Source organism: Canis lupus, chromosome 28 (assembly GCF_003254725.2).
Source record: "Canis lupus dingo isolate Sandy chromosome 28, ASM325472v2, whole genome shotgun sequence".
NCBI lineage: Eukaryota > Metazoa > Chordata > Mammalia > Carnivora > Canidae > Canis > Canis lupus.
Genome location: NC_064270.1, coordinates 4,508,514 through 4,796,871, shown reverse-complemented (window position 1 = coordinate 4,796,871; position 288,358 = coordinate 4,508,514). Strand labels below are relative to the sequence as shown.

Below are 288,358 nucleotides of genomic sequence, written 5' to 3'. Positions count from 1 at the left end.
GATTTTTATTTTTTATTGGTGGCATTTTGTAGTTTGGGGGAGTTTTGTTTTGTTTTGTCTTTACCATTATTGCATTTCTTCCCAGATTAGAAGGATAGTTATTAAAAGACCCTTCCCATTGTGGTTTTGATTTATATTTCCCTGATGGCAAGGGATGCAGAGCATTTTCTCATATGCTTGTTGACCATGTCTATGTCTTCTTTGGTGAAATTTCTGTTCATGCCTTCTGCCCATTTTGTGATTGGATTGTTTGTTCTTTGCTGTTGAGTTTAATAAGTTCTTTATAGATCTTGGATACTAGCCCTTTATCTGATATGTCATTTGCAAATATCTTCTCCCATTCTGTAGGTTGTCTTTGAGTTTTGTTGACTGTTTCTTTTGCTGTGCAGAAGCTTTTTATCTTGATTAAGTCCCAATAGTTCATTTTTGCTTTTGTTCCCCTTGCCTTCATAGATGTATCTTGTAAGAAGTTGCTGTGGCCAAGTTCAAAAAGGGTGCTGCCTGTGTTCTCCTCTAGGATTTTGATGCATTCTTGTCCCACATTAGATCTTTCATCCATTGTGAGTGTATCTTTATGTATAGTGTAAGAGAATGGTCTAGTTTTATTCTCCTGCACATAGCTGTCCAATTTTCCCAACACCATTTAACTGGAGGGTATTATGCTGAGTGAAGTAAATCAATCAGAGAAGGACAAACATTATATGGTTTCACTCATATGGGGAATACAAAAAATAGTGAAGAGGATTATAGGGGAAAGGAGAGAAAATGAGTGGGAAAAATCAGAGAGGGTGACAGAACATGACTCCTAACTCTGGGAAATGAACAAGGGGTAGTGGAAGGGGAGGTGGGTGGGGAATGGGGTGACTGGGTGACAGGCACTGAGGGGGGCACTTGACAGGATGAGCACTGGGTGTTATACTACATGTTGGCAAATCTAACTCCAATAAAAAAATACAAAAAAAAAAAACCCCACAAAAATAAAGTCCCACTTCTACACTGTAAAAAAAAAAAAAAAAAAAAAAAAAAGACCCTTCCCAAAGATGAATAATCTCAAGACCAGTAAAGTCTTACCCCCATATTATAAGATTATTAAATGGCAGAGCCTGAGTCTTGATAAGAAATGTTTTACAACATTTTGCCAGATACATCTCACCCCTGTAATGTGCTCTTTTCCTATGAACTATTTCTTATCCTTCAAAACTCAGCTCAAATAAAATAGCCTCTAAGAGCACCCCACCCCAGGAAGTATTAGTTACTCTCCTCTGTGTGCTCCAAAATCTAGAGATATAGTGGCTCTGGTGTAGTAGTTCTAGTTGGAGGGACCTCTTTTTTTTAAGATTTCATTTATTTATTCATGAGAGACACACAGAGAGAGGCAGAGACACGGGCAGAGGGAGAAGCAGGCTCCATGCGGGGAGCCCAACGTGGTACTCAATCCCAGGACCCTGGGATCACAACCCGAGCTGAAGGCACCTCTGAGCCACCCAGACACCCCTGGAGGGACCTCTTTTGCACCCAAAATGCTTAGTGTCTGTGTGTATATGTTGGCCTCATTTTATTAATTAATTTATGATTGATATGGCTAATTTCATTTTGCTTTTCTTTTTTATTCAGGTACACCTTATATACAAAGCAATGCATTGATCTTAAGTACACAGAGCAATAAAATATTATTGAAAAGTACATCCTATCAAGATAAAGAACTTTTCCAACACCCCAGAAAGTTCCCTCCTGTTCCTTTCCAGTCAATTTCATTCCTTACCCTCCACCAAGAGTCAACTAATATTCTGCATTTTTACTACCATAGATGAGTTTTGCCTGCTATGAGCTTCATATGAATTGAACCATACAGTTATGTATTCGTTAGTGACCAGCTTTTCTAGTCAGCATGTTTTCCAAATTCATTCACTGGTGTGCTGGAACTGGCTTATATTGGTCCACAAGAGCTGCCTGACAAATTTTGAGAACTGGTTGGTTGTTAAAAACAACTATTATTAAAAATTAAATAATGTAAACTTACAATCAAGTAGATTATATTTAAAAACAAAAACAATACTCAAAATGCATCATTCTCTAATATTTTACTACATTTTCACTATTACCTATTCTTTTGTGGTTATTGACATCATTCTTATCTGTATAGTGGTGTGCTGCTGCGTATTTCTTCCCAGTTCTGGGTTCAGTGTCATCACATTGGTAGCTTGAAATTCCCTATAGTAAGAGAAATTACACCATGAAAATCTGCAAACTCTACGAATAAGAACTTTTTTCACTTGGAGAACCCGTTATTAAACTCTTAGCAGCACACCACTAGATGCATCTATGTTGCTGGAGGCATCAATAGCTCATTCCTCTTTATTGCTAAATAGCACTATTGTATATTTATGTTACAATCAATTTTTGCTGTTGATGGATACTTGTATTGTTTCTACTTTTGTGTGAATAAAGCAGCTACAAACATCCTTGTCTACCAATTTTTATTAGCTTGTGTTCTCTTTTATGTTGCAGTTCCCATTTTATTTTCTTTTGTGTTTGCATTATTTATTTAAGATTTTATTTATTTATTCATGAAAGACAGAGAGAGAGAGAGAGAGAGAGTGAGAGAGAGAGAGAGAGAGAGAGAGAGGGAGAAGCAGGCTCCATGCAGGGAGCCTGATGTGGGACTGGATCCCCGTACTCCAGGATCACGCCCTGGGTCAAGGGCAGGCACTAAACCACTGAGCCACCCAGGGATTCCCTTGTGTTTACATTGTTTTAGAGATTTGAAGCATAGGTGATGTTTGACTTTATAAGTAACTGCCACACTGTTGCCAAAGAGATTGTGCCCTTTTACAATTCCATCTGCAATATGCTAGAGTCCCAGTCCTTCCATATTCATAGTTATATCAGTATCATCAGTTTCTGTTTCTGCCATTCTACTAGGTGTGTAGTAATATCCCACTGGGAATTCAATTTTCCCTGATGACTAATAATGTTGAAAAATGTTTCATGTGTTTATTGGCCATTTGCGTATCTTTTATTATGACACTCCTGATCAAGACTTTTGCTTCTTTTTAATTGAGTTTTGTGTCTTCTTAAGAGAGTAAGAATTCTCTATATATTCTCTGTAGAAGTCTCTTCGTCAGATACATGTTTTGGGAGTATTTTCTTCCCATCTATGGCATGCCTATTATTAATGATGGCTTTTGATAAACAGAAGCTTTTAACTTTGCTGAGTACAATTTATCAATTTTCTCCTTTATGGATTCTGCTTTCTGTGACATACCCAGGAAATCATTGCTTACCAGAAATTCATGGAAATTTTCTCTTATGCTTACCTCTAGAAGTTTTATGGATTTATCTTTTAGATGGTGTATGATCCATCTTAAATTAGTTTTTAGGTATGCTATGAGATAGGGGGCAAGGCTCATCTTTTTCCTTTTTTTCTTGTAAAGATTTTATTTATTTATTCATGAGAGACACAGAGAGAGGAAGAGACATAGGCAGAGGAAGAAGCAGGATCCTGGCAGGGAGCCTGATGTAGGACTTGATCCTAGAACCCTGGGATAATGACCTGAGCCAAAGGCAGATGCTCAACCACTGAGCCACCCAGGTGCCCCCATCTTTTTCCTATAGATATGACTTCTAGCACTACTTTTCCTACTTAATTCCTTTAGGATCTTTCTCAGAAATTAGTTGGTTATATTAATATAGGTCTATTTTTGGTCTCTATCCATCCCTCCATCTATTTGCCTGTCCTTACAGCAATATTAAACTGTCATCATTACTGTGTATTTTAAAGATATTTATTTATTTATTCATTCATTCATTCATTCATTTATTTGTCTATTTATTTATTTATTGAGAGAGAGAGAAAGACAGAGGGAGAGAGAGAATCTCAAGCAGACTCCATGCTGAACATGGAGCCAGAAGTGGGGCTCCATCTCATATCCAAGATCACGATCTGAGCTGAAATTAAGAGTTAGACGCTTAACAAACTGAGCCACCCAGATATCCCTACTGTATATTTGTAAGCTTTGGAACTACTTTTTTTTCTGTTTTTCTTTTTAAGATTAGTTTGTTTATCCCAGGTCTTTTGCATTTCCATATATTTTTTAGAATCAACTTCTTAATTCTAAAGCTGAAGCCTGTTGAAATTTTAATTGAATTGAAATTGAATTGAATCTACAGATCAATTTGGGTAGAATTGACATCTTAACGATATTGTGTCCTATTACTAGTGAATATATTATATCTCTCATTTAATGAGAGAAGCCTTCTTTAAAATCTGTCTGCAATATTTTATAGTTTCCATCAGAAAATTCTGCACAGCTTTTGTGACGTTTATTCCTAAGTATTTTTTATGCCATTGTAAATATTTTTAACGTCATTTTCCAGTTGCTTACTGCTAGTATATAGAAATACAATTAATAATATGATTTTGCATTCTGTGACCTAGCCAAATTCATTTACTGGTTCAAATTTTTTCTTTTTTTTTTCTTTTTTGACCTTTAGTAGACTCTACATTTATGTGCACAATCATGTCAAATATGAATAAAGGCAGTTTTACTTCTTTTCCAGTCTGTATCTCCTTTATTTATTTTCATGCCTCATTACACTGACAAGAACCTTCTGAACGGTATGGAAAAGAGATGGTAGGAGTGGGTGTCCTTGCATTGCCCCCAATCCTAAAGGGAATGTATTCAACCATTCATTAATAAGTATAACGTTAGTTGTAGGGTTTTCATGGATGTTTGTTATTAGACTGAGGAAGTTCCCTTATATTTATATTTTGCTGGGAAGTCTCATCTTGAGTGGGTATTGAGGATTATCAAATGTCTAGTCCAGTTGTATATTGGTACTACCACTATGGAAACCGTGTGGCAGTTTCTCAACAAATTGAAAATAGAACTGCCAAATGATCCAGCAATCCCTCCTCTCAGTATTTATCAAAAAGAAATGAGATTGCTATCTCAAGAAGATATCTGCCTGCGTATGTTCATTGCAGAATTATTCATAGTAGCCAAGACATGGAAACAACATAAATGTCCACCTACAGATGAATGGGTAAACTCCATTTTTTTTCTTTTTTTTCTGGAACCCCAATTGCATTTATGTTACACAGCCTGATATTGGCTCAAAGGCCACCAAGACTTTGGGAGTTTTTTTAAAGATTTTATTTATTTATTTATTTATTTATTTATTTATTTATTTATTTGAAATAGAGCAAGAAAGAGCAGGAACAGGGGGAGGAGCAGAGGGACAGGGAGAGGGAGAAGTAGACTCCCCACTGAATAGGGAGCCTGACATGGGGCTCAATCCTAGGACCCTGAGATCATGACCTGAGCCAAAGGCAGGCACTTAATCAAGCACTCCAATGTTTTCATTTTTTTAAGCCTTTTTCCCCTCTGTGTTTATACCATTTTTGTTGGCCATGTGTGAAGTTCTCCAATCTTGGCTTTCTCAGTGTCCAATCTTTTAAGTAATTCCAGTCACTATTTCATTTTGCATACTTTTTTAATATTGAGATTTTTATTTAGTTTTTTTATAATTTTTATTTTTCTCTTGAGATTCCAATTTATTCTTAATGTCCTTCTATTCCTTTAAGACTTTGCACATATTTATAACGGCCTTTTTAGGGGGACATGGGTGGCTCAGTCAGTTGACTATCTGACTTTTGGTTTTGAGCCCCGTGTCTCTGTGCTCAGCTCAGAATCTGCTTGTGTCTCCCTCACCCTCTGCACCTCCCTCCCCCCATGCTCTCTCTCAAACAAATAAATAAAATCTTAAAAAAAAACAAAAAACAAAAAACAGCCACTCTAAATTCTTGGCTGCTAATTCCAACATATATGTCATCTCTGTTCTAGGTATATTAGATGATCTTTCTTCTGATATTTTTCCTTATGTTTCTGCCTTTTTAGGTCTACTACTTTTTATCAGAAGCTATATATTGTGGATGCTACATTACTGAGTGTCTGTACTTTGCTATCCTCCCTTAAATGGTCTTGAGTTTCATTCTGGTGCGCAGTTAATTCACGGGCTGGTCAGATTTACCTTATTGAGACTTTCTTTAGGCTTTGCAAAGGAATACCTAAAACAGCCCTTTGCATGGCAAGAGTTGCCTTATTCTTAAGGTATGACCTTCCTGGATTCTTAGTTAAATGTCTGGAATGCTTGGCAAGGCCTCCCACTCCAGCTTTCCAGAACTGCAGTATCTCCCCACACCATGCAACCTCAGCAATTTCCAGTCAGCTCAAAGACCATTAGCAGTGATTTTCTGCTAGGTCTCATGGAGTCTTGCCTTGCACATGCACAGCTTAAAATTTCCCAAAGACTGAAGGTTTCTATGTCCTTTTCTATTTCCTTCTTTCAAGCACCCCACCCAGCAAATTCCAGTCATCTAACAGCACCAGACTCAGATCTGCTCCACTCAGTGATACCTTGGATCTCTGTGTAGATTTTCCTTCCTTGTACAGTGGCTTGGAAAGTGCCCCCAGCTAAAAGCTGAGGTGAATGGGAAGCATTTCCCTCTTCTCAAGAATCTATCCCTGTGGTGGTAAACCATTGGCTCATACTGTTTTTATCACTTTACATTTTTAATGACAAAAGGATAAATCTTATACTTGTTATTCCATCATGGCCAGGAAGTTGGTATCATCTGATCTCTCGAGAATCTGTTCAAGATTCTCTCTATCCCTATTTCCCTGGTAAAACTCTGGCTCCACACTCTATATTGTACATAATGCTTTGTCTCATTTATATACATTGTTGCCTCTACCTCTTTGGCTGTGAACCCCTTGTGCATTACAGTAGGTATCCAATAAGTGTACTATGATAATTTTTAAAATAAATTGGTTAAGTACTTTCTGCTTAAACTATAAGATCCCTACTTACAGAATTAATTTAAGTGTTCTGCTTGCATGAAAATTCTTTGAACCATCTGAGAAAGATGATGAGAAAAAATCTGGAGACTGGACATCAAGATTTATATACAGGGACACAGACACTGCCCTCAGTGTGAGGGGGTAATGCCCAGGTCACAGAAACTTGCCCTCAGGCAGGAAGGGGTTGAGGGAGCCTGGGCTATGCTCTGGGTGTCTGGTACTGAATGGCTAGAGGGAGAAGAAATTTGCTTTCAACTGAGGCAGAGGGAGCTTTCAAAGTTGCTCTGCCCCAATCCCTGAGAACATTTTCACACCATTTACTGGAGACTGAAAACTCAAATAGCAAGTAAAGCGTCACATAAAGCTTCCACACGAAAGATTCTTGAGACGGATTCTGCCCAAGTTCTAATACTTGTCTGGCACTTAGCATTTGCTAAGAAGGTTATTGGTGAATAAATGAATGAGTGACTGAACAAATGAAAAAATACTTAAACCCTACTTCCAGAAATGAAGACCTCTGTTCAAGGTGTGCAATCAAGCAATACCCGCCTCTCCCATTTGGGTGCTACCCGAGAGTCCACAAAGTGCTTTCTAGAGCAGGATCACCTGTCTTGAGGGTAGCACCAAGTGACCTGCCTCAGAACAATGAGAACAATCTTTACTAAACTACTCTGTTCAATTCATAATTGAACAAAATCTAGTGAACTCAGGAAGGATCCATAGGAGAGCAATTTTAAAACGGTATAAGCAGACCTTCTGAGAAAACTCTGAGAAAAGGTTAAAAGAATAACGATTATTTCAGCTAGATGAACAGAAGGTGACTATAAATATTCAAACAATAAAAGAATATCATATGAACAATGGTAGTTAGTCATGAGCCAGTTCCACTGAGGACAGAAAAACAGGAAGGTGACAGCTTTAGAAGGAGATATTTGCATTAAATCTAAGGAAGAAATGAGAGGAACTGTGGTTCCTGACATGTACCAACTTAAGGAAGCCTGTGTTTCCATGACTCACATGACGCAGATTTTTTAAGTCAGAAGAATTGTCGGTTATTTTTCAGAATGTTTTTCATGTCCCAGTCCTATATACGTGGAAACTTCTTTGCAAAGTAAGGCAGTATTTGGACATGAGACTTCTAAGGTTGAGGCCATCATAAAATGAAGTTGGATTTTCCTAGTGTACCATAACCTACCCACCCTCAGGAGAGACTTGCCTTATTCTAACTTCCATTTTATCATGCATAATAATATTATGGAGAGATCAGTGAGTTCATATCATGAAATTCATGAGCGTCAGGGTAGTGAGCCTGTAGCTGTCTATATATTTGTTATGCTCTGAGAAAGATACAGTTATCTACCATTGCACAAAAACACATTCCACTGAAAAGATAGTTGCTAAGATACAGATTTGACTAGAGCACTAAAAACAAGAATGAGGGATTTCACACTGAAGAGGAAAACAGCAAATTCCAATCAGTGAAATCTAGAAAAAGGGCAACAACTTGGACTAACTCAGCAATGGGTGGGCCAAACTCTGGAAAGATTAGCCACATCTTTCACCTTTCATCCAGATGTTCTGAACCCCAAAAGTGTTAGCCAGTAGTTTAAGAGCTGCTTAAAATAAAAATTAAAAAAAAATCTTGGATATAAAACTCCTGGCCAGGGTTTAACATAAGGTTCAGAGAGAGCCATGGGGATTTAAATGAGAAAGTTGTCACAGAAAATTCTGCAAGGCCTGAATGGTTTGGAGGCGTTGCTGCAGAGGCAGTGTTTGGATGCTCACCAAGGGATGCTAGAATGTTGTCAGGGTTCTAGCAATGCTGGAGACTTATAAAGATTTACATTGTAATATGAGAATATCAAAGGCTTTATTTGGGGACCCGAGAGCTTTCCATATGGCTGAATTCATGATACTTACAATTGTTGGGAGCTACAGAGACAAGTTGGAAGCAGATAAAGGAAGCCTTGAACCACCCACCCAAGCAAGGCATCATAAGAGAAACTTCCTTCATAGAGTGGGTAGTATGTCACATTGGGCAAAGAGTTTTCATCCTGACTACCAATTACCATGAATTGATAGGAAAGGACTAGAATGGTTTGCTGAGGAATCTGAGGTCATGTCTCTGCACAGTGGGAAAGATACTGTGAGCAATTAATGGTGTCTGCCATGCTCACTAAAAGCAGTACTAGTGTAGAGTCCCCCGGGGATGTTTAGCTATGTCACCTCCATGGGCTCTTCTATGATTCTAAGATTCTAAGATTCCAGGCACTCTGAAAGCATGTTTTTGTTGAAAACATCATTGATGGGATCCCTGGATGGCACAGTGGTTTGGCGCCTGCCTTTGGCCCAGGGCGCGATCCTGGAGACCCGGGATCGAATCCCACGTCAGGCTCCCGGTGCATGGAGCCTGCTTCTCCCTCTGCCTGTGTCTCTGCCTCTCTCTCTCTCTCTCTCTCTCTCTCTCTCTGTGACTATCATAAATAAAATTTTAAAAAAAATTAAAAAAAAAGAAAACATTATTGATTTCTTTGCTCTTACAATAGTTTCCATTTCTATTTTATGGAGAGTATAATGGCCATACAGTTGATTTGGTCTTAAATATTTTAATTCATTGAAATTCTGGTAAAGACATAAGAAGGAGAAAAAAAGACATAAGAAGGAGAAAAAAAATGGAAGAGGCCAACTTCTGTTGAATGAAATCTCTGAAAAATACCTACAGTTTCCTTTTTCTCTTCCTTATATATATGGCATAATTTTTAGCAAGTGGGCCAGAAGAGAAAAAGGCATCATGTTTCCTAGTGGCCACTCCATTTATTCTACTTGCTCTTTGTTGAAAGAACCTCGCTTACATGGGTACCAGGACTCAGCTCCTCCTAACAGAAGCTAGTGGGGTGGGGGTGGGGGCAGCAAAGGCAACATTTATTTCCCAAACAAAGGCTATGTTGGTTCTGTAGTTCTCTTCTCAGCTGCCAATGAATAGACGGCTATTTTTCCGTTACTCGCTCAGTTTTTCAGGTCTCAGAAATGTTAGAAATAATGCAGTCTACAAAATCGTGGACCTGGTGAAATTCTTTGCATGGGTGTCTTTTCAACCCTTCAGATTCAAAATAGCAACACATGGGTTTTTCCCTCATGTTTTTCCTCCAAAGGTATAAAGTTCTTTCACAACTAGAATCCAATCTTTGAAATGTCTACCTACCTGAAGTCAAAATGGTAACAGGAAGACCTCCACTTGTCCCCTCCACTCCCCATCTCCTCCACCCCTCCTCAAAATCACTTGCAGCTTCAGAAAACAGAACAATGGGCAATACAAAATACTGGGAAAACCCATTGAGTGTCCCACATGAAAAGAATTTACCTAAGGCCAGTTACCTGAATATGGAAATCACAAATGCTCACCTCCCTCCTCTAAGCTGTGTGGGCAGTGGATTTTTTAGAATGCTGTTGCCGGGAATGAGAGAAGCTCAATGGGGTGGGGGAGGTGAACCCCAACACTTAATTACTTAGTGTATGTCTGCCCATCGACTCAAAAACTCGTGTTTGTTTAAAACATGTGCTGAGGGACACTTGGGTGGCTCAATGGTTGAGTGTCTGCCTTTGGCTCAGGTTGTGGTCCCAGGGTCCCGGGATCAAGTCCCACATCAGGCTCCCCACAGGGAGCCTGCTTCTTCCTCTGCCTCTGTCTCTGCCTCTCTCTGTGTCTCTCATGAATAAATAAAATATTTTAAATAAACAAACAAACGTGTTGAACCCATGCAGTCTGCTTGATGCTGTGCTGTGAAGTTGAAGCAGGAAGTATCCTGAGTTCAGGGAGCTCCCAGCGTAGTGGAAGAAATGGAAACACACAACTAAAATATTTAGCCCAGTACGACTCCGGGTGGTGTCATTCTTGGGCCCTGGGCACTCCCAGGTGGTCTTTTGGAGCAGGAAAGACCAAAACTGTGGAAAGTAATTCAGAAATGAATGTTCAGCCCCTTGAACTCAAAATCAGGTCCCAAGGTGTTCTTTAATAGTCACTGCCATAGAGGGGCACTGGGTGGCTCAGTCAGTTAAATGTCTGACTCTAGAGCTCAGCTCAGGTCTTGATCTCAGGGTCATGAGTTCAAGTCCTGCATTGGGCCCCACACCGGGCATTGGAGCCCATTTAAAAAAAAAAAAAAGTCATTGCCATAGAAACACCCTCAAATCAAACATAGTGATCTAAATGATGGAATATCAGTTTTTAAGCATTTTAAGTTTCATACATATTTTTACACACACACACACACACATATATATATTGTTGTGTATGTGTGTGTGTATAGATACATTTTTAATGGACAAGGGAACTGTTCAAGAATATAAAGTAGGAAAAATTATAACCGAATCAAAACTATATATGTGTATATAATAGCAATTGTTTTGGGTCAGTCTCAGCCTGTAGCTAGTGATGCTATGGGCTAGAAACGCCTATGGGCACTCACCTGGGCAGGTACCACTCGCTGCGAGCCCCACAGAGCCAGTGTTGTAGCTGGACCAGCCAGCCTCTGGTTCTTATTATGATTTCAAGACAAGCTCAGCAATAACCATCAGGAAACTTTAAAGAATTAAGATCTATTGCTCACAAGTGTTGGAGGGTACATGGCACGCCTGGGGCCACCCAGGAAGACTGGGAAAGAAAGAGGAGGGGGCATAGGGTTGAAGGTTGGGTGCCTCTGGAGGGGAAAATCAAGCAGTTGGATGTTTGTCTTTCCCCAAATTTCTAGACATGGTTGACTCACTATCACTCTACCACTGCCTGTGGAGGTCCAGAAGCCTGCCCAAGTTTTCCGTGGCCGCAGCTGCCTGTGGGCTTCAGTGCTCACGGCCCCCTGAGCTCCTGCTTCCTCCACGCATAACCTGAGCGTGGTTATGCCGCTTGTTCTGGTCTAGAAGTGAAATTAACAGCTACACACGGCCCCCCTGCAAATATCCATTCACGCAATGCAACAAAAGCCTCCCCCCCCCCTCCCCGTCCCGATTCCCCCCTCCCCCCCTCTCCTGAATCTTTGGTCGGGGGACACTCGGCCGCACGCCCCTCTCTCTCTCCCTTCCTTTACCAAGACACAAGATGTTCTTCCACGCTGGATGTTATCAGTTTATTTTTCTGTGTGTGTGTGGGGGGGGGGGGGGTAAACAGAAAAAGAAAAAAGAATTTCACACCAAAGAGGAATTCTGATGCCAGCTGTTATTTTAATTAAAAAAAAAAAAAATTCTGCTCATTACACACTAAAATGCTAACAGAGGAATCCCAAAGTCCCGGGACTGCGGGCAATTATTTTCTTTGTGGTTTTCTGTATTTTCCAAATAAGAAGCACAAAAGAGAAACGGTGTGGTTGTGTGACGCACTCACCTTCCGGAGAGGGTGCGGAGGCCCCTCGGGGAGGGGAGGGCAGGGGCCGGCTGCCGGGAGGGTGCGGGGCGGCCGAGCCTCGAGGGGGGCCGCAGCCCCGCAGCCGGCTTGAACCTCGCGGATTCACGAACCTTCGTTCTGATGAGTGCAGCTCCAGCGTGTTGCTGCCGCTCATCATCACAGCTGCTTAATTGCCTGTAAAGAGCAGTTTGCCTGTTTGGGGCTACAAATTAAAAGGTCTTGTTTCAGTTTGTGTGTTTCCTAAATTTTAATTTAATTTGCTGCATTAATCCTTTTCAAGATTCACTAGCACCGAGCACCCGCCACTTGCCAAAGCAAGCAGCCCCGCCTCGGGCCTCCCCACCGCTCTAGCTCTGCAGCCCAGGAGAGCCCCCAGTTTGTTGGGGAGGGGAAGATACACTCCAGCGGGGCTGGAAGAAAGAAGTCTCTCTTCTGGAGAGGCCTGCTTTGGGGGGCTCTCTGCCACCCCACCGTCCACACCCCAACCCACCCTCCGGTAGGTTACCCCTGGTGCTGCTCTTGCCCTCCAGGGGCGCATCTCATCTGTTAGCTCTCCTTACTTCATCACGGCCTCCTAGTCCTGCCCTCTGCGCTTTCACTGTTTGCACCAAAACCTCTGTTCCAACTGGGAAAGGAGAGGAGGTCACTTGGAGTGTTCCCTGAACACTGAATTTTTCTATCCTTCGGGACTGGGATCTCCCAGGCCCTGCCCTCCCCAGTGGCGAGGAGCCAGGGAAAAGCCTCCTGCTCCCCGGGGTCTGCAGGACTCAAGCCTCACCTCTTTCTTTCTTTTTTTTAAATTTACTTTTTATTTTTATTTTTTTAATAATAAATTTATTTTTATGGGTGTTCAATTTGCCAACATACAGAATAACAAACACCCAGTGCTCATCCCGACCGTCAAGTGCCCCGCTCAGTGCCTGTCACCCATTCACCCATTCACCCCCACCCCCACCCCCACCTTCCTCCCCTTCCATCACCCCTAGTTCGTTTCCCAGTGTTAGGAGTCTTTATGTTCTGTCTCCCTTTCATAAAGATTGCCTCTCCTGGTTCCAAGGCCAGTCGCTGGGTGATGCTTTGATGACTCCGTCCAAGGCCATCTCACAGTTCATCTTCCTGATGGCACCTTCCCTCAGCTCCCTCACTTTGAGACACCCTCACGGTGGGGCTTAGGATTTCAATATATGAGTTCTGAGGGGAGGGAGGCTCACACGTTCCGACCATAGCAGCATCTAGGACTCAAACCGTAGGATTGGCTGAGGACTAGTTTGGTGCTTTCCACAGTATCCAGTGGAAGAAACTGTACTCATTTCCTAATTATTACCACAAATTCAGTGGCTTAAAAGGGAAATGTAAAATTCTCTTAAAATTCTGGAGGCCAGAAGTCTAAAATAAAGGTGTCTGCAAAGCCACACCCCCTCTGGAGGCCCAGGGAAGGATCCTCCATCTTCCAGCTCCTGGTGGTTCCTGGTGTCCTTGTCTTGTGGCTGCATCTCCCCAGTCTCTGCCCCAGTCTTCATGTGGCCTTCTGACCTGTGTGTGTGTGAGTCTTCTCATTCCCTGTCACTTTAAAGGACACTGTCATTGGAGTCAGGGCCACCCGAACTCCAGAATAATGTCATCTTAAGATTCTGTCAGTTTAATTCCATTTCCAAAGACCCCACCTCCAGATAGGCACATTCACAGGCCCTAGGGGTTTGGACCCAGCTATATCTTTTAGGGGCCACTATTCCACCCACTGTAGAATGGCCTCTCACCTGACAGCTCTTCCACTTTGAAGCAACCCAGAGAAGATTATGCAAAAGACACTTAAACCCCAAATAACCCAAGAAAGAGGAGACCTCAGTCTCTGAAAGTGACCCTGTAAAATCCACGCTGTAGACAAAGCCTGGTTTGTTTTAAGCCCTGAGGCTCAGTGCAGGGTGCTAGTACTAGATGGCAGCATTTCCTTGGAATCTTCTGGAGTTAACAGAGATAAGTGGGAGAGAGACGAAGATTGAACAGAGGGGATCACTGGGTAGCTCAGTGGTTTAGCGCCTGCCTTTGCCCTGGGGCATGATCCTGGAGACCCAGGATCAAGACCCAGAATCGAGTCCCACATCGGGCTCCCTGCATGGAGCCTGCTTCTCCCTCTCTGTGTCTCTGCCTCTCTCTCTCTCTCTCTCTCTCTCTCTCTTTCTATCATGAATAAATAAATAAAATCCAGAAGAAAAAAAAGATTCTCTCTCTAAGATTGAACAGAATGTAAAGATTTCTTCCCATTTTCCCCCTCTTCACCTCTGCTCCAACCACACAAACATCACTGGAACTGAGACCAAGGCAGAATAATTGGTAGGTAAATATTTGACAGATGAATGCATAAATGAATTTATAAACAAATTAATGGTTTTTAAAAAGCCATGAATTTCTCTAATATGTAATCATGTGCAAAAGAAGCAACAAGGCAGATTAATTCCATTTAATTTGACCAGTATTTATTAACTGCCTACTTTGCCTTCTGAAGTCGGGATTGATGTGAGACATATAACGAATACGAGAGCTTAGTCCATTCATTCACTCATTCTTCACATGGGCCAGGCAACGTGCTTGATGCAGAGTTGTTATCAAAAACATTTTGGCAATGGGGGCAACTGGGTGGCTCAGTGGTTGAGTATCTGCCTTTGGCTCAAGTGGTGATCCCAGGGTTTGGGGATTGAGTCCCACATTGGTCTCCCCACAGGGAGCTTGCTTCTCCCTCTGCCTATGTCTCTGCTCTCTCTCTCTGTGTGTCTCATGAATGAATAAACAAAGTCTTAAAAAAATTTTGGCAAGTATGTACATCTTTATTAATGCATCACAAAACAAGATCTAATAATTACCATAATTTCAAAGTAGTAGAAAGCAGAAAAACATGCAACTGTGATATAATAGATATACGTCCATGGTACATCTATTGCTAACAAAGCCACGGGCTCTGCTCCTACGATTGGGTCTGATATTACATTTGTAACTGTAGGAAATGCTGAATTTCAGTCAGAGGTTAACAAAAATAAAGAGGTAGTTTTCATCCAGCTTTACAAGCCACTTGATTATCGTGAGCTCCTGAGTTCAAAGTTCTAGGTACAGCTACAGCAGGAGAGACTGAGCACTCCCTGCCCCAACTTGGGGCAAGTGCCTCCTCTGGCCTGCCAGGGCCATCCCTATGACATTGTGAAGCATGGCTATCTACAGATGGGGCTGCGGGGTGCAGGGGGAAGGTTGAAAGATAGACACCCTGTGTCTATTACACTGGAAAATCACTTCAACTGAGCTAAGGCTCGGTTGATCACACAGGTGTAATTCATTCCATTACTGTTAACAACCTAAATGTGCCTTCAGGCTGAAATATAATAAGAAATCAGGATACACAGCAAAACGTGTTCATTCCCTCTTCTCAACTAAGTACAGGGACGAATGCATCTTAGAAATAATTAAAGCCAGCAGGATGGAAGGTGAGAAAGAATTACTCAAATGCAATTAATAATCATTAATAATTAATAACCATTCCGCCCACCCACCCAGCTAAGGACTCAAGGGTTACATATTTTTCTGCGTGTATTTGTTAATTCCTTTTCGAGCATTCAAGAATTAGTCTCAAATTAGCCTTCAGTGTGAGCAAGAGTCTCCCGGGGAGAGACTCTTATTCTTTCATAACATTTCACAACATGATCCCAGTATACCCCCAGGGTCATGTCTATCACTTCCCCTATGCCCACCCCATTCCAGCCACAGAGAAGCCTCTCCCACTTTGAGGGGACATATTTATGCTAAAAATTATTCATTGTTGGGATCCCTAGGTGGCGCAGCGGTTTGGCGCCTGCCTTCGGCCTAGGGCGCGATCCTGGAGACCCGGGATCGAATCCCACATCGGGCTCCCGGTGCATGGAGCCTGCTTCTCCCTCTGCCTGTGTCTCTGCCTCTCTCTCTCTCTCTCTGTGTGACTATCATAAATAAATAAAAAAAAAAAAAAATTAAAAAAAAAAAATATTCATTGTTTACCTGAAATTCTAATTTAACTGATGGTACTCTATTTTTATTTACTAAATGTGGCAACCCTACCCAATCATACTTTGTACTTTCAAATGTCCTTGTCATTGTCACACCATCCTTTCCCTTAGGATGCACTCCATCATCCCCTTGGCCAATTTGGGCTTCAAGAACCACCTCAAACACCTTTTTTCTGTAAAATCTTCCTTATTTTCCTCAGGTAGGTCATCCTGCAATATATTCGCATATCTATTAAAGGCTTAAACAGTGATTGGGCTACCTGTCTCCCCCACTGACTTTGAGCTCTTCAAGGGCACCACTGGGTCTGTATCTTCATGCCTGGTATGCAGTAGATACTTAATAAGTGTCTGCTGAAGGAATGAATTAATGAATTTCTTTGTAAATGAACTATTGCCGTTCCTATTAACAGCCTTCCGACTCCTATTCCCCCCCTCACCACACCAATTAATCTCCTTAAAACAATATTTTCAACCCTCAGGCCATTCCTTAGGAAGAATAAAAATTAATTTAGAGGGTGAAAACCAGCATGAAATAGAATGGAGGAGAGCAGACGGGTGATGTGTAGCAGAAAGGAAGTTAAACCTCCTTGAACTCAAGTTTCGGGTGAGTGCATGAATGCATGTGTGTGCGTGTATTGGATTTTGACACAAATATATTTCTTCCTGTAATTGATAGTCAAAATAGTATTAACTGCCTAAAAGGCATGTCAAGATCAGCTGTGAGTCTCTGCTAACATTTCTTGTGATTTCTTGGCACTCCCTTCAAACATCTTCAATGGTTTCCTACAATCTGGCCTCTTAGCCTTCTCTTCCCACAAACAACTCCACAAACCCATCCACCCCAGATAAATGCCGATTGCATGCCCATCCCATGCCCTGAGTGGACAGATGTACGCTTTGCGCCACAAAGTCTGTTCACCTTCTCCCCCAGCCAGCCTACTTTGCCATCCCTTGACAGCTCCCCTTTCCTCTGCTTTTTCTTTCCCTTTAGAAATACCCCTGCTTCCTGACTTTCAACCCAAAGCAAACTCCTGTTTCCTTCACCCTTCTACAAAATCACCTAAAACAAACCAAATTCTCTAATATATTCTTTCTAATACCCTCTGATTGAGAAGCCCCTCCACTTCTGATGATGTGCCCACCCAGTACCACTACTGATGTGTTCCTGTTGTGTTATAGAACACATTGACAGTTGGCTCATACTGGTAATTACAAACCTAATGTTTGTCGTAAAACACTATTAGGGTATTTGTACCACCACATGATTCTTTGCTTTTCACATGGTGAAAATTATCTAAATTGTGCAGTGAATGTTGTTTGCACTGAGTAAGAAGTTGGTTGTGTACACAGACTAGGTGACATATGTCAGGTTGGCATGAAGATGCATCAGGCCAACTGCAATCTAAAATTTCTTTTATGGCTTGTTCTCATAGTCACACAAATGACAAATATCTCAAAATTCTAGCCCATTACTCTATGACTGATATCAATAAGCCACAGAAAACTGAAGCTGCCAAATACATTTTTTAGACTTTTTGGAAAACTACTCAAGAGCCTTTTGGAGAGAGATGCAGTGTATAAATATATTTCAAAATAAATAGTGCTGTGCAGTTGTGTTACACTTCGTAGATTTTGAAATTCTCTGACATCAGTTACTTTCTGGGGATGTCCAATCCCACTAGTCATGACTAAAAATGCCTTACTTAACATTTGTGCTCATCGTGAAATGAATGCACATAAACCCAGAAAAACAAATGTTTTCCTTTTCCAAAAACTCCTACACATTCCTCACAAATGCTGAAAATCAACTTATAAGCATATATGTAATCTGTTCAATCTACTCAAACAAATTCTAAATTTCTTTCACTATCTCCCTTCCTCCCAATAGTCTAATGCATAGCAGAGATCTAAAAAAAAAAATTGCTACACATTTAAAAATCAAGTACTAAATATCTACTACATACATCTCTTTGATTTTCAAAGCTCAAAGCTGGGTGTCAGCAAGGTACATGTGAAGAAATTAAAATTAAGCAACATTTATTTTCTGTAATGGTCTGAATTGTGTGCCCCCCTCCCCAGATTCCTATGTTGACATCCTAATGCCCAGTGTGAGTATATTTGGAAATAAAACCTTTAAGGAGATTATAAGGGTTGAATGAAATCCTAAGGGTGGATTCTAATACTCCAAGGCTGGCATCTTCCTAAGAAGAGGAAGAGACACCAGATCATCTTCTCTCTCTCTCTCTCTCTCTCTCTCTCTCTCTCTCTTTCTCTCTCTCTACAAACACACACACACACACACACACACACACACACAAGAAAGCAGGTGAGGACACAGTGAGAAAGCAGCCATCTGCAAGCCAGGAAGAGAGGTCTCGCCAGAAGCCAACCCTAATGGTACCCTAGTCTTGGACTTTCAGGCTCCAGAACTCTGAGAAAATAAATCTCTGTCGTTTAAGCCACCAGTCATTGGTATTTTGTTCAGCAGCCCAAACAGACTAACACAAATCCCAAAGTCAACCAGATAATAAATGGTGTAGATGGGATTTAAAATCAGATTCTGGTAAGCACTGGGTGTTATTCTGTATGTTGGCAAATTGAACACCAATAAAAAATAAATTTATTATTAAAAATAAAATAAAATAAAATAAAATAAAATAAAATAAAATAAGATCCCGGGACACCAAGTCTAGCATTCTTTCTAATATATCATGTGAAAGCGTTTGCTAATTATTGTTTAGGATCGGACTTTAGACCAAGTTCTGCACTTTCCAGATGCTCAGGGAGGTAAAATGAAACCTGTCCACTTGGTACACAGCTCAAGTATAGTGGTTAACTATTTTCATTGGAAGTGACAAGAGACTGGGGCCATAGCTCAGACAGCTTGCCCGGCATCATGGTGTATCCCCAACACTTATTCTTACTTTCATTTTAACTTCACCACGTGGCAGCAGCTCTGAGGCCGAAGGCTGTAGCATGGACAGGCAGGGATGCAAGATCTGTTCAGGGCCAGGATCTACCCCAGACTCTCTTCTTTTCTTTTTATGTTACTCATTGGTAGGGGCCCTGAGACTGGAGCAGACTGGCTAATATCCAATTTGGGCCCAGCGTCAGGACACATCACAACATTTCTTTCAGTTCTATTTTACTCACCGGTAAGGGCCCTGAGGCTGGAGGCAGAAGCTCAGACCATCCAAAATCCATGTTTGGTCATCAGGGTGAACCTCTATTCTCCATTACTTTTAGTGATTATAAATAACAATAACCAAAAAACCGTGTATTCTGCTCTTGTTACTTTGCATTTCTTTATGCAGCCAATGAGCTAATTCCCTGAAAGTTGCATCCATCATTTCTCATTTCCCTTAGTAACTTTTTTTTAAAAGATCTTATTTTTATTTATGAGGAAGAGAGGGAACAGGAGAAGGAGCAGAGGGAGAAGGACAAGCATACTCTGAGCTCAAATGAGAGCCTGACTCAAGGCTCGATCTCATGATCCTGAGATCATGACCTGAGTCAAAACCAAGAGTCAGACATTTAAGCTACTAGGCCACCCAGGTGCCCCCTCCTTTGGTAACTTCTCCTTCCTGTAACTAAGAGTTGCCATGCCATACTATGGATGACCCATGAATCAAAAGTTTGTCAGGCTCTACCCTCTCACCTTTTGTCTTCCCAAACTATGTGTTTCAGTGAGTCAAGATCATTCTACTGAATCCCACTTCTCCTGATACTACTTGCTATTTGCCCAAAAGGGAGGTTTGAGGGTGCAGTCCTTCAGAGTGCCAAGGCCCCCTCAGACTTATGACACCACCTGCAGAGATAAGAGGGCATGGTTTCCACACCTTTCTTCATTTCTGCCACCAACTACAAGTTCAGGGGGTTCCCAAAACCACCCTCAGTGTTGATCATACATTCAAAGGACCCACAGAACTGATTGAAAGCTGTCACAGTCATGGTTACAGTTTATTACTGAGAATGAATATAGATGAAAATTAGCCAAACAAAGAGATACATAGGGAAGAACTGAGAAGGTTTCCAAACACAGCTTCCATTGCCCTCAGAACATATTACCTTCCCATCACCAGGGTGTGACAATACACATGGAGCATGATCAACCAGGAAAATTCACCCAATGCTCAGTGTCTAGCTAGAGTTTTTATGGGGGCTTCATATAAAGGTATTATTGATTGGTCATGGAGTTGAACTCAAGGTTCAGCTCTTTCCTGAACTACCCCAGAGGTAGGGCTGATATCAAGGGGCCCACCAAGAGTCTTTACTATCAAGTGTGACCCAAGAGGCCACTGTAAATAAAAAAAACATCCCTGTCACTTGGAAAATTCCAAGAGTTTAGAGGTTAAACAGGGGCCAGGTACCAAGGCCACACTTCCCTTCAAGCAAGGCAAGTCCTTCCACCTTGCTCACCCTGCTTATGCCTCACAGATATGCCTCACAAAGGCAGTTACAATGAAAAATAAAAATAGCTACACTGAGAGTGTATTAGCTGCCACCGTACACTTATTTTTGCCTAATTCTCAAAACCCTACAAAGTTGGTGTTGTTAGTCCCATTTTATAAGCAAGGAAAATGAAGCTCAAAAAAGCTGCCCCCCCCCCAAAAAAAGAAAAGTTGCCCAAAGTTTTAGAGAGGGAAAGTAACAGATCTGACTGTGGCGATACAGCATACCCTTTGAGCTATTACATCCATGTTGCCAATTATATTCACTCATTTCATTCTACAAACATGTATTTTATGTCTACTATGTACCAGGATCTGTTGTAGGTGCTGGAGATGCAGCCAAGAACAAGACAGACAAAAATTTGTTCAAATGGAGTAGATATTCTAATGGGAGGGAAACAGAAAATCAGCAAGACACGCAGTATTTTGAATGGTGATATTACTATGGAAAAAATAAAGCAACATATACACTTTGCTTAGACCTTTATTTAATTTTTTTTTTTATGATAGTCACAGAGAGAGAGAGAGAGAGAGGCAGAGACATAGGCAGAGGGAGAAGCAGGCTCCATGCACCGGGAGCCCGACGTGGGATTCGATTCCGGGTCTCCAGGATCGCGCCCTGGGCCAAAGGCAGGTGCCAAACCGCTGCACCACCCAGGGATCCCTAGACCTTTATTTAAACACATCAACTGTAACAAGACATCTCTGAGACAAATGGGAAATTTGAATACGGTCTGATGTTATGTGATACCATTAATTTTATTAAATTTGATGATGGCATGATGTCTGTGTTCCAGAAAACAGGTATTTTTCTATTAAAAATATAGACTGATGTATTGATGGTTAAAGTAAGATTGCAAAAGTGTTGATAATTATTGATACTGGATGATAAATATGTGAAGGGCCTTTATATTAATATTTCTGATTTGGAGTATGTTGAAAAATTTACATAACATGAAGGTTTTTAAAAAAGAAAGAAAACAATGGGTGGGGGTGGCAAATAGGTCTTGGTACACACCTTGCAAGACCAAATAGATATATTGGAGCAGGCCTCGTTAAAAAGATGTCTCTGAAACAAATGACTGAAGAAGGCAGAGGAAGGGGCTACATGGATCTCTAGGGAAAGAATTCCAGGCAACGTAGGAGCTACTGTAGAGCACTGAGGTAGGTGTCAGTGTGCCTGGTGGGGCATTCAAGGAAGAAGTCCAACTGCTGGAAAGGCATAAGCAACTGGCAAAAATAGAAGGTGGCACCACAAAGTTAACAGAGATGGGATGGGTGGAGAGGAGAGCAAGCAGGTGCAGAACCATATCCAACAAAGAACCCATACCCAAAAGATATAAAGAATACCTATAAACCCATTAGAAAAATGCAGGTAACCCAATAGAAAAAGGGGCAGAAGACTTGAATGAGCACTTCACAGAAAAGGGAAAGGCCGATGAGCATATGAAACGGTGCCCCGCCTCATTAATCATCAGGGAAATGCAAATTAAAACCACGACGGGACACCACTGCACCGCCTCAGAGGGGTGGGGAGGAAGCGGCTGGCACCCCTGGGAATCAGCCTCGGTGGGTGTGGGGGTTGCTCCAGGCTGCAGCGTGCGCCGCGACCAAGCCCGCGCGGCCGTCGGGGCAGCCGGTCGGCTCCCTTCTGGGGGTGCAGGCAGCACAACACCGGGGGAGCTCACCGCGGACTGCCACGAGTGTGCAGGGCCCCGTGCTCTTGACACGCGCGACCGGGACCGGCCCGGAGGCCCCGGAACAGCGACGTGGCGGAGCGACGGGCCGGCCCCGCGCGACCCGCACAGAAACAGGGAGCGATCACGGAGCCGTCGGGAACGAGCCCAGCGCCCAAGCTGCCGGCAGACGGCCGGGGGCGCCCCGGGGCGGGGAGGGGCGGGAGGGGCGGCGGGGCGCGAGCCGGGGCGCCCTGCTGCCGCGGGGAGGGGAGGCCGGGGCGGCGGGCGCGGGTGTGGGCGGCCGGCGGGCCCACGCGGGGCTGCGCGGCTTTTCCGTGGCTGCCGCTTCGATAAGGCGTTTTTCAGGAAGCCTGCAGGGGCTCTCGCTTCCCTCCCGCCGGGTAAGCGAGGACAGGTCCACCGACCGGACACCCCTGTGCCACCTCCCGCGCCCACCGAGCTCGGGGATCGGCCCGAGAAAGAGGGAAGACGCGCCTTCTCGGTCGCGGTCGCGGCGGCAACCTCTAGGGTTCAAGGCGCTGCACCGGCAGGAGGGCTCTCTGGCTCCTGGCCGAGGATCTACGCCAAAGAAACAGGGCAAAACTGTAAACAAGAAACGAAAACATGCCACCCCCCTGCCCCCAGCATTAAGGATGTGATAAGGGGCCTCATTGTGTCTTATCCAACAGAACGTTCCTACAGGGATCCTGATGCCAGTTAAGTTGTGGCATTATTTTGAGATCATTTAAAGAAAACAAGGATTGAATAGTTTAAATGTAGACACTACACATTCTTTAAAAGCCAAAATTAGTACAGTTTTTTCAATCTAGAAATAAAAAGGCACTGAAGCACCCTGCAGATTTTAATTTCTAGTAAGATAAATATCGATAGCCATAACCCATATAAACAAAAGGCTCTTTGGGGTCCCCAACAAGTTTAAAAGAGTAAAGTGTCTCACTCGGGACCAGAAAGTGATAAGACCACTGTGGATAATCCCCACTCAACCTTGTTGATAGGTCTGTTTCTTCCTATGACCTCATAGGGAGCTATTGTTTTTGGAATTTCCACAACCAAATAAACCCCTAATTGCACCTGGGTTAGCAGTCTTCTAGCTCTGGAAGCTGCTTTTCATTGACCTGAAGGACTTTGACCAAAGTTAGCTTGTTTCCTCCCTGGCATTTTGGGCTGTTTTGGTTGTTGGGGTCTTTTTTCCCCCTTCTATCCTTTTTTTCCTAATTTATTTTTACTTTTATCACTTTTATTGTTTACTCAATTATATTTTAGTTTGTTGATATTTGCTTTCCTTATTCTTGTCTAGCGTTGCGTTTCGATTCCATTACAAAGGTCAGTTCCTCAGGTGAAATTTGAGCTGATTTTCTTTGGAGGCGATTTGGACCAAGGCTCTCACCAGCTTTTCCCAAATGTGAGCCGACCTTGGGACACCTTGACCCCACGCACAGCAGTAAGGCCCACAGGCTGCCGGGCCTGCCAGCCGCCTTCTGCTGAGGAGAGGCTCGTGGTGCCACCGTCCCCCGCAGGCCACTGGCAAGCAGAAGTCAGCTGTGGGGAGCTTGGCCCAGCGCCTGACTGGGAAAGCGACCGCGGGCGGTGAGGATCACCGATGAGATGCAGCAGGTCTCCACCTTGCAGAGACTCCCCCCGCCAAGCAGGAATGGTGGAGGAGAGGCTCCCCCCAACACAGCGAAATACCAGGGGGGCCCGACGCTGAGGACACTCCTGGCCTTGCTCAGCAGGCGCTGGCGGAGGCGCTTGGAGCACCTAGTGGCTCGTGGCAGCAGGAAAGGGAAGAGGCAAGTTCCACCAGGTGGTGACTGCTGTGCAAACTGTCACCGGAGGCCGGCTGTGTGCGGAGACTTGAAGGCAGAAAACCTGCTCTTGGAAGCTGACAGGAACATCACGATTGCAAACTCTGGCTTCAGCAACAAATTCACCTTTTCCAACAAGCTGGACACCTTCTGTGGCAGGGCCCCCAAGCTGCCCTCAGCTCTCCCAGGGGAGAACCGGCGGAGTCATCCTACACACACTGCTCGACACTCTCCTGCCTTTCCAGGGCCAGAACTTCAAGGAGCTGGGGTGCCGGGACCGAGCAGGATACACCACATTCCCTTCTAGCCCGTGGAAGGTGGAAACGCGCTTGAGAAATTGTCCATTCCCATCCCAGGAAGAGGCAGGTGGAGGATACTGGGAAGGCTCCACGGATTGCTGTGGGTCCCGAATCTGAGGGCCTGAAGGCCTGCGTGGAGCCACTCTGTGACTATAAGGACCCTCAGCAGACTGGATTCGGGGTGCCCGGGGTTACACATAGGAGAGATCTAGGACTGGGTTATGAGACCCGAGGGTCCGCAGGCCCCGAAGCCTGAGCCTCCGGGGGTCTACCCAGCAGCAGCCCCCCTCCCGATCCCCACGGCCAGCAGGGGTCTCTGCCACCTGCCGCTGAGCAGTTTCAGCGGCCTCCCTGCCCGCCCCAGCCGCTAACCCAGGACCCGGGAGGAGCCTGCAGCACGGCCCACGTGCCTGCCAGCCCTCTCCCGGCCCGAGAAGACCACCCTGGCCCCGCTGCCGTCACCAACCTAACCCCAGCACAAGTCAGAGCCGGAATTCCGCGCCCCCCCCCGCCCGCCCGGGCCAGGCTCCACGCAGAACGGCAGAGACAACCTAAGCCAGCCAGGGCCCCGGCCCCAGGGCCTTTGCTTCTGCCGCTGTCCCCCAGCGCCCCTCCCCTCCCCTGACGGGGAACCCAAGGCCGGCGGGCCCTCCAGGCTGCGCCCCTGCAGAGTCCTCGCGAGGAGCCACCGCCCAGCACGGCCACCCCCACCCAGCAGGTCGCTGTGCCCCCCTCGCCCCCCCCCCCGCAGCCCGGCAGGTGCCACGCCCTGGGGGGACCGCCCTGGGGGACCGGCCTTTCCAGGGGCCCCTGCGAGCGTCTTCGGGAAGTTGCAGCTCAGGTCTCCAGGCCGGGTCTTCGGCTCTTCGAGCGCCGCCGCCGGGAGGAGCCGGACGGGCCCGAAGGCAAAGGCGGAGGCGGGAGGCGGGAGCCCGGAGCCCGGCGGCCGCGCTGCGGGTGGAGGGCGGAGGCGCGGGGGTGACGGGGGCCCGGGCGCCGGGGCCGGCCGCGTCGTCTCTGCGCCCCGCGGGGACGGCCCGGCCCTGGAGGGGGACAGACACGGCGCTGGCGAGCGCCCGAGGCCGGGACCGGCCGGGCCGCCCCGTCGCCCCCTCCCCGCCGCGCGGGAGCGTCCCGGGGCAGAGCGAGGGCTCCGCGGCGGGGCGGGGCGGGGCGGGCCCCAACCCTCCCAGGGCCTCCCGGGCCGCCACCCCTCCCCGACCTCCCTCCTTCCCTCCCAGCGGCCCGGCCTGCCCGACCTCAGCCCCCCACCCCCGCAGGTGGGCACCTGCCACCCCACCCCTGCCCGCCCTCCCTCCCCAGAGCGGGCGCTTCTCCCCAGGGTGCTGCCAAAGGGGTGCCTTCACCTGCCCCACCGCCCTCCAGGGCTTGGAATGTGGGGGGGACCGCAGGGCTCCCCTGGGGTCCCACTGGGCTATTTGTCTCCCTAGTGACAGGGGCACTGAGCATTCTCCGCCCTCGGAGACTTTTGAGAGCACCCACTGCCCATCGTCACCCTCTTCCCCTTGGTTTGCGCTGATCTGGACACCCTCTCGTTCCCACACAATGACCTTGTCTCAGCCCACCCTGCTACCTCATCACTCTGCCCCCCTCACTGCCCCTTCCGGACAATGTGGCCCCTCCTTGGGCTGAGGGACAAGCAGGGCAAGTGGCTTCCCGTCTGCTAGCCTCGCTGCTGGTGTCCGAGGGAGATGTGGGCGCTGGCTGGCGGTGGCCCCTGCATCCCTCAACTTAGTTCTCTGCTCTGTTCTTGACAAATAAGACTCGGCTCTAGGGCTCCTCTTCCCTCCAGTGCCTATTCCTGCCCTGTGGAACTGTCCAGATGCTCCAAGGGCTCCAGAGGGCAGGGCTTTGGCTCCTAAAGGGGGGGGGGGGGGGAGGTGCCCCAGCCAGGGCCCCAGCCCACCAGCCTCCCTCCAGCACTTAGCTTCTCCTCAGGATCAAACACAGAGTAAAATGAATGTTTGGGTGGGGGGAGTGAGCCTGTAGGCCTCTATAAGATTTTTAATCTCCGAGGAATGGGAGACATTGGAGTTTTCAGAGAACTGACATAAACTGACTAATATTTTAACAGGATCCCTGTGTTTGGTAAAGTGTTTAGGGGACCAGGGCAGAAGTAGGGGAATACCAGGGAATATTGCCATAATCCAGGTGAGTGGTGATGGTGGACTGGACCGGGGTCATGGGAGCAAAGGTGAAGAGGAGTGTGTCCCTGTGTCTGGCAGCTTGTACCTGCTGAATTAGCGATCAGGGCTTGATTTCCAAGGGGCCTCAGGCAGGGCTCTCTCTGCCTCCCAGCCCCAGTGTGGCCTTCCGTCCTCTTCTATCTCTTCTCCTGGACTCCCTCTTCCAACTAATATCAGAATATCAAAAAAAAAAAAGAAGATCCAAGTAGCAGAGCCCAAAAGTAGTCTAAGATGCAAATTAGTAAGTATAGAGCTAAAGGAGAGATAACACCGAGGAAGAGAAGGCCCTCCTCAGCTCAAGGTCTCACTTGTAAACAGAAACCAACTCAATTGATCTCAACAGGAAAGGAATTTATGATAAGGATATTGGGTAGATCACCAAATTGCCAATGGGCTCGGAGAGCCAGGTTCTATGAGACACAGGGTCAATGCCCACTACCACATGGCACAGCTCATCAAGGGTGGACACCCCTACCACCACCAACAAGCTACAGTCTCTACAGCTTGCACCACCCACCTCTCTAGCACTGCACCCGCATCCGTCCCACCCCAGCCCTGTTGCCACGACTGCTCTAGAAACTCAAAGCAAGTAGAGGCTCCAGGTGCCTACCTCTGTGAGTCACTGGCTCCTGCCTCCAAGTCAATGCTAGTCACCTGACCATGCTATAGCTGCAAGGGGCTCTGGGGAAGCCAGCGTTTATCATTGTCATCTCCCATTGTGGGAGGCCACCTCTGCATCCCACTATGACTTATAAGGTCGGGGAAATACCAAGCATACAAGGGAGTGCAGGTGCTAAGCAGACTTAGAAGAACACACGCACAATTGTCCATAAGAAAAAGTTTATCAGATGGGGACCAGCAAATCAGTCTGGTTATAAAATTACCAGACTGATTTCCTTCTGTGGCTCTAATCCACATACCAGAAGGAAAATTCAAGAGAAAAATCATTGAAATGTCCCATTCTTTTAGTAAGTGATTCAGTCTCCTGAGAAAATTACCTTAACTGATTAACATTCATCTGATATTTGTTTGAATATTCTTGACAACATGATAAAATTTTTATTTTAAAAATGTTTGCATGGGGGGCACCTGGTGGTGTCAGTTGAGCAGCCAGCTCTTGGTCTCAACTCAGGTCATGATCTCAGGGTCATGACATCGAACCCTGGTCGGGCTCTGTGCTCAGTGAGGAAGAGTCTGCCTGAGATTCTCTCTCCCTCTGCCCCTCCCCCCTTCCACTCATGCTGTCTCTCAATTAATTAAAAAATTAAAGTTTGCCTGATATAGATGTATCTATATATACATACAGATACATACATAGAAAGAGAGAAAGAGAACATCAGAACCCTATCTTTTAACACCCACCTTGATCCATCTAGAACTAGACCTGAATAAACTCGTAGAATTCCCATGTATCCAAAAAAATTGGGGGTCTTAGTTTGAGATGAGTTTCTGCCACTTGTACTCAAGAGATTCTAGAATAAAAAATACATTGTTATTGTAAGTAAATATTACTGATACTTAACATTTGTTGATTCTATTTGGACTACAGACATCAAAGGACTTATGTGAGAGAACTTTAATAAACTTTTATAAAAAGCCTTGAAAAACTAAAGTGATTATAGATTTATTTTTATAACCTTCATATCTAAAGCTATGACAAATTTTATTTTTTAAATTTTCCCATTGTTTTTAGTTTCATTTTTCCAAATGAGTGTAGGTAGGCCACAAGCATGTTTAACAAAAAGAAGAAAGAGGTCCTGATGGATTTTGAAAAAAAAATTATTTTTAAGTTTAATATTTTTAAGCAAGACAGATTCCATTATTCCTAGAAATGAAGTTGTTTTGACATAGATTTGATGGTAGTGTGTGAACGAAAGAATAGATTTTAAAACTTAAGCTATTTATAACATAAAAATGAGGAAGATTAAATTGGTGATTTAAATAAATATAGTAATGGCATAAAATTAAGACTCAACTAAGCATCTGAGTCTAGCACTGATGCCCTCTGATCTTTAATACACACACAGCAAAATAGTTACTCTCTACGGGTTCTAGGACACTAGATTAAACTTAAATAATGCAGTAAAATGTGTGTGAGAATTTAAGACACTTCCCACTAATCATGGACATCTACCTCCACCCCCTCCTCTAGCTCCACTGAGAAAATAGTAAAGGGATTGGATGAAAAGGTCAAGCCACAGAGAAGTGGCACAGAGATAAGAGCATTAACATGTGGGGAGCAGGTCTACAGATGGAGGCGGGGTGACTTTTTTGCAAAAGTGAGCGAGCCTGAGCCCAAGCCCCCAGCGACAGAGCTCCTGTGAGCAGGCTCCTTCCTGCCTGGGGCACTTCTCAAGCTCTGAACTGGAGGTCAGGGACCCTGGGGGTGGGGGAGCACGTGGGTGAAAAGTCGGGAGTCCCTGGAAGTGTGACTACCAAGTGTGGTTAGAAGCCCATACCTGCTCCCCACTGGCAGAAGGCTGGAGGCTTACTCTCTGGAGCTGTTCATTGAGCAAAACTCTGGACTTCAGGGACCCAGGCTCTCCATGCAGGCAGCAAGCTGTGCTGAAAAACAGGGGAACAAGTGAGCATCCGCACACCAGGCAGTGGGACCCCCGGCCCCCTTGAATCCTGCTGGGTAATTTAGGGTGCAGCTTTCAGACTATCTCAGACCACCTTTCCTTCCTTCTTTCTGATTATATTTATGTTTTTAGACATTTAATTCCTACACACATACAATGTAGGAGGCGAATTATATATATTTATATTATATATATAAACACAATACATCTATAATATTTTATACTTGTCTAAGTATTTTGTGTATTACATTTGTAAAAGCTTAAGAAGTGCAATGTGAATTGCATGTTCTGCATGTTGGAACACTTAGAAACCATGAAAGACATGCTTACGGGACATCACATATTCAGGAGTCTGTGAGGTGAAATTCTAATGATTGAGATGAACACAAATACTTCAAATAGACAAGAATGACTGATTCTGCAGAAAGTGAAAAAATGCTAAAACTAATCAAAAAGAAATGCCAAAAAGTCAATGTGTAGTAAGGCGGAATATAAAGTAGATCATCAGTATGAGCTTTCCATGACAAGGCACTGAGGCAAGTGCTGCACAAGAGAAGGAGTATCATAGTGTTTTACTAACAGCTATTAGGATCTGCTAAAATGGCATGTAAGGTAGGATATTCGTATATAAAAAGCCTTGAAGATGCTTGAATATCTATTCCCAGAAATTCCTCCCTCCCCACTCAGAATGCATTTTCCATGGATTCTTTCAAATTCCTAACAACTTCCCAACTGCACATCCATAGCACAATGCAAGGCTGTCTACTCATCCTTGGATGGTTGAGCTGTGTATTTTAAAAAGGAAAAAAAATAAATAAATAAAATGGCAAGGATACTCTTAGCCAACACAAAATCAAAGAAAATAATTCTCCCGGACATGAATCAAAAACCTAGATATGCACAAAACAGTGCTTTAAAAAGCCACTCTATAGAAGTGGGGGAAAACATTCTGCTGACCATGTCATACTAAAGACAACACAAATCCAGGAAAAGCAGAAGAGAGTCATGATAAAGGTACCAGTGAGCAGTGAAGCACAAGCCAAAGTGTTTGACCACCCTCCCTACAGCTCAAGAGGCAATGTGGCACTTTAAAAGGGACTGGCATGAGTGTAGAGGCCCAGACACCCTCAAATGCTGCACAAAATATTAAAAAATCATTTTCCCTAATAAATTTTTAAGCTAGATAGTGAAAACAAGTTGTTTCTGTACCTTCTCAGGCTACACTCTCTTATTTGAGAGTCTGAGTGCTGGATAAATAGTAAGTAGAGCTATCATTTACTGTGAGCTTCTTAGGGGCCAAGTGCATGTATGTATTACATCCTTTACTAACTCAACAAATATTGATCGGCTGTCTTCTGAAGCTGTAGTTATGAACAAAACAGACGCTATGCCTACCTTCCCAGAGTTTCTGGTCTGTTAACTTATAGAATGAGACCTTACACAGGATGGGAGAAAATGGGAAAGTCCAGACTGAGGAAGGAGAGAAGCAGAGAAAAACCACTGTTCAGGCCTCCGGAAGTAGTCATGTGAAGGGAAACAGAACTTGCCAAGAAATCACAAGAATGGCATCTCCAGCTGTTAAGAATGGACAGAGATGGGAGCTGGTGAAGAAGCCCGTGGAAGGAAGGCTATTGCCTCTACGTCAGATGGTGAGCCTGGGGTTGCTGTTGGTCAGCAGGGCAGGCAGAGAGGAAAAAGAGCTGGTGGTAAAACAAAGGAGGGCAAGGACAGGCTAGAACCAGTAGATTGGCACATGCCCTGCCTCTCACTGCCTCTGGGCACTACCTGGAGGGTAGTTTCATTACCTGGCTGTGTTTCACTCCCACCTCCAGGCGGTGCATAGGCATCGCTTTCTGCCAACTCCCACATGAAACCATAAAGACTGTGTAGCTCCAGCTTAGGCCAGTTGACATAACACAAACCCAGCACTCTCCTACCCCTTCTCAAATTGGAATCCTACTCACCTCTTTTAATCATATTTAACTTTGAATAGCAAAGTCTTGCTTCCACTGAACATGATGCAACTATTCCAGGTACAACTGAAAACACTCTAACCTTCTCCCAAAAAAGAGATGAAGTCCATATGTCACTTTCTCTTTGGGGAATGCTCATTTCTTTTTTTGCTACATGACACTCCCCTTTTAAGAGCCTGAGAGAGACTAAACTACTGCTAACACATCTCATGTTCACTAGTAGGAGAATGGGAAGGTGAAAAAAAGTTGGTATTATATAATTTGCAAGGTCGGTACCCAAAATAAGAACCAATCCTTCTCCTGCAATTACTGAATGATTTCTGATGGATGTCCACAGCGTGACTGGCTTTCTAGACGGCGGTTTGGTACCGCACCAGTGTCCTTAACAGCCGCTTCCAGAGCCAGCAGGACCGCTGAGGAAGGACCAAGTCTCCACCTCCCCATCGCCCTGCGGCCTCCCCGCCAAGTCCGTGAGCCCAGATCAGAGTCCCAGCTCCAGGGACTCTTGCAGGAGCTGTGGGAGGTGTTGAAGTGCCAGGAAAGACTTCTACACTACAACCCACCAGTTTCCTTTCAAGAACTTCAGGGTAATGAAATTACCATGAATGGGTAGCTTATAGTAGTTTTTAAAAATGGAAATAACCTAAACACCCAATGGTAAGGGGGTTGGTTAAGTAAATTATTGTACTTCCAAGTGATTAAATCATAATGCAACTATTAAAAATAATGGTTTTTAAATATCGAATGACAAAGATTTCCATTAGTAAGTGGGAATAAAAACAGACACCTAAATTATATGCACGGTATGAGCACATTTTTGTAAAATTATGAATGCAAAGGAGAAAAAGGTTGAAAGTACTGACAAGTATCTATATTGAACTGGCACAATCACAAGAAGTCACTAATAATTTACAGAAAGGAATTCACTGTGAGGAAAAAATAGAATAAGCAAACTGAAGAAAATATTTTCAAAACATAACATCATTTTTTAATACATGACCAATTTTTTGAATCAATAAATCTTAGCAATCCAATAGAAAAATGACATTTAGAAAAGAAAACAAAACTGATTTTTAAGCATATGAAGTGTTCGATCTTACTCAGAGTAAGAAAACAAATTAAAACTGAATCCAAGTACCATTTTTCAATCTATAGCCTTGGCAAAGACCAGAAAGTTTAACACATTAGTTGTCAAGAGTATAGGAAAGAAGACACTCTGATATATTGCTGGTGGGGTAAAAATTGCTAAAAACCTCCATGAAGGGAAATAGGCAACTCAAAATTTTGAATGCATGTGTCATTGAATGCAACAATTATACTTAAAGGAATTTATCCCACAGTTATATTCAACTGTGTGGTAGTGATATACTTGGAAGACTATGCACTGTGTCATTTTTCATAATAGGTAAAAACTATAAACAATTTAGGGACTGGTTAAACTATGGTACAGCCATACAATGGGATATTCTGTGATGGTTAAAAATAGTAAAATACCTCTTTCACATGTCTGTATGGAAAAATCGCCAAGATACATTACACAAAAAATTCAAGGTATATAATGGTATGGTCAAACACTACTATTCTGTAAAAATAAAAGATATATATGCACATGTGTGTATAAACTGTGGAAACTCCCACATGCTTTTGTGGGCATATACCCTCTCTGGAATAACATAAATTGCTTTCCTATAATGCTGAGGGCAGGGTAAACAAGTTCCCAGTAGCTAATTAATTCTTGTTAATTGCCTCCCAACTGGCCCCTCCTTTCATTTCTTCATTTCCAAAAAGGTACTACCACTTATCACACTGATCATATCCAAAAAAGTAGGAATCAGGTTTGCTTCTCTTTTCATCACCAATCTACCTCCGTTAAATCACTCATCAAATCCTACTAATTTTACCTCCAAAACATGTTTCAGTTTTGTCTACTTCTGTAGCAGAAAGCACTGGTTGTCCCTAAATGTCTGTTGTTCCCTTTGTCCTTAGTCACAGAATCCTGGCTTTTCAACTGGCCTGGAGTTGCCCATCTTATTTCTCAACTCCTCTTGCAACCACATGGGTCCATGTGACTAAGTTCCATTGAATGAATTATAACTAAAAGTATCATGTGTAATTTCCAGAAATGCCCTCAAAGAGAGGAGACATACTCATTTCCTCCCTTCCTCATTCATGTTGGCTGGAATGAAAACAACATCACGGGAAATAGAGTAGCCATCTTGGATCAGAAGGTAGAAGTCATAGGTTGACAAACAAGATGGAGAGATCTGGTGCCTACTATTGGTGAAGCCACCAATCTAATTCGAGGCAGATTATGTGAAGACTTCAATTATGTGAGAAAGAAACGCATATCTGCCCAAGGCATCCTAATATGGGATTTTCAGTCACAGCTACTCCTAATCCCAAATGATAAAATGTTTCTCCATTGCAGTCATAAACCTGTTGGTCCAAGCCCATTACATCTCACCTGAACTGCAACAGTACACTGACCATTCCCACCGCATCCAATCTTGACCTCTCTCTCCAATCATTTCAGACACTCCAACCAAAGCAGTCTCCCAAAAATATATACGCAGTTAAATTGCTCCTTTGTTTACAATTCTTTAATGAATCTCCATTGGTTTTAGGACAATTTCCAAGATGGCCTATTCAATCTTACATTGTCTGGCCCATAGAATTTCAGCTTCTAATCCCATTAAAGCTTCACATATCCTGTACTCTCTGCTGTTGTGTTCAGCTTAAATCTTTTCTCCCCAACCCCTAATTCCTAATTTCTAGTAATCTTTCAGATCATCAATAAAGTTTAACTTCCTCATGACATCTTACACTTTTCTTCATAGTCCCTATCTCACTTCCTCCTATATGAGTATTTATGCAATTATTCATTTAATGTAGAGATTTCGATGGGATAAGCACTGAGTGTTATGCTATATGTTAGCAAATAGAACTCCAATTAAAAAATAATAATAATGTAGAGATTTCAAACAGTGTATAGATCTAATGTGCCTACAATGCATTACATGGCCTACACAGTTGTTGGGTTTTGTTTTTTTTTTTCATTAAATTTAAAGAATCTTCATCAGTATATTTTCTTTTGGCTTTGCCACAGGTTCCAACAATTCATGTCATTTCACCAACTATTTTTTGTGTATTCTAGGCTTTCATACTTTAGCCTGTTTCCCCCATTAAACTAGAAACCCCATTAGGGTAAGGATAATGCCTGTCTTCCATATCATCCTATGCCAGCCATTTTAATATGTTTAGGACATACTCAGGTGCTGTAGAAATCTTTGTCCAATAAATGAAAGCAATGAATGAAATGCCCTTGCCACCATTATTAGGGATCTTTTTCTTAGTTTAGGTGTTTTTTTTTTAATATCAGATACTATAGGGAGGCAAATATGGAGAAGCATCCATTTGGTAATTATTACACACCAAATTTTGAACAATTTAGCACAAGATTCTGAACTGTAAAGTAAATATCACCCTTTTTTCCCCACTAATGAACTAAATAGTAAAATCATATATTTTTGAACTTTTTAAGACAAAGTTTTAATACAAAAACATTTCATCTGGACCATTCTAGTTCTGCTCTCAAGAAGTAAGGCACTTCACTGTCAGCAACCCTGATTTCTTGCTGGCTTTTTAAACTCAAGATGTATGTTTCTATAGTCTGTCCTTACCAACAGCAACACCAAAAATAAATCCAGATCACATTGCTAAAAATTCTTATTATATCAAACATAGTATATTAGTATAACTCAGGAATTTCTAATTTCTGTCAATAATTAAAAATAAAGATACAAAACAACCATTTCTGTTCTGTCCAGAGGCTTCATTTTTATGTCTTATATTTTCTTATCCCTTCAAATGGCAGAAGTTTCAGGCTTTATTTTCTTATTCATGAGGTTATGAAAGCCAGAGACTCTTCTAAAGCCCTGGGCCTCTTACATTTTGACAGAGAACAAGGGGACTGAGTCACTTCTAATAATTAAGTTCCAAGTTCCCTACTCCTACACATCATTCATTATACATTTCATTGCTTTGAAAATTACTTCTTACACCTTCATGCACACACATTTTGTTTCACTTGATGAGGACTACAATCTTATTAATATCTCTAAGAATTTCAGAGTTATCTAAACTCTAGACGAATACTAGAATCTTTTTTGAAATTTTCACCTGTACCAAATGAGAGCAAAAAAGACAGAGGAGGGGAGGGGGAATCAGCTAATCTTAAAATATAATGTTTAAAATTTTAAAAAAAATTTATTTTCTGAGAGACACAGAGAGAGAGAGATAGAAGCAGAGGGAGAAGCACGCACCATGCAAGGAGCCTGATGTGGGACTCCATCCCAGGACTCCAGGATCATGCCCTGGGCCAAAGGCAGGCACTAAGCTGCTGAGCCACCCAGGGATCTCCAAAATCAAAATTTTAAATAGGATACAGTTCCTTTAACAAAGGTCTGGGTTGAAAATGTTTCCATAAGCAAAACAGAATATTTATTTTGGGTTATTAAAACAAAGTAATGTTAATGAAAGTCAATCATACACTGACAAAACTGATATCTTGAGGGTTGCTGTTTTTTTATTAGTATAATATCTCACCAAGAATAAAACCAAAACATCAGACCACTAATTTTGTTTTATGCTTGTTCAAATAGCTAAATGGTTTGATGCAACATTATATATTTTCCTACTTTTCTGCCTCGGCCTTCTACTTATTCTTAGTTGAATTGATTTGAAGACCAAAAGCAATCATCTTCTCTAACTTCAGCTCGCCATTTTAAAATATTTCTGCTGGCCTTTTCCTTTCAATTCATTGGAAAGACAAATCACATTGTCTAAAAGTTATGAATTGTATGCTGCTGTGGCTGTTTCTTTTTTTCTTTTTCTTTTTTTTTTTTTTTGCTGAGAGCAATCTGTCCAATAACGCTGTGCCCTTCAAAAAATGAGTTTCCACAAAACTCAAAGTTCTCTAAATTACCCTCACAACAGTTTCAGATGGTAAGTTTATCCATGATTCCATTAGATGTCTCAGAACACCAAATCATTTGACTGTCATTGGCTTAGTCACTGATAATAATAATAACTGCCAGTATGCGTTGAGCACTTATTCTCCCCTAGGTACAGTGTTAGGCAGTTTACGTGTATAATCTCATTTTATCTCCCCAATAACCCACTATCTGTCAAGATTTTTTTGGTTGCAAGCAGCAAAAATCCAACTCAATAATGTTTATGCATAACTAAAAGAAGAATAAGCTCATGTACCTGGAAGTCTTGGAGTGTAGTTGGCTAGAGATGTGGCTGGATCCACATCATCAGGACACTGTTTTTCTCTCAGCTCTGCTTCCTTCTAAATCGCTTTATTCTCAAGCTATCCCTATGTTGTTTTGAGATGAATGCCATTAGCTCCATGCTTACATCCTATCAACAGAGCAACTTGCTATGGACTGGCTTGTGGCCACATATACCCTCTTTCCAGCAAATTCATATGCTGAAGCCCTAGTCTATAGTGTGACTATGTCTGGAAGTAAGACCTTTGAAGGTAATTAAGATTAAAAACGAGGCCATGAGGGTGGAGCTCTAATCCGATGGGATTGGTGTCCTTAAAAGAAGAGATGCCCGAGAGGTTCTCTCTCTGTTTTATGTAAGACACAGAGAGAAGGCAGCCGCCTACAAGCCAGGAAGAGAGGCCTCACCAAAAACTAACCATACTGATACCTTGATCTTGCACTTCCAGCCTTCAGAAGTAGGAGAAATAAATTATAGAAGGGTTTTCCCAACAAACTCAACAAAGTCCTAGAATTGATTCTAATTGGACTTGTGCAGGTCACATGTCCACCAGAACCAATCACTATAGAGAGGGTTTTCATTACCTGGCCTGGGTCACCTGCTGAGCCTTCCAGCTGGTATGTGAGATAAGTCTTACTTGAACTATTTGGAAAAGTTAAAGAGTGGTTTTTCCTAAAGGAAAATTATTACCAAAAGAGGGAGAAAGTGTTGCAGAGAAAAACAAAAATAAAACGGGAGCAGGTAACTTCCAAACACTATGGGGAAGTTACTGCTTATCTCTATTTCTCTTCTCTCTCTTTTAAGATTCTCTTTCTTTATTTGAGAGAGATAGAGAGCATGAGCAGGGGAAGGAGTAGAGGGAGAAGAACAATAGACTCCCCGCTGAGCACAGAGCCTCACCTGGGGTCCATCCCACAATCTGAGCGGATATCAAGAGTCAGATGCTTAACTGGCTGAGCCAACCAGGGCCCTGTATCTTATTTCTGTAAGGGAAAACACCTTAAGCAAAGTCAACTGACATGCTGAAAGACTCATGTCTGTACATGGATGGGCTTCAGACTTTCAAACCTGAACCCTGGGACCACTGCACTATTTGACCTTTTTGATGATGAAGACCTTAGGATATGATTTATAATGCTATTTCAACCTTCTTCATGACCAATCTGCCTCACTTCCCTGTATCACAGGGAAATTTAACAGGATGTTAAGTAAGTAACATACTCCTTTCTCTGTAATTTGTATCAAAATGATTTTTTAAAAACCTCCAGCCAAAATGAAAACAAGAAATGACAAATTTTCTGGGTTGGATCAATGGTCCACTCAGCCCAAGAGCATCTTCAAGAATACATTTGGAACGTAATTTTCCCCTGATTATAATCTTACCAGAAACATCATTTCCCAAACATTTCAGTGTCCTTCTAATCGTAACTCTTCTATCCATTTTTAATCTCAAAATATTTCTCTTGACTTACTCTCCACCACAGGGAGTAGTATTTCCTTTTATTTACCCTAAACATGCTTCACTTAAACTGCAAATAAAACTGCTGTCTGCTGTGTTCAGGACTTGGTGAAACAGTCTTTGATGATATCTAGACCAGACTATTGACCTTAAAGATTGGGTGTCTCCACTTTCCTAAACTAGATCTTGGATAGTCGCACTTGCCTCATGAGTCATCCCTCCCAAGATGTCTTTCCTGAAAAACTGCACTCGGTGTTTGAATGTGGCTCATAATCATTTAAAGGAAAAGATGTTTCAAGACAGAACCCCAGTAGAGGTGGAGACTAGGCCATCTCATTGTCTCCAGTCCTGATTAATTAGGAACAGAAATCATTGAGGGGTGGAGGAGACAATGAAGAAGCAGGGAAGAGGTTGGTAAAAGTAGGCAGTTGAGGGGATTCTCATCCACTGGATTTATAATAAAGCTAGACTCCATAGCATAGATGTGAGTCTAGAGTCTTATGAAAACCCTTCAGACTGTTTAGTCTATTATAACCACAAGAGCAAAAGCCTCTACTGAGGCAATCAAAAATGCACTCATTATAGGAAACTGTTATAGGGAAGTACAAAAAAGAAAAGAATGCTTATTAAAAATTACTAGATTGTTGGGATCCCTGGGTGGCGCAGCGGTTTGGCGCCTGCCTTTGGCCCAGGGCGCGATCCTGGAGACCCGGGATCGAATCCCACATCGGGCTCCCTGCATGGAGCCTGCTTCTCCTTCTGCCTGTGTCTCTGCCTCTCTCTCTCTGTGTGACTATCATAAATAAATAAAATCTTTAAAAAAATAAAATAAAATAAAAATAAAAATTACTAGATTGTTAAAAAAAATTACTAGATTGTTGAGTGTCAGTCAGCAGGGTAGACAGGTGACTGGTTTCCCAGAATAAGACTGTTCCATTAATGTTTACCAGAAAATTATTCAAGCATTTTATCAGGAATGTTAGTTAATTCCCAGAACATGACTTCATGTTAAAAGGTTTCTTCCCACATCAAGTCTGGGGCAAGTTCTCTTTAACAGTAGAATAATTAAATGTAATGACCATGGGATTCCACATGATAATGTTAGGAATTGGAAGCACTGTAGCAGACTGCTTCTGAGTGTCAGTTTTGCTGCCAGACAGACCTAAGTATTCAACCTTAAGCCTTAGTTTATTCATGTGTAAAATGAGGGTGATAATAACTACCTTCTTGGGGAGGGCATAGTAATAAATACTATTTCATTCTTGTTATTTCCTCTGAATTTTTACAATTGATCACTTTTATAGTAGCCACTTTTATGGTTATAATAATAAACAGTCACATTTTTTATTATTATAAATTTTTCTTAGCAACCAGGACCTGATGTTCCAACTGCCATGGCCACTTTTCAAGGCCTTTTCAACTCTTAAAATTTTGTAAATGATTTGGACACCAGAACCTTAAGAAATACTGAGTTCCCCACATTACATGAAGGAAGCAGTCCTGGACCGAATCCTATCCGGAGTGAAGTTTTCACACCTAAAAATGGGCAGAAGATTTCAGCAGATATTTTTCCATAGAAGACATACAGACAACCAAAAAACACATGAAGAGATGCTCAACCTCACTCATCATCAGGGAAATGCAAATCAAAACAGCAGTGGGATATCACCTCATGGCTATTAGAATGGCAGTTCTGAAAAAAACAAGAAATGAGTGTTGGTGAGGTTGGGGAGAAAAGGGACTCCTGAGCACTGTTGGTGGGAATGCAAGCTGCTGCAGCCACTATGAAAACAGTATTAGGGTTCCTTAAAAAATTAAAAATAGAACTATCCAACAATCTGGCACTTCCACTTCTGGGTATGTATCTGAGAGAAATGAGATCACTATTTCACAGAGATAGCTGCACCCCTAGGTTTATTGCAACATTATTCATAATAGCCAAGACACAGAAGCAACCAATCTCCATTGATGGATGAGATGGATGGATAAAAAATGTGGACTATATGCTTAATGGAATATTATCCAACCATAAAAAGAAGAAAATCCTGCCATTTGCAATGATATGGATGGGCTTTGAGGGCATTATGCTACATGAAATAAGTCAGAGAAAGACAAATACTGGATACTTTCACTTCTGTGTGAAATCTAAAAAAAAAAAAAAACTGAACTCATAAAAACAGAAGGTAGAATGGTAATTGGCAGGGGCTCAGTTCAGGGGAAATGGGGAGATATTAGCCAATGAGTACAAATTTCTAGTTATAAGACGAATAAATTCCAAGTGATCTAATGTGCAGCACAGTGACTATAGTTAACAATACTGTGTTATATACTTGAAAGTTACTAAGAGAGTAAATCTCAAATTTTCTCACTACCAAAAAAATGGTAATTATGGAAGGTAATGGAGATGTGAACTAGTTTATTGTGGTTATTATTTCATAACACATATGTATATCAAATCATCTCATTGTGTGCCTTAAATTTACATAATGCACAACATCCCCTTATGGCAGTACAAGGAATGGCCCCTAGGGATGGGCAGTAGAGCAGCCCTGCAGAGGAGCACTCACAGCCACCAGGTCTCAGAAAAGCCAAGCCAAGGGCTCCCTTCATCCAGGAAGTGCTGCGATCCAAAATCCTGAAGCTCCTAAACAACAGACCCAGGAAACCAGGATAGCTTCACAGCAGCCACTGACTCTGCACCACCAGGTACCAAGCATTGTGCCTGTGTATAAAGGGTAAGTACAGGACAGTTACATGTAGGAGAGGAAAGAGGTACACTGGATATGCATGCAGGTATGCAAAAATGGAATGCTCTAGATTTCTCTAAGTTGAAGGTAAATTTTTAGTAAGATTAGCCCTCAAAAACATTTCAAAACCATCTTCCTTAACTCCTTCACACATTTCCCCTTCCAACTCCCCTGAGGTGACCACTTTGGTGGGGTTCTTTCTGCACCTTCCCTTAGGTCCTTTCACTGCTTCATTTTAAAAGTCAACCAAACTCAAAGGGTGAACACCAGAAGAATAAAAGACTTTTCCATGCAACTTCAGGTATTGGTGGCTTGCCTAAGATGGGAAATTTTGAACAGGAACTATTCCCAGTATAACCCAGACTATCTGCTGCATCTACCTGCTTCCAGGGCTCAGACCCCTGACAAAGAAGACCTTAACCTACCAGTCAGCTTGACTAACCCTCAGACATTCTGACTACAGCCCCTGACAGGACTCCCTTTTCTTAAAGCATAAACTTTATAAAATTTGCAATTGAAAATTCTTTCTCTGCCTCTTTGAGATAAAAGTCTCCTACAACCCAGGAATCTTTCTCTAGAACCTGCAGCCAGCCCTTTGAAATGTAATCACCAAGAAAGATAGGGTCCCTATCTCCCAGGCTCTGTGAGTGGGTGGGAGCCTAACTTTGATAAGCATCAATTAGCAAATACAGATGGCCTAATCACATTGATCGACCTCCCCAACATCTTCCAGTTCTCTCCCCCTAGCTCACCTCAATGGTTAAAGTCCTTCGGCTTTTGTTTCAGGGGAGTTGAGTTTAGTCTCTCCCCTGTTGCATTACTGTGGACCCCTAGACAATAGTCTTGAATAAAGCCTCTCTTACCTGTCTTATTTTTAAAGGGAATCCTTTTTTTTTTTTTTTTTTTTTTAAGATTCTATTTATTTGAGAGAGAGCGAGAGAGAGCACAAGCAAAGGGAGTGACAAAGGGAGAGGGAGAAGCAGGCTCCTCGCTGAGCAGGGAGCCCAATGCAATGCAGGGCTCCATTGTGGGACCCCAGGATTGTGACCTGAGCTGAAGACAGACACTTAACAGACTGAGCCCCCCCAGTGCTCCTCCCTTGCCTGTCTAACCCCATCCAGTGCAGTGGAGTCCTTCTTTGTCCTTCTTTGACAACTCCTTCTCTTTTAAGTAGACTTCCACTTCTTGAGGCTCTGGATACTGCCCAGCCTGTTCTCAGAAGGCCAACAAAAGTCTTATAGTGAAGTTTCCCTGCTACTCCTTCACAACCTAACTAACAGGAATAGCCCAGGTGATGGACTGGAGTTCCTTCTTCAGGAGCAGACAAACTGCAGAACTGATGCCAAATTGCACTATGCCATGTGACGAGGCACTCTTCCTTTATTTCTGTCCATCCACAATGTTCCAGTGACTCAAAGCTAAATTCTGTGTTTGTGTAGAAATAAATTTCCTTTCCCTTGTTCTTGTATGCTGCCAGCCAAGATCTGGCAAAGAGACAGCATGAAAGAGATGAAGGAGTACCTGGTTCTGGTCCTGAGTCTGCTGCTAGCAGGAAAACCATTGCCCTTCTCTGGATATTCTTTTCTTTATCACAGTAGTGAGGTACAATGAGACCAAGGATTCTCCATCTTTAGTTATTTATGCCCCACTAATTCCAGGTCAAATAACCTGACTCCCCTTCCCCCATGAGAGGGAGCAAAGCCAATGCTCTCTGAGGGTATTTATATAGTCACAGGGCCCCCTGTTGCTGTATTTATCATCTTCTTTGTGTTTACACATTCCAGTGGTAGAGCCAAGAATAAATTTTATTGCTATCATTTCTAAGCACAAGAAAAATAGTGATTCCATTAGTGGTTGCAATTTGTAATAATTTCATTGGCATATATGTTATTGCTACAGTAAATCTAAAACAAAAGCATATTTTTAAATTGTAGTAGCATTATATGTAGTAATAGGAGAGGAGTGATTAAGAGAAATAAGAGATGGAAACTGAATCCAGTTCCAGAGATCTCATACTTATCCATGAACCTGGGATTTGAGTAAGCTGTCTGGGGTGGGGGGGGGAGGAATGAATATTCACATTCTCTTCCCTTCCTCCAACAGTTCCAACACTGTTCCTGCATTTCTCCCCAACTCCCCACCCACCACCCACTTCTGTGCTTTACCATGCAGATGGTCAGAATGGTGAGAAATCAACAGGAAAGCTTAGATTTCCACAAGGAAGGGGAAAGTTAAGAAGGAGAGAAAAGAATAGTCAGAAAAGGTGGAGAGAAATGAAACTGGGCTTGCAAGAATATTTAAGGTTGAGAGCTGAGAGAAAGTGAGAGCTTCTGGAAGCAACTTCTGTCCATGAGGAATATATATATATATATATATATATATATATATATATATATTTTTTTTTTTTTTTAAGTAGCCTCCAGGGACGCCTGGGTGGCTCAATGGTTAAGCGTCTGCCTTCAGCTCAGAGCGTGATCCTGGAGTCCCAGGATCGCATTCCGCATCAGGCTTCCTGCATGGAGCCTGCTTCTCCCTCTGCCTATGTCTCTGCCTCTCTCTGTGTCTCTCATGAATAAATTAAATTAAATTAAATTAAATTAAATTAAATTAAAATTAAATATTAAGTAGCCTCCATGTCCAGCATGCACCCCAATGTGGGGCTTGAACCCACAACCTTGAGATCAAGACCTGAGCCTAGATGGACTTTCATGGACCTTTCAACCAGGTATGGAGTCAAAGATTCTCTCCTTGGCCACACTAGTCGGGCATCTCTGAGCTCTTTTTCAACTAGCCCCATCCTTGAGCATGTCCTCAAGAGCCCAGGTTTAGCAAGAATCCTGCTAAGTCAGGTTAGCCAGAACCTTCCATCCTCTGCATTTGATCATTCTCAATGTCGAATTAGATTCTTCATCCTCCATCATCCCCTAGGTGATGTCTGATAATCCAGGCCTGCCTTCAGTAAGAAGTGCACTAGGCTGATTTAGCCAGAATCCCCCCTGACCCTTGATGGTTCCTCTTAGGAATTTTCCATCCATCAGCACCCCCTACACACACAGTTCCTTGCCTATAAATTCCCACCTTTCCTTGTTGTATTAGGAGTTGAGCCCAATCTCTCTCTTGTACGGTGAAACCCTACTGCAGGGGATCCCTGGGTGATGCAGCGGTTTAGCGCCTGCCTTTGGCCCAGGGCGCGATCCTGGAGACCCGGGATCGAATCCCACGTCGGGCTCCCGGTGCATGGAGCCTGTGTCTCTGCCTCTCTCTCTCTCTCTCTCTCTCTGTGTGTGTGTGACTATCATAAAAAAAAAAAAAAAAGGTTTGAAACCCTATTGCATTAGTCCCTGTACCTATCTCAGTAGTCCTGAATAAGGTCTGCCTTACCGTTTTAACAAGAGTCACAGATCATTTTTCCTTAACAATGGTCAGAGGATCACAAAGATCAGATCTGGTCATTTTGAGGCCTGCTTGTTATTAAATGTGAGTATGTGCCAGGATATTTGGTCTGAAACTCGCTCCCATCGTAATCTGGTAAGAAGTTGGAAGCAGGAGTATAGAATTCTCACCAGCTTCGAACATGAAAAACTACTGACATTTGCCAAAAAGAACCAAATGGTTGTACATGAGCTAATTAGTTTGGGTCACTTTACAACATCCACCCTAGTGGTGATGCAGACGGAGGGTCAAAATCTCGAAGATCTCTCCAGCTACAGCTTTCCACAACTTTGCAGTTTGCCTAAAATGTGGGCAGCATCTGACTCCCATGCTTGAAAGCAGTTATATAATCATGAAAGTGCTCTGTATCTTTCAATCTTCATTTTGATATTGATCTTTTCCATCAATAGCAGATGAAGAAATTGACTAGGTTTTTCCAAACCCAGCAATCCCTATTTTCAAAGGCTCTACTAAGTAGTGATGGCGTAATTGATGTTAGCAGTCACTGAAATTCAACAGCTCGCCCTCAGGAGAGTGAAGTGAATTTGTTCTCTTCCCCCCTCCCCCCCCCCCCCCCCACTGAGTCCTGCCACCTGAGCAGAAGTATTGTTTGAAGAATACAGTTGGTCCACCACCTTCCTCCTTACTTGTCTGGATTGAAAACCTCTTGCTGATGCCTCTTCCTGCTCTTTCAATGGAGGGTCCTTTCTCTGGCAGCAGGAGTTCTGCCCCTGCCAGAGAAAACCAGCTGGAGACCAGGAAATGGGATTTTAAATTCTCTTTGGGTACCAACAGGTGGAGGTATCGCATGAACTAGTGGTTGTGTTTCCATGGAAACATAAAGCAGTTTGGACATGCAATGTTAGCATTAACCAGCACTGCTCCACAGACAATCTCTCTCTCTTTTAAGGAGGAGTCCCAAATTCAATTTAAACCAGTATTTCATTGAACACCTACTAGGGGCTGCAAGTACAGAAGTGAACAAAATAGACATAGTCCTTTGCCCTCATGAAACTCCCTCCAGTCTAGTAGACTGGAGTGTGTTCTGAAAAATCCAAGGTACAATCAGAGCATAAACTGAGGTTAGTGGGCCATTCCTTGAGGTCTGTAATATGGAACTCAAAAGATGAGTAGGAGTAATAGAAATAACTATAAATAAATGCATATAAAGAGAGAGAGAAGATAAATATTTTTAATTTTTTTTCATTGCGAGGAGTGAGTGGTCAAAACTGTTTGAAGAACATTGGCCCAGAGCAAATGATCCCCAAACCTCACTGTGCATTAGAATCCCATTAGGTGCTTGTTTAAAGGATAGATTCCCAGTCCTCACCCATAATAATGATGTTTGGTAGACTTGGGGTGAGGTCCAGGAAACCGTTTAGTGAACACTCCAGGTGATTTTGGTGAGTCCTGCTCTGCAGGTCAGTTCCCTAGAAAGCTGATTAATTTCCTCTGCCCCAAGTCCCAGAGGAGGTCTTTGTCCCAGGTAGCCCACATTCTAATTCAGGTAGAGACTGAATTTTTTGTTGTTGTTTCTGTGTGTTGGTGGCATTTGATTATTTTGCTTATGATTATACAAAGTGGCCTCAGTAACTGCTCCAACTTCTGGGTTTCCCCAGTAGTTAACTAGCTCTACTTTGTGACTCTGGGGGCTTACCTCAGGCAGCTAACCCCTTACCCGGTCTTCCCTTACCTCTGACGCCAGCCTATGGCTCCAGAGTCCGCTGAAGCTGCCTCTTTTTCAATGATTTGTCTTGGTCCTTTCCAGTAGGGTGACCAACTGTCCCAGTTGATCCAAGAGAGGGAGATTTACAGGAACTCGGACTTCCATTGATATATTTGGGGAAAGTCCAAGTATACCAGAATGAGCTTGTCATCCTAGCAGGAAGCTTGGCTTCAATCAACAGAGTATGTGAAGGGCTAGAATGGTGGGCTTCATATGTGCTACCTAGCAGGGCTGGTCTTTTCAGCCTGAACATTCCTAAGCCTTCTTTGTTTTCATCCACCTTAATTTCCACCTAGATCTATGGAAACAGGAACAAGAGCAAGGCTATTAACTAGAATTTAAAAACCCCTTGTCAATTTTAGCTGCCGGATACCTACAGAGACTTGGAAATGCCAAGTTTTACATGACCCTCATGCTGCTTAGAAGGGAGAATAACGGATATACCAATGTCCATGTCACAAATATTGCCAGTCCAGCCCATCAGAACCATCTCTCTCTGCTTCCAGGTAACTGAGAGTAATGTGTCTTCAGTCCTGTGACTTGAAGGATGCTACAGGATTCAAACAACAGGCCTCCCGCAAAGAGCAGCTCCATTCTTCAGAAAAGGACTCTACTCTCTGAGCAGCAGCTTCTCCTATACCTTGCATTCCCTGCTTCTTCCACAGGGTCCCTGCTCCTTTCCCATGTCCAGGTTAATTAACACAGAGCAGGGAAGGAGGGAGCTTTTTAAAACCCAGATCTCAGGAATGGAAGCTCCCAGGATCTCTCACTTCCTCTGAGCAGCACTTGGGTTCTTAGCTGGAAAACTGCAGACACTCTCTTAGCTCTGTCTCCAAGGAGCAGCCCATTTTCGTCATGTTTCCTGACTCTGGTAGGGACACTGCCTTCCTCGGGGGTGATCTTTTTTTGCCCCACCCCATTCTCCTCCTAACCCTCCCGCTGCTCTCCTAGCAGTTTCAGCTGCTGGATGTTTCTAGAGAGTTCTAAAATGTTCCTCTGCACCTGAGGTTATTCACATAAAGGGTCCCCAGCCATTAGGCCCCTGCTTTTTATAAGGCTTAAGAAAAAACGGTGTTTCTGTCTAGATTGACTGATATATGGAAAAGCTGGTTGGTCTATCTATAGTTCACAAGCCATACATTGTTCATCAGGTCCTAGAGTTTAGTCAGGAATTAATCTATGCAACCCCACAAAATACAACATCCATGAGCTTTCCCTGGAATTACCATAAGGTGAAGTTTTGGTCCAACTCTGACATGTAGAGTTCACTCCCTCTAAGGAGTTCATTCTCTTCCTGCCAGAGGCCAAACTCAGATACCAACTAGGGAACTTGGGAAGTTTCTATTTCCACCTCAGATATTCCATCTTCCTCTTCTTCAAAAAGCTGAGGCATAATGCAAATGGCATTTTTCAGGAGGCGCTCCAAGTATCTGGTTATTGCCCCCAGGTAAGTAGGAAAATTTAATTGTCATTGTGGTTATAATAAAACTAAAATGTATGTACAAGCTCTTTATATCAACTGTCTCTTTTGTGTCTAGGTTAGGTCTTAGACTTTATAATCAGATAAATAGCAGAGATTTTTCAGATTGTTATATTTTGAGGGCCAGGGAGAAGAAAAGCAGGAAAAATTTCTACCAGTAAAATAGAGGAGAAACTAGTACTTTGGATCTCTTTGTTTATGGACAGTTTACTCTGTGATGACATATCATACCAATCTAACTCATAATTCACATTGTTCAACTTTCTAAAGAGCAACCTGGCCTCCCCTCCAACACTGAGCAGGGAAATTGCTTCAAATTACATGTTCACTATAAATTATCTGATGTTGGGCAGCCCGGGTGGCTCAGCGGTTTAGCGCTGCCTTCAGCCCAGGGCGTGATCCTGGAGACCCAGGATCGAGTCCCACAGTCAGGCTCCCTGCATAGAGCCTGCTTCTCCCTCTGCCTGTGTATCTGCCTCTCTCTCGCTCTGTATCTCTCATGAGTAAAAAAATAAAATCTTTAAAAAAAAAATTATCTGATGTTCTTTTTAACGTGAGTGTATTTTTATTCAAGCTGATTGTGTTAGCAGAAGATGCCTCAAAGAATATTTGACCTAGAGATTGCTTCCTCAGATCCATCCCCTGTCTCTGGAGCAGCAATGTCATTTCAGACAGCATCCAATTCAGAGCACTTCCTTAAACTTGCCCCCAAATCACCTACCCAAGCCCGAATCCTATAAGTCTTTTCAAAGACCTCTTCTCTACTGCCCCTGCAGTGTTTCTCTGTGGCCTTCATTCGCCCTCGTTAACTCACTGAGTCCAATTCTGTTTGGCAACAGGTGTGTTGCTGGTGGCTTTCCCCTGGAGGGCATTGACAGACAGTGAGCAAATGGGGTCCAAGACCAACTCTGTGGCTCAATAACTAAATCCTTGAATAAATCACTCCCTTTTTTCTGGACCTCCTTTCTCACCTGAAACATTGAACAGCAGATGTGACTTAGGCAGTCATAAATAATCTATATGCAAGCATAAAATTCACTTTATTTTTATAAATTTTTCCTTCATGAGTACTCATTCATTCTCAGAAATGACAAAACTAGATTTAAGCCAATCTGTAAAACTTGGCCCAATATAGTAATTTTCTTTTTATCATTTTGGCTTTAAAATATCACCTCTTAAGTAATGTCATCATTATCATCAGTCACCAGGCAGTGCTAATTTGTGGCCTACCGCAGCCAACCCCTCACAGTCTGTCACTTCCAGGGAGCCTCACACCTGACTCCTGTCCCACAGTCTGAGTCTTGTGGGGGAAAATCCGATCATCCAGATGCATAGAGGTGATAAGGAAGTCTCTCATCAGGTTCTTGTAAGTCTTCTACTTATTCCTTCCTACCTGGTGAGGTGTCCTGGGTGATTCTACAGAGGCAGTCCTGTTTCCTCCACCATCAAACCCTGTGAGTGGCTCCAGCCTGACCTACTGACCGCACAGGCCTGAGCAGTGATAACAAGGTAATTAAACCATCCCTGCTCCCCACTCACCCCCAGCTTGTTTGGGACCCACAGCAAGCATCAAGTACAACTGCCATGCCATGCAATGGGACATGGATGTCCCCTTCCCTTGCTCCCTCAACTGTGCCCCTACACGATCCCCCACACTCAGTCAGCACTCATGGGGTTCCCAACATGCAACAAGCACCACCTGGTATCTCTATGTCAGCTCCCAACCTCTGGGAGATTCTCTTGGAACCCCCTCCCAGGCCCAGCAGCTGCCTCCTCTCAGAAAAAGAAGAAAGCAAAAGAGACAAAGAGCCTTGGGTGAAGACACACTGTGCTTACTTCACAAAGCCCCTCATTTCTTTCCAGCACCTTCATATCTTCTTCTCTGGCAGAACAGAAAGACAAACCAGTTGGCGTCCCCGCAATCATCTTTGCCTCCTGCTCCCCACCTAAGATGACCCCCAAGAATCTGAGGTAGAACCTTAGGGTTACAGAACCCAGCTTGAAAAACCAAGTTTTCCCTCCTCTGTTAAAATTACAAAATGAGCCCTGAGACTTCCAGAAAGGGCACTGCTTGGTCCTGTTAGAGCTAGGTCAAAATGTTGGCCTTTGTTCAAACACACACCTGAGAATTTTTAAGAGCAGAGAGACAGGGATAGGGTAGTGGTTTTGAAGCCCTCACTGTGGGCAGCCCTGGTGGCACAGTGGTTTAGTGCCACCTGCAGCCCAGGGCATGATCCTGGAGACCCTGGATCGAGTCCCAAGTCAGGCTCTCTCTGTGATGCCTGCCTCTCCCTCTGCCTGTGTCTCTGTCTCTCATGAGTAAATAAATAAAATCTTAAAAAAAAAAAAAATGAAGCCCTCACTGCAAGCCTTAGGGTAGCTAAGCAGAACTTTTGCTAAGCCAAGCAAAATATTAAAGAAAAGGGAGGGAGAGCCTTGGGAACGGACCAGGGCAGTGAGGTAGATGAGGGATGAGCAAAGCCTAGATGAGCAAGTAGGCATGGCAGGGAACAAAGGGAGGAGAAAAGTCAGGGAATCCTACAGAACAAGAAATGGCAAAATTTGCTAATAGCCTCAGCACGTGCATTGGTGAAAATGAAAATAATGTTTAAAATGACCCTCTTCTACAACAGACTTTGGGACACATCGGGCTGTGCGAAGAAGATGCATCTCAGAACACCCTTCTGGGAAAAGCACATGTTATGACTTTATCATCCTATGCTTAGCAAAGGCAGAGTTTCTTTTTGTAAGATTTTATTTATTTATTCATGAGAGACATAGAGAGGCAGAGATACAAGCAGAGGGAGAAGCAGCCTTCCTGGGGGGAGCCAAAGGCAGATGCTCAGTCACTGAGCCACCCAGGAGTCCCAAAGGCAGAGTTTCTTATAAATAGTAATCTCCCAAATCAGCTAGACAAATTCAGAGATCACAACAAGTAGAGGAATTGTTATGTTTTAGAAAAACATTTGAAAGGAAATAAGTTGTGACGAGAGCAGGTGGAAAGAAACAAGAACTATGAGCTGGACCAATGCTCACTGAGGTATTTTTAAATTTGGAAACAATAACATGCCTATCACGTAGCAGATCCCAATAAATGCAAATGGGATTACTTGCACGCAAGGTTTAGCTCTCCTGCTCAGGAGATCCTATAAAGTTTCTTCTGACTCTCCCTCCAAAGTGCCTACAAACACATTGCCTTCTGGGTAGTAAGAGTTCAACAACGTCCGTCTGCTGAAGAAAGAAATGAGAGTAGTTAATAATTCTATATTGTCCTTCCTAAACACTGCCTCTATTGATAATTATACTTGTTTTTCCTTATCTCTGTGCCTTTGCCGCTACAACTAGGGAAGGACATGTGTGAGCGACCTCCAAGTGGATCCTTACTCCCTGTGAAATGATCCACTTGCCCTCTCCTGCTGTCACAGGTGGAAGAAATTTTAGGAACCCAGTCCTGGGGTTTTTAGGCTGTGGTCACTCCTACCACCTTGTGGTGGGGAGTGACCCAAACTCCGCTTCAATCAGCAACACAGCTTTTATCTGTTTTATATTATTTAGTGGGCTTTCTAATACAATTTCATTTGTGTAGTTTCTGAAACTAAGCAAAATCTGAAAACCATGGACTTGCAAACCCTCTCATTTCATAAGGAGACAGACAGCAGCTGAGCGACGTAGAGCTGTGGCTAGAAACCAATTCTTCAGACACTTTTTCCAAAATTCTACCTCACACATCAAACAGCCCCTAATTTGGGGTGTTTTTCAAGTCACCCCCACATAGAGTTGCCAGATGGGACACCTGATGTCCATTAAATTTAAACATCAGATAAACAACAACAAAATTTTTGAGTATATATCAAATACAGCTGCATTTGTCCAGCTGTCCAAACACCAGAGTCCTAAATGCTTCCTCTTGGAAACTGCTGCAGCACCTGGGCCCTCAGTGTGTTGCTCTCAGGAAACTATTATTTAACTCTCAGTTTGAATGACAAAAATTCAGCCCATAAATCATACTCTTCACATGCTATTATGGATGGTATCAAGATCAAATAGCCATTACCACAACAATCCTGATCATTCATTAGGGTAAAATGAGGACTTTCCTATTTTAGGTGGAAAGTGTGACCTGTCAGGGTTCCCTTGAAGACCATGACCTGCACACATTCACGATTTAGTAGATCAGGTGCTCGTACCCATCTGGGATTGACAAAAGGATGCGTCTGTGTGAAGGGAGTTGTAACATCTGCGCTGTTGACTTTTGAGGTCAGTTAAGCAATCAAGCCATAAATCATCAATTGCTTCCTTGTCTTAGGCATCAAATCACATCTCTTCCTAGGTACACTAATAGTTCTTCACTTCTGGTTCCTTTCCACAGGGAGCTCCATTACAAATTGCATTTGCCGAGCATACTGCTGGAATAGAGAGGAGTAAAGAAAGCCCCCATCCTTGAGATGCCCACATTTTAGAAAGTCAGGCAAATGTGAAATATAATGTGTAGTATGCCAAGCACTACAGTGAGGGTAAATAAGCAGGAGGGCCATGGGAGACAAGTCCAGGACGCCTGGAGAAGGTGAAAAGGTAGGGCCACGGAGATGGGACAGAGGATCAAAGGCTCAAGGCACTAAATGCCGTGATAGTGTGTTCCAAAAACCATGAATAGGTTGCTGTTGCTTGAATGCAAAATCTAAGATGAAGAAAGAAATGATGAGGTTAGGGTCTATAACATAAAATAGAAAATGACTAGGAAAGCTCTAGGCAGTAAAGCAGCACGGTCAGATATAGGTCTTGGATAAAGCCAAATGGAGGCAGTCTGGACAGGGAGTGGGGGTGGGGTGCAGGGCAAGGGGGACAGTGTACACAGTCTCCATCCAAGAGTAATCCATGGTCCATATAGAAGATGGAGACAGGCTTATCTAGGCTAATGAGGCAGGGAGAGGATCTGGGTTTGAGAAATATATACAAGGCCAAATAGGTGAGATGTGGTTGGTTGTGTATGAAAGGTAAGAGGGAAAGAAAAGAGCAAAGCCCAGTGTTCTAACTCGGGTAACCAGGTGGGTAAATATTCTGCCAAAGGAGACATAAAGTTCTCCTAATCTCAGATGGCACTCCGAGCCCATCCCTTTGTCATCACGGATTGAAATATGTCGTTATTGTGTGCTTATTCGTTCATTGGCAGCCTGCCACCCCCCACCCCCACCCCGGACTGAAAACGCAGGGAGCAGAACCATGTCTGGTGTGCAGACCCTTGTATCGCCAGCGCCAGCACAGGGGGTAGCCAGAGCTGGCACATGGTAAATAGTTGTCAAGGAGAAAGATAAATACCAAATACTGCATGGTATTCACATATATGTAGAATGTGGGGAGGGGGGGAACTTGAACTTCTAGAGAGGATAGAAAAGAGGTTGCCAGGAACTGGGGCGGAGGAAGGCAGGGATAGGGAGATGGGGAGTCATTGGGAAAGGGTATAGACCTTCGGTTCTAAGATAAACAAGGGTCCCACGAGCAACTACAGTTGATACCACTACAGTGTGTAACTGAAAGTTGCTAGGAGCGAGGAACAAGAGAGGTAAATATGTGAGGTGATAGATGTGTTAGGGTATCACAATGTATGCAGAGGCCAAATCGTAACTGTACACCTTAAACAAATCTTGCAACTTTGTCAATTATATGTTAACAAAGCTGAAAAAATAAATAAGGACCAAAAATTACAGACTGAGGAAAGGAATATACAAGAAAAAAAAGACACTCATGTAACCAATTGCCTTCCAGTGAATCCGAAACCACTGTGGAAAAAGCCAGGTGTGGATAATCGGGAGGCAGCAGGAAATGAATCTGACTGAATTTTGGGGGCAGAATAGGTTTTGAGATAAAGGTGTGAGAGGTACCAGCAAGTGATAAAAGCGTGTGAGAAGAGCATCAAGAGCAAACCCCAATGAAATTCAACATTTAAAGGGATTTACTTCCTCCCACTTTGTGGTCAATTACCTCTGCCTTCTAGAAGTACACCGTCCCCACCCCCTGGGCTGCTCACAGAGCTGACCTAAGACACAACTCAGGGACACACTTCTAGGTTGTGCCCCAGGAAGTGCCCACCTGTGCCTTTATGACCTTTCCAACGCAACACCATATGCCTGTAATATCTTCCTCCCATTTTGCCCACTCAGTTTTCTGGGATCTGTAAATCCACCCTGAATTCTATGAAATTCTCCTCCAAGAAATCCTCCTCCCTGAAATCCTCCTGTGGACCACAGGTTAGCAACCATCCTGAATATTCTAGCCTTCAAATCACAAATTGCCATTCTGCTTAATCAAAATGTATAACTCTTATGCTTTGCCAGTTCTTTTTCCAAATAGATATCTTTATCATCTATCTTTAAGATCACATTAGGCTTGGGACGCCTGGGTGGCTCAGTGGTTGAGCATCTGCTTTCGGCTCTGGGCGTGATCCTGGGGTCCAGGGATTGAGTCCCACGATCGAGTCCCACATCTGGCTCCCTGCAGGGATCCTGCTTCTCCCTCTGCCTGGGTCTCTGCCTCTCTCTGTGTCTTTCATGAATAAATAAAATCTTTAAGAAAAAAAAAATCAAATTAGGCCTGTGTTGATGTAAACACCTGTGTTTAATACTCATTGGTTTATTGGTAGGCCACTGCAGGGGTCTGCATGCTTTGACCTCTTGCATACCCCGAAGAAACGGTAGGCTATGCCAAGCAGGGTGACAGGACATCCTGCATTTTTTAGCATTAGTCTGTTGAAGTGACCCTATAACCAGGTGATATGTCAAACTATGCATTTTTGGCTCAGAAAATGTGGGTAGGGCAGGAATGCTTTGTAGACTGTGTAGTCTTTAGAATTAGGCATTTGACATAAGATTTTTAGAAATAACCAAAAAAAGGAAATTGAGCTTCTAAATCACTAGCTTTGCCAAAAGCCAACAGGGTTCCTTTAACTAGAAAGATTAAAAAGACAATAACTAGAAAGGAAAATGTCTCATTCCATATGATAAATATATATTTATGTCTATGTGCCAATGTGATTTTCAGTGATGGATTGGTTGGGAATAAATTTATCTGCAAATCACAAGCCTCCTTTTCCCTCAAAACAAGTTTAGAGATAGGCAGTCCTTGTTAGCCTAGTAGCTGCTGGGAGGGACCCCCTGGGACCCAGGCTCCTCCTGTCAGTCTCTCTGCCACCCCTGGTTATACTGACTTGTCCTCACCCTTGTCATCTCATGGACAGTGATTACTGGTTGCTCCACTTCCAGGTTTCGTATCCCTCAGGAGACAGGAGAAAGTGAGTAGAGACAAGGAGGAAAAGGAACTTGTTTTAATCAGGAAGAGAAGTCCTTCCCAGGGATTTTCATCTACCTCTCACTGACCATCTCCAGCTACAAGAGGACAGAGATCAACACTGTAGCTTTTACAACTGCTGTGACAGAGCCTGGCAAGAGATGGGAGAAATAAAAACTGGGAACTGTCAATCATTTCAGACAAGAATAAATCTAAGTCACATTATTATATCTGCATATTTCCTAAAATCTTGTGAGCATATTTTGATCTAGTTTATATGGGCTAATGTTGGTTTCTATTTGCATAATTCTTAAGAGTGATCTTATGTCAACATTTTCCACTCTATATGAACAGTATTACCCTCCTTTTTTTATATGGTCTACTTTATCAAACTGAGCTAGGAAAAGGATTAAAAATATTTCCAGATGCTAACGCAGGTAATTGGGGGAATAAGATATATTTTTAGCCACCTGTTATTTTTTTAATTGGTTCCTGGAATTTTTCCCAAGGGCAGGAAGAATATCTTTGGTTGGCAAGCATCAGGACCGTGGATAATTTTACCTATCTTCCCACATGTTTGCCCTGCTAGCTACATTACATAAATTGGAATTTGTACAGATGTAAAGTCAGAGAATGGGTTTTGTGCGGAGGCTTTTCCACGGAGCAGTGCTTTGTCGCCATCTGGTGGACAACCTCATCTTTGCAGTGTCAGTGACAGTTCTCAAGGCTGGCTGCGCTTTGGATCAACAGTGGTGCTGGTGAACAATCTGGACACCCAGGCCCCTCCCAGACCAATTCAGTCAGGTCTGGGAGAGGATCCAGGCCGCAGTACTTTTTGTTTTTTAAAAGATATATCATTATGATGTGCAATTATGGTTAAGGTCCACTGAGTTAGAAGAAGCTCTAAACTGGTGATGGGTAGTGGACAAGCATCCCCCTCCCCCCCGTTAGACTGCCATAAAGGAAAAAGAACAATCTTTCAAGTATATTCTATAGTCTTCCAGAGGCCCTTTTCTACCTTCCAGAGGGGAACTCAGCAAGTTGATGCTAAGAATATAAGAAATCTAAGCTTAAATTACTGGGCAGACCCGGTGGCGCAGCAGTTTAGCACCGCCTGCAGCCTAGGGTGAGACCCTGGATTGAGTCCCGCCTCGGGCTCCCTGCATGGAGCCTGCTTCTCCCTCTGCCTGTGTCTCTGCCTCTCTCTCTCTCTCTCTCTCTCTCTCTCTCTGTGTCTCTATGAATAAATAAATAAATGATCTTTTTAAAAAATAAATTACTTCCTGTGTGATTCTCCCTATGATGAGACACTGTGCTGAGCAAATACACAATTGGCCCTCACCCTGGGCAAAACTGCCAAGCAGTCTCAATCTGATTTTAATAACTTATATATTTACAATTTTTTTACATATTTTCTCATTTAATTTTCTCAAGGACCCGTGAAGGTGGGTATCCCTTCTTGCCATGAGTGTCAGCACTCATCTAAGAACAGAACCCCAGAGAATCTTAGGTGTCCACTCAAACCCTGCTTTTCCCATCTTCTCTCATTAAAACTTAAGTTTGCTGATCAACACTGTATTGTATAATTGAAATTTCCTACTAGAACTTAAATTTGCTAACCAAAAAAAGGTTAGGTACCAGCAAGTATGTGAGGTGATGGATGTGTTAATTAACTCAGTGGAGGGGGACTCTTCACAATGCATACATTAAATACATTAAATACACAATGTATACATTAAATCATCACTTTGTACTCTTTAAATCTTACAATTTTGTCAATTATATCTCAGTAAAGCTGAAAAAATAGAAATACCTGGGTAAGGATTAGGTATTCCATGTAGTATTTTTATCCATGCACGTTTTCTATAATCTTATTTACAAATGAAAGGTTTTTTTAAAATATTAAAACTGTAAAGATGTTTCTTTCTCAGTTTGCTATCTTTTTTTTTTCCAACTGATTACAGATTTACTTAATGTGCACTTGATAACCTTGAAAGGAAAATACATCAAAGGCATATATACACTTATAGTTCTTATACACGTAGCATGGAAATACATCGTTTTTTACATATCCCAGAAGACATTCAAATGAAGATAGATTCAAACTAGTCATCCTTTTTAAAAGCTTCTCAAACTGATTGCCACTTATTCCTCATGTCCTATGATCCCATTTCCTGACCCTAGCCTCGGAGAAATCATTATAGTTTTGCCTCTACTTCTGGCTTTGTCTTCCCATGATAACCAAGGACTTTGAGTATCTTTTCACATGTGTATCGACCAGTGCCTCTATCTTCTTTAGTGAAGGATCTTTCAAGTGTTTTATTAGATTTGTATTGGGCTGGTTGTTGTTGTTACAATTTGATATATTCTTAAAGTTTCTCCCAGTTAGTGGCTCCTACGCAATGTATTATTTTTCTCATGATTTTTACGACTATGCTGATTTTTCCTTCAAATTTGTCTTTATGGTTGGCTTTCAGTAATTTGACTATGATCTTCCTAGATGTAGTCTTTGGATTTATGTTAACTGGGGTTTACAAACCCCAATTCAGTGTTTCTTCATAAAACATAAAATGGCCATTTTCTTCAAATATATTTTTTCTGCCCTATTTTCACTTTTTTTTATCCTTACGAATCTTCAATTAAATGTGTGTCAATCTATTTGATATTGTTCTACGGACCCTGAGGCTCTGTTTTTTCTTCAGTCTCTTTTCTCCAGCTCTGGCAATTTAAATTGATGTGGTTTCAAGTTTACTGACACTTTCTTCTGAAATTTCTACTAAATCTATCCAGTATATTTTTCATGGTATTTTACTTTTCTGTTCTAACAACTCCATTTTATTTTTCTTCATACTTTCCATTTCTCTGCTGAGATTCCTTATGTCCACAGTCATTAAGATGACATTTCCTTTAAATCCCTGAACATATACCCTTAAGAGTTGCTTTAACGTTTTTTTGCAAAACTCAACATGGCCTGTCAAGCTTTGTTTTGACTCTGAATCACACATTAAAAAAGATATGTTATAGAGAATCTATATTGTATATTCTTAAGGGTGTTCATTTCTGTTCCAGGAGATTACTACTTTCAACTTCATGTAGGTTTGGTTTTATGCTTTGTTATATGAATCTCTGGAAAGCACAAGGTGTTTCTCGAGCCCTTCTCGTTTGGTAAAACTCTTGTCTTCTTTGCAAATCTTCTTGAGGCTGGACTTCAGTCTATATTCAGGGATGTGGACACTTGTTTACACTCTTGAGAGCTGAAACAAGAAAGCAGTGTCACCTTGTTCAACCTTAGTGGGGAACATGCATGCTGAGCAACTCAAATTTTTTGCCATTCTGCACATGTCTGAGAATGACTACAAGTGTCTACAGTACTGATTCTATAGTTACATTTTCACAAGTAAGCAAATTTGCAAACATAATCAATGAATGAAGATCAACTGTGTATCTATTTTAGCATAATGAAAGCAAGTAACATAATAAAAACTTACTAGTGCTTGAAAAGTTTTAATGAGCTATTTTAATGGAAATTTTCCTAAACATGGTGTCTCTTAAGCAAGACACTGAAGAGAACTTTCTTCCCTGACTCAAGGTCATTATAATAAACTAAACAATGATACAATCCAATGAAATCTTTAAGGTTTTACATATATAAATTTATGCTCTTAGATTTAAAAGCCCCAGGTGGCAACAATTCTTGAGGCCTCTGCTCTGTTTTTTGACTCCTATTGGTGTTTTTTTTTAAAAACCTCAATATACTGTATGTTACTAGCTCTATGATCTTGAGAAAAGTAAATTTTATGGGTCTGTTTTCTTATCTATAAAATTACGAAAAGGCATTCCTAAGGCCCCTCCCAGGTCTAAAATTATACCTTTTCTAGCTATCTGTACTTTTCAACCTCTAGATGCTTCCTTTCTTTCTGTTTCTGATCTTCTGTTCCAAAAGAATAGGAACGCCAACTCTATTTGATCACTAACAAAAAAAAAAGACTTTCTAATTTAAAGACTTGAGATCTTTTCTAAATTATGTGCATATAAATTCTGGCAACTATGAGACCTATACACACTCCTGGGATTAGTTATAACCCAAACAGCCATGTAAAATCAGTTGTATTTCCTAACAAATGAAGTAAAAACAATTCATAAGACACTGTTAAATATAAGTAAACCAAATCTGTGACCTTATGATATGTGTAAAAACAAAAAACAAAAATAACAGCATCTTTCCTAAGATCCTCATCAATCCTATGCCTAGAATAAAAGGAAAATGAATCCAGATTGAAAAACCATTATAGAGCATAATGTATAAACTTGTCAAATCACTAAGTTGTACGTGAAGCTAATTTAATACTGTCTGTCAACTATACTCAAATTTTAAAAGAGAAAAGCTATTATAGAAGTCTTAGAAAAGCAGACAAATTATGCTGTTGACTTATTGTCTTTATTGAATTAAAATTACACTGTTTATAAAATAGTGATGTATACATAGGATTTAATGCATCATAATATATACAATTATCTTTGAAAATTCAGGATGCAAGTTACAATGATTATGAACATAAAACTTATATTAAAACATTCTCAATCAGTGATTTATTTAGCTGTTTTAGTTCGAAGTCGTCGTTTGAGAATCTGATGATCACTCTCCTTTACTTTATGGTCCATCAAAATCTGAAATGAACAATTTCAGTGTTTTATAAATAAAAGCTTATTTATAATTTAGTAGTATCTACTCGTGCTTAATAATTGGAATAATAGCTACATAGTAATATTTTTTTGTCCTTTCAGACTGCAGATATACTTATCTTCTATTAAAAAGCACTGTCCAAAGTAATAGATTTTATAAAGATTCTTTCAACACTACCTGACATAATATTAAAATAATCTACACTCTATGTTGAATTCAGGACATAGGTAGCTTGAAGTAATCACTGAAATATTTGGAGGAAAGTGCCTCAAAGAATTTTTAAGAAATGACCTTTCACAGCAACAAGTACAAGAATCCCCCCTTATCTGTGGAGCCTATGTTCTAACACCCCCCAGTGGATGCCTGAAACCAAGGATAGTACCAAACCCTATGTATACTGTTTTTCCTATACATACCTATGATATAGTATAATTTATGAATTAGGCACATTATTACACTATCAAAAATCACAATTAATAAAACAATTATAATACATTGTAGTAAGTTATGTGAATGTGTGTCTCTCCTAAATATCATATTGTACTGAACTCTCCCTTCTTTTTGTGATGATGAGAAATGATAAAATGCCTATGTGATGAGATGAAGTGAGGTGAATGACACAGGCACTGTGACATGGTATTAAGCTATTACTGACCTTCTGACAATTTATCAGAAGGATCATCTGCTTCTAGACCAGTGATCATGGGACATTGAAACCATGGAAAGTGAAACCAAGGAAAAGAAGGGACTACCGTATATAACTTAGAAAAGTAGAAAGAGCATTATACTACAACTAAGAAAAGAAAGAAGTTCAGCCAAGGGAAGAAACTGTGTACTAATCAGAGAATGGTGATGGTGAAAAGTAACCAAGAGAATAGTATTTCCAATCAAGGGCTTGGCCTAATTGACCCTAATTCTTCACCTGCCTTCCAGTGCCTTTTATCTGTTAGAAACTGTTGCAGAAGGTCTCTCTCCTGATTTCTTTTTTTTTTTTTCTCTCCTGATTTCTCTGAGCCACTTCCTGTTGAAGGCTTCTCCTTAAATTACTTTTCTACCATCCCTTTCATCCACTAGGCAAATGCAAGCATGATGGAAAATTAGAAGTTTCCCTGTAACAGCACAGACTGTTCTGAGTGAAGAGAATGAGTCATTGAGTCAGAATGACAAACTACAGTCTTTTCTTAAAAAAACCTGGAAGGCTTAGCGGAGAGGTGGGAGGAAATGACTGAATGTCAATTCTGTATTTTTACCAGGCCCACTTAGGCCAGATTTGTACAACTCTTGTGATAAAGTTAACAAAAAAAAAAAAAAAAAATTGGTATTAGAAACAAATAAATTACTAAACAGTGATAATTCTATTGAAGGAATTAAAATTTCCAAATGTGAATGTGTGACACTTGTATACATTTATGCAGCACTTATATTTAATTATTATAAATTTAACACATCAAATAGCAAAAGTGTAACACTGAAGCACATTTTAAGAGGTGTGACTTAAAGAATAAAAATTCAAACTATTATAAAATTCAGATTATTATGAATACTTCAGAATTAAAAAGAACAGGAACAGTTTTGCTTTTAAGAAAACCAAAAAGAGGAGCTTACCACTTGGCCAGATATATCAATAGGAGATGAAATCTCATTTGTGTATAATTTCCGTTTGGCCTGTTTTGGTCGAGACAGATTTTCTTTACTCACTTCTACATTTGAGAGCTTTGAGGAGCTCATCGTTTCAATTATCTTCTTTGCTGTGAAAAAATATATATATCATTTAAATCTTGAAAAAAATAACTTTCTAACTGGAAAGGTTTGAAATCTTAATAAAGAGAAAACATACCATATTAACGAGAAAAAGTACTGCAACTTATAAATGGTGAAAGAACATGACTAGTCAATTCACAAAGAAAAAATTAAATGTCTCATACATGCATGAAATAATAAACAGCAAAAACGAAAAGGCGAATAAATAATATCATTTGACTAATGTCCAACATGGTGAAAGTTTAGTAAATTATAGAACAACCAATGAAATTCAGGGGTCTTTAATGACTTGAAGAGGCTTATGCTGTTATGCAAAAAAGCAGGATAATATGTATTTACTGGACCATGCAGCAGTACTCTTATGCCAAGATATCTGCAGGCAATATTAAGTGAAAGTAGTTTGCGAGCCCTTTGCTTATCATTAACAACCCCCCACACACAGTAAATCAAATTGTTAATAGTGGATTGCTTCTGGGAAGTGGAATAAAAATTTTAAATTCTGTACTTTTTGTACAGTTGTCCTTCAACAGGTACATGCTGATTTTTTAATAGAAAACATATTTCCATCTGGAAAACCTCCCGGGTAGAAATCCTTATACATATAAAATCAACTATATATATTTTTTAAAACAGAAACAAAATTGAAGGAAATATGCTAAACTGAAAATCTACTTGTCCAAGATTAAGTTGGGCTGCCAGATGTCAGAGTAGCCAGTTAAGTCAATAAGCCAAAATAAAAGTAACACTTTAGCTTTTAACCACTTACTGCAATAGAATAAGCAAGAGGCACAACCTGAGAATGTGTCAACTCCCACCCCACTTCCCATCTTTCGCCAGGTGTGGTCTAGGTCAGGAAGATCAGCACAGAAAAGGAGGGTCACCTCACTGCCAAGGCAGTACTGTACAAAAAGCTCTTGTACTTGCAGTTTAATGGGCCTCGAGGCTGGAGGCCAGAAGGAAGAGCTAAGCGTGTAAAAGTTAAGTCAGAGTGGAGAAAGTCAAGGTTTCCTCCCCTTGCCTGTCATAGGAAGGTCCTAGGCAGCAGTGCCTGAGGAATTTCTCTGCTGAAGGCCCCCAGTAAAGAGGCTCTGAATGATGGGACCTTGGCTAGGACTGCAGATATGTATAAGGGCATTGATGGCCAGGGTCCTGAGTCCTCAACTGTAACTCCCTTCAGAGGCTACACTCGGATGTGGGGAGGGCAGCTTTCACCACGAGGCCTAACAGGTAAAGTCTTTGTAACTGTCTATGGTCAGGCTAAAAAGAAAAAAAAAAGCAATCACACATAGGATTTTGGCCTGTTGCTACCAAACTCTTTACTACAATGTGTCAGCCGCTATACCAAGAGCTGAGGATGTGAACTACACAGACATGTTGCACTTGTGAGGCTCATACTGTGGTGGAAAAGAAAAGAAAACAAAAATTATAGCTTAAATAATTCAATTTGTACTTTGAAAAGATCACTCTGGCGTCCATTAACTGGATGGACAGGAGACAGACAAGTGGGAAAAGGTGGGAAGCCAGTGAACAAAGGAATGGAATAATAATAGTTATCAAGTACAGAATTTTAAAAATTAATTTCTATTTTTTCCTTACATTTCCAAGTGATCAACAATAGATACAGTATAGTTATAATCCAAAGTAAGGGTATCTTCTACTCCTAGAAATAAATTTTTAAAATCCTCACTTAAAGGGCACCTGGCTGGCCCCATCATACTAGCATGTGACTCTTGATCTCAAGCCCCATGTTGAGTATAGAGATTAAATAAATAAACTTAAAACACACACACACATACCCCAGGTGTACAGGTAGGGAAACTGTTAAAGAGCTGAGTCAACCAAGCATGGGAGTTAATTACCATATGGGTACTTCCCTTTCCTTGAAAACCAATTTTCTTTTGCTATGTAAGTGCTCATCAATATAATTTAAATAAAATACGTAAGAATCTAAAATAATAACTCCTGCCTCTCCACATTTAGACATTTAACAGTTCGCTGTTTGTCCCTCCAGATATCTTCTCTGCTTAGCTTAATCATAACTTTTAAAAATGTACATTTTTTTTAAAAATGTGGTGTGATTAAATCCAAAGTTCCCAAGCTGTGCACTAAGACATACTACAGCCAACTCACAGGAGCACCTTGAAATATTTTAAGTTTTCAAAGAAAACAATGGCACACAATAGGTAGTTCATAATTTTAAGTGATAACACATTACATTCCTTTTGATGATGACATATCTTTGCAACCAGGATTTTCAGAAGCTGAATTTTCAGTGGTCATGTGGTCTTAGCACTAATGGATAAAATATTAGGTGTTTCTATGGGTGTAGGGGAACAATGAAAAAATATCACTGAGACATTAAGGCCACTGGTGTGGCCTATTACTGACCTGACAATTTATCAGGAGGAGGATCATCTGTGTTTATGTAAATGTGTACAGAAAAAGTATATATCTTAGTATGTGTATATACATTTATACATAATTAACATGGCTAATGTTATAAAGAAAAAAGCATTAAGCAATTAAACTCAATAAATATTTATAGAATATATATCTTTGACATATATGAATGGATAATGTTTGTCAATGCACAGAAATAAATACTATACCATATGTATACCATAATACAGTGATTACCTCTAGAGGGTGTAATCCTGCCAGCATTTCAATACCCAAGAGTTAATCCCATCTATTCAAAAATTATCAAATTTTCTCTTACCCTCTGAATCAAAATAACTCTCTTCCCTCCAATACTACCATAGCACTTTGCTTGGATCCCTGTAACTACATTAAGCAGGCTGCTCTGGATGAATTAAGCTGACCCTTGGACAACACAGAGCTTTGGGATGCTGACCTCCCATAATGTCAAAAATCCAAGTACAACTTTTGACTCTCCAAAAACTTGACTACTAAGAGCCTACTGTTGATCAGAACTCTTACTGATTAACACACATTCGGTTGTATTATATATTATATTCTAACAATAAACTAGAGAAAACAAAATGTTAAGAAAATCATAAGTAAGAAAAAGTACATTTACAATAATATACTTATCAAAAAATATCCACGGGGTGCCTGGATAGCTCAGTCAGTTAGGTGGTTTGAATCTTGATTTTGGCTCAGGTCATGATCTCATGGTTGTGAGACTGAGCTCCCCTGTCGGGCTCTGTACTGGACATGGAGCCTGCTTAGGATTCTCTCTCTCCCTCTCCCTCTACCCCCACCTTTAAAAAGAAAACAAAAAACAAAGCCAAAACAAAAAACATCCACATATAAGTGGACCTGTGCAGTGAAAACCTGTGTTGTTCAAAGGTCAACTGTACCAACATATTGTTCTCCCTCCTCCACTCCAGAAAACATCTAAGCATGTCATCCTCTCATACATCCTCCCACAGTACTCAATAGAGGACAATGTCTATTCAAACTATGGTAAGCACTGTTGTTGAGCTTACACACTAATCAGATATTAGAAAACAACCTATATTTAACATAAAAGGTCATTCAGTTTTCTGCAAACCTTTGGATTGAAGAATTGTTGGAGAATGTTGTAAGAAGTCTCCAAATTTCTGTAGCGTTCCTTCTTTTATCTTAGTGGCCATGTTTGTACTAACTGTGGATGCCTGACTCCGTAAAGAGTATGTTTTCTTAGATGATGGACGTGTGGAAACCTAAAAAAAATAAACATTTTTTGCTGCTGTTGATCAGAAATGTTAGAAAGAAATAGCTATAACTACAGCTGAATTAAAGACGCAAGACATGTTCATGACTGAACATTTGCAGGCAGGGAACTTAAGATTAAGTATATGAAGAGTAGAGGAATGAACCAAAGAATGGTAAAATGGGTGTGACAGGCAGAGTGCTGACTCAAGTATCAAAGGGCCTGCTGCTGGCCAAATGCTTAAGGTTATATTCTAAGCCTAATTAGATGAATAAGAAATGGAAGATAAATGAGTTATATAACTGGACAAAACTGGATTTCTGAGTAATTAATGATCAACTTTAACACCTTTATTTTTAATTCTACTTTATAAATGCAAGTTAAGAAAATGGTCAATTCTGAACACATTAAAAGACAAACCTTTTTTTCCTTTTTGACAGAAGACTTTCTATGCTCAGAATCAGGAGACTTCAAGTTAGATCTGGGTGTAGCATTCTTCTTATTTTCACATTTCACCAAGTCCTAAAATTAATGCATTTCAGTACTGGTTAATTTCTTGACAATATTTTCTTCTCTAGGCTCAAAAAAAAAAAAAAAAAGATGATGGTTCTTAACCAGGGGTGAGTTAAGTGTCTCCCCAGAAGACACTGACAATGTCTGAAGATATTTTGTGTTGTCATTGCTGGGGGGATGGTATTTACTGGCAAACCAGTGGTAGAGGCCAGGATGAGGATTTAATACACACATATATTGCAACATGACTGAAGGTATGAATTTTTCACATACATCATAAATGATGAAATTACATAAGCTAAATAAAAATATTGTAGAAGGGATAACATCTTTTATTTGAACTCCGTTTCTAAAATATAGCAATATACCTACACTTTCCCTACTCCCAAATCATGCAGAGTATTTATGTTTAAGAACTCTAATTGAAATCTGGCAGCATCAAAAACAAAACAGAATAAGAACAAGTAAAAATCTTCAGTATAACCACAGGCAAAATGCTAATACCAAGAAATATAATCTATCTTCCCTAAATAGGCATGACACTACTTTTCTTTCTCCCACATAACCTCTCTTAGGACAAAGTCTCTTGTAGTATTCTAGCTGAATCAAACTCGTACAAATCCTAGTTGTACGAGTTATAATCAAAGATTATAAGCATAAAAAAAAAAGGCAAGAAGAGAAGCAAAGAAAAGATCATGACTGAACCTTGGAATTCAAGTTACAAAGTAGAAGTCATAAGGGTAATAAGCAGCAGACTTCCTGAAAGGGGAAAGACAGATGGTAATCAATGGAAAACAAATGAAGAATAGTAACTCCATCATACGTGAGGTGTGCAAGATAGAGTTCTCTAGAGTCTTCACTAGATTAGAATATATAGCACTACATAAATGGTTTTCGTGAGGACCTTACAACACCCCATTTATAAGAGCAGTAAAGAGCTAAATCAGAAAAAAAACCTTAAGTTCCTGCATGATTTACCTATACCAATCTGTGTATCTATTCTGGAAAAACACATGGGGAGTATATAACAAAAGTAAAATGAAAAAAATTATTGTTTTAACCCTCTGAGTACACAACCAATTTTTTCCTTTTCCCTTGAACAAACGAATCAAGGAAAACTCAACATAGATCATAATGAAATTTAAAATACCTACTATTTTAATGTTACCTAAAATTTAATAAATATAAATTAAATAAATATTGAATAAAATTTAACTAAAGCTCTACAAAACAATCACTAACGGTATTCTAGGTAGCGAGGAAGATGCTAAATAATATTCATTCAGCAAATTTATTACCTGACAGAGAGCCTCAGGAGTATTTCTACTCTTCCACCAGCTTGAAAACATACTACTCTTTAAATAGGTTTAAAAAAAAAAAAAAAAAAGGTTGAAGAAAAAGTTATTGTGCTAGAGAGTTTATAGTTTTAAATTTGAAACAAGTTACATTTTTAAAATAAATATTACCATTTACTATGTATCCACCACATGTGGAACAAAAGCTAATAAGCATTTTAAACATATTATCGCTAATCTTTTATTTCCAAAAGGAGAAAACTAAGGAAGAGAAAGTTTATGTGCCCAGCCAAACATACTTGGCTACGATATAGCAGAAGGTGTGGTAACTCTATAATCAGAGAACTACAGTATGAAGTAGTAAAGAGCTTTTATCCTACCACTAGATAGAGGTCCAAATTTTAATATGCCAGCTGATAAAGTCTCTCTTATAAACCCTACTATGACCTTAGAGACCTAAGATTTTAGTTAAATAACAAAGATTATACTCAAGCAAGTTAGACATTCGGCTTCTCTAATTTCTTTGTCAACCCTTTTCTCTTCCACTGGAGGGAAAGTCACTAAGTTTGAACAGGGCTGGTATATTCAAATAGCTCTCCAGTGAAATCCACCATCACTTGATCTATTGCAGCTTCAATGAAAAAAAGAGATAAGCCATGTATTTTAATAACCATAAGCTTTTTGTTTGAGGACTATTAGACTACAATAATATTCATAAGGAACATAAAATATGTCACAAGTTATGATTTTGGTCTCCAAAGGCAGTGCTTATGAAGAGAAGGGCAGTATAAAAATTTAACTGTATATAATAACTGAGCTTAAGGTTTGCTTGTTAAATTCATTCATTAGTTAAGTGCTTACCCCCTCCATTTCATTACTCTTCCTCTTCCGGGCCTTGGAAATCTTAACTGTCACAGGTAAGGTGCAACCAGGGTGTTTCACTGCCATTTTGTTTGGCCGTAAAGGTGTAAATTGAATCTCTAACTCAGGTTTTGGAAATCGAGTAGTTTGATTATTTTCTGTTGACACTTCACAGGAGTCCAGGACTACAGAGCCATCCTATAACAGAATTAAAAAGAAAAAAAATCTCATTTGCAGAATATGAACTCATGATCACAAAGAATTAACTCTTGTAATCACCTATCAGAGATAATGAATGGAAGAAGATTAAAAATGTGCTGGGTCAAATTTACCACAGCAAGGACAGAGAGAGGGAGTTACCATCTACCCTCTCCAATTTATACATGGTATGTTAAAATCCAAGGAAACAGAGATTAGTATTTCCCAAACTTGTATGATCATAAGAATTCAGACAATTTGTTTATTTAAAGATTCTTGGGCCCTACCACAAACCTATTAAATCAGAAATCTCCTAGGAAAGAGTCTAGGAGTTTTAATGGAGTCTCATTCCCCTTCCTTGAATCTGGGCTATCCTTAACGACTTGCATGGCCAACAGGACATAATGGAAATAACATCATTGTGAGGCTTCATTTTAAGAAGCCTTGTAACTTCCACCCTGTCCTCTTTAAAATGTTACTTTCAGGACACTCCCCCTTCAAAATGCTTCATCTCAGAATCCAGCCACTGTGCTGTGAGAAGCCCAGGCCACAGGGAAAGGCCACATAAAGCTCCAGCTGAGCTCTCAGATTCAACTATCAGCTACACAGATGAATGAATCATTTTAGACTTTAAGCCCAATAGAGCATATCAACTTCACAAAGGCAAGAAAAATATACAAAATAGGATAATAAAACCATTCTCCAAAACTGCATAATATATAATAACTGCTGGAATTCCTAATAAGAATTGGAATCAAGAGGTTTTAGGATAGCATATATAAATTTTTTTTTTAGATTTTTATTTATTTATTCATGAGAGAAAGAGAGAGAGAGAAGCAGAGACACCGGCAGAGGGAGAAGCAGGCTCCATGCAGGGAGCCTGACGTGGGACTCCATCCCAGGTCTCCAGGATCAGGCTCTGGGCTGAAGGCGGTGCTAAACCGCTGAGCCACCAGGGCTGCCCAGCATATATAAATTTATAGAGAAAGAAATGTTCCATATATAACTGCCTTTGCAATCAAGATTCATCTTGTTTATGAATCAACTCCAAACTTTTCTTTAAATTATATGATCTGTCTCGATCTCTAAGGTCAATGCTAATTATCTGAAATTCCACCAAAAACTATCAAAGAAAGGGCAAGAGAAAAGAAATGGCTCATGCTATTTCCCCAAATTAAAATGCCCTTCTTGGAACACCTGGGTGGCTCAGCGGTTGAGAATCTGCCTTTGGCTCAGGACATGATCCCAGAGTCCCAGGATCGAGTCCCACATCAGGCTTCCCGCATGGAGCCTGCTTCTCCCTCTGCCTGTGTTTCTGCCTCTCTCTGTCTCTCATGGATAAAAAAATAAAATCTTATAAAAGAAGAAAGAAGAAAGAAGAAGAAAGAAGAAGAAAGAAGAAGAAGAAGAAGAAGAAGAAGAAGAAGAAGAAGAAGAAGAAGAAGAAGAAGAAGAAGAAGAAATAAATAATAAAATAAAATAAAATAAAATGCCCTTCTCTTTCCAACCATAGCTTTGCAAAATTCTATTCACCTTCAAGACCCAGTATGATGTTACCTTCTCTAATCCACATCCACAACTACTCAGGCAAAATTCATCATATCCTCCCACAGGAAATGTTCCTTCTTAGCACTCTCTTCATGATTCTTAGCCCATAAGATAAAGTGAAACAAGTACCTGTCTTACTAGATTCTTTACTCCTTAAGGATGGCAATCATGTCTTACGGTTGTATTCCCAGTATTTAGCAAGGTTTCCAACAAACTCTGAAAGCTCCCCAATAAATGTGTTTAAAAAATAAATGCAAAAAAATTTTGTCTTCAAAACATTAAGTGCCATAGAATGTTTATCTATTTCATATGTAATTTAAGAATATGTCTATTAACCAAAGTGATTCACAGAAGCCCATGCCCACTGCAAATTAAGGAAACTCACTGTGAGTTACTGAGATTTGGTGCTCAAGTTATTAAATGGGTACAATTAAAAAAAAAAAAACAAAAACAAATAACCCACCACTGAATAGAATGCTTACTAAAAGGACCTCTCATAAGATCCATTTTTTATCATCCATGTTTTATCTTTTGTAGGATTTCCTATTTCTGACCACCAAGTTTATTTATATTAACAGATCTGTTGTTTGCAATAAGTAGCATTTTGAGAAATCAGTATCATTTGAGAATCTAATCTTCTAAAAGAATTTCACTTCTCAAAAGCCTTTAGATTTTCCTTCCCACAGCCAAGAACCCATATAGCTAATTGCACAGCAAGGTACTTGTAACAATTGATTAAACTTTCAAGTATTATTTATTAATTAATGGTCACTGGTAAAGAGGGTAAAAAAGTAGACAGTGCCCACCTCTACTTCATTCCCAGAAATTTCAAAGTTTGTTGGCTGAGGTTCAGTTTCAACTCTGCCAGGATCCACTGAACTCATATGTGTAGGCTTGATATCCACATTTTGTTCTTCCTAAATAAAAAAAAATATTAAAACAACAAGCCATTATTACCAGAAATATATTAAAACACTTCACCTAAAGAATAGAAACTCAAAAAAAAAAAAAGAATAGAAACTCAAGATCTGGGGCAGCCCAGGTGGCTCAGCGGTTTAGCGCTGCCTTCAGCCCAGAGCCTGATCCTGGAGACCTGGGATCGAGTCCCACGTTGGGCTCCCTGCATGGAGCCTGCTTCTCCCTCTGCCTGTGTCTCTGCCGCTCTCTCTTTCTCTCTGTGTCTCTCATTAATAAATAAATAAAATCTTTAAAAAAAAACCTCAAGATTTGGGTGGATTATATCATAAAAATAATGAAACACTTTCTCTTCTCTTTCATCCTTAGAAATTTAGGAAAGGCTGGGAAACTTACCGCCTCTAGGCCTGATCAAAAGAGAAATCTGAAAGATTATTTTCAATTTTCAAGGTTTTATATATATTTTCTCATCTTACTTTCATTGCAACTCTCCCAGCTAGATTTGGCAAGAATCATTATTCCTTCTTTCTAGATGAGGAAACAAACCTAGAGATATTAATGACATGGCCAAGGTCTGTATTAAGTTGGAAGTGTTGGACCCCAACAACAGCTTTGATACACCATTTTGAAAAATTAAAGGAGTCTTAAGAATGCAACTATAATATAAGAGTAGAAAAGACCATATTGATAACTAAACCTTTTCTTACTGCATACCTCATCCCTTTTTCTGTCATAGGGTATGCTCTATTCCTATATCCTCCCTTTTTTTAAAAAAATTATATTTATTGACAGCACAAGAAGGAGGAGAGGCAGGCAGAGGGAGAGGGAGAAGCAGACTCCCTGCTGAGCAGGAAGCCTGATGTTGGGCTTGATCCCAGGACCCTGGAGTCATGACCTGAGCCAAAGGCAGATGCTTAACCAAATGAACCACCCAGGAGCCAACTCCCATACCCTATTTAAGAGATCTATAAAGAAGTATCAGATTACATTTTTAAACTCGATAAATTCCACCATGAGTCTTCTCACCACTGCCATCAAAAGCAGAAGTCAAATATACTTCTCGTGTCACCTACCCAAATACAAAAGGTTCCACTGAATCCATCATGGAAAGCAACTAACATATATTGACTTCCACTGTGGTAAAAACTGTGCTAATTGTTTTACAAACGATCTCAGTTTATTTTCACAACTCTATTGGGAAGACATACTATCTCTCTGTTTTAGAGAAGTTCAGATATAATAAGTAATTTTCCAAAGATCCCAAAACCACAATGACAGCAACAGACACCTCATTTTTTCCTAGGTTTCTAGTCTGTGCTATTTATACTGCATGCTACTTACTGCCTCTTTTTTGTTTTAAAAAAAGGCAATCTTCCTCTTAGAAGATTTGTTGTGACAAGCACATACATTTATTTTCCTATTGTCTGGAGGCAGTAGATTTTTAAGCATAGATCATTTATTCTAGAAAGACCACTCTCAAATGTACCCTGATCCAATTTCACTGGGATGTAGCTATCTGTGAACTGCAATCCCCTCTCTATGCAGAGTTCCCAGCTCCAATGAAACATTACAAAAATAATTCCTGAGGGTCTCACCAGGTGTTTATTTTCAAAACAATTTATACTTTTGTATTAAACTTAGGGTGGGTCCAAGTATTGAAATATTACCAAGAGTTCAGGTTGAATCACTTTTACACATCTTAAAGGTAGATAAGGGACTAAATCACAAATTTATTTTCTATCTAGAAGATCTGACCAAAATATTTGAGAAAGTACTACTTCTCAGTTGGTCACTGGCAAATTGATCATAAGGATAAACTATGAAAACTTGAAATACCAAATAATTTTTCAAACTCTGATTCCTCTACGATCTTTTGAAACTTACTTTTTTAACCTCTTAGAGTTCATCAATTAAATAATTTTTTTAAATTCCTATGTTCAATTAAAAAAAAGGCACTGAAAGAACAAGATTCTACTCACGGTTTCAGAAGGCTCCAATGTGATCTTTTTTAATTCTTCAATTTCATTATCTTTCTGTCTATTACTGGAGATCAGTTCCTTCAACTGTACTTCTAAAGCTGCGACCAGTTGATCCCGTTCTTCTCGCCACTTCTGAAGATTATCATCTTTCTCTGCCAGTTGTGCTGTAAGTATTTCCTAGCCAGAAAATAAAGAAAATGTTATAAGGTATATAAAGGTGAATAAGGCATGTAACAAATTACATAGTTAAGGCTAGATAAAATACTTACTTGTAAATCAAAACACATAATAAATGTGTTTATGTCCTTATAAATGTAATGTCCACATGATGTATTTAACCCTATCCCACCTCATTCCAAAAATCAGCTTATTGGTTACTTCTTTCATAAATAATTATGGCTTTTAAACTAATACTAGCATAAATAAATAAACTAATACTAGCATTCCTCCCAATATTTTGGAAATGAGAGGGTAAAATTACAGTAAAGCAAGTGACAAAACTAATAGCAACAAATAGAGTAACAAAAATTTAAAATATCATTTTCAATAAGTTCAAAAACCATGAAATTGTAGTGAATTAAAGAAAATATGAGTTAAGATCTAAACACGCAAAGCAGCAAAACACTGCTAAAAGAAAAGAAAAATACTTCAATAAATGGAGAAATAATTTGTGCTCAATGATCAAAAGACTCGGTATTGTTACGATGTCAGTTTTCCCTAAATAGATCTATAGAGTCAAAACAATTTCAATCAAAATCCAGGCAGGCAAGAGTGGGTGTGGGTGTGGGTGTGTGTGGAAATGGGTAAGGTTCACTGTAAAACTTACATGAAAATGCAAATGATTTAGATAGTCAAAATCATTTTGAAAACAAAGAACAAAGTAGGAACAAACACACTCTTGTGTCAATCCTACTATAATAAAGACAGTATGATACTGGTATGAACAGAGATCAGAACAGAAAAGTGTCCACAAGTGTGTGATCAACTGACATTCTACAGTAACACCAAAGCAATTCAATGGGGAAAAGGGCAGTCTTTCAATAAAAGATGCTGGAGCAATAGCCAAATGGGAAAAAGAAAAAAAATGAACTCAAAACCTAATCTCATATCACATAAAAAAATTAATCCTTGAACAAAAGTAGTAGAACAGTGGGAAGAAAGGGTTTTTTTTTTTTCCATTAAATACTATCAGGAAAATTGGTATTCCACATTAAGAGAAAAATAGTAAGACTATTTTAATAAAATAATAACTTTAATAAAAATAGTAAGACTATGCCTAATTCACTCCAATACAAAACTCAATATTAAAATCAAAATATGAAAGGTAAAACCTAAACAGAAAACAGTGTAAGAGAACATCTTCATGTCTTTGGGGTTTAATAAAGGAAAAGACTTTTAGAAAAATGAACTAAGATAAATTTAAGAACTTAAATTCATAAAAAGACATTAAGAGAATAAAAAGTAAACTAGAGACCGAAAAAAGGTACTTAAAACACATGACACAGGGCTCCTCCCCAGAAAGTATAAGAAACTCCTACATATCAACTAGAAAATGCAATTGTACAGTATGCATTTGTACAGGCCAACAGGAAAAAGGCAAGGGGCCCTATAATCTTCAACCTCATTAGTACTCAGGGACAAACACACTGAAACCATAAAAAAAATGACAACACCCTATGTTTGTGAGAATGTACAGCAACTTCAATACTATAGTATAAATAGGTACAACTACTCTGAAAACTAATGTGACATTCTATCAGAATTCCACACACGAATACCCTATCATCCCACATTCTATTCCTGGTCAAATACACAACAGAAATGCATGTACATGTGACTAAGAGAAATGAGTAAAAATGTTTATAAGATAATTTATTCATAATAGCTCAAAACAAAATAATTCATGTATCTTCAGCATTAAAATGAACAGGCCACAATATATTCGTACACTGCAATAGTCAGCAATGAAAATGGACTAATTGCAGCTACATGTAACATAATTAATTCTAACATAATAAAAAAAATTAAAAAAAAAAAAATTCTAACATAATGCTGAAAGAAACCAGGTACAAACAAATGTACCCTTTACAATTTCATTTACTTAAAATTCAAAACTGGCTAAAACTAAAGCACAACATTAAAAGAATAATTATTACCACTGGGAAAGAAACAAGAGGAGCCCCCTGGGAGGCTGGTAATGTTCTATCTCTTGAAATGGGTGGTACTTTACTGGATCCTGACTTTACCACAGTTCATCGAACAATGTATTGCTTGTTTTGTTTATTTACTGTATTACATGTGGCAATTTTAAAAATTAACAATTTATAGCTTATTATGGCAAACGCACACATCCTAGGTATGACTGCAAAGAAATATATGGGAGAGAAAGAAGGAAGCTAGCTTTCACTAGGATTAAAAACTTAAGCTTGGGGACACGTGGGTAGCTCAGTCAGTTAAGCTTCCAACTTTAGATTTTGGCTCAGGTCATGAGATGGAGCCCCGCATGGGGCTCCTCACTGGGTGTGGCACCTGCTTAGGATTCTGTCTCCCTTTGTCCCTGTCTCCCTCCCTGCCTCTCTGACATGCTCTCTGTACCTTTAAAAGAAAAACAAAACAATTAGATTAAGTTTACTTGCTAGCATTGCTACCAGAGGGATCACCGGGAAAAAAAAATAGCTCTATTTCTGGTTTAGAACTAGAGTAACTGAAAGCCAACAGTTTTGATCCCACTTCTTGCCTCTTACTATTGCCTAGGAAGGTAGGATGGGCTGTGGGACAGGAGCAGAGAACTAGTAGCAATCTTTCCTGTTAAGACAAATGCAGCATCAGAATCCCACTCAACCCACCACTTTCTGAAGGTACCTTCAATCACATAGAGTTGGCACATGAAATATATTGCCACTGCAGAGCAGTAATGACTAGTTATTAATCTTACATGATTAGCATATGACAAATAGAGTCAATACTCTAAGGAAATGATAACCAGTGTAATGTAGTTTTCTAGATGAGACCTGGACCCAAAAAAAGACATTTGTGGGAAAATTAATAAAATTCTAATAAGGTCTAGACCTTTTTAGAATTTAGCTAACAAAAATACAGTAATGTTTATTTGTTGGTTTTGATCCTTGTACTATTGTTATGTACAGCACTAACATCAGAAGTTAGTGGTAAGTATACAGGAACTCTCTGTATTAGTTTTGCAACTTTTCGGTAAATAAAATTATTTCAAAATAAAGAGGTAAAATTCTTTTTAAAAATCAGTGGGAAAATCACCCTTAACTTATTGAAAATTAACAACTTGGTTTTTCAGGGAAGCTTAGCTATTATCTGTAAAATTCTGTCAAAAAAAAAAAAAAAAATACCAGCAATGACAACATGATACTGCCAAGTTACTACTATTATAAAGAGAAAATCAGTTTTTCACTTAAAGACCAATACCTTTTAACTTCCTTTTTTTCTAAGTTGGCAACAAGAGGTGTCAAACTAAGCAATCAATTAAAACAGGAGGGGAAAAACAAGCTAAGATAGAATTGCTATAAAAGCTACAGCTAAAAAAAAAAAAAAAAAAAAAAAAAAGCTACAGCTAGTGAATGTGAAACTGAAGGTTACTTCTACTTGTCATCTTCTAGAAACTACTTAATTGACTTGTTTTTGTTTGAAGATTTTATTTATTTTAGAAAGGGAGAGAGACAACACAGGCAGGGGGAGGGGCAGAGGGAGAGGGAGAGAGAGAATCTCAAGCACACTCGTTGCTGAGTGTGGAGCCCAATGTGGGGCATGATCTCACAACCTCAAGGATCATGACCTAAGCTGAAACCAAGAGTGAGATGCTCAACTGAGCCACCCAGGCACCCCAGGTGACTTTTAAAAATCCTGATAAAATCAGCTTATGAGGTAAAATACATACACCATGTTAGCAGAATCTATAGCTCAAAATGCAAAATTTTATAATATAGTAGGAATAACCCTGTAGCAATCAAAAGGAAGAGATGTTTAAATTCTCTATCTAGATACTGAGATGTAATTAGGCATTCTCCCAGCTTGCTAAATGGACTGAAGAAAGTTAAAATAGAACCTAAGTGAACTTCAAAATTGGGACAGAAAAGTCATCTTACAAATAGACAAACAGATTGCCTCTTAAAAAAAGCATGAAAATCAGGCAACCATGTAAAGACTGGTAAGAATCCCAGGGACAAACTTAACAAACCAAAGAAGGTGGTGAAATACATCAAAGATAAAGTATAATTGTTACCAACCACTTCATTTTGTTGTTTTAAACAACGCTCTCTGTCTTCAGCATATTTTTTCATCTCTTTGTTTCGGAGATTCTCAGCTTCTTTTGCTTGAATGATAAGCATCATTTTTTCTTCTAGCCATTTCTTTCTCTCAGCTTTATATTTATGTTCTGATTCCTATGTATATAAAAATAATACTCATAACTATCACATGCTTCAGTAACAGTTAAACGATAGCTGACAAATTTATTTTTATAGCATATTCATATAACCCATGACTTTTTTACCTTTTTGAAAATTAAATGCTTTTCCTTAAACAAGGTTAAGATCAGAGTTTATTTCAGATTATATAATGAACACTGCTGGTTTCCTTTTCTAAACGGACTTCCCTTTATAAATCTTATTTTGCCATGAAGTCCATTTAAGGACTCTCCTTCATCTGTGACCTTAAGAAGAAATAAACAATTTCTATTTCTGAAAGAGCTTCAGATACTCAGGTTCTTCTAAATGCCAGGGAAAAAAATGACTTGGTGTGTGATAGTCATTTCTAACTGTATGGTTTCAAAAATAAAATATTTCTGGGTATACAGAATGCCAAATAAAAACAAACTTGTGCAACAAGACATTCATGAATCTGAGGGACATTGGCAATGGCTAGACCGAGAATATAGCTAATCAGTAATTTCCACTCCAGAGTTACAAAGTGTATAATCTATGTGATTACATTATTTGAGAAGAACATAAAATAAGCCAATATTCTTTAACATGAACATTCCCAATATAGTTAATTTTTTTTCATAAATAATGGAGTATTTATTTTGTTATAGCTGCTTTGGGACTTTCCCAATAGAAATGGTAAATTCTAGAATACAAATTAATAGTTAACAAAAGAAATTATTTTTTATTTGTTCAGTATCTGATATATATAGCATGAATTTAAGAAAATAACTTAGATGCAGCCAACTTTTTAAAATCATTATTATGCTTTCTTTAATCTCAAAACTTGTTTCCTCTAATAAAATGTACAAAATTTTAAGTGGTATTTGGTAAACCCCATTACAAAAATATTTCCTCCATATGTTCCATTCTATATAATAGTATTCAGAATTGAACATGGAAAAAATACAAATGCAAAACAGAGTATCCTTTATATAATACAGTTTCAAATACATTCCAGTGTCCAGATACACAAATGTATTCTTTTCCAACTTCATAACTGAAAATTAAAATGATTATATACAAAATAATCTTCCTAACTGTCCTCTTTCCACAGCAGTATTTGAGGACTAAGAAGTTTAAGGAGTAGAAAAATAGGTACAAACACATAAGAAGTAGTGATTTACGAAATAAATACATAGAACATAAAAGAGAAGACCCAAGCCCTGTATTTTCATTGGCACTACTGGTGGTTTCTATCTTGGGAATTTCCACCCCATGTCATTTCAATGTATGCTGAAAAATTATACCTATAATGTTAACATTTCCCAGGTCGTATTTCACCCACATCTAAATTAATTATAAAATATTTGCTGAATTCTCCTCTCATGAGAAATACATGGATACATATACACATAAAATCATACCTGTAACTCATCCTGAAGCTTACTGAGCTTTTCACTAAGTACATCTGTATTATCTTCAAGTTCTTTATTTGACCTTTGATTACTTTTGGCTTCCAGATCTTTACATTTTTCCTTCCATTTTTCCAATTCTAATTTGAAAACATAGAATTATTTTTTAAAGCACATGCAAAAGTTCTACCATATAGAGATACATGTGGCATGAGATACAGATAATCAGCAGAGCCCAGAAGAAAAACATAAACACAGATAGAACTGAGACAATTCTAAGGAATGAACTTTTAAGAGTTCTTACCAAATTCTTAGAGAAGAGGAAGTACAAGGACGTCTCAAGAACCCACTGAATAGTGTGCAGAGTGTACAGTATAAACACATTTCAATCTTAATTATATAGGAAACCTCATGTAGTTCTCAAAAATAAAAAATAAAAAAATTTAAATCTGATGGTATTCTGAAGGATGGAATCAGAGTATTTACCAAGATAAACATATAAGATGATTCTAAGAAGCTGGGCAGAGCTAAAAGTCAGTTGAAAAGTTTGTTTTTAATGTCTGGGAAACATTGTAAATTATCCAGTTATTATCAAAGTGTCCTTATTCCTTCTTTACTACATACAATTTTACTTGGATAAAACAATTTTAATCACTCTGGAAACGGCAAGTGATAAGACATTCCAAAAACACATCAATACTTTTTCACTACAAAATAGTATATTCAACTACTTGAAAAAAGGAAAGAAATCTAGGAAAATACAGAAAATGAAAAGTAGATCTTGACATTTAAGCATCTGTTCTACCTGTGGCCAGTCCTTCAGCTTCCTCTAGTTTAGCCTCGAGCACGCGATCTTGTTCTGCCTGGGTTTCTTCCTGTTCTTCCAGCGTCATTCGCATGTCTTCAATTATTTTCTCTTTAACATTCAGATCTAAAAATGCGGAGAGAACATTTTAGAAACTACTAACATCTACATCTAGATATCCAATTTTTCTTGAGTTCTTCTAAAATGAAAATACACTTTTATTAACCCACATAGAATTAGAATGTGAGAACCCTGTAGACAGAAGCTTTGTCTTATTCACTGCTGTACTTCTATGTCTAGAACGGTCCTAGCAGATAACAGGCACCAAATAAGTATCTGACGTTCAGATAGATATCTGGATGACTGCAGGAATGGATGGATGGATGGAAAAGAAAATCTCTTCAGATAAAATTAACAATTTTTTATAATCTTAAACTATTAATACTAACATAAATCTTGGGATTTATAAAAAATGTTATTTGGTAAAACATGTACTTTCAGTGTTAATATTTTCAAGCCAAAAGTAAAACTTTCACTTCCTAAAAGCAAAAAGGGTCAATCTCAATTTGACTTTTTTTTTTAATCACTGATTTTTTTCTACAAAAATTTCCAAAGCCAAAAATTTACTTGTAGTATTTTTAAAACCAGCTCTTCAGGAATGACTGTACTACTAGCCTTACCAAAATTGTCTCTGGCCCTTAAAAAATGATGACATTACAATAATGACTTATAAACAATTCCATTTTAATGCTACCTGCTGGAAAGAAGTAAAAAAAGGCAAAGATTACTTTGTTGCCTCGGTGATGGCTACATTTGAAGCAGGGCACATTTCAAACACCAAACCAAAACTGATGTCAGAGGTAATAAACCTATAAATGCATATAGTTCAACCTCAGGTCACTAAACATTAAAAATTACAAAAATCTCAAAAAATGGCTCCTCAAGGTGCATATAAATAGCAAACTTAAAAAAATAATAAAGACAAATTTAATAAAATAATAAAAAATCGTACAAGTAATTTCAGTATTCTGTCCATTTACATAAGCTACCAGGAATGCTAATAAAACAGAATTCTTCCTATGATTAAAGGAGTCCTGGTATTATTATCTAAACTCCTTCTTTCAAAAAGCATGATTTCCAAATATATTCAAATTATACAATTAATAAAAATTTTTTCAAAGAATCCTTTTCTACCTTGTATTTTGCTCTAAACTAGAAGGCTAAAAAGAAAAAGGTTTAATTAAATGTCTTGTTATCAATTAGGAAAGTCTCAGGACACTAATGATAATTTCACTGACTATAACTATCCACCTATTACTTGAAAAGTAGGTGTAGTTTAAAACAAAAAAAAAACAGAGAGAGAGAGAGAGAGAAAAAAAATTATTTATCAGTCCCTGCCTCCAAATTTTACATTTCATTTCAGGAAAGAATCAGAAATATGCAACAAATGAAACAGAAAATAAAATGGGATGCCTGGCTGGCTCAGTCAGTGCAGGGTGTGACTCTTGATCTTAGGTTTGTGGATTAGAGCCCACATTAAGTACAGAGATTACTTAAAAAAGTATCTTTGGAAGCACTTCGGTGGCTCAGTGAGTTAAGCATCCAATTCTTGATTTCAGCTCACGACGGCTGTGGAAACAAGCCTTGCCTTGGGGTCTGTGCTTAGCACGGGGTCTCCTTGTCCCATTCCCTCTGCTCACCCCACCAACTTGCCCCTCTTCATACTTGCATGTGATTTCTTTTTCTCCAAAAATAAATAAATAAAATATTTTTAAAAATAAAGTAATAAAAATAAAATCTTAAAAAAAAATAAGGCAACAACATAAAGACAATGAGACAGATACCTCTTCACTACTATCTAAAGATAGTAAAATAAAATAAATTAAAAATAGCTATGAGCTACTACAGCTAAATAAAGGACTGTCAAATGAACCAGCAATCAAGTGCATAATATTCAGGGTAGAAGATCACTGAGAGCTATAGAGTCCCAGGAAGAGATCAAGGAGGAAAGGCTTCAACATAGCATTTGAGAACAGGGGATGCCTGGGTGGCTCAGCAATTAAGCATCTGCCTTAGTCTCAGCACGTAATCCTGGAGTCCCAGGATCGAGTCCCACATCAGGCTCCTTGTGGGGAGCCTGCTTCTCCCTCTGCCTGTGTCTCTGCCTCTCTTTTTCTGTGTCTCTCATGAATAAACAAATAAAATCTAAAAAAAAAAAAAAATTTGAGAACAGGAAAGAAGTGGAAAAAAGAGACAACACATAAGCTAAGGACAGAAATAAATATGGCATGTAAAACCCCAGATAAGAAATACTTAAGTTGAGATTTATTTCAGAATATTACTGTACCGGATGTATATAAAACAACTACAGAAGCCTGAAACCACATGATACCATTTTCACATATCGCACTGGCAATAAATTTAAAGTTTGGTAACATCTAATACTGGCAAAAAATAGGAGGGAATGGGCATCTTACACACTATTTTAATGTGAACATAAACTAATGTAACAACTTTAGGGGGGATGCCTAGGTGGCTCAGCGGTTTGGCGCCTGCCTTTGGCTCAGGGCGTGATCCTGGAGTCCCACATCGGGCTTCCTGCATGGAGCCTGCTTCTCCTCTGTGTCTCTGCCTCTCTCTCTGTGTGTGTCTCTTATGAATAAATAAAAAAAATCTTAAAAAAAAAAAAAAAAGATCTTTAGGGAGCAATTTAGCAATACTTATCAAAATTTTAATACACCATTCGGGTGTATTAATACACTGCTAGATTTCCCCCCCACAAATATATTTACAAGTGTGCACAAAGACTCTTACACAAAATTATTCACAGTAGTTTATGCTAATGTCTAGAATAACAAAAAAATCATATCTAAAATAACCAGAAATATTTTTTTTCATCAAAAGAGGTCCTATTAACTGGAGAGTAGATGATAAAATGTGCTGATTTTCTTAGACATAATGATATTGTATTTTATTATGCAAGGTAAGTACTTAGCTTACAAACTTCATGATAAAGTATAAAGTATTACTGTCTGCAAGTATCTTTTAAGCCACTCAGTTTGTATAAAACATATTAGAAAGAGAGACAGAGATGAAAATATGGGAAAATACTTGAAAATACTGAATCTATTAAAAAGTATTCAGATGATCTTTATATTGACTTTATTTGTTCATAAATACTTCTTTCTTAATTAAAATTTGAGAAAAATGGGAAAGTTGGAATCATCATTCCAACTTTAAAAGCAACTAAGGTAGTACCTTAAATTAGCATATAATTTTGTCTCTACTGGACTTTGAAATTATGTTTCACTTGTGATCAACACCATGTCTTTATTCAAAGGAAGGACTCCATTTCTGGCAACAATGTATATTAGACTCAGTTTTATCTCCTCTATTCGAATCAATTTTGTTGCATTTTCTTAAGGATTTCTTTTAAGGGAATGATATTTTCTTTTCCCATTTATAAAAAAAGATATTAAATAAATTATGATGTATCAATATCATTAAATGAAATATTATTCAGGCTTTTAAAAGAAGGGTTATAGGGGAAAAAGATAAAGTAGATCTGTGTGTGAATATATGGAAAAATTTCTCAAAATTTCCCAAGTATGTAGAAACTTCTTTGATTTTTTTTTTTTAAAGACTTCATTTATTTGAGAGAGAGAAGGAGAGCACAAGCAGAGAAGGAGGAGCAGAGGGAAAAGGAGAAGCAGACTCCCTGCTGAGCAGAGAGCCTGACATGGAGCTCAATCCAGGATCCCGGGATTATGACCTGAGCCAAAGGCATTCGCTTAACTGATAGAGCCACCCAGACACCCTGAAACTTGTTTCAGTTAGGGATTTCCTCTGGGGTCTTTTATTTGTCTTCTTTATCACAGGAATAGAGGCAAAATAAAGCAGATCACAACAGGGAACAAATTAGTCTGGATAGAGCAGAAAAGTTATATTAGGCTAGAAAACAGTAAGGTAGATGATGGAAGTTTATTATGTAGGCAGTATAAAAGAATTAAAAACTTTTAATAGGAAAATGACACAATGAAAGAAGTTTTTAAAAAATTTAATCTAGGGATGTCTGGGTAGCTCAGCAGTTGAGCATCTGTCTTCGGCTCAGGGCATGATCCCAGTCCCGGGATCAAGGCCCACATCAGGCTCCCTGTGAGGAACCTGCTTCTCCCTCTGTGTCTCTGCCTCTCTCTGTGTGTCTCTCATGAATAAATAAATAAAATCTTTTAAAAAAAATTTAATCTACTATAGCCTGGCAATCAGATAGGACAAGTAAGGTGAGTTACTAGGAAAAGGTAACAGAATTTGCATAGTAGAACTGAGGGTAAGGGGAAATAATATTATTTACAGTCTAAAACCAAGGGTAGGCAAATATTTTCTGCAAAGTCAGATAATTATTATTTTAAGACCTATCAAAACTATTTACCTCTGCCACTGTAATGTGAAAGCAGCCAGACAATACAAAAGAGAATGTGTTGCTATGTTCCAATAAAACTTTACTCGCAAAATTAGGCAGTAAACTGGATTTGGTCAGAAGGCTGTCATTTGCTAAACCCTGGTCTAAACAATGGAAATAACAGACATCAATAGTAGAAAGATCCAGAAAAATAAGGCAATTAAAAAAAAAAATAAGGCAATTTTAGCAGAAAAGAGACACTTAGGTGCAAAATTTAACAAGACTTCAAAACCACTCAGCATAAAAAAAAATTGTAGACCAATTACCTGTATGAAAATAGTCACAAAACCTCAAAAGAATACTAAGAAACTAAACCCAGCAACTTATAAAAAGCATCATACACCATGACTAAGTGGGATTCGTCCCTGAAATGCAAGTTTAGTTCAACATACAAAAATCAATCGTATGCACCTTATTAATAAAGAACAAAACCACATGACTGTCTCAATGGCTAGAGTATAACACACTGGAATACAACACATTTTAATGATAAAAACATTCAACAGACTAGGAACAGAAGGGAAGGACCTTCCTCAACCTGATAAGAAGCATCTATAAAAACCCCACACTTAATACACATAATGGTGAAAGAATGAAAACTTTCCCAAGATCAGAAATAAGACATTAAAAATGTCCAGTCTCACCACTTCTACTTAACAGTATTCTGGAGGTTTTAGCCAGAGCATTTAGATAAGAACAAGAAATAAAACGCAAACAGAGGGACACCTGGATGGCTCAACAGTTGAGCATCTGTCTTAGGCTCAGGTCCTGATCCCAGGATCCAGGATTGAGTCCCACAGCAGGCTCCTTGTGGGGAGCCTACTTCTTCCTCTGCCTATGTCTCTGCCTCTCTCTCTGTGTGTCATAAATCAATCAATCAATCAATCTTTAAAAAATTAAAAAAGAATAGAAAGGAAGAAGTAAAACTATCTTTATTTGCAAATAACAGGATACTTTATATATAAGAAAAAAGGGAGAAAGAAAATCTTATTAGAGTTCATAAATTAGTTCAGCAAGTTTACAAGATATAAGATAAATATAATTAAATCTATGTATTTCTATATAATAGCAACTAACAATCCAAAAAAATGGTATTAAGGAAACAATTCCATTTTTAACAGTGTCATAAAGACTTAAATACTCAGAAATAAACAAAAGAGGTACAAATTGTATACAGTGAAAGGAATTATAGAAGGTTTAGCTAAATGAAGATATTCCGTGGTTAATATTGTTTGGCTAGCAATTTCCCCAAGCAGATTCTCAGATTTAAGACAATCTCCATTAAAATTCCAGCTGGCTTTTTTGCAGAGAATGACAAGCTGATCCTAAAATTTACGTGGAAATGCAATGAACCCAAAGTAGCCAAAACAATCTTGCAAAAAAACAAAAGTGGGAAAAACCAAACTTTCCAATTTCAGAACTTACTATAAAATTACAGTATCAATATAGTGTGTTACTGGCATTGAAAGTTCAGAAATAAACCTTTACATTTATGGTCAACTGATTTTCAACAAAAGTGCAAAAACAATCAATGTAATAGGAGAAAGCACAGTTTTTTCAAAAAATGGTACTAGACAACTGCTTCTCCATATGCAAAATAATTTAGACACCTACCTCACAAAATATACAAAATTATATGCAAGTAGATTAATTCAAAAGGAATCAAAGATCTAAATATAAGAGCTAAAATTATAAAACTCTTAGAAGAAAACCTAAATGACTTTGGCTTCAGCAATGGTTTTTAGACATTACACCTAAAATACAATCAAATGAAACAGATAAATTGGACTTCGTGAAAATTAAAAACTTTTATGCATCAAAGGACAAACCAAGGAAGTGAAAAACCACCCACAAAATGGGATAAAACATTTGCAAATCTATCTGCTAAGTCACATATCCAGAATATATAAAGAACTCTTACAACTCCGTAATAAAAAGAGAAATAACCCAACTGAAACATGGGCAAAGGACTTCAATTCTCAAAGAAGATACATAAATGGACTACAGCACAATATGCTCAATATCATTAGTCATTAGAGAAATGCAAATCAAAGCCACAATGACATATTGCTTTATACCCAGAAGTATGTTAGGCTAAAAAGTAGCCCCCCAAAATTCATGCCCATCCACTATGAATATGATCTTATTTGGAAATAGGGTACTTGCAGATACAATCAAATTAAGAATAAGGTCACTTATAGTGGACCCTAAATCTAATACAACTGGTCTCCTTGTAAGAAGAGGGAAATTTGGACAGAGACACAAGGAGAAGACAGCAATATACACACATCCAAAAGAAAGATGGCCATGTTTAAAACAAAGACAGACTGGAGTCACGCTGCCATAAGCCAAGGAATACAAAGGACTGCCATCAACCACTAGAAATTAGAAGAGACAAGGAAAGATTCTTCCCCAGAATCTTCAAAGGAAGCATAGCCTGCCCTGTCAATACCTTTATTTTGGATTTCTAGCTTTTAGGACTGTGCGAGAACTTCCATTGTTTTAAGCACGGAGTTCATGGTACTTTGCTACAGCAACCCTAGGAAGCTAATATAAGATAGCTATAATTTTTTTAAATGAAAAATAACAAGGGTTGGCAATGTGCAGAGACACCAGAGCCTTCAGTATAGCCACTGGGGGAAAATGTTCTTCAAAAAGTTAAACACAGAGCTATCATAGAACCCAGTAGTTCCACTCCTGGATCCCCAAGAGAACTGAAAACATATGTTCACCCCAAAATTTATACACAAATAGTCATAAAAGTCAACAAGGACAAGTAATCCAAATATTCATCAACTGATAACACAAATAAAATGTACTACATTCATTATAATGAAGTATTCTTCAGCCATGAAAAGGAATTAAGTATTAATATATGCTACAGTATGGATGAAACTTGAAAACATAATGCTAAATGAAAGAAGTTAGGCACAAAAAGCCATATATTATATGTACCCACTTAGACGAAATGCCTGCAAAAGGCAAATCCAGAAACAGAAAGCAGATCAGTAGTTGACAGGGACTTGAGGAGTGATAGCTAAATGGGTACAAGGTTTCTTTCTGGGGTGATGAAAATGTTCTGGAATTAGTGATAGTGATTGTACAACCTTGTGAATATACTAAAATGCACTAAACTGTACACTTTTAAAAGATAATTATTATGTATTATATCTCCATTAAAAAAGATTTTAAACTAAGATATCTAAGTAAATGGTATTCAGTGTTTAAACAGAAAAATAGAGGCAGAACTGAAAATGCACTTGTTTGTTGTGTCTCATGCATAACTGAAATCACAGAAGCAAATGGACTTTCCAGCAAGAAAAATAAAGAAAAAAAAAAAAAGAAAAGAAAAGAAAATAATGCCTTAATCAGGAAAGTTGCCAAAGTAGCTGAAAGAGATAGGCAATAACTGGTACAGAACAGATCACAAGAGTTGAGACAAGTTTCAAAGAGGCGGAAGCTATACATTACCATTTTATTTAGGAAAAAATATATTCACACACAATAAACGCTGCATAAAAAGTGAAAATGAGAAAAAGGAAGAGGGTGGACAGCTATGTTAAAATAATATAACAAAGGAAAAGAGGGATTGCAAAAAGTTAATAGATTTTAAAATATGCAGGTTACAAATGACTTGAGAGCAAGTTTCAAGAGCATGGAGAAGATAGAAGCCAAATTAAAGTAGTCAAAGTTCTCGATATCTGGCCCAGAGAGGAAAAATTAAAATACGATAGAAACTTTATCTTGGTCCAAGGGCATGCATTTTCAGAACCACTAAGATCTGTTCACATTTGCCAACAATGACAAAGCACCAAAAGTAAAGAAAACCCCTAAAAAGATTATGGAAATAGAAAATGTTAAGGGACAAAAGCCTAAGAGAAAGGCAAGAGAAAATAGGACAGTGTGCAGAGACACACACACACACACACACATACACACTCAAGTTATTGATCCAAGTAAATCCCACAAATGTCCAAGTCATCTAAACAAGCAATAACCTGGTTGTCCTACCTCTTTCTTTTTAGTTGGCCAAGTGCAAACAGTACAAATTAGTGACGAGAATCTGAAACTTAAGAGTGAAATAGACCTAGATTCAAATTCCAGCTCTACTTACTCACACAACCAAGAGATTAAGGGGTGAGCGAGGAAGAGGAGACAAATGTACTATGAAAAGAAAGATGTATGTATCATCTACAAAGGTAATTTTAGGGATCCCTGGGTGGCGCAGCGGTTTAGCGCCTGCCTTTGGCCCAGGGCGCGATCCTGGAGACCCGGGATCGAATCCCATATCGGGCTCCTGGTGCATGGAGCCTGCTTCTCCCTCTGCCTATGTCTCCGCCTCTCTCTCTCTCTGACTATCATAAATAAATAAAAATTAAAAAAAAAAAAAAAGTTTAAAAAAAAAGGTAATTTTATATTTTGAATTTAAAAATCAAAATTTGAGTAAGAAAGGTATAATTCAACACATAAGATTTGAATCTAAAGTATTTAATGGTTTTTAAACACTTTTTAAAAATACTTTAATTTTGGGATCCCTGGGTGGCACAGCGGTTTAGTGCCTGCCTTTGGCCCAGGGCATGATCCTGGAGACCCAGGATCGAGTCCCATGTTGGGCTCCCGGTGCATGGAGCCTGCTTCTCCCTCTGCCTGTGTCTCTGCCTCTCTCTCTCTCTCTCTCTCTCTCTGTGTGACTATCATAAATAAATAAATGAAAATAGCTATAATAAATAAATAAATAAATAAATAAATAAATAAATACTTTAATTTTAAAGATGTTTTACTGGACATATACATTCTTACACAATTTTGTCTAGAAATCTAGTCCATTCATTGTGACCAATATAACCATTTTTATTTTTCACAAAATATTGGGCATGACTTAAAATCAGTATTCCTTTAACTGAATGTTTTATTTTTCTAAGAATAAACCTTATGTTGACGAGTCACTCATTAGAATCAATGTTTTTTTGTTTTGTTTTGTTTTTTTTGTTTTTTTGCTTTTCTCTTTTGATAAAGTTACATCTTATGTTGACCTTACTTTACAATTTTCAAAGGAAAATGTTAACTCAGTTATTACTGCAACTACCTATTTTGCAGTTATTTTAGTACTGGAAATAGAGGTTTGTTCCTGACCTTTACACACTCTCTCATACTGCTGTATAGCTTCTTCCACATTCTGATTACTTAACTGCTCCTGCAAAATGGAAGAACATGAATTAAATGCAAATGTAACTAAAATGCACAGCAATATTTAATAGTGGGACTTGAAAACAGGATCCAATGTTGGGTCTGAACTCTTGTCTCCTACAAAGCTGACTACTCATCTCATGCTTCCAAGTTTCCTTTGCCTTGGACAAAAGGGCAGGGTGAAAAACAAAACTTGATACCTTTAATCTACCTCAAAGTTACTGCCCATTTTATTTACCCAATGTTTTAAGCTACCATGTTCTCTTACACAACACAAAAAAGCAAAAATGAGGAAATGGAGGCTCTCTATCAATAAACTCAAAGGGCAGGAAAAATAGCGTCCTCCATCTCCTCTATGTAGAAAGTAGCTGGGAAATTTGAAAAAATAACAGGAGCCACAAGAGGCAAGAGTATATTACGGGCACTGGAAATCCTCCAATTCCAGTTTTAACCTATCAGGTAATCCAACCTTTACTGCCTATCTCACTTAATATCAGCACTATCTCTATATGTGCTGATTGAATTGGAATGAATCATTACAGAACCTGGAAATCTCTGAAACGTATTAAGTACAGACTACTTTATTTAGATTCAGTTAAAAATTAAAATGTGTTTGTACCTGAATACTCATTAGTTTGCTTCATTTAAAATCCAACATGCAAATACAATAATCCATTAATTGTAGCCCAATCCATTTATTTAATGTCAAGCAAAATATAACCACTTACAAAGAGATTTTGCTTTTTTAGGTGTCCTTTTGAAAAATAATTTATAAGACTTTAACTTCACTTTTTTACTTTTTATTTTGAAATAATTTGAAATTTACAGAAGAATTGCAAAGACAGCAGACATTTTCTGAATAAGCTCTAGTTAGCTTCCCCTAATGTTAACTATTACCACGGTACATTTATTTAAAAATCAAGAAACACTGGACTGAAAAATGAGTTAAATCTCCATGTTCTATTATTTAAAATATGGAAAAAATCATCTTTGTATGAAAAAAGGAAACTAGCACTGGTATAATAATATTAACAACACTACAGACTGTATTTTGATTTCACCAGTTTCCAGTGATCTCCTTTTTCACTCTTCTAGGATCCCATAGAGGACACAGGACTGCATTTAGTAATCTTGTCCCCTTAGTCTCCTCCAATCTATGAGAAGTCCTTGGTAGTCCTTTTCTTTTATGACCTTGACACTTTTTACTGGTTGGATATTTTGTACAATATCTTCAAGTCTGGATTTGTCTGATGTTGTCTCATAATTAGACTAAGGATATAGATTTCAGGAAAGAGATAAGAGATGTGCCCTTCTAGTAACATCAAATCAGTAAAGTACATGGTATCAACATGACTTACTACTGGTGATGGTATTCTTGAACACCTGGTTAAGGTGGGGTCTGCCAGGTTTCTCTACTGTAGAGACACTAATTTTTTCTTTCTATACTCTATTCATTAAAAGCAAATCACTACAACTTTAATTTTTTAAAAGATTTTATTTATTTATTTGAGAGAGAGAGAGAAAGAAAGAGGAAGCACAAGCAGGAGGAGGGGCAGTGGGAGAAGCAGACTCCTCACTGAGCAGGGGCCCCCAATGTAGGGCTCGATCCCAGGGATCATGACCAAAGCCAAAGGCAGACTGACTGACCCACCCAGGTACCCTAATAATTAGTATTTAAATTCCAGAAATTGGGGATCCCTGGGTGGCACAGCGGTTTGGCGCCTGCCTTTGGCCCAGGGCACGATCCTGGAGACCCAGGATCGAATCCCACGTCAGGCTCCCGGTGCATGGAGCCTGCTTCTCCCTCTGCCTGTGTCTCTGCCTCTCTCTCTCTCTCTGTATGACTATCATAAATAAAATAAAAATTAAAAAAAAAAAAAAAAAGTTTAAACAGTACTTTAAAAAAAAAAAAAAATTCCAGAAATTGTCAAAAGAGATTTTGTAATAATGAACTGATACACTGGGGTGCCTGGGTGGCTCAGCTGGTTAAGTGTCTGACTCTCGATTATCACTTAGGTCATGACCTCAGGACCATGAAACGGAGCCCAGCATAGGGCTCCATGCTCAATGGGGAATCTATTTGAGATTCTCTCTCTCCCTCTCCCTTTACCCCCTCTCCCATTTGCACTCTCTCTCTAAAACAAATAAATAAAATCTTAAAAAAAAACCTGATAACATTTAACTATACACTAAAATAAACCAACAGAATCTACTTAAAGTGTTTTCAAAAACAAAACTGTTACCTTGAGTTGCTGAATGGTTCGCTGTTTGATATCTATTTCCTGAGAACACTGGTTTTTCTTTTTCTCCAGTTCATGAACTTTAATCCTCAGTAATTTCTCCTCATCACGCATTACAGATACCTAAAAGTAATGTTCATAAAACAAAATATTTTTTAAAATACTGTTTTTTGTTGTTTAAAATTCATGGTCAGTGGTTCAGTGATTCATAGCCTTTAAAACCCATTGGAAAGGTTATAGATTCTAACGTACTATATGACATGGATTCAAAGTATCAGAAAAAATTTTAATATACTAAAGAAGAATGCATATGAAAAGATTACTTTCTTCTCATAATATTTTAAGAATCTAAAACTCTGTAAGTGCTCTCAAAAAAGAATCAACACAGCACTTTGCAATAGCAAAATCAATTTCACAGAAAAATCAATAGAGATAGTCTAAGAGGAAAATACTGGCTCAGATTTCCAAGGGTTATTGAGTAATGTGATCCAGTAATACAAGAAATACTTTAAGAGCTAATAATGGCCCACAGAGGATGAAAATGGAACAGTTAAAAGATCAAAAGTTATCCACGCACGTGAAGGTCAATTGATTTTTTGACATTACTGGTAACCTAGTTCTAAAAACTTGCTAAAGAAATCAAAACCACTATGAACTAGCATGTAAATCTTCACCAAAAGAAAAAAAAAAAGATAATTTATGAACATCTTTAAGCCAATCTCCATTATACCAATCCCAGAGATTTCATAAAATGAAATAAGCTTAAAAATTTCTCCTTTATAAAAACCATGGAAAAATACATACTAACAGTAGCTCTGAGTGATTTGGTTTCAGGGAATTTTTACATTCCTTTTTAGGTTTTCTAAATGTTCCAAATTTACTATAATAAATATACATTTCCTTTATAATCATACAATAAAAATATTTATTTTTATCTTATTTTGTTTAAAAATGTGGAACTTGAGACACCTGGGTGTCTCAGTGGTTTAGCATCTGCCTTTGGCCCAACGCATGATGCCGGGGTCCTGGGTTCAAGTCTCACATCAGGCTCCCTGTATGGAGCCTGCTTCTCCCTTTGCCTATGTCTCTGTCTCTATGTCTGTCATGAACAAATAAATAAAATCTTTTTTAAAATAAATTAAAAATGTGGGACTTGTAGTAATAAACACCAATCTTACCAATTTTACAGCTATAAACTGTTAGCCTATAATAAATAAAGACCACCTTAAGTTTCCATCCTGGCTCTACCATTTACTAGCTAAAGTGAACTTGGACAGGTTATATCTCTCAATACATGTTTCCTTATCCAGAAATTTTAAGTTAAAACAATGACTACCCCTAATATTTGAGAATTCAATGAGATGTTATATGTAACTCAGCATTAATGAACCAGAATAAGCTATTATTACTGTTGTTGTTAGCAGTCCTAGCACTGACATTACACATTATTTTGAAAAAGAGAAAACACTCTTTATAGCCATCATTAGAGTAACAGTGGTGATCTATACATTAAAACATAACTTAAAAAGAGATGCCCCTATAAACAGTGGCACGAAAGAAATCTCAAAAAGAATTAAAAAGCAATTTATATATAGATGACCCCATTTATAAAAACTTAGATACATACATATATTATTAAATACAACATAATATATGTATCTAATTAGATACATATGTACCTAATATACAATGTTAAATACAATGTAACACATGTATCTAAATAATTACTATACATACTTGTACGTTTTCTTGATCTAAAAGTGTGTTTTAGGGCGCCTGGGAGGCTCAGTTAGTTAAGCAACTGCCTTTAGCCCAGGTCATGATCCCAGGGTCCTGGGGTCTAGCCCAGCATCAGGCTCCCTTCTCAGCAGGAAATCTGCTTCTCACTCTCCCTCTGCCCCTCCCCTCATTCATGCTCTCTCACTTTCTCTCTTTCTCAAATAAATAAAATCTTTTTAAAACTTTTAAAAAGTGTGTTTTAGTGATCTAAAAGAATGCTGTCAAGAGTGGCTATATTTAAAAAGGAGAAAGAAATGATTGGGAAGAAGGACTTCATTTATATCTTCATTTGTTAAAAAATATTTCCAAATAACATATACAATAAAAAGTCTTTAATTAGAAAAAGGAGCTATTATTTAATTGGAAAAAAGAACTATTATTTAAGTAACTGGTTCTATGTGTCTCAAAGTCAATTACACCATGCTTGAAATGCTTACTGATAATCAAGGTGCTCAGAAATAGTACTTAAACCAGGAAGTCACATGCATAGAAAGTAAATAATCTGAATCTTCTAAGTGACAAACAAGTGCTTTTCCAAATTATGCTACATTGCTTTGAATTTACTAATTTGACTAAGAATTTTCCTAGAACTAATTAGAGTTTAGGTCATCTTTACTGTCTTACATTTCTAATCTAATCTAGTCTATTTGTCACATGACTTGGAAACTTTCTGTATATAATTATAAGAAACAACATAGGTTTTTGCATTTTACCTATGATGGTATTGTTTGTATTTTCCCTCCATTGACTGAAAACTTTGTTACATTTCCCTTATTATAATGAATACAGATTCATTGTAAGAAATCAATAAATGCAACAAGTACAGCTTTTAAAAAGTTACCTGTGTTATATATTTTGATTTACTTAGGTAAATCAAAATATATAACAATATTTTATATATCTCCTTGCTGTCTGTATTTTAATACAAACCGTTCACAAAGTTTTAATCTTACTACATACACTTTACTCTTGAACAATGTGGAGGTTAGGGGTGTAGATCCCCTGTGCAGTCGAAAATCCATTAATTACCTTTGACTCCCCCAAAACCGAACTAATTGCCTACTGTTGACCAGATGCTTTATCAATAATATAATTGAAGTTGATTTAACATATTTTGTATGCAAAATGTGTTATATAATATACTATTACAATAAAGTGAGCTATAGAAAAGAAGTGGACCTGCACAGTTCAAACCATCTTGTTCAAGTATCAATGGTATATAACATTGGGTCCACCTTCTATTAACATTATAACACAAGCACATTCCCATATCATAAAAGCTTAGTTCTTAACCTATACTTAAATCAGAATCCTGATAAACATAGTGATGATTAATCTTTTTTTTTTTTTAGTGATGATTAATCTAAGAACTTTATAAATTGCAATGATAAAAAAAATTACAAATACAATTTGTACATCTCTACAAATCACTATAAATGAAGCAACAAAACTCAGGCCAAAGCTTCCACCACAGTGCTGGCAGGCAAAAAAAAGAACCTCTACTCACAAAAAAATGCAGAGGGGTACTAGACCTACAACAAGAGCTTCTTTCCTCTTCCTTTTCTATAGTATATAGGCCTAATAGTCACAAAATACTCCTTATTTAATCAGAAAAGTTCATACCCATTCTAACTTTTTCATTCATTTTTAATTTATATTAATGCTATCTTATTGTTGACATTTTATGTTAAATGAGAAATTGTTCCAGAACTTCAATTTCAAGTAGGTTAGAATAAACTAATGAACCTTCTATTGAAAAACAGATTGCTGCTGGGGCACCTGGTGGGTCAAGGGCTAAGCATCTGCCATCAACTCAGGTCATGATCTCAGGGTCCTGGAATGGAGCCCAGGCAGGGCTTTGGGCTCCCCTCAGCAGGGAGTCTGTTTCTCCCTCTCTCTCTCCCCTCACACGTGTGCCCTATCGCATTGGTGCTCTATCGCTCTCTCTTAAATCTTAAAAACAAAATACTGGATGAAAAAAATATTTAATCCTTTTAAATGCACTGAAGAACTAGCAAAAACAGTAAAAATTATAGAGGCAAAAACTGAAAATAAGAATCACAGAAGTAAGTAGAGCACTGACAGATGCTGGCCTTTGAGTACACTTAAAGAATGAATTGGTCTGGTTTTCAAAAGAACAGTAAAAAATAAACCTATGAAAATAGAAAGCTTCAATCATCCAAAGACAACACAGAAACCAGAAGATATTTGTAACAATTTAACTGACAAAGAAACAAATCAAGAATAAAGATGCCCTACACACTAATAAAAAATTTTTAAAAAGGGACAGCACAATTAAAATATGAACAAACTATTTCGAGGGGTGGAAACCAGAATAAATAGCCAATAAAAATATGAATAGGTGCTGTATTTCATTAGTAATCAGAGGAATTCAATTTCAAATGACAAGGAGATACCCCTTCACATCCTCTGATGAAGCAATTCCACCTCCTGGAATATAAACTCTTGCACAAGTATACCCACAAGCATGTATAAGAAAGGAATGTTGTTTCTAAGAGCAAAGAAAGGAAAAAAAGCCAAATGGTCAACAGGCAAATAGATAAATAAATCGCAGAATGTCACACAGGGGTGTATTATACAGAAGTGAAAGTGATTTTACAACTATACATAAATCAATCTCAGGAGTATGTGACAAATACTCTCAGAAAAATACAATTTACTGTTTAGAAATAAAAAATAGATATGACTTTATATTTTTAGGTTAGAGAAAGATAAACACAAAATATTCAATGTAATAACTTCTATGGAGGTAGGAAACCCTAGTAGGGATGGGGTCCACAAGCATTTGCTGTATCAATTTCTTCAGACCTTACACATTTAAGTATTCTTTTTACTATTTTTTTAAGATTTTATTTATTTATTCATCAGAGACACAGAGAGAGAGAGAGAGAGAGAGAGAGGCAGAGAAACAGGCAGAGGGAGAAGAAGGCTCGATGCAGGGAGCCTGACATAGAACTCGATCCCGAGGCTCCAGGATCACACCCTGGGCTGAAGGCAGCGCTAAACCGCTGAGCCACCTGAGCTGCCCTAAGTATTCCTTTTTAATTAACTCAGGGCAATAATAAAAAATAATTCTTTAAAACTGTTCCAGCTTTTAGAAAAAGTCTAAGTACAACACAAAATCAAGAAATCATAGTAAAGGCTTAATGACCCCATCAAAAGGCGCAGGGTTTCAGATTGGATAAAAAAGCAGGACCCATCTATTTGCTGTCTACAAGAGACTCATTTTAGACAGAAGGACACCTACAACCTGAAAATAAAAGGTTGGAGAACCATTTACCATTCGAATGGTCCTCAAAAGAAAGCAGGGGTAGCCATCCTTATATCAGATAAACTAAAATTTACCCCGAAGACTGTAGTGAGAGATGAAGAGGGACACTATCTCATACTTAAAGGATCTATCCAACAAGAGGACTTAACAATCCTGAATATATATGCCCCGAATGTGGGAGCTGCCAAATATATCAATCAATTAATAACCAAAGTGAAGAAATAATTAGATAATAATACACTTATACTTGGTGACTTCAATCTAGCACTTCTACCCTTGATAGGTCTTCTAAGCACAACATCTCCAAAGAAACAAGAGCTTTAAATGATACAGTGGACCAGATGGATTTCACAGATATCTACAGAACTTTACATCCAAACTCAACTGAATACACATTCTTCTCAAGTGCACATGGAACTTTCTCCAGAATAGACCACATACTGGGTCACAAATCGGGTCTGAACCGATACCAAAAGATTGAGATCCTCCCCTGCATATTCTCAGACCATAATGCCTTGAAATTAGAACTAAATCACAACAAGAAGTTTGGAAGGACCTCAAACACGTGGAGGTGAAGGACCATCCTGCTAAAAGATGAAAGGGTCAACCAGGAAATTAAGGAAGAATTAAAAAGATTCATGGAAACTAATGAGAATGAAGATACAACTGTTCAAAATCTTTGGGATGCAGCAAAAGCAGTCCTAAGGGGGAAATACATCACAATAAAGCATCCATTCAAAAACTGGAAAGAACTCAAATACAAAAGCTAACCTTACACATAAAGGAGCTAGAGAAAAAACAGCAGATTGACCCCACACCCAGCAGAAGAAGAGAGTTAATTAAAATTCGAGCAGAACTCAACAAAATCGAGACCAGAAGAACTGTGGAACAGATCAACAGAACCAGGAGTTGGTTCTTTGAAAGAATTAATAAGATAGATAAACCATTAGCCAACCTTATTAAAAAGAACAGAGAGGAGACTCAAATTAATAAAATCATGAATGAGAAAGGAGAGATCACTACCAACACCAAGGAAATAAAACGATCTTAAAAACATATTATGAACAGCTATACGCCAATAAATTAGGCAATCTAGAAGAAATGGACGCATTCCTGGAAAGCCACAAACTACCAAAACTGGAACAGGAAGAAATAGAAAACCTGAACAGGCCAATAACCAGGGAGGAAATTGAAGCAGTCATCAAAAACCTCCCAAGACACAAGAGTCCAGGGCCAAATGGCTTCCCAGGGGAATTCTATCAAACGTTTAAAGAAGAAATCATACCTATTCTACTAAAGCTGTTTGGAAAGATAGAACGAGATGGAGTACTTCCAAATTCGTTCTATGAGGCCAGCATCACCTTAATTCCAAAACCAGACAAAGACCCCACCAAAAAGGAGAATTACAGACCAATATCCCTGATGAACATGGATGCAAAAATTCTCAACAAGATACTAGCCAATAGGATCCAACAGCACATTAAGAAAATTATTCACCACGACCAAGTAGGATTTATCCCCGGGACACAAGGCTGGTTCAACACTCGTAAAACAATCAATGTGATTCATCATATCAGCAAGAGAAAAACCAAGAACCACATGATCCTCTCATTAGATGCAGAGAAAGCATTTGACAAAATACAGCATCCATTCCTGATCAAAACTCTTCAGAGTGTAGGGATAGAGGGAACTTTCCTCGACATCTTAAAAGCCATCTACGAAAAGCCCACAGCAAATACCATTCTCAATGGGGAAGCACTGGGAGACTTTCCCCTAAGATCAGGAACAAGACAGGGATGTCCACTCTCACCACTGCTATTCAACATAGTATTGGAAGTCCTCGCCTCAGCAATCAGACAACAAAAAGACATTAAAGGCATTCAAATTGGCAAAGAAGAAGTCAAACTCTCCCTCTTCACCAATGACATGATACTCTACGTAGAAAACCCAAAAGCCTCCACCCCAAGATTGCTAGAACTCATACAGCAATTTGGTAGCATGGCAGGATACAAAATCAATGCCCAGAAATCAATGGCATTTCTATACACTAACAATGAGACTGAAGAAAGAGAAATTAAGGAGTCAATCCCATTTACAATTGCACCCAAAAGCATAAGATACCTAGGAATAAACCTCACCAAAGAGGTAAAGGATCTATACCCTAAAAACTACAGAACACTTCTGAAAGAAATTGAGGAAGACACAAAGAGATGGAAAAATATTCCATGCTCATGGATTGGAAGAATTAATATTGTGAAAATGTCAATGTTACCCAGAGGAATTTACACGTTTAATGCAATCCCTATCAAAATACCATGGACTTTCTTCGGAGAGTTAGAACAAATTATTTTAAGATTTGTGTGGAATCAGAAAAGACCCCAAATAGCCAGGGGAATTTTAAAAAAGAAAACCATATCTGGGGGCATCACAATGCCCGATTTCAGGTTGTGCTACAAAGCTGTGGTCATCAAGACAGTGTGGTACTGGCACAAAAACATACACATAGATCAATGGAACAGAATAGAGAACCCAGAAGTGGACCCTCAACTTTATGGTCAACTAATATTCGATAAAGGAGGAAAGACTATCCATTGGAAGAAACAGTCTCTTCAATAAATGGTGCTGGGAAAATTGGACATCCATGTGCAGAAGAATGAAACTATACCACTCTCTTTCACCATACACAAAGATAAACTCAAAATGGATGAAAGATCTAAACGTGAGACAAGATTCCATCCAAATCCTAGAGGAGAACACAGGCAACACCCTTTTTGAACTTGGCCACAGTAACTTCTTGCAAGATACATCCACGAAGGCAAAAGAAACAAAAGCAAAAATGAACTTTGGGACTTCATCAAGATAAGAAGCTTTTGCACAGCAAAGGATACAGTCAACAAAACTAAAAGACAACCTACAGAATGGGAGAAGATATTTGCAAATGACATATCAGATAAAGGGCTAGTTTCCAAGATCTATAAAGAACTTCTTAAACTCAACACCAAAGAAACAAACAATCCAATCATGAAATGGGCAAAAGACATGAACAGAAATCTCACAGAGGAAGACATAGACATGGCCAGAGAAATGCTCTGCATCACTTGCCATCAGGGAAATACAAATCAAAACCATGACGAGATACCACCTCACACCAGTGAGAATGGGGAAAATTAACAAGGCAGGAAACAACAAATGTTGGAGAGGATGCGGAGAAAAGGGAACCCTCCTGCACTGTTGGTGGGAATGTGAACTGGTGCAGCCACTCTGGAAAACTGTGTGGAGGTTCCTCAAAGAGTTAAAAATAGACCTGCCCTACGACCCAGCAATTGCACTGTTGGGGATTTACCCCCAATGATTCAGATGCAATGAAACGCCGGGACACCTGCACCCCGATGTTTCTAGCAGCAATGTCCACAATAGCCAAACTGTGGAAGGAGCCTCGGTGTCCATCGAAAGATGAATGGATAAAGAAGATGTGGTCTATGTATACAATGGAATATTCCTCAGCCATTAGAAATGACAAATACCCACCATTTGCTTCGACGTGTATGGAACTGGAGGGTATTATGCTGAGTGAAGTAAGTCAATCGGAGAAGGACAAACAGTGTATGTTCTCATTCATTTGGGGAATATAAATAATAGTGAAAGGGAATATAAGGGAAGGGAGAAGAAATGTGTGGGAAATATCAGAAAGGGAGACAGAACATAAAGACTCCTAACTCTGGGAAACGAACTAGGGGTGGTGGAAGGGGAGGACGGCGGGGGGTGGTGGTGAGTGGGTGACGGGCACTAAGGGGGGACACTTGACGGGATGAGCACTGGGTGTTATTCTGTATGTTGGTAAATTAAACACCAATAAAAATTATTTTATTAAAAAAAAATCAGAGAAAAAAAGAATAAAAAGAAATCATAGTAAAAAATTAATAAATTTAAACTCTTGAAAATAAAAATTTGCTCTAAACAAAAAAGAACCTTACTGAGTGAAAAGGTCTGCAATTCAAATCCTTAAAAAGGCGAATTTCTTGAATATGTAATAAGCTCTTATAAAGCCAAACTAATTTAAAAACAAAACAAAAATCAATAACCCAAATTTAAAAAGCCAAAGATATGAATACAGAGCTCACAGAAAAATACAAATGGCTTTTAAACAAAAAGATCCTCACTCATAATTAGAAAAATGCAAATCAGAATTATAGTGAGATATGTGCTCTTCACCTGTCAAATTAGAAATATCAAAAAGTGGGACACCTGGGTAGCTCAGTTGTTAAGCATCTGCCTTTTGGCTCAGGGTGTGATCCTGGAGTACCAGGATCAAGTCCCACACCCAGCTCCCTGCACAGAGCCTGCTTCTCCCGCTGCCTATTTCTCTGCCTCTCTCTCTGTGTCTCTCATGAATGAATGAATGAATGAATAAATAAATAAATAAATAACATCTTTTAAAAAAAAGGAATATCAGAAAGTATGACAAAATACTATTTTGTGGATAGAGTGGAAAAAGTACTCTCTTATTCTCATATGTTACTTCCAGCTTATGATCTGGCATAAAGTGCATAATAAATATCAAAATTACAATGTACAAACCAGTGACCCATAAATTCTACTCATGGAATGACTTATAAATGTTCAAATGATTTTGCTACATAAGCTCAATCAGATGATGAAATTATCTGAACTGTCCAACAATACAGGACCAATTAACTAATGGTAAATATAATTTTGTAGTCACAAAATAGCTCATTTAACTATTATTACCCTGATATGACAGCTAAGACACACTATTAAGTAAAAAAAATAACTAAGATTCACAGCAGTGTTTACAGGATGTTTTCATTTTTTCACAAGAAGAGAAAAAATCACACAAAGAGGAAGAAGTAAAAAGAAAGCAACCTGTGTCATTTGATGACTTGAAGAGAAACTTGATGGCTGGGAGGGTTAGGGCGGAGTTTTTTTCTCATTGTATATACTTTTGTATATTTTGCATTTGGAATCAGTGATTGTGTTTCAAATCTATTTTAAAATTAAAGTAGATAAAAACTGTTACAACTATACAGCATACTCTCATGAATATTTTCTGCAAACAAAGTTTGCTTTTTACTTTTTGGGGGGAATTCAACTTAGAAGTCCTTAAAAGGAAAAAAAAGGATTCTAATCCTACATGAGGTATATTTCTTTTTTTGAAATTTATAAAGTTTTTTATTTTAATTCCAGTAGTTAACATAAAGTGTTACAATAGTTTCAGTGATTCAACATTTCTATACATTACTCAGTGCCCATCATGATAAGTGTACTCTTAATCCATCACCTATTTTACTCATACCTCCACCAACCTCTCCCACATATTTTTCTTAATGTTGGACATTCCTCACTTTGTTTAAGCTGGCTAAATTTTCTTTTGTGAAACACGGCATTCTCATCATTTTTAAAAAATTTATGGAGTTGATAAATGTTGTTTAATTCTAAAATCAGTGTCTAAAAATTGTGCTATATAGGGACGGGATGCCTGGGTGGCTCAGAGATTTAGTACCGCCTTCGGCCCAGGGCGTGATCCTGGAGACCTGGGATCGAGTCCTGCATCGGGCTCCCTGCATGGAGCCTACTTCTCCCTCTGCCTGTGTCTGTGTCTCTGCCTCTCTCTCTCTTTCTCTGTGTGTGTGTGTGTGTGTGTGTGTCATGAATAAATAAATAAATAAATCTTTAAAAAAAATAAAATAAAAATGTGCTATATAATGAAAACAATATTTGTTATTTAAACTGGCCATGCAACTTTTAAATAAACCTACCTCTTTCTGTACTTGCTCAATCTGTTTTTTGGCATCAGCGAGTTTCTCTTTCAGCTCAGCATAATCTTCTTCCTTCCTCTGAAGATCTGCTTTTAGATTCTGTATAAGAGCAGAGCTTGCAGATAGCTTCTCTTTCAACCTAAAGAACAAATCATTTTTCTATAATGACACACTACAAATCATATAGGATCATACATGTGAGCTAGTAACAATCTAAAAAATTCTATATTTTCACAAACTTGAAATATCTTATTAACGAATGAGTCCTTTGGAGAGGATTTCATGTGATTTTATAAACAGATTTTTGCATATAACTTTTGGTTCCAAGGGTTTAGTTGAAATAAGATCTTTACTCTTCAAACATGCTATATTTTACTAAATTAATTTATATAGACTTAAATTATTTAAAAGCTAGAGGAAAATCAATAAAATACACACTTTGCACATTTTTAAACATTTTAATAACATTTATCTTACTTCTCTGCTGTATGCCAGCTGGTTTCCTTTTCTTCTTCTTTTAACTTAAGTGAATGCTTTGCATCTTGCAAATTACTTGTTAATTGTGAGATTTCTTCTTTCAATTTGACTTCCCTTTCACTTAAATCTTTGGTGTTTTTGATAGAATCCTGAAGATTTGCTTGAAAATCTTTCAGATTTCTTTCTAGCTTTAAGATGATAGATTCCTTTTCCAAAATTTCTTGTTCCAACTTGGCTGAATGACTACATTCATCTTTGTGAGTTTCTAAGATTGCTTCAAGTTCCTTTATTTTCACCTTATAGCAAGTAATATCTTGTGTAAGTTCTGAAAGTGCTCTCTTCCCTTCAACTACGTGTTGTACTTGAACATCAAGAGAAGTGTTTTTTTCTTGCAATTCTTGTTTCAACTGCTGTATAAGATTTTCTTTTTCCTTTAGTAGGTCACCTTTATTTTTATTCTCCCTCTCCTCTATTTTTAGTCTATTGTTTTCATCCATACAACCTTTTAATTCTGCCTGTAATTTTTCAATTTGTTGTTCCAGTTCCTGGATCTGGTGACTTTTTTTGGAAGAGCCCTTTACAATTTCCTTACATTCCTCCCAAATGGCTTCAATACTAGAGTGAAAAGAACTTTTCCTACGGAGTTCTTGAGTACCATATTCTTTAACCTGCTTACTTACCAAATTATCATTATCTAAAAGGTGTTTATCCTCTTGGGAACCACTTGACAGATCCCTGAAATTGAGTAAATCTATGTTTGAGATCTGAGAAACTGAATCAAGCCTTCGTAGTTCATCTATTTTTGCTTGCATTAATTGTATTTGTGAAACATTGTTTGTGATGTTTCTCCTCGCAGTTTCTATCTCCTTTGACAATTTCACAATCTTTTCCTCCTGTTCTTGATTTATACCTCTCTGCACATGTAATTCAGAAATTGCATTATCATAATTCGACTGAATTTGCTGGACCTCTATACTTAAAGTAAAACTTTTTTTTTCAGAAAAAGAAAGTTCCTGCTGTAAGCTAATAATCTTTTTATTTAATTCTGCTTTTTCTTCCTTTTCATTTTTAAGTTCATTTTTAGCAGTAAGTAAACATGTTTTCAGCTCTTTATTATTTTCTTGTAAAATTCTAATGTCTTCATCTTCTGAAATGTTCTTTGGCATTTCTTCGCTTTTCTTTTCATCTTCAGTGATAGCTGGACTAACATGTAGAGGTCCTTTAAAAATAAGAAAATTGTTTATAAAAATAAAATTATTATTAATCTGTCAAACATCTAAAACCAAAAGTTACCATTTTAAGCCAATATTAAAACATACCAAAAATATGAAAGCAAACTTTTAATGTAAAACAAAAATAAGCCACAGAATGAGAAAAAAAAAACAAAAAACAGGGACACCTGGGTGGCTCAGTGGTTGAGCATCTGCCTTTGGCTCAGGGCACAATCCAAGGTCAGGGGATCAAGTCCCACATCAGGCTCCTCATGAGGAGCCTGCTTCTCCCTCTGCCTATGTCTCAGCCTCTCTTTGTTTCTCATGATTAAATAAATAAAATCTTAAAAAAAAAAATGAAAAAACAGGTTACAAAATACACACCTATATAAACCCATATAAGCCCATTTATGTAAAAACTACAGTTCCTTCAATTAATGCAGAAAAAGCATTACCAGTTGTTTCTATTTTCTTTTAATAACTTCCAATATTCTTTCAATTTTTTTACTACAAATCTTTATCATTATAATATGAGACAGAGGGGTGGGACACCTGGGTGGCTCAGTAGTTGAGCATCTGCCTTTGGCTTAGGCCTGATCCCAGGGAGCTGGGATTGAGTCCCAGATCGGGCTCCCCACAGGGAGCCTGCTTCTCCCTCTGCCTATGTATGTCTCTGCCTCTCTGTCTTTCATGATTAAATAAAATCTTTAAAAAAAAAAATGGGACAGAGGAAAGGAAATTAGATGAGACACCCCAAGGCACAGATATTCCAAATCCCAAAGATAATTTTAAAGCACAATTATAGTACAGATCTACTAAATGAATGACTTGAAAACTGAGTACATTATATTTTCACAGCTAAAATTAGGGGGTAAATGGTTGAAATTCTGGGAACTCTCATGCAGCCTTACCCTTCACTAGCTGTATAACTGTCAAACTCCTTAACCTTATGACCACTTCCTCGAATATAAAACAGAAACATCACCTATCTCAATTTCCATAGTATATAAGCAAAAACAAACTTTATTAGTAAATCTTACTTTTTCAAATACAATCCATAATCATTTCCTTCACACAACTGTCTAAATGCTCCTATACAGCTATAATTTTACAATCCCCTTATGCAATTCTAAGATCTCTTTTCTTTAATACAGACTATTTTAAAAGCTCAGTAAGGTTTTATTATGTATAACTTATATTGTCTCCTCTGCCTCAAAGGGTATGGGGAAAAATATGCCCTTCCCTTTGTTGTAGAGCCCCACTTTCTTCAAAGCTGATGAGTGTATTTTTAAAGCTTTTATGTTTGTAGTTACATTTTCCTAATTTACTGCCTCAGGATTTGTAATTTAGTCTAAGGATTCCAGCTGCTCTTGAATCTTAAAGATTTACCCTATTTTTATAACACTTGTCCACTTACTCTTAAGGATTTTTTTAATAATCTTCAACCATTATTCTTCCATCAGATTGTCTCCTAACATCTTCTTTTTTTAAGATTCCATTTATTTATTTGAGAGAAAGAGAACATGAGTAGGGGAGTGAGGGTGGGGAACAGAGGGAGAAGCAGACTCCCCACTGAGCAGGGAGCTAGATGCAGGGCTTGATCCCAGAACCCTGAGATTACAACCCCAGCTGCAGACAGACACCCAATCAACTCCATCCAGGAGCCCCATCTCCTAACATCTTACAAAGTTGCAGCAAGTCATCCCACAGTGGAATGACCCCATCTTTTCTACTGGTTCAGATGTCTGTTCTGAACTTTCCATTTAATAGAATTCTCTACTTATGATGTTATTTTTATACATATGACTTCATCAGTGGAAATGACTAATTAAGAAAACTAAATGAGGATGGATTTTTTTTCATAACTTAGAAATGTTTCTTTAAAAAAGAATCCTCTTGCTCTTTAAAAAAACAAGCTATAAAATTGTCTGAAACCTTCATCAGGAAAGAGATAGGATCTAAGCAAATTTAAAATGACAACAATCAAAAATTCAGAACTCACAAAGATAGATCCTATCTATCCTAAGTCAAGAGATTTGAGTCATACCATATGGATATAGTCCCTAAACCCTGAAGTGAGTACAGAAAGCTCAATAAAACTTTTGTGATCAAGAAATGTTCTTCTTTTAATTTTACTATATAGTTTAAGAACTAGGATGATTACATAATAAGGCAAACCAAACTAATTAGTTTTGTACCCTTCAACATGGATGGGACTAGAGGGTATTATGCTGAGTGAAGTAAGTCAATCGGAGAAGGGCAATCATCATATGGTTTCACTTACATATGGAATATAAGAAATAGTGAAAGGGATTATAAAGGAAAGGAGGGATTACAAGGTAAAAGGGATTATAAGGGAAAGGAGGGGAACTGAGTGGGAAAAATCAGAAAAGGAGACAAACCATGAGAGACTCCTAACTCTGGGAAACAAAGGGTTACGGAAGGGGAGATGGGCAGGGGGTTGGAGCAACTGGGTGTCGGGCACTGAGGAGGGCACTTGATGGGATGAGCACTGGGTGTTATAAACAAATTGGCAAATTGAATTTAAATTTTTAAAAAAATTTAGTTTTGTACCTGATTTTTTTCAGATATTCATACTATTCTTTCAGAAAGTTTTAAATGTTCTATATCAAAAGATTTATAGAACATATTCAGGACAGCCTTGACAGGGAGAAATTAAAATATTAGTCCAGCAATAGAGATGGGCAAACTCTTAAGGATCTACTGTTAACTGATAAAAACTAAACATAAACAACAAAAAAAGAATGCAATTAACACTGTAATTCAATATTTATACTACATTCAACCTATATTTACACTGCTTATATCTTGTTACAATAATTACAGCTTTAGCTGAAAAATCACAAGTGGACTATACCATGTCTCTGGTTTGTCTTTTTTATTGCTATTGAAAACTTTATTTCTCAAACTGTTTACATGACTAGCTTTCCCAAAGTACAGATTCAATGACCTCAAACAAGCAAATTCATAGGGAAATGGCTTTGCATTCCCTTTTAAGAAGAGAACAAGCATCCTAAGAAACTATCAACCCCCTGATCTTATCCTACTGGTTACTGGAGTCACTTATTTTATTCTAGGGATTTTTTAGTAGGAGGCAAAAGGGAGGAGAGTGGTTATAGCTATGATATTCATAGGATACCTTATGTAATCCTGGTAGTCTCTAATAACACAAATAATTGAGAAATAGTGGTTGTGAATTTAAGGAGAAAAAAATATTTTGTGTTACCTAAACTTACTTAAATCTACCCACATCAAAATTATTTATAGCTAACAACTATAGTTCTTAAATATGGTTCTTTAAGAATAGGCTACATTTAGAATTAGTCCCATTGCGTGTTTCACTTGTTACTGGCCACTTCTATTTCCTAGTGACCTACTGATCCTACATTGTCAGCCACTCTTTGGTACTGACCAAAGTGAAAGGCAGAGAGGAACAGTGTTGCGAAAAAATCATAACAAGGTTGTCCTCCCAGCAGCAAAGGGACCCCTCCTTCAACAGATAACAGAAGGCATATGCGTATTAATCTCGATTTATTAGCTCACACAAGCACTCTAGAACCTATCTAATGTTATACTATCATCTAAGGTATGTACTTTTGAAAACATTCATTTTACTGAAGTTCTATGATGGTTTATTATGTTGGTGTACTACCCAGGTGTTTTCATACTTGACCTCAGGAGGCAGGTAGTACTTATTCTACTTTACTAATGACAAAAGTTAAGACTTAACTTACCCATTTTTCTCAGGGTGAAGCAGCTACTTAAGTTTCTAAAGCTAATGTTCCTAAACCTTCTCTTAGAAAGTTCTTACTCGCTGTATCGTTATACAAGTTTTCTAAAAGAAATAATAGCTTAGAGAGAACATAAAAGCTGATCTATTCTTCCACATAGATAAGGACATGTACCATACAGTAAGCATTCACCTACTTTTTTGGTAATTTCATAGTAAATACAATAACTTGAGCATATATATCTTTTATAATGTTCAGCTCAAAGTCTTACTGTCAAATGTCCTTTTATAGAAGGAATAAGTATGAGGAGATTCTGGCATAAAAAGGTATTATAATTACAAAAATAGAAGTGATGTTTTAACTACCATAAGCACAGAACTAAAAAGAATCATAGGCATGCAAGACATGATAAAAACACAGTATCTAAAAATATTTTATTAAAATAAAAGACAGCTGTAAATACATACACACATCTTCTAGGCTGTCTATTAACATGTTAGGATAAAAATCAGTGGCATGGGGATGCCGGGATGGCTCAGCGGTTGAGTGTCTGCCTTTAGCCCAGGGCCTGATCCTGAAGTCCCGGGATCAAGGTCCACATCAGGCTTCCTGCGTGGAGCCTGCTTCTCCCTCTGCCTGCATCTCTGCATCTCTCTCTCTCTCTCTCTCTCAAATAAATAAATAAAATCTTTAAAAAAAAAAAAATCAGTGACATGTACATTTCCTCAGGTTTTTTCCTTAAATAAGTAAATTTCCTCCTATTTGCAACTTTTCCCATTACAGCAGTTCTACTGACAAGTGAAGTAGTACCTTTTTTTGCTGGTGGCTCTTCTAATTGAAGTTCATTTTTATTTATTCTTTTTCTTCCCAAATCAGTTTTGGTTTTGTCATCCTTAGGCACTTCAACTGTTTCATTAGAAGTCAACTTATTGTTTTTTACTAAAGAAGATGTACCAGCCTCATCCTAAAATAAAATTAAAATAAAGATTAGTTCACATATAAATCATGTTTCTGTAGTGTATCATAAAAATTTTATTTTCAAATTTGTTGAAACATTTTCTAAGATTTCTTAAGTCTCACCCTAAAATAACTGATGGCTTTGGCAAGTGAGTAATATTAACTTGTACATTCAGTAAGGAAAACTAAAACACGTGTCTTAAAAGTCAGTTAAGCACGTAGTTTTACCCTGATACCTAAAAACAAATTCATCCTTATGGGCTAGAAACTTGCTTGGGGATAACTGGAGAACCCTAAAACACCCCTAAGTCACTATTCAAAATGTGCTTTGAAAAGAAAAATACAACACTATAACAAAATTGTTTCTTATAGATACTTGAACTTAAAATCTTGAGGTCCCATTCTAGAAACTCAACAATTGTTTTGTTACCAAAGCCTCTCAAAGATAAGCAGCATTTTTTAACACTCTAACAACTCCTAGAAAAATAGTTTTGGCCTTAGCTTCTAGCCTATGTATATTTAAAGATATACAGTCTGCATACAGCCTGAAAACTGAGTCCCTAGCTTATCTAAACAATAAAAATCACTTAGATTTTTATTTTTTAAGGCAAATACTATGCCTCCCTAAAAGGCTAGCAGGAAAAAAAGATACAATTTACTATTATTCAGAAAAAGGAAGGGTGAAACTCATCAGTTAAGCACAAGTCTATAAAGTAAAGGTATGGTAAAGGCAGGGATTTGTTTTTAAATGCAAAGATGACTTAAAACCCTTCATGCTGGTAGCAATCCATGGGGGGGCAGGGAATAGTGTATGTAAAAAACAAAATGCTGGGTGCTCGGGTGGCTCAGTGAGTTAAGAGTCTGCCTTTGGCTCAGGTCATAATTACAGGCTCCTGGGATGGAGTTCCAAGTAGGTCTTCCCTGCTCAGCAAGGAGTCTGCTTCTACCTCTGCCGCCCCCCCACCCCACCCCTACAGCTGGTGCCCATTTTCTCTCTCTTTCTCAAGAATAAATAAAATCTTTTTAAAAAGAAGAAAGCAAAATGCCATTTTACATCAAAAATCAAACATTTTATGCAGGAGATATATATGAGATAGATGCCTTTTTTATTTTTTTTTAATTTTTTAAAGTTTTTATTTTTTATTGTTTGATGGTGTCAGAAATGATGTTTTGTTTTGTTTTGTTTTTTAAGATTTTATTTATTCATGAAAGACACGGAGACATATGCAGAGGGAGAAGCAGGCTCCATGCAGGGAGCCCAATGTGGGACTCGAACCTGGGACTCCGGGATGATGCCCCAAGCCAAAGGCAGATGCTCAAAGGCTGAGCCACCCAGGGGTCCCACCCAGGCATCCTGATGAGATAGATGCCTTTTTTAAATCATAAAGTAATGAGGGTGTTTTTTTTTTTTAAGTTTTGTTAGATATCCCTAAACAGAGAATGTCATAAAGAAAAACCTCTACTCATTCTCACAATTAGTCCCCTGGTGTCACTGAGAAATAACAAAATCCTAGAATAGACAGATCACACCTCTGACAAAGCCTAAGAGTTTTCAAATAGTCCATGACAGGTTCAAGTTGCCTCTTTCCTCACTCTTAGACCTCTCAAAATGATCTGACCATTTTTTTCCCTCCTTCAAATTATACAACTTCATTAAAAAAAAAAATCTATCCTCCACAACTGTTTTTGAAAGGAATCTTTCCTGCCCCTAGAGTATGCTTGGTTGGGAGGATGACCAAGAACCACCATTCAAAATAAACTTTTTTATCATTAGGAAGAGTGTGTTTTCAAGACAAGCTTTGGAACAGTGACCCCAGATCAACAGTTAACATCACATTCAGATTAAGTTCCAAATTACTTTGCATTTATTTACATATTTATGTGAACAATTTCGCACATTGTTTTAACCGAGGGTAACAGAATCTAGAACCTACCCAAAAAGTTTATTTACAGGCAAGGACTATTAAGTTAGGAATACTGCTAATTTAAAGTCCTTTTTTACTAATACTTAAACATGACCTAACACACTGTGGTATATAAACATACTATAGAAATAAATAGAATTCCAGCTTGATTTTCCAACAATCCTGGAAGGCCAGCATAGCTATGAACTACCCTTTCCCCCTAATTTGAACTGGCTAAATTTTATTCATCCTTTACAGATCAACTTAATCATTTTCATCTCCAGAAAGTAGTCCCTAAACATACACCTATTCTCAGCTTCTTGCATATACTGACTACCACCGCACATTGCATTCTAATTCTGTTTATGCGGTTTCTCTCTTATTGAAGAGTCATTTAGGGGACCAGTTTTTATTCATCTATATAATTCTCAAATCTAACACACAGTACCTGGCCCCCAAGAGACACTCAACAACTGTTTCTTGCCTGAAATAAATCATTTTATGCTTCTCATTCTTGCTCTTCTCCTTATTACAAGGATGTCTCTTCCAGTTCAGGTACAAAAAAAGTCAGACTGAATAATGCATCTAATGAATATCAAAATAGAGGTCTGCTACCAGAGATTAGACAGAAGGTAAGCTACTCTTCCAGAATGCTTCTTATTCATCCCTATAATATCAAAAGCCCCCCGAATGTTGAGATGATTTAGAAAATAGTGGTGGGTATTGGACCTTGACTGTCAAGATAGAAAGTCAACAGCCACTTTTTACAAGATACCAATCATGGGCAGCCCGGGTGGCTCAGCGGTTTAGCGCCTACCTTCGGCCCGGGGTGTGATCCTGGAGAACCGGGATCGAGTCCCACGTCAGGCTCCTTGCATAGAGCCTTCTTCTCCCTCTGCCTGTGTCTCTGCCTCTCTCTGTGTGTCTCTCATGAATAAATAAATAAAATCTTAAAAAAAAAAAAAAAAAGATACCAATCGTGCCTCATCTGGTCAGAGAAAAGACACACAAAAGCACCTCCAAACAAAGCAGAGAGGTTTGGCTATTAGTTTACTCAGCCTACTATGTCTATATATTCTGCCTTTTCAAATTCAAACAACAATCTAAAGGAGTTTACAATAAAAAACATAAAAGAAAACTAAAACCATTGTTTTAAAAAAGAGGATTAGAAGACAGGCTAATTATCCTAACTAAATATGAAATTACCCCAATTTGTACTTCTAAAACCCTTAAAGGCTTTTACATGGCATAGTAAATGCAATTTTTTAAAATAATTTAAGAAGAAAATATCTTCGTTATTAAGCATATGAACATTAGCAAACAATTCATTTAATAAAAATAAATCTCTAGCAAAAAAAACCCTAACTCCACTGAATTTCACTTATAGTTCTATATTCAGACACAGAAATACAGACAGGTACAGTGATAGAGATAGAAAGAAATATCTTTGACCTGCAGATATCTAAGCACATTAAGTTCCTTTTGCCCTCCAACTAGCTAAGGCTTATACTTCCAAGAACAAAATATTCTTCTCTCTCATGTATGTGAAGCACTGCCAGGATAGTTTGTGGATGTTATGTTCAAAGAAGACAAATGCCCTCTTGCAAGTTCTCAAAAACTCAGATTTGCATGATGCTAAACTAAAACCAACACAAAAATAAGCAATTAAACATTCTTAAATTAATCTAAGCTATATAAGCTATTTTAAATTATTTTATTTTGAACTAAAACAGACTTTTTAATGTATATTATAAGGCAGACAAAGTTAAATTCTTACAGTGCTTGCAAATGTGTTTTCTGTATGAAATTTTAGGTTCTGAAATTTGATTATATCCTCTTTTTGATCATTTATATCTATCAACTCTTGAATTCTTTGATTCTAGTATTTTTTTGAAAAGAAGAAAAACAGCAATGTAGTAAATATATTTTAGAATAGATAAAATGCAAGTTATGATGCAATTTTTGAAATCTTCAAATTTTAATAGTAGTATAAGGCATATATGTTATACTTTATATGTTAGTGAAGCATAAAGAGTACTTAGTAAGTATTCTATAAAAATAAATACATATACAGGTGCCTGGGTAGCTCAGTTGGTTAAGCATCTGACTCTTGGTTGCAGCTCAGGTCACAATCTCAGGGTCCTGGGATTAAGCCCCATAACAGATTCTGTGCTCAGCAGGAAGTCTGCTTCAGATTCTCTTTCTCCCTCTCCCTTTGTGTCTCCCCTCCCCTGCTAATGCATGTGCACACTCTCTCTCCCTCTCTCAGATAAATTAATTAAATATTTTAAGTAAATAAAAGGTAAACATCTAAAAATGCTGCCAACCAATTTGGTTTTCTCTTATTTTTATTTAGGAGGAAGATTATGGTAGGCTTCTTATTTTCTATTTTACATAGTTTAATGTAACTGAATTTTTACAACTAGCATCTATTTTTCTAACCAGAAAAAATAAGGAAAAGATTAGAAATCACCTTAAACAGTAGCTGTCATGTCTTCTGATAACATTATTTTGTTATTTCTTTAAATGCTGCATATTAGATACCAAAGATCTTGATTTATGTCTGATTATATCTTAAAATATTTAGCTCTTTAGAAGTGTAAGTGTAAACTGGTGTAAGAAGACCCACACCAGAGAAGGTCAGGAAAAGCAGCATGTTTAGAGCTTTGAATTTACTTCATTTCCATGTATACTTATAATTTCATATTTAGACCTATCAATGTCAAATCCACCTACAACCATTTGGAATGATTATCTGATCTAAAGGTACAAAGTGCCAAAGATCTTCAGAATTCAATGCTGCACACTACTCAAGCCATATCCCATACTTTAAAAGTCAGTAATTTTATTTTTTTTTTTTTTAAGATTTTATTTATTGATTGATGAGAGACACAAAGAGAGAGAAAGAGGCAGAGACACAGGCAGAGGGAGAAGCAGGCTCCATGCAGGGAGCCCGATGTGGGACTTGATCCCAGGTCTCCAGTATCACGCCCCTGGCTGAAGGTGGCGCTAAACCTCTGAGCCACTGAGGCTGCCCTCATTTTTTATTTTTTTTATTTTTTTAAGATTTTATTTAAAAAAGTCAGTAATTTTAGAGGAAATAAACACCATCTAAGTGCCAAAGATGTTCAGAATTCAATGCTGCACACTACTCAAGCCATGTCCCATACTTTAAAAGTCAGTAATTTTAGAGGAAATAAACACCACCTAAACACATCAATCAACACTATACGCCTAGTGAAAAAAATGCCACAGATCTCTATGTACTGATGTAGAATTATCTCCAAGACGTCTTTAGAGGAAGAAAACAAAGACACGAAACTAATTAATCCCATTTGTATAAATTTTTTTTTTTTTAAAGTAGGCTCGGGGATTGAACTCACAACCCTGAGATCAAGACCTGAGCTAAGATCAAGAGTCAGCTGCTTAACCAACTAAATTACCCAAGCATCCCTAATTTGTGTAAACTTTTTAAAAGTTCTGTGTGTGTTCTCTACTATATGTAAATAAATATCTTCTGGAAAGAATGAAGAAACTTTCTAGTGGCTATCATTGAAAAAAAGGCACAAGGTTTGAAAGTACTTATAATTTTGAACTTTTTATCACATTCATTTATTACTTTTTTAGTTAGTTTTTTTTTTTTTTTTAATTTATTTATGATAGTCAGAGAGAGAGAGAGAGAGAGGCAGAGACACAGGCAGAGGGAGAAGCAGGCTCCATGTACCGGGAGCCCGACGTGGGATTCGATCCCGGGTCCCCAGGATCGCGCCCCGGGCCAAAGGCAGGCGCCAAACCGCTGCGCCACCCAGGGATCCCTTTAGTTAGTTTTAAAATAAATATACCTTGTCATAAGTCATGCTCCTTCAATTGCTTAATTATTAATTTCCTTATCAAGACAAAATGAAATTTGAACTATTACCTTATTAGATTTCTCAAGCTCTTGAATCAATGAATTTAAATTAATTTCTGATTCTGAAAAAAATAAGAATATTGAAAATAAATATCTAAGCATCTAAAAATATTATCACTGAATAATCATGAAACATAAGCTTCTACAGCAGACACTGAAACTTGTGCTACATTTGGAAAAAATATTTTGACAGCCCGAAAAGAACACAGCACTCACCTACTAATTCTACCACCAGAGGGCAATGTTTCTGAAAAAGCCTCATTCAACGTCCCATCCAGGATAAAAAATTATTGACATATGCTAACTTGTAAAAAAAAAAATGTCTGGCAAAACTTCAAAGAAGAGAGGAAAACAGTACCTTTCTAGTCCACTTGATGTAGAATAACCACTTACCTGCTATTTTCTACACATCTTGTTTCACACAGAAAAGGGCAGAATATTTCATCTAACACTTTTGAAGACAATATATGACATTATAAATTATATATATATTTGAGTTAGATAAGTAGATAGGTAAACAGACAGATATAGCTCTAAGCTGGAATGGAGCACCAATTTAACAGGACCACTCCATAGGAGTCCCTCTATCCCAAACTTACAGGCCCAGAGCAGAATCTACTCTACTAGGACAATTCATAAAAAATACAGAACAAAATCCATGGTTTTACAATTTCCTAGAAGATTTCTTAATTTGCTGATAAAACTGATGCTTAGTTTGGTGGTGGTGTTTTGGTTTTGTTTTGTTTTGTTTTTTTGAGAAGTCCATTTTCTAATATTAATCTAAAAGTAAACAAAGGCAAAAAAATTTTAATAGTAAATAAGATCTAAATATGGATTAAAATACATCGACTTACCATTTTGTCTCTTTTTTAACTCTTCCTGGGTTTTGACTAATTCTTCCTTGGTTTTAGCTAATTCAGCTTTAACTTGATTAAACTTTATTTCTAAACAAGCAATTGCTTCCTGGGGGTCAGCAAGAGATGTAATATATAAGTGAGCAATTTCAGCCTGTTTCTTAATATCAGTGACATCATCTTGAAGAGAATCAATAATATCTTCAATTCCTATATAATTATGTGCTTCCTAAAAATAGCAAAAACCACATGCCTAATGTTAACAGTGGCTTTCACTCTTACAATGCGGCACTATCTGATTTAGACAGTTTTAAGAATACATAGCAAAAAATTCACAACTTAAAATGTTTTCCAATAAAGTATCTCTAATTATGAAAAAGCTGTGTTTCAGTACTCATTTTCTGTTTTACAGAACACAAAACATAACTTCATTAAAATAAATGTCATAAGCTATGATAAGTCATCATAGAACAATTATGACAAACAGTTCAGGTATACTTTCACTTATATGTCTCCTAAGTCTCTGTTGGGACAGCTGAGGAAACAAACCTCCAATATCACAACTCAAACCAAGAGCCAAATCATGTCTGGGACATGTAGAGATAATCTGACAGCAAGAGCCAGGACATCACCATCCCAGGCCCCTAAACTGAGTAATAAAAAAAAAAAAAAAAAAAGGAACAACCCTCAAAAGACATCAATTAAAATAGAAGCAGCAGAAAAGAATATTTCAACAGCAGGGAAAGGTAAGTCAGCCAATAAGAGAAATCCTTTTACATATAATGTTTTTGCTCTAATCAGACCAGCATAAAGGACTCTTAGGCCCTTTTAAAACTATTTAAGATTAACACAAATCTAAGACAGATATCTCATATTCAGACTAAAAGGAATCTACTTACCTATAATCAATACAATGACTCAAAAGCAACACCAAAATGAGATATAAGCATAACAGACACATAACTTTTTTCTATTCTAATAGTTATAAACAAATTGTGCTTACATTCCTTAACAAAGCATGCTTAATTATAATGAAGCTACATAGTAAATTTTTTAACTCTAAAGTATATTAATGTTTTTTCATTACTGATGAAATACACTACATGGTCCCACCAAAAACCTCACTGGACTTAACATTTCAGTAAACATACTTTGGTTTCAACTTTCACGGCACAATCTTCATTCACTGGTTCTTCTTGAGTGTCACATTTACCAACCAAATCCTTGAAGATAGCCAAACGACATTCAGCATTTTCCTCAAGTATCTCTCGTTCCTGAAGAAGAGTTTCCCTTCATAACACAAATTAATCACATTAAGAAAAAGCACTACTTTGTGTGGTTTTTTTTAATTTCTAAGATTAAGGATATATGCACCCCTATGTTTACTGCAGCATTATTTATAATTGGCAAACTATGGAAGTAGCTCGTGTCAATTGATAGATAAATGGATAAGGATATGGTGTGTGTGTAGGTATGTGGGGTATGTGGGATGTGTGGGATGTGTGGGGTGGGTGGGGTGGGTGGGTGGGTGTGATGGAGTATTACTCAGCCATAAAAAGGAATAAAATCTTGCCATTTACAACATAGATGGAGCTAGAGATTATAATGCTAAGCAAAATAAGTCAAAGATATATACCATATGATCTCACTGATATGTGGAATTTAAGAAGCAAAACAAATGAGCAAAGGGGGAAAAAAAGAGACAAACCAAGAAACCAGAGAATAAACTGATGGTTACCAGTGGGATGTATGAGGGGGATGGGTCAGATAGGTGATGGGGATTAAAGAATACACTTGTAATGATGAAAAAAATAAATAAAATAATACAAATAAAGATCAAATACTTATAAATTAAAAGGAGGTTTTAAATCATTCACATATAACTCAGAATCACTGTGAGGATTATTAGCAAGGTACTTTTAAGCCCATAGAAAAAATGTCCAAATTCAGAAGCCACTTAATATAAGTATAAATAACTTTTAAAAATTCTGAACAAATCACATCCTCAATTCTTACTAGGACACGAAAGAAGTAACTTACTTAAAGTCAGCTTCCCGTTGAGCTAAATATTGAGTAAACTCCTGTGTAACTTCATCACGAATTTTAAATTCCAATGTTAACTTTTCTTTTCTTTCATTTATCAGTTTTTTCTTCAAGTCTTCTATTAAATCCAACAGTTTCTAAAACATAAATATTAAAATTTTAAGAATATATCCCAACAGAAGTACAGTCCAAGTATTCAAAATAACAATATAGTTGACTATAATTATGCATCCTTCTAATAGTAATATTCTCACTGAAAATTATGTATTTCCAGAAATTCATTAATCTGAAAAATCAGGTGGACCTCTCCATATTTTAAAAATAGACTTACAGTAACTCAAATGTCTCGCTGTATGACTATACTAAGAAAGGAAGGAAAGAAAAAAATTTGAAGATCTTTATCTACCAGGAACTACTCTGGAGAGTTCATATTTGATGCTTCCAATCCACACAACCTTCCGTCAGCTTGGCAGCTGCATCTATATTTCATAGGTGGAGAAAGTAAAGACCAGGTGTGTGGAAAGTGCTGGACGTCAGATTTTAAATTAGTCAAGATCTAAAGCCCAAGTGTTAGATATAATAGTTACTAAGAACCCCAAACACTTTCCAAAATGGAAAAAAGAGATGTTACATAAACTTATCTTACGTGGCTTTACCTATCCAATATGAGCAACAACTCTAAGACCTTGGAAAAAGCATATATAATCATATAATATAGACAATGAATAAATAAAGCAATTAATACCTGACATAGCCAATATAGATCTGTAATAAAATAGGTTATATTTTAAGATAAAGACTGATATTCCTTAAGGTTTCTACTTAAAGTTTCTCAATAATAAATTAATCAATAAACTCAAACTGCAGATCTTTCCATGTCTCAATTTTATATTTGAAATTTTTTTCTATAGATATCGTAACTTTGAAATTCTCTTAAGAACTTATACTGAGGAAACACTTATATAACAGTATCCAGTGTTTTGGCTATGAGAATAGTTATCACAGTGCTATTGTTTTATGGTAGCACTTATATTTAATTAAGGAAAAGTGAAACCTAATTCAAAAGTCAAACGTAAAAGATTGGTTCAATTATGGTACAATCACACAGTAGCCTACTGTAATGAATAATGATGACATATTAATAATTCACAATTTGCACAATTTACTTTTAAATGAAAATGAGGATACAAAAGAGTATAATATATACTAAAAAATCCATTAACATGAGTGATATGTAAAGAGATCTTTATATTTGATTTGTTTCCCTCTTTTTCTTTTTCCAGATTCCACCATGATCTTTTATAATTCTAAACAACCACATTTTCCCAGTTTAAACCAATAAACTGTAATGATAAAAGAAGAAATGTAGGAGACCTAGAGAAATCTGCATGAATGTAGGAATAGCTTGGGAAATTCATTTATTAATTCTCAACAATTCATTTTTTATCATTGTTAGCACACAATAAAGTTTTTGCTAAAAAAAAATCTGATAATTCTACCTAATTGAACCATAAGTATTAATATGCTAATATCAATGTATCTCATGATTTTTAATGCCAACTAAAATGCTAATAACATAAAGCAAGTAGTCTAATCAGGTTCTTTTTTTTTTTTTTTTTTACATTTTTTAAAATTTAAATTCAATTTGCCAACATATAGTAAAACACCCAGTGTTCATCCCATCAAGTGCCCTCCTCAGTATTCAGGTTCATTTTTAAAAGTTAAATATTAGAATAAAAGTTAAATATTAGAATATACTTTGATGAAATTTTTAAGTACCTTATCAATGTTATAGGAAGATACGCACTTATATAGTTCAATTATGAACTATAGCATTATTTTTCTCTGGTAAATTCAGAAATTTTACTAACATTTCAACCTTAATCAACATTTTACATAAACTTTAGCTTTGAGAAGATTAATACAAACTAAAATAGGACTACTGATCGCTCCTTTTCTCACTGAGGTTAAGTATTACATTACAGAGGTCCATGGTAAACAATATACCATTACATTGTGACCAGATAAATTGGGACTCACATCTGAAGCTTTTATTCTCATTTCCAAACAATACAAGTGCAATGATGACTTTCAGGGACAATGAAGTAAATTATTAAAATGAGAATATTAAACCCAATATCTCTTCCATCTACTTGGACTTCTAAAGTCCAAGTGTACTATGATATGAGATTTGTCAACACCATTAAAGCACACCCATGAGCACAAGGTTACCAGTTATCCTAGGACAATAAGACTCCATATATACAGACAGTTATGGCAAGGTAATAAGGGGAACCGGTTAATAAGGGGAACCAGTTCACATACCGGTAACCGGTAATGTGAACGTGATCTAAATCTCAAGATTAATACAACGTAAATAAACGTGTGAACTGTATTTGGACACAGGCTAAAAATACCATTGTTTAATCTTATTTATTGTAAATATAAGATGACGAACCAATTCCTGATTGGTACTGGGTAGACATTTTGATTGGTGCTTGTACTTAAGACTGCAAAGTGGGGGGGGGGATCCCTGGGTGACTCAGCGGTTTAGCGCCTGCCTTTGGCCCAGGGCGTGATCCTGGAGACCTGGGATCGAGTCCCAAGTCGGGCTCCCTGTGTGGAGCCCGCTTCTCCCTCTGCCTCTCTATGTGTCTCATGAATAAATAAATAAAATCTTTAAAAAAAAAAAAAAAAAGACTGCAAAGTAGGTTTGGTGGGGTATGCGATAAAGGATATTGAGGAACAAGGATATTGGTCAAAGGATAGTAAGGAACAAGGTATTCACATGACCTCAAAGTATCATCCCATAGGTAATATACTTTTACAATGAAAAGAGATCTGAAACACAATACCTTAACCAAATGAGCAAAACTTAGCATAACCAAGAATGGAGAAATCAGACATCATGTGTCTCCTGATAGGATGCAATGGGAAATTCACAACTTGACCTACATAATAGTGTAAAACCTAAATCACGAAGAAAAATCAGAGAAATCCAGAGTGGGGGTACGCTACAAGACAATCAACCTCAATTTCTCAAAAATCTTTACAAGATTATAAATAACTAAAGAAACACAAGAAACCTGACATTCAAAAGCAATGTGTTAACTTTGGTTGTAGATCAAAATCAAAGTGGCTATAAAGGACATACATACTGGGACCAATGAAAAAATCTCAATATGGTCAGCATAACTAATTATATTATTGTATCAGTGTTAAATTGCTTAGGTGTGAAAATGGTCTTGTGATTATAAGGAATATGTCTACATTATTAAGAAATACATGCTGAAGTAATTAGTTGTAAGGTAAAAAAAAAATTAATTGTAAGGTATCATTATGTCTACACCTTGTTTTCAAATGATAGAGGCAAAAAAAAAATGTGTATTCACTTATACATGGAGAATGAAACATGGTAAAATGTTACCTGGCAAATCCAAGCAAATCTAATGGGTTTTCATTGTACTAATCTTTCTCTAGGTTTAAAATTTTTCAAAGCACAAGGGAGCCTAACTGGCTCAGTTGGTGCAGTGTCCAACTCTTGAGCTCAGAGTTGCGAGGTCAAGCCCCACACTGGATATACAGTTTGCTTAAAACTAAAATCTTTAAAAAAAAATTTTTTTTTCAAAAAAAAAATAAAGTTGAGATATATAAAAAATTTAGTATATTGTTGAAAAAAGTTAGAAGAGAGGAAGCCTTAATATTCTTATCCCTAACTTCACAATAATAGTAAGCCAAGCTTAGAATTACGAGTTCTTAATACATACTCTCTTCTCCTCGTAGCTAATGAAAGCCTTATCTTCCTCTAACGTTTTATCTAGATCTTCATCAGTAAGTTCACCGTTTTGGTTTTCTTCACCGTTTTCTGGATTCTCAGTTAGATCTTCATCTTCCACCAAGTCTTCTAAACCACTTTCCCATAAAATTGTGGATCTTTTTACATTTAACATTTTATTAACTGAATTATTAATATCTAGCGATGCATCTTGAGAAGACTTGGCAGGTCCAAATGATTTTTCCTGAGAAGAATTTAAAGTGTCTGGAACATAAACCTGTTAAAATATTCAATGTGACTTTTAAAACAGAAAAGGAAAAATTGTCAACTAAAAAATAATTTCACACATTTAAGTCAAATGACAACTCTAGTGTTTAAAAAAGACCTATGCAGAGACAGAACATGAGAGACTCCTAACTAGGGGAAACAAACAAGGGATGGTGGAAAGAGAGGTGGGTGGGGGGGAGGGGGTGACTGGGTGATGGGCACTGAGGGGGGCACTTGATGGGATGAGCACTGGGTGTTATGCTATATGTTGGCAAATTGAACTCCAATAAAAAATAAATAAACAAATACATACATACATACATACCAAAAATCAAAAAAATAAATAAATAAAATAAAATAAAAAATAAAAAAGACCTATGCAAGCAAACATATAAGGACTTCAAGCAAAAGGGCTTCCTGATTAGCCACTATGTGAACTAGACTGATGGCAGAGCAGACAATTCTTTATAAGAATGCTCCTAAATTGGGGGCATCTGGGTGGCTCAGTTGGTTGGGCGTCTGACTCCTGGTTTCGGCTCAGGTCAGATCTCAGGGTTGTAGGATAGAACCCCACGTTGGGCTCCACACTTAGTTCGGAGTCTGCTTGGGTTTCTCTCTCCCTCTCCTTCTGCCCCTCTCCACCATACTTGCTCTCTCTCTCACTCAAATAAATATATAAATCTTTTTTAAAAATAATAATAATAGCAAGGGAAACTCAATCTTGTCAGACGCCTCTTGTCAAATGTTTACATTTTTAATTTTCCATTATTTCCTAGGTTTACGGTTGTAAGTGCAAAATATATTAGCTATGCTGACAAAAAAATGGTTCATATTCTAATAAGAGACTTAACAAAATATGCAGAAATTTGAATATATTTACTTTTTGTGCAATGGCTGAGAATTTTAACACATTGAGCGTTTCATCATAGGCAAAATAACATTGGCTGATGTTGACAATCATGCATATTTTCCCTTTACCATTAAAAAAACTTTGAAAATAGTGGGTCAGTTTACTTTCCCGAAATGGCACATGCTGTTGAAACCTATGGAAAAGATTTCAAAAAACTCTAAATTAAAACAAATCTCATAAAGTAAGAATGCTGATAAATTTTACAAAGAAATAATTAATCTAGCTATCATGGACTTCTAGGTTACTGATTAGTTCTGCCTATGAAAGTCATTTTCTGTTTGTTATTTTCTTTAAATACTGCTAACAATACTAATAATAATAATAACTCACTAGACAAAATGTTAAAAAAAATCACATTGAATTGGGTTGCATTTTCTAGTATAAAGCAATTTTACAATATACACCATGAAATACCTTTACTAAAAATGATGAAGGCTAATTATAATTTGCTCAGTCTAAAATACTAATTAATGCAGAAATCTATCACATCTAGAAGAAAACAATGATTTGTTAAGAATAAAGTGGTCATAGATGCTAATGACCATGAGAAGCTTATTATCTAAAGTGTCTGTTGACATATATTTGCTATGGAAAATATTATGTTTACTTGATGAGTCACTAGCATCAACTGACACTGTTTTTTATTTCAATTTTTTTAATCCAAGAACTCTAAGTATTTCTATTATAATCCATATATTGTCATTATGTAAAAGGTTAAAAACAAAAAAGAATTTTCTAAAACTAAAGTTGAAAGTTTAAATGTTATTAATAATTAATATGCCAGTAGCACTTCAAGTAACACTTACTTTGACTTTTCACTGTTTTTCAAAACATTGATACACTTCCCCAGAGTCAATAAAGAAGTGTTGATGTTACCAGTCTCTCTTAGCCTTTCCCCTTCATTCTGTGTCTTCATGGTTCTTTCTGAACCAGCAAGATCACATAAACACAATCTAAATTAACAAAAAAAAAAAAAAAAAAACACACAAAAACTATAAAAAGTTCTTCAAAACAGAACAATTCAAAATAATTACAATATATTTTTTAAGAGAGATAGAACGCATGAGTAGGGATGAGGGCAGAGGGAAAGAGAGAACTGTGAGCAGGCTCCATGCTCAGCACAGAACCCTGCACAGGGCTCAATCTCACAATCCTGAGATCTTGACCTGAGCTGAAACCAAAGTCTGACGTTTAACCAACTGAGCCACCCAAGCGCCCCCAAAATAATTACAATTTAAAGAATGCTAAACTTACTCACTGACGCGCATTACACGAGGCATTTCAGAATCTTCAATCTGTAATATTCTAATAGTGAATATGCTGTGACTAAAAGAAAATACAAAAATCAAATGGTATCTTTTAATTTCTGTATTCTAAATAGGCAAAGCAAGCAAAAAAAAAAAAAAAAAAATCAACATTTATTTCCTAATACCAGCCATACCTCCGGCATTGCATTTTCCAACTAGTTGACAGATATTTCAATCCAATGTTCCATTGTCACCTACATACTAACTCCCTAAAACCAAATACCTATCTCTCATTTAGCCCCAAATTCCTTGAACCCTCTTCTTCTCTTAACATTCAAACTTCAATTAGTGAAATAACATAATAAAATCTCTATTTACTTGCAAAAAATCGTACTATTGGTTAAAATGGTGTATGTGTATATATATATATGTATATACATGTGTATATATGTGTGTGTGTATATATATATACGTGTGTGTGTGTGTGTGTCTGTGTGTGTATATGTATAGCTAATTTTCTTCGAGTAGACACCTAAAGCAAAGCATACATTAGGCCCAAATACAGGATTATCTGGATCCTATACCATCTGCATGCCATTCTGAGCATTGGGGATGGCTCTTTCCCCCCTAAGAGACCACTTGTTTTAAACATCTCACAGCTGTTGGGCAGCCCAGGTGGCTCAGCGGTTTAGTGCCACCTTCAGCCTGGGGCATGATCCTGGAGACCCGGGATCGAGTCCCACGTCAGGCTCCCTGCATGGAGCCTGCTTCTCCCTCTGCCTGTGTCTCTCATGAATAAATAAATAAAATCTTTAAAAAATAATAGTAATAAACATCTCACTGATTAAACTTATTTCCTTTTGTCTCTCATGCCTCAATCCCTTCCTTCAAAAACATCATTCTTTAACCCCTTGAGATGCATATTGCAGGCAACTGTTACAATATTGAGCTTAGATATTCACATATAAAACAACTAAGAGATTCCATGCAAATTAGTAAATTTTGTTAGAACAAGAAATAGTCCTAATAATCTTATGTGTTTAGTGCTCTTCAGTTAAAAGAGTATTTTTTTTATGCCTATGAATTCATTTAACATATCAGAGAACCTACTAATTTAATCTTAAATTAGTTGTATTTACAATAGCACAGAATACCCTGGGTACTTCAAGTTCACATGGCAGGATTTCCTCTTTACCTCCTACTAGAAGCATTGTTTAGCTTTGTGAAGGCAACACTCTGGTGCTTTATTCCTAGTTTTAAAAGTCTATATGCTTCTTTGGAATCAGACACTTGAATCCACTGTAGATCTTTAAAAAATAAAAGAGGACACATATCACTTTAGAAAAACAGCATTGTTGTACAATGTAATCTTTTTGGAGATTTGTAACCTCTTTTCCCAAAGACATAATGAAATCTTTTAATAACACCCCTTAGGTGGAATCCATTCAGCTATTTCACATTCCACTAGAAAAATGATATACAAAAAGAAGGACATTCGAATTATTTTCCAATATTTAAGTTATAAAAACACAGATAAATGTTTTTCAACAGTAGGCTAAAGAGAAAATTAAAAATAAAAAAGATTACTTAGAATTAAACATCCAGGGGAAAAAAAAAAAAAAAAGACAAAGCATATTGTGAACTACACCTACAAAATTACCTAGATGTGAGATACTGCAGACTACAATTCCTAAGTGAATCATGAAGCCAAATTTAAAGTCATACCCGGCACTTTATAAAAGAGAAGTAGAATACAGAAAAACATCAAAGTGCATTCTTTGTACTAAGAGTAAGCATAATTATTCTGAGTTGTAAATATGTATACATATATATACACACATGTGAGTACAGGTCATGATGTTAATATGTATGTATGTACTTCCTACTTTGAGCAGTGGTTTTAAAAAGTTGAAAAAAACACCACTGTGGAAGAACAGAAACATTTCCATAGATCCACGGCAGCTATAAAGTAACAGAATAATGTGAACACCAACACACACAGCTCTTCCCAGAATCCCATCAATGATATTCAAGCAAAGCAGTATTTACATTGACCCCTATACATTCAGGTTTAATTAACATACCAAAACACACTTCCAAAGCACAAACTTTTTTTTATAATGTTGATGTTAATAATATAAAAGTTTTCGATCTCTAGTTTGATGTAACAAAGATTAGAAAGAAACTTCAGAACAATAAGATAAAAAGCACTCATTACTATACCTTTTATAAAAGAATAGCCCTTTACATCTTGCGAAAGGCGTAGTATCTTTCTCTTTTGGAACTTAGATAATACGGGAACAAACAAGTCATAAACACATTCATTGTAAATCTCAAAGAAAGAAACCCACACAGAAAATTTTATATTATTATTCATATTCAAGCTAGCTTGTTCACAGTCTTTCATTGATTCTTCAGACTCTGGGATATTCAAAGAGTTTGTTAAACTTCCTACAAAAAATACAAAAGAATAATCACAAAATTAAGAAATTGACTAAAAATGAGATGAGACAGATCAAGACTCCTAGACTCGAAAAACTAATTATCCTTAATCTTTTTAACCAGCAATGTAAAACACTTTTTGGACCAAAGCAGATGTTTAAAAAAAAAAAAAAAAAAATGTGTATTAACCAAAGGTTGGCTTCTTTTTATCTTTCTTTTCTTTTTTGAAAGAATGCCAATGGGGCAGCCCAGGTGGCTCAGCGGTTTGGCACCACCTTCAGCCCAGGGCATGATCCAGAGACCCACATCGGGCTCCCTGCATGGAGCCTGCTTGTCCCTCTGCCTGTGTCTCTGCCTTTCTCTCTCTCTCTGTTTCTCATGAATAAATAAAATCTTACAAAGAAAAAAAAAGAAAGTTAAAAAAATAAAAAAAGAAAGAATGCCAATGAACCAAACTGACGTTACATGTAAAAGACAAAGAAAAAATATTATCTCTTGAATTCTAAATGAAAGTTACAAGTGAAAGGAATTCTCTGTGATATTAAATCCAAATAAAACTTTACAGTGTTATTTCATATTGTTATGTACCATTTTCTAAGAATTACTGTGATTAAAAAAATTAAATCATTAGGAGTGATTCAAAAATTAAAAGCTACAAGTGTATTTCATATAATCAACATTTGAAAAGTAAATGGAGAAAGGAAACCTTACCATAAAGACTTTCATAACTATCATTCTGCATCACAACCTAAAAGGAACAACATTTTTTTAAGTTAAATACCATTTTTAGTTGAGATTAAATAGCCAGTATATCATATCTATCCGAGAAAGTCACTAACCAAACCACAACCTTTCATCTACTCAATTCAAAGACTTATTAATCCTTTCCCCTAGTTAAATAACACAGTCTCATAATAAGAAATCTGGGAAACTACAGAAAAGTATTAAAAAGAATATCATCTCAAAAAAAATAAATAAATAAAAATAAAAAAATAAAAAATAAAAAGAATATCATCACATCCCTGTCACTCACAATTATTAGTAATATTTCAATATGTTCCTTCCTATCATTTTCCCCACATTTATTACATTGAAAGCTTTTACTTTTACTCGCTGTAATTAAAAATTATTTGTAAACAAATAATGGTGGCTATGTAACTGAATAGATGTGAAATGACTTAATTATTCTATCAAGAATATTTAGATTATTTACAAAGTTTTGTCAGTAAAAATAATACTAAGATAAAAATCTTCATTTATAATTTTTTTCTTCTGCATTCTAATTATTTCCTTAGGACGTATCCCTAAGTGTGAATTAGTGGATAAAAAAACATGGAAAATGTTTTTAAAGTCCTACAGTACTGCCAAACTCCTTTTAAAAACACATTTTACAATGTACGAAAGCATGATTTCATTTTTTAAATATTTTAATAGCTTCGTAGGTAATACAATGTTTTAACTGGATAACTTGTAAGACAAATTTTTTTCATTATTAATGACTTCAATTTCCTCTAAGAGGGGCACCTGGGTGGCTCAGCGGTTGAGTGTATGCCTTCGGCTCAGGTCGTGATCCCAGAGTCCTGGGATCAAGTCCCACATCAGGTTCCCTGCAGGGACCCTGCTTTTCCTTCTGCCTATGTCTCTGTCTCTCTGTCTCTCATGAATAAATAAATAAGATCTTTAAAAAAAAAAAATCCTGTAATTACCTACTAATCTCTATAATTTTTAAACTATTTTAATTCAGAAATCATAATCATGGACTCTGGGCTTTGAACTCCACTGAGCAAAAAATCTTTTATTACTTTGAAACCCTGATTTCTAAATCTTAAAAAAGAAAAACCCCACCAAAAAATAAATAAATAAAAAAAAATAAATAAAAAATAAAAAAAAGAAAAAAGAAAAAAAAAAAAAGAAAAAAAAAAAAAGAAAAACCCCACCAATATTTTGCAACTATCTATAAAAATTGTTAATAGTTTTAACAATCTTGAAGAGGATAAATGTCTGAAAAAAAAAACATAAAATCCAAAAGAAACAGGAAGAATAGACAAATATACCTTTACAAAAAGCATTTTGTGAAAAACTACTAGAGAAAAGAGACCAATACATAACCTAACAGATAAATGTTATAAGAAAGTTTCACTTTTTACTTCTCATATCCCTTGTTTATTAGATTTTGTGTGTACAAATTACTTTTACTTCTATAATTTTAAATTTTAGTTTTAATTTTTAAAATTTACTTTTTAAAAAAATTTTGAATCATTACAGAACTATTTCTACAACAACCAAAAAAGATTTTAGAACCATTTACATTTGTATTGTTTAAACATTTCTGCTATTTGTAAGATATAAGGCAAAAAGAGAAGTCTTCAAACAAATTTATATTTTTCTTTAAAAAAAAAAAAAAAAAAAGACAACCAACCATCACCAACACCACCAGGAAATATTCTAATATAGGCTGAAACAAAGTAAAGAGCTTATAAAAGATCATGATGTATATATTTTTCACATACTAGACTACTTCCATACCTCTTTAATTTGCCGAAGCAATGCACTTTTGCTAGCAACCTCTTCTTTCTCTTGGTATGGTGATAACCGTAAATATTCTCTAGATCTATGTGGTTTAAGGTTCATCTTTGTATATAGTCTTTCCTGAAGACTATCAAATAATACATTCAAAGTTCGCGGCAGAATACCAATATTTTCTTCTGTGCCTGTGAAAAGAATTTTTGTTTTATACTCGCTTAGAGTAGTAGGAAAGTGCAAATGTTCCTGGATTACCAATGCTCCTTTTATACCACCAACAAGCAAGAATGGACAACTAAGACAAAAGCAAGAGAAGCTGAAGGATTATTCAGTTTTCCATCACTTTGCTATTCATTGTATAATGGGTATTTTATCAACTATTATACTGATGCAAACCTGAAATTTTACATTGAGATCACGCCATAAGATTTGCAATTACCCATAATCACAACGTATAAAAGTAAACAAAATGCCAAAATGATTCCCTGGGTATCCATACTTAATTCACTGCATCACATAAATCCTTTTCCTGAACTTTTATCATCTAATAATTCTCTATCATACTGGGAAAGTAATTTCACAAATGAATTAAATCAACCTGAATCAAAAGCCACTGGCAGGGATCCCTGGATGGCGCAGCAGTTTGGCGCCTGCCTTTGGCCCAGGGCGCAATCCTGGAGACCCGGGATCTAGTCCCACATCGGGCTCCTGGTGCATGGGGCCTGCTTCTCCCTCTGCCTGTGTCTCTGCCTCTCTCTCTCTCTGTGACTATCATAAATAAATAGATAAATAAATACCTTAAAAAATTTAAAAAGAAAAAAAAAAGCCACTGGCAATACACATTCAATATGCTATTACTATCAGAGAGGGTGACAGAACATGAGAGACACCTAACTCTGGGAAACGAACAAGGGGTGGTGGAAAAGGAGGTGGGCGGGGGGTTGGGGTGACTGGGTGACGGGCACTGAGGGGGGCACTTGACAGGATGAGCACTGGGTGTTATGCTATATGTTGGCAAATTGAACTCCAATAAAAAGAAATTTAAAGGAAATATATATGCTATTACTATTAAAAATGGAGCAAATGTACGAGGTAATGGAAACATAATTACATGGAAGTATTATGAGAATGAGTAAACATTAGTGCTTTTTTCTTTTCTGGCAAAAATAATACATATTACCTTGAAACGTATACGTTTTTCCTGAATTGGTTAGCCCATAAGTAAAAATCAGCCGACTTTGTCCTTTCAAGAGGTCCTTCACTGGCTGCATAATGCAACCCTGGAAGAATTCCTTCTGTGTAGTTTCTGGGCCAAAAACCTAATAAGCATTTTTTAAAACAAGTCTTTTTAGAAAATTCAAGTAAATGTTTACAATCAATTCTACCCTATAACTCATGTTTTAACAAAATTTATTTTTTTAGGTTTATTTATTTATTTAAGTATCTCTACAGCCAACCAACATGGGGCTAAAACTCATGACCCTGAGATCAAGAGTTGTATGTTCCCCCAACTAAGCCAGCCAGGCACCCCTCATGTTTCAAAAATTTAAAAGATTTCTTTTGGGATCCCTGGGTGGCGCAGCGGTTTGGCGCCTGCCTTTGGCCCAGGGCGCGATCCTGGAGACCCGGGATCGAATCCCACGTCGGGCTCCCGGTGCATGGAGCCTGCTTCTCCCTCTGCCTGTGTCTCTGTGCCTCTCTCTCTCTCTGTGACTATCATAAATAAATAAAAATTTAAAAAAAATAAAATAAAATAAAATAAAATAAAATAAAATAAAATAAAATAAAAGATTTCTTTTATAAGATACACTTAAGATAGGTGCCATAGCCCCAACTCTCACAAATATACATAATAGTTTACTGTCAAAAAGTTTTCAAGATAGAAATCCAACCTAGTAAATCAAGTTTTCATTGAAAATTTAAAAGTACATCTCTTAAAACAAAAAGGGTTTAAAAAACACTATACAGGAATTTATTCCCTTCCAATTACATATTTACAAACCTGAAATTTGGGTTCTACTCTTAAGAAAAAAAATACCATACAAGTGCCTAACACCTAAGTCCCACAAGCACATGATATATATATATAGTTCATTATATATAATTATGTAGCTATTTAGCCTAAGCCAAATTTCTTCTACTTAAAAGAAAAATCTTCAGTTTCACATAAGTACTTACCTTGGAGAAAGTAAATTTCTGTGCCATCTGCCCAGAGCTTTTCTCACTTAACCGACCAAGGATGCTCTGAGGATCTTTCAGCAAAAGAGTCTGTGAGTCCAACATATACACACAGCCCTAGAACACATACATACGTACATGCATACATACATAAATAAAGTCCCACAATAAATATATAAAAACAATGGTATTTTGTCCATTTAATTAAAGTAAAATCCAGTTAAAGTCAACACAAACCTCAGACTCGTGTTCTTTTTCTGACTGTGTAAATGGTCTTATCCGAAGATAAACCTGGAGATAATCTTTGGATTCCAAACTATTTGCCTTAAAAAGAACAAAATAACTGTATTTTTAAAATGCAAAATATGGCTTTTCAGAAATCACCTTTCTTTAAAGTGGCTATTACATAACAAGCTGAGACTATACAGAACCTCTAAGCAAACAGTGATTCTTCTGTTTGTAACCGTTTTCTACGTCTAAAGAGAAGTAAATCTGCTTTAAAAAATATACCACAAAAGACTCAGTTTCCTCTACCTTTTATATTTATACTTGAAGTTTACAATATATCTCTTTTCCATAAGATCCTAACCTTTACACTAAACACAAATAACAGGGCTCTAAGTCACTAAAACACAGTATTCTAGAATAAACAACATGCAACCAGAATAGTCTATTATCCCAAATGTTCAATTCTATCCAAAAAATTTTTTTTTTTTTTTTTTTTTTTTTTTTTGCTCTACAGCATTCTCTTTATTCCTGACTTTGGGAAGAAATGAGTTTAGCTCATTTTTAAAAGTAATTCTAAAGAAATGTGGTTTTTGTCCTAAGTAAAAAGGAAACAATTACTAAATACAACTTGCTAAAAAAAACACACAAAAACTAGAAAATCTTAACATAGTTGAATATCTATTAAAGAAATTCAACTTATATTCAAATAAACAAAATAATTCCCAAAAAACCTCCCAGCCTTGGTAATTCACTAGCCTAACTTCTCTCAAACACTTTAGGATAAATCGTACAAATCACAGAGAGGCCTTCAAGAAAATAAAGGGAACACTTTTCAACTAATTTTGAGTATGAAATAAACTTCACACCACCATCTGACAAAGATATCCCCAGAAAAAAATTCCAGAATAATATCCCTAATTAAGACACGTGCAAAAATTCCCTAAAAAGTATTAACCAATATATAAAATAGAATAACATATCCTGACCAAAAATGTTTTACCTCAGAAATGCAAGGTCAGTTTAGCATTCAAAAATCAATTTATGGGCAGCCTGGGTGGCTCAGCAGTTTAGTACCACCTTCAGCCCAGGGCGTGATCCTGGGGACCTGGGATCAAGTCCCACATCGGACTCCCTGCATGGAGCCTGCTTCTCCCTCTGCCTGTGTCTCTGACTCTCTCTCTCTGTCTCTCATAAATAAATAAATAAGTAATCTTTTAAAAAATCAATTTGGGTAAATAACCGTATTTTAAAAAAATAAAGAAATGTTTATCCCTACCAGATGTAAAAAAGTGGGGGGTGGGGCATTTGAATGATTACATGAAATTGACGTAAGTATTCAACATCCATTCATAATAATTCACAGCAAAGTAGAATAGACAGGAATTTCTTTCAGACAAAGGGCATTTATAAAAATCTACAGCTAATATCATCCTTAATGATGAAAGACTGAATCTAAGATGAATAGCAAGGTAAGTAACAAGACAAGGATTTCTGCTCTCACCGTTGTTTTTTTTTTAATTTATTTATTCATGAGAGACACAGAGAGGCAGAGACAGAGGCAGAAGAGAAGCAGGATCCCCGCGGGGAGCCCGATGAAAGACTCTATCCCAGGACCTGAGATCAGGACCTGAGGCGAAGGCAGATGCTCAACCACTGAAACACCCAGGTGCCCTGCTCTCACCATTTTTACTCAACTCTGTACTAGAGGTTCTAGTAAATGTAATCAGGAAAAACGAGAGAGAGACAGAGAGAGAGGAAGAGAAGAGAGAGAAGAGAAGAGAAGAGAAGAGAAGAGAAGAGAAGAGAAGAGAAGAGAAGAGAAGAGAAGAGAAAAGAGAAGAAAAGAAGAGAAAAGAAAAGAAAAGAAAAGAAGAGAAAAGGAAAGGGCATCCAGATTGGGGAAAAAAAAAATTCTCTTCATTCACAGACATTAACATTTATATATAAAAATCAACCAGAATCTACAAAAACGTTACTAGAACTATTAAATGAGTTTAGCAATATAACAAAATACATGATCAAAATGCAAAATCAATTATTCTTTTATATATTGGGAAGAAAGTCAGAAACAGATTTTAAAAACCAATACTATTTGGAATAGCATCAAAAATCATGAAATACCTAAGGGATAAATCTGACAAAAGATGTGAAAGACCCATGCTCTGGAAACTGCAAAACAGTGTTCAAAGAAATTAAAGGAGACTAAAAGAAATTGAGATACACCTTGTTCACTGTTTGGTAAACTCAATATTGTTATCAATTCTTCCAAAACTGAACTACGGATTCAATGCAACTGCAATCAAAATCCCAAGAGGCATATGTTGTGGCAACTGACAATCTCATTTAAAAATTCACATAGTGGAAAAAAAAAAAAAAAAAAATTCACATAGTGGGCAGCCCGGGTGGCTCAGTGGTTTGGCACTGTCTCCAGCCCAGGGCGTGATCCTGGAGACCCTGGGATCGAGTCCCACATCGGACTCCCTGCAGGGAGCCTGCTTCTCCCTCTGTGTCTCTGACTCTCTCCCTGTGTCTCTCATGAATAAATAAAATCTTTAAAAAAAAATAATAAAAATAAAACAAATAAAAATTCACGTTGCATTCACTGATGACCTCTACCTCTGAAACTAATAATATGCTATATGTTAATTTACTGAATTTAAATTTTTTAAAAATCTAAATAAAATCTTTAAAACAGAAACAAAATTATAAATAATAAACAAACAAACATGGAAATGATACTGAGGTCCAAGCAACCGCAATACATACAGAAAAAACTTTAATGATAAAAGCTACATTTTCACGCCCAGCTTGTTTTCTTTTTTCTAAAATGACAGAATGTCCAGCCCATTTATGGAAACCTGGTAACCACATAAGTATATTTCTTATTGGCCTCTTCTGTCCATACCAGCTCCTAAACTGTCAAAATAATTCTGCTGAGAGATTTTCAATGAAAGGGGAAGAAAAGGAATGGGTTTTAATTTCAGGAAAATTGAACAAATATAACACTCTTTTCAGCATATCTTGCAAACCTACTCACTACAAATAAAGTATACGCATTTTAAAGTTTCAAAAAAAAATTTTTTTAAGATTTTTTTTTATTTACTTATTCATGAGAGACACAGAGAGAAACAGAGAGGCAGAGGCACAGGAGGCTCCATGCACGGAGCCCAATGTGGGACTCAATCCTGGGTCTCCAGGGTCACGCCCTGGGGCTGACGGCGGCACTAAACCGCTGAGCCACCCAGGCTGCCCTCAAAAAAATTTTTTAATTAAAATTCACATAGCGGGGCACCTGGGTGGCTCACTTGGTTAAGCATCCAACTCTTGATTTCAGCTCAGGTCCTGATCTGAGCTCAGGTCCTGATCTCAGGGTCCTGAGTTCAAGCCCTGCCTGGAATGGAGCCTACTTAAAAAAAAAAAAAAAAATCCAACAGGAATGCAAAGTATCTAGAATAGTCAAAACAGCTATGAAAAAGAAATTTGGTGGGCTAACATAACACACCTGATTTCAACACTACAGTGATCAAAATGGTGGGGTACTGGCAGAAAGACAGACAAATCAATGAGACAGAATACTCAGAAATAAACTCCCACATAGGACATCTGATTTATGATAAATATAGAAAGGAAATGCAGTACAGAAAGCACAGCTTTTTCTACAAATCATGCTAGAACTGGATACTTAATACGTAAAAAAATAAGAATTTGGATACACACCTCACATTGTATATAAAAATTAATTCAAAATGGATCATATCCTAAATATAAAATAAATCCGTAAAACTTCTAAAAGAACACACAGAAGAAAATCTTTGTGACCTTGAGTTAGGCAAAGATTTCTTAAATATGAAACCAAAAGGACAATCCATAATAGAAAGAAATGATAAAGTTAAAACTTTTGTTCTTCAAAAAACACTATTATGGGATAACAGGCATGCCACAGACTAGGAAAAAATATTTACAAAGTACGTATCTGATAAACAGATGCAGCTGAAAATATAAAGAACACTTAAATAATAATATAAAAACAACCAAATTTTTTTAAATAGTCAAAGATTTAAATTGACACTTAACCAAAAATACACTAGTGACAAATAATTACATGAAAACATATTTAACATCTTTAATTAATAAGTAAATGCAAATACCAACATGATGGCAACACATCTACTAGAACTACTAAGAATAAAGACTGCCCAGAAAAGCCAATATAAAATTGAAGGAGAAAAACAAAGCTGGAGGACTGACGCTATCCAACTTCAAGACATACTATAAAGCTACAGTAATTAAGAGAGCATGGAATTTGCAAAAGAACAGAAACAATGAAACAGAATATAGAGCCCAGAAATAGATGCACATAAATACAGTCTACTCATCTTTAACAAAGAAGCAAAGTAGGGGGATCCCTGGGTGGCTCAGGGGTTTAGCGCCTGCCTTCGCCTTAGGGCATGATCCTGGAGTTCCGGGATCGAGTCCCATGTGGGGCTCCCTGCTTCTCCCTCTGCCGATGTCTCTGCCTCTCTTTCTCTCTGTCTCTCATGAATAAATAAATAAAATCTTAAAAAAAAAAAAAAAAAAAAAAAAAAAGCAAAGCCAATACAATGGAGCAAAAACAAGTCTTTTCAACAAATGGTGCTACAACAACTGAATATCCACATGTAAAATAATCAACCTAGAAAAATTAATCTTTGACACCTTGCAAAAATTAACTTAAAATGGATACAACTCTAAATCTAAAACACAAACTACTAAAATCCTAGAAAATCCAAATGACCTTGAGTTTGACAATGACTTTTTAGATTCAACATCAAAGGCATTCCCTAGCTTGTAAGCAATACAAAATCAGGCCACTGCTTATGGATCCTCGTGTTAAGTGAAAGAAGGCAGACATAAAAGACTACATAATGCATGGTTCCATGTATATACCAAGAGGTACTTCTCCTTTGCTCCCTTCTTTACTTTCTTTCTTGATTTTTTTTTTTTTTTTTTTTTAAGATTTATTTATTTGGGCAGCCTGGGTGGCTCAGCGGTTTAGCGCCACCTTCAGTCCAGGGCATGATCCTGGAGACCTGGGATCAAGTCCCACGTCAGGTTCCCTGCATAGAGCCTGCTTATCCCTCTGCCTGTGTCTCTGCCTCTCTCTCTGTGTGTCTCTCATGAATAAATAAAATCTTAAAAAAAAAAAAAAAAGATTTATTTATTTATTTGAGGGGGCATGCATAAAGAGGAGGAGAGAGAGAATCCCAAGCAGACTCCCACTGAGTGCAGAGCCTCCATGTAGGGCTTGATCCTATGACCCTGAGATCATGACCTGAGCTGAAATCAAGAGTTGGATGCTCAACTGACTGAGACACCCAGGCAACCCTCTTTCTTGATTTATGATTAAATGAGCTCACGTTAAAAAAAAAAAAAAAAAAAACCTCACATATGATATTAATTATTCTTTTTATTTATGTTCTCTTTCCCCTTCCATTATTCTTTATAAAATGGGTTAGTCCATCTCTCTAAGGCATCAAAATTAACACAAAAATGTAACAAATAGAATATAAATGGATTGAAAAATAAATATATAAGAAATAGAGCCTAGAAGCACCTGGGTGGCTCAGTCAATTAAGTGGCTGATTCTTGATTTCCGCCCAGATCATGATCTCAGGCTCCAGGTCCAGCTTGGGAGTCTGCTTATAGTTCCTTCTTCTTCTTCCTCTGCCCCTCCCCCTGCTCAAGCACGCGCGCTCTCTCTCTCTCTCACTCTCTCTCCATCTCTTAAATAAAAAATTAATAAATAAGGGACACTTGGGTGGCTCAGCGGTTGAGCATTTGCCTTTGGCTCAGGTTGTGATCCCAGAGTCCCGAGATCGAGTCCCACATCAGGTTTCCTGCATGAAACCTGCTTCTCCCTCTGCCTATGTCTCTGCCTCTCTCTCTGTATCTCTCATGAATAAATAAAATCTAAATAAATAAATAAATAAAGTCTAGAAAGACACACAACAAACAGTAGAAGTAGGTAGGGTGTAGAAGGAAGGACTTTTACTTTTTAAACACAATTCAGTTATTTTAACTGAGGCCTGCAATTCCTAGGGGCATAGTGGAATATTTTACATTTCTGAGGAAATCACAGCAGTATTTAACATATGCTGAACACCATGAACTATTAGCTCAAAGTTCAACATTAGACCACACTACTTCTTTTATTGTCTTATCGTGGTGAAGTTTTTTCAGTGCTGTGATAAAAAAAAAAAAAAAAAAACCACACACACACACACAAGTACTATCCCAAAACAAAGAGGAATAGTTACAAGGTTGGCAATATCTAATCTGATTCCAAAGCTTGAAAGGCTATGAAGTATCCTAAAGGTATTATCATTACAGTAAATAACTGTAGTAATTAAAGAATAATTTTTTTACATTTACATTAATTGTTGTCAAATGGCTCTTGGTTAAGGTATAAATAGTTACATATTAAGTTGTTTGGATCTACTCCTTGGAAGAACTGTTACCTATTTAGGGTGCCATGAAAAAAATTACTGACATAGAAGGTTGCCTCAAACCCACAAAGTCTGGAAAGCTCTGATCATACATGTCTGCAAGTGTGTGTGGGCCACACACATTTTCACTAAATCATGATAATCAACATAATATTTTTCTAGTACTTACCTCAGTGCTTGAAGCAACTAAGGAAAATTCACGAGAGAGATTAAGCTTAATGCCATCAAAATTTATTTCCGAAGGTCTTGCAATTGGGTCAGCACTAAACACATAAGATGGTCTAAGCACTCCATCTTGATTTAAATTAGATTCCATTCTGCAAGAATGACAGAATTTTAGATAACTTTAATAAATTAGCATATAAGCCACCCATTGTCTAAGAAATCTGAGTCCAGATCACTACTTATCCCCATATAGCCAGATTTCCAGAGAAGGAAAACATTACATTGCTTCATCTATGAAGCATGGAAAAGATGCTGACCCATGGAAAAGACTAATGATCAAATTATTTAGATTCTGAAACAAAAAATATTGGACACACCTTCTCATGGCTATTCACATGATCCAAACAGGTAGATCCATCCAAAGAGATTTCGTAAGTAAAGGCAGTCTATTAATGAAGACAGTATAAATCATTCAATCTCTGCCTGAAATACTCTCAAAAATCAAATGAGAGTAAATTATAATCTTGTGTTATTCTGGTTATTCAATGTCTTCGGAGAATGTTACTTCCAAATTTTGTAATGTTTTAGCGTTTAGAAATTAAACTCCTTTATCTCGACAATTGAACTTTTTCAACTGAATTCTTCCAAATAATGCAAGCGAAACAGTGTATGTAAACACATTCAAAACAGTACCAGACACACTGTAAGTCTTAAAAATTAAGGTGAATATGGAATACTGCATCAAAATGTTACAACTAAATTAAAAATCAAGTTACTAATAAAGGTATACTTAAGGTAACATTAACTAAAAAAAATTTAACATTCTGATACTTATTGACAATCCACTAAGTGTCTATGCCAGGGAGAAAGAGAGCTCCCTGCTGTTCTCTGACAATATTATGAAATATCCAAAATGGTGACTCCCAAACTACAGTTCCTGGCTCAGAAAGGTAGTAATGAGCATCCATACGTGTTATATAAAAAAGCCAAAGATGGCTCCTGTATATTGGCCCTCCCTATGTCGTTTACTTCTTCACAGAAGACCGGAAACATTCATTCAAAAGCCTATTAGGTGCCAGACTCAAATTTTTACACATCATTTTGCTTTCACTATAGCCCAAATAACCTTTTGGTTTTTTAAGTCATTAGAGCCTAAGTTTGCACATCCCATGAAACTGCACACAACTTGTACTGATCACAAACTCAGGACTATAAAGACCAAGCCACTGATGTCAGTTTTCTGACCCCAGGATCCCCCGTTGTGCAGCTGTGCAAAATCACTTAAGACCATAACCCGTAAATTTAATTCTTCCTCCCCCCTCCTCTCCCAACTCCCTAGTTCCCTTGCCTTTTTCCCCTTCTAGATGGTGGGCCCTCACTCTAGCTTCTGGAAGGTCCCATGCTGTGGGGGATTTCCCCTGCATGCAATCCTATCAAAGTGCTACTCCAATAAAGCTCCTTGTGTGATAGGGCCACACTGTGGTCATATCTCTTCTCTGTGATCAGCCCTAAAGCCCACAAACTCAATACAACAAGGTTGTTTTTGTTTTTCTGTTTTTCCTAAATCTCAAAAAGACAAAGGAAATTATTTACCTTCAACAAAGTCCAGCAAACTGCAGGTATCAACCAACTATACACTTACAAAGTTAAGTGTCTTGGTTGCTTTTGTATTTACTGTATTAATCAATGACATAATAAAAATGGGATAATTATGTCAATGCTGCTTGACAGAATATTTCAAACATGTCATGTATAGGTGAAAATTAAGAAAAGGGTATCTGTTAGAGTAAAAGTAACCACTCATCTAGAACATGGGGGAAAGTTTGCCCCCAAAAGAGTTTGTAAAAACATTTAAGCACTGGCTTGACATTACATTAACTCAGATTTTATGGAAATGCCCAGGAAATCAGAAGATAGATTCCCCTCTTTTCTTTCAATTAATTTTTGGTCTCAAAAGAAGCCTATCACCTAACTGATGTGTCCTTTATATGATTTTACAACTTGGGTCTTGGACTTATAATAAAAGATATATACTGTTACCTCTGCTTCCGAGTAAACATGCTACCTCGTTTTAAAAACAAAGACAAACCTGAAGCTTTAAGCAAGAATTGCTTAAGGCATGAACTTGTGCCAACTAATCCCTCAGCAAGAATATTAGTTTGTCGGGCGAGAATCACCGAAGCTTCAGGAAGTGGAACGAGTTGGGGGCAACATTCTAAACATGGGGATGCGAGCAGTCATTAAATTCGCCTCGTACACACCCGTCCACTTGGTACTGCAAAACCTAAGGGCAAGCCCCAGGCAGCGGCAACAGCCTGGAAATAAACGCACAGACCGCCACCACAGCGCTCCGCGCAAAATGAGGTCTTATCACCTGCCAAGCAAACTACCCACCTCGGGGATTCAGAATTAAATAAGCTTGTTAAGGGAGGTCTAGGCCTCAATAACAGCAGCAAAGCAATAATGAAACATTAACGACTGCAAACACTTGGTGTCTACTACATACTGGCACGGTTTCTGCAACTTTACGTATTATTTTATCTTTAGAAGAGCCTTTACTACCCCTTTAACAGATGACCCAGAGAGATTAAATATGTTGCTTTGTCTCATTCACGTAACATGCGGTGGAGACAAGATTTAAGCCCCAACCCAAGCAGTATGGCTCAACCCTACGCTGCGCAGGCGGGGCCCACGGTGCCCCAGAAGCGCCCATAGCTCTACAACCCAGGTCCTGAGAGGAATCTCAGGGGCACCGCGATCCCCACGGGAAGGTACTCACATGTCAGTGCCGTCTCCCAGCCTCAGGCAGCGTATGTGCACAGTCACCCACCTCCTTCCTCGCACCCTCAACTGGGCGGACCCCTTCACCTGCAAAGTTGCCCGGCCGGCCTGACCTGCGCGCAGCGCCGCGATGTTTTCCTTTTCAAATTCAAACAATGGCGGCGAAGCCGCCGCACGGAACGCTGGGAGTGGGCGGGACTTCCGGAACGGCGCCCCGGAGCGCAGAAGCTCGCGCAGTGGGCTTCCCGCCCGCTCCCGGAAGAAGCTTTCAAATCTGGGGCGGGTCTCCGAACGCCGGCCACGGCTGGGCCGAGGGGCTGGTGGGCGGCCGGGTGGGGAGAGGCCGAGCTTCCCGCAGTCAGGTGTGCGGTGCGGAGCGGGGCGCTGCCTGGCGGCCGCGGCGGCTGCCCCTCCGTCGGCACGGACGCCCATCTCAGCACCATCCCGGAGACGAGACGTAGCAAAAGCCTGGAAGTGAGGCCGCGGCCGCTGCCGCTGCACTTAGCCCCGTGACTTCCCCAGGGACCGGCGGAGGAATGGGAGCCAGCCTCGGCCCGGCCCGGGCCCTGCGGGCAGCAGCAGGCTTCGCGTCCCGAGGGCCGCTTGGAACTAGCGCTGCCCGCAGCCGGAGGCCACTTCCCTCCCTGCCTGACCCCGCCTGTCATCCTCAGCGGCCCTCGTGGACAGACGACAGGAGTTTCTTCCGGAATAGACTTTTACAGGCACTTTCTTTTTCCTTTTTTCCTTTTCTTTTTTGCCATTCTGAAAATATAAAGCCTCTACCGATGCCAGGCGCAGTGCTAAATTCCATGCATATGCAGGGTCTTTGCCCAGAATCTAAGGCCAGTACAGCCTTCTCTGCTTCTTTTAAAGTGAACTTCTTCTTTCGAGGGTGGTGCTGTCATGTCCATGACAAGCATTTATTATTTAGGCCATCTGTGCTTGATTTTAAAGAAAAATAACTGCTAAGTTTAATTGAACGTTTACCTTGTGCCAGTCATGGTATTAAGCATATAAAATGGATCATTTTACTAATTCTGAGAACAGCCCTTTGAGATAGGTACTTTATCTGCATTTTATAGATTCCAAGGAAACGGAGTTCATGTGGTTAAGTAATTCATTAAAAAGCATATGGCTGTTAATGGAGGAGCTTGGATTTGAAGTCAGCAAAATGATTTCAGAGACTCAGCCTCTTACATGTGGTTTTATTTTTTACTATTTTACCTGGTTAGGAGCAGTTTTAAAATACCTACTCTAATGAGCTTATCATTTCATATATCGCCCTCAATTTCCCCCTCCCCTAGCCAACTTCCCACTATCGCCTCATTCAGTTCACCTTCTTTCCCCCACAAAAATAATCATTTGAAGTGAACCCGTTTGGAGCAAAGGAGAGGATGCAGGGCCAGCAGTTAAAATGAACAGAGAAAGTAAATGTAAAAGGGAAGAAAGGAGGAAAAATAAAATAAAAACTATATTTTCCTGTCCGGGCTGGAACTCAAGTCATTAGCGGGCTCTGTGTCAAAGTCTCCATTGTTCTTTCAGGCAAGTCTACCCCTAAATCGGTGTTTCTTGTCCTACCTCATGATATCGTTATTACTTTTTTTTTTAAGATTTTATTTATTTATTCATGAGAGACACAGACAGACAGACAGAGAGGCAGAGACAGAGCAGGCTCCATGCAGGGAGCCCAATGTGGGACTCGATCTCAGGTCCCCAGGATCACACCCTGGGCTGAAGGCAGTGCTAAATTGCTGAGCCACCCAGGCTGCCCTACTTTTTTTTTTTTTTTTTTTTTAAGATTGTATTTATTTACTTATTTGGGAGAGAGAGCACCCACGTGCACAAACTGTGGGGAGGGGCAGAGAGAGGGAGAAGCAGGCCTCACACTGAGCAGGGAGTTCAAAGGCAGGGCTCAATAATAGGACCTGATGTCAGGACCTGAGCCCAAAGCAGATGTTTAACGACTGAGCTACCCAAGGGCCCCTACCTTTATTGCTTTTACTAGATGTTATTGATTCCAGCTCTTGAAAACCTGCTATGTACCAAACACTAGGCTGTAAGTTAGGCAAACAGTTAAGGAGAGCAAGCAAAATAGACACTAACCCTCAAGGAGTTTACATTCTAATGAGAGACAATCAAGTTAAAAAATACACATAATTGGGATGCCTGGGTGGCTTGGTGGTTGAGCATCTGCCTTTGGCTCAGGTTGTGATCCCAGGGTCCTGGGATCGAGTCCCACGTTGGGTTCCCTGCAGGAAGCCTGCTTCTCCCTCTGCCTCTGACTGCCTCTCCCTCTGCTTGTGCTCTCTGTCAAATAAGTAAATAAAATCTTTAAAAAAAAAAAAAAGAAGAAGAAGAAGGAAAGAAAGAAAAATTAGCTGAAAATGGTTACCTATGGAGGTGGGACGGTTTGCAAGGACTAGTAATCACAGAGCGGCTTCTCTGAGTAATCTTTTTTTTAAATATAATTTTGCCTTTTCAAAACATTAAATCTAAAGCAATCTTTTTTTTAAATATAATTTTGCCTTTTCAAAGCATTAAATCTAAAGCCATGGAAATAAAAGAAAGTCCTAAAATTTAATACAAAGAGAGAAATGAACATACTTGAGTATCAAATTGCCAGTATAACCAGACAGAGAAAAAAATGTTCAGTCAATTAATTGAGCACAATACCCACTGAACCGGAGTTAGGAGTTGTGAGATACAGCTTAAGAGCAAAAAAAAAAAAAAAAAGTACAAAGAAATTAATAACTTCACTTAGTGGATTTGATGTTGAAAGGGGTATTGATGTAGTAATTTTGAAACTACCATGCATGCATTATATGAAGAAGCAAACTAGTAAGTATATTCATGTTGCTTGGAACCTAGGTTCTCACTGTGGGAGAAGGAAGATAACAAATATGGACTGATAGAAGCTGAGGAAGAATCCCATAGTGTTGGATTTGAACTGGTGTAATAGAATAAAGTTACATTTTTTCTTTAATCCTAATTGATCCATTGACAGAGCCTTGAGGCATGGAAAGCCTGACACCTGAGTAAGAACAAGCACACCTAGCATCAAGCTACCCGCATGGTTTCTAAACACCATTCATCACTAAAAGGAATCAGTGCCCCTTAGAGAGAAGACTGATTCACATCTGGAGCAGCAGGAAATTACAAAGTGAGCCCAGAATGTTCTTGTCAGAAAACAAAGAAGTCCTGAGAGATTTTTTAAGTTCTCTGCATGAAAAAAAGAGGGAGAACTGAAATAAAAATGAAAAGTTCTTTACATGAGAATGCCAGTTCATGAATACAAATGAAACAATAAATAGAAAATCCCCATTTTGCAACTCCCAATATAAAAATTGATATGGGGATGCCTGGGTGGCTCAGCGGTTGAGCATCTGCCTTTGGCTCATGGCATGATCCCAGGATCTGGAGTTGAGTCCCACATCGAGCTCCTTTCATGGAGCCTGCTTCTCCCTCTGCCTAGGTCTCTGCCTCTCTCTCTCTGTCTCTTTCTGTGTCTCTCATGAAAAAATAAAATCTTTTAAAAATAAGTAAATAAATAAAAATTGATATGGGTAAGCCTTATCAATATGTGCTGAATAGTGGATGAAAGATACCGAATGCACGCAGAAGGCGTGATCTGGTTAGGTCGGGGGCGCCTAGCTGTCCTGTGTCCCCTACATTGGGCGCAAACTGTGAGGCTTTGAAGTTGGCCGTCAAGATGTTGCGTGTGGTGGGCTGGAACATCAATGGGATCAGGAGACCCCTGCAAGGGATGCTATATAAGGAGCCCAGCAACTGTGCTGCCATGGCCATGGGGCACATTTTGGACAAGCTAGATGCCGACATCGTCTGCCTTCAGGAGACCAAAGTGATCAGAGACTGGTCAGACAGCACTGGTCAGTGCTGACAGAGCCCCTGGCTGTCATTGAGGGCTATAACTCCTATTTCAGCTTCAGCCGCAACCGCAGTGGCTATTCTGGTATAGCTGCCTTCTGTAAGGACAGCACTACTCCCATGGCTGCTGAAGAAGGCCTGAGTGGCCTACTTGCCACTCATAATGGGGACGAGGGTTGCTATGGAAACATGGATGAATTCACCCAAGAGGAGCTTTGGGCTCTGGATAGTGAGGGCCAGGCCCTCCTGACACAGCATAAGATCCAGACATGGGGGGAATGCCTGGGTGGCTCAGTGGTTGAGCATCTGCCTTTGGCTCAGGACGTGATCCCGGAGTTCCGGGATTGAGTCCCACATCAGGCTCCCTGCATGGCACCTGCTTCTCCTTCTTCTGCCTATGTCTCTGCCTCTCTCTGTGTCTCTCATGAATAAATAAAATCTTTAAAAAAAAAAATCCAGACATGGAAAGGAGAAGACCTTGACCCTAATCAACGTGTACTGCTCTCGCAGATGCTGGGAAACCTGAGCAGCTGACCTTTAAAATGTGCTTCTATCGCTTACTGCAGATCCAAGCAGAAGCCCTCCTGGCAGCTGGCAGCCATTCTGGGTGACCTGAATACAGCCCACTGCCCCATTTACCATTGAGATGCAGTCAACCTGGAATGCTTTGAAGAGGACCCAAGGCGCAAGTGGACGGACAGCTTGCTCAGTAACCTGGGATGCCAGGCTGGGTCCCATGTCCAGCCCTTCATTGATAGCTACCGCTGCTTCCAGCCAAAGCAGGAGGGGGCATTCACCTGCTGGTCAGCAGTCAGTGGTGCCCACCATCTGAATTATGGCTCCCGGCTTGATTATGTGCTGGGGGACAGGACCCTAGTAATTGACACCTTCCAGGACTCCTTCCTGCTGCCTGAGGTGATGGGCTCTGACCATTGCCCTGTGGGTGCAGTCTTGAGTATGTCCTCTGTGCCAGCAAAACAGTGCCCACCTCTATGCACTTGCTACCTCCCTGAGTTTGCAGGCACCCAGCTCAAGATCCTTCGCTTCCTAGTTCATCACAAACAAGATCCTGTGTTTAAGCAATCAGTGCTGCAACTCAGCAAATAAACCCAGGTACAGATGCACCAAAACAAAGCCCATGTGTGCTCAACCAGGCTTCGGCCAAGTCAAACTGGCTCTAGCAGAGGCCAAAAAAACCTGACAAACTATTTCCAGCCATCCTCTAATCATCCCCAAGTTTCTCCTAACTTGGAGCTTCCTAGTGTGGGTGCCCTCATGACCCCAAAGACTCCAGGAGAGGAGGTAATGGCCACAGTGGTGGAGGGGCAAGTCAGTGCTTCAGAGGCCAAGGATGAGAAGGAGGTATGGACCTCTTTTTGGAAGTCTTTGCTTGGGGGGGCCCCTGCCCATGCCCCTCTGTGGGGGCCACAGGGAGCCATGTGTGATGCAAACTGTGAAGAAGCCGGGAAGCAATCTGGGCTGCCGCTTCTATATGTGTGCTAGGCCCCAAGATCCTCCCACTGACCCTTCCTCCCACTGTAACTTCTTCCTCTGGAGCAGGCCCAGCTGAACCAACCCAGGCCTATGGATGTCTGGCATCGTCAACCCTGTATGTAATTTGAGGCCAGCTCCCTCCTAAGTTGCCTATTCCTCCTTCCCCAAAGATTCCTCTTCCTCTTTACTTCCTGAAGAACCCTTCCCTTTCCTTTCTCTCTTCCTCCTTTAAGGCCTCTCTTTCTCTTCTTCCTGCCTAGTTCCTACTCATTGGTGAGCTTCTTGTTCCTTAATGCTGTGACCCAGCTCTCCACTCCACTTCCCACCTTCCTGTCAGAAGTGCACAGGAACCAATTGTCCCAGGACATTGATTTTAAACCCCTTTCTTGTTGAGAAATATATCTGTGTCTAAACAAAACAAAACAACAACCGCAAAAAAAGATGCCAAAATCATGGGCCGAAACATTGTTGGGGAACAGGACATTAACATTATCTCTAAGAATGTCCTAGAGATTAATTCATAATCATAAAGGGGAAGGGTAATTTTACAACATAGAGATTTATTTATTAGATACCTTAACCAAATGAGGAAACTTAGCATCACTAATAACAAAGCAATATATCACCTGATAATATCTGTGCCATAAATGTTTACCCTAAATCTAATTATGAGGAAACAAAACAAAAATAATATAGAACACTTTACAAGATAGCAGACCTAGGTTCTTCAATAAGTGTCAGAGGAAAAGTGTCAGTATCAGGGGGAAAAAAAAAAAAAAAACCAAGGTGGAGGATTGCATTAGTCAGGAGACAAATGTTAAAAATGAAATTCATAAATCTTAATTGCTTCATAGTTTCATAGTTGGGTTTTTTTTAAAGAAGTAACTACAGAAAAACATATTGTAGACAATTGGAGAAATTTAAATATGGACTATAAAATGATACTGAATCGGTATTAAATTTTTTGCCATGTGGTAATTTGTGACTATGTAGAAAATTGTTTTGGGAAGATATTTGCTTCGATATTCAGCAACGTACCTTCAAAAAAATTGGCAAGGGATGCCTGGGTGTCTCAATGATTGAGCATCTGCCTTGGGCTCAGGGTGTGATCCCGGGTCCAGGGATGGAGTCCCACATCAGGCTCCCTATGAGGAGCCTGCTTCTCCCTCTGCCTCTCTCTCTCTGTGTCTCTCATGAATAAATAAATAAATAAAATCTTAAAAAAAAAAAAAGATTTGGCAAAAAAAAAATGAAACAAAAAGAAAACAGAATGTGAAGAGGAACAAAAGATAGGAATAGAAAGAATGGGGAAAATAGGACCAAAAAAGCAAATGTGGTAAAAAATTAATAATTGATGGAAGGTATAATAATCTAGGTGAAATGAGGTTAATAATCTAAGTGAAAAAAATAATAATCTAAGTGAAAGGTAGAACAGTGTACATTGTGCCACACTTTGAATTTTTAAAAATAACTTTGAGGTTTTCTAAAAAAATAAAAGGGAAAAAATTTCTAATTGTTTACTGTGGCCCACCAGGCCCTGGATCCCCACCAACCAACTTCATTTCCCCTCTTCTCTTTGTGCAATAAGGCGATCCGCTCCAGGTACCTCAGACACACCAGGTTCTCCCGAGCATATGTGAACCTTTGCATAGATTGTTCCTTCCACCTAATTCTCTCCTCCGCATGCATGATATGGCTCCCTGCTCATCCTCCTTTAGATTTCTCTAGAATAGTACTAAGACTTCCTGTCCACGTTGTCTCAATGCAAGCTCAATTCTATTTTCATATTTACTACAACTAGCAGTTAATATATTTCGTCTGGCTTTTGTTGTCCACCCCCCACACACCTCCTCAAATATAAGTTCTTTGAGTACAAGAACTGTGTTTCTCCTGCTCACTGATGTGTCCTCAATGACAATGTAAATCCATGGTGATCAAATAGATATTTATCACACAACAAACGAAAGCTGATGGGGGTTGGTGAGGGAAGACCATGGGGAGGGATGGCCAGAAGCAAGTTTGGAGGCAGGAGCCAAGACTGAATCGTGTAAGACTCAGTCAACAAAGCACCGATTTGGGTCCTTATTCTAAGAACAATAGGAAACCAGGAGACTGTTTTAAGCATTTACACAATACAATCTAATTTGCTTCTATGTTTTGAAAAGATTAATCTTGGGAAGCCTGGGTGGCTCAGCAGTTAAGCATGTGCCTTCAGCTCAGGGTGTGGTCCTGCGGCCCCAGGATCAAGTCCCATATCAGGCGTCCCGCATACAGCCTGCTTCTCCCTCTGTCTCTCTCTCTCTCTCTCTCTCTCTCTCTCTCTGTGTCTCATGAATAAATAAAGTCTTTAAAAAAAAAAGAAAAAGAAAAGATTAATCTCCTGGGGGCAGCCAAGGAAGAGTCGCACTGCACATATCCCAGCAAATGATAATAATATGGACTCAGGAGATGGCAGAGCAGATACAGCAAACTGGACAGATTTCAGAGGTATTTTTTCCCCTGTATTTTCCATTTCAGCACCAGCCCCTGGGTTTTCCCTTAGAAACAGAGCCAACTTAACTGGGAGATGCTTCAAATTCCATCCCTATTCCAAATAATTCCATCTGTCCCCTTGAAGTGAGCATTAGCACAAGATGAAGAAATTTTATGGTACCTCAAGCTGGTTTCCTTTCCTCATCACAGCCTCTACGGGTAGTAGCTACCAGTCACAACTAACTTTCCATGTGCCAGATACTGTTCTAAGCACTTTGTACTCAATCTTAACAGTAACACTGTGAGGTGTTTTGTTATTATTATCCCCTTTGAATGGGAGAGAAACTGAGGCACAGAGCTATTAAAGAATAATAAAGTTACCACAGAGGTTAACACGAAAGCATTAAGTTTAAGTCAGGTAGTATTTGTAAAGTACTTATAAAAGTGTCTGACACATGTTAAATAGTCACCTCTTAAATGTGTATAAATAGTAAATAATGGAATTGGAATTGGAATCTGGATAGCCTGGCTCCAGAGTGTGTACAGTTAACCACTACGGTCTGTGTACGGCCTCTCAAAGTTTAGGCCCAACACCCCTATAATTCTACTAGAAGCCCCAGTGCCTAGCTTCTGTGCAAAGCCACTTCCAAAAGGAGGACTACCATAGTTTTCCAGCTCCGAAACGGAGTATATATTGATTACAAAGGTTTGAGTGACAGATTCAACAAAAATTTGTCAAGCACCCAATATGCAGTAAACATTTCTATCTTTAAGAGGCCTTCAGTCTAAAGCAAGCCTTTCTCAGTCTGAGATTTCAAGAAAGAATTAACCTTTAATTTCCTAAGGTATCCAATGTGTGTAATGCATTAATTTCTCTCCTGCGCATCTAGAATGGTACCACTTCTAAGAAAATAATCAACAAGAATAATGTTGTATGCCCTGTGACTTCTGTGGGGAACCCCATGCACAATTTAAAGACAGTATGACAAATGTTGTGATAGAAGTGCACAATTAGTAATTGGAGGCAGAGTGAGTATAGCTTAAGAGTAAGAGCTCTGAAGCTTACTTATAGGAAGTCACTTCCTCAGGAAAAATATTTTACTTCAAGTCTCATGAAGTTCTACAGATATAAATAGCATGTGCGAGTTTTCAGTACCATCTTGACCTAGTAAATTTTATAATAATGGTTATTTTTATTAAATCTACCTCTTAAGTCACTAGAATGTGAGCTCATGAGTATGTGTCTTGGGCCACTAAAACCCTGACACCTAGAACAGTGCCTTGCATGAAACAGCTGCTCAATACACATTTTTCAATTTAATAAAGTTCATCTACCAAGGAAGATTTTTTTTTTTTTTTTTTATGATAGTCACAGAGAGAGAAAGAGAGAGAGGCAGAGACATAGGCAGAGGGAGAAGCAGGCTCCATGCACCGGGAGCCCGACGTGGGATTCGATCCCGGGTCTCCAGGATCGTGCCCTGGGCCAAAGGCAGGCGCCAAACCACTGCGCCACCCAGGGATCCCTACCAAGGAAGATTTTTTAAAGTGCCATGTAAGCCAAAATGAATGAATGGGACTTGCAGGGAAATGCAAAGGGAGACCATTTCAAGCAATGAAAGCACAAGAGGTGGGCACCTGGGTGTTTCAGTCCGTTAAGCTTCTGCCTTCAGATCAGGTCAATATCCCAGGGTCCTAGGATGGGGCCCCATGTAGGGCTTGGTGCTCAGTGGGGAGCCTGCGTCTCCCTCTGCCCCTCCCCCAACTCATGCACACTCTCTTGAAAATAAATAAATAAATAAAATCTTTAAAAAGAGAGAGAAAAGAAAACATATGAGGCAATGAGAACAAAGACAAGAGCACTCAGATGTTTCTAAAACTACGTACTGGGATCCCTGGGTGGCGCAGTGGTTTGGCGCCTGCCTTTGGCCCGGGGCGCGATCCTGGAGAACCTGGATCGAATCCCACGTCGGGCTCCCTGCATGGAGCCTGCTTCTCCCTCTGCCTATGTCTCTGCCTCTCTCTCTGTGTGTGTGACTATCATGAATAAATAAATAAAATCTTTAAATAAATAAATAAATAAAAATAAAACTACGTACTACTGTGAGTATATAGTTCACTATGACTGTGAGTGTTGATAACATGAATGACGACATGAAAAAAGTAGGCTATGCCTAGATCCTAAAGGGCCCTGTATGACATGCTAAAGAGAGTGGGAATTATATTCTATGAGCCACAGGAGGTTGTAGACACATGGAGGGAAAAGTAGAGGAAGAGAAGCAATGGGGAGAACTGGGTGTATAACATCTCAGGCTTACAATGAGGTACTCAAAAGATGAAGGATCAGGACATAGAAGTTTATTACATATAGGTGCAGAGATAACCAGTAGAGGAAGAAAAAATAACCATAAGACTCTTGAGCTAAATGCTTTTATTGCAGGAAGTGAATAGATGATATCTTTAATTGATACAAGAAGAAATCAGATTAGGAGCATGCTATTCAAAGATATGTATGGTAATTGCCAAAAGTAAAAACTAATTGTAAAAGTGGTTGCCTCTGGGAAGCAGGACCAGAGGTATGGAATAGGAAAGGGTATTATAAACTCTTCTTAAATTTGCAATAAACATTTTTAAAGGTAATCCGTCAGAGGAAAGATACCATTCTTTTATTAAGTACTTACTGTATGTCAAGCCGTAAAGACCCCATCATCTTCTAAGTGAATGAAGCTCCCCACTCCTAAGCCTGCAGAGGTGATACCATTGATCATCTTACTAGAACACACTAGACTAACACTTGTCTGGAAGCTCCTGCACTTTCTGTTCCCTCTGTCTGTTCTTTCCAAATGTCTTGGTGAGACTCCTTCTTATTATTCAGTGTTCATTTCAAAGGTACCTTCCCCAATGAGGCTGTCTTGCTCACCCTACCTAAAGTTGCCCCCCTCACTCCCCAACCAGTTACTTTCTACCACATTGGCCTATTTTACTTTCTTCATAGCATTTATAGTAACTGAAATTACCTTTTTTATTTGTTTATGCTATATCTTCCCCACCATAATGTAAGCTTATAAGACAGGGACTTCATCCATCTTGTTCACCACTATATCCCTAGTACCCACAACAGTGCCTGGTAAGTAGTAGATGCTCAGTAAATATTTGTTCAGTGAATGAAGTCTTACAGGTATTCTCTCCACCTCTAACATTCTATAATGTCCTTGAAGACTATGATGGTTTAGCCTTTTTTTTTTTTTCTTTTTGTATCTCTAGTATCCAGGCACAGGGCCTGTTTCAAAATATGAGCTATTACATAAGTTTTCATTACATATTCAATACAAGTCTATTATTTGAAGGTATAAATGAATTAATGCTGTGTACTTTCTTTGTGTGTGTGTGTGTGTGTGTGTGTACTTTCTTATATGCCATCTCATTAGCCTTAAGACCCTATTATTTCCTAATAAAAATATATACACATTTAACCAAAAATGGGTTTCCCACTGTCTAGACCCTTCCAAGTGCCAAAGCTGGGGCTTCTGCTTCCACTCCATCTTCAGTGTCCTCTGGTGGTGAATGAACTTACACTGTTTCAAAAAGTGTGTCCTGTTGACAAGGGTGAAGTCCACAGAAAGCAATTCAAGTGGGAGCCTAACAAAGTCTTAGGGGACTTCACCTGGATGATCCAAGAAGCCAAGTACAAGTGCTATAAGGGCCTCCCAGCGATTACAACAGCAATTATGGCTCCTCTACACAGAGTGGCATACTCATTCAAATGTTGGGGTAGTCTGCAGGCACTGACCAGCAACCATCTCTTCACATGGGCTCTTTTTTCTACTCTTCCCTTTTTAGGAAGTCAGTCAATTGGATATTAACTGTTTCTCTCTCTTTGTATTCCTAATATAACACTCTTAGTTCTCTACAAGTCAACAGAGACAGATCTAACCACATGGAAGTGTGGGGCAAGAAAGAAAACCTCAGCACTAACATTTCAAAACCTTTTGTCACTGCCCACAATGTAGCAAATTAGAAAAACCACAACATTCCATTACCAAAATGGAACTAATTAAAACCAAAGTGGTACTATTTATAGATCATATCTTGCATTATTTTGAAAATAGCACAGAGGAGGCAGTGCTAGTGGACCTCACATGCATATTCAACAATAATTAGAGACCTTCTGGTGCATTTATCTACTCCAAAGAGTTTTATTTCTGATGACCTATTTTAAGATTCTAGCTTCATCAGAAGGAGGAAGTAGGGTTATGCCAAAATGAACTTTTTATTTTAGAAAATATTACACTTTTCAGATTTCAATTACTAGAGAAAATAATGATGTCATGCATGGTATGGCTATTTTTGGTTAATGAAAGCCGTTAAATTACTGTGATTGATTGACTGATAAATAGACCAATTTCAGTAAATTCCTCAAAAAATATAATCTTTACTATAGCCAACAGGTCTTTAGTGATATTGGGAGGAAGAAAGAAGAGGGAGAGAAGAAGGAAAATAAGAAAGAAAGAAAAAAAAATACATATTTACATACTTTTTGTTTTCAGTTATCTAAGGGAATACTTTTGAGTCTTTGGTCACAGAGGTATAGAATATTAGGGACATGTAAGGGACAAAGGATCTAGTTCAACTTTTTCATTTTATAGCAGGCAATAAAACAGCATTCTGAAAAATTAAGTGACATGTCCAAATATTCATCATTAGTGAATGGCAAAGTCACAATATGAATACCAGCACAAAACCAATTTTTTCAAAAATAGATACACAAGAAAGAATACCAATTAGTATAGCATGATCTCATGTTAGCAATTTTGAGAGTGACACACAGTTTTTAAAAATACATGAACAAGCTCCTCTTTAACAATCAGAAAATCAGCATTGTTTCTTTTTACTTCCAGAACTCCTTTCATCCCATTTCCCCCAGAATTTTTTTTTAAATTTTTTTTTTCTTTATTTATGATAGTCACACAGAGAGAGAGAGAGAGAGAGGCAGAGACACAGGCAGAGGGAGAAGCAGGCTCCATGCACCGGGAGCCCGACGTGGGATTCGATCCCGGGTCTCCAGGATCGTGCCCTGGGCCAAAGGCAGGCGCCAAACCACTGCGCCACCCAGGGATCCCTCCCCCAGAATTTTAAAAATATAAATTTTTTACCCTAACGAAGTGTTTGTGTTTAAAAAGACTTTTATTAATCACCTTATCATCAAAAATCCTTATATAGATTTTATTTTTTTATTTCTTCTAAATTAAAAGTAGTTCTTAGTTATCATGACAATTACTATATAAGTAATTAAAACAGTATAAATATATTAAATATTATTTATAATTACTAACATTTAAGTAGAAATTTTCAGAAATGTACCTCTTATTGAGATTAATGGAGATTTATTTTTCTGTTAGTTCCATGTGTTTATGGAAGAATATTATATCCAACATGGGACCACTTCTATTGCTGTTTTTCATTTTTATATATGTAAGCCATAATGTTGCCTTACACACAAAAATAATGTAGGAATAGAAAGATTTTATGACAGCATTACCCAATTCTTTAAATGTCTTTCAAATTAGATGCCAAAAACAATAGTGACTTATTACCTGAATTTATCTTTAAAGACTTAACATGTAACAGTTCGATTAGGTCCTCTTTTTAATTGTATTGAAAGCTCTAATTTAGAAAGAGTTTTACCACACAGATATTAAAGTCTTGATCTCTTAAACTACACCAAAAAGCCTTTATCAAAAATTAACAAATAACTACTAATTATATCTTTTATTCTTACTCAGTGGCACGCATTTAAACCAATATACTCAAGGTGCCTGGGTGGCCCAATGGTTGAGCATCTGCCTTTGACTCAGGTCGGGGTCCTGGGATCAAGTCGTTCCCTGTAGGAAGCCTGCTTCTCCCTCTGCCTATGTCTCTGCCTCTCTCTCTCATGAATAAATAAATAAAATCTTAAAAAGAAAACATCAACATACTCAGTAAAAATTGGAAATATTGTTTTCAATATCTATGCAAAAGCAATATTTTTATAAAATTTCTTTCATCACGTTTGAAATATATTTATGCCAAGATTTATTGAATGTATGGAAAAACGTCATATAACCTAATTGACAAAGTGAATCTTTACTGTCAGGCTGTTTGTAAGACACATTCTAAGACTTATTTTCTGTCAGAAAATGTCTGATTTTATTTTTCAGTTTAAATAAAGCTGTTACTGTCTTTTTAAAGTATAATATCAAAAACACTGAGAAGTTATAGAATCTGTGCTATACAATATATTTCCAAAAGCAGTCAAGATTAAAAGGACACTGGGGTGCTTGAGTGGCTTAATCAGTTAAATGGCTGACTCTTGATTTAGGCTCAGCTCATGATCTCAGGTTGTGAGATCAAGCCCCAAGTCAGGCTCCATGCTCAGTAGGGAGTCTGCTTGAGGATTCTCTTTCCCTCTCTCTCTCTCCTCCCCCTGCTCATGCTCATTCTCTCTCTCTCTGTCTCTCTCCATCTCTCTCAAAAATAAATAAATAAATCATTTTTTAAAAGATCAAAATGATACAGATCTAATATAATTAATTTTACATTAATTAAAGTAATATATTTTTATTAATTTGCAGTAATGCACTGTAGTATCCACCTAAAACTAGAACTTATTGATGAAGCAAGACTTATGAGAGTAGGTCTTTATAAAATGTACATATGCATAATTTGAATTCTGACATTAAATTTTTTAGCATTCATAGAAAGCATGCTTAAAAATCAGAGATAAAGTCATTAATTGCATTAGATATCATAACTAAACTTTTCTTACGTGTTTAATAAAAGGTAAAGGTACATACTGTTAGAGTAAATAAAACCAGGTACTGTAAACTCCACACTGTTTTATTTCTCATTCTTTTCATACATAGCCCCATTGTGAGTAGGGTGACTGTCCTGGGCAACTGCCTTCAAAATTCTGGCTTCATTCCTTTCAGTTGGTGATCTGCAGTATTGACCTCCATGGACCTAGCAGAAGGGAAAGAGAGAACTTTAAGTAAGGGTGCCAGAAGGATTTCTAACTAGGCCTGGAAGTAATGTACATTACTGCTGCTTGTGTTCCTTAGGAAGGAACCCAATCTGACTGCAGGGGAGAATGGGAACTGTGGTTTTCCTACACGCTCAGGAAGAGGAAACCCAGATGATAAGCATATAGCCAAATTCTGTCATGTAGCTAGTAACTAATTGGGCCAGCAGCTAGCAAATTCACGTGTTGTTATTAAGAGATGGTAAAAATTAAATAATTGAGAAGATGAAATAAAATGGAAATTGACTATAATCAGAATAAATATCCCATGATCTGATTTGATTTAAAAAAAAAAAGTTTAACTTCGTTGTTGAATGATACATAACTAATCTGTGAGAAATCTTGTAAAAATGTTATCTGTGGGGGATCCCTAGGTGGCTCAGCGGTTTGGCACCTGCCTTTGGCCCAGGGCGTGATCCTGGAGTCCCTGGATCGAGTCCCAAGTCGGGCTCCCTGCGTGGAGCCTGTTTCTCCCTCTGCCTGTCTCTGCCTCTGTGGCTGTAATAAATAAATAAATTTTGAAAAATCTTTTTTTAAAAAAGTAGTAATAATAAAAGTTGGTATTTCTAAAAAACATTTCAGTTACACTAAGAAATAATCAGCATTGCTACCACTACTGTTCAGGTTGCTTGGAGGTGCTTTTCTTTCCAGCGAAAGACAAGTGCCAAGAGGAGTATTTTTTAAATAGCTGGAAAGAATTGCTTACATTTAAAAAGGCTTTTTTTTTTTTTTTTTAAAAAAAAAAAAAAAAAAAAAAGCTCTTTGCTATCATAGAACTCTCTCTCAAGAGCATCACATTCTTTGATAGTAGTCCAAAAAGAGCCAGAGTCACAGTCACCACTACTGCCCATTCTAATCTAATTCAGAATATCCCAGCACTGGCCAAAATACTCTGCTTCTAAAGCAACCCTTAATAGAAATGTGTATAAGAAAGATAAGCATCAGGACAGTTTCTATATGTTTTGATTAATTGTTCAAGGAGACTTCCCCCAAACCAGTCATTTGAATTATTCTTTTGTTGGGCAAATACCAGGAGATTTTCACTCCTTGGAACAATGCATCATAGAGTAGGAGATTAGACTATAGTGAAGGGAGAGGCTCAAGAAAAAGGAAAGAGTATGTTGAAGTGAAAGGAAAAAGTAGGTAGGGTGTTAGAGTCAAAGAGGCAGTTTCCAGACTCTGTCAGTTAGAAGTCTGTGATACTAGGCAAGGTCAACAGACCTTACTGAATTTGATGCTTCTTAAAATGCCAGCTTCTCTGTGTGCCAGCCTGGCACACAGGACATACCCAATAAATGGTAGTCATTATTACAATTTTATATGAGAGACTAGTGTTGAAAAATAATGACAGTGATCTTGCCCCACCTAGCAAATATGATCTCTTCCTCTCCCAAGGGAGAGGATCCTCATTGGACTTTATACATCTCTCATATTTATTTACTAGATTTTAAATTTTTCTGTGATTACAAGACCTGTGCTTTACTTATTCATAAATCCCTCAGTCCTAAGGACTGCTCTTGTACCTAATGGGAAAATTTTGAAAAAGGACTTGGGACTGAATCAACAGTCTTCAATCTTCTACAGGCACCCCTCACTTTTCATAAGTTCACATTTTTAAAAAAGATTGTATTTATTTATTTGAGAGAGAGAGCATGAGTGGGGTGGGGTAGGGGGCAGTGATTGTGGTGCAGAGGAAGAGGGAAAAGCAGACTCCCCATTGAGCTGGGAGCCCAATGCAGGGACTCCATCCCAGGACCCCAAAATCATGACCTGAGCCCAAGGCAACCACTTAACCAACTGAGCCACCCAGGCGCCCCTGAAAGTTTACATTTTGCTGCTTCACTTTTACAAACGATCTTTACTAGCACCTGTTCTTGCTAACCAAAAGAAATCCAAAGAGGATTTTTGCTGTCATGAGAAAAAGCAAAAATAGCATTCAGCATTTGTTTCAGAGCTAGTCATTACAGAGACAGCAGTGGCCCCAGTGCTGAGAGTGGCACCACAAAGCTCCTTCCCCCAGAAACTACACTTAGCATCTCAAGCTCCAGCCACCATAGCTTTGAATAGTCTTGCCTGTGAGCATTTGTGCTTCATCTAGATTTATTTTGTGCATTTGTTAGCTGTATCCTGAGGTATCAGAAAAGCCTAGGAGAGGTTATTTTTGGGGTCTGAACATACTCAAAAAATTTTCCATACAAATTAATGATAATTGTATCTGTGCTTTATGCTATTTGGCTTATGAAAGGTTTCATAGGAATGCTCTACTTTCAGATAGCAGGGGAAACCTGTAGTTCATAGTAGACATTTGATGAACATCTAGATAAATATGGAGGTGATGAGAATGAGTAACAAAAATTGGCTCTCCAAAAAGAACTTGTAAAATAACACGTGAAATAGGGCCCAAACCACAGAAGTCATTTAAAATTCTCATGAATTCTAAATTGAAGGAAATATATTAGTAGAATGTCTAAAATATGTTTAATTCTGAACTTGATTAACAATAATTCTGAGTCTCACTTGGGATATATAATTTGTGGAACAGTTTAAAAAACAAACCAAAAACCTTTCAAATGAGTGAATACTTAAAGGAAATTTGTGGAAGTGTTTGGGAGGTAATCGGAAATGAATGGTTTCCTTTTGTTTTTCCTGATTGCTCATTGTAGGGCAATAGTAACTAGACAGATAAGTACCAAACAGATAATTTGGTACAAAAAGAAACCTCTGTATTCAATGACTATAAATGTAGCATCTCTAACCACTTCTTGCCAAGACATCTTCACATTATCTAACAGTGGGGCCCAGCTACTGACTGTGCCAAACAGCCAAGAGTATTAGGTTCCTTTGTTAAAAGTATTTCAACTCGGGGCAGCCCAGGTGGCCCAGCGGTTTAGCGCCACCTTCAGCCCAGAGTGTGATCCTGGAGACTTGGGATTGAGTCCCATGTCAGGCTACCTGCGTGGAGCCTGCTTCTCCCTCTGCCTGTGTCTCTGTCTCTGTCTCTCTCAAATAAATAAAATCTTAAAAAAGAAAAAAAAATGAGAAAAATAATCATACTTATTTTAAAAAAAGTATTTCAACTCAAATCATCTTGGCAGACAATGATACAAAAATAAAAAAGTTCAGTAAAGGGACCAAATTTTAGGAGACTGACTAGAGGCAGAAAAGACAATAGCTGCATTACCTTCGGCAACTTACTAATTGAGCCTCAGTCGAAAAGATCATTAAAATGATATTTTTTAATACAAGTCCATACTCTCTACTCCACAATTCCAAAATAGGATAAAAACAAAAAAGCAAAAACTCTCTGAAACCCACAGGTATTTTTGTAAGTCTGGCACCAGGACTATTTGGCAACAAGGCCCACTGTGGACAAACATGAAGCCTCAATTATGTCTCAGCACTCCTGTTCACACACATCCTATGCTGTTTGCTGACACTTTGTGCCTTGGGGATTAATTTCCCTGTGAAAATGCCCAAAGGAGTTAAAGACATGCCTATGGCTAACAGTGAAAAGGAGAAAAGGAAGCATCAGTCCTTATCCAGAGCTCAGAAAGTGAAGTTACTACAGAAGATTGATGCCAGTGTGTCTGTGCGATGTTTTACTGAAGAATATGCTGTGGAAACCACCACCATCTGTGACTTCAAGAAGCAGAAAGATGAGTTGTTGAAATTGTGTAGTGACAGTCATAACCAAGAACTGATGAAAAATAGAAAAACATAAAGCCAAAGACAAAAATCTTGTCCATGTGTTGATTGAATGGATTCAACAATAAAGAAATAAAGAGGGAACCCTGGGTGGCGCAGCGGTTTGGCGCCTGCCTTTGGCCCAGGGCGCGATCCTGGAGACCCGGGATCGAATCCCACGTCGGGCTCCCGGTGCATGGAGCCTGCTTCTCCCTCTGCCTGTGTCTCTGCCTCTCTCTCTCTGTGACTATCATAAATAAATAAAATTTAAAAAAAAAAAGAAAGATATGCCACTGACTGGTTTGTTGGTCATGAAACAAACTAGAATATACCATGAAGAACTGAGCATTGGAAGTCAGTGTGAATATTCAGAAGGCTAGCTGCAGAAATTTAAAAAGTGTCTTGGTATCAAGTTTGTGGAAAAGCTCCTACTGATCATGAAACCACTGAAAATTACATTGATGATTTTGCTAAGATAATATCTGATTAAAAGCTTAGTCCTGAACAAATTTTCAATCCTGATGAAACAGCTCTGTCCTGGTACTATTTTCCTAGAAAACCTTAACAATGGCTGACAAAAGAGCACCAACAGATTTCAAGAATGCCAAGCAAAGGTTTTACTATCAAGTGTGCTAAGGGTACAGGCACACACAAGATAAGATCAGCAGTGATTGGGAAAAACCTATATCCAAGGTGTTTAAAAGGTGTGTGCAATTAACCTGTGCATCATTATGCAAACAAGAAAACATTGGTAACAAGAGAAATCTTTTCTGATTGATTCAATAAGCACTTTGTGTCAATGGCGCAAAGTCACTACAAGCAAGCTGGATGCAAGACAGATGCAAAATTTTATTGTTCCTAGACAACTGTTCTTCACATCCCCCTCCTTATATTCTCATGGAAAGTAATATAAAAATATTAATTAATTTAATTAATTTATTAATTTAATAGCATTTACTTTTTCCCCAACATGACATCCAAAATACAGCCTATAACCAAGGAAATCTATACTCTAAGAAGAGCAAGTATAAGTACTTTTTTTTCTGAACACCATGCTTGCTTCAGCTAACAGATGCCTGGAAATCCAAGACCTCCTTTCAAAATTAGTCTTAAAAATGCCATTGGAGCAGCCCGGGCGGCTCAGCCGTTTAGCACCGCCTTCAGCCCAGGGCGTGATCCTGGAGACCCGGAATGGAGTCCCATGTCAGTCTCCCTGCATGGAGCCTACTTCTCCCTCTACCTGTGTCTCTGCCTCTCTCTCTCTCCTTTCTGTGTATCCTCATGAATAAATAAATAAAATCTTTAAAAAAAAAAAAAAAGACGCCATTGATGCAGTTGCTAATGCGTGGAATTAACATTGATAACTCAACATTAACTACTGCTTAGCACAGGCTTTGGGCTCCAGTGATATTTGAAAATGGCCTGGCCAATGAAGATTTTAAAAGATTCAGAGATTGCAATGAGAAGAAGACATTATCAAAACTCTTTACTTATGCCAAAAGTTTATCAGCCGAAAGTAAGTTGGAAGAAGCTAACATTGAAGAAATGCTGAATGCTGATAATGATGTGCCCATCATATGTTCTTTCAGTGATGGGAAAATTGCTGAGATGGTGTTAAGTATGGATGGTGTTAAGTACTATGAAGATAGAGGTAATAATGATGATGTGAGCATGTGCGAAAAAATCTCCTTAGAGCATATGGTGAAAACATGTGACCGATGAATGGCTAGCCTTGAACAATGTGCATTTGTCAGTGACCAAGAGATAATGGCAGTTTATTCAATTAAAGAGAAACTGCTTAGACTGAAACCTAAGTTAAGGAAGCCAGTTACACTGGGGAAAGTCTAGAAAGGCCCCTTGTAGTAACACCTCTTCATCGCTTAAGAATCCCGTCTATGGCTCATTGTCAGATGTCCAGCTCCAACCTGGTTTCACAGACAATGCTAACTCCTTCTCCAAGATTCTCAAACAGCCAGAAGTGATGAATATTTATTGTATGTGTTATGGATTAGTTTTCACCAATATAAATTTAAGATTTTACCAAAAAAATAGGACAGCTGGGTTGCTCAGTGGTTGAGTGTCTGCCTTCGGCTCAGAGCATGATACTGGGGTCCTGGGATGAGTCCCACATCAGGCTCCCTGCATGGAGCCTGCTTCTCCCTCTGCCTGTGTCTCTGCCTCTCTCTCTGTCTCTCACGAATAACTAAATAAAACCTAAAAAAAAAAAAAGTGGGATCCCTGGGTGGCTCAGCGGTTTAGCGCCTGCCTTCAACCCAGGGCATGGCCCTGGAGTCCCTTGATCGAGTCCCACATCCAGCTCCCTGCATCGAGCCTGCTTCTCCCTCTGCTTGTGTCTCTGCCTCTCTCTCTCAATCTGTGTCTCTCATGAATAAATAAATAAAATCTTTAAAAATAAATAATAAAAAATAAGTGGTTCTTTAAAAAAAAGATTTTACAAAAAATATTTACATAAGCAACAAAAGAAACAAGAAGCTTAACTACTTACGGTCTATATTATCTTGCTATTCTATTTACCAATACATTTATTTACTAACAAATTTCATTTTCCAATAAATTTATTTATGTAAATAAATTGTAACATTGTTTATAGACTTTTTTCCACTTAGTGCAAATTTTCATACATTTCTCTGTAGAAATATTGTGCTCCATAACAATTTGGAATATTACAAAGTTAGTAGTATATGCACCATCTTCCAAATTTCTTTTTAAGTTCCAAAAAATTCATATTTCCAAAACATATCTGGTCCCCAGGGTTTTAGATAAGACATTGTGGACCTGTAATACCTACCTTGGAGATTTTTGTGAAGACCCAATAAGATAATTAATGTAAAATGCCTGGCACAGAGTAAATGCTCATTAAATGTAATTGCTGGGGGGCATCTGGGTGGCTCAGTAGTTGAGCATCTGTCTTTGGCTCAGGTCGTGATCCCAGAGTCCCAGGATCGAGTCCCGCAACAGGCTCCTTGCAGGGAGCCTGCGTCTCCCTCTGCCTATGTCTCTGCCTGTCTCTCTGTGTCTCTCATGAATAAATAAATAAAGCCTTTTTTTTAAATAATAAATTTATTTTTTATTGGTGTTCAATTTGCCAACATACAGAATAATACCCAGTGCTCATCCCGTCAAGTGCCCCCCTCAGTGCCCGTCTCCCATTCACCCCCATCCCCCGCCCTCCTCCCCTTCCACCACCCCTAGTTTGTTTCCCAGAGTTAGGAGTCTTTATGTTCTGTCTCCCTTTCTGATATTTCCACCCATTTCTTCTCCCTTCCCTTCTATTCCCTTTCACTATTATCTATATACCCCAAATGAATGAGAACATATAATGTTTGTCCTTCTCTGATTGACTTATTTCACTCAGCATAATACCCTCCAGTTCCATCCACATTGAAGCAAATGGTGGGTATTTGTCATTTCTAATGGCTGAGTAATATTCCATTGTAAATAAATAAAGTCTTTTTAAAAAATGTAATTGCTGTTATTACTACTTCATTCCCCTATTCTTAAAAGGAAAATGTAGGACAGGGTCTTTTTGAAGTTAATAAGTTGACCTTAAATAGGTAATAATAAGCATTCTTCAAATTTTCTCACCCTAAGAGATCCTTTGGCAATATGCTGCTAATATGGACTAGAGTATATCATAAATCTTCATCTAAGAGATGGAAGCCTTTCCCAAACTGGAGGATAGAAAAATGTCCCACTACAACAAACTATACTGTGGCTTATAAAATGCATACACCTCCAGTCAGCCTTTATTTTATTTGACAAAGAAACATAATTGCTTATCTGTCTGCTAACCATTTCCTCAGTTCCTTCTGCCATAATCATAATCAATGATTTAATCTTCCTTGTGTGCACAGATTTATTTTAAGTCCTCTGTGTATACCCTCAGCTGCTATTGTAAAACCTTGAACATCGCCAAATAAATAAAATTGTCATTTTGTTTTTTAAAGTTTGTTTTATAAATGTGTAGTGTCTATAAGATTTAGTGCTTTTCTTTCATTACAAAAGGCATAAATAACTATGTAGAATATAGAGAAAATATTACTTATGAAAAAGAAAATAAACTCACTTCTAATCTTACAACCAGTGATAATCACTTTGAATGTTTGTTTCCCTTCAAAGCCATCTATTGTCCTAAACTGTGAACCTTGTGAGGGTAGAAACCATGTGCATCCATTCCTGTGCTCCACTGTGTGCTCTGCACCTCACAGCGGCAGGCATAGAATGGATTTAAAGCAAACACACACTCCCATATTCAAGGACCAACCTATATTCACAGGGAGGTTGTGGCCATTTTATTTTTAATTAACACTATACTGGGAGCATTTTCCCATATCTCTCCAATTTGATCTCACCAAATCTGATTTCCTACACTGCATTCAGTTGATCCTTTTTATTTCTAGGACTTGCTCCACCTGGGCCCCAGGTGACATTATCCAGCAGCCTCTCTGCCTGATCAGCCTTCCTTTCCCTCTTGTCCTCACTGCTCTCCCATCAGAACGGCCCCTCTTATTCCCCATTAGCTCATGGCATAGCTCTCTCCTAGATGCTCTTGGAAGGAATAGTTAATCCTCACCCTCATGGGAACCCATTTCTAACCTGATTGGTGATTGGTTCCCGTTCTCCACTGAGCACTGCTGTTGGATGCCAGTGAGCTAAAGCTGTGTGGGAGAGGCATGAAATGGAAGGGAGAGAGAGTCTCAGTAGGGAGACAGACACACTACATTTCAAATAAAATCATATATAGAGGATCAGTATAATGGACAGGTAAAAGCAAAACCAATCTAGTTGAAGTAGAGAATATGAACTCATTGGTCTCCCTCTTGCCCTCCACTGTAGCTTCTGAACCCTCCATGGGTTCCATCTTACAACTCTGCAGAACAGTTTAAGAATCACTGACATGATTTGTAGTCCAGGGGTCCGACCCATAATAGGTTCTTAATAAATGGCAGCCATCATTATTGCTACTATTAAAAACCTTGCCTCGCAACCTTCCCCAGCCCAAGACCTTCCACAAGTCCTAGCACTAACTTCTGCCATTTGTACTCGTTTTACTTTCTTGGAAGAAAGTAAAATATATATATAATAATAATAATTATATATATATATATATATATATATTTTTTTTTTAGAGAATCAGCAGCAAGTGAGCACCTAGTAAATATGCCTAAGCATTCTCCTGAGCCCCACTTGTTAACCTCAATCCCCTCAATGACCTGTGAGTAAGAAATGTCCATTTATTTTATTTTTTCAATTGAATTCAAACCAACTCCTAGCACGATTCTACTGCAATGGCAGGAAATGACATCTAAGCCATCCAGGGGCTTTCCTCGAAGGATTCTGGATCTTGCCCCATGGGCAACAGCATAGAGACGTCTTTTCTATGTGCACAAGAGTCTGCTAGATGCCTGTTTACTGTACCGGAAAAGTTTTCTCTGGGTTGGGACACACCTTGGCTCTGTGTGACACAAGATGTTGAGGATCTTTGAGGGGCAGGAGTGCCATTCCCTGGGATTCAGTATCTCGAGATACACCTCACTGCACAAACATCCTCTCTGAGCACTGGCTTTCTCCTCCAGCCTCTGCACCGAGCTCACACAGATTCCTCTGGGGGAGACCTCTCTTCCCCTGACATCCTTTTTTTAGTGGCAGGGAGTAAGTATTTGCCTCTTCCTTCCTGTTGTCCTCAAAGAGTCCCCGTTTCTCCTTTCTTCCTAGAAACACCTAGCAGAATCTAGCAGATTTTGAACTTTTATAGAAGAAAAGCTGCTCCATGGAAATGTCTGCTTTTCTTGTACAAAAAACAAACAAACAAACAAAAAATCTCTGAGGCAAGAAAATACCAAGAGCCTGCTTAGTAAGGGAGTGGTGAGCACAGGATATGGAGAACATGAAAAATTGATTCTCAATACATTTTTCTACCACAAAAATTGGGTAAATGAACGATCTGATGCCCATGGCAGTAAGAGGCAGAGCTAGGACTCACCACACTCTCCCAGGTCTGTAACCCACCTAAATAGAACACATGTGTGCTCCAGGGGCTGCAAGACAGGGGGCCCCGGGGCAGAGGAGAGCCCCAGCTGCAGATTCCAGCTGGGAGCAGCCGGGGCTACTCTGTGACAGAAATCGCCAGTGGACAAGATCCTGCAAGTTGAGTCTTCACAGAGAGAGGTTTGCAATCCAAACCCACACCCATCTCACCTTACAGAAGGACATTCCATCATCTTACGCTGATAAACAGTGTGTCCCAAGGATAGAATCCAAATTATTCTAATCTTGGAATTTCCAAATGGTTTATGCTTACATAAAGCTGTGCTTGCCAGAAACACAGTGACAACGCTATCAAAGAGCTTTTAAATGGAACAAACCCAGGCAGCTTATCAAATTGTAATACATGCATTATGTAAAAAGAGTAAACGAAATGACTTTACATATGGATGTGCTTTCAGGAGATTTTTGAGTTATATTCCTTTGAACAATAATATCATATTTCTAGATGGAAGACTTATTTTAATCCTGTTTCAACCAAGAATTTTATTTTGTTCTAAATTAATTTATTTGCGATTTTTTGTTATTACTCAGAAATCAATTTTTTAAAAGACTTTATTAATTTAATTGTGAAAGACAGAGAGAGAAGGGGGCAGAGGAAAGGAGAAGTAGGCTCCCAATGGAGCTGGGAGCCTGTTGCAGGGCTTGATCCCAAAGACCCCAGGGTTACCACCTGAGCTGAAGGCAGATGCTCAACAGACTGAGCCACCCAGGTGCCCCAGAAATAATTTTTTAATTGCTAAGGAATTAAATCACTGAGAAAACAGCCACTGAATTTTGGACCCGTCTTTATTTTTGTGTTTACAATAGTATTTTTAGGGGATCCCTGGGTGGCTCAGCAATTTAGCACCTGCCTTCGGTCCAGGGTGTGATCCTGGAGTCCCGGGATCGAGTCCCACGTCGGGCTCCCCGCATGGAGCCTGCTTCTCCCTCTGCCTGTGTCTCTGCCTCTCTCTCAGTCTGTGTCTCTCATGAATAAATAAATTAAATATTTAAAAAATAGTATTTTTATATTGACCTCAACAGTCAAAAACACATTAAAAATGAAAAAGCAGGGATGGGCGAGGTGGAGTGAGCCCTCTGAACAGCCAAAATAGGGTTTGTAACATTCAGGTTTTCATAAGTGAGACTGTTGGACCCACCACACTCTTTGTGTTTACCTTATTTCTAAATATCTCAAACTAAACATCTTAAACATATAAATTCATATAAATTATGGACAAAATTCAAGGAAAGTGATAATACAAAGAAAAACTCGCCTGAAGATCTACCACCCAAAGAATAACACTGTTCGTATTTTTATCTCTCTTTTGGAGTAGTGTTGTATACATATGTTTCACTTTTCCACCATTATTACTATTGCCTGTTTCTTTTGTAGTCATGGGCAACTGTTGCATTCTCTCTTTTCTTTTTTGCTTATTTTTTTTTTAAGATTTTCTTTATATATAGGAGAGATGGCAAGTGCAAGTAGAGGGGAGGGGCAGAGGGACAAGCAGACTCCCTGCTGAGCAGGGAGCTCAATGCAGGATTTGATCCCAGGGCCCTGTGACCATGACCTGAGCTAAAGGCAGAAACTTAACAGACTGAGCTACCCTGTCACCCCATCTTTTTTGCTTATTGTTATAAAATAAGTGTTTCCCCTATTTTAAAAAAATAGAGGCTTCACAAGCCTTCTTAATGGATGTCTAATAGTCTATCATTTGGCTGCATTATAATAGGACTGTGTATCTGCTTCCATGCTGCATTTTAAGTATGTGTAATCCTGTGCTTGTATTTTATTTAATAAAATAAGAAAATAATTTATCACTAAGCATGTTGGCATTATTTTCTTTATTTTTCTTCTTTTTGTATTATTTGAAATGAGTTTTATTCCTTTTCTGTATCTTTGCTTTCTTTATCAGAAACATAGTTTATGTTTATTTTTTTTGTTTTTTTTTCATAGTTTATGTTTAAAATAGATTTATGATAGGACTTTCACAACCTGTTCTTTTCCAAAATAAAAAAAAAAGAGAGAGATTGTACTGTTATTTTTTAAAACACATAAAATACGCTCTCTTAGCTGTTTTTAAGTATACATTCACTAGTGTTAAGTATATTTACATTGTTATGAAATAGATTTCCAGGGACACCTGGGTGGCTCAGTGGTTGAGTGTCTGCCTTTGGCTCAGGGTATGATCTCAGAGTTCTGGGACTGAGTCCCATATCAGGCTCCCCACAGGGGGCCTGCTTCTCCCTCTGCCTATGTCTCTGCCTCTTTCTGTGCGTCTCTCATAAAAAATAAAATCTTAAAAAAGAAAGAAAGAAAGAAAGAAAGAAAGAAAGAAAGAAAGAAAGAAAGAAAGAAATAGATCTGCAGAGCACTTTTATCGTATAAATCTAAAACTCTTAACCCATTGGAAAACTCTTCCTGTCCCCTCCCCCAGCCCCTCGGAATCCCTATTCTGCTTGCTTTCTTTCTTTCTTTCTTTCTTTCTTTCTTTCTTTCTTTCTTAAGATTTTATTTCTTTATTCATGAGAGGCAGAGAGAGAAGCAGGCTCCATGCAGGGAGCCCGACGTGCGACTCCATCCGGAGTCTCCAGGATCACACCCTGGGCTGAAGGAGGCGCTAAACCACTGAGCCACCCGGGCTGCCCTTTTTTTTTTTTTTAAGATTTGTTCATTTATTTCAGAGAGACTGTGTATGCATGCTTAGGTGTACACGTAGTGGGGGGAAGGGCAGAGGGAGAGAATCTAAGCAGACACCCTGCTAAGTGTGCAGCCCCTGCAAGGCTCAATTTCACAACCAAGGTGATCACAACCTGAACCAAAACCAGGAGTCGGGCACTCAACCGAGTTATCCAGGTGTCCCTCTGCTTTCTTTTTCTATAAATTTGACTTTGGATACTTCATGTAATTAGAAATCTACAGCATTTGTCTGTGACTAGCTAATTTCACTTAGCATAATGTCCTCAAGGTCCATCCATGTTGCAACCTGTGACAAGGATTTCCTTCCTTTTTAAGGCTGAATAATATTCTTTTTTTATATATATAGCAAATTTTGTTTATTCATTCATTCATTGGTAGACATTTGGGTTGTTTTTACCTCTTGAGTATTGTGAATAGTGAACATGGATGTGCAAATATCTCTTTGAGATCCTGCTTTCAGTTACTTTGGATATGTACCCAGCAGTGAGATTGTGGAGTCATATGATGGCTCTAATTTTAATTTTTTGAGATGCCTCTGCACTATTTTCCACAGTGGTGTAACCCATTTTTTTTAAAAAAGAAGAAATGGCAAAAACATATTCTGTTTATAGAGGGTCACGTTGGACCAATACCCTAGATTCACAAGAGGCAAGAATTCACTTTTTCAGCTTCCATTGTCTCCATTCCTTTTCCTGACAAAGCCATGATGGATCAGGTGTTCACTCTTCCTTCAGAAGATTCAATGGACCTTGACCTTATCCTCAGCTTTGGAAGTGTATCTTGCTTACTCTAAACCCCTCTTGATAATCCTACTACCTTGCCATTGAATGGCTTAGGAACTCGAACTTAAGTCATACACAGTACAGCTTCCCCTTGAAGAGTATTATTGCTAGAGGAGCAGGCAGGTGACCTAAGTTGGATCAGATTGAAGGGAAAGGTTTCTGTAGTATGACTGTGTGGAAGGTTTTCTTTTCCTTCTGTGGAATATGAACAAAGAAACATATGGCCTCATTGGTTCTTGTAAGGCATTTATTAACAATGAGAGCCCTAGTCTGGAGACAAAACTGATTCACAAAGGAAGACTAAGCTAAGAGAATATCAAATAAATGGAGTGGAGCCCTCATGGTTTTTGGCCTGGAACCCTTCTGAGCTCTAGACTGCCTGTTAATAAACTTCTTCATATTTAAGCTAGTTCAAACTGGATTTTTCTGTAGTTGGCAGTCCACAGCATCCTACCCAATATAACACTCTCTGCTGCTATGCAACCTTTGGGGAAAAAAAAAAACTTTAAGAATCAACTGTCTCCCAACTCTGAGGTCTAATAACTGCTCCTGTTGCAATTCCTCTTTATACATTGTCTGGTCCCACAACCAACCTGGGGACATCACACCTCAGGACATTCAAAATCTGACAGAAGGTTTCCATTCTGTTGCTGATAGTTGCGTGAGGAAAGGGGTTATCCCTCCTGCCAGGAGATAGCCTGTGACAAGATCTAATGGAGAGGAGGAAAGATTGTAACTTGGTGGTAGCCTTGGAGGAAGTGGAGTACCTGCAGGTATACTGCTGGCCCATACTGTTCTATTATGTGAATTAGGAGGGGAAATGCGCATCCCAAGATACTACTTCCATATGATGGTAAACTGTCATAAGACAGTGATTTTGTTAGCACAAAACATTTTTCTTTCATTTGCCAGAAAATTGTCATAATGAATATACAAGTGTATGCTATCTAGGGTGTAAATAGCTCTCTCTTAGATCTGGCACCATTGAGCATGGCACCATCTGGACAAAGAAAGGAACGTGACAGCCTATTAGAGAACACAGAATGCAGAACAGATGAGAAAGCTGGTGGAGACGTACTTACAGTCCATTTACTTTTAGTTCAGAAATGATTTTGATAGGTAAACAACTTTTAACAAGTAAACTGAGGAGATAAGGCTTTTTTAACTTTTTATTTTAAAATAATTTCAGACTTACAAAAAAAGTTCCCAAAGGAAAAAAAAAAAAAAAAGAAACAGAAAACCAACCAATAACCCATCACCAAAACATAAAAATCAGTTCTCATTTATCCTCCTCTGAGATTCACAACTTACATAAAGATAGTACAATTATGAGAATCAGGAAACTAACTTTGATATCATACTATTAACTAATATACAGATCCTATTTAAGTGTTACTATTGTCACACTAATGTTTCTTGGTTTTTTAATGATTCTGCATCCAATCCAGAATCACACAATGTATATTTTCTTAGTCTCCTTCAATCTAAGATGGTTCCTCAGTATTTGTCTTTTATGATATTGACACTTTTGGAGAGTACTGGTCAGTTGTTTTGTAGAATGTCCTTCAAGTTGGGTATACCTAATGTCCTCATGATTAAATTCAAGTTATACATTTTTGGCAAGAATACCACAGAAGTGATGTTGTGCCTTTCTCACTACATCATTTCAGGAGTCACATGTTAATATGTTAACTTTCATTATAGTGCTGTGTGCCTGGTTTCTCCACTATAATGTTACTCTTACTCTCTTTATAATTAATAAATATCTGGTTTGAGATATTTGAAAATATGCATATATCCTATTTTTTATCAAACTTTGTCCCACTAATTTTACCACCTGTTGGTGATTCTTACCTACAGCAATTATTAGTTTGGTATTGGCCAAATGGTGAGGTCAAGATTTGAGCTTTAGAACTAAGTTTGGAAAGACTCTCCAGAAATAGGTGAGAAACATCTTGCAATCTGAGAGTATAATCTACTGACTAAGAGCAGGAGTTTTGCAGTCAGACTGACCCAAACTCAAATATTGACTCCACTGGGTATTAGCTGTGTGATTATATGCAAATTAACTTCTCTGAGCATCAATTCCCTTATTAGTAAAATAGAGATTATAGAGCCTACCTTATAGAGTTTTTATAATGAATATAATAAACATAAAGCACTTTGTACAGTGTTTGGAACACAATAAATACTCAGTAAAATATAGCTATTATTATAATGATAATGATAATTATTATTGTAATGAAAGGGTTAAGGACAAGTCTTCCCTAAAATGCCACTTTAGCATGCAGACTGTTTTGAGCCGAAGGCAGTCAAGACCTTGTGGGCTCAAGAGAAACTTTTGCCTCTCTTTTAACCATGTAGAAGAATCTAAATTAGAATCTTTCTAGAACAAAAGTTATTAGCAGAGACAAATTTTATTTGAATGCACCATCTATATGGCAGAGCAAACATCCAATATGGATGAAGTAATTCATATCATAGAGGAGACATAGAGTATATTCAAAGAATTTCACAATGTTTCCTGGTCAGAGAAAGGAACGTCTGCTCTACAGCTTTGGACTAGTGTTGACTTTGTGTCTTTCATTTTTTCCCTCTCCATATGGGCACTAAGGTTATTTGCCTGCTATTGTATATTTGAGGATGAGAAAGCAGCAGGGGACAGACAGCTCTTTTTCTTAGCTTTAAAGTACTCAACCAAAAATAACCACATGTATACCAGATGGAGATGCTTGAGCATCTCCCAAGGCTTTTAGCTGGATTCAGTGACTTGGGATAACATTCTCAGGGGTGGGGTGGGAGGAATTTACCCTATATATGGGAGGAAGAGTGAAAGGGAAATTTATTTGCCAGAGAACAAATTGTGACAGACCTACCATGTGTTTTCCAAGCTCATTTCTTTTTCCTCCTAGGAATTAAGTTAAACTACATTTCTCAGCCTCTTCTATGATTGAATGGGGGTCACTTGCTTAAGTTCTGGCCAGTGAGATGTGGACAGAGTTGCTATATGCTATTGCTAGGCCTAGTCCATAAAACATCTCCTACAATCCTCTATGCTCTTTTTTTGTCCCTTATCTGCAAGCCTGATGTCAACATCTAGGGTCATACTAGGTTCCTAAAAGACTACACAAAGCAGAAACTCCCAGCTGATCACATTGAACTCTTTGTGAGCAACAAATAAATGTTTATTGTATTAAGCCAGTGAGATTTTGAAATTATTTACTACAGAAACTAGTGTTAATTATGCTGATTAATAAAATCTCCATTGTACTAGTTTAACATGATAACTGTTGTACAACAAATGGGCAGCTAAATGTTTATCTAGAGATTCTAGGCCTATTAAATACATTATTTCAGTTAGATGATTGCAGACCAGTCAATTTGATAAATAAATTCTAATTTTCTAAAGGTTGCCTTTTGGATGCAGATATACCCACCCATAATGAAATAATGATGTCATGTCTGAATGTGCCTGAGAGGTGGGCTAGAAAGTGATGTCAACTGAAATGGGTAAAGTCTTAAAGTGAATAAAGCCTAAATCCAATCCTGACTCCATGATCACAGATGGTCTATCATCCAAAGTTCAACCAGGGGAGAGAAACCACCCTGGTTGTTTAGAAGAGCAACACCATAGTGAGGGAAAGAAGAGGCAGAAAAATCAATCAGAGGACAGTGAGGCAACGCAGACATTAGCAACAGCATGAAACCACCACTAGCCTTAGACTGTAAAACACAGAGAGAAGGTGGTTTAATTGGAGCCCAGGAGTTAAGATCACCCAGCAGAAGAGACAGTCAAGGAAGACATATCCCCATCAGTGCTGGAGACCTTGGAAGAGGGGTGGCAGCTTTGGACAGCCACCCAAGGAAAGGAAAGGAAGATTCTATGATCCCATCACTAGTGCCTCTCACTGACTAATGCCAGTTGGAAGGCAAGTAACTTGGGGATCTGAGAAAGACAGCCTTACAGGAGCCAGTCTTACCCTTACTTGCAGGGTAGGCGGGCATAGGCAAAGGATCTAAGCACACGGAAGAACAGGACATACAGAAACTTGGAAAAACAGGAAGAATGTAGAACACTCTGTTCTCAAAATCAAAGCTCAAGGGTTAGGGCAACTTAAAAGAGCATTGCAATCAAAGGTGGAACATTTTTAAATGTTCTTGCTTCTCAGAGATTCCATTTTAGTTGTTGTGATTTAAGTTATCACTTTTTTATTATCATTCTAGGTCATGGAAGAGCCAGTGTGTGGGGGAACTTTATTCTTATGTCCAAATATGAAATCTAGTCAGATGTAGCCTCTTTCTCCTTCAACTCTTATAAGCAAATTTGATTAAACATTTGGCAACTGCCGATGTGAAAGGTGGGAGAAAGTCAGCCTCTGCCACTTAGCAGCTCTGTGATATTGAGCAGACCACTTAACTGACTTCTGCAGGTCTATTTTCCTCGTCTCTCAAATGGACACAATAACACCTTACTTATCTCATTGACTTATTGTAATAATCATAGTTTGTGTACATTTGGTTGGTTGGTTGGTTGGTTGGTTTCAATGAGACAATGTATCTGAAATACTGGTATTTAGAAAAGCACTATATAATTTTGAAACATTACATATATTAATATGCCTCCAAATCTGACTCCCTACCATTCCATACTTTAAGGGTCAGCTTTACTGAGATATAAATTAAATGCAATTAATCTCATCAAGGTAAACATACAATTCAATGAGTTTTGGCAGATGTTTATAGATATGTAACCACTACTACAATCATGATACAGAATATATCCATTGCCACAAAACTCATCCCAAGCGCCCCTTTGCACTTTTATACTTTGAATCAATATGTACCCAAGAGAAATGAAAACATACATGCATACAAAAACCGGTACTTAAATGTTCATAGTAGCATTATTCATAATAGCCCAAAAGTAGAAACAATCCAAATGTCTATCAATTAATGAATAAATAAGGAAAATATGATGTATTCATGCAGTGGAATATTGTTGAGCCATGAAAAGAAATATACTGATACATGCTACAACATGAATGAACCTTGAAAACATGTTAAGCAAAAGAAACCAGTCACAAAAGATCACATATTGTATGATTTCATTTATATGAAATATCCAGAATAGGCAAATCTATAGAGATAGAAAATAGATTAATGTTTGAGTGAGACCAGGGGTTAAGGGGAAATGGGGAGTGTTTACAAACAGGTATGGATTTTTTTACAGGGTGGTAAAAATGTTCTAAAATTGATTTGGGGGCACTTGGGCTCAGTCGGTTAAGGATCTGCCTTTGCTCAAGTAATGATCCCAGAGTCCTGGAGTTGGGGCTCTCTGCTCAACAGGGAGTCTGCTTCTCCCTCTCCCTTTGCCCCTCCCCCTGCTTGTGCGCACACACTCTCTCTTTCAAATAAATAAAAAGCTTTTTTAAAAAATAAAATTGATTTTGGTGATGCATGCACAATTCTGTGAATATACTAAAAACCACTGAATTGTACCCTTTAAGTGGGTGAACTATATGGTATATGAATTATATCTCCATTAAGCTCTTAACAAAAAACTAATTCAGGAATTAAAGGAAATCTACAACAAGGCAAAATTTCAACAACAATATTTCATCATAATTTTTGTGTACTATTTTTTCTTCAAAGATACAAGAGCATTTCTATAAATTAAAACAGAGAAAAATATCATCCACAATCTTAATATCCTCAAAAAGCAAACTCTTTTATTTCTTGTCCCTTCCTCACCTCATCTTTGAATATGTTTGCTTGGTTCCAAGTCATCAATGGTACAGACATGATTAGTAGGTTGCTTTCATCAGTTAATATTACACGATGAACATTTTTCCATCTTGCTACATAGTCTTCCTTGTGATCACTTTGAAAAATATATGACATTCACCTAACTAACCATATTCCTCCAATCCACTCAGACACCCATGCCAGAAGCCTATACACCTATGTTGCTTCTGCCCCTACTCTAGTGAGAACAGCATACTCTCTTGCCTAAGTTACTGCAAAGATTTTCTAACTGGTATCCTTGCTTTTTGGTGGTCTTCTAGCAATCCATCCTCCACACAGCAGCCAGGCCTAAAACTAGTGTCTTCAATGATTCCCAACCAACTATGTGTTAGAGGCCTAACCACTCCAATGGCTCACAAAGCCCTTCAGATTTGGGTTGTTGTCTGCATTTTCAGCCTCATTCCGCCCCTCCCCTTCCCCAATCCATATTGCCTGTGTTCACCGAAATGCACACAGTGTATTCTATGGGGTTTACTCTGCCCAGAACTCACCCACCACCCTTCCCCTCTCCTCTCCACTCTGCAAACTCCTACTTATCCTCTAAGCCTTGGCATAAACATTGCCTCCTCCTCTGAGCATCTCCAATCCTACCCAAAAAAAGGGAGGTGCTCCCACTTCCATACTCCTGGATATCTTTGTACATGCCTCTATTTTATATTGTACTTCCCGTGCATGCTCCATGCTTAGCTCTCTCTCCAGAGTAGGTATTATGCTCTCTTCAACTTATTACTTCCAGCACTCTAGCATCTGGCACATAGTACATCTCAGGAAATGTTATTTCAATAATTTAAAAATTATTACTGTGCTAATTCAGCATTATTTCCAGGCAGTATTCAAGTCACTTTCCACATATTATCTTATTTAATCCTGTAAACCTAATAAAGTATTATTATTATTACCATTTTAAAGATGAGAAAACTAAAGAGGTTAAATAACTTCCCCCAAATCATTACACAGCTAGTAAGTGGCAGGATCAGGATTCTAACTTAGGCAGTGGATTTCATGCTCCTAATCACTACACTGTACTAACCCTTAAACAAATAAAGTAAACCATTCCTTTATTGTCATATTCAAAGGTTACTTGTAATCTATCTCTTCTTCCCACCCTTCCTCCCTCCCACCCTCTCTTTGTCTCTTTCTCTGATATAGATAGCACTTTAACACAAAATTGTATGTATAGCTTATTTTCCGTTTTTGAATTTGGCTCAAAATAAATCCCTAAGTATAAAGATGCATTACAAGATGAGGACATTTGGGGCACCTGGGTGGCTCAGTTGGTTAAGTGGCTCTTGATTTCAGCTCAGGTCATGATCTCAAGGTCCTGAGATCCAGTCCTGCATTGGGCTCTGAGCTCAACAGGGAGTCTGCTTCAGAATTTTTTCTCTCCCTCTGTCCCTCCCCACCACCTGCTCATGCTCTCTTCTCTCTTAAATAAATAAATCTTTAAAAAAAAGAAAGAAAGAAAAAAGAAAGAAAGAAAGAAAGAAAGAAAGAAAGAAAGAAGAAAGAAAGAAAGAAGAAGAAAGAAGAAGAAGGAAGGAAGGAAGGAAGGAAGGAAGGAAGGAAGGAAGGAAGGAAGGAAGGAAGGAAGGAAGGAAGAAAGAAAGAAAGAAATTTGATCTTCCTCTAAAAAAAAGATGAGGACATTTTTTGGATCTTCATATGTCTAATAGCAACTTTACTACCATGATATAGCCTGTGCTAAGGAGGTGGAAGTTTCAAGGCCATCAGCCATCCCAGCTGATACAGCATCAGGCAAATGGGGTCAAGTACTCTGAAGATTGAAGGTGGCTGCAAGACAAGTGCAAGAAGGGGCAACCTGGTATGGACCAGCCTTGGTTGGCAGCTGGCCTAGCTTCACAACACAATCTCCCATCTCATTTTAGGATGAAAGAATGGAAAACACTTCTGTGTTGTTTCTTCTCAAAAGTGTACACACATTGATGACTTAGCAGCCATATTACAGCACCAATCTTCTCAATGATTTTTCTTTCATGCCACAAAGTAGGTTAATCGAAGCAGTATGAAGATACATTTTTTAATTTATTTTTTATTGGTGTTCAATTTGCCAACATATAGAATAACACCCAGTGCTCATCCCATCAAGTGCCCCCCTCAGTGCCCGTCACCCAGTCACCCCCCTCCCCGCCCACCTCCCTTTCTACCACCCCTAGTTTGTTTCCCAGAGCTAGGAGTCTCTCATGTTCTGTCTCCCTTTCTGATATCTCCCACTCATTTTTTCTCCTTTCCCCTTTATTCCCTTTCACCATTTTTTTATATTCCCCAAATGAATGAGACCATATAATGTCTGTCCTTCTCCGATTGACTTATTTCACTCAGCATAATACCGTCCAGTTCCATCCACGTCACAGGTGTGATCTCTATGGAGCAGCAGTAGCAGGCTTCTCCTGGCCAAGTTTTCTCCCTCTGCTTTACCCCCAGAGGACCAGGGGTGATCTGTGAAAGCCAATGCTCCCCGGATTCCCAGAGGACGCTCCAGCCACTCTGCTGCCTGATAGACAATGCTACCTCAGCCTCACTGAGTAGGGAAGACTCAGTACAGGTTCAAATCCCAGCTCCACCACCGAAACTAGTATAATTCTCAGCAACTTAATGAACTTAGAGGCACTGGATTTTCTCCTCTTTGAACTTAGTGTGTTGTTAGGGTTCAATGAGCCTTACCCACCTGGTGTTTCATCATAATGACAGTTAATGTTTACTGAGCCTCAAAAATGACTTTAAATTTCTTATCACTACCCTCAAGTGGTCGCTCAACACTGCCTAGCAATTTCAGAATAAATTGAATATTGTGCTATTTCACATTCACACCTTCCTCCCTTGAACTTCCCACAGACCCTGACTCCAAGCTGACCTCACCTCAGGTTTCACTGATAAAAGAGGGGGAAACTACCTCATTAGTCTTCTCCCTGTATCTGCATTTATTTCTCTTTTCAACAGTGGAGGAAGGCCCCCTCCTACTATTAAAGACCTGTCCTTCCCTTTGTGTTCTAGATCCCACCATCTCTCCAGTGATCATTCTATGGTCATTCAAATAGGCTCCACTATCTCTTCTTATCTTTGGAAACCTTACTTGAGCCCCTGAACTCCCTCCAGACACCACCCTATTCCTCTGCTCCCTTTCTGGCAGACTCTCAAAGAAATTTCTACAAACACCATCTCTGCTCCATCACCTCTTCACTCGTCAGCTCACCCAGATTTGGATTCCAGCTCTACTACTTCTCTGACATTGTTTTTGTCAGGATCACCAGTGACTTTCTTATTGTCAACAGCAATGTCCACTTTACTCTTTTCTTGTCCGCTTCTCAGCGGCAGCAGGCTCACCTGGACTTTTCAGGGGCAGCAGGCTCACCTCTCTCAATTTCAGTGAAACCATAATCTCCTGGCTTTCCTTCTCTTTTGTGAGAGTCCTCAGTCTCCTCCCCTTTCTCAACACCATGTATAAATGTTGATATTTCTCAAGATTTGATCCTGGCTCCTATTTTCTTCTATTCCTACTTATTTCCCTGGGTGACCTCATCCACCACAAAAATACAATTTACACTGATGCTTTCAAATATTTATCTATAGTTCAGGTCTGTCTTATCATCTCCAGACTCACATATCTGCCTGCCTAGTTCATGTAACTACTTTGAAGCTTACTTCTTCCAATTCTATTTTCTTGCTACAATCAGAAAACCAGATATTATCCTAGATCTTTTCCTTTCCTTAATTTTCCCCATTAATTTAATAATTTCTGCCGATTTTACTTCCAAAGTAGGTCTCAAAACTGTCCTGTCTGTCCATCTCTGCATCCAAACTCCCGTCACCTCTCATCTGAACAGCTGCCTCCTGCTTAGTCTCTCCATGCTTTCCCTCTTGCACCTGCTGCTGGCCTCCCCCTATGTAACAGCCAGAGTTATCTTTCTCAACATAAATAAGTTATTGTCACCTGTCTACTTCAAAACTGTCAGTGGTTTCCCGTTATGCTTAGAATGATCCAGACTGCTTGCCATGGACTGCCAGGTTTCTAGCCTGCAAGCTCCTGCCTACACCTTCAACTGCATCTTACCCCACTCTTCTCTTTATGACGCTCCAGCCACCCTGACCTTCAGGAAGTTCCAAACTCTCTCCTATCCCACAGCGTTTGGACTGTGGTGCCCTCTGCTTTGCTCTTCATCTAGATTGCACTTTCTCATCTTCTGGATCTTAACTGTATCTATTATGAATGGCCTTGCCTGCAAATAAAAGAAATTCCATCTTAAGAGAGGCTTAAACACATGGAGGTTTGTCTCTTATAACATTTCCAGAAGTCAGTATTCTAGGACTGGCACAGCAGCTCCATGTGATCAGAGGGACTTAGCCTCCTCCTAGATTTTGGCTGTACCATCTTTCATATATTGACCTCCCATGTCTGGCCTCATCCTTACTGCCTCACGGTCAGAAGATGGCTCCTGCACCTTAAGGCCTTAACTCCATATCCCAGGGAGAAGAAGGGGAGATAGGGATTAAAGCCTTCTTTTTATTTAACTTTTTATTATGCAGAATTTCAGATATAAAAAATAGAATAGTGTAACAGCCTCTCATGGATTCATCATGCAGCCACAATAATTATTAACTTGCAGCTAATCTTGTTTCACCTATGCCCTCTCCACATACCTCTCCCTCTCCACTTAGTATTTTGAATCAAGCCCCAGACATTGTATTATTTTTTTCCCAAAGTGTTGCATTATGTATCTCTAAAAGATAGAGCTCTTGGGACGCTTGAGTGGCTCAGTGGTTAGGTGTCTACCTTCGGATCAGGTCGTGATACCAGGTGGGGATCAAGTCCTGCATCAGGCTCCCTACAGGGAGCCTGCTTCTCCCTCTGCCTATGTCTTTGTGTGTCTCATGAATAAATAAATAAAAATAAAAATAAAAATAATTTTAAAAAAATATTAAGCTCTTTCTTTTTAAATATAATCACAATATTATCATCACAAAATGAACAATTCCTGAATATCATTTGAACCAGTGTTCAAATTTCCAATTGTCCCAGAAAAGTCATATTTCTTAATAGTTTAAAGTATCCAAATCAGACCAATACTTACAATTGATATGTAATTATAACCTATAGGATCCTTTTTTCCCCCTCTCAATTTATTTTTGAGAAACCAGGTCATTTGTCTCCAGAGTTTCCTACAATCAGGATTTTCCTGATTTTATCCTGATGATGTGCTCTGCCTACTGTATCTTGTGAAATAATAGTTGGATCTACAGCTTTAATTAGACTCAGGCTTATTTTTATTTAACTGTAGTTTTTGTTTGGTTGTTTGCGTGTTTGCTTGTCCATTTGTTTGAAGACCACTTTGTAGGAGGTAGTGTGTTCTGCTCTCTGGAGTCACCTAATGTCTGATTGTCTATCTTTTTGTGATATTAGCAGCTTTTGATGATTAATATCTAGACCTTAATTCATTAGGTTATAAAATTTTGATATTTTAATTCTATCATTCTTTCTTCATGTATTGATTGGAATAATTAAAAAAATTTTTTTTTCTTTTAGGAATACTTTTATAAAGAGAAACTGGGGCAGCCTGGATGGTTCAGTGGTTTAGCACCACCTTCAGTCCAGGGTGTAGTCCTAGAGACCCAGGATCGAGTCCATGTCAGGCTCCCTGCATGGAGCCTGCTTCTCCCTCTGCTTGTGTCTCTGCCTCTCTCTCTCTCTCTCTCTCTCTCTCTCTGTGGGTCTCTCATGAATAACTAAATAAAATCTTTAAAAAAAAAGAGAGAAACTTCCTTCCTCTATTATTAGATTACTCGATGGATACAGACAATAAAGAAAAAGTAAATACTTGATTCTTTTCTTTAGTTTGCTAGTTTTCAAAATTATGAGTTGATTCACTAGCATCCTCCAATATCAAAGATCCTTTTTTTAAAAATTGTCTTCATGAATTTATAGATATAAACATATTTGACATATTTTAATACATTGCAGTTAACATACTTTGACCTTTGGGGGTATGCTTACATTGGTTCACCACTTCCTTTTCTATCAGAAAAACTGAAACTTTCCTGAAACATCACTTGGCCAGTTTCAACTTCTATCTCACTGACCAGAGTTATGTCATATGGCCACCCTGAGCTGGATGATGATGGTGGATGAAGTTTGGGTCATTCATCACCTCTTCAAAGAGGCTTCCCTTGGGCCCCACTTAAAGACTTCACCCCCTATTGTTCTGCAGAACTCTATCCTACTGACTTCCTTTAAACTACGGACCAGAAACTCTATGGTTATTTTATTTTTTATGACTACCTTACTGGATTGTAAGCTTCATGGCATCTTCCCTGGCACAATACCTGCAGATATTCATGGAAGATACTCAGTAAGTATTTGTTGAATAAATGAGGTAGACACAACTATTACCTCCACTGTATACAATACTGTCCAATAAAGTAGCTGCTAGCCACATGTTGCTATTTCAATTAATGTAGCACAGCTACTATGAAAAACAATGTGAAGGTTCTTCAAAAAATTAAAAACAGAACTACTATATGATCCAGCAACCCCACTTCTGGGTATGGATCCAAAGGAATCAGAATTTTAGCCAGCTATCTGCTTCCCTGTACTCACTGCAGTAGTATTCATGATTGCCAAGACATTGAAAGAACTGCAACATCCACTGACAGACAAATGGATTAAAAAAATTTATAGGACTCCTGGGAGGCTCAGCTGTTGAGCGTCTGCCTTTGGCTCAGGGCATGATCCCAGTTCAGGGATCAAGTCCCACATTGGGCTCCCTGTGAGGAGCCTGCTTTTCCCTCACCTATGTCTCTACCTCTCTCTCTGTGTCTCTCATGAACAAATAAATAAAATAATTTTTTAAAAATTAATATATAAATTCATTGGAATATTATTCAGCCTTATACAAGAGGAAATCCTGCCATTTGCAACAACATGGATAAACCTAAACGATATCATTCTAAGTGAAATAAACCAGACACAGAAGGACAATACTACCTGGTATGACTTAACATGAGGAACCTCAAACAGTCAAACTCATGTAAGCATGGATTTGGAGAGACAGAATACTGGCATGCATTTTGCAGGTGTCAATTCAGCCTGAGCCAATCAGTCCTAGGACTAGCAGTAGAAGCAGTGACTCCACGATTCCTTGATTTCCCATTGTACCAGGAGTAGCAGCTCCCACCCATATCGCAGTTCCCTGAGTAAGCTGATTCTGCAGTGGAATTCTGGGAGTCATTACTGGAAATAGCCTGGAGGCTGCTGCTTCAACCTTTCCCATGATGCCCAGTTCACTGTATTAATTCATTTTATGCTGAAGTGAATTCAAGTGACTTTTATTATTTGCAGATAAAGAACCTTCACTCTTCAGCAGGAATTTCCTCTGGAAAACAAGGAGGCTATACAACAAATCTGAGTGTCCTGAATTCTGAGACCCTAATATATAAAACTCTCCCTAGTGCTGCTGTCATTCTCAAAGGAAGGTGCATATACCCTAGTCACCAGCATTCCCCAAATACTGGAACTTTGATTATGAAGAAATGTCTACACACACACACACGCACACACACATTTTTCTTCCATATCCTGGAATGTTCTTTCAAATCAAATGACATGCCCATCTTCATCTCTCAACCTTCAGGTACCAGCATCAACTGTGGCTTCCTCAAATTCTCCCATCTAAACTGGCCCCCCACTTCAAGTTATTCTCTTTCACAACATTTTGTTTAATTTTTACATTACTTGGGCAGCCCGGGTGGCGCAGTGGTTTAGCGCCGCCTTCAGCCAGGGCCTGATCCTGGGGACCCTGGATGGAGTCCCACGTCTGGCTCCCTGCATGGAGCCTGCTTCTCCCTCTGCCTGTGTCTCTGCCTTTCTCTCTCTGTGTCTCTCATGAATAAATAAATAAAATATTTTTTAAAAATAATTTTTACATTACTTAACACAATCTATATTTATTTACTTGTTTATTTTCTGTCTTCCCCTGTCCCCATCTCCTGTCCTCCACCTCCCACCCAGAAGAATGTAAGCTCCATGATGGAAGGGACCTTTTTTTGCATTGTTCGCCACTACAAACTCATGACTTGGAACAGTGGCTTGCACGTGGTCGCATCATTTAAAAATACTTATTGAATAAAGAGAAAATAGAAAATTTCCTACTTATAACTAGGAAAATTTTTTTAAATTTTTATTTATTTATGATAGTCACACACACACACACACACACAGAGAGAGAGAGAGAGAGAGAGAGAGGCAGAGACAGAAGCAGGCTCCATGCACCAGGAACCCGACGTGGGATTCGATCCCGGGTCTCCAGGATCACACCCTGGGCCAAAGGCAGGCGCTAAACCGCTGCGCCACCCAGGGATCCCATATAACTAGAAAAATTTTTTAAAGATTTTTATTTATTTATTCATGAGAGACACAAAGTGAGAGGCAGAGACAGAGGCAGAGGGAGAAGCAGGCTCCCATGGAGAACCAGACTTGGGACTCAATCCCAGCACCCTGGGATCACGACCTGAGTCAAAGGCAGATGCTCAGTTACTGAGCCACTCAGGTGTCCCTCTCAGAAATTTATTAAAAGGGAAAAAGTCTCTAGATTTAATCTAGATTGCAGAGAAATAAAGGGACCCAACAACTATGATGAAAAGCAACACTGTGCAGGTAGTGGAGTATGTAGCAGACATTTGCAACCATGGCATAAACTCTAGGCAATAAGAAGTAGAAACACTGCCTTTGGGGAGGCACTGTGGTTGAGTTATGAAGTGTACATGTTCTAGAGCCACCTAAATGTGAGTTTAAATGTCAGTTTTACATTGCTGCTGTGTGAATTTGGGCAAGTTAATGAGCTCTCGATTTTGTTCCCTTGTCTGGAGCATGAAGAGAATAATAGTACTCAACTCACATGCCTACTGTGCAAATTAAAAGAAAAGATGACACTTATAACATGCTTAGCGCAATGTATGACCTGTAACAACTCAATAAATGTTGAGTCCTCAATTAACTCAATAATTTTGTTAAACCCAGCTCCATTCCTGAAATTATGCCCAATACTTGGGGTTACTCTGATTATAGCCTATTAAATTTTTAGCAGTCACACCCTATCCCCCTTCACCAAATCATAATTAGCAGGTGCTCAAAAAATATTAGTGACTGACAGGAAGTTTGTTTATGTGTGTGTTCCATTCTTGTATACACAGTTATTCTTGGTGGTGCTGTTGCTATATTTTTCCATCTCTGTTGACCAAAGACAAAACAAAACAAATAAGAAACTTAAACAAGCAACGAGAGTATTGGGTGGGAAATACTCCATCATCAGAGAGAAAAGCAACCAATATAAAAGAACAGTAAAGAAAAAAGGATTGGCCTAAATCTTTCCGTGGGTGATTCATTCCAGTGAATAGTTTTCGTTATATTTGTTTTGTTCAATTGAGGGATAGGGTCAATTTATTCTTTTTTTAAAATCTTATTTATTTATGAAAGACATAGAGAGGCAGAGACATAGGCAGAGGGAGAAGCAGGATCCTGCAGGGAGCCTGATGTGGGACTGGATCCCAGGACCCCGAGATCATGATCTGAGCCAAAGGCAGACACTCAACCATTGAACCACCCAGGTGCCCTTCAATTCATTCTTTCATTCAGCAAGTATTTATGAAGTGCCTACTAAATTTGTGATGTAGAAAGAATAGGCTACATTCACCCCAACCTTAGTTAACTTTTATTTAATATTTAGAATTCAGCACAAGGGTGCCTGCCTGGCTCAGTTGGTAGAGGAAATGGGTTCTTGTTCTCAGGGTTATGAGTTCAAGCCTCATATTGGCATAGAACCTATTTGGAAAAAAAAAAAAGTAGAATTCGGCTCATAAACCATTTCCTCTGCTAAAGTTTCAGACTAGGCTAGGTCACCCTGGTATGTGTCCTCATGGCACTGGAAGTCCTTTTTCCACTTGTCAGAATGTACTTATGCCTTTGCTTTTTCTGGTGATTATGTGCTTACTGCATGTCTTTTCTGTAATCTGCACAATGGCAGGGACTTTGGTTTTGGTCAAGAATGTATCCCTGGTACTTTGTTGGTGTCTGCTCTGTAGTAGCTGCTCAATTCTGAAGAAAGGAAAAGATGGAGGCCCTGATGAAGGGGTCATCAGAACCTCACTCTAACACTATTAATTCACCAGGGCAGGTTTTGTTTGTTGTTGTTGTTAAGATTTTATTTTTTTATTTGAGAAAGAGCACGAGCTGGGGGAGGGTCAAGCAGACTCCCCACTGAGTGGAGCTCGGTCCCAGAACCTGAGATCATGACCTGAGCCAAAGTCAGATGCTTAACTGAGCCATCCTGAGACTCAGGCAGTTTTGGCTTGTTTATGGTGGCCTCTGACTCCCCCAGGCAGCATTGCTCCCTAGGGTCCTGCAGAAAGCAGTGTAAAAATCACTGTCACAGAAAATAGCATTATACTCCAAAATAGTCCCCTGTATCTCACTTTTTTTTTTATTTTTTAAAGATTTTATTTATTTATTCATGAGAGACACAGAGAGAGAGGCAGAGACATGGGCAGAGGCAGAAGCAGACTCAATGTAGGGAGCCCAATGTGGGACTGGATCCTTGGGACTCCGGGATCACGCCTTGAGCCCAAAGGCAGATGCTCAACCGCTAAGCCACCCAGATGTCTCTCTCTCTCTCTCTCTTTTTAAGATTTTATTTATTTATTCATGAGAGAGAGGCAGAGACATAGGCAGACCACCAAGGTTCCCCTCCCTTGTATCTCTTTTTTAGTATATGTGCTGCCGAAGTGAGCACTTCCCCTGTATCTCTTATATGAGGTGACCTCATGGCAAATCTCTAAGCAGAGCACCAACACCTCTAACAAAAGCAAAAATGAAATAAAGCAGTTTATCTTTGCTCAATATTCTGGCAGCTAAAATTCTAATAATACTTTTTAAGATTTTATTTTTTTTAGTAATCTCTGCACTCAATGTGGGACTTGGACTCACAACTCCAAGATCAAGAGTTGCATGCTCCAATGACAGAGCCAGCCAGGCACCCCCAGTAATTCTTTTTACACTATATCTTGAGGCTGTACCTTATTTCCATGCTCACACTATAGCATCAATGTGGTAATTACCTGGATGAAAGCTTGAGCATGTTTGACTTTATCTCCATTTTGGCAAATAACTAGAATTTCTGCAGTGATAACATGTTATGACGGCATGGCAGGCAGGTTTTGTTTGTCTTCAGAAAATAACCAGTCTTACTTAGAGTAATTAAAATCTAGGTTACAAATCCACATCGTTGACCTCCTTCTTTTTCTGAAAGGAAATCTTTCCCCCAAGTCCCCCCAGACTTTCTCCATGTTTCATTGGTCACTCCAAAGTCAATCACAGACATAGGCCAAGCAGGATTGATTTCTGAAACCCTGCCCACTTCCTCAAGGAAGCTTGTGGCCCCTGCTCACCCATACCTGGTGCCTCTCCTCACCTCCCACTCTGAAGCCTCAGCACCTTCCCCTGTTCCATGAGAACTACATTCTCCGATGATTCCACACACGTTTTTTTTTTTTTTTTTTTTTCAGAACTGAAATGGGAACCCACTTGTGCTTGGCACTGAGTCCTGGGGATTCAAAGGTGGCGGCCCCTACAATTGATTTGGGAGGCTGAGAGCTGTCAGAAGTGCCTCAGGGGCCAGGTAGGTAGCACACATGTGTGAACGCAGCCTACTTCCTTTCTTGCCTGTTTTGTTGTCGTTATGCAACATAATGACTATATTATTTGTACATATTGGAAAATGATCCCAACAAATAAGTCTAATTAACATCTATCACCACACATAGTTACAAATTTTTTGCTTGTAAAGAGAACTTTTAAGATCCACTCTCCTGGGATCCCTGGGTGGCGCAGCGGTTTGGCGCCTGCCTTTGGCCCAGGGCGCGATCCTGGAGACCCGGGATCGAATCCCACGTCGGGCTCCCGGTGCATGGAGCCTGCTTCTCCCTCTGCCTGTGTCTCTGCGCCTCTCTCTCTCTCTCTCTCTGTGACTATCATAAATAAATAAAAATTAAAAAAAAGATCCACTCTCCTAGGGCAGCCCTGGTGGCTCAGCGGTTTAGCACCGCCTTCAGCCCAGGGTGCGATCTGGGAGACCCGGGATCAAGTCCCACGTCAGGCTCCTTCTCCCTCTGCCTATGTCCCTGTCCCTCTCTCTCTCTCTCTTTGTCTCTCATTAATAAATAAGTAAAATATTTTTAAAAAATAAACACACACACAAAAGAAAGATCCACTCTCCTAGCAACTTTTCAATATACAACACAGCACTTTTAACTAGTTACTATTACATCCCCATGACTTATTTATTTTATAACTGGAAGTTTGTACCTCTTGACCACCCTCACCCATTCTGTACTACCTCCAATCACCAGTCTGTTCTCTGTATCTATGAGTTCTGTTTGTTTTTGTTTTTCAGATTGCATATAAAGTGGGATCCTATGGTGTTTGTCTTCTCTGTATGACTTATTTCACTTAGTATAATGGCCTCAAGACCTATTCAAGTTATCACAAATGGCATGACGTCTTTCTTTTTAATGGCCGGATAATATTTCATTGTATATATATGTACCATGTAGCCTACTTGCTTTCTAATCCAAACTTTCAATTTACAAACACCCAGGTGGTCAAAAAGAACACATCTTGGATGGGAAGGGGGCTTGTTTTCTTTGCTCATCCTTGAGGAGACAAAAAAAAAAACTTCTTGTTTTACAATGAAATGTAGTAAGTATGAATTAGACTGAGAGAGATAGAGAGTGATGCGGCTTACACCAGAGGAGCACCCCCACACACCCATCCTGGGGCGGGGGGAATCTGCTGATCTCATAGGAACACGGAGTGTAAGTGTGAATGGCAAGAAATATTTAGAGATGAGGCAGGCAGGGAATGAAGGATCTGGATGAGCCCCATAAGAGTTTAGAATTTATGAATTGTTGGTCATCCACAAAGGAAATTAGGTACAAAAATGTCAGGGTCAGGGATCCCTGGGTGGCGTAGCGGTTTAGCGCCTGCCTTTGGCCCAGGGCGCGATCCTGGAGACCTGGGATCGAATCCCACGTCGGGCTCCTGGTGCATGGAGCCTGCTTCTCCCTCTGCCTGTGTCTCTGCCTCTCTCTCTCTCACTGTGTGCCTATCATAAGTAAATAAAAATTAAAAAAAAAATGTCAGGGTCAGATCTATATTTTTAAAGGATCATCCTTTTTTTTTTTTAAGATTTTTTTTTTTACTTATTCATGAGACACACACACATACACACACAGAGGCAGAGACATAGGCAGAGGGAGAAGCAGGCTCCCAGCAGGGAGCCCCATGTGGGACTCGATCCCAGGACCCCAGGATCATGCCCTGAGCCAAAGGCAGACGCTCAACCGCTGAGCCACGCAGGCATCCCTAAAGGATCATCCTTTTTAGGGCAGCCCCTGTGGCCCAGCGGTTTAGTGCCGCCTTCAGCCTCTGGTGTGATACTGGGGACCCGGGACCGAGTCCCACATCAGGCTCCCTGCATGGAGCCTGCTTCTCCCTCTGCCTGTGTCTCTGCCTCTCTCTCTGTGTCTGTGGTGAATAAATAAAATATTTTTTTAAAAAAAGGATCATCCTTTTAAAAATGCAAGATCCAGAGAGAATATAGGTAGAAGGTCTTGCTCCTTTTCTGTATATTTTATCTTGTGTGTTGAAACCACCATTTTGCCAGTTGCCCAAACTGGAAACAGAAATCATCCTAGTTTTACCTGTCCCTGACCTTCCAAATGACCACCAAAGTCCTATGGATTCTACGCTTAAAAAATGATTGAATCTACCCGATGCTCTCATTCCAACTGCTATGTCCTTCACTCAGACCCTTATCACCACTTATCTAAACTTTTCCAATAACCTTCTATCTCATCTTCCTAAATAAGGACCTCCTCCCCAAATCTGTTCTCTTGTCAGCTACCAGAGATCTTTCCATTCCAGAATGCAAATCTCGTAGTTTTCTATAGCCTAAAACTTTTTTTTTTTTTTTTTAGCCTAAAACTTTTTAATGGTTTCCTGTGGCCTCAGGAAGAATTTCAAACTCTACTACTGGCAGAAAGCCACCTGAGATTTGGACCCATTAAACATTTTCAGCTGCAAGCACTCACTTCCTCCCTTTGCTAAGCTGTCCTTCAACCTTGTTGAACTCCCGGTAGATTCCCAAACAGGCTAGAAGGTTTCAGATCCACCCACAGAGTCTCCATTTCCCTCCGAAATGGATTTCCTTCAACCTTTCCTAAAGAAATCCCATTATTATTCAAAATTCAGTTTAAGGGTTATCTCCTCCCTGAAGCCAGTGTTAACCTCCATTTTAGCATACCTCCCTTCTCTCTCCTCCTAGGAGCTCACTCTTTGTAGTCCTCTGCGGTTATGTCTATGTTGTGGCAGAGGTGATACACTTTGCTTTGTTCATTGTTTTTCCAAGCAAGGACTATCTACAACATAATCTTGTTTTTAATTTTAAAGTTTGTTTGCTACTGTTTTGCTTCTTTAATTAAAAAAATACTTATAGGGGCACCTGGGTGGCTCAGCTCGTTGGGTGATCCACTCTTGATTTCAGCTCAAATTGTGATCTTGTGTTGTGGGATTCCACCCCCTGCCCCCCCCCCCCACTCCTGTGTGGGGCTCCATGCTCAGCAGAGAATCAGCTTGAAATTTTTCTCTCTGCTCCCACAAACCCCTTCCATTTGTGCGCACATGCACACGTGCGCTCTGTCTCAAATAAATAAATTTTTAAAAAAATTAAATTAAAAATACTTAATCATCATCATTATCATCATCACCATGCAGACTCCTGTGCTCCAAAGCAGTGCATGGACCTGGGCCCAGAATCTGCTCTTAAAAAGTCTCCTAGATTATTAGTAACTTCTGTTTCTTGATCAGGTGCTAATTACACAGAGTGTTTATTTGTGCAAAATTCACTGAGCTCTACCCTCAGGATATACATACATTTCTGTACATAAGCTATTTTCAATGAAGAGTTAAAAAGTGAAAACTCCCTAGGTTATTTTTGTGTACACTGATGGAGAACCATTGACTTATCTCTCTTGTTACAAACTATAAACTCATAGAGGGCAGTGAAGGCCTCGTTTTGTCTCGTATTCCCACCATCTGTTTTACTGCCTACAACATAGTACAGAATGAATGAATGACTGGCAAGTCAATCAATGAATGAACAAAGAAAGAGAAGAAGTGGCTTTTGGGTTCCTTCCTCCTTTACTCTTTCCCAAACATTTATTCCATGCCCCTGTTGGAGCACGAGAGCTCATACCTCAAAGTTACACTTCCAAGATACACCTATCCTGAATAATCCTGTGAGATACCACCTGACTTCCTCTCTACCACATGCCCAGTGTGATCGATCCAGGACACCAGCCTGACAAGGACGGGGGAAAAGGAAACAGGTGTAGGACGTTCTGTCCCAGTACCAGTACTTCTGCCCTGCCTGGGTCTGAGCCACTTGGCTCAGGCCTTCCTCACCATGCCTGGGAATCAAGCTGGAGAGAGTATGTCCTTGGAGATACTGCACTGCTAAAGCTTCTGCTTGCATCTCGGATGTAAACTGCTTCCTAAACTACTCAGTTCAAGTTATATGGGAACTTGAAAACTGTATCTTTGAATATTTAGGAATAGCGATGGACATTTTTTAGCAAATTTACAGTAGAAAATAGAGACATCCTGGGTAGAATATCATGCAAGTCATTTATTTAGTCACAGATAATTACCAGAAGTTTCCTAAGGCTACATGAGGAATAAGAGTAATCTGCCTTTTATTTGTTTATTTGTTTGTTTATTTATTTATTAGGGGGAGGGCAGAGACACAAGCAGGCTCCATGCAGGGAGCCCGATGTGGGACTCAATCCTGGGTCCCCAGGATGACACCCTGGGCCTAAGGCAGGCGCTAAACCACAGAGCCACCCAGGGATCCCCAAGAGTCATGGTGATCACAGTGTGTGTGTGTGTGTGTGTGTGTGTGTGTGTGTGTTGTGGGGAGGGTGAGGATGGGGGTAGTGGATACAGATAGTCAAATAGTAATATTAAAGAGGACTTCAACTCCCTCCATTTTGACCTCAAACTTTCTTATTGATTAAGTTCTTCTTTCCAGCTTTATCTCTTAAGTCAGGCAAAAGACCCTCTAGGTCAAGCATCACCTGATGGGAACCAAAACTCCTAAAGCAGTAAGGATTGCCCTGTACCAACAAGGCCTGAATGATTGACCTCAAGAAAACCTGATCAACTTGACCTTGACTACCCAGCAGCATTTACCCACTGACCTTTGTCCCACATTTTCCTTATATAAACCTGGAAGTATTTTTAGCACTTTGGAGACAGTCTTTGAGACTTTAGATCGAGGTATTCCTGGTGTTGGCAGCACTGAAATAAATCCTTCTTGTTGCACCACCACTCATCTCTCTGCCTTTGGATTTTTGTCAGCAGCAAGTGGCTAGGCCTGGTCTGTTTGGGACCCTCTGAGCCAAGCTCTTGCACCCCTGTGCCCTGGTTACAATATCTAGCTTTTTCATAGCAGTTATGATGTGCTGGGCACTTTGCATGTTAATTCATTTCATCATTGTAACAACTCAGGGATATCCTATTATAATCCCCAATGACAAGGGAACAGATACATTGTAGAATTACAAACCAATAGAGTCATGAAGATACAGTGTAGGGAATAGGAACACCTGATCCTAGTCCTGAGGGTCAGGGAAGATTTCTCCAAATATTAGAGGTTGTAGCAGAGGTCTGAAGATTGAGTCAGAATCTGGTGGACAAAGAAGTCTGAGGGTTGAGGTGCCTGGGTAGCTCTGTCATTAAGTGTCTGCCTTCCACTCTGGTCATGATCCCAGGTTCCTGGGATCAAGTCCCACATCATTCTCCCTGCTCAGTGAGGAGTCTACTTCTCCCTTTCCCTCTACCCTTCTGCCCCGCTCATGCATGCTCTCCATCTCTCTCTCTCCAAAATAAATAAGTAAAATCTTTTAAGATTTTATTAATTTCTTCACGAGACACACACACACACAGAGAGAGAGAGAGAGAGAGAGAGAGAGGCAGAGACACAGGCAGAGGGAGAAGCAGGGAGCCCAACGTGGGACTCGATCCCAGGTGGCTAGGATCACACCCTGGGCTGAAGGCGGCTCTAAACCGCTGAGCCACCCGGGCTGCCCAAATAAGTAAAATCTGCAACGGAAATAGCAAGTGCAAAGGGATAATAAGTTGTTTGAGCAACTGGCAGGCTGCCCTATAGCAGGAGCATAGGGAGCTAGAGATGAGGTAGGAGAGGTAGGCAGGGGCCGTTGCACCCAAGTCTGGTTTTTCTCTGTCTCAAATAGTATCATAAGGTCAGGGATAGAAGATTTAGGGTTTAGCCCTAGTTTTGCTCTTAATAATCTCAGCCATCTCTGTGGTTCAATTTCCTTATCTGGAAAAATGAGTAGATGGACTAGAGTTCTCAAGTGGCCCCTATGCTTCGAAAGCTGTGGTTCTGGGTAGGGCTCTCCTGGAAGCAACTGCCGTTCCAAGGTGCATGCTCGGGCTGCTGCTGAATGCACTGAGGCCCAGGGGCTTGGCAAGCAAGCACTTGCTGGCCTCTGACTCTTCTGTAGGTTTAGTCAATACAAATGATGGAGAATATCATACATAAGAAATCACACAGGGCTGGAACCATGGAGGGTGCAGAGGAGAAGAAAGAGAAGGTTCCTGTTGTGCCAGAAACCCTTAAGAAAAAGCGAAGAAATTTCGCAGAGTTGAATATCAAGCGTCTGAGAAAAAAAGTTTGCCCAAAAGATGCTTTGAAAGTCTAGGAGGAAGCTTATCTATGAAAAAGCTAAGCATTACCACAAAGCATACAGGCAGATGTACAGAACTGAGATTCGAATGGCGAGGATGTCATTCGATTTCGAAAAGCTGGCAATTTCTACACGCCTGCAGAACCCAAATTGGCATTTGTCATCAGGATCAGAGGTATCAATGGTGTGAGCCCAAAGGTTTGAAAGGTGTTGCAGCTTCTTCGCCTACGCCAGATCTTCAATGGCTTCAGTTAACATGCTAAGGATTGTGGAACCTTACATAGCATGGGGGTACCCAAACCTGAAGTCAGTGAATGAATTGATCTATGAGCATGGTTATGGCAGGATCAATAAGAAGCGAATTGTCCTGAGATGATAACACATTGATCGCCCGATCTCTTGATAAATATGGCATCATCTGCATGGAGGATCTGAGTCACGAGATCTATATCGTTGGAAAACGTTTCAAAGGAGCAAACACGTTTTTATGGCGTTTCAAATTATCTTCTCCACGAGGCAGAATGAAGAAAAAGACCACTCATTTTGTAGAAGGTGGAGATGCTGGCAACAGGGAAGACCAGACCAATAGGCTTATTAGAAGGATGAACTAAGGTATCTACCAGGATTATTTTGTAATCTGGTCAGTTAATAAATAACTGCTTTCAAATGGGGGGGGGGAGAGAAATCATACAGTAAATGTGGCTGTGAGCATGGTTTGCTCCCCTCATTTGAAGGATGAACTGCTAATAACAACGTAATTAAAAGAATTACCTCTTTGAGGCATTTACTGTGTGCCAGGATCGTACTAGGTAGATTTCTCAAAACAGCTCCTTCTTAGATTGGAAAGCTGAGGCCTCAAGGCATTACATAACTTCCGTAAGGTCCTCACCACCCAAATCTGTCCTGCCTGCTGAGCATGTCCAGTCCTGTTTCCTATTGTCAGGTGTGTTAACCCGAGCAATTTTCCATGGGTTTGCTCAGTGGCTAAGTCGTAATTTGAACCCAGCTCGGAGTCCAAAGCTTATGGCGTGGACCGCCCTGCCAGGCTGCCTTCCCTTCTTAAAGCACAGGCAACTCCTTACTCTATAAATAGGATGACATTGTCTCTTGACGTCCTTTCTGGGTGAGGAAAGTGCTTTTTATAGCTTGGGACCGCTTCTGTTTACGGGGTGTCTTCCAGCACCGGTTAATCCTGTGTGCAGCTGCGTCCTTCGCTGTCCTTACACTGTATTCCCAGGCCTCCTCCCTGCAAAGGCAACTCCAGGGACCACATGGTGTCTGTACGTGTGCCAGTGAAGAAATTTCACTCCCTGCTTCCCAGATCGGCCTGCCTTTCTATAAATAATCGTTCTCCTCCCTCCACTCAGGCCTGTGAGTAGTTTGGTCACTTAACCGAGCACACGCACACTCGCAAAGCGCGGCGAGGAGGGGCGCTGTAGGGGACACCGGGAATGACCTTGCAAAGGGGTCTAGCCCCCTGCGGGCAGGACTAGCCGCCCTGAAACCTCCACAAATACTTGGGTCCTCGGTGTTCCTCCCCACGCCGCCTGCTCCTCTGGCGCCAGCTCGCCCAGTCCCCTCTCCTGCTCCGAGACACAAAGCCCAACCCGCCCATCTCCTTGCAAACCCCGAGAACTTCGGTCCCCATGTTGAAACTCGTCGGCGGCGGCGGCGGTGGCGGTGGCGGTGGCGGCGGCGGCGGCGGCGGCGGCGGCGGGCAGCACTGGGCATGCTCAGTAGCGGGGCCGGGGCCGGGGCCGGGAGGCAGGGAAGCGGCGCTGGGAGTCGCGCGGCCCGGGGAACGGGGGGAGGCGGGCAGTGGGGGCCCCGGCTGGGGGTCGGCGGGGATCCCCGCTTCCGCGCCGGGCCCCGGCATGCTCCCGGCCGGCGCGGCGGGGCGGGCGCGCGGGGGGCAGAGCGCGGGCGAGCGGGGGGAGCCGGTGGGAGAAGGGGAGGAGCGCCGGGCTCGCCGTCCCCCGGCGCCGGCTCTGCGGCTGCTGAATCGGAAGCCGCAGGGAGGATCCGGGGAAATAAAGACGCCCGAGAATGACCTCCAGCGAGGCCGCCTGAGCCGCGGGCCGCGCGCCGCCGCACCGGCCCCGGGCATGGGCGAGCGGGGCGGGCGGCCGGAGCCCTCGGCCACGCACGCCCCGGGGGCCCCCGCCGGCACCGGCACCGGCACCGGCACCGGCACCGGCGCCGCCGCCGCCGCCGCCGCCGTCAACGGGCTGCTGCACAACGGCTTCCACCCGCCGCCGGTCCAGCCGCCGCGCCTCTGCAGCCGGGGCCCCGCGGGCGGTGGCGACGCGGCGCCCCCGCGCCTCCCGCTCCCGCCCGAGCTCCAGCCGCAGCCGCCGCCCCCTCAGCACGACTCCCCGGCCAAGAAATGCCGGCTGCGGAGGAGGATGGACTCTGGGAGGAAGCACAGGCCGCGTAAGTCCCCCGGCGAGGCGAGCGGGGCGCGCGGCAGGCGCCGGGGAGCCGCGGGGCAGGCGCCGGGGAGCCGCGGGGGAGCCTCGGCGCCCGCTGGCGGGGGCTGTGCGGGGGGCTCCCGGGACCGACTCTTTCCCCAGGGGCTCCAGGCACTAGAGATCGCTGCCTGAGCCTCACGCTTGCTTGCTTCGGTCTGCAGAATGGGCCGATCGAATCTGGCGACCTGGCGCTGCTCCTGCAGTCGCGGCTCTAAAGCGGCTCCTGCTCCGCCCGCCTTCCTAATTCGTTGTTGGGAAAATGCACGTGTGAGAACATTTCTCGGGGTCCGGGAGTAGGCGCAGACTGGAGGGACAGCCGGAGCCACCCTCTCCCATCTCCTCGCCCCTTTTCCTTTCCAGACTTCATCATTCTGGGGATGGCGCTCAGGCAGCCACCTTGTCCTTTGAATCGCAGAGCAGCCGCCAGAACCTCGGGGCTATTGGCAAGCGCCAGGCCTGGAGGCGTGGAGTTTGACAACCCCCCAAATCACGGCCTCCTAAAGGCTTTTCCCTCGTAGCCAATGAGAGGACCTGTCGGCAATGACACACCCACTGATACCATGTGGGCCGGAACTATGTGGACCAATGAGAATTGGAGGTGGATTTTTTTTTTTTTTTTTTTCGGGTACTGAGGGGATAGAGAGTTGAGGATTTCTAATGGTACTGTCTGCGGCGTAAAAGGCTGAGATGCGTTATTTCACGGTCTGAGCTTGCATATGATGTTAGTTTATAAAGACTACCTCCCCGCAGGACGTTGTGAGATGTAAATTTGTAGATCGAGTTTACAACTGGTTTTTCCTATCTGAGCCGAACCTCATTCAACTGGTGTCTTTAATGAAGCTTATAAATGGCAAAAAGCAAAGTAAGTAGAATGCATACTAATTAGTGATTGCATTCAAACACCATTTACGTATATCTGATACGGAGAAATTGCTAGTATAGGTTTTGGATTTATCTATAAAAGCTTGATATTTGGCCAACTTTGGTGTCTCTGTTTAGACTCTTAGTTTTCCTGCGCTCAATTAAAATCTCTGGGACTTTGGAAGGTATTGATGTGCGGGGCCGTTGACTCTGATACTTGTATTTTGTAGATCTGAAATGTTTAGGTTGAAAGTTAAAGTCTTGTCTGGAACTTTGAAGCCACACAGAAGATTTGGTAATGGTTGTAAGGAGGACATCTATTTAGCGCTTGAATTTATTTATTTTTATTTATTATTTTTCTTTTTGAGACTTGTTAGAAAATTTCTTTATTGACTTAATATTGATTACTTATGATTTATTAACTGGTTTTAGTTCTTTCGAAACCACATTTTAGTTATTTCTCTGATCTACATGTACAAATTGCAGTGACAATTTGCAACGTAAATAGCTAAAATATATTGAAAGAGAACTGTGTTGAGTTTTTGTGTATACAGCTAGCTTATATGGTCTATGAGGGCATAACACCTTTTGAAGTAAGTTTTGAGGAATTTAAAGTACACTCTTAATAATAGATTGGAAGCATAGAAAAAAATAATTTGAGCCTTAATTTGAGCTTGCAAACCTACAGGGATTATTATTTTAGAATACAAGAAAATGTAACTTTATGCCTGTATCTTTGGTGTCAAAAATTAAAGTGGTTTGTATTTTTTACAAAAGTAAAAACCTGGACAGCCCGGGTGGCTCAGCGGTTTAGCGCCGCCTTCAGCCCAGGGCGTGATCCTGGAGTCCAGGGATTGAGTCCCCACGTCGGGCTCCCGGCTTGGAGCCTGCTTCTCCCTCTGCCTGTGTCTCTGCCTCTCTCTCTGTGTGTGTGTGTGTGTGTCTCATGAAGAAATAAATAAAATCTTAAAAAATAAACACCTTAGCTATTTTAAGTTCAGTGACCAGGACACATAAACTTTTAAAAGGGATCCATCGAAATTGACTTTTTATTATCCTACCATGCATGTTTTCTTTTCTCAAATTTGAACACACATTTCCAAAATAAATTTTATGTGTTCTGAGTCACATCTGCTGTGTTCACCACCAAAATTTCTCTGTAAAAACTAGACACTTTAATGTCTTTATACCTTGCCTAAGTTACCGTTTGCGTATCTTTTTAATATTTAGGTATCTTTTTATGAAAAAAGATATGCTCAATCATTCATATTTAGGTTCTCTAATACACTGAGAGTTAAGTATATCCCTATTTTCTAATGACTGATAGATTTTCTGTGAGCAACTATAACAAAGTATTGGATGCTTTAAATAAAATGTAAGAGTATGTTGGGGTGGAAGCCCTGAAGCTAGGCAAATAATTCCTACTTAGCAGTTTACAACATTAGACACTTGATTTTATTTAAACCAGAAGTGTGCTAAAGACAGCCAGATCTTACTTCTCTCAGATAAGCATCTGGAATGCTTATGTGAGTAGGTATGTTTCTGTTTGGTAATATTGCAGTTAGAGTGCAGTACATATTGAAATTCTTTATGTTTAAAAACAATAAGGAAAAAAAAAAACAATGAGTAGAATGAAACAAATAATTCAATAGTTTCTAATTGTTTAAAAAATTTAGATCTCAGTGCAGGGACTCTTTTGTAATTTAAACACCAGACCTGTGGCAGGTTGATTTTGCTAAACCCGGTGAGGGGAACATTGTCCACTGTTTTCATTGAAAGTACTATTTCCTTACTACTTGTCCTTGGAAAGCTTTTCTTAGACTAACTGCTTCATCAAGCTTCCTTGGTTACTTGACTTCCCTCTGCTACTCAGCAGCTGTGTGACCTTAACGAAGTTACTAGCTCTCATCTTGAGATATTGGAGTTGGCTAGATGATCTTCAAGTGTGGTTTCTTGTATCTTTCAAATTCTATGACACTTCAGAGCTGATAGTTCTTTCTACATGACTTCTACACTAGTTATCCACTCTGCCACATGCTTTAGCATTTAACTATGTTTGGGGGTTTGGGGAATTTTTTTTTTTGACTTGCGCCAATTGTTTAATGTGTGTTATTTGTCTTATCTCCTCTATTAAGTTGGAAGTCTGACTACAGGTAACATAGTTTTTTCTCTTATGCCTTGCACCTTGGGTATATGAACATTTGATTGATGTCACAGAGAAAAAGTACAAATGACATTAACTCCCACCTCGTTGAGATAGCCATCTCCATCCATAAGATAGACTTTGGCAAAAGTCCTTCAGTGGATTTTCCATAAAGTATCAACTGGGAGATTCCTTTGGCCTGCTCTTGGCACTTTGATTCTTCAAAGCACACATAAATGACACCTTATAGAGATAGTACATTTCTCAAATATTTCGAAACAAATAATAGTCCTAATAAAATGCTGTGAGGACCTAATGTATTGTAAATGATGTAGCCATTCATACCCAGGAGGGCTTGAGTTTGTTTGTTTGTTTAAATATTTTATTTATTTATTCATGAGAGACACAGAGAGAGAGAGAGGGGGCAGAGACACAGGCAGAGGGAGAAGCAGGCTCCATGCAGGGAGCCCAACTTGGGACTTGATCCTGGGTCTCCAGGATCACACCCCCGGCTGTAGGCGGTGCTAAACCGCTGAGCCACCCTGGCTGGGAGAGCTTGAGTTTGAATTGCAGCTGGATGGACTAAAGCCAGTTATCTTACCTTCCTGCTTCAGTTCCAGTATAAGATGGGGATAATCAATAATCGTACTCTCTCATTGGGTTGATGTGAGGATTAAATGAGATAATGTATATTAAGAACTTAGATTCCTGCTTGGCACATAGCAGTTATTCAGCAAATGCCAACTGTCATCACCTCCATACAAAATACTCTCCACTATTAATCCATAGGACAGGACAATTGAACTGGCAGAGACAATTCAGACTGACTTAGTATAAAAAAAAAAAATACAAGCTCAGAATAAGAAAGACCAAAGTGTTTTATTTAATAAGCTGTAACAGGAACGCCTGGGTGGCTCAGCAGTTGACCGTCTGCCTTTGGCCCAGGGCGTGGTCCTGGAGTCCCAGGGTGGAGTCCCACATCGGGCTCCCTGCATGGAGCCTGCTTTTCCCTCTGCCTGTGTCTCTGCCTCTCTCTCTCTCTCTCTTTCATGAATAAATAAATAAAATCTTTAAAAAAATACATTTTGATAACTTTTTATTTAAAAATAAAATTTTAGCATAAACATTTTCTTATGGCATTAAAACATCATTTTTAATAGTTGTATTATACTTCCAATATTCATGATATGGATATACCATTTTTTATTTAACCTTTCTCTCATAGCTTTAGGCCATAGCGAGGGTCTCTATACCATAAATAGTGCTGCAGCAACAACTTTGTACATACTCTTTCTTTCTTTTTTTTTTTTTTTTTTAATTTATTTATGATAGTCACAGAGAGAGAGAGAGGCGCAGAGACACAGGCAGAGGGAGAAGCAGGCTCCATGCACCGGGAGCCCGATGTGGGATTCGATCCCGGGTCTCCAGGATCACGCCCTGGGCCAAAGGCAGGCGCAAAACCGCTGCGCCACCCAGGGATTCCCATACTCTTTCTTAAGTATTTTTTGTTTGTTTTTAAAAAATTTGTTTATTTGAGAGGGAGAGAGAATGTCAAGCAGACACCCACTGAGCAGAAACTCAGCTTGGGGCTCTATCTCACCACCCAGAGATCATGACCTGAGCTGAAAACAGAAGTCCAACCCTCCACCAACTGAGCCACCTAGACGCTCCTTAAGTTATTTTTGTAAATACATTTTGAGAATGTGAATACATTTTTTTTTTTTTGGAGGAGGAACAGAAATGGAACAAAGTAGTATTTAGATGTTGCCTTGAAATGCTGGGTATTTTAGACCACAAGGACACTGTTATATGAGCCACCTTAGTGGAGGGAGGAAAAAAATGCAAAGGAGATTGTTGGAGTCACTGAACACTATGCTACAGAAAGGCAAATATTTGGGCATCATCAGAAGTCAGGAGGGTGAGTGCTGCCCTGTCCATTCCCTCTTCTGTTGTGTGGCAACAAGCAGAAATAAGGACTGGATCAGTGCCAGCAGCCTCCTGTGGGGTGGGAGTGGGTAGGTCTGGCTTCTCAAATCATTTAGGTAGAAGAATACTAGCAGAAAATGGGTGAGAGTTCATTATGCACATAACATACTCATGGGTACAAACTGAAGAAACCAAATCTTTTTTTTTTTTTTTAAGATTTTATCCATTTATCCATGAGAGACACAGAGCCAGAGACATAGGCAGAAGGAGGAGAAGCAGGCTCCATGCAGGAGCCAGATGTGGGACTCAATCCCGGAACTCCAGGATCATGTCCTGAGCTGAAGGTAGATGCTCAACCACTGAGCCACCTAAGCATCCCGTGAAGAAACCAAATCTGTTAACAGTTTTAGCTAGCCACCATGGTGAAAGTACAAGGCTTTAATTTTCTAAACATTAGGTTATTTAGCTTTGGCATTTAGGCTTTCCACTAACTCTGAATCAGGCTAATTAGAAAAACCAGGATAAAAAGGTAATAGGTAGAATTTTCCAGTTATATCTGCATAGAGTGTAGATATATGTGCTTTTTAAAAAGACAACATATTGGGATCCCTGGGTGGCGCAGCTGTTTGGCGCCTGCCTTTGGCCCAGGGCGCAATCCTGGAGACCCGGGATCGAATCCCACGTCGGGCTCCCGGTGCATGGAGCCTACTCCTCCCTCTGCCTGTGTCTCTGCCTCTCTCTCTCTCTCTCTGTGTGACTATCGTAAATAAATAAATATTTTTTAAAAAAAGACAACATATTCGGTGCTTCTAGATGGAAGGGAAGCATTGAAAATTCAAGAACAAAAGACAAATGGAAGGCAAGAGCACACTATAGTATTGCTACCTTCTGGGACATGGTCAGTTGGTCTCTGTGTCTCTCATTAATAAATAAATAAAATATTTTAAAAAAAAAGAATTTAAGACCCAAGTGTCCAACATCTGAGTGGTTAAGTCAAATATCAGGATCTGTTAGAATGTGAATACTTTTCCTCAAAAGACCAGTAAGTAAATTTCAACATTAATACAAAGCATATTTGTTTGTCACAGTAACCAAAAATGGAAAGAGTGCTGCTCATTTTTAGCATGTGGGACACTTAAGAAGTGTATAAAACAAAATCCATCATGGTTTTGGAAACAGAATTAGTAGGGAAACAAAGGAGTACTGGTTTTAATCAACAGTTTTAAAGTTTGGTTTGATTTGGTTTTTGTGGTAGCCTGGCTTGTATGCATGTGTATGGTTTTAATACAAACCAAATGCATGAAAGTAAAAGTAAATCAAGGTTTGACTTCTGTGATATTTAGTTATATGTGCTTTAGCTTTAATAGGTAGGCCGGTATTCACCTTGGGATGGCAGTATTCTAAATCAGATATAGTGTACCCAATGTGGTGCACAGAATTTCTAAGTAGACCTTTTCTCTAGATAGTGCCACTGTCAAGTTTGGTATCTCATTACTTAATTCATGACATCTCTTAAATGCTTAGAGCTGGGTAATCGTGTGTGTGTGTGTGTGTGTGTGTGTGTGTGTGTGTGTTCATATTCTCTTTGGAAATATATTTGAAGGGAGCTGTCGATTCGAAGGAGTGAGGTAGGTAATGTTAGTTGTAGAGGCAGTTACATCAAAATAATGATCTGGACCTTTAGCAGATTTCTTTATAGTTTGAAAAGAGGATGGAAAAACTCATGACAATAGTGAGTACTTACGGTAGTCACTTTGAGTAATCACAGTAGCTGTTATTGAGCAACAGCTATCTGCCCATTGTTTTGTACATGTTCTTATGAAAGCTTGCAAATTACCAACCCCACTCTCCATTCTACAGTTGGGGACAGAGAATCTCAGAAAATTGAATGAAGTATCCTGCCCAACAACCTGTAGTCATTGGATGGCAGGGCCAAAAATTCAGACCCAAGTCTAAGTCCGTTGCCAGCTAGCTGACTGTCTTATGCCATGATAAGCCTACTATTTATGGGGAAAGGAAATGTGTTCTGTAAAACTTTCAGAAGAGATAAGTGTATGCAAGCTGTACACCTTTGGCAAAAAGCTGATCCATGTGTCTGTGGGAGTAACAGTGGCCAGCATTAAGGGGCATGTACTATGTGCAGACTCTGAGCTAAACACTTTACGTGGATTATCTGAGCAAACACTCCTAGCACCCTATGAGATGGGTACTGCTATGGATTGAATGCTTGTGTCCCCCCAAAACTCATATATTGACCTTCTAACCCCCAAGGTGATTATATTAGGTGGGGCCTTTGGGAGGTGATTAGGTCATGACACTAGAACGCTAATGATTGGGATTAGTGTCCTTATAAAAGAGACCTCAGGGCAGCCTGGGTGGCTCAGCGGTTTAGCGCCACCTTCAGCCCAGGGCGTGATCCTGGAGTCCCAGGATCGAGTCCCACATCAGGCTCCCTGCATGGAACCTGCTTCACCCTCTGCCTATGTCTCTGCCTCTCTCTCTCTCTCTGTCTCTCATGAATAAATAAAATATTTAAAAAAAAAAAAAAAAGAGAGACCTCAGAAAGCTAGCCCCCCCCTCCATCCCTACTTCTGCCATGTGAGGTTACAGCCAAAAGAGAGCCATCTAGGACACAGGCTGTCACCAGACACCAAATCCACCAGAACCTTGACCTTAGACTCTCAGAACTGTGAAAGATAAATTTCTGTTGTTTATAAGATATTCAGACTATGGTAAGACAGATACTATCATCCTCTTCCTTTTTCAGGTGAAGAAACTGAAAGGGTACAAGGGCTCAGGGTAAAACTATATGAGTTCAGATTTTGACTCTGCTGGGGTAGACTCAGGATCCTAGAGGACTCTCAGGAAGTATGAGTAGTGTTCTGTAGTGCAGAGAGCTTTAGAGCCACCAGACCTAAATTCAGAGCCTCATTGCACTGTAGGTTTTTTTTTTTTTTTAAAGATTAATTTATTTATTTTAGATAGAGAAAGAGAGAGAGTGGAGAGGGAGGGGCAGAGAGAGAGAGTCTTAAGCAGACTCCACAGTGAGCACAGAGTCCAACCTGGGACTCCATCCCAGGACCGTGGGATCGAACCAAGAGTTGGGTGCTCAACTGACTGTGCCACCCAGGCACTCCAGCACTGTTTATAACAGTATGGCCTTAAGGTGAGATCCTCAACTTCTGGGAGTACTTCTTGAATAGAGAAAATGGTGCCCATCTTATTCATTGTGAGGACCAAATATGAAAAATGCAGATAAGTGTAGAAGAGAATGGTTGGACCCTGGTATGTGCATAGTAAAAGATATTTTGCTATTATCAGGAGCAACTATTAATAAAGGGCATTTAATATCAATATTATTGCTGTTATTTATCACAAAGGCTTTCAAAACTTCGTGAAATCTCAGAATTTCCATGAACTCATCTTTCCTGGACTGAACTCATCTTGCCTGGACTGAGATTGGGCTGGGGTTTCAGGGTACCTTCCAAACTGGCCTAACAACACATCCTGAGTGGAAGCTCCCCTAATTCCCTCTGACATTTCCAGAAGCAGGACACATGGCTTGTGTCACAATTCATGACCTCATTGTCACTTTCGTAAATTGCTCTATTGCAGCTCCAGAGATGGAACACATACAGCATGGCCCATCTGAGGGTAATGTTGGCAACTGTGGACTAAGAAGACTGTCATTCATTTTACTGCTAAACTAGTGTCAGGACAAAGTCATTTTTAAAAAAGGAAGTTTCTTCCTTTGATCTTTACGGTTTTATACCTCAGTCCTTGAGTGAGGCAGTTCATGCACAAAAGAGATGAGAAGAATTAAGAAAGGGAGCACTTTGCCTTTATATAAAAGCTGCATGAGTTGGACAAGGCTTCAGAGTTCAGAACAGCCGCATGGAATTTTGAGGCCTTTCTACCCTGCAGCCCAGCAAACTTTGTTCTGGCAGATGATGAAATGGCTATTTCTGGGCACTTGTTGTCTTTGGGACTGGAGTGTGAACCTTCTGTTGCACCTGGCCTTGACTCTATGCTGAATCTGGGCCACAGGGCCTTTAGCTTGCACCTCTGGACGGTCTGAGCCCGCATGAGCCTCTGTGAGCTGGGTCCAGCCTGGGTAGTGTCAGTTATTAAGAATCATCTGGGGCTTCTGGACAGACAACTTCTTTATAGCCTGAGGTAGACAGTCCAGGATTGAGAGAGGCAGGAGTGGACTTGTGTGACTTAAAGCTTGATATGGGTCAGCAGTGTGATGAGGCTTCCAGCAGAAGCCTCAATAAATGTTATCAGCTCTTATGGCTGGTGGTGTTAAGATGCCCTTCCTTACATGAAGTCAAATCATACTCCCATAACAACTTCTACCTTGACAGTCCATTATATCCAGTCCCTTTTCTATGTGATGGCTCACTGGATATTTAAAGACAGTTATTGGGGATCCCTGGGTGCCTGCCTTTGGCCCAGGGCGCGATCCTGGAGTCCCAGGATTGAGTCCCGCGTCAGGCTCCTGGCATGGAGCCTGCTTCTCCCTCCTCCTGTGTCTCTGCCTCTCTCTCTCTCTATGTCTATCATAAATAATAAATAAATATATATTAAAAAAAATAAAGACAGTTATTTTATCTTGACTTTTCCTTGGGGCCCTACCCTCTGAAAAACCAAGACCCACACACTCACCTGCCAGATGCCATCATTTTTGTGATTCAGTATTGGTTGTACTGGGTTGCCAAAAGTATTAAAGCTTAGACAGGATGATGGCCTCTTGGGATTGTCAGAAAGGGGATTAGGTAGTACTGGGCTGGGTAACCTTGAACACTGAGATTTATTTATTAATTTTTTAAAAAAATATTTTATTTGTTTATTCATGAGACACACACACACACACACACACGCACACACAGAGGCAGAGGGAGAAGCAGGCTCCATGCAGCGAGCCTGATGTGGGACTCGATCCTGCGTCTCCAGGATCACACCCTGGGCTGAAGGTGGTGCCAAACCGCTGAGCCACCCAAGCTGCCCAAGCACTGAGATTTAGTAAGCCTATGGGTCCCATGGAGGCTAACCAGTTTTTGTTCCTGTGGGCCACACTCTGCCCACAGGATGTGATACTTGGCTCCCTGTGATCCCAAGCTGGAGTGTAGCCTGATGCCAATTGCCTGGCTTGATTTTACTCAAATACTGTGGCATTTCCAAAGTCCCTAAACTCTGTGTATTCATCAAAGGACTTTAACATAATTGAGGCTTTCTATTTACTATTCATATTTTCCCAACTACCAATGGTTGGTGAACAACATCTAAAGACATGCTACGTATTTAGGGGAAGGAAAGGAATATCCGTTAGGTCAAGAGGATAATTCTTATCTTTTATGGAAGGTTTTCACTGTAAGGAAGTGGCCCAAATGTGATCTATTCTTTGGAATGACTGTATAATATGTCATCAACACTTACTGTTTTTCAAAGATTTTATTTATTTATTTATTTGATTGAGAGAGAGAGGGAGCACGTAAGGCCCTATCCCAGGAGTCTGAGATCATGATCTGAGCTGAAGGCTGACACTTGACCTGTTGAGCCACCTAGGCCCATATCATCAAATTTTAATTTTTGTATATTGTATTTTTTAAAGATTTTATTTATTTATTCATGAAAGACACAGAGAGAGAGGCAGAGACACAGGCAGAGGGAGAAGCAGGCCCCACGCAGGGAGCCAATGTGGGACTTGATCCCGGGTCTCCAGGATCACGCCCTGGGCCAAAGGCAGATGCCCAACCGCTGAGCCACCCAGGCATCCCAACATTTAATTTTTTTTAAAGTATTTATTTATTTATTCATTTATTTATTTATTTATGAAAGAGAGAGCATGTATGAGAGAGCACTAGCTGAGGAGGGGGAGAAGCAGACTCCTCGAGGAGCAGGAAGCCAGACATGGGCCTGCATCCCAGGGCCCTGGGATCATGACCTGAGTCAAAGGCAGCCAGTCAACCGACTGAACCACCTAGGTGCCCCAGTGCTATCATCTACACTTTTAAGAAGTGGTAAGGAATATCATGAATAATTATGCCAGGACCACAGGCACAAACTGGTGTTATCCTAGGCAAACCATGACAAGTCCCATGGTATGCTAGTGCCAGCTCCAACAGGCTCTGTGAGTCGACTGTACACTTTACTTCCTAACTCTGCATTCAGTATCCTTGTGTTGGTAGCTTGAAATTGGCTACGGTGGGTGTATTTACATTTAGAGAAATTGGTGAACAGTGAAAATCAAGGCTTTATTTTTCGAAAGCCAGTTGCTAAACATTTACCAGTACACCACTGACTAGAAAACAGGTCCTGGGTCATGCAAAGTGCCAGAGAGCATCAGTAATACAAGCTGAATTATTAAGGCATTTGAGTCAGAGAAGCGGAGGTCAGCATGTCCTCTGCTAAGTAAGGACAGTGACAGATGATGAGGAGTTAGACAAAGGAGCTTCATTCTCAGGAAAGAAGTATTCTACAATATCTGAGGGCCCACTATGGTGTAAGGGTAGAATTTTTAATCATATTGTTATTTGCCTCCCTCTCTCCCTCTTAATTTCCTACCCTTATGGGGATCCCTGGGTGGCTTAGCGGTTTAGCGCCTGCCTTCAGCCCAGGGCGTGATCCTGGAGACCCGAGATCGAGTCCCACATTGGGCTTCCTGTGTGGAGCCTGCTTCTCCCTCTGCCTGTGTCCTGCCTCTCTCTCTCTGTGTCTCTCATGAATAAATAAATAAAAATTAAAAAAAAAATTCCTACCCCAAATATGGTTGGGAATCAGTGCTGGATCACCCAGTAGTTAGAACAAGCAGGTGTTAGTGTACCAGCAATGAAACAGGAGAATTAAGGAAAGAAGAAAATAGTATATATGACTAATTGGTATATATCCATGCATGCACCAAAGTGCTAATCACAGGAAAATAAGAACTTTGGGCTTCTTTATACTCATTTTATGATTTACTACTGTTTTTATTTCGAATGACTTGAATTGTTTTGAGCTACATGTTCATTACATGTGGGTTGGGAACCAACATTTCTTTTTAAAATTGGTTTAAGTCGGGATCCCTGGGTGGCGCAGTGGTTTGGCGCCTGCCTTTGGCCCAGGGCGCGATCCTGGAGACCCGGGATCGAATCCCACGTCGGGCTCCCGGTGCATGGAGCCTGCTTCTCCCTCTGCCTGTGTCTCTGCCTCTCTCTCTGTGTGACTATCATAAATAAATAAAGAAAAAAAAATATTAAAATTGGTTTAAGTCTGGCCACAATGAGCTTTGCACCTTTCTAGGGTGATTTATAGTTAATTTATTGTTGGTGAAATGGCAGGGTGGAGTTGCTAGAGTATCTTCATGTTTCTGGTTTGGGCGGGCAGGTTGAAATTTGTCTCAGCCAGGGAGTGTGGTATGTTTGTTTTCACAAGAAGGATCTGTGGGGCAAAAGGGATTTCCCCCATTCATTCCCATTTAAATTTTACTCCAAAGGTGACTCATGAATGAATGCTCCACTGTCCACTCACTGTCTTGTAGGAATATTTGGAGAGTGTTGGGATTTTTTTTTTTAATATTTTTAAGTTGTTATTTATTTACTCATGAGATACACACACAGAGAGAGAGAGAGAGAGAGAGAGAGAGAGAGAGACAGGCAGAGGGAGAAGCAGGCTCCATGCAGGGAGCCCGACCTGGGACTCGATCCAGGGTCTCCAGGATCACGCCCTGGGTGGCTGAAGGCGGTGCTAAACCGCTGAGCCACCTGGGCTGCCCAAGTGTTGGGATTTTATTTTATTTTATTTTTTTAAAGATTTTATTTATTTATTCATGAGAGACACAGAGGTAGAGAGAGAAGCAGGCTCCATGCAGGGAGCCCGACATGGGACTGGACCCCGGGACTCCAGGATCACACCCTGGGCTGAAGGCAGGCACCAAACCGCTGAACCACCCAGGGATCCCCAGTGTTGGGATTTTAATTTTTTAATTTTTTTATTTTTTTAAATTTATTTATGGTAGTCACACAGAGAGAGAGAGAGAGGCAGAGACACAGGCAGAGGGAGAAGCAGGCTCCATGCACCGGGAGCCCGACGTGGGATTCGATCCTGGGTCTCCAGGGTCGCGCCCTGGGCCAAAGGCAGGCGCCAAACCGCTGCGCCACCCAGGGACCCCCCCAGTGTTGGGATTTTTACGAAAGCTTTTTATCTAGGAAAATTTCAAACCTTATACAAAACCAAAGTGTATACCCAAGAAGTGCTAATCACTCATCATTTAGCCTACCCGTCCATTCATGTCCAATCTATTTTATCTATTACATCCAAACCCCCTCCTTTCAAATTGGATGATTTGAAGCAAATATCAGATATGCCGTTTTGATGGTATATGTTTTCATATGTATTTCTAAAAGATAAAGAACTCCTTTTAAAAACATAACCCTAATCTGTTCATTCCTGAAAAAGTTAACAAGTGTTATTTTCAGCTGAAATGATGATGTTTTATGATGCACAGTTAGAGGAATAAATTCAGTTACCTAAGCACAGGTAAAATTGTTGCATCTTGTTTGTTGATAGATGAAAATTTGATATTGTGTTTCCTGGAAGGATTCAGTTTGGGGAAGAGGATTGTTTGTTTGTTTTGCCAGTTCCTGTTATTATTTGTTTATGATTAATTTTTAACCATTTCTTCAAGGTCTGAGAGTTGAAGCTTCATTCTTGTAATGAAATAATCCTGTGCCAAAAAGATGCTTGGGGATCACCCCAGAATCCATGGATTAGATTTGTATCTCCTATGTAGTTTTTGTTTTGAGATTGAGGGATTGGGGAACAGTATTCCAACCTTCTTTCCTCTGCATCCGCTAGAGTGAGAGCAGGCAAGCCAGCACTCATCCTGAAGACAGATAGGAACCAGGCCTGGGCTCAAGTTCCAAGTCTGGATGTGCTACATTCAGGGTTGAACCTGGGATTTACAGGAGGTTGACAGGAAGGGTATTGCTGAATTTGTGAGATTTGCCATTCCAGACAATCTTTAGACCTATGACTATGCATTTCAAATTAACCACAAAAGCAAAGAAAAAGATCCTGAATCTATTTAGTGTATCACTCTTATTTGTCAAGCATTCCTGGAGATCAAAACAGTTAAACATTGGTGAATTCTTATCTGTATAACTGCCAGGACTGGCTTACTTCTTGTCAGTATTATGAGTTTTTCAATTTTATGAAAAAAGGGTTCATATGCATTTTATAAATTTTTGTCTTCCTTGACAGAATACTGAGTATCATGTGACATTTTCTAATAACTTAGGGATATTGCTGATATCTGTTTTTATAATAGGTTGTATAAGTGATGATGTACAAATGGTTGTTGCTCTTTTGTTTTTTAGTTAATGGATATTTGTTATGCATCAGCTATGTATAAGATGGAACTCATAAAAAGGTCCAGGTATATTATTCAAAGTTCTTCTTTAAGAATATTTTTGCCTCTTTAAGAGCTGTAATTAAAAAGCATGTTGGAAACCACCTAACTAATGTTTGGGTGAGTTCCTTAACGTCTCATCCTCAGTCTGTCAGCTGTAAAATGGGCATAATAAGAATGCCTACCATGCTGGAATAAAATTAAAATTTTATTGTTTAATTAAAATTAAATCAAATATTGCATGTAAAGCTTCAGCACAGAAACTAGTACATAGGAAGCCCTTTATGGTAGTTGATACAGTGCTGCTGCTGCTGGATTAATCCATTTTTTGTAGACCTTGGAATAATCTTCTGAATTTTTACAAACAGACCATTGATCGGCACGTTGTTAGTTCTCAAGTCTTTTTTTTTTTTTTTTTTGAGATTTTATTTATTTATTCACGAGAGACACAGAGAGAGAGGCAGAGACACAGGCAGAGGGAGAAGCAGGATCCATGCAGGGAGCCCGACATGGGACTCGATCCCGGGTCTCCAGGATCGCGCCCTGGGCCGACGGCAGCTGCTCAACCGCTAAACTACCCAGGCATCCCAGTTCTGAAGTCTTTTAAAAAGTTTGGCTTGTGTACGTATGTTCATCTAAAATTGCACAAGCTGGGCAGCCCTGGTGGCTCAGCAGTTTAGCACTGCCTTCAGCCCAGGGCCTGATCCTGAAGACGCGGGATCGAGTCCCATGTCGGGCTCCCTGCATGGAGCCTGCTTCTCCCTCTGCCTGTGTCTCTGCCTCACTCTCTCTCTCTCTGTCTCTCATGAATGAATAAATAAAATCTTTAATAAAAAAAATAAAATTGCACAAGCTAATATACCACTTCAGTACAAATGTACCACACTCAATTAAATTTTAGGCAAGGCTTAGTTCTTTGCTTGGCAAATGCTCTCACTCTGGCATAGGTCACTTATATAATAACAAGTAAATGAATAACCTGTCCAGTTTAGAGTTTTAGCACTCACTATAAGGTTTAGATGCTTTTGTCTGATTTTTATGTTTTTTTACACGCAAACTGAGCTGTTATTTTTAGTGTTTAGCTTTTTGTGAAACATTTGCAGTAAATATTTCCAAGTTACTGAATCAGTTTTGATTCCAGAAATCCCCGGATTGCAAGGAAAGCTGTTCAAAAAACAGTTAGAATTTGCACCTACTCTCTGTGAGTCAAACTTTTCTCCACATTGTGTAATCCAAACAAAGTAGAAAGATAAATTGGATGCTGAAATTTAGGAGACTACACCTATCATCTATAAGTGATAACTGGCCAGTCTTTACATTCATCAAAACAGCTTTGTTCTCATAGATGAACTTTATGTTAAATATGTAATGTGTTTTGTAAAATAAATCAATGTAATGATGTTGTTCTTATCTCTCTCTCTCTTTTTAAAAAAAAGATTTTATTTATTTATTAATGAGAGAGAGAGGTAGACACACAGGCAGAGGGAGAAGCAGGCTCCATGCACGGAGCCCGACGTGGGACTCCATCCTGGGTCTCCAGGATCAGGCCCTGGGCTGAAGGCTGCGCTAAACCGCTGAGCCACCCGGGCTGCCCGCTCTTATCTCTTTCATATGGAGGTCCAGAGTTAAGATGTAATAAAAAATTTCCAAAAAAAAAAAAAAATTTCCAGTGCTAACTTGTTTGAAAATCTCACCTTAATGATGGAGAAGGGCACTCTGTCCCCAGACTAAATGGCACCAGATAAATAAAATATTTTGAATGGTCATATTTATATTTTTAAATATATTTATATTTTTAAAGTTGTAACCTCTTTTTCCAGTTAGATATTACATTTAGCTGTGCTTTGATAAAAATTGTTATAGTAAAAGGAAACACTTATTACTTATTACAGTGATCATCACTTCTGGAAACTTGCCAGCGATAAGCCAGAAGGCAGCTGAGAACCTGGAGGGAAGCAAAATGCTTCTAAGCAACCAAAATCCGCATTGGAAAGTAGATAAAATTGGAGATGCTTTTGCATTTTGCATTCAGAGTACTTCCTGTGCTCTCTGTCCGAGTCTATTTACTCTTACCAAAGGCACAGTTTTTTTTTTGTTTTGTTTTGTTTTTAAGATTTTATTTATTTATTCATGAGAGACACAGAGAACGAGAGAGGCAGAGACACAGGCAGAGGGAGAAACAGGCTCCATGCGGGGAGTCTGATGTGGGTGGGACTCGATCGGGGTCTCCAGGATCATGCCCTGGGCTGAAGGTGGCGTTAAACCACTGAGCCACCTGGGCTGCCCCAAAGGCACAGTTTTTAACAGACTTGCTTTTCTGGTTTCTCTGTATTCATATACTGAAGGTTTGGGACAGGTATACCTTGGTAACATTGATAGCAGTAAGAAATTAACAGCATTAGCCCAAAAGCAAGACAAAGAAAGCTATAATAGAGACAAAAGAATACTCAAGCCATAGCAGCCTGGCAAGCACAGATTCCTGTGGTTCTTGAGGGCATCAGTATATATAGTGGACACAAAAATTGATTCTCATATGCCCATCAATCATCAGGAAGAGCTAAAAAAATTTTTGTTTATTTTCTTTAAAAATATGGGAAAGTGGGGTCCCTGGGTGGCGCAGCGGTTAAGCGCCTGCCTTTGGCCCAGGGCGTGATCCTGGAGACCCGGGATCGAATCCCATGTCAGGCTCCCGGTGCATGGAGCCTGCTTCTCCCTCTGCCTATGTCTCTGCCTCTCTCTCTCTGTGTGTGTGACTATCATAAATAAATAAAAATTTAAAAAATATATAAAATAAAAAAAATAAAAAAAATAAAAATATGGGAAAGTGGGTCATACATTTTAGATTTTTTTCAAAAGCAATTATAATTTGGATTTATATTTTATTTATTTTTTTAAAAGATTTTATTTATTTGGAAGAGAGAGAACATGAGCAGGGAGAGGGACAGAGGGAGAAAGAGAAGAAGATGTTCTGTTGAGCAGGGGAGCCTGACATGGGGCTCCATCCCAGGACCCTGGGATTTTGACCTGAGCCAAGGCAGCTGCTTAACCAACTGAGCCACCCTGGTACCCCAATTTGGCATATATATATATATATATATATATATATGATTTTATTTATTTATTCATGAGAGACACAGAGAGAGAGAGAGAGAGAGGCAGAGACACAGGCAGAGGGAGAAGCAGGCTCCATGCAGGGAGCCCGACATGGGACTCGATCCCGGGTCTCCAGGATCACGCTCCAAGCCAAAGGCAGACGTTCAACCGCTGAGCCACCCAGGTGTCCCAGGCATTTATGCTTTAAAAGTTATATATAAAATGAAGGGATTAGGTCAGAGCTTTATATATCCATAATATCTGCTTTATTAAGATATAATTCACTCGCAATTCAGCCATTTAAAGTGTACAATTAGGTGGTTTTTAGCATATTCACAGAGTGCAACTTTTACCACAATCAGTTTTAGAACACTCCATTGCCCCTTCCCTGCCCCCAGAAAACTTAGTAGCAGTCTCTCCTTTTTGCCCCCACAACTCCCAGTGCCAGGCAACCACTATTTCTGCCTCTTACAGATTTACCTATTGTGGACATTTCATATATTGGAGTCATACAATATGTGGTCTTTTGTGATTGGTTCCTTTCATATAGCATAGTATTTTTCTTTTTTTTTTAGATTTTATTTATTTATTCATGAGAGATAGATAGAGAGAGAGAGAGAGAGAGAGAGGCAGAGACATAGGCAGAGGGAGAAGCAGGCTCCATGCAGGGAGACTGACATGGGACTCCACCCTGGGACTCCAGGATCACGCCCTGGGCAGACGCTAAACCACTGAGCCACCCAGGGACGCTAAACCACTGAGCTAAACCACTGAGCCACCCAGGGATCCCCTAGCATAGTATTTTTCAAGGTTTGTCTATGTTGCCTTTGGGCATATCAGTATTTCATTCCTTCTTATTGCTGAATAATACTTCATTGCATGGAGATAGCATAGGTTATTAGTCCATTCATCAATTGGTGGACATTCAGGTTGTTTCCACTTTCTGGCTATTATGAATAATGCTGCTATGAACATTTGCATATGTTTTTATGTGGACAGGTTTTCATTTCTCTTGGGTGTGTACCTGAGAGTAGACTTGCAACATCATATGCTAACTTACTTTTAACCTCCTGCAGAACTGTCAGTTTTCCAAACTGACCCTATTTTTTTTAAGATTTTATTTATTTATTCATGAGAGACACACAGAGAGAGAGAGAGAGAGAGAGAGAGAGGCAGAGACACAGGGAGAGGGAGAAGCAGGCTCCATGCAGGGAGCCCGACGTGGGACTCAATCCCGGGACTCCAGGATCACGTCCTGGGCCAAAGGCAGGCGCTAAACCGCTGAGCCACCCAGGGATCCCCCAATAAATAAAATCTTAAAAAAAAATTATAGCTACTCTAGTGAGTTCGAAGTGATATCTCATTGTGATGTTAATGTGCATGTCCCTCAACAGCTCTTCTGTCCCTCCAGCACTCACATCCTATGGATTTAAACTTTTTTTGTGGGATTGAGTGTCATCTCCGGTTTAATGATAAGGTTCTTGAATGGCTAGGAAGTGTCAAGCTTTACTTTGTGATGGTTATTGTGCCTGAGAGGAAACCCTGCTCAGGACAAAACAGATTTCACTCATAGCAAGTTTTTGCTCTTTCCTGATTTTTCTTGATTAACGATCAGTCTTTGCAGACCAGAATGAAAGTGCCAAGGGAGACAGGCTTATTGCCATATTGCAGCACTGTGCCACAATACCGCATAAATGTCTCTTTTTGAATCAGTGGATCCATCAACATGTAGTTGCTCTCAGATTATTTGAAGAGGGGCTTATGATCTCCTCTTGCTTTTAGCTTGCAATGCCATGTGAGCAGTTGGCACATCTTTCCTCAGTCACCACTCAGCTCAACTTTAAAAATTTGCCAGACTTTCATGGTTGGGCTGAACTAAATGAATGGAGCCTATTTCTGGTAAACCTGTTCTTCCACCCGGTGTTGCCACTAGCAATGTGCTTCTCCCCGAAGCCTCTAATTAACCACTCCCTGGTATTAAATTATCAATAGCATCCCTAGAGTAGGTAAGTACGCTCTGGTGGCTTGTCAAGACAGAAAGCTAAACCTCTTGATGGTTTAAACCGGGATTTGTTTAAGCAGGTAATGAGATTGCGCTCTTGAGCCTCAGTACAGGCATTAGGTAGCTGGCAGAACCCATTCCTGGGTGGACGCTCCAATCAGTTCTGGGTTCTGAAATGATCACACTGGAGATAATAATACAGGGCCACTTTTTGTCCCTTGGCACATCTATGCAGAATCTTCTTTTTGGTTCAGGGCCTTTCTTTCTTTCTTTCTTTCTTTCTTTCTTTCTTTCTTTCTTTCTTTCTTTCTTTCTCTTTCTTTTTCTCCTCCTCCTCCTCCTCCTCCTCCTCCTCCTCCTCCTCCTCCTCCTCCTCTTCTTCTTCTTCTTCTTCTTCTTCTTCTTCTTCTTCTTCTTCTTCTTCTTCTTCTTCTAAGATTTTATTTTTATTTACTCATGAGAGACACACAGAAAGGCAGAGACACAGGCAGAGGGAGAAGCAGGCTCCATGCAGGAAGACCGATGTGGGACTCGATCCCATGACTCCCGGATCATGCCCTGAGCCCAAGGCAGACACTCAACCACTGAGCCACCCAGGTGTCTCCAGGGACTGTATTTCTGATGACAAAGGTGGCATTATTAGAGTCAAGGACCACATGGAAGGTTGATACTCACCTTTGTTGCCTCTATATTGGGCAGGACAGACAGCTTCTTGATGAGAAATAGGGACAATGAACTTGGCAGTAATTGTGTCCTTCCCCCTCTTCCACTTCCTCAGCCTGACAACATGACTGCGGAATGGGACACAGTTTTCACTTGGCTATCATTTCCCCTCCTTACGACCTAGGACAGAGATCCAGGGCTTGACTGTGGGGGTGACTAGAGTGACATCCCTCTTGCTCTGATTTTCTCTCATGAGGGTGGCAGGGAGGGGCTCCAGGACCTTGAGAAAGGGACTGCACCTCACTGAGCTGCTCAGCAACTTGAGAAAGAGACTCAAGGAAAAGTTGTTTTAATCGCATGGGTTTGACATTTTGGATCCCCCCATCTGTAGCTTCATCTTGTCCCTGCTTCCTCCTGGCCCAGGTCCAAGCTGAGAAACATTAATGTGTAACACCAGAATGGAGCCCTGCAAGACCTTTCTTTCCCCCTCTCTCTCCAACCTTAACCTAAAAAAAAAAAAAAAAAAAAAAAGTAACACAGCTTTTATGTTGGTGTTTCTGTTTGTCTGATTTCATGTGGTTGTCTTTGTCAAGGTCATCCACATGGGTTGCAGATCAAAGAACATCTGCTCACCTGACCTAAATACACCAGTACTGTTGTGTGAGCTAACTTCTTTATGGAGGAATGCATGGTTACCTTTAAAATGGCAGCCACTGGGAGCGGAGCACACTGACGGAATTTGGTCATCTGTGGAACGTTTCTAGAAAACCCATGGCCATGGGTTTCATCATGAGTGGATGATACCTGGAAATTCAAAAGCTGTATTTAAAATGTAAAAACCACCTGCAGCACTCATGATATAAATTATCCATTAATAATTTCACTAACAAGCAATTAGGTGTGTTCAGGTCCCTTTGGGGAATGGGAACATCTACCAGGTCATTACCAGGCACTCCCCCAGCCATCCACCTCAGAGCTCCTTCACCGTTACAGCAAGAGGAGCCCATTCAGAGGGATTTTGAACTTGGCCAGTGAGAATTAACGCCGCCCCCTCCACCCCAAAAACGTTTTCTCCAGTCCCTCTGTATCTTAATCTCCAGGCTGTGGCCTGGGAGTCTATATTTTTAACAAGTGCCTTTGACAGTTTTTATAGTAAGGCAAATTTGAGAAAGCACGTGGCTGAATATAGCCTGTCGTTTTTAAAAATAAGTGCAATTAAAGCTTTCACTTCAAATTTAGTTGCACGAAATACTAAAATTGAAGTTGCTTTAAGGAAATACAATTATTGTAAACAAACCATAGTTACCTAGTTCACATTGCAAATGCAAAGCAGACTCAGGCTGGGGGTCCTGTCGGGTCTAACCTGTGACTGGGTGTGAAGCAAAATGTAAACAGAGACTCACTTTCATGAACCCCTAGCACTTTGGCCTCTATGTGCTCCTTCTTCCATAAAACATTTCAAGTTGTAATTTTCAACACTGTTGGTATAAAGATGAATGTGTTGATATGACATATTACATTTTCTTTGACCTGAAAGTTTATAGTTTTCTTCTTGTTTTATGAGAAATTACACCATTTTCACGAGTGCCCAAAAAAGATGGCAGGCCCTAGGCACCCAAGCCTAGCCTTAGTGCAGAACAGACCACCTGGGCCTGCAGGGCGGAGTTGGTGAAACCCAGGCTTTAATTCTGGTGGCTGATGTGATAATATTTCTGCTGCCTCAGAGGTTCTGAAAGGAATCCTTGCTATTCCCTTTTTCGCTCTCATATAAGAGAATATAATCATATGATCAGTCTTTTTGTTTCCATCCCAGTGAGAGGGAGAACGTTGACAGGAGTCAGAGGCTGTGCCAGTGGAAGAATGGTTATCGTCACACAGGGATGTGTGTGGCCTTTCCCACGGTGATCCTTTCCCACAAACATATCTCTGCCCCCATAAGTGCGTTTTTGTTTTTGTTTTTGTTTTTTAAAGATTTTATTTATCCATTCATGATAGACACAGAGAGAGAGAGGCAGAGATACAGGCAGAGGGAGAAGCAGGCTCCACGCAGGGAGCCCGATGTGGGACTCGATCCCGGGACTCCAGGATCGCGCCTCGGGCCAAAGGCAGATGCTCAACCACTGAGCCACCCCATAATCCCCCATAAGTGCGTTTTGCATTGCCAAATTTAACGTACAGGTTTTGCCCCGCCAGTAGTGCAGGTGGGTAAATCAGGACTCTTTCTACCCTAACTTCCCACCTGTCAAGTGTCTAACTGATTCAATAACTTTGTCCCCAGGCTTTCCTTGTCATTGATAGCTTGTGTCTAATGGATTTCAATAAGAGGTTTGATCTGGGCAGGGTATTGTGTAGGGAGGAAGGGGCTGCTGACCTGGGGAATGCAGGCACACAGGTGGGACTACAGATCTGCTGTCAGCTCACTGAAGCAAACATAAAATAATTTCTTTTTCTTTTGCAACATTAGAGTGAAGTTTTGGATTGAGAATTCTAAAATAACTCTTGATTATTGGGTGCCTGGGTGGCTCAATTAGTTAGGCGTCTGATCACCTCAGGTCATGATCTCAGGGTCCTGGGATCAAGTCCCAGGTTGGGCTCCCTACTAGCAGGGAGTCTGCTTCTTGCTCTCTCCCCCAGTAACTCCTCCAGCACCTCCCCCTCATCATGCTTTCTCTCTCTCTCTCAAATAAATAAATAAATAAATAAATAAATAAATAAATAAAATGTTATAAATAAAATAACTGATTATTAAGATTAAATGTATTACGGTAAACAATTGGAAAGCATCATCAGAAAAGCCAGAAGGAAAAAATTAGCCTAATCCACGACCCAGAGATAACAGCTGTTAACATATCCACCTGAAGTTTCTAGTCTTGTTTTCTGTGCACAAATAGCTATATAACTTTCTTTTTTTTTTTAATTTTTATTTACTTATGATAGTCACAGAGAGAGAGAGAGAGAGGCAGAGACACAGGTAGAGGGAGAAGCAGGCTCCATGCACCGGGAGCCCGATGTGGGATTCGATCCCGGGTCTCCAGGATCGCGCCCGGGGCCAAAGGCAGGCGCCAAACCGCTGCGCCACCCAGGGATCCCGCTATATAACTTTCATACAAAATTGTAATCATGTACAGTGTACCATTGAATCACCTGCCTTTTTCACCTAACAACATAAAATGAACGTTCTCCTCACATCATTCAATGCCATCCTACAAAATGATTTTAATGGTGGTATTTTGTTCCTTTATGTTAATCAGTAATCGTTTATTTAGTTTAGTTAACTCATTCTGTATTTTTGGACAATAATTAATTTTCTCACTCTTAGTAAAAGTGAAGTGGTTTTTTAAGATAAATTTTTGAATGCATGCATAATTATTTCTTTAGGGTAAAGTGGAACTGATGTATTATAAAAAATATGAGGAATCTGGAGCTTTTTCATAGCTATTTCCAAGAACCCTGTGGAAAGATTGCACCAGTTTCCATTCCCACTGGTGCTCTGTAAGTGTTTATGTCCTTAAACCCTTGCTAACACTAGGAATTGCCACGTGACTAAAGTTCAAAGGAAGGGAACCTGGTGTGCATGAATTTGGAAGAAAACATGACTCAAGTTTCTTTGCATAGAATATTTAATGTTTAATGCATAGAATATTTAATTATTGCTCTATGTGCAATAATTATGGTTCCTCTACAGTGTTACAGAAACCATTTTATTAAATTTTACACTTTCTTCAAAGTCTTAAATAGCTCTTAGGTTTTCCACTCTTCTGTTTCACACAGTGAAAAGCATGGTTTTGGAGGGCTGTGTGTTGTGTGTCTAGGATGTTGTGCTTAGGCCGATGTGAGTGGGCAGGACTTCAGTGACCAGGGAGCCAGCCTCCACCTTATAGCTTAGTCAGTGGCTCAAGGAAAACTCACCATGACCATTCTGTCTGGTGGGCTGCTGTCACTACAAGAGACAGGTAACTCAACTCAGACAAGGCTTGCAAAATGGGGAGCTTAATGGCTCATGAACCTGAAAATAAATGGGTCCAAACTATTGAGGCTGACCTTGGGCAATCCTTGATCTTTCTGAGCCATAATTTTCTTATCTGTAAACAGGATGTTGGACTTGACCTAAGGTCTCTTTCACCTATTAAAGTTAAATGTTTCTATGAGTATATCAACAAAGACTGCATTAGACTACCAAATAAATTTAGACATAGGGAAGGCAAGCCTAGCCCTCAGAGAACTAATTCTTTTAAGAAATACAATTCTATTACACACTTAGATCTAAGTTAACAAAGTTTGTGGGGTTTTTTTTTTTTAACAGGTAGAGGTCCTTAAGCAACTTCAACATAATTAGTCTTCATGTAGTGTAAAAATATCAGTGTTGTAGAAGTTTTCTTTTTTTTCCCTGTTTGATTATACAAACGTCAAATATCTTTTCTACCCATTAATTTGCTCAACAGATCTATCTGTGTGGCATCTGGATGGCTCAGTCAGTTAAGCATCCGACTCTTGATTTCGGCTCAGGTCATGATCTCAGGATCCTGGGATAGAGCCTCATGTAGGGCTCTGCACTGAGCTTGGAGTCTGCTTCTTCCTCTCCCTCTGCTCCTCCCCCTGCTTGCATGCTCTCGTACTCTATCTCAAATAAATAAATAAAATCTTAAAAAAAAAAAACAAATATATTCAGAAGTAGTGGGAAAAGAAATTCAATCCCACTGTTCCCTATTAATAATTATTTCAACAAATTCCAACCTGGTGGAACCTCAAGAGATGTGTTAAGCTGTGCAAGACAGCAACTGGTTGCTGAGTCAGGGAGCCCAAAGGCACTAATCTTGCACACAGGAAGAAATATTGGTATTAGTGAACTTTGCCTCATCAGAAATACCTTAAAGCTCTGGCTGGTTGTTCAAGAGGACATAGATTTTCTAGTGTCGGGCTCCCTTAGCCTTTTAAAATTGTTTCTTTGACTTGGTAGGAAACCTTTTCTGTGTTCTAGTGTTGAGGGTTTTTTTTGTTTTGTTTTGTTTTTTGATCTTTGCTCATTGATGCTATTTGGAATTCACTGTGTAACCCTTTAAATTTACTGCAGGTAGTATAGGTTCTTCTCAGAGACTATTCAAGTGTTCCAAAAAGATCATTAAAAAACAGGCTTTTTTTTTTTAAGATTTTTATTTATTTATTCATGAGAGACAGAGAGAGAGAGAGAGAGAGAGGCAGAGACACAGGCAGAGGGAGAAGCAGGCTCCATGCAGGGAGCCTGACGGGGACTGGATCCTGAGACTCCAAGATCACGACCAGAGCTGAAGGCCGTGCTAAACCGCTGGGCCACCCAAGGCTGCCTTACAGGCTTTGTTTTAAATCCATCAGCTACTAATAAAACTTTTAACTATTTTCACCACAATATTTGGAATACAGATTCATGTCATAGTTTTAAATTACTACCAGATTACCAATCTCGGTTTGTGTTTGGAGAAATTTTTAGACAGGGCAGCCCAGATGGCTCAGCCGTTTAGCGCTGCCTTCAGCCCAGGGCCTGATCCTGGAGACCTGGGATCGAGTCCCACGTTGGGCTCCCTGCATGGAGCCTGCTTCTCCCTCTGCCTGTGTCTCTGCCTCTCTCTCTCCCTGTGTGTCTCTCATGAATAAATAAATAAAATCTTTTAAAAAAATTTTTTTAGACAAAAATAAATGCAATGTTAAATGTTTTATTAACACTCAGCTACCACATGTTTGTCAGCCATACTGGCAGTCTCTGGATCTGGTTCTGCAGGAGAGGGAAGGTTCCAGGGGGGAAAAATAGCCGGATTTTGATGGAGGGTATACTTGTCAGGATAGGCAAACCATCTGCATCACGATCTCCAAATCTCAGTGCCTTAAAACAATAAAGGTTTATTTCTCATTCACACTATAAACCCATTGAGGGAGTGGCTGGGGGCTCCATTCTGGCTCATCATCACTCTGACTCAGATGATCAAACAATCATTATCTTGGATTTTGCCGGTCATGGTAACAAAGAAAGTGTTCTGAAGGGTCTCACCCCAGCCATAAGTGCTCTTGCCTGGAAGTGACATACACCATGTCCATGCATAACTCACTGACTGGATGAGGCACGCCGCCCAGCTCAATTATAAACTGGCCAGGACCTGCAGTGTGACCCCATGGGCCCAGAAGGAAAAGAACCAGATATCCTTGGCCAACAGCACTAGTGGCTACCACAATGTACTTCTCTGATTACCAGATACTTGCCTTGCTTTCCCCAACTGCAGGCAACAGACAGGGATTCCCACCCCAAAGTAGACAGCCCTGAAGCTGCACCCAGTCATGGCATCTGGATGATGTGCAGGAGGACCTAAGTTAAGGAGTGATACAAAGTGGTTTCAACATCAACTCTGGATGTGGGTCCTCTTGAGCTAGAGACTTCTGAACTAAGCGGCCAGTTACCTGCGGCGCCCCTCCCCCACATCGTATATTAATAAATAATGGTAAAAAATGATTGGAAAACCCAATATACATTCCTACTCAGAAAAGAGGTGAATGAGAGACATCCATTCGTTGGTCCTCATTGTTCTAAAATGCTGACAAAGCAATTCTGAAATCCATCTATGCTCCATTGCTCCCTGACTTGCAAGTAGAGGATGTTCCTCTGGGGTCTTGATTGTTTTCTCGGAAGGGGGCTCCCCAATCCATTGCTCTCTTTAGGCCTTGGCTTTTCCAATAACCTCCTGGATCACAACTAAAGTGAGACTGAAGAATATGCTTTTTCAGCTGACGTTAGAGGGTTGGGGGCTCAGGCGTTCGCTGGCAGTACAACTCTTTTCAAAAGGAAGTAAGTTTCCTATCTACTTAACTCTAGTTTATTTTCATATGCCCAGCCTCTGTCCTTGGCAAACTTCTGCTCACTGGATGCTTTTGTAGTTTTGCTTTCAACATTTCTTTATTGACTTAATTGATGATACTTTGAGCCTGTCAGCCTTAGGTGGGGAAGCCACACCTCCGATCTCTTTTTCCCTGAGGAATTCTAATTGAAAGAATTAACTAAGAAGCCCTGACCATAACTGCATCTTTACTTGGAGACTTCATAACCCTTTAAAAGTGTTAAGAGTGTGATAGCCAGTTCTCCTGCTTTGAACCTCGCCTCACAACTAAGTGCTAATTGACCTCTTGCAAGCAAAGCCTTTCTCATTTCTGTTTCATTGTTTATCTGTTGGGGAAGAGAAACAGCTGCTTTTTCCAACCCTGCAAGTCTGATTTAATGGACCCTATTCTCTCTTCTTTTTGTTTGTAAACCAGTCAATTACTTTCTGGGCACACTTTTTTTAATGGTAAATTTCTTTTTATTTTTTATATTTAAATTCAATTAATTAACATAGTGTATTGTTAGTTTCAGAGGCTAGTTCAGTTGTTATGTAACACTCAGTGCTCATTACATCAGGTGCCCTTTTTAATGCTTGTCACCCAGTTAGTTACCCATCCCCCATCCCTCTCTCCTCCAGCAACCCTCAATTTCTGTGTGTACCTTTTAAAATGCAGCCAAGAGAACCCTGGGTGGCGCAGCGGTTTGGCGCCTGCCTTTGGCCCAGGGCGCGATCCTGGAGACCGGGATCGAGTCCCACGTCGGGCTCCAGGTGCATGGAGCCTGCTTCTCCCTCTGCCTGTGCCTCTGCCTCTCTCTCTCTCTCTCTCTATCAAAAATAAATAAAATAAAATAAAAAAATTAAAATGCAGCCAACAGGGGCTCCTGGCTGACTCATTCAGAAGCCCATGCAACCCTTGATCTCAGGTTTGTAAATTGAAAGTAGGGAGCCTCCTTTAAAATAAATAAATAAGAATTAAAAAGTAAAATGCAGCCAATGGTAACTAACACATGCAACTCACATTTGGCTTTCCATCTCTTCCACAATATCTACTAATTCTCTAGGTATATTATCCGCCTTCCAAATTATCATACATGATGGTTTTACCGAATGCTTTGCCAGCCTCTAAAATCCGTTTCCTCCCTCCTGGCTGCTTGGCCTTCCAAATGCTGTTGAAACAACACCATTTCAAGTACCAGTCAAATCAGTGTGTTGCAGTAACAGACCATAACCAAGGCTGAGTGGGTTAAACAACAAAGGTTCATTTCGTGCTAATGCCGTATGTGCACTTAAGACGGCCTACATCCTCACTCCAGGACCTAAACTGACAGATCAACCAACATCTAGAATGCTTCCCGTCGCTGTGAGAAAGCCCTGGAGGGTCTCATGCTTGTAATTAAATGTTCTGACTTGGGAGTGACAACCTATATGTCCTTGGCTCACTGTTAAAGCAATTTTCCTTCAGCATTGTGTTTTGGGCTCTATCTACTTTTTTAAAAAAAAATATTTTATTTATTCATGAGAGACACACAGAGAGAGGCAGAGACACAGGCCTGTAAGGAGCCCGAGGTGGAACAGGATCCCGGATCCCGGGATTATGCCCTGAGCCAAAGGCAGACACTCAATCCCTGAGCTACCCAGGCTTCCCTGGACTCTATCTATCTTGAGACTTATAAATCTAATCTATAAATCTAATAGGTTCTCATAGCTGTGTAGTATTCCATCATATATTACATTTTATTTACATAGTGATGGATGTCTACATTGTTACTAAAAATTGCAGCAGTGAACATCTTTGCGTATGTTTCCGAGTGCACCTGTGCAAGAACTTCTTTAGGAAATAATTCTTTTTATTCCTTATTATTATTATTCTTTATAATAGGCTGAAAGAATATGGACCTAAAATCCACTACTTATCTGTAGCACCTTGTCCTTTAAGCCTTGTCTCCTGTTGAACATCTTTGATGGATATTCTAGAAATTCTTAAAAAATGACATCTGGTTGAAGGAATAAAGGGTGAATGCAGACATTCTGTATCTAGAACCGGCATCACTTCTGGCAAACACAGAACAGACTTATCAGTGGTTCAGCTGAATTTATCAAAGCATTTGGATATTCTGGATTAAAGAACACATGAATCATAGCTGATAGCTACATTGGGATATTCTTTCTTTCCCTGGTCTTTTATCTCCATCCATGGCTTATGGTTGATATCCTTGACATCAGGAAGATGAATAAAACTGTGCATTCAAAATCTGAGTTTCTTTTTTTTTTTTTAAGAATTTATTTATTTATTTATTTATTTATTTATTTATTTATTTATTTATGAGAGACACACACAGGCAGAGGAAGAGGGAGAAGCAGGCTCTCTGCAGGGAGCCTGACAGCGGGACTAGATTGATCCTGGTCCCCAGGACCACACCCTGGACTGAAGAGGCTAAGCCCCCGAGCCACCTGGGATGCCCAATCTTACAGTTTTTCTACAAGAAATTCTGACAATGTCTATACAAGTATTAAAATGTGAATAGAAGAGCATTTATTTCATTTATTTTTTACATGAAGGTGAGAATGAATATAAGTACGTGAAAGGCATTTCTATTGCCATTTAAACTAATGCAGCATTCCGATCTTTATTCCCTTATACCTTAAGCAAAACTGCTGATATAACTGAATTTTCGGAATTCTATGCTTTTTCTCCACTGTTTTGTTGAGTTGCCAACAAAAGCTTTGAAATGAACAGGAAGTAAAGCAGGAAAGACAGCAGGATTCTAAATAACTTACCAAATGTTTAGGTGTCCCCTGCCACATTTTTAAAAGTGAGACCTCTTCGCAGTTGCTTGTACTTACCAGTAGCCAACCAAATAAAAAGTCATGGAGGGAGTCTTCATTTCAGAGGACTGGTGACAGCTGTGGCTGGGTGAATACTGGATTTCTACTACAGAACCAGATTATTTCCTGGGTTTCACACAGCCTGTTCTGTCCACTCCTTGCTGAGATGTCTCCTATTTTCTATTGTCACTGAGTTCTTTGTTTGTTTGTGTTTTACTTCTGCATCTACCAAATGGTCTGTAGAATTTTCTCCATCCCCTCCCCTAACCTCTAGCCTCCACCCATACAGCCTGCCCATCCTGCCACCTCCTAAAGATATTAACCTGGAGGGATAGCCTTCTATATCTTTCCGCAGGCTCATACAATCATAAATATAGTGGTCTCCCTTCCACCTGCTTTACTTCTTTCCTGCCTTCCTTCCCTCCTTTTTTTTTTCAAACCAAATAAGGTGTAAATAAGTTATTTATACTTCTAGGCATCTTTTACTTTTCTCATTAACAGAAGCTTAAGGATATCCCTTCAGACAACTGATATAGGTCTCATTCATTCTTTTCAATGGGTGCCCAGTATTCCATGGTTTGGAAATAATAAACGTAGGGGATGTCTGGGTGGTTCAGGCATCTGCCTTCGGTTCAGGTCATGATCTCAGGACTCTGGGACCGAGCCCCAGGTGGGGCTCCCTGCCCAGTAGGGAGCCTGCTTCTCCCTCTCCCTCTGCTGCTCCCCCTGCTTGCATTCTCTGTCAAATAAATAAGTAAAATCTTAAAAAAAAATAAAAAAGGAACTTAAAAAAAAGGAAACAATAAACTTTGTTGAACATTTTTCCTGTCACATGTACTTTGTTTTCAGATTTTTCTTTTTTGTGGTTTTTTTTTTTTTTAATTCACTTAAGTAATCTCTACACCCAATATAGGGCTTGAATTTATGAATCTGGAGTCATGTGCTCTTCTGATTGAGTCAGCCAGAAGCCCCTGTTTTTATTTATTTTTTTAATGTGATCACCGTAAAGGGTGTTGCAATGAACATTTTTTTTTTCTTTTTTCCTTAAGTTCAATTTAGTTAACATACAGTGTATTATTCGTTCCGGAGTAGAATTTAGTAATTCATCAGTTGCATATAACACCCAGAGCTCATTTCATCAAGTGCCCTCCTTAATGCCCATCACCCATTCCCCTAGCCCCCTCCCCTCCAGCGACCCTCAGTTAGTTTCCCAGAGTTAAGAGTCTCTTGTGGTTTGCCTCCCTCTGTTTTTATCTTATTTTATTTTTCCTTCCTTTTCCCTATGTTCATGTTTTGTTTCTTAAATTTCGCATATGAGTGAAATCATATGGCATTTCTCTGACTTATTTTGCTTAGCATAATACTCTTTCGTTCCATTCATATCATTAGAAATGGCAAGATTGCATTCCTTCTGGTGGCTAAGTAATATTTTATTGTATATATTATATCACATCTTCTTTATCCATCATCTGCCAGTGGACATCTGGGCTCTTTCCAGATTTTAACTGTTGTGAACATTGCTGCTATAAACATTGGGGTGCAGGCACCCCTTCAGAACATGGTGTTTGTATCCTTTGGATAAATACCTAGTAGTGTAATTGCTGGGTCATACCTATCCTCAAATCCTCATGCTTTTTAAATATGGTCCAGAAGAGGAATTAGCTGGGTTAAAAATGTAGGTGTGCTTTTAATTTTAATAGGAGTTTCCCCAAGTTCTTCAAAATGATTAGCCTGGCAATGTTCCAGAATACCTTCTCCCATCCTATCCAGTAGTAAGTGTCTTTCCTACTCTGATAAGAATGGATTATACCTGCAACACTAATTGCATAGCCCAGGCACTTTTTGACATGTCATAAAGTATTTCAGTGGAGATTAAAACTAGGGCTCTGGCCAGCCTACATGATTGGAGGTGGTTGTGATTTTTTTATACTTCTGAAGGAATCCATCGGAAGTTTATAGTAGGGAGAGAACTGGAGACCTTTCTACTGCAATCCATTCCTTTCACAGATAAGGGAATTGAGATGTGGAAGGGAATTGAGAGGTGGAGGGAGTGACAGTGAGCTGGTTACTGACTGCTCTTTATGGGAAGCAGCTGTGAATTCTGACTTGAGGTTTTACCTATTACCTTAAACTGTGGGCCATGCTGATGTGAGTTTTAGAGAATGGACCATGAAATGTCATTTGTGAGTTGAATTGACTGGTAGGGATGAACTATTTCCAGTTTTCTACTACCCTGCTAGGACAAGCAAGCTTCCCAACCTGCACTGGGCTGTGGGGGATTTGCTTTGCAAACTTCCACAATTATAATAGATTTGTTAACTTGGTCTTGTCAATGGAATCTGCTGCTCTTAAACTTTTGGGGAACTTGGGATTTTATTTTTATTATTTTTTAAAGATTTTATTTATTTATTCATGACAGAGAGAGAGAGAGAGAGGCAGAGGGAGAAGCAGGCTCCATGTAGGGAGCCCAATGTGGGATTCGATCCCGGGTCTCTAGGATCACACCCTGGGCTGAAGGCGGCGCTAAACCGCTGGGCCACCTGGGCCGCCCGGATTTTATTTTTCTATATTTGTTAAGAGTTACTGCTTCCAAGGGTGGAGCCGCTGGCTTGGATTACAGCTAAAATGACAACTTGAAGCACTGGAGAAATAATTGCATGTACAGGAATGGCTTCCTGCTATGTACCGCCCCCTCCACCCTCCCTAACTTACTGATTTAAAGGGCTAAGTAGTAGGGCAGCACAGAAAAAACTTCTGGAGGTCTCCCCTGTGTTCCTGGCAATGTTATCTCTGGGTGTGACATGCACAACTTGACTAGGGCTCATATGGATGTTCTCCAGGGATGAATAAAATAAACTTTTGGAAAGAAGTCACTTGAGCTCCCTGTATCTTTAAACTCTGCTTTAATATTACAGTTGCAGATTTAGCCCATGGAGTCTGCTGAAGGAAATGAAAAGGGAGACCCCAGATTTTGCAGTCTCATTCGGGTTTGCTATGTGTTCATCACAGAGCAAGCATCTGACAACACAGCAGTAACTTTCTAGGTCACCTCTAAATGAAGTTGGCCTGTTCAGGGAGCTCAGCCTGTTCTTTTAATAACAATAAAAATAACTATTATGGAGATTTATCTTGTTATAGATAAACATCTGGAGTAGATTTTATATATATATAAGCTTATATATATAAAATGTACACACACACACATCATTCCCTAAAGGCATGCCTTCATGTTGTAGACCTGGTCAGGAACTATGCTTATTGGTGGGCTTGCCTGTCAGAGGCCAAGGTTCTTCTGGTTCAGCAATTCCTAAGCCTACAGATTGCGACCATGAGGGAACTTTCAGAAAATACTCATGCCCAAATTGCACCCCTGAATTAAATCAACCTGTGGGAGAGAAGAGGCGACTCAGGATGCAAAGGTAGTGTTTCTGCTTCATGAAAAAGAAACACACTATAATGGGAACTGTTCTTTTTAGATTTATGCCACCATAGGGTCATCATCTCTCTCAACCTACTCTCCCTTCCTCCTTCCTGCCTATTCTGTAGACTAAAGCAGCAGACTCATGTCTTACACAGTTAGCTTGTGGAGGCAAAAATTGAACGCTATAACAGTTGTCTTTGAAAAGTACCCTAGGAGTGGGCCAAGTGGGTTAGAGACCAACCCGCCTCGTGGTACACCTAGCATAGCCAGTTTTTCCCAGCATTGGAACAGATCACTGTTTCTTTGGCTGAGATTCTGATAAAATAGCTAGCATTTAAAAAAAAAAAAATAGCTCGCATTTAGGAGCTGTGATGTATGCAAAAATAGATCTTTAAGAATTGGAATTGTACTCAGCTTGAGAAGATACTCGAGCCCTGAGAAGCACTGGGAATTGAGATTGGCCTAGGGCACTGCAAAGTCCTGTTCCTCTTCTCAGCCTCAGTCCTGAGGCAGACTCTGAGTGGAGTGTAGACAGAGTCCCCGGCACCATCTAAATGGTGGGTTTCTCCTTGCCTGTCTCTTAGGCACATACCGTGGAAGTAAGGGGAATTGGATGTTCAGTGCACATACAGAGGTGATGTCGCTGCATTTTATTTTCGAATATTCAGAAACTGAGCATCTCTTTAAAAGCATAGAATTCAACAGTACTGTCTTTCTGTCCTCCAGCATTCCCATGGTTCGGCATGGATATCGGTGGAACGCTGGTTAAATTGGTCTACTTCGAACCGAAGGATATTACAGCTGAAGAGGAACAAGAGGAGGTGGAGAACCTGAAGAGCATCAGGAAGTATTTGACTTCTAATACGGCTTATGGGAAAACCGGGATCCGAGACGTTCACTTAGAACTGAAAAATTTGACCATGTGTGGGCGCAAAGGGAACCTGCACTTCATCCGCTTCCCCAGCTGTGCCATGCACAGGTTCATTCAGATGGGCAGCGAGAAGAACTTCTCCAGCCTTCACACCACCCTCTGCGCCACCGGAGGCGGGGCTTTCAAGTTTGAAAAGGACTTCAGAACGGTATGTCAGGTTTGAGCTTGTTACACAGCAAAACCCCCTCTCAGAGAAGGAAAGCAAGCCTCTCCCATGTCCAAATGCATGGCTTCTCATAGGGAAGAACTTGACTGCTAGCCTTGGGACTGTGGACAGGGTACCTTCACCTCTCTGTGACTCAGTTCCTCCTGTGTATGAATAGTTTGTGCCCGTAGGGGTGTTACAGAGTGGATTAGGTGAGATCCTATGGACCCAGCACTTCTTAGCAAATGCTTATAAAATATTAGCTCTTATCATCATTTTTCTTATAGTTATGGCTGCACGATATGCTAAAGATAAGATGGTATCATTCCCTTTCAGAAGTGTTTTAGAGTTTTCCAGATTCTTACCGTGGTGTCATGAAAAGCATAATCATCATCCCGCTTTTATAGCTGTAGAGATGCAGGCCTGCCAGAAAGGCTTTCTGTAACTCCTCTAAGAAAGGATTACTGCTGTCTACCCGTTGTTCGCTCTAAGTGTCTTTTCTGTTTTATGAATGTCATTCAGAAGTTTTGTTTGAAACAAAAGCAAAACATTTGGTATTATTTATAGGTGACTTCCTTTAATAGTAAGATTTCAGGTGTGTGGATTTACATAATAAGAACAATGCTGTCTCCTGAGTAGCAGTCTATACCAGCTCTGCATTGCTCATTTACGTTTGACAAATTTGGCTAAACGGAGGACATGGATGAGTAAGATATCTCATGTTTCTCTTTATTTAGCAATCTCTTAACAATTGTGTGTTCCAATTTCTACATCTTTACAGTCAAGATAATCTCTGCACTGTCCAGCCTCAACTAACAGGAAATAAAATGAGAATAAAGTGCAATAAAAGATGTAGAAAGCAAAGAGAAAATAGTTAGCTAGGTTCAATAGAAATGACTGGCCATTAGAGAAGAAAAGTTTGGAAGATTTGGGGGTTAGTCTTGCCAGAAAGTTGAAAAATACAGTGAGATAAGTTGTAAAATACACTTTTTCAAAGCCTGGAGTGCAAATTACTGGCATTCTGTCATGGAACTAGTGTAATCCAGTCTTGCTGGACACACATCCATTATTATGATTTTAATGAATCAATACATTATTCATGGCATTTTAAAAAGCTATGAATGCAAATTTTTTTTGTATCATAAAAAGTAACATCATTTATCCCATTGATTGTACCAAGTAGTTTCTAGAGGAGCTGGCAATGGAGTCATAGCACAGTATCCTGGATGAGACTCATGATACCAGGTTTTGGCTTTTCCTCCTGTGTTCCTTTTCCCAGCACATCAGTGGAATTTGATTGTCACCTAAACGATTCATAGCATCTTTTTCCCAGTAAAGGGGCCCAAAGATCAAAGAGTTTTGAAACTGAAAAGGCTGAGGTCCAGGGGCATGAAAATTATTTTTTTTTGGGGGGGGGCATGAAAATTAAATTTGAGTTCATAGTTGGAAAAGCATTGAACCTGAATTCTAGTGTTGTCTCTGCATTTAACTAGCTGGATGACTTTGGGTGAGACATATCCCATCTGGAGCCTTCAGTATTATCATCTGCAAAAAGGTGGCAGTAAAGTGAAGAGAGGAGGGAGGAGTTTTAGGACATTAGAACCTGAAGTCACCTTTGGAGACCGGGAAGTATAGCATTCTTGTGCTACTTGGATAAGGAAATTAAAGCTAAAGAGAGCTTAAGAGGCTCTAGTAATGCCTCCTAGTCAGAGCTAGGGTGTCAGCTCAATTCTAATTCAGAAGAATTTGCTCACCCAGCCTAATGCTAGGAGTTCGCCAGGTTACCCTATCGGGGGACACCTTCACTAAGGAGCCTAAAGTGAACCCAGGTGACCTGGATCATTTATGCAACATCCTCACTGCCTCCGTTCCTCATTAGGGTAATGTACATTCTGGGAGAAAGTTACTCAATAGATGTTGGCTGTGAGCAAGGTGTTTCTCAAGGTTCTGAACTGAGATAGGTCATATTTTCTTATAACCAAGGTAAAGAAGCCTCTACTCCTTCAGGCAGCTTCTGGACCCTAATGAATAGACTGGAGCAGTGAGCAAGTCTGGAGTATTTACCAAACAGCTTGGCCTGCTAGGGACATATATCCATAAAAGAAAGAAGAGGGCTGCCTCCTGTTTCCATGCTCAGTCTTAGATAAAGTGAAGACAGAACTGATCTCTTCCTATAGCCTATTTGTCAGTGCACTAAGTGAATGTGCCTTTATCCTTCCAAAGTCTATGCGGATGGATAGGTCTTATCATCCTCTTTCCTAGGCATTCATTCACTCATCCAACAAGTATTTGTTGTGCTCCTTCTGTGTGCCAAGTACTGTTAGGAACAAAACAAAGGCCCTGCCCTCCAGGAGCTTATATTCTAGTGTGGAGTCTGGTCAGTAATTAAATAAACAGATGAATATAAAAGTACAGAATATACCATATATCCTATCTATCTCGTGTGTGTGTGTGTGTGTGTGTGTGTGTGTGTGTGTGTGTGTGAAGGTAAAAAAGGCAGGGTAAAAGGGGTTAGGAGGGTTGGGAGGGCTTTAGTGTGATAAGGTAACATTGGAGCAGGAACCAGAAGTAACAAAGCAAAGCAGGCCAGTATCCGGGGAAGGGTATTTTAAGCAGAGGGAATAGTAAGTGCTAAGATCCTTAGGTGTGCTAAAGCCAAGCTCTTCCCACCTCTCCTTTCCAGAATAGAAAACTAAAGGTGCTTACATGGTTGCAAATGATCAATATTTACTACTATATATAGTAAGCATTCTGACAAAGTAAAGCAATGCGCATATATATAATATAAAGTCCTGTCATTGCTATAAAATCACTTTTTGGTATAAGACGGCTTTACAGAAATGTTTTAAAAACCTGAGTAATTAGAGCTAACTAAAAGACATTCAAGAGACCCTGAATCATTAGCAATTATTACATCTAATGACTATGTCCTTTTTATGTATAGTAAATATACTTAAATCCTCAATGTCAACTAGTCTTCATCCAATTTCAAATGTACAAGAGAGAGCTATAAACCATGAGACAATCATTAAGTTAGACCCCTGTGTAGAAGACTTTCAACCAAACAAAACGGCATTTCTTTTTTCCTTCCCTCTCTTCCTTCCTTGTTTCCTTTCTGCTTCTTTTAATGTTTTAGGATCACTGTCACAAATAAACTTCTGACTGGCAAAATTTAGCTTTCTGAATTAATGATACACCAAAGTGGGACACCAAAGAAAAACGTAATCTAACTATAAATGGTCTAAGAAACTGAAAAGCCAATGAGGAATCCCACCATTGAAGAAAATGATCCTTAAGGGGAAGACTTAGCTATCCCCTGTCTCTATTCTGTGAGTTTTATTTTGAAGAACACACTAGTGTGTTCTTATGTACCAAATCTAATATTTTCATCCACAACTACACTTCCTAACTTCAGTAAGAGTTCTTTAAAATGCAAAATATTCCAATAATAGAGAACGTATGGGAAAAACAAAACAAAACAAAACAAAACAAAACATCCTTTTTGTCCAGCTAACTCTTCATTATAATAGATACTTTTCCTTGGGAGTTTTGTTCAGTGTAAGACTAACTTTAACTAGAAGTTAGAAGTGACTCTTACTGTCTTACTTTTCTTACTTTTATGACTTACTTTTCAAAAAAGACATATCCCCTAACAAACGGGGAATAGCAATAATCTTATTGGTTGAATGAGATTTAGGGAACAGAAAAGGATATTTTGGTTGCTTTATTATATTTTTCTCAAGGTGTGAGAGCTGAAGAATTGGCCTTTTAACTTAAACCAGAAATCTCTAAGGAAACAATCTAAAAAAGTTAAGAATACTGGAGAAAAAAATCTCAGGAAGAGGGAGGACAATTGTGGATATGTGAATCTCTAAATCTAAATGGACCACTCAAGGACTTTTATTAGCTTGGTTCCTATTATTAATCCAGGGACTGATTCATGTCATTGTAGCAGCATAATTTTTGGTAGACCATGTCATATCTCCACTTGGGTCTGGCTTGATACTTGGCCTCTTTATCATTGGGTGCAGGGAAGAAGAAGCCATCTTTGAGGCTTTGTCATATTTCTTACTCACAGAACATGTTAGAAATTCATCTCTCTCAGGTCTCCTAGGTCTCCTTTGGTTAGAGAAAAGAGCCCTGAGTGAAATTTGTAATTCAGAATCAACTATTTTATATGTGAATCATTCTTGGCTTAGTAAGATAACCTTTTCTGCCACTTCCGGTGTGATTTAGGGAGCTAGTGTCCTCAAAAGCACCTTGGGAAGTATAAGGAATCATACAAATATGTATTTTATTCATTTCTGAAATACAATTTGGTGACTTATTTCTCAACTACAGAGAAGTAATATAACTGGTTTGGGACAGGTCCTTAGAATACCCCCATAGGAGTAGCTATGGAGTCTCTTGGGACTTTTTTTTTTTTTACCAGATTTATTTATTTAACTCTTTATTTAGTTATTTTTGACAGACTGAGCTGAAGAACATACAGACAACCTTTTACAACGTATTCTGAGCATGCTTTGTGTTTGGGATCCATATTTTTCCCAGTATTAGCATCCAGGAATCACTGAGCTCCCTCTATAAATTAGAATCTTCAATGTGGAAATAATGTTTTGATTAGCAGATTAGTGCATTTTATCTTGAGATAAGACTCGAATTATTTTACTTCTCACATAATTAGAATCCATGTATATAGTTCTTTAAAATCTTCAAAACATTTTCACATAGGTATCTCATTTGATTTTTGAAGATAGCCCTGTGAATTAGCAAGGGCAAGCGCTATTACGGACAGTATGTGACCTTATCAAATGCCTCTTCTCACTGTACCTGGGTCATGGACTAATCGCAGTTCTTCAACTCCTAATACTGTGTGGTCGGGGGACCAGCAGCATCAACATCACCTGGGATATTGTTAGAAATGCAGTCAGAATCTCTAGGAGTGGAGCCATCATGGGGGCGATTATACCACAGAAATTGGTAAATACTCAAAACCAGGGCTTTAGCTCCCAGAGAGCTGGTTGTTAAACATTTACAAGCACACCTTGGTTACAAGGTTATGTTCACATTAGCTATAGCTTCATCTGCATGTTTGCTGAATCTGATATTTCAGATCTGTCATCATTTAAGATCCATCATGAGAGACTCTTCACGATAGGAAACAAACTGAGAGTTGCTGGAGGGACAGTGGGTGAGGGGATGGGGTAATTGGGTGAGGGACTTTAGGGAGGGCACGTGATGTGATGAGCACCGGGTATTTACACAACTGATAAATTATTGAACACTACTTCTGAAACTAATGATGTACTATATGTTGGCTAATTGAATTTAAATTTTAAAAAGTAGCTAAGGGGAATGAAATTTTTAAAAAAGACCCATCATAGAAATTAGCATTAGAATATCTATAAAATTAACAGGATGGAAGTCAGAATCAGCCCACAGATATGTTTGGTTGGCCTGCTATATTTAAAAAACAAAAACAAAAAACATAAATTAGTGTCAGCTAATTAATTACGCTGATCCTCCATTTTGACATGGCAACAATGAGCTGCAGGTGAAATTGCAAATATGTGTATGCACAACAATCCCCTGTACACTACTATCCCCATCATTCTAGCTAAGGGCTTCACTCTTATGTTTTCTTTTTCATTTTTTTTTTAGAGATTGTACATTTATTTATTATTGTCCATATCCATTAAAGTGACTTTCCATGAACCAGGTTCTCACTTTCACTTTTTCTTCTTGCCTTTTGAGGTTTCCAGGGGTTTCCTTACTGTCTCCTGTAGGCATTTGCATTTCTTACCCTTGATAGAAAGAACACTAAGCCCAGAGAAAGAGGGTTTTTCATAGCTAGGATTTGAATGTGCTGAATGTTCCACAAAGTCAGTTCTGTTGTATTTACAAACTACAACCTGTGAGGAGCAATGCCCATCCTGTTCTGAATTTCAGATGGCCTGTTTGAATATCCAAGTAATGATTTGACTCTTTGCTTACACTTGGGAGCCTGGGCTTTTCTCTGTATGGTGATAACTTTTGAGGGAGGTCTCTAAGGTCTCAGTGGAAGTGACAAATATTTCTCTTTCCCAGTTTGGGAATGCATGACCAGGCTTCAGAAATATCCATCCTGGGATCCCTGGGTGGCGCAGCGGTTTGGCGCCTGCCTTTGGCCCAGGGCGCGATCCTGGAGACCCGGGATCGAATCCCACGTCGGGCTCCCGGTGCATGGAGCCTGCTTCTCCCTCTGCCTGTGTCTCTGCCTCATTCTCTCTCTCTCTCTGTGACTATCACGGGTAAATAAAAATTAAAAATAAATAAATAAATAAATAAATAAATATTGCACTTGTCTACTTTAAAAAAAAAAAAAAAAAGAAATATCCATCCTGCAGTAAAATGTACAGCACAGATGTTTGTTTGCTGCTGGCACTTTATTTGAAGCTGAGTTTGATGAGAAAGATAACAGTGTTTCCTTTCAGATCAAAGTTGTATGTGCTTAGTTTATTTGCCTTGATAGGTTTTTTTCTTTTTCCACAGCATAGGTTCAGGATGTCTAGGTAGACATACTGTGTCTCTGTCTTGTGTTTGTGATGTTGTCTCTGGGCCTGGCTGTCAATATTGTTGATGGGCCTCTGATTAATTTTTAAGCAGGTTAACCTATGGTCCCACAACTATCTGATGAAATTGCTACTTTTCAGTTTGGCTTGATCTAAGAAGTGACAACTTTCCCTGTCCCACTTAACAAATATTTATTAAGCTATTATTATGGGACAGGCCTTTGAGCATCGTGCTCAGGGGCACCTGATGAACCAGAAAACTAGCCAGGTTCTAATTAGTGCTGTAAGTGGAAGAGGTTAATTAGGGCCGAAGAATGGAGGACAAAGATGGCATTTACACAACAGTGTCTCACTACAGCCTTTCAGGTCTCCAGATAGTTTTATACCTAAAGTATTACCCCCTTAAGACATGGGTATTTACTTGGATCTCGCCCAAAATATTCACTCAGTAAAAAATGAAAAGTTTGGAATCATTTATAAGATAGATTTACTTTATCAGCAGGTGTCATTTACGATGATTGTTTCTAGGGATTTCCTTTCTACTTGCTAGATGGTATGCTGCCCAATTCATGAGTCATTGAATAAAGTCAGTGAGATCTCTAAATTAAAACAAACAAACAAACCAGAATGGTTGTTTCTTTGTATCAAGAAAACTTATACCATCATGCTGGTATTCTATTCAAACTAATTCTGTTCATTAGGTGTAGATTTTGTGGAGTTAGTTGAATGGGACATTCAGATGAGTGATATGAAGTCAGAAGTGTTCTTCCAGCTATTAACTTTTGTAATGAAGATGATGCCTCTTTAGCAAAGTATCCTAGGGTAGTACTTGTTTAGGTCATTTCCAGATCCCAGAAGCACTACACATTATGAAGACAAGAGAACAGTGAGTCCCTGGGAGCTATTTGCTAGTTATATCACTCAGGGAAAGTTGTTGAAGCTCTGAGAGCCTTAACCATAAAGTGGATAAAACACCTACTTAGAGAATTTTTTGAGAATTAAATGATATACTACACGTTCTTGGGGTGTAATAAACAATAAATATTAGGTATTATTTTCTTAAAGATTTTTTTAAAGATTTTATTTATTTATTCATGACAGAGAGAGAGAGAGAGAGAGACGCAGAGACACAGGCAGAGGGAGAGGGAGAGAAGTAGGCTCCATTCAGGGAGCCTGACGTGGGACTCAATCCTGGGTTGAGGTCCAGGATCACACCCGGGGCCGAAGGTGGCGCCAAAACCGCTGGGCCACTGGGGCTGCCCTTCTTAAAGATTTTTTTTAATTTAAGATAGTCCTTACAAATTGTCTTCCTTTGTTGCTTTAGTGTCATGTTGGTGATTATTAGATTATTATTATTATTATTATTATTATTTTGTCTATGAGAAATGATCGTCAACCCAAGCATGTAGACTGGCAATAATATTATTCTTGGAGACCAAGAATTAAACTTTTGAGGATGCAAAGTGGCCAATCTATCTCCCCTACATCTATCCCACAGCCAATTCATCCTCATCTACTTTTTTTCCCCCTATACCTGGGAGAATGGGAGTTTTTCTCATGGGATCATGAAAAGACACTTTGGGCCACCCCCACTATTCATAAAAGAGCCAACATGTTTTGAGCTCTTTGTACATATATTATTATCATGAAATCTTTACAACCACACTGTACAGTGAGTATTATCCCCATTTTACAGAGAGGCAACTGAGGCTTCTCAAGTTAAACTTGCCCCACAAACCTCGGTTAAGTGTTAGAGCTAGAATTCAAAGCCGGGTCTATCTACCTACAAAACCCAGGCTTGGGAAGAGGACAGTTGGGTTGTGTAGGCTCAAAGGGAATTGTCTCCAGGGTCCAGGCTCACCAGGCCTTGCTGAGGACCTCGTGTGTGGGAAGTGTGGGTTTCTGCTTTCAGAACATTCTCACTCTCCTCCCCCTACAGTAGAGCCCTGGACTTAGTATATGCTGTATTGGTTTCCCGTGGCTGCCCTAACGAATAACCACAAACGCAGTAGCTTAGAACGATAAGAATGTATTCAGTCATAGTTCTAGAGAACAAAATCGAGGTATTGACAGGACCACACCTCCTTTCAAGGCTCTCAGGCAGGTTCCATTCCTTGCCTCTTCCAGCTTCTGGTGGCTGTTGGCATCCCTTGACCTGTCGTGGAGTACTACAATCTCTGCCTTCATCTTCATATGTCCTTCACCTCTGTCCATCAGATCTTTCCTGTGTTTCATAAGGAAGCTTGTCAGTGGATTTAGGGTCTACACAGATAATCCACGATGTTCTCTTCATCCCAGGATCCTTAACTTAATCATATCTGCGAAGACCCTTTTTCAAAATCAGGTAACATTCACAGGTTCTAAAAATTAGGACATGGCCATACCTCTTAGGGCCCACCAGTTCAACTCATTACATGGGCTCCTGGATACTTTACCAGGAACCAGGCCATTTCTGTTCTTTAGTTCCCACTGTGAGCAGACATGATATCCAGCAAAGGCTACTTTTCTGGCAGAGTGGCTAATTATTTTTTTTTAAGATTTTATTTATTTCTTCATGAGAGACAGAGAGAGAGAGAGAGAGAGAGAGAGGCAGAGACCCAGGCAGAGGGATAAGCAGGCTCCATGCAGGGAGTCTGATATGGGACTCGATTCTGGGACTCCGGGATTCCGGGATCACGCCCTGAGCCAGGCAAAGGCTCAACTGCTGAGCCACCCAGGCGTCCCTGAGTGGCTAATTATTATTATTTTTTTTTGAGTGGCTAATCATTAACAAGGTTTCACAACTTGGAGTTTTAAAGACGTTTCCATGCTTTTACTGTTAATGACATATTTTCAGTACAGCTAAAAGCCCCTAAGGTAGTCATAGCCTCTCTCACGAGGTTTTGTTCTCTTTCAGATTGCTGACCTGCAGCTCCATAAACTGGATGAACTGGACTGTCTGATTCAGGGCCTGCTTTATGTTGACTCCGTCGGCTTCAACGGCAAGCCGGAATGTTACTATTTTGAAAATCCCACAAATCCTGAATTGTGTCAAAAAAAGCCTTACTGCCTTGATAACCCATACCCTATGTTGCTGGTGAACATGGGCTCAGGTGTCAGCATTCTAGCAGTATACTCCAAGGACAACTATAAAAGAGTTACAGGGACCAGGTAAACATGGTTTCTGCTAGGAGAACCTTTCTGTACTTAAACCCAGACCTCTATCTTGAAGCCCAGTTTATAAAAAGATTATTTGTGTTGAACACACTTTTAAAAGTAAGATCTTAAAAAGGATTTATTGCATATGTTAACATAGCAAGAGGATAATTTATGTGAAGGTTCATAAAACATAATCCTTAGCCTGCTGAAAACTAGTCAGGTTGAGGGAAGAAGGCCACACCCACCAAACCCAAAAAGCAGTATGTGTTAAGTGCCAGATGAATGGCAGGGACCGTAAGAAAGTAGGATCCAGAAGAAAGGATGCCTGGGATGGTCAGAGAGGGCTTCAAAGAATCCTTCTTTTAGAATTTCCTTGGTGCCTAGCACAGGATGAATTGCTTGAAATCATCTGTCATTTCAACCAGTAAACCAAACTGGCTTTACCAAAAAAAAAAAAAAAAGGTTTTTTACCCTCAGTTAAATGTTCCACCTGAAAACTGGAATAGTTGGCATGCCTCTTAAAGGAATTTCGGAGTGCCACTGACAGGTGGCAAGAGGGGCAGAGTACCTGGTTGTTAGCACATACACGCCCTAAGGGCAGAGGCGCTCAGCTTCCTGTTAGTAGCAATCGGACATGGGAAGAGGATCCAGGGTCAGAAATCTTTGAGACGTCCTAGTGTAAATGTAATTTTTAAAAGTTTTTCTTACTTGCAAGTGAAGGATATGGTATGAAGTGTTTCTCCCACTTACGAGACCACAGAACCCGTTTTTAGAGGAATGACTTAAGGAACTAGTGCCATGTGGAATGTGCTTTGGGACGTGATGTTGAAACCATTGGTTTTTTTTGTTTGTTTTTCCTTTTTTTTTTTTTTTAAGATTTTATTTATTCATGAGAGACACACAGAGAGAGGCAGAGACATAGGCAGAGGGAGATGCACGCTCCCAGAGGGGAGCCTGCTGTGGAACTCTGTCCCGGGACCCCAGGATCACGCCCCGATCCAAAGGCAGATGCTCAACTGCTGAGCCACCCAGGCATCCCAGAAACCACTGGTTTTTTGTTTTGTTTTGTTTTGTTTTGTTTTGTTTTTTTAAACCACTGGTTTTTAAAGATGAAGATATCATGTAACTCCTCCTCTGGGCCTCCACGTCCTTGTTTGTGCCACGAAGGGGGTCATTTCTTAGATAGTGTCTGTGGACATTTCCAGCCCTGAAAGTCTGCTGCACTCCTCCCTCATCCATTAGGAGAAACAGCACTGTTTTGCTACTGTATATCCATGACCTGTAATGGGTCTGCCTCAGTGACTCACCACCCGGGAAGGGAAGATTTAGCCTTCCCTGCCCACCCCCACCCGCCCCGGGGGGAATTTTGGCAATGCCTGGACACATTTTTTGGCCGTCCCTATTGGAGGTGGGTGCTACTGGCATTTAGTAGCTAGAGGTCAGGGGTACTGCTAAATATCTGCAATGCACAGATAACAACAAAAAACAAAAAAAAGTATTGAGCCTCAGAAGTCAATATAGTACTTCTATTGAGAAACCCTGGTGCGCAAGCGCGCGCACACACACACCCTCACTAAATCCTGCTTATGTTCAGAATATAGGATGTTAATTACCCTTAGGTATACCTTTTCTCACCGAGCATACAGAACTAAGCTTTCTTGCACACAGAAAAATCACAACTGTCCCAGGGCTTCACTGGGACTGTCGGGAGCATCAAAGATAAATGAATATTTCAACCAAGCTAGTTTTACCTTAGATGGCGATCTCATTAGAGTACAATTTTGAAGTAACTCCAGACTTTACCCCAGAAAGAGTCACTGAATTGATAGAGCTAGTCCCAAGGTAACAACAAGCTAAACACTATCCTCGATGAGAGGTATTTATCATTTCATTGATTAACACTTAGCGAAATCATGAATCACATCACATTTTGTATTTTCTCAAACTTGGAAGTTCCATGAAACTGGATCATCTTTAACAGCAGCTAATGAACTCACTGTGGTGTTTGGCTTCTATTACATGTGTAATCATGCTCATAAATTCCAGCTATTTGGTAAATGCCCATTAATGACCAATGTTTTGCAATCCTCAACAAATCCTGTCTGGATGTCTAAGTTACCCTGCAAGTGCTTTTCAACTAGTAATTTTGGAAATGTGCTACAGCAGACTGGAGGTAAATAGAAAGCTCTTTCTGGGGCTGCCACAGGCAGGGGAAGGGAAGGAAACGTCCACTCTGTGGGCTGCAGCTCCTCCCTGTCCAACCAGAGTTGTTCTGCCAAAGGCTTCTTTTGATCTAAGTTACAAAACCACTAATACAAACCATTACGGTGAGCAGCGAACATCAGTGTGTGGAACACACTTTGGGAATCACTGATCCGAGCAAATAGCTTCAGCTTTATGTTTATTACTGCTATTGTGAGCTGACAGGTGTAACTCCAGGGTTTTTGTTATTATATTATGCCCTATTCTCTCCTTGGACATTTTTATTTTTAGGAAGCCACGTCATTCCAGAAGATCAGTTTTCTTTTAGACATCTGGTTTTAAATGGTTTGTTTCATGCTATGTGTGATTTGATTGCATTTTAGATTAAGGAGCAACACTTTTTTTCTATTGACAGTACTCTAATTTTATTGTAGCAGCCAGAGAAAAAAGAGGACTTTAAAGCCAACACTGTTGCAATGTGCAGATTATCGAATGTAAAGAATTTTGAAACTTTGGTGAAAGAAGTAGTACAGCTCGTCTCATTGTTTTGGAATCTATTTTAAGAGCACAAGCACTCAGTAATTGAAGGTTTCTTCTACTTTTCCCTAAAATCCCTCACCACAAGGTTGTTGGGTTTTTCAAAAAGTAATGATGCTATTCAACAGCTGTCTCTAAGCCATATGCTTTTGTCTCCGATATGCTGAGGGTCTTACTGTGTCTGCTGAAACAAACAGATGTATCCGATTATGAGTGAGAGAACCACATTGGTTAAACACCGGTTAGCAGGTTGAGGATATGAATAAAGTGCTCTTTTGCGACTGTGCATTCTTTCCTCCTATCTGCAGCGTGCCAGCTGTGCAAATGCATGCTTGCTTTCCCCACGCAGCTCCCATGCTTTGTCTGGAGTCATCGGTCATCTTCCAGTCACACAAAGCACTTGTCCGTTCTCACTCATACCAACACATCAGCTGATGAATTGCCTTCTTTCTAAGTCAGCCAATGTCTTCCGCTGCCTATGTTTGGAGGAGATTGTTGAATGCCTTGATTAATATGAATATCTGATGTTCAAAGAGACGTTATTAGTGTGGATGAAAGCAGCTAGAGGTGTGAGAGAAGCCTTAAAAATCTACAGAGACAAATCCAGATGGCACACAAACCAAAAATTGTTCCCATTAAAATACATGAGCTTGTCGGGCAGGCCGATACTGACAATATGACACATGCTGTTACGTGTAAGTGACGATAAGCTTTAGTAGAGGAAATCAAATTCTCTACAGTGACTGAGTTGTCAAGGCGGTGACGTCTGTGGAGCTCTTGATCTCCTGGTACCACACCTCTGGGTTGGGTAGCTGCTACCGGTGGTCTTAGCTACCGAATTTTCCAGGAGGGGCCATCATTTCAGTCAAGTATTTTTGTAACAATCACTACTTAAGAAATGTTACATACAGTTTCACTTTAGATATAATTTGAAGAACGGTGTGCCTGTCTACAGTCTGGCACCTTCTTGTTAACAGTTATTGACAGTAAATATAATTTCCCCTAAAAGTTTCTTTCTTCAAATTTAAATTTAAAATAACTTTAATCTCAACTTGAATTTCCTCTTAGAACTGAAAGCCAGTACCCCAACACGCATGGGATTCCCGGGGCTGGCAGCTCCTGGAGCTTGAGAACAAAGTGATGTGAGCATTGACTCTTCATTTGCTCTCCTGCCTCTGCTCCGGGTAAACAGAGCGAAGGCCACGCCAGTGCTCCCTTTCCTGTCAGGAGGTCACTCGGGATAGCTCTACTCTCGTCTCCTTTTTGCTCTGTCACATAACCGTGGTATTAATACACAAATTCATCCCCAGCTACCATAATTAGTTTCTAATTTTGTCTGAAAGATGATTTTAGAGGAATTTTCCCCAAAATGACTGAAAGCTTTTAAAACATAGTTGAGCCTTGGAACTTTTTTATGACCTTTGTTAATACTTTTGATTATTGGGTAGTTGGTAAAATATTAACCCTCTTTCCCATAATCTACCAGAAGAAAGCCCATATGTGAGCAATCAGTGGCTTCCTTTTAGAAATGTTTTGAGATTCTGTCTGCTAGAGAATCGAGGTTGAGGTAAAAGATCCGGCTCCTGGGCTGGCTGCTCCTAACAGCCCTAGGGTCAGTCTGGCTCTGCACTTCTGAACTTCACATACACATGATTTCTTTTCCCAAGTATTTGTATTCAGCTACATTCTTTTGTTGTTGTTTTTTTCATAGCAGCCATTTTTCTGGTTATTTGCTGCTTTCAGACTCTGCCCCCCCCCCCCCATTAAGAGAGATCCTGATTTGGCCCCATTTTATAGGTGAGAAGATTGAATGAGGTACTTAGGTTAGCAGCTAGCTGAAGGTCTCACAACGGAAATCAGTGAGAGTCTTTCTCTGGTTTTGTTCTTAAATTCAGGGGCAAGTTTTCCTTGATGTTTCTTTTTAGCCTCTGCCCTCTTTAAAAATCTAATCTACCCTAAGATTATTGCACCCTACACTTTAATTCAAGTGCCCTTTTGTTTTTCTTCCCTCTTTTTATTAACCCATATTAGTGATCTTGATGTAGTTGGGGACTTGGATGGGCATATAATAAAGTAAAATTTAAAAATAAACCTTATTGTTCCTTCAGTCTTGGAGGTGGAACATTCCTAGGCCTATGTTGCTTGCTGACTGGTTGTGAGACCTTTGAAGAAGCTCTGGAAATGGCAGCTAAAGGCGACAGCACCAATGTTGATAAGCTGGTGAAGGACATTTACGGAGGAGACTATGAACGATTTGGCCTTCAAGGATCCGCTGTAGCATCAAGGTAGAGACGAAGTAGCTAGGAGCAGTAGTGTGTAAACAAGGCAACCTCTCCACCCTGGCCATTCATTTAGTACTTTTAAGATGTCAACCCACCAGCCTGGTGCAAGTATCTCTGGTTATTGGAGCTCAGACTTGATCTCCCACCCTTTATGAAGCACTGAGATGTTTAGCCTTTGATGCTTGTGCTTAAAATAGGGCAACTTTGAAAGAAGGTTCTGGAAAACTGCAGCAGTTTCCCCTGTTCCATTCTTGTCAATATATCTAGAGAGCATTAAAAAGTTTTCTTTCCCATTAATAGCCATACTACGTTGACCCTACTTAAAAAAAGGGGGCAGCCAACCATTCATACCGTAATCCTGTCTGCTTGTAAACCATAGTAGCCAAATCAGGTCATTTAAGTTTGAACAGAGTTATTCATAAAGCTTTCCACAGTACTTTGGTGGAAGCTTGGGGCCTGCCTGAGGATGATTTTGAACATTCTCACTAATATTTCCAACATAGCTTTGGCAACATGATGAGTAAGGAAAAGCGAGATTCCATCAGCAAGGAAGACCTCGCTCGAGCCACACTGGTCACCATCACCAACAACATTGGCTCCATTGCTCGGATGTGTGCGTTGAATGAGGTAAGGCCTTAACCCAGAGGAAGCTTCGTGCCATTCATACACATTGTCTTTAACAGTGCAAAACTGTTGACCCTTACAAAATTATAGATCCTTTGGGAAGCCTGCCCTTTGTCCTAGTCACATCTTGTAGACCATGAGGGTTGTGTTTTGGGGAATGGAGAGGAATATGCATCTTATTTTTAAGTAGGCACTGGATAACAAATGATACACCATCCAACCATGGAGACCAGGTAAAAGCACAACCCATGCCATAGCCTCTCTGACCATCATTATTAACCACCCACCTACTGAAGTGTGAGGAAAAGCTTTGCGCGTCCTTGCAAATAATTGCAGGTAAAATGTTCTACTTGCAGTATTCGATATTCTCTCTGCTTTCAGCTTCTTTACAGTGTTGCCTTGTGGCATGGAGTTCAAGCAGCATTGTACAGGGCTATCAAAGCATAGAGAGCTTGCTGCAGCTGAGGCCAACCAGAGCCCCAGGCACAAGAGTGGGGTGGAGCTGGTAACAAAGCTTTGGGAACATGTTTTAAAACTGCAAAATTCCGTTGGGAAACTAGAACCCTTTTCCGTAATACAAGACATGTAAAGTACAATAGCTTTCACTGAGTTGTGTTAGAAAGACAAGAAAGAGGTTGGGACATGCAACAGGTAATAGAAGTGTTAAAGAATCATAGTCGCATCAGTAATAGAGCTTTTAAAAATATGATTTTAATAGAAATACACATAGAAGATCATCAAATCCTGGGTGTACAGCTTGGATTTTCACACACACACACACACACACACACACACACACACCTGTATAGGCACCACTCAGATCAAGAAATAGAGTATTACAGGTACTGCAGAAACTGCCTCCTGTCCCCTCTTAGTTGAGCACTGAGGTTTTAAACAGGGCAGGAGGCAATCTTGATGATGGGCAGTGCCAGCCCTGTCTTTGAGCTCTGGGGTTACAGAGAAACATACTCCTTTACATTGAGTAGAAGGTGTCACCAGTCTATGGCTCGGGGTCACTTTTTTCCAGCCTTGTCTGAAATGGAGTTCAGATACAAGGCTGAAATGCAAAGAAAGACTGTATCTCAGACACGTGCCTTTCAAAGTCCACTTCGGTCACGGGACTCATTTTAACAGAGGGTTTATTTATTTATTTTTTTTTACATTAACCTTTAAAGGGAGTTTTTCCAAGTAGCCAAACAAGGCCTGACTGGTATGTGTGTCTTGGGCTGTCCTCCTGTGCTCTCAAAGGTCAGTTAGATGTGACATCCCTGCCCCACCCTTTCCCCTGCTTTCCACAGACCCTGAGCGAGCCCGCAGGTCTTTTTACAATGATCACATTCACTCTAGGGGAAGGGCAACAGATTTTGTCACTTTTCATTTTGCTTTCAATACCGTTTATTGCTGGAGTATAGCAAAAGTGGCAGTTTGAAAGTAAGGCCAGTGAGAGGAATCAGCGATCGCACTGGGCGAGGCTCCCAGTGGGCACAGCAGGAGGTGGCAGTGGTGTTTCTGGGGATCAAGCATCAGCTGGTGCTGCCCACACCACCCTCACTGAGTGGAGAGTCCTTGAATTCAGCTATTGCATACAGGGGCACCACATGCACTGACTCTAAGATAGATAGATAGATAGATAGATAGATAGATAGATAGATAGATACTTAAATTGTGATTATTGGAACCCTGTAAAATGCTTCTTCATCAACATTGAACTTTTTATTCACATTTTTGAGTAGAAAATACAAACACATAATACAGAGTTCCAAAGACAACAGAAGGGTGTCCAGGGAGGTGGGCAACCGTTTGTGCCTTTCCCGCAATGTTAGCCTGACTTGAAGTAGCCGTTGTTTTTCACTTTGGGGGTCTTACTCTCTATTGTCTGCGCTACAGCAGAAACATACCCTTCCAAGGCAGCAAACTCTGTATCACATTGTTGCTTAAATAAAACACCAATTTTATTGAGATGTAATCACATCTCATGCAATTCACCCTCTACATACTATTTTATGTCTTGCTTTGATTGTATATCATCCTTTTATTATAAAAATTGGTAAACATACATACAGGAGCAGGATACTATGAAGAACCTCCTAATAGCCATTAACTGGACTCAACATTGTTTTTTTTTTTTTTTTTTTTTTTTTTAAGTTCTGTGGTTTTCTCTAGTCTTTTTTTCTTTCCACAGTCATATCTTTGACCCACCTGGAATTTATTTGACATAAAGAATGTCCATCAGCTTTTATTGCCAGTCTATTCCTTCTGGCTCATTACCAGAGTAATGCAGGAGTGGGGTTCTGAGCAAGCCCTACATTGGACTCCCTTGTTTTAGGGGAAAAGATGGAACTCCAAAATTTAAATAAATCCTTCTTTAATCTGAGTTACTTACTCTTGACTGTTTATTGTTACATCTCAGTCTAGGCACTTATTAAAACCACCTCCTGCCCCTCCACCCATGGAAAATATTCACAGTAGTTAATGGACTCATCGACTTAACATTGTCAAAACTTGAGATAATTGAGAGACCATGTTCCTAGATCCTGATGAGTCTGGATCAACTGGACAGAAAAGGATGCCACCTTCTAGGAAGTTCTTCCCTTTGACATAAATGACCCTAGCAACAGGCTCTGTGAGTGGGTGGGTGGAGCAGCCCCTGCATGGCAGACAGGCTGAGCTCAGTGTTTAGTGTGTGTGCAGAATGCAAATCCATGTCAACAAAAATATAAACAAAGTTTTTGTTACATTTCAACCCACACACATGTTGACCAAACATACCCTAAGGATAGAGACTGGGAACCATTTCTTTTTGTATTCCTGCTTTTTGGCATAGAGCAAGCTGAGCAAGCTTGTTAGATGAAAAACCCATACCATGGCCATTTCATTTATGAGTTGCTTATTTATAGTTGGAAGTTTGGGGTAATTGAAAGAATGCAAAGGCAAATTTAGCTGAACTTGAACTCAAGTTACAATTTTATATATGTGTGTTTGTAGCTGAATTTCATATCAGACCTAAGTCAGTCTGACATAATACCTGCAAATAAGGCCAACATAAGTCTCTGCGTGGTCCAGCCAGAATCTCACCCTCTTGTTCTTGTGGTATGCACTATGAAGTTTATTTGACTTCATTTTGGAAATGCTGAAATAATTTCACTTAAAAAACAAGTTGACTCTGCAAGGTCCTGGGAGTACAGTTATACCATTATTTAATTGTTCTTTAATTTTTTTTCCAGAATATTGACAGAGTTGTGTTTGTTGGGAATTTTCTCAGAATCAATATGGTCTCCATGAAGCTGCTAGCATATGCAATGGATTTTTGGTCCAAAGGACAGCTAAAAGCTCTGTTTTTGGAACATGAGGTAGGTCAAGTCTGCATGGAATTAGTTACCCTGCATGGAGTGTATTTGGCGTCACCTAACTTTTGAGTGAGTCTTTCAGTTTTAAAATTGGTCAAGTAGAAAGAGTTGGCATTTAAACTTTCCATTTATACAAAGGATAAAGAAGAACTATATAAAATGGAAGCTTTCTTCTCCAACAATCAGGACCAGCAGCTGGTTAGTTAAAAAAAAAAAAAAAAAAATCAAGGCAGCCTGGGGGGCTCAGTGGTTTAGCGCCGCCTTTGGCCCAGGGCGTGATCCTGGAGACCCGGAATCGAGTCCCACATCAGACTTCCTGCATGGAGCCTGCTTCTCTCTGTGTGTCTCTGTGCCTCTTTCTCTCTCTCTCTCTCTCATGAATAGATAAATAAAATCTTTTTTAAAAATCAGCTAAAATGAGTAATCATTTAAAAATATCTCACCAATTACTTTGATGTAGCACCAAAGCCTATTTTTGACCATGGGTTCTGCTGATTGGAATTCACTGTTATCCTTTTTTTCATGATCCACAAGTATTATATGCCTTCTTTGATTTGTGATTTATTTCTTGAAAATGGATCAAGAGATTAAAGATACCTATGAAGCACTTTGGTGGCATAATCCTTCTAGATTTTTCTCTCAACCTTTCATGTGCAGTATCCACCCAAGTAGAGAGTAATGGTTTGTGACCATCTTTTCCAACCTTTTTCAAGAACTTAACTGGATTTTCAAAGAAGTGACCAATTTATTTTGTACTCTTTTTATTGGTTTAGGTGATATATAATTAACTTAGATTATAACATCAACAATAAAACTGTCATAAACAAATATGAGGATAAACACAGTTGACTCTTGGCAAGCAGACAACTCCACTGGTGAGAACAGAAGTGCTGGGCCTGCTCAGTGTAGCCTGGTGGCCCAGAGAAGGTGGTGTCCCTAGGCATTAGCAGCCTGTCTACAAAGGGTATGGAGAACATTAGTTAATTGAGAGAGTCCCTTCTATCGAGTTTCTACAATCCTATAAATCAGGTTTCTAAGAGTGGAGGACCTTCCCCTCTTTTCCCTACCTCTTCTGCCACCTTCTTTAAAATCAGTACTATAGGGGCTCCTGAGTGGCTCCGCTGGTAGGGCGTCTGCCTTTGGCTTGGATCATGATCCTAGAGTCCTGCGTTCAAGCCCAGTATCAGGCTCCCTACTCAGCAGGGAACATGCATCTCTCTCTCTCCTTTGGCCTCTCCCCCTGCTTGTGCTGGCTTTCTCTATCAAATAAATAAATAAGTAAAAATATTTTAAAAAATAAAATCAGTACTGTAGCGAGCAACTATTTATTTATCATGGGGGTACCTAATCCCTGATGTGGATTGTAGCAGAATAAACTTTGAGAGAATTAATATCACAGACTTGTAATGAATAACTACTGTCGCATTTTTCTTATCTTCAAATTATTTATCTGAAAAGCTGCTGATGCATTTCTAAGTTATTTAGAGTTTTCTAAGCCCATATTTTGTTTCCTTAAAGCAGATAAAACAATAGGAACTCAAATGCTAAATAGTTAAGGCCCAGTGATAAAAAAGCCTGTTTTGTTTTGTTTTTTGTTTGTTTGTTTGTTTGTTTGTTTTAAGTAGGCTTAAAGCATGGAGTGATAGAACTTTTGGGGGGTTGAGGGGACTTGAGTCCCTGATTTTTCACTTTCTCTCCCCAACCAGAGCCCCTCCATTTTTATCTGCTTATTTATTGTTTCCACGTAAGATTTTGTTTGAAGAGGGGAAAAGCACCTAAGCTATAAAAAAGCAATTAAAATGAAAAAGAAAACTGCTTTTCCAGTTCAACTAGAATTGCCATATTTAGTGATTAAAAATACAGGACATGGTTATTTCATCTGGCATTTATCTATATTTTATCTGGCAACCCTAAATCCAGATTCTCTTCAACTAAAGCAAAAAACAAACCGTAGAAGCCATCAGGAATTAAAAGTCATCTACACGGTCACATGGATAGTTAGTTGGCAGTAAAATAGGGAGTGAGATCCAACATTTTGGGGAAACTCACTTCTGCAGGTGAAAGCTTAGTTACCTGAATTCATTTGTACAATCCTAAGGCCCCTTGGACCGTGGCTTGGCTTTGCTATGCACGTATCATAACTCGGTCTTCATTGCCAATGAAAGTGAGTGTTTTTATAGCCCCTTGTAAATATCTCTCAGAAAAGGTTCTGCATTCCTAGATTCCCTCTGGCTTAAGCAGGTCTTCCTGGAGGATATTGTGGAGAGAAAATTTTGGGAGGCACACGTGTGGCGGTTTTCCTGTCCTGCCACAGGAGTCCTTACTCACTGATCTCATTCATAACAGGATTGAGAAGTCGTCAGCCAAGCTGTTAAGACACAGCCTCTTAACTGACTAGGAGTCTTTAGACAATGACTTTACCTCTCCATCTGTTTTAGCCGCTGTAATAATAATCAATAATAATTATTAATTAATAATTAATAATAATAATAATATTTGCCTCATAAAGTTTTTATGAAGATGAAATGAATGAACTAATGTAAAGTGTTCAGAAACAATTTATTTTTTTATTTTTTTATTTATTATTTATTTATTTATTTTTATTATTATTTTTTTTTAACAATTTCTAGCATATAATGAAACCTCAATAAATGTTAGCTGGTAGCAGCAGAAGCAGAGGTCCTACATGGAGTGCCTGTCCTGGCACGCTGCCACCCATTTGTGTGGGTGACTGTCGAATCAGGCAACAGGAGTGGAGTCTCAGACCTTTTGGAAACCAAGTTCCCTAAACATTTTTGTTTTTCAGTTCCTTTCACTTTCACAAAAACAGGCTTTTATTTTATAGATGAGCAAAGGGAAGCTCTGGCTGATTTAGATGCCTTTCCAAGTTCTGCAGAGGGAAGCTTAGAGATAAATACCTGGGAGATACAACTCTGAAGTCATACAGATTTGAGGTTGAGCCCTGACATAAGAGTATGACCCTGAAAGGGAAATTTCCTTCATTACCTTCTATTTCTCATCAGTGAAATGAGGGTCATAGTGTGGATTTTGCCAAAGATCAATTCCAACAATACCAGCACTCGTGTAGTACACACCAAGTGCCAGACATTTTCCTCAGCGCTGTACATACAGCAGTTAATTTAGTTCATATAAAAAAACAGGTGTATCTAATAAATATTATTACTATTATTCTACGGTGCATGGCTGAGTTCAGGTTTTACGTTTTTCTTATCTATCACATTAGGGGACAGCATTCCTAGCATTGTTAAAAACGGTAGGCCTTTGGCTATTTAGAGATCATCATGCACAAGTTTTCCCCTTGCTTTTCGCAGGGTTATTTCGGAGCCGTTGGAGCCCTGCTGGAGCTGTTCAAGGTGGCTGATGACCAGTAGTGGTGGCAGGCGCCAAAGAGCCTTCTGTGGGAACAGGGAACCGAGGACTGCTGTCAGAGGAGGTGGATGCCGCTGTGGGACGGAAGCCAAGCCATTATGGCAGATGAACCTGCTGGATTTGTAAATAATTTAAAATCCTTCTAGCCGATCTTTTACTCTTGGGTTTTGAGCTGATGATTCAAAATGGGGAATACAAGAGTTTTTTCTGTATACTGTATTTTTAAAAAAAAAAAAATTTTGTGCAGCGAGGCCAAACCTATGTATGGATTTTATGCATTAACCTTGAAAAGTTGTATGATGTTTAAGAAGGACCCGAAATGTAAGTGCTGTTTATTTTTCTTCTGGGGTTTACTGATCAGTGTGGTAATTTTAACTTCATTTAGTAATTACTCTAGGAGATTCTACCTTTACTTATATTCTTCATGACGTTTCATGATTTGCTGTTGGTTTCAAATGAAACTACAAATCTGGCATGTTTTACTGTGAACACGATTTTGTTTGTTTGTTTATATACCTTTTCTCGTCTTTTTTTTTTTTTTTTCCTGTTGGAATGTCTTATGGAGAAAGAGAGTCCTTCCCCATTTCTGTCCTTAAGTGACTCCCTCCCCTCCCCAATACCTTTCTTTAACCTAATTGTCTGTATCAATCAAGGTGCTGACCAACTCAATGCGAAGTGAAGCAGGAGATCGAAAGCTCTCGAAAGTACCCCTGATGAGAAAACTCTGAAAGTGTTGATGAATTTAATGAGTCAGGCAAAAGTTGAAAATGATAGGCAATTTTGTCTTAAACCTTATGCATATGCAATGTTTTGTTGGATTGATTTTATGTTAGGTTATATTAAACTGAAATGTTCTCTGATGACATGTCCTCGATTCATGCCCAGCCTATGAGTGGCAGGAAATCCTTATGCAGGACTCTGGAACTTCCCAGGTAAAGTCTCCCAGTTGATTAACTGTTCCCATTGGGAGATGGGGGAGAAGTCATGGGTTGAGGTGTCAGGTAATAATACCTATTTGTTTTGTACACATATGTACATAGGAGCTTTGTAACAAGGCATCTTAAGTAATAACATTTTTTCATTTGAAATATTTCAGACTGAAAACTGTATTTCAATCCCAGCTTCTAATATTAAAAAAAAATCATGATACTGATCTATCTATACATTTTATTTTCCTTTTTTGAAAGATGTCATTGGAACCAATGGGTAACTTTCCAATGAGAGTCTTGTACAAATATTGAAACGCATGAAGTCTAATGATTTAGAACTGATTAATCTTTCAAATTGAGCATATTGTTGAAAGGGATTTTTGAAGGCAGTGCAGTTCCTCCATGATGATCTTTCCTTTTCTGCCTCCTGAGCACCATCTTTAATTGCCATTATCTTCAAGTCTTGAAGAACTTGTTAATTGAAGTATTCACTTGTCTGGTTGAAATAAAGCCTGTTTCTGTTGTGATGTTTTTAGTGTATATGTTATTTTCATTTCTTAATCTTCATGTCCATAGTATCTGCTTTTGTGCCATATAATGAATGTGTGTTGTATTTTTGCTACCCTACATTTCATAATTTGAGGCTTTCACATAAGGGTGTCTTCAAATGAAGCCCGAGCTCTATGCAGAGATTCTTAAAATAGCTTTATTGTTGTTATACAACTGACTCATTGCCAAAATATCATTCCTATATTTGCTAATAAGAAAAATTTTTCAAAAGTTGGCCATCACAAGTACATTTGATCAACTTCCACCTGGCTTAAAAAAATTCAAGCAACTAAGATGTTCTTGAAAAAGATAAATGTAAAAATGTACATATTCTCTACATTAGTGCCTTTTTTGACTGTTCCCTTCTATTCAATCCTACTCTCCTCTATCAGGGAATAGTAGACCTGGGATTATGGTTCTGCAAAAGGAATCAGGACAAGTTAATGTAAATACATAACTTTTTAATTATCTGGAATCACTTGATCTTTCATTGCAGATGTGTAAGACATTGGGTTAGCTGAGGAAATCAATTCTTCCACTATGCAAATTTCAGTAAATGTTGGCTACATATAGCCAGCCTTTTTTTTATAATGAGAAACTTGTAGTCTGGATTTTTACATTCACTTGAATCATAGAAATTTTCCTTTGGCTCAACAATAAGAAGAAACTTGACAACATTAAAGAATTTTTATCTTGAATTCAAGATGGTAGATAGTCCAGAGCATGGCTTTTGATTGTGAGACAGCTTCAGTGTGGATCTAGCTCTGCCAATATCTAGCTGTGTGGGCTAGCCACTAACCCTCTCTATAAACTCCAGCTTCCTCATTTATAGAATGGAGCAAACAGTTTTCCCCTCCATATTTAAAGAGCTTAGCACAAAGGCTGACAAATAGTAAATGCTAGCTGTACTGGGAAAAGAAAAATACATCTTAAACTAATGTGTGAAATCAGCGATATCTAATCTTCTAGAATGTGGGGGACCCATTTTAGCACAGAGATACAGATCTCCCATGCCAGTACATGTTCATAGCCCTGTGTCCACAATTCCAAAATTCCAAGCTCTTAAAATGTATCTTGATAGTCACTTGACAGAAAAAGCTGACTTGAGCATTATTTATCACACTCTATAGGATTCTTCAGATGTTTTCTTGCAGAGCTACTAATGGGTTGAGGTTTCATTATTGGGTACTGCCCCAGCCCCTACTAGGGGTGGTAAGTAGTGAACAGTCCTGAATTTTGAAAGACATCTGGTCTCAAGAGTTGTAGATAAAGGGATTGTGGAAATATGGTTGTATTCTTCAGGTTAGGTAGTATATATCGGTTCAGAGTCCCTTTGCTGGGAACTGTTGTTATAGGTAATTTATGCTCGACATCATCTGGTCATACAATGAATAAGAAGTTACCTTGTGCCAGGAAGGAGATAAGGAAACCAAGAGGAATTGGCTATAACCCCTGCTGTTCAGCAAGGGAGACAAGTCTCAAGCCAGTTCATGTTATAAAGTGTCACAGATGTCACTCATTCGTTCACCAATATTTACAGCAGTGAACAAAAGACCCATCCTCAGTGAGCTTACATTCTAGAAGGAAAACAGATAATCACTAAGTAGATATTGCTAGATCAGTACTAGAAGGAGAAAATGAGGTAAAGTAAAGAGCTAGAGAAGGGGTAATTATATTTAGAGAGTGGAAGGGAAGAAAATTCTTTGGTAGAGTGGTCAAGGACAAATTCTATGAGAGGAGATGTGTGAGCAGAGTCAGATGAATTTGGGAACACACCATGTAAATACCTGGGAAAACATTGTTTATTCCTGGCAAATGAGAATGAGGATTTTGAGGAACTGCAAGCATTCAAGTGTGTGTGGAGTAAACAATGGGAAGAGTGGTGGGAAATGCAGTTTTGGGAATAGCCATGAACCATGCCTAATATGAGGTCTGTACCTGAGGCTGGAGGCTGCACCTGAGGAACTGGTCACTTCTGGAGGAGAGGGCTCGAGAAGTTTCCATTGAGTCTTAACCAATGAGTAGAGACTACTGAGTGGGGCAGGAGGGGAGGTCTTTCCAAGCAGAGAGAACAGAGTGGGAGAAGCATTGAGAGAAGAAACACTAGTCAGGTTATTCAGGGAATTAGAAGCTGTTTGCTTCCACTGGAGCCTTGGTTATTGAGAGAGAAACCAGGTACTCAGAGATGGGAAACCAGCCAGAGTATGGAAGGACTCATATTCCAGCTAAAGACTCTGGTGTTTTCTGTAGTCAGTGCAGAGTCATCAAAGGGTTTCAAGTAAAGTGGTAATAGCAAAATGTCCTACTGAGGTAAATGAGTAAATCAGTTATTGTGCTTTGGATACATAACACCATTTTTATTATCATGTTTGCTTTAGTTCCTCTATTGTGTCCAACCTTATGCAGTAGCTGCTTAGTAGACTACATTTCTCTGTAACTAAGAGGGTTAAATAAGCTCTTGAGAATTTTCCCACAGGACCAAGGCTGCTAATAGCTACAACCGTGCTATGATTCTATTTAGTGACTAGGAAGATTCCAATATCAGTGATCACCATTAACTCTATTACTTGCAAGAGTTGTTTGGAGAGAAGACTCTTTTCCTCCCAGTGATCAGAAGATGACTGTGAGGAAATTGGGAGGAAAATTGAATTAATGCACATTTTTTACTGGATCTATCAGGTGCTCATTATGCACTTTTCACCTATTTAACTTTGACTGAATGCCTATGATGTGGGAGGTATCGATTGGGTAACTTGTGGGATACATTCAGTTGTAAGACAGCAAGATCCCTCTTTTCATCGGGCTTCCATTCTCATGAAGGAGGTAAACTTTAAGCACAGGAACCAACAAATAAACAGGAAAATGGCAGTTAGTGATCAATGCTGTGAAGGGAAGAAATAGGGTGATGTGGCAGAAAGGAAGGCAAAGAATTTCCTTAGTAAACTGGGTATGAGATACAAATATGAAATCATGGCCTCAGTTTTTGAGGAATGACCCTCAAGTGTTTCTTGCTTTCATTCATCACTACCTCCTCGATTGAAATAAAAGATATGTTGGGGGAACAGTTTAAGAGCTAATTCAGTTTCTTTTTATTTTACTTAGAATATTTAATTGAGTTCCCTATGAATTTTAAATCGTATGTTACATGAAACAATAGATTAACTTAGTAATGCTCCTTTTGTACTACTTACTCATTTCACGAAACAATATTATTTAGCTGTTCACTTGAATCTTTATTGTCAATGCCTTTGTCGTGGCCTGAGTCATTTCATGGTTTCCAGAGCACACCAAGTCTGGCACACAGCACTTTTTGAATCTATTTATGATATTGACACTGGATTTTTTTTTTTTTTAACCAAGCCCGGACCACCTATTTCCCCAGTGACCTCAATTATTTGTTTCATTTTCCAAAAGATGTTATATTGGTGATGCCACAGTGTAACCATTTATGTAGTGCCTTTTATGGTCAACTTTAAAAGGTTAGTTTATAAGTATTCATCACTTGCGATACAAAAATAAAAGAAAATTTGTATGAAAAGTCTTTGCCTCTTCTTATGCTCACTCTATTAGGTAAACACTAAGCATTCCAAAGTAGAATTAATGGAGGTGATTTGAGTTAATGTTGTCACCAAACAATTCTTAACCAGTCTGCAGTTAGAATTCATCTTCTTAAATTTAAGTATTATTTTTAAAAATTCAGTGCATTTTATATGCAGATAATCTAAAAAGTTAAATAGTTCCAGAAGACTAAGAAAAAATAGCAGTACCCATGTTTTCTTTTCTTTTTAAAAGATTTTATTTATTTATTATTTATTTATTCATGAGAGACACATTGAGAGAGAGAGAGAGAGAGGCAGAGACACAGGCAGAGGGAGAAGCAGGCTCCATGCAGGGAGCCCGACACCGGACTCAATCCCGGGTCTTCTAGGCTAAGGCAGCGCTAAACCGTGAGCCACCCAGGCTGCCCCCATGTTTTCTTTTCTCTTTGTTTTTCCTCCCTCTTTCTCTTTACACTTTATTAATGACACATGATACTTTCTCGGTGCTTAAAGGCAAAGCCAAGGGCAGGGAAAGAGTACTTGGATATGTCAGACCACCAAGGTTGTAGCTAAGACTCATAGCCACAGGGACTGTTTTGGTTGGTTGGAAGATTTGGGGAGAGGGGTATGCTCAGCATTCCAACCAATGCCTGGGTATATTTTTATCAGGAACTCATTTTTCGGGATCCCTGGGTGGCGCAGCGGTTTAGCGCCTGCCTTTGGCCCAGGGTGCGATCCTGGAGACCCGGGATCGAATCCCATGTCGGGCTCCCGGTGCATGGAGCCTGCTTCTCCCTCTGCCTGTGTCTCTGCCTCTCTCTCTCTCTGTGTGACTATCATAAATAAAGAAAAAAAAAGGAACTCATTTTTCAACATTGGCTGCTGGGCTTTTCTTGTTTTATTTCATTATTCTGAACAAAGCAGCTTCCCAGATAAGGGTAGGGTGATGAGGGGAAAAGTTTGAGTAGCTTTATGTCTAAAATCTTCTAAAAATATTTTTATGCTATGCTCATACTCAATTGATAGTTTGGCAAAGTATAGAATTTTAGGTTAGATCTTTTTCTTCAGAATTCTGAAGGCATAGCACTATTATTGCCAAGCTTCCAGTGTTGCTGTGAGAAAGCCTGATGTCAGCCTGGCTCCTGATCTTCAGATGTAACTATTTCCTCCCTCTTTTCTAGAAGTTTTTAGAAACTTTTCAATTTCTGGTTTCAACCAATCCATCACCCTCAACCTTATCAGAAAAAAAGGCTAAACAAACTGAAAACCAATGACTTTTCTCAGACCTATCAGAGAATTGAGGTCATAGAACAAACTGCCACCCTAAAATTTGAAAAGACAAGGAATACTGAAAATCACAGCTGAATCGATTTACCTATCACCCATAAACTGGTAGGAACACTTAAATGGCAATTTTGACAAACTGATGGAAGCTAAGTGTGGACTTACATAAGAGTGAGACATTCCTGGGGACCCGTGGTCTTAGGGAGGGTCCCCACACTTCCATGAGTCCTACCTCCAGGAACCCCACCCAGTTCTCATGGTGAAGAGCTGAGAAAAATTCTCCTATGTCTCTGGCAGGAGGACAAAGTACCATTCTGAAATTTATCTATAGTGCTCTCCATGAAAAAGGGCTGCTTTCCAGGGGACAGGATTTTATCAGAGACTTATTTTACCCCAGGGGGAAAGGAAATTACCTAACTTCTGCCTCCAGTTGTGTTCCGTCTCAACTAAGGCTGAAAGGGGGAGAGGCTGCTGGAGGAGAGAATGGGAAAAACAGGAATGCTGAAAAACACTGGAGACCACAGCCCAGGGACACAGGCCCTCTGAAAGGCTGAGATTTCTTTGTTTTTTTGTTTTGTTTTGTTTTTTTTATGATAGTCACACAGAGAGAGAGGAGAGAGAGTCAGAGACACAGGCAGAGGGAGAAGCAGGCTCCATGCACCGGGAGCCCGACATGGGATTCGATCCCAGGTCTCCAGGATCGCGCCCTGGGCCAAAGGCAGGCGCTAAACCGCTGCGCCACCCAGGGATCCCCAAGGCTGAGATTTCATCTTGAAATTATGGAAGTCTCTCCTCCCCCTGTCCTCCCACTATGTCAACACAGCTTTAATATAGTAACAGTGGATTTCAGCCGAAAGAGACCTGTAAGGTGCAGATTCTATTTAAGAAGAACTTATTAGGGAAACTCAAAGAAAATGGAGAGTTAAAAACAAGGACATAAGAGGAATTTGAAGCCTCTGGTACCTACAGCTACAGCAAACATTAAACAGCCCAACTTCTAGCTGGATTCACAATAAACCTCACACTAACAGCCATTTTACCTCAGTTTCTATTACCTGATACATCCCATGTAGCTTGCAATAAAAGAGTATATGACATGCTTAGAGGCAAGAAAAAAAGAGACCAACCAAACATCAGACTCCAATATGACATAGATTTTGAAATTCCTAATCAGAGAATTTAACATAAATATGATTAATATGTTAAGGACTTTAATGGAAGAAGAACAAGAAGTGATTGGCGATGTAAACAGAGAGATAGAAAATCTAATGAAGAATCAAAAGGAAATGTTAGAAATTAGAAATGTTGCAAAAGAAATGAAGAATGCCTTTTTTTTTTTTTTTTTTAAGATTGATTGATTCATGAGAGAGGCAGAGACATAGGCAATGGGAGAAGCAGGCTCCATCCCAGGACCCCAGGATCACCAAAGGTGATCTGAACCAAAGGCAGATGCTCAACCACTGAGCTACCCAGGTGCCCCAGAGAGTGCCTTTGATAGGCTCATCAGTAGACTAAACATGGCCAAGAATCAGTAAGCTTGAAGATATGTTAATAAAAGCTTCTAAACTGAAACTCAAAGAGAAAACAGTATGAGAAAGAACAGAATACCCAACAGCCATGGCACATTTCGAACAGTAAAAACATATACATCAGACACCAGAGGAGAAAAGAGAATGGAGCAGAAGAAATATTTAAGTAATAATGGTTGAGAATTTTCCAAAATTAATGACAAATACCAAACCACAGATCCAGGAAGCTCAATAATCAAAGTGAGATAAATACCAAAAAATCTACACCCAAATAAATCCTATTCAACCTAGAAAGTCAAAGACAGGGGATCCCTGGGTGGCTCAGCAGTTTGGCACCTGCCTTTGGCCCAGGGCACGATCCTGGAGTCCCGGAATCCATTCCCAAGTCGGGCTCCCGGCATGGAGCCTGTTTCTCCCTCCTCCTGTGTCTCTGCGCCTCTCTCTCTATGTCTATCATAAATAAATAGATAAATCTTTAAAAAAAAAAAAAAAGAAAAAAGAAAAAGTCAAAGACAAAGATAAAATTTTGAAAGAAGCTAGGATTTGGGAGGACTTGCTGGTGAATAATTGGGGAACAATGTGAGGACTTACAGTGAACTTCTCAGAGACCACACAGTGATAAGAGAGTGGGTTAAAAATATTTAAACACTGAAGAAGCTTTCCTGCATCACCAGTATTCTGAAAATGTATAATAATAGGCTTTAGTATTTTCATCAACTAAGTTGGTTCCATAATAGATTCCTTCAAACTAGAAACATATCCTTCACCTCTTAGAAATTTTCTTAAATTATTTCTTTGGTAATAAATTTCTCTGATATCTTTGAAGAATTACTCCTGTTTGGATGTTGGACTTCCTGTATTGGCTAATTCTCATATTGGTTTTCTTTTATTTTTCATCTTAATCTTTTTGCTTCATTTCAACTTTATCTTCCAGCTCTTCTATGGAGTTATTCTATTATTATTCTATTATAGTTATTCTATTTCTACCATCATGCTGGAGGTCCCAAGAGCTCTTTACATACTCTCATTCTTTTGTAACCTATGTTTTATTTCTCAAAAGATACATTGACTTTTATGTTTTTACATTTCTGAATAATCTCCCAAGTTGCTTCTTTTTTTTTTTTTTTTTCTGTTTTTCATTTTAGAGTCTTTCCCTAGGTGTCTTGTGATCCTTCACTGTGTGACAAAAAATTGATTGAAGATTTAAGTAAGCAGTGTTACTTGTTGATTGGACTTTATTGTAAAGTGATCTGGCTCAGCTGTTCCTTTGAAGAGCCCTACTGTCAGTATATTTGGAGCTTTTCTCTGGGATTGGTGATACCCTCCAGAGAAGGTGTTTTCCATGTCTTTTCTGGAGGTATACTCTTGACTGCAGCATTTCTAGAAGTGGAATGGGAGGAATTTGAACTTTCAGAGTAAGAGGCAGTGAGGTGTAGGTGGTACTCTGGAGCCACTTACTGTATGAATTTAGTCGAGTTAACTTCCCTGTGATTCACTTTCCACAACTGTTTTTTTTTTTAAGATTTTATTTATTTATTCATGAGAGAGACACACACACAGAGAGAGAGAGAGAGGGGAAGAGATACAGGCAGAGGGAGAAGCAGGCTCCACGCAGGGAGCCGGACGTAGGATTCGATCCCAGGTCTCCAGGATCATGCCCTGGGCCAAAGGTGGCACTAAACCGCTGAGCCACCCAGGCTGCCCATTCCTCAACTGTTAAATGTAAACATAATTTGTTGGGAGGATTAATCCAGTTAAATTATGTAAAATGTTGTAGAGTACCCAAGCACCAAGTAAGTGTAGGCCATTATCATAAGTAGACTGACTTAAGGGGATCCCTGGGTGACTCAGCGGTTTGGCACCTGCCTTCAGCCCAGGGTGTGATCCTGGAGTCCTGGGATTGAGTCCTGTGATTGAGTCTCGCGTCGGGCTCCCTGCATGGAGCCTGCTTCTCCCTCTGCCTGTGTCTCTGCCTCTCTCTCTTTCTGTGTCTCTCGTGAATAAATAAATAAAATCTTAAAAAAAAAAAAAGACTGACTTAATTCCCCTATTTTCAGTACTCTACCTTATCCAACAATGCCAAATGTTGATCCATCCAGGTCTCTCTCAATCTCTCACTCTTTCCTATGTATATGCATATAAATATATAAATAATAAATAAGTTATATATAAATATATATAATATGTTTATATATGTTATTTTGTTTTCACAAAATTATTCATCAAACAGCAAAAACATTGACAGAGCTACCAGTAAGAAAACAGGAAGGAAATAAAATGTTTGAGAGACATCTTGAAAAGCTTCAAAGGAATACACAACAGGCTAAAACTCTATAGTTCAACCATGCTTGCACAGCAGGTATATTCATTCTTGCATTTTCCCAAATATTATATTTACCTTTCTCTTTTCCAACTTGTCAAGATTTTACTTTGTATTCAAGAATTATTTTCCCAATCTTTGTCCAGTTTTAGCCTGATGATGACTACCTCTTGGGGTAAGAAAACAGATCTCGCTGGGATGCATGCCCACATGGACAGTTGTACCATTAGCCTTCTCACACTGCACCCACTCCATGTAGATGACATATATCTTTCTGTACACCTGGACTACCTCGCCAAGATGCTGACCTTTACAGTGTCCTTGAACAACCTGGATCCCATCATCCTTGCAGATGGGCATGGCACGCTGTACTCCTGCTGCAGCTCCTTGGACAGGGGGGAAGACAGTTCTTCCTGTGCATGTGCAAGTGGGCGTTGATGAGATGTTTGAGATTTTTGCTGCAGCCTGAGGTCACAGAGGGGTTGAATTTCCTGGTGACGATCTATCTGGCACCGAGCAGTCTCATTTGTATTTTATTTTTTGATAGTTACTGCCAAATTGCCCTCCCAAACAATATGAATGTACACATTGTAGATGATTTTGGTAGTGCTTATTTTCCTACACACTTACCCACACAAGGTATTATCAATCCTTTCATATTTTCCAATCACATAGATGAGAAATAGGATCTCCTTTGAAGAGCATAGAAAGTCTTTGAGATCTTCTCAATTTGGAGCTCGTGTGGATCCCTGGGTGGCTCAGTGGTTTAGCGCCTGCCTTCATGCCCAGGGTGTGATCCTGGAGTCCCGGGATCGAGTCCCACATCAGACTCCTTGCATGGAGCCTGCTTCTCCCTCTGCCTGTGTCTCTGCCTCTCTCTGTGTGTCTCTCATAAATAAATAAATAAAATCTTTTTTAAAAAATCTGGAGCTTGTGAGTCTAATGTTGAGAATTACAATGAACTTGTCAAGTCAAAAGAGAAGGTATCTTACGGGACTTTGGAGGGCAGTGCACTTAGGTGAATTGGCAAGAAACCCTTCTGTAATGAGCCTGCTTTGGTTAAAGCCTGTCGTTAAGCTACAGTGTGACCTTGGGTGAATCCCCTAATCTCTGAAAGCTTCAGTTAGTTCATCTGTAAAATAGGGATAAAGTTAGTTATTCCCTCATTTGATTGCAAGGATTAAATGATGATGAAAAAGAGCTGAGGATTCCATGCTGGTGCTCATGCTCTGCAAAAGTCAGCTACAGGCAACCTCAGCGAAATCAGCCCTTCCCACTGCCTCTGCCCCCCAAGAATTGTGGATGTGACCTGCCACATTGTCTTGCTTTTTTTGGCTTTTCACAAATGCTGTTTTTTTTTTTTTTTTCATGTGTGAGCAATCATTTTCTTTTTATGCAAGATCTGTAAGTGATAAAAGTGCACTTATTAAGTATATTTAATGTTCAAAATATGTTACTAATTGGTTATTTTATCCTCATGGTATCCTTTTGAACTAGGCAAACAGGTGATGTTATCTCTATCTTACAGTCAAGAAAATCAAGGCAGAAAAAGCCAAAGCAGCTTCTCTAGGTTAAAAGAATAAGTTGGTAGCAGATCTTGGATGAAAATTTTGATTTTAGAAGTCAAGAAGTGCCAAAGTGTGGCTTTATTCCAGAAGAGCTAACTTGGTGTAATATATGAATGCCTACTGTAATGAGTCGGTAAGGATGAGTTATAATTAATGTAAGTTATTCACAGATAAATGTGCTTCATTTCTAAAATGTCTAATGGTTTTTGGAAACTGTGCAAAGTAGTTAAAACATTCTCCTTACAAATACATTGGAATTAATAGTAATACATCCATTTTGTAAAGTAATGAATTAATTTGTATTTGTATTATAAAATAAGGCAAATCAACCTAACTTTGCCTATTGTTTAATAGTAGGGGGACCACTGGGTGGCTCAGTGGCTGAGCATCTGCCTTCGGCTCAGGGCATGATCCCAGGATCCTGGGATCAAGTTCCATGTCAGGCTTCCTGCACGGAGCCTGCTTCTCCCTCTGCTTGTGTCACTGCCTCTCTCTCTGTGTCTCTCATGAATAAATAAATAAAATCTTGAAAAGAAAAGAAAAAAATCCTTTGAATATTGCACAAATGTGAAATTATGATGTTAATAATTAGATGTCCTTTTTTAAAAAATCCAAAAATAACTGGCATCATTTTTAATTTTGTAAAATAGTCTACTTGTTGTTTCGCTTTCCCACTGTTTTTTTTTCCTGTACATTTCTCGAATTATCACATTTTTAGACAAAATGGCCAGGTGCATTTAGTCAAATTTGTGTGGCCTAAAGTTGATGTGGTGACAGTAGGGGCCTTGTGGTATAAAGGCAAATAGCCTCAGCCCCAGTTGTGTCAACTGCTGGATTTTTTTTAAGCAAATGGATTTCCTTTTTAAATTTTGCAGTTGCAGCTTAAGGAGAGTTTTGAATTTTCCCTTAGGTCATTAAGCAACGTGAAAAAATTGGACCCTTTAAAATATATTACATTTTTTTCTCTCTTCTCTTCCTCCATTCACTCAATTCAATGAGATTTACTGTTGCTATTTTAGCCAGGTTTGGCATCTGAAGAACTTATGCCATTTGGCTGCCATGACATGGTTAATGAATTATGTCTACGTTAGCACATGCTATAAGTGAGACAGGTGGATCTCATGTGTCTTTGAGAGATCTTCTTGTGTATCTTTAAGAGGTTCCTAAATTTTAATTTTGAAGAAAACTATGAATTTTAAAATAATTGTTTTCTGGGATCCCTGAGTGGCTCAGCAGTTTAGCGCCTGCCATCGGCCCAGGGCGTGATCCTGGAGACCTGAGATCAAGTCCCACGTCGGGCTCCCTGCATGGAGCCTGCTTCTCCCTCTGCCTGTGTCTCTGCCTCTCTCTCTCTGTCTCTCATGAATGAATAAATAAAATCTTTAAAAAATTGTTTTTCATTAAATACTCAAATTTATTTAACTTGACATAGTAAATATGTTTTCATAGTATATTCTCAGACTGTGTTTTCTAGACTGTTTTCCAGCATTTATGGTGTCTGTGTGTGTGTGTGTGTGTGTGTATGTGGTGTATGGGAAAAGAGATAAATCTCAAGTTAATCATGCAAATAACGGATCTGGAGTTTATATCAAAACTGTAATTTTGGCAGAATATATTTTTAAATTAGATATCTGAATAGTCTGTCAAGTGACATATTATTTTAAATATAGATCAAAAGTGCTTTTGTATTGAGCTCCAGAAGTGTGTGGGTTGAAATTAGGCAAGTTAAATGCAACAGGAACAGTTTTAAGCATTCTCCTTTGAGGTTTGATTGCTATTTATATTGGATTTATACATTTTGAAATGAGCAGTCACTCTTGAACTATCTGTTCCTGTGCCAACATCAACATTGAATTTATCAAGTAGTTATTTATGCAATGTTTAGACAGGCAAAGAGGAGTTGAGAGTAGATCCTACCCACACAATTTCCAGCAACTTCAGAGAAAATGGTTTGGTTGTCCAGAACAATTGAGTTTTGTTGGCTCTGCCTTGAACATTTAGTTGATTACACAATTCTTCCCGTCCTTTAGCCTGTGTCTACGGTACACGTTTGACCTTTGCTGTCTGTGGCAGTCACAGTGGTGGTGGTGAATTAAACATGAGGTCTGTCTCAGCAATCAATATTAGCCTGTAAGGATTGCTGCTCATTATAAAGCTTGGTCTCAGAACCCTAACGGTGTTTTCATCTGTGGCATAATCTGTTTTGGTGGCCATCGAGAAAGATATTACCAAGATGTAACCTCTCTTGGATATAAGAAATTAACCTTTTTAAAAGGGTAGATGGCGTTAAGATTGGTCTTAAAAAGAAAACACCGAACTGCCTAGTTTTGGGATGCCAAGCAAATTCTAAATACAGTGGCATGCAAATTCTTAGATAAAGGGGTTTATAAACTCATTATATAATGTTAATTACTGATTAATTACTACTCACATTCAAATGCCAGCTATTACTCATTGATTCGGTGCTACAAAAGAGCTTTAGTGGAAGCAGTAAGTCTTGCTTTTCAACTCAGAAGTTAACTTTGATCATTCAAGTGGTAAATTGCAAAACTATGCTAAAGGCCTTGCCCAAAGCAAGGTTACCAAGGATAAGAAGTGGAAATTAGACTTTCCACTGTCATTCTAATTTAAAAATTCCTAAAGAAATGTTCAACAACTGTTTAGAAAATATCTGTTCAGGGAGGTGTCAGACCATTCGAGTGAATTCTTAAGAATTCTCTTAAGCCCTCACAGGATTCTAACCTAGCACCAATGAAGAGAGAAGGCCTGGAACAGAGATGATCTTTAACAGCCTCCAAACCTAAGCCTCTGTGATTCTGAGCTTCAGGCACTGGGCCTGCCCTTTTACAGAGCTATCACAAGGGAATAAGTGTTTACACGGAAGGGAGTTCATAACAATGGCAGCACTGACAGATTAAGCCCCTCATGTGCTTGGAGCTCCTGCAACCTCCTTGAATCCACCCAGACAGTGAAGGAGGTGAGGGTTCCTATCTTTATTTTTTAAAAAAGATTTTATTCACTTACTTGAGAGAGTGAGAGAAAGAGAAGAGGAGAAGAGTTCGGAGCAGGGGGAGGGACAGAGGGAAAAGCAGACTCCCTGCTGAGCAGGGAGCCCTATGCAGGGCTTGATCAGGGGACTCCAGGATCATGACCTGAGTCAAAGGTAGACGCTTAACCACTGCGCCACCCAGGTGCTCTCCCCGCTCCCCCCCTTCTTCATTTAACAGGAGAGAAGGCTGAGGCTTGAAGAGGTAAAAGACCATGTCCCCAATCATGTGCCAATAATCAAGAACCCTGAAATGGCCTTCTGGGGGAAACTCAAGTTTTCTATGGGTCCAAATGATCCAGATATTTGCTTCCATTCTCCAAAAGGGATTTATAGAGGCAATGCTTGACTGTGTAACTGTTACTCCTACAGTTCATCTCATTGAAATTTCTTCACAATTTCATATTGGTTGGTCTGAGGTCCTAGCTCAGGTGCCTTCCTTCTTTGTTATTCTGTTAATATTAATGCTTTTTCATTTGGTTCTCTCTTTTTTCCTTCATACTTCCACCACCTTTTACACCAGCACCGGTGCTAGACCTGCACATACTAGAATATTTTTTTTAAAGGTTTTATTTATTTATTTATTTATTTATTTATTTATTTATTTATTCATGATAGTCACACACAGAGAGAGAGAGAGGCAGAGACACAGGCAGAGGGAGAAGCAGGCTCCACGCAGGGAGCCCCACGTGGGATTCGATCCCAGGTCTCCAGGATCGTGCCCTGGGCCAAAGGCAGGCGCCAAACCGCTGCGCCACCCAGGGATCCCTAGAATATTTTTAAAATAAACAACAAACACAGAATTTATTGACTAAACTTCTTTGTGGTTAAAATAAAAAATATTTCACCTTGCCCAGGAAAATATACTGGACTCTACAAAATACTAATTTGTCATTGTGAAGACCTATGCCAGAATTGTTTTTGAAAAATGAAACAATTATAAGTTTCTGTATCAATTTTCTCTGTTATGAATTGAAACAGATATTTTCTGTTTTATTCAATAACTTGCATTTCTTAGCTCTGATGTTACTTTTGAATATTTATATTTTTCATAAAAACCAGTTCATCTTGATGTGATTTCTTTTCTTCTTTAATCTTTCAATGATAAATTTTGGGAGAGAGATATATAGAAATTATGGCATTTGGATTTTAGTATTTCTCATTAAATTTAAATTTTTGAGTGGTGATACAATTTTTAGTTTCAGTGAGTAAAACTCTTTTCAATAGCTAATCAATTTTTTAAATGACCTATCATTGTGTCATGATTACAACTTATATGATACTTTGTCTTCTAAATCTCTTTCTATCCTTAAAGATGGTTTACAAAAAGAATTTTTTATTGAATTATGTTTATTTCTGTTCATTTTTTCTTTTTTTTGTCCCTAGAAATGATGTAGGTCAAAGATACTTTTCTTTCTTTCTTTTTTTTTTTTTTAAGATTTTATTTAGTTATTTATGAGAGACACACAGAGAGAGGCAGAGACATAGGCAGAGGGAGATGCAGGCTCCCTATGGGGAGCCCCATGCCGGACTCATTCCAGGACCCCAGGATTAGGCCCTGAGCCAAAGGCAGATGCTCAACCACTGAGCTACCCAGGTGTCCCCAGTTTTTTTCTTGTAAATCAAATTCTTTGTTTTCAGTAATTCAGCCTACCTCAATTGCTTAAGTAATAGTAGCATTTCAGATGTTAGATGGCTATTATTGAAGAAGATGCTTATAATACAGAGTATCTTAAAGTGTGGTCTAGGCCAACATGTCTCAGAATAATCTGGAGAGTTTCCTTAAAGGCCTGTTTGGGGACTTTTCCCAAGACCCTTTGAATCCAAATCTCTGGGACTGAGATCCCAGAATGCATTTTTTAAAAAAATATTTAATTTATTTATTTGAGAGAAAGAGAGAGGGCACGAGTGGGAGGGAGGGTCAGTGGGATTCCCCACTGAGAAGGAAGCCCAACTCAGGGCTCAATCCCAGGACCAGGAGATCACAACCTGAACTGAAGGCAGATACTTAACCGATTGAGCCACCCAGACACTCCCCAGAATGCATTTTAAAAAAATCTCCTCAGGGCAGCCCAGGTGGCTCAGCAGTTTAGTGCTGCCTTCAGCCCACCGCAGTGGCGTCATCTTGGAGACCTGGGATTAAGTCCCACGTCAGGGTCCCTGCATGGAGTCTGAGTCTCCCTCTGCCCATGTCTCTGCCTCTGTGTGTGTGTGTGTGTCTCTCATGAATAAATAAGTAAAATCTTTAAAAAAATAATAAGAAGAAAATAAAAAATCTCCTCAGATGATCCTTAAATACTTAATATTTGAGAATCACTGTACAGGTTATGTTGCTACAAGCATTAATGATGATTTCCACACTTCACACAGACCTTCCTGATTTTTTGGCAGGTTAACCCAATTGTGAAAACAGCATCCATTCTGTCAGTTCACATGGAAAAACTAACACCAGAGGTCACATTGCCTACAGGCACCACAGGACAGGCCAAGGAACACAGAGGCCTAGGCTCAAGGGAGAAAAATGTCCAACTGCCATTCAAAGGAATCTGTAAGACAAGTAGTTAATCAGCACTACCCTAAAGATATAATCACTAGACGTGAAATAAGGATAGTTTTCAGATTCCAGGCATTTTGAGATGGAACAGGCCTCCACAAAACCTAAGTGGCATCAGAAGTTATTAAGTAACATCTGCTCACATGATCCACTCAACAGCTCCACCTCCCCGGAGACCCGTGCCCCCAATTTTACCTTTAAAAACCCTGAGCGGGGATCCCTGGGTGGCTCAGCGGTTTAGCGCCTGCCTTTGGCCCAGGGCGCGATCCTGGAGTCCCAGGATCGAGTCCCGCATCGGGCTCCTGGCATGGAGCCTGCCTCTCTCTATGTCTATCATAAATAAATAAATAAATAAATAAATCTTTAAAATAAAATAAAAACCCTAACTGGCAAGCCATCGAGGAGTTCAAGACTTTTGAGCATTAGCTCCCCCTTCTCCTGGGTGGCGCCATATCAATATATAGCCTCTCTTTCTTCACTGCAAAAGCTCAGTGTCAGTTTTTATTGTCTTGCTGCATGTTGGGTGGATAAACTCCCATTTGGTTTGGTTACAATTGTTGGAAGACAGCATTGTTTAATGGCCAACTACTGATCAAACGCACCCAACTATTAGCTCAATGTTCAAAATGATGGCACCACATCAGTCAGCCATGGCTACTACAAGATGGCTGGGTCTCCCAAAAAACAATACACAAACATGTCGGCCACACTATGTTGAAATGTTTTGCACTGGAGTGTACTTTGGCTCTCCAGTTTTCACCAGCAGCTTTACTCCCATACTTTTCCAATACCTCCTTTGGCCTCAGAAGGGAATGTTTTCAGTTTAGTTTGTAAGGGAGAAGAAATCTCTTGGCTGGGCAGTTCCTCTGCTTCAGACTGTCTGAAGTTCATCTCAGGTGAGTCACTATCCTCTCTCCAAACCTGGCATTGACAAAGACATCTCCACCAGGTCAGCCTGCACTTACTGTTGCTGTCGTCTCAGATTACACAAACACTTTGCATGTTCTAAGCACTCTTCAAACACACCGGAAATTTTCAGGACAAGTTGCATGGAAACGTAAAAATTCCATTTTTTTCCAAAAAAGACTGTTGTCCTGAATAACAGAGGCAGTGTTGTGGTGTAATTATTTTAGGCTGTGGGAAAACAGCAATCACACCTTATAGCCATGTAGTCCTTCTTCACCTAAGGATGCTCCAAATTTTCTCCAACAAGAGCAAGAAAAATGATGACCAAAAACTCAGCTTTCTAACAGAGACCATGTTTATAAAGGCTTCCATGACAGAAGTTAATTCCTGTTTGTTAATCTCCATTCCACAAAAGACTGTTAAATTCAATAAGTATTTGTTAACTGCTTCTTGCGAGCCAGGCATTGAGTTTAATCCTAAAATTCACCTCCAGGTTGGCACAATCCAGAGCCCTCTCATCATCTTCAGAGATTTCTTTCTACTGCCTCCAAATTTAAACATAAAAATAATTGAAATTCATTACTTCTTTTTTTTTCCAATAAGTAAGCCACTATGGAAGACAGTATTAAGCTTCCTCAAAAATTTAAAAATAAAAAAATAAAAAAAATAAAAATAATTTAAAAATAGATGGGGATGGGTGAAGTGGGTGAAAGGCATTAAGAAGACACTTAGGTTGATGAGCACTGAGTAATGTATAGATTTGCTGAATTACTATATTGTACACCTGAAACTAATATAACACTATATGTTAACTACCTTGGAATTAAAGTGAAATTAAAATTAAAAATTAAATGAAAATAAATAGTGCCCTCCATGAATTGAGAAAATGAGAGAGGTTGTTTTATTTATTTATTTTTTTTAAAGATTTTATTTATTTATTCATGAGAGACACAGAAAGAGAGGCAGAGACACAGGCAGAGGGAGAAGCAGGCCCCATGCAGAGAGCCCGCCGTGGGACTTGATCTCAGGTCTCCAGGATCACGCCCTGGGCCGATGGCAGGCGCTAAACTGCTGAGCCACCCAGGCTGCCCGAGAGGGGTTGTTTTAAATTCTTCAGGCCCTGGAATGCCAAAATTCCCAAATGACTGCAAATCACTAATTCATCTACGCATTTAGATTTCTTTACAAAACTCTTAATTTCAAGGACACCGTGTTACTTTGAAAAACTTGTACCACATAAAATTAACGATTATTAAAATAAACATACTGTCTTCAACGGTTACTCTGTAATTGCTAAAATTTTTCTCTCCAGTGTCTTTTAATTTATCTAGAACTAGAGATGTTTTTTTTCTCACTAATGAGGTGATAATGAACTGAAAATATCAAGAAAAATGCCGACTTTTTTGTTGTTACTGTCAATTTATGCGATATTATTCTGAAAACATAAGCTGCATTTTGAAAGCTTAAGCTATAGGAAATAATTTCACTGCAAAGATATATACATGTATCTACATCTAGGTCAATATTGCTGTTTCATGGACTTACCATGTGCATTTATAGATTGCTATTATGTTTTATCATTAATAAGCATTTATATTATATTAAAAACTCTATTCAAAGTAAGCTTTTTAAATTGTTGGATTTCACGCAATTATGACCTCCGAAAGTTTCCTTGTTCTACTTTGATAAAGAGTTAACAGGGAATATGCAAAATCCCAAATGATTTTTGACACTTAAACCAATTATGTTACTGAAGGCAAGGCTCATTGTTCTTTAAAGTGGCAGCTGGCTGTATGAATGACTGGCAACCCCCATTCCCCTTCCCTGCTAAGTACAGGCATTTGTTCAGACTTTTGAAGCACGGATTCTGCTTCCAGAATCAACACTGCATAGTGATTATTTCTCTCTCCCTCCCCATTTCTCACTAGCTTTGTCTGTTTGTTTCTCTCTCCATTTCTTTATTTCCAATAATACTTTCCTGAAGGCACTGACATAGAGAGTGGGGTTAAGCAGAGACCACTTCTTTCAAAGGAGGGTTAAAGTTGGTATTTTATTCAATCGAAGGCAGTGAGCATAAAGAACATTCTAGTCATGTGACTACATTACATTTTTCTGTTTAAATCAAATCAGGGTTACAATGGTGATTAATAAGACACATTGACTAAAAAAGTCAACTGGCATGATTATGAAAGACAAACTTTTCTGGTTTTAGTGAAGAAACAGAATAAGCATATAATTGACCTTTACATTCCATTCTACTGGGAAAGGCTTTCTAGCCTTTTTAAAAAAAATCTGTATACTTCTGTTACACATCAAGCTTAGAATCATATGCTTTAAAAAATACTATTAGCAAAAGTTCATCTGGGCAGCTGGTTCAAATATTTATTGAAGACTATGTAGCATTTGTGGCACTCATGATTTCAAACAGATGGCAGGACTACGCTGGCACTGTGCATTAATAACCAAAGTAGTCTATTTGAATTTCCTTAAATTTTTGTTGCTTTGAAGTTTGAGGGGACATAATTTACCCTCTTTTACTCTGTCCTTGGGAGCGCAAAGAAGGTTTGGAATGCCCGCTCAAAAATGATAACTCTGCAGATGTGTACAGCTGTTCAGGGGAGTAAATAGAAGTAGCCTATACCCTCAGGATTCTTGCCCCTCATCCCCTTCCAGCTCACTCACTCTGTCCTCTCGTTAGGACATTACCTTCCTTGTAGATTCAGTGCTCAGTCAAAACACTGAGAGAATTCATTTTCCTCATCAGCAAAGAGTAAGAAAAAGAGAAATGTATAAAGGCAGAATATGTGTTGACATCATTTTTCTCCCCACCTCAGCCATTAAAAACCAAAAAGTCCTAATTTTGGCAGAATCTTAATGACTCTGGGGTTCAACACTGGGTCTGGTGCAGAGCACGTACTCGGTAAATCTTGCACAATTGGGGCACCTGGGTGGCTCCCTCAGTTAAGCATCTGCCTTCAGCTCAGGTCATGATCACCAGGTCCTAGGATCCAGCCTGGCATCCGGCTCCCTGCTCAGTGGGGAGCCTACTTCTCCCTCTCCCTCTGCCCCCGCTCATGCTATCTCAAATGAATAAATAAAATTAAAAAAAAAAATCTTGCCAAGTGAGTGCTCCCTCCAGTTAGACTTTCTTCAGCCTTTTGGACTCACTGGTAATATTTTTTTAATTTGTTCAGTTACTTCTCCATCCATTCGACCAAAAGATATTTCCTGGGAGCCTTCTAAGTACCCGTGACAACGTGAGGAATTGGACAATTCTTTTGCCTAGACATTTGATTTCTACCCGCAAGATTTTATTATAAAAACAAACATCATTCTATTTTTCAAGCATTTTTTTCCTGTAATATTGAGCAGTTTTCTACCACACAAGATACTTGTTTTGTTAACAAGACCAAGAACCATTTAGATGTCTCAGGCAAGTGTTAAAATCTGCTTAATGTTTGGTTTGTGTTAAAGCCATTAATGAGCTTAGAAATCACTTGTGAGACTTGTTAGAATGTAGATTCCTTGGCCCCGTCTGCAGAGTCGTCAGTTAATTCGTCAAGAAAGATATCAGGTGGCCAGGATTTTGAAACTCCCCCTAAATGATTCTAAGTGTGAAATCAGGGTTGAGAGCCATTGGATTCAACGCAGCAGAGAGTATTGACGGTAAGTACACATAAACATGAGTGAGAGCTCCGGCTGCAGGACATTCTGTGAGGTGAAGGCAATTAGTGAAAGATTTTCTGAGCAGGATAATGTGATCTAAAATGTGTTTCTTTGGGGGCATCTGGGTGGCTCAGTTGATTAAGCTGCAGCTCTTGATTTTGGTTCAAGTCATGATCTCTGGGTTATGAAAGCAAGCCCCATGTTGGGCTCCATGCTGGGCGTGAAGTCTGCTTCAGATTCTCTCTCTCCATCTCCCTCTGCCTCTTCCCCCTGCTTTCTCTCCCTCTCTAACTCAATCAATCAATCAACCTTACATTTTCAAAAATAAATAAATACATAAATAAACAAACCACATTTCTGTTTTGTTGTTGTTTTGCCAATTTAAAAATTATAAAAGCAGAGGTTCCTGATTGGCTCAGTCAGGGGAACATATGATTTTGATTTCAGGGTTGTGGGTTCAAGCCCCATGTTGGATGTAGGATTACTTAAAAAAATTATAAAAATAATAAAAAATAATTTTAAAAATATAAAACTAATATAACTTTCTTGTGATAATTCAGTAACACATTAAATGAGAATCTCATTTTACCCTTATTTACCCTCCATCTCCTAAGAAATGAGCACAGATGGTAATTTGGTCTATATGTTTAGAGTTTTTTTTTCCTATTCATTTGTATGTATAGGTACTCATGGAAATAAGTGATCTTTAACCTACAGATTGGTTATGGAGACATACTTGCATATTGGAAATATAAAACCACACATGGTGGTTCCCTGGGTGGTTCAGTCAGTTAAGCATCTGCCATTGCTCAGGTCATGATCCCAGGGTCCTGGGATCAAGGCCCAGGGTGGGGGCTCCCTGCTTCTCCCTCTCCCTCTGCTCCTGCTCCTCCTGTTTGTGCTGTCTCTCTCTGTCAAATAAATAAATAAGATCTTAAAAAAAATGAAAACACGCATGGGACTAATAAACATGAAGTTCAAGATAAGGTTATGTGGGGAGAAAGGCATAGATAACATGAGGTGGTTTCATATGTTGAGAAATAGGCTGGATTTGGGGTAAATGACTATCTTTTATGTTATTACCTATACTTCTCTAAATGCATGAAATATAATAAAGATCCATGCCTTTATCGTGTGTTGAAACACACATTTAAATATATTTTTACTTTAAAGCAGCTTTAGGTTTAGAGAAAATAAAATGAGAAGATAGTACAGGGCTCCTGTATACAGTATACTGGTTTTCTCTCTCTTAACATCTTACAATAACAGGATACATTGGTTACAATGAATGAAACAATATTATTTTTTAAATTTTTATTTATTTATTTGAGAGAGAGAGAGAGCATGAGCAGGGGAGAGAGACAGAGGAAGAGGACAAGCAGACTTCCCATCAAGCAGGGAGCCCCACGTGGGACCCTAAGATCATGACCTGAACCAAAGGCAGACGCTTAACCAACTAAGCCACCCAGGCTCCCCAGTGAACCAATATTACTAACACTTTTTTCAGAGTTCTGTAGTTCTATTTAATGTTCTTTTTCTGTTCCAGGATCCCATCTAGGATACTGCATTACATTTTGTTGTCATATTTTCTTAAGTTCTTCTTGGATGGGACAGAGTCCTTGTTTTTGATGACCTTGACAGCAGTAAGTATTGGACAAGCATCATGTAGAAAGTCCATCAATTGGGATTTGTCTGGTGTTTTCTCATGATCAGACTGAGATGATGGGTTTGGGGAAGACCACAGAGGTAGAGTGCCATTCTTACCACCTTATATCAAGGATACGTACTATTAACATGGCATTGCTGCTGAGGTTTGCCTCAACCACCTGGCTGAGGTAGTGTTTGTTAGGTTTCTCTACTGTAAAATTTCTCTTTTTCCTCCTTCCCATATTGGGCTCTTTGGAAGGAAGTCTCTGAGAAGCCTAAGAAGTGGGGTGTTATGCTCTACTTCTGCATAATTTATTCAGAATTCTTCTGCTTGGGAGACTTGTCTTTTTTTACCCACTTATCTATTCATTTATATCAGTATGGATTCATAGATATTTATTTTATTCTTTAACCCAATACTATTTTATTGATTTTTTTGCTCAGATTCTTCCAGCTTTGGTCATTGAGAGCTCTTTTAGATTATATATTTGGTAAATTGCTTTTTATTTTATTTCTTTTTAAAGATTTTATTTATTTATTCATGAGAGACCAGAGAGAGGCAGAGACACGGGCAGAGGGAGGAGCAGGCTCCGTGCAGGGAGCCCAATGTGGGACTTGATCCCGGGACTCCAGGATCAGGCTCTGGGCTGAAGGCGGCGCTAAACCACTGAGCCACCCGGGCTGCCCCACAGACATTCTTGTACAAGATTTTGTGTGTATCTGCGCATTTAAGTTAAGAACACTATACCTATATTATTCTGTGTTCTTGCTGTCACATCTATGGTAATTCTACCATGGGCTTAAGCTATTTTGCCTTTTAATGCAATTATGACCAATCACTTGTTGAAACATTTTATATTATAAATTGCTGTCCTTTTTATTCCTTTGTATTAATTTCAGTGTATTACAAAGGGTATTTAGGGTGATTCTTTTAAAATTCTGTTAGGTAAGTTGTATCCAGGAATCTTATTTCAGGATAGCCAAAGGGGCATTATAATGTATTTCTTACTTAAAAGGAAGGGGTGTTGGAGTTCATAAGATTGGAGAACACTGGTTCTTTTCTTTCTCCCAATCAGACTTCAGGATTCCTCTCCCTGAGCACCCCTGTATATACTGTCACTAAAGCAAATTATGTGACTATATGATCATGGTTAATGGATAAGTTCTTCAAAGACTACAAAACCCTTTGTGTGCAAGAATGCTGTCTTTATTTATTTATTTGTTTATTTTTATGTTTCCAAGGTTTAGACAGTTTCTGGTACTCAGCAAGTATTTGCTATATGATGAATAATAGGAAATAAATGAGATGACCACCCAAAATACTAGGTAGAAAGAAGGAATGAGTATTGTGTGCCAACATCTGAGTCCAGGCTCTGCTCCCTCGCTTCTGGTCTAATTCTCCAAGTTGACCTCCCCAGACCTGGGTTCTGAATCCATCAGGTGGAACTCCCTTAAGCCACCACCCTTCACCATCACCTGCCTCAGCTCTGGGTGACCAGGACTCCACAGACTGCCCCTACCTCTCAGCAATGCAGTGTAGTGGGAGTTCAAGTCTACCTATTGGCTTTGTGCCCTCTAGGTGAGAGCTGCCTTCCAGAATATTAGTGCCTCATCTGGCTGCTAGAACAGGCATCAGCGAGATGCACACTCCTACACTAGTTGGGCTCAATGGCAGCATATTTAGATTAAAGCTGAGGTTCTCTGCACCTGTATGCTGGTTTCCATCAAGCTCCGGCTCTGGAAACTTTTCAGAGGTCTTTGCTAACGGCCACCCTGCCTCAGCCTCCCACCTCCGAGATGTTGTGCCCTTCTCCAATTGACTAGAGTAGTTTTCTTTCCTCTCCCTTGTGCCACTTATCACATTCCACATTCTACTATTGTTATTTGAATGTACAAGGCTTCACCACTACATTGTAACTTTTAAGGACAGAAACTGGGTTACACACCTTCATACCCTCATAACACCTAGAACATTGCCTCAGTCAACAAATGACAGGACATATGTGGTTTATTATATGTTTCGCGTAAATTCAGTTATTACAAATTAATATGTTTCATACATGTATTTTATTAAAAGTATGTCTTAATGAAGTGAAATTCATACAACAAAATTAACCATTTTATTTTTTTTTAATATTTTTTTTAATTTTTATTTATTTATGATAGTCACAGAGAGAGAAAGAGAGGCAGAGACACAGGCAGAGAGAAGCAGGCTCCATGCACCAGGAGCCCGACGTGGGAATCGATCCCGGGTCTCCAGGATCGCGCCCTGGGCCAAAGGCAGGCGCCAAACCGCTGCGCCACCCAGGGATCCCAAAATTAACCATTTTAAAGCAAGCAATTCAGTGACATTTAATACATTCACCACCTTATGCATCCACTATCTAGTTCCAAAACATTTCTGTCACCCCAAAAGAAAACCCTGCCTACTGAGCAGTTACTCCCCATTCTCCCTTTCCCCTAGCCCTGGCAAGCACTTACTGCTGTTTCTATGGATTTACCTATTTTGGATATTTCCTATAAATGCAATCATACAATATGTGACCTTTAGTGTCTGAGTTCTTTCACTTGCCACAACGTTTTCAAGATTCATCCATGATGTTGCAATTAACAAAATTTCATTCCTTTTTATGGCTGAATAAATTATTTGCAATTATTGCAGGCACCTGATCTTACCACTAGATGGCACTACTTTCCTAGCAATTTCCTGGTGGTTGTTCGTGAAATTAACAAAACTGAACTTCCATCAATTCAGGGACTCCTTTCATTGCAAAGCCTAATGAATTAGCCATTATGAGTGCTTTGACAATACAGCATACAAAATGCCATGGATCTAGCCATTCTAAGTTGTTATGAGCGACAGTGGCTTCCACCAAATTAGATACTACTTTCCAGATCTATTTAAAGTATCCGTATCATATTGAATTATCATAACATAAATCTTTTTATCAAGCTATCAGTGAACAACAATATCACTGTCAAGAGTGGAATAACAAAATACAACAGAGGAGTTTGTAATGTCATTGTAAAATCTGCATGATACTTGGCTTGGTTTGGACTCTGGCTCTGCGTATTAGCTGAAAGACCATGAGCAAACCTTACTGGGCATACTTAATCCCCCAGAAAGAAATGAAAGTAAATTAAAACTTTCCTTCCAAGGATTTATGAGTATCAAATGAAATATGTCTGTGAAAATGCCCCACTATCTGGGAAGCATTATGCTAATTGTTACTAATTTTGAAGATTTAAAAAATTCACACTCAGTATTTACATAATTCATAAAAATGTTATTCTCTTTCAGGTAGTATAATTAAGCTTAGAGCTTATCAAGAATTTTAATAATTATGGGGCACCTGGCTGGTTTAGTCGGTAGAGGGGGCAATTCTTGATGTCAGTGTTATCGGTTTGAGACCTTCATTGGATGTAGAGATTACTTAAAACAAAACAAAACAAAAAAAAAACAACTTTACCAACTTAAAAAGCAATTCCATTTTGAGCACTTCTCTGAGACCACCATCAGAGAGCGTGGTTTGAGAAGATTCTATGAGGAAACTACAGCAATTTTAAGTAAGTGACCTCTGTACTGGAAATTCCTAGTTTAGTTTAGTTAGATGAGGTAACTTTGACTTCTTCCTTCCTTCCGTCTTTCCTTCCTTTCTCTCTTTCTTTTAAAAAATAAGTAATCTCTGCACCCAATGTGGGGCTGGAACTCACAACTCTGAGACCAAGAATTGCCTGCTCCACCAACTAAGCCAGTCAAGCACCCCAACTAGGAAATTCTTTAAGGTAACAAATATTTTATTTATCAAATTCTCCTTACCAAATAATGCCTGGCCCTCAAAAAAAAAAAAAAAAAAAAAAAAAAAGAACAAACACAAGTGTTTATTGGATGCATAAGTGACTAGATAAGTACATTAGTTCTCGGATGCAGAACATACAGGTTTAAAATTGTTATGTTTTTAAATCATCAAAGGTCTGGGGGATCCCTGGGTGGCGCAGCGGTTTAGCGCCTGCCTTTGGCCCAGGGCGCGATCCTGGAGACCCAGGATCGAATCCCATGTCGGGCTCCCGGTGCATGGAGCCTGCTTCTCCCTCTGCCTGTGTCTCTGCCTCTCTCTCTCTCACTGTGTGCCTATCATAAATAAATAAAATAAAAATAAAAATTAAAAAAAATTATCAAAGGTCTATTTCAAAGTTACAAATTCTCCCCCAGTTGATCTAGCTGCTTAGTTAAAAGCTATGCAAGCAGTTAACATCTATAATCATCTTCTGACAGATGAAACCAAGGCAAGCTGGTGGTGTTCATAGGTAGGTTGGCAAATGATTCGTGTGACCTAAATTTCTTAAAATGTAAGCAATATGGAGTTCTTTGCATGTGTAGAAAGCACTGGGATCTTGAAAGCAGAACGGGTGGGGTGTGGGACAAATGAATTAAATGAGATTAAATCCACACAAATAATTGAATTCCATACCTGGCTCAGAGCACCTCTGTGCTAATTAGGTGAGCACCTCTCTGGGCCCACAGCAGGCAAGCTGAATGGGGATTGGGTTTCCATCCCCAAGCTGCTTTGGTGGGGGGCAACCTTGTAAGATGAACAATATGCAGAGCTGTTTTTGGAGGCCCTGGGGCTAGCTATTGTCATTAAGAGATGGCATAGCAGAGCAGTTAGACTGTTTCCCACATTTTACCAGTGGATGGTTAGTAACAGAGTGATCTTTCTGTGCCCTCTTGCTGACTTGTAAAGTGAGAAAATATTAATGACTCACTGGGTCGTTTTGCAGACTGAGTGAATGCTGCCTACTGACCTATCAGGACTGCTGGCTAATTCTGACATCAGACAAAGAGGTTTACTCAATCTCTTCCTCTGAGATCATTATTTTTTTTTAAAGATTTTATTTATTTATTCATGAGAGAGACACACAGACAGGCAGAGACACAGGCAGAGGGAGAAGCAGGCTCCATGCTGGAAACCGGATGTGGGACTCAATCCCCAGTCTCCAGGATCACCAGGCTAAACCACTGAGACACCCAGGCTGTCCCTGAGATGATTATTTATGAGTACTTTCCCAAATACTGCAGTAGTCTGAAACATATTCTCCTGCATCTCCTACATTTGCTGTCACCTCCACTTTCTCATCAAGAATATTTCTGTTCTGGGGATCCCTGGGTGGCGCAGCAGTTTGGCGCCTGGCCCAGGGCGCGATCCTGGAGACCCGGGATCGAGTCCCACGTCGGGCTCCCGGTGCATGGAGCCTGCTTCTCCCTCTGCCTGTGTCTCTGCCTCTCTCTCTCTCTCTCTGTGACTATCATAAATAAATAAAAATTAAAAAAAATTTTTTTTAAAGAATATTTCTGTTCTGGAATGGCAAGATATATAAACAAAGACAATTCTTGGAGTGCGTTCTCCTCAATTTTGAATAGAAAAATTTCTTGTCATAAACTTAAAAAACATGAGTAGACTTTATTTTCTAGAGGAGTTTTAAATTCACAGCAAAATTGAAAGGAAAATGCAAAGAATTCCAGTATACCCGTCCCCCACAACAGCTTCCTCCACTATCAACACCATGCCCCAGAATGTTATGTTTGAACCAACACTGACACATCATTGTAAACCAGAGTCCACAGTTTACATTAGGGTTCACTCTTTTCTTTTTCTTTAAGATTTTATTTATTTATTTGAGAGAGAGTAAGAAAGAGAGAGCACAAGTTGGGGTAGAGGCAGAGGGAGAAGCAGACTCCTCACTGAGCAGAGAGCCTGATGTGGAACTTGATCCCAGGACTCTGAGATCATGACCTGAGCCGAAAGTAGACACTTAACCAACTGAGCCATCCAGGTGCCACCAAGGATTCACTCTTGGTGGTGTACATTCTATAAGCTTGTGCCAATGTATAATGACATCTATCTACCATTATAATTTCATACAGGACAACAACAACCCCCCCCCCCCCCGTGCTTTGCCTATTCATCTGTCCCTCCCCTGAACCCCCAATGACCACTGATCTTTTAACCATCTCTACAGTTTTGCCTTTTCCAGAATGTCATATACTTGGGATCATACAGCATGTAGCCACTTCGGACCACCTTTTTTTTTTTTTTTCATTTAGAAATTTATATTTAAGGGCAGCCCGGGTGGCTCAGTGGTTTAGCATCGCCTTCAGCCCAGGGCATGATCGTGGAGACACAGGATCGAGTCCTGCGTCAGGCTCCCTGCATGGAGCCTGCTTCTCCCTCTGCCTGTGTCTGCCTCTCTCTCTCTCTCTCCAAATAAATAAATAAAATCCTTAGAAATATATATTTAAAGTTTTATTTCTTGTCATGACTTGATAGCTCATTTGTAGTGCAGAATAATATTCCATTGTATGGATGTACCATAGAGTGTGTACCCATTCATGTACAGAAAGGCATCTTGTTTGTGTCCAAGTTTTGGCAACTATGAATAAAGCTAATATGAGCATTCCCGTGCAGGTTTTGTGTGGATGTAACTTTTCAGTTCTTTCGGGTAAGAATCAAGGAATGTGACTGCTGGATTCATGGTACTAATATGTTTAGTTTTGTAAGAAACCACCAAACTCTCTTCCAAAATGGTTATATGTGTTGCATTCTCACCAACAATGAACGAAAGTTCCTTTTGCTCCACATGTTCACCAGTATTTGGTGGCTTTTGGGCTTTAACCATTCTAATAGGTGTATAGTGGTGACTCATTGTTTTAATTTGTTTAAATTAATTTGCAACTCCTTAATGACATATGATTTTGACCATCTTTTCATATGCTTACTTGCCATCTATCTATCTTCTTTGGTGAAGTGTCTGTTCAGGTCTTTTGCCTAGTCCTTATTTTTTTTTTTAAGATTTTATATATTTATTCATGAGAAACACATACAGAGAGGAAGAGACAGAGACACGGGCAGAGGGAGAAGCAGGCTCCGTGCAGGGAGCCCATTGTGGGACTCGATCCCAGAACTCCGGGATCACTCCCTGAGCTGAAGGCAGACGCCCAACCGCTGAGCCAGCCAGGCGTCCCTCTTTTGCCCAGTCTTAACTGGATTCATTTTCTTATTGGGTTCCACCATAATTTTTTTTTAAGTTGTGGAAACTTTTAGTAAATGCAGGAAAGCACAGGGGGAAAGAAATAGAAACTTCTGTAACTTAGAAATAACCAGAACACTGTTTTATACCCTTTGGACCTATTTTCTCTGTACATATATAAATATTGTTATACATGGTACATACAATATTAGGAAATAACAACTAGAGAAATGCCAGATTCATAAATGTCCCTCCTTCAGTAGGATCTGGAGTCTTCATGTCTTCATGTCACCTCAGTTCCAGATGCTCTTCCTATATTTCTTGTTGCAAACTCTGCCAACATCTTCACAATGGCTGAGTGATTGGCAGATGGCCTTCCATCTTTTTTTCCTATAAAACCACAGTGATGTCAAGCAATATAAATATAGTATGGGAAGATTTTTTTTCTTTCTTTCTTTTTAAAGATTTTATTTCACAGATAGAGCATAAGCAGGGAGAGTGGCAGGCAGAGGGAGAGGGAGAGGCAGGCTCTCTGTTGAGCAAGGAGCTCGATGTGGGTCCTGTGGCTCCAGGACCCTGAGATCATGACCTGAGCCAAAGGCAAATGCTTAACTGACTGAGCCACCCTGCTGCCACCTGGAAAGATTTTCTATGAATCTCTTACAGATGATACTTATTTCTCAAGAAACTTGGAAAATTATACCAAATTTAGTTTCTCATCCACATGTGTTCAATTTACAGCTTGGTGTAGTTTTGGATTTAGATAAACTTGGATTCAAATTCTGGCTCTGGGTGGTAGAATGTAAGTTTTTTAAACCCATCTCATTTTCTCATTTTATTCTTCTTATAATTAAAGGTAAGAATCATATCTACTTTGTAGGACTGCTGGAAGATAATGAATAATGACCAATGATAATCTGCCTGATTCATTTCAACGCCTGGCACCTAATGACCCTGCACAGTTGGTAGAAAATACTAGAGGCCGACACACCAAGTAAGCACCACAGTCCAGGTTGGTATTATTAAAATGAGTGATTACTGATATTATTTATTCATTCAACAAATATTATCTATCTTAATGACCTATTATGACCATATGGGTCTTTACGCATTGAAGATATTGGGGAAAAAAAAGAGAAAGAAAGCTTCTTGCTCTCAAGAAGCTTGTTTTCTAGTGCTCCAGGTAGATAAATAAGCCATCATAAAAAAAAATAAAAAAAAAATAAAAAAAAATAAAAAAAATAAAATAAAACAAAAAAAAATAAAAAAAAATAAAAAAATAAAAAAATAAAAAAATAAAAAAAAAATAAGCCATCAGCTAGAATACAGGGATGGAAGGACAGGACAGAGCTGTGCACTAGGTATCAAGGTATTCCGAAAGGATGCTTGCCTCATCAGGGTGGGGGAGGCTTTCCAAGGCAGGCCATGATTAAGCTTGACTTGATATGTGATGAAGAGTCAGCCCAGATCAGCAAAGAAGGCACGGAAGGGTGAATGAGTATAATCTATCTGCAGAGCTGTGAATGGCTGTGTATAAGGGAGTAACATCACCTTGGGCAGCCGTAGGAGATGAATCCAAGAGGTAATTTCAGCAGACATCATTATCTGGCATATAGTTTGCCTTGCCCTGACCTCACCTCTTCTACAACTCCCTCCTTGCTCCCATCCCACTGGCCAACTTTCTTTTCCTCCAATACACCAAACACTCCAAACTCAGAATCTGTTCCTTTGTGGCAGGTCCCTCTGGAATGTTCTCCTTGCAGATAGCCAGGCCTGCTCCCTCAGCCCCTTCAGGTTTCGGCATACATGCCCCTTCCCTGACCACACTGTGTTTTCCCTGTGTGGTCCCTCTCCATGGCATTTGCCATCACCTGACACACTACATACTTTACTAGTTATTTGTTTGTTGTTTGCCGCTCTCCCCACAACTTTGGGAACACAGCCTGACCTAGGCCAGGCAACTCACATGTCTTCATTTTTACCTGAGTGCCACGTGATTGCCATTATTTTGAAGTTATGACAATACATCTCATTGAATGATAATTCTGTTCATGTTTGTACATCTTTTTTTATTGTATAGTCATGTAAAAGCTAAAGATACACAGAGTTCTTATCTAATCTTTTTTGATGTCTTAAAGCAGCCAGCACTATGATCAAAATAATTTAAGTTGCTCCTAAAAGATGCTCCAAATCACTCATCATGAGGGAAATGCAAACCAAAACCACAATGAGAAACCACCTCACACCAGTGAGAATGGCTAAAATCAACAACACAGGAAACAAGTGTTGGCAAGGATGTGGAGAAAGAGGAACCCTCCTGCACTGTTGGGGGGAATGCAAAATAGTGCAGCCATTCTGGAAAACAGTATGGAGGCTCCTCAAAAAGTTAAAAATAGAGCTATCATATAATCAGCAATTGCACTACTGGGTATTTGCCCAAAGAATACAGAAATACTAATTCAAAAGGATACGTGTACCCTGATGTTTATAGCAGCATTATTTACAATAACCAAACTATGAAACCACCCCAAATTAACATTGACTGTGAATGGATAAAGATGTGGTATAGATAAACGATGAAATATTATTCAGCCATCAAAAAGACTGAAATCTTGCCATTTGCAAAGATGTGGATGGAGCTCGAGAATATTATGCTGAGTGAAATAAGTCAGTCAGAGGAAGACAAGTATATGATTTCAGTCATATGTGGAATTTAAGAAACAAAATAAATGAGTGAAGGGAGGGGAGAAGCAAACCAAGAGAGAGACTCTTAACTATAGAGAACACTCTGTTGGCCACCAGAGGAGCAGTGGGTGGGCAGGGGCGGAGGGGCGGGGGGGAGGAGTGTGAAACAGGTGATGGGGATTAAGGATTAAACACTTGTCATGATGAGCACCGGGGAGTGTTATAGGAGAGTGTCAAATCATTATATTGTACACTTGAAACCAATATAACACTGTTAATTAACTGAAATTTAAATAAAAACTTAAAAAAAGAATTTAAGTTGATTTTGGGAAGCGGTGATGGAGAAATCTGTGAGAAATTTTTTATTCCTTTTTTTTTTAAAAAAGATTTTATTTATTTATTCATGAGAGACACAGAGAGATAGAGGCAGAGGCAGAGACACAGGCAGAGGGAGAAGCAGGCTCCATGCAGGGAGCCCGATGTGGGACTTGATCCCTGGCCCCAGGATCATGCCATGAGCTGAAGGCAGGAGCTAAGCCGCTGAGCCACCCAGGGATCCCCAATTTTTTATTCCTTTAAAGGGGGTTCACACATTCCTCATATTCAAGGAACACTGTTATAGAATCTTGGATTGTTTATGTGTTTTTTTTTCACTTCGTAAGGTATATATGAATTGAACTAAATTAAACATCTTAGTACGATTACCTACAAGCTCTGTGTTCTTGTGCAAATTATTTATCTATGAACTACCTGTCTACAGTTTTTAAGAGGATGAGATAATGCATAAGAAGTGTTTAGCACAGTGCCTGGGCATAGAAGGCTCTCAATAAACTGAGCTGTGTTATGATAACTATCTTAGGAGGTGAGGAATAAAGCTGAATCATTTTCAAAGAGCCATATCCTTTCCTCCAGAATATGTATTTGAAATACAAATTCCATATGTATTTGAAAGATGGGCGTTTCTCTCACGAGATCTCAGTGGCTTTTGCTCACTGCGGTTCTCTAGCTCCTAGCCAGATGCCCGGTGTGCCCATGGGGGACCATCTGTCAGGCTGTCCGCACAGACAGGCCATGTAAGTCCCAATGGTGAACACGAGGGGACAGTGTTGCACCGCTTATCCCCACCCTGGCTCCATTTAGAAAACATGTTTGAGGAAAATGCATTTTTTAAGCCTACTTTTAGTCATGGAAGCAAGTTCTTCATTTCTTTAAGGCTTGGGCTCTCTGTTTCTGCTTCATTACTGCCTGGAATATATACCTATCCTTTCCATAGAAATTAAAGTAAAATCTAAAAGCTTGACTGTGTTTGTACCCAAGACTTAATAGAGAGTTTAAGCGACAACACATTTAAGTCAAAGCAATTTAAACTGGTTATCCCTCTGTACTGGGTCACATAAAATACAATGATATTGCAATTAAGGTGATTATCTGGGCTCTCTTAAACACTAATTTTCTCAGTTTATCATTGTGGACACTTTCCAAAGGTAATTACTAACCTTGAGTACTTCATTCTACACATATTTACTGAGTGCCTTCCAGGTGCCAGGGATTTTTCTGGGCGCTGAGGAATCAATGAGGCAGACAGACAATAGTTCTGTCTTTGTGTTTAGCTTCGTGGGTATTCTATCAGGACAGGGAAGGAGGGATATACCTGCCTGCAGAGGCTCAACACTCTTGAAAGCATATCTTAGAAACATTTAGATGTATTTAGAGGGACGGGGACTTAGAGATTATCTTGTGGAAATTCAGATGCCTAGAGAGGCCAGACAGATAATATAAATAAAATGGACCAGGTTGGAACTGGCATTAAATGAAGAGCAGCGTCCAATTTAAAGACCACTCCCTCTCAATCAGTTCAGGCTAGAATTTTCTTCTTTCTCTGTCTCTTTGTCTCTGTCTCTCTTTCTTTTTTCTTTTTTTTTTTTTTTTTACAACCAAAACCCCACTGCCCTCAGCACACACAACCTTTTCCTCAGGTCACCAGAAAGAACTGCTCTCAGAAGGGCGAATTCTGAGAACCAGGAACAGGGCATGAGCCTCATCATCTTCAGGTGCTACAGAAAAGGAATGAGGTGGGCAATTGGGCCTTTCTCCGTGCCATTTGCAAATGTGAGAAGCATGTGAGACACAGAAGGGAGTCGCTGAGGCCAGATTTTCCCAGGGAATTCAGATTTGGATTTTGCAAAATCTTGAATTTCATGGGAAATCTCCTAATTTTAGAAGGTTGCCTATGAACTAATTTTTTTTTTTTTAATTCTGTGAGGGCCAATCCCCAAGCTTAGCTGAGAGCTAATTTGTCTCATTGCCCAGTGGTCTAATCTCTACCCTAATTCAATCCTCTAATTTCATACAGCAAATAACAGACTCAGAAACTAATGGCTTGCACAACATCCCTATTCTTTCCAGTCAGTAGTAAAATAGCTGAAAAAAGTGGAGGAAATGTCTGCCAACTATGAGACAACTCTTGTCAACTTTAAATAAGTTGGGCTTGATATGAGCCATGCTACTTGGCAATGTTGGTGCTAGGATGCTTCAAAGATTTATCCTAACAACGAACATAGTACCCAATGCAGAAAATGGTGATTATCGCCAAGGGGCCAGTATGAAAGCAAAAGATGCACTCCAATGGCAGCCATGGGTTCCAAACGGGCACTGTGATGGCCCTGTCAGACATAAGTAACAGGAACATAACCGTGTATGGAAAATCAGCTGCAGGATAACACATCAAGAAATCCTGGGTAAGTTTGCCATCGTACTATTTCACAAAACAAATAAGAGAAGTGCTTATGGATTTTACTATTAAGAAAGAAATGGCTCCATATCACACAGGAAATACAGTGAACATGTGGGTCTGGTGCAGAAGCTCAAATGAAGAGAAATGGAGAAACATTCAGAAGACAGCTGGAGATTCAAATTTTGGGGCCATTTCCAATGCATCCAGTGGTCCTTTCATGGAAACAGGAACTAAAAATATTTTGGTACCATTCAAGAAATTCCATGTTTTTATTGTTCGCTCCACATGGCTAATTCTTGTGTCTTGATATTCCAAGGGGAGAGCCAAGTGCTGACGTCATCCTCAGGTTTTGTGAAGTCTTGTTCACCTCCCACTTATTCTGTTAGGGCAGAGCAGGTGTCTAAATTTTCACTGTTCTATTCCTAGCGCAGTTTCTGACACTCAGAAAGCCCTCAATAACTTTGTTTTAATTGGGTTGAATTGGCTTAGATGGAACTAAAAAATCAGAAGCAATTGGAAGGGATCTTAGACATAGTTCTCATGGTCCACATACACTCCCACCTCCTTTAGTGTGACAATACCCCCTCCTCTCACACATCCACTTCCATCACCAATGGGAAATGCGATATACTAGTGTGCTATAGTTGGCAAGCAGCCAAACCTAATTGCTCTAGACCCTCCCCAGATGATAATGACTAACTCCAAAACAGATTGTCATAATGTTCTTGGCCAAAAGCCCATAGTTTTAAAATGAGATTTCATGTGATTCATGGATTTTAATATAACTATAACAAGTATTAATAACACATGCTGCGTAATCAATTGGCATTCTCCCTCAAAGAGCTCTAACTCTTCCTATTTCATATTGTGCTATCTTTGTACTTACAAATGAACATTAATAAATCTTTCTTCATAAGGGGCAAAACAAGCTTTTAGCTCCATGGAACTTTCCCAACAACAATGTGATCTAGCTCCGCTAGGCTGGAAGAGCAAAGGGCTTAGGAATTTTATTTTTTATTTACTTTTTTTTTAATTTTATTTTTTAAGTAATGTTCACACCCAGTGTAAGGCTCAAACTCACAATCTCAAGATCAAAAGTTACATGCTTTACCTACTAAGCCAGCCAGGCATCCTATAGACTTGGGAATTTTAGTCACTGAGATAACTCCAGAATGGCACTTAATTTCTGAATGCACACTCTCACTCCATCCAAAATGAAAGTTTCTAACTTGTTTAAATCAGGGACTTCCACACCTTGAAAACTTTGTGTTCTTTTATCAATTCACCCAATAATTAAGTTCCTCATATATGTCAGGCACCATGCTAGTTACCAGCGACACAAGGCTCCTGTTCACACTGAGCTTTCTAGTTTAGAGCCAAACAAAATGAAAGCAAAGAGCAACAAAAAGCTCAAGTTGCAAAAAAAAAATTATGAAGGAAAAAATATGCTAAGATGGAGGAAAATGGAGAATCAGGGAAATTGAGTTTAAATAGAATGGTATCAGAAGACCTCTGGGGAGATGACATTTTTAGCTGAGGTCTTTGCAAAAAAAGATGCAGGGCTTTCTAGGCAGGAGGAAGAGGGAATACAATGGCCTCTACTTCCTTGGCTTGATGCTGAGGAAAAACAAAGCGTGACCACAGTTCTAGCAAGACATGGGATGTGGCACCAGATGGTGTACAGGGACATGACACACTCATGGGACATGCTCAGAGGGGCCCAGATTTTGTTTCAGGGCTTGGGAGCCACCAAAGAGTTTTAAGCTGTGAGGCAATGTGGTCTAATTTAAATTTTGAGAAAAATGTTCTTGGTGTTCTAATGAGAATGGTCTGGAGGAGGCAAAGAGCAGAAACAAGTAGATGGGTTAGGAGGATACTACCCCAGGAGTGGAAGACCAGACAGCAGGCTAGATTAGGGTGTTGGCCGAGCAGATGGAAAACAAGTGATGTGGATCGGGTGTTCTATTTTGATGAGGTAATTGACGGGACTTGCTGATGGATTGATGTGGGAGGTAACAGAATGACTCTTGGATTTCTGGCTTGATAAATGGAATGCATGGAATCTCAATATAATAAAACCATAAATAGAGCTGCTCCACTTAAAGAGGAAGAAAAGAAAAGGGGCTGGCTGGGTCCCGTCTACTGGGGTGCCTTCCTCTTTTCCAACTCTCCTTGGGTCTCCCCAGAATACCCACATGTGGTTCTCTGTTTGTAGGGTGCTGAGCCACTTGCAAAGCTTATTAAATG

General features: G+C 39.4%; 3 protein-coding genes, 2 long non-coding RNA genes and 1 pseudogene across 11 annotated transcripts; 3 read left to right on the top strand and 3 right to left on the bottom strand.

Annotated features, from left to right (window-relative positions):
* Window positions 1-23,347: 23,347 nt before the first annotated feature.
* On the top strand, window positions 23,348-25,261 carry LOC125753937 (MAP/microtubule affinity-regulating kinase 4-like). Its single transcript, XM_049103521.1, has 2 exons — window positions 23,348-23,568; window positions 23,732-25,261. The coding sequence occupies exon 2, from the start codon at window positions 24,040-24,042 to the stop codon at window positions 24,544-24,546; it is 507 nt and encodes a 168-aa protein (XP_048959478.1). The 5' UTR covers window positions 23,348-23,568; window positions 23,732-24,039; the 3' UTR covers window positions 24,547-25,261.
* Window positions 25,262-26,522: 1,261 nt separating this feature from the next.
* On the bottom strand, window positions 26,523-29,292 carry LOC118352712 (uncharacterized). The gene is made up of 2 exons (XR_004810307.2): window positions 29,205-29,292; window positions 26,523-26,912 (listed from the first exon to the last, which is right to left on the bottom strand). It is a non-coding gene; the product is annotated as an uncharacterized LOC118352712 (long non-coding RNA).
* Window positions 29,293-59,133: 29,841 nt separating this feature from the next.
* On the bottom strand, window positions 59,134-139,759 carry KIF20B (kinesin family member 20B). 6 transcript variants are annotated; one of them, XM_025466481.3, is made up of 34 exons: window positions 139,582-139,722; window positions 137,180-137,248; window positions 136,807-136,954; window positions 130,162-130,248; window positions 129,925-130,041; window positions 128,927-129,065; window positions 127,750-127,934; window positions 125,935-125,971; window positions 125,005-125,232; window positions 123,977-124,088; window positions 122,789-122,860; window positions 122,341-122,487; window positions 121,505-121,667; window positions 120,350-120,634; window positions 116,580-116,719; window positions 115,691-115,829; window positions 114,540-114,768; window positions 113,695-113,747; window positions 107,725-107,878; window positions 101,952-103,170; window positions 101,475-101,613; window positions 90,630-90,749; window positions 88,333-88,393; window positions 78,741-78,866; window positions 77,948-78,075; window positions 76,386-76,541; window positions 72,130-72,306; window positions 70,042-70,152; window positions 67,490-67,687; window positions 66,632-66,688; window positions 65,241-65,342; window positions 64,680-64,830; window positions 61,007-61,149; window positions 59,134-59,385 (listed from the first exon to the last, which is right to left on the bottom strand). In XM_025466481.3, the coding sequence occupies exons 2-34, from the start codon at window positions 137,185-137,187 to the stop codon at window positions 59,308-59,310; spliced, it is 5,409 nt and encodes a 1,802-aa protein (XP_025322266.3). In that variant the 5' UTR covers window positions 137,188-137,248; window positions 139,582-139,722; the 3' UTR covers window positions 59,134-59,307. The 6 variants fall into 6 exon arrangements, with proteins under 6 accessions (XP_025322266.3, XP_025322267.3, XP_048959475.1 ...); XM_025466482.3 differs by lacking the exon at window positions 137,180-137,248 and having other exon boundaries at window positions 139,582-139,759; XM_049103518.1 differs by lacking the exon at window positions 137,180-137,248 and having other exon boundaries at window positions 114,540-114,648; window positions 139,582-139,759.
* A 6-nt stretch (window positions 139,760-139,765) lies between these two features.
* LOC112672578 (DNA-(apurinic or apyrimidinic site) endonuclease 2-like) lies at window positions 139,766-145,338 on the top strand (annotated as a pseudogene).
* A 6,713-nt stretch (window positions 145,339-152,051) lies between these two features.
* On the bottom strand, window positions 152,052-223,744 carry LOC125753936 (uncharacterized). The gene is made up of 3 exons (XR_007406889.1): window positions 223,577-223,744; window positions 214,590-214,697; window positions 152,052-154,430 (listed from the first exon to the last, which is right to left on the bottom strand). It is a non-coding gene; the product is annotated as an uncharacterized LOC125753936 (long non-coding RNA).
* On the top strand, window positions 192,711-251,582 carry PANK1 (pantothenate kinase 1). Of its 2 annotated transcripts, none has more exons than XM_049103516.1 (7): window positions 192,711-193,776; window positions 227,706-228,058; window positions 237,503-237,756; window positions 242,592-242,768; window positions 243,269-243,392; window positions 246,614-246,739; window positions 250,069-251,582. In XM_049103516.1, the coding sequence occupies exons 1-7, from the start codon at window positions 192,990-192,992 to the stop codon at window positions 250,126-250,128; spliced, it is 1,881 nt and encodes a 626-aa protein (XP_048959473.1). In that variant the 5' UTR covers window positions 192,711-192,989; the 3' UTR covers window positions 250,129-251,582. The 2 variants fall into 2 exon arrangements, with proteins under 2 accessions (XP_048959473.1, XP_025322264.1); XM_025466479.3 differs by lacking the exon at window positions 192,711-193,776 and adding an exon at window positions 194,423-194,676.
* Window positions 251,583-288,358: the final 36,776 nt, after the last annotated feature.

Excerpts from the sequence above, each read along its gene's own strand:
- LOC125753937 (XM_049103521.1), top strand. The coding sequence starts at position 24,040 with ATGCAGCAGGTCTCCACCTTGCAGAGACTCCCCCCGCCAAGCAGGAAT.
- KIF20B (XM_025466481.3), bottom strand. Across the intron at positions 130,249-136,806 it reads TAGTTGCTTCAAGCACTGAG|GCAAATAGTTTGGAATCCAA; the intron begins GTAAGTACTAGA and ends GTTCTTTTTAAG. Across the intron at positions 103,171-107,724 it reads AGAGCCACCAGCAAAAAAAG|GACCTCTACATGTTAGTCCA; the intron begins GTACTACTTCAC and ends TTATTTTTAAAG.
- PANK1 (XM_049103516.1), top strand. The coding sequence starts at position 192,990 with ATGTTGAAACTCGTCGGCGGCGGCGGCGGTGGCGGTGGCGGTGGCGGC. Across the intron at positions 228,059-237,502 it reads TTGAAAAGGACTTCAGAACG|ATTGCTGACCTGCAGCTCCA; the intron begins GTATGTCAGGTT and ends GTTCTCTTTCAG. Across the intron at positions 243,393-246,613 it reads GGATGTGTGCGTTGAATGAG|AATATTGACAGAGTTGTGTT; the intron begins GTAAGGCCTTAA and ends TTTTTTTTCCAG.